Source organism: Podarcis filfolensis (assembly GCF_964270895.1).
Source record: "Podarcis filfolensis genome assembly, chromosome: 2".
Taxonomy (NCBI): domain Eukaryota; kingdom Metazoa; phylum Chordata; class Lepidosauria; order Squamata; family Lacertidae; genus Podarcis; species Podarcis filfolensis.
Genome location: NC_139605.1, coordinates 113,763,995 through 114,052,352, shown reverse-complemented (window position 1 = coordinate 114,052,352; position 288,358 = coordinate 113,763,995). Strand labels below are relative to the sequence as shown.

At 47.0% G+C, this 288,358-nt stretch overlaps 2 protein-coding genes and 1 long non-coding RNA gene across 18 annotated transcripts; 1 reads left to right on the top strand and 2 right to left on the bottom strand.

Moving 5' to 3' along the window:
• Nucleotides 1-55,488: 55,488 nt before the first annotated feature.
• Nucleotides 55,489-63,521, bottom strand: GPR84 (G protein-coupled receptor 84). Of its 2 annotated transcripts, XR_014544588.1 has the most exons (3): nucleotides 63,309-63,521; nucleotides 56,290-58,262; nucleotides 55,489-56,170 (listed from the first exon to the last, which is right to left on the bottom strand). XR_014544588.1 is itself a non-coding variant. In XM_083599429.1 (2 exons), the coding sequence occupies exon 2, from the start codon at nucleotides 58,185-58,187 to the stop codon at nucleotides 57,060-57,062; it is 1,128 nt and encodes a 375-aa protein (XP_083455555.1). In that variant the 5' UTR covers nucleotides 58,188-58,262; nucleotides 63,309-63,521; the 3' UTR covers nucleotides 55,489-57,059. The 2 variants fall into 2 exon arrangements, 1 of the variants encoding a protein (XP_083455555.1); XM_083599429.1 differs by having other exon boundaries at nucleotides 55,489-58,262.
• Nucleotides 63,522-88,665: 25,144 nt separating this feature from the next.
• ZNF385A (zinc finger protein 385A) lies at nucleotides 88,666-286,926 on the bottom strand. 15 transcript variants are annotated; one of them, XM_083599419.1, is made up of 8 exons: nucleotides 286,390-286,926; nucleotides 176,569-176,711; nucleotides 132,198-132,308; nucleotides 127,585-127,750; nucleotides 104,086-104,430; nucleotides 94,558-94,736; nucleotides 93,024-93,119; nucleotides 88,666-91,001 (listed from the first exon to the last, which is right to left on the bottom strand). In XM_083599419.1, exons 1-8 carry the CDS (start codon nucleotides 286,400-286,402, stop codon nucleotides 90,771-90,773), a joined length of 1,284 nt encoding a protein of 427 aa, XP_083455545.1. In that variant the 5' UTR covers nucleotides 286,403-286,926; the 3' UTR covers nucleotides 88,666-90,770. The 15 variants fall into 15 exon arrangements, with proteins under 15 accessions (XP_083455545.1, XP_083455541.1, XP_083455533.1 ...); XM_083599415.1 differs by having other exon boundaries at nucleotides 176,527-176,711; nucleotides 286,390-286,566; XM_083599407.1 differs by lacking the exon at nucleotides 286,390-286,926 and adding an exon at nucleotides 245,330-245,607 and having other exon boundaries at nucleotides 176,527-176,711.
• LOC310756024 lies at nucleotides 132,318-155,619 on the top strand. Its single transcript, XR_014544657.1, has 4 exons — nucleotides 132,318-132,413; nucleotides 140,757-140,926; nucleotides 151,526-151,603; nucleotides 155,047-155,619. It is a non-coding gene; the product is annotated as an uncharacterized lncRNA (long non-coding RNA).
• Nucleotides 286,927-288,358: the final 1,432 nt, after the last annotated feature.

Genomic DNA, 288,358 nt, shown 5'->3' with positions numbered 1-288,358 from the left:
AGTGGGCGCCCATGCCATTATAAGAGAACAAAGGGAGGAGTTCATGGTGAACCTCTTTTTCTAGAAAAATAGCATTGCATAAGAACATAAGAAGAATCCTGTTGGATCAGGCCAATGAGCATCCTGTTCTCACAGTGGCCAACCAGAAGCCCGAAGGCAGGACCCAAACTAAACAAAACAAAAATCTGGGGATGGTAGGCTAGAGACAAGTGCTACCCCCACCCTGGCACAAAAAAAGAAGAAGGCCTAATGGTTAATCCAGCCCCGGCAAAGGACACATTCCTGCCATAATGCTTCTTCTCCTGTACATGGATCTAACCCCCTTTACACCTCTTAAAAGGGCTATGCTGTACAGTGGTACTTCGGGTTACAAACACTTCAAGTTACAGACTCCGCTAACCCGGAAGTACCGTAGTACCTCGGGTTAAGAACTTTACCTCAGGATGAGCACAGAAATTGTGCGGCCATGCAGCAGCGAGAGGCCCCATTAGCTAAAGTGGTACCTCAGGTTAAGAATGGTTTCAGGTTAAGAACGGACCTCCGGAATGAATTAAGTTCGTAACCAGAGGTACCGCTGTATTGTACATAAAGGGAAGCCAGTCACTTTATTGTACATAAAGTGAATAGACACTTGAGTTTTCATTTTCAGTGCTAATGTGTGTGAGAGAGACAATCTCCATACATGCTCAAGCAAAGCTCAAGGCACAAGGGATGATGTGAAGAGTTACTGGGCTAGATCCGGTGCACTGGAGAGGGGCATGGCGCTTAAATATTTTGCTAAGGGACTCCGACTCCTTGTTCATCTCCAGATCTTGGAGGTCAGGCTGTCTCCTTGGCCCTACATCCACGGGAGTGTGCAGAGACTCCCCTTTGTTGGGCCTCAAGAGCTGTGAGCTCATCCCTGGCTGGAAACACGGATGCTTAGAGGGATATTTGCCTCCCCCCTTTCCATCGTATTTCTTGCAGCACAGACAAAATGAGCAGAGGAACACTCTCAGTAGCAGGCGGGAGTTGGGGGGGGGGGGAGAGAGAGAGAGGCTGTCTCTCAACAGTTTGCCTTTCAGAAAGGAACGGAAAGATGGCCAAGCCTGGGAGAGGGCTACTGGCAGAAAGGAGGGATATGAGGCAACAGTAAATTTTAAGAGCTCGGTTGCTTCCAGATTATCTGTTTATTGAGCATTTTGTCTTGATTTGCTTGCGCAAAGCTTGCACAGAAGTTATACAATGTCTGCTCTTTATTGAGCTATAGCTCCAATGTCTTTGTGCGGAGGTTATACGACTGCTCATCAATCATTATCCCATACTTTCTAATGCATTTCCCTATCCGTTTTCTTACTGCAAATCGTTAAAAAAAATAGACCCAGGCAGTGCTTTATTTCCTTAAAAAAATATTTAGGGGTACTCTCATTTTGACTCAAGAAAACCACCATTTTATATAGTTCAAATCTGGGAAAATAAATACAGTAAATGGACAAAAGTATGAAGATTCACAAAATGTTTAGGAGTATGAGTATCCCTGCGTACCCCCAGGCAAAAAAGCACTGGACCCATGTTTGTTATTCCAGAGTATTCACTTTAATTGCGCAAACCTGAACTTTCTGGTGTGCAATTGAATCCCTCTTACAAGATAGCGAAGTCAGCACAATCAATACAGGAAGAGATACCAAGATCTGCAATTGTCATTTATAGGGGCCGACAGGACAGGATTGGCCAAAGGGAGCCCCTGGTGGTGTGACCAACTGAAAATGAGAATGTGAGTGCCGGACTCTGAGGGTTTACTTTTTTAAGAAAGTAGGTCTCTAGCCATTCTAGAAATATGTTTATGAAACAGAATGTATAGGTGACATTCTAAGCAATTTCTGTTAAATGAGCCAGCCCAGCTTCTCCTGTCTGTCAGTGTTTTTAGTCAATGAGTGATGTCAGAGCTGTGAGTTTGGTCCGTAGGCAATAGGACTCCCTGGATTCCCAACAGACTCAGATTTATAATGGTGCAATTGAAGTAATTGCACCAGGCCTGTGCCAGCAGGGGTTCCAGACTCTTCAAGTTTTTATTTAAAAATAAGAAGGAAAGAAAGTTATGAAGTATAATGTGCAGGCAACTTTCCAAGCCAAGGCATCACCAACCTGACCCAGGTAGGGGGAACGAATATTGTGGTAGGAGAATTGTCATGCCTTTTGGTTTTTGGGAGATGTTGGGGTTGGGGGAAGTGCTGAGGCCATTCCACCTGCTCCACCTTTGGCTGCCCATGGAAGGACTTTTTGAAGATGCTGTACCCATTTGTCTGCTCTTTGCTGCTTGCTGGCCTGGTGGAGCAAGTAGCAGGCAGCTGTTCTGACCATGGAGGAGTGTGTGTTTGTAGTGGTGGAGGAAGAAGCACAGGGTCCATAATTTTGCTGCTCTGTTTTGTGTGTGCTTTTTTTATGCTTGCCAGCCACATGGAGCAGTAAGCAGGCAGCTACTTTTTTAAAAAAGAGTGTGTTTTAGTGGAGTGCATGGAAATTACTTGTGGTTCATTCTGCCACCTGCTAACCACGTGTTGAAAAGCGCAGGTACTGGAGGAAGAAACGTTGGAATCATCTCTTTATTGTTGGGCTTGATTTGCTGCCTGCCAGCATGTGGAGCAGGCAGCTACATGAGAGGGATCTCAGTTGAATATGTGTGAGAGGGGAGAATTATAGCAACCCTTTCTTATTTCTGTTTCATGCCATACAGTAGAGATTTCTCCAAAGCTAGTGGAGGGGCATCATCATTATCTCCTTTTCCTGTTGTTTCAAAGTTTTTGGGGGCGGTGGCAGCACAGAGGTATAATAATAATAATAATAATAATAATAATAATAATCACTTCTTTTCCCCAGATTCCATGGTTTTTTTGGGTGGTGGGTGGTGTCGTGCTGAGGCATCATCATCTTTTTTTTTTAAATGATATTTATTGGAATTTTCAAAATGTTAAAAAATAAAATAAAAACAAAGAAAAATGCAGATTCAAACAAAAAAAGAGAAAAAAATACAACAATACATCACAAACAATTAAAAACATTTAAAAAACAAATTCATTATTTCCAAATCCTCAACTGTCATTACCTTCTTTCTTAGACCTCCTCCTCCTCCCTTTCTTTGTATCCAAGTTGTTAATTATCCCAGCAAATCCTTTCCATATTTCATAATATTCTGTCATTACATTACCCTAAACTGTTTTAGTCTTATCTTTCTATAATAAGATAAATCTTAAAGCTTAAAACTTAAATCTTGCCCTTACCAGCTTCTCATAACCATAACATTCTTTCATAATTCTTTAAACATTTTTGCTAAAGCCAAGTAATTTCATTCCAACATTTTTCTAATGTTCATCAATTTTATAAAACAGTTCTAATGGTAGAGAAAAGAAATACAAACAAGTCCAATCTTCATCCAACGTCCCTTCCTCCTGGTTCCAGGTTTTGTCAGTCCTTATTATCATGTCGATCTAGCTCATTAACCTGGCAACCTTGTATCCGAGGCCCTCAAGTCTCTTCCAAGGCATCATCATTATCACCACCACCACGTTTTTCCTGATACTCCCAATGGTTTTTTTGGGGGGGGGCTACCCATTTCAAAGTATCATTCTTATCATCACCTTTTCTTCCTGCTGCATCCACAGCAGGCACTGTTCCCAAGTTGTTTGAGGGCAGGAAGCAATATTATTACCGTCTCTTTATGTACCTCTGATTTTGTCACAGTCACGTTTATTTAGGGTCCCCCAAAGGGAGCCCCACAGACCATAAATCTGCCACAAAGGGAACTGCAACAGGTGCAGTTGGAACAATTCAGTTGTTTAAGTGAGAGAGGTATGAAGAACTTCAATCCCTCGCAAGCTGTGGTCAGACGCAACAGGGGCACTTGCACCTTTAATAGTTAGAGCCTTGGATTCGAACAGAAATCAGACATTGCTCTCAAACATTGCTCTGGCTTTGCTTCTAGGTCACTTCACTGCAGGTTCTCGGCTCCAAACTTTGTCTGGCTTTGTCTGTTGAAGGAGAGGGGCTCCGCCCATTTGCTGCCTTGCACTGAGCCCCTTAATCCCCCTTAATGGCTCATCACCTAGGCTATCACCTCACCAGGAGGCTAGTCTGGCTATTCCAAGAATTAAGCCTGGATTAAATTCTAACACTTGCTGAATGCAGGGATTAGAGAGGTCTGGCACACAGCATAACAGCCAAACTCGTAACAATATATAGCTGCCATTTGCTTTGCAGCCACGTTCTCCTTGGCTCAAGGTTCCCAGCAGGGCTGATCCTGCTTTGATAGAGCTCATCCTATTCCCTATCCCTTTGGATTGTAAGGATTTAGTTCCCTCATATTTGGTGAAAATTCCATTTGGGTTTTCCAGAAAAAAATCCAGCGCCTGTTACACTTTATAGCTTCCAACATGTGCTATGCCTTTTACCGATGTGGCAGCTTTGATTTGTGGCTCCACGAGGAATTATGGCCTGTTCTGTAAGAGATAATCTTGGGTGGGGTGGGGGGGCATGTTTTGTGTTTTTAAAAACCAAACCCACACCTACATAAAAAAAACCCTGCTTCGTAATGATGGGACTCATTAAAAAGAGAGAGAGAGAGAGAGAGAGAGAGAGAGAGAGAAATGCAGAGTTGGAAAGAACAAATCTAACTGCCCATTTTATAAGCCCTGCACCCTTCCTAACAGCTGATATGGACATTAAATGGGCAAAGATTTCCCCAGCACTCCTCTCCAGCTGCTAGATTTCCACGTGGCAGACTGCAATTAAAGTTTCAGGAGCAAGGGTGGCTCTAAGCATTTGTATCGTGCTTGAGAGTGTTCACAGAATCATAGAATTGGAAGGGACACTGAGGATCATTCTAGGCCAACCTACGCAGCCGTCCCACACAGGGATCAAACCTGTAACCTTGGTGTTATCAGCATCACCAGCTGAGCTATCAAGCTGCTACCATAGGTTTGCTCAGTAATGTGTGTGTTTGCTCAGTAATGTGTGTGTGTTGCTGAATTGCAACTCATTACCAAACTTAATACCATGGAGAGACCTGGTCTGAACAAAGACATTGGATTCTTATCTCATTATACATGACAAAGCCATTTTTCACCTTCTCACCCCTTGCTTTTTCCTGTAAGACCTATTGCAGTCGTTAAGAGTCGTCAACAGGCTCATCACAGCTATCTGCCAATCACCCATTCCCACCACCCTTCTGAGTAATACCCCTCCCCACCTTCTCTCTATATAGAAGGATCTGGCAACTTCTGTTTCAGTGTATCTGAAGAAGTGTGCATGCACACGAAAGCTCATACCAAGAACTAACTTAGTTGGTCTTTAAGGTGCTACTGGAAGAAAAAAAAAATTTTTGTTTTGACTATGGCAGACCAACACGGCTACCTATCTGTATATAATAAGAGCAAGGCTTCTGCACCTTGAATGGTTGGCTAGAAGAAGGAATTTCAGCACTGAGTAGCTCGCTATGCAAGGTACAGGAACCCTCTGTTGCATATTCTGGTCGCACTATTTAAAGTACAGCTCAGGTGTGATTTACAGGTGACACTGGGTCTCGAAAGCCTGCGCAAACACTTAGTTACCTGTGCAGGATTACACATGTCTGGCTCCACATTTTAATTAGGTTGCTGTATCCTTTTCTGTAGGGATGCGGGTGGCGCTGTGGGTTAAACCACAGAGCCTAGGGCTTGCCGATCAGAAGGTCGGCGATTCGAATCTCCGCGACGGGGTGAGCTCCCATTGCCCAGTCCCAGCTCCTGCCAACCTAGCAGTTCAAAAGCATGTCAAAGTGCAAGTAGATAAATAGGTACCGCTCCGGCGGGAAGGTGAACGGCATTTCCATGCGCTGCTCTGGTTCGCCAGAAGCGGCTTAGTCATGCTGGCCACATGACCCGGAAGCTGTACGCCGGCTCCCTCAGCCAACCGCAACCCCAGAGTCGGTCACGACTGGACCTAATGGTCAGGGGTCCCTTTACCTTTATCCATTTCTGTGCAGCTTTGCACACCATGCATCTATGACTAAGATGTGTATCGCTCTGATGATCTTAATGCTACTCATGTAAGCACTGGCCCCTTGGTTTAAATGCAATATTACTTAACCTATAAAGTGAAATAATGAGATGCTATTTCTTGTATTCCTCCTCTCATCTCTCCTTCCGTGTGGCCTCATGACCCAAATGCTCAGCAAAGCTGGATTTTAACTTCTCTCTCCTATCTCTCTAGATATTGCCCTGTTGTGCTTTTCATCTGCACGGCCGTTTGTGTGTGTGCTGCCTGCCATCGCTTTTCACTCATAGACAATTGCGAACTTTGAGTTACCTATTATCTGCAGCTAGTCAATAGATATTTGCAGCATGGTGGAGACCTTGGAATAATCCATCTCGGTTGTCACATAGTGCTGGGAGACAGCCTTATGAAGAACATAAGAACAGCCCTCATGGGTCAGAACAAAGACTAATCTCATCTGGTATCCTGTTCCCATAGTGGCCAACAGATGCCTATTTGAAGCTCAAAAGTGAAATACAAGCATAACAGCAAGCATAGGCGAACTCAGCCCTCCAGATGTTTTGGGACTACAACTCCCATCATCCCTAGCTAACAGGACCAGTGGTCAGGGATGATGGGAATTGTAGTCTCAAATATCTGGAGGGCCGAGTTTGCCTATGCCTGCATAACAGCATAACTCTCATTGTTAACGGTCCCCAGTAACTGGCGTTCAGAAACATACTACCCTCTTACCCCAAAAGTACTACACAGCCGCCTTAATTAGTCTGATAGGTTTATCTTTTATGAAGTGGCCTAATCCCCCTTTGAAACCATACAAACTGGTGGACATCACTACATCTTGTAGTAGCAAATTCCATAATGCGGCACGCCGCCCTAATCTCCAAGCGATGCGAGATGCCAGGATTTCCAGACTCTTACCCACAACTCATGTTTCCTTTTGGGAATGGGGTACAGGGGAGACTGTGGTGTCTTTCTGATATATGGTTTTATTTACACATACAGTGGTACTTAATTCGTTCTGGAGGTCTGTTCTTAACCTGAAACTGTTCTTAACCTGAAGCACCACTTTAGCTAATGGGGCCTCCTGCTGCCGGAGCACAATTTCTGTTCTCATCCTGAAGCAAAGTTCTTAACCCGAGGTACTATTTCTGGGTTAGCGGAGTCTAACCTGAAGCGTCTGTAACCTGAAGCGTCTGTAACCCGAGGTACCACTGTACATACAGCTCGAGCATACAATGGAGGAATTCATAGCATCCACCCCCCAAAAGGGTCTTGTTTCTCCCATAGTCGCAGCCTTGGATTCAAACAGAAATCAAACATTGTCCTCAAACATTGCTCTGACTCTCTTTCCAGCTTGTTCCTTCACTTCCAGGTTACTTACCAAACTCTACTCTAAACTCTGTCTTTGTCTGTTGAAGGAAGGCCCCCCCACCTATTTGCTATCTCACACCGAGCCTGTTAATTCCCCATCACCTCACCAGGAAACTAGCTTGGCTTGATTAATGTTTAAAACTTGCTAGATCCAGGGGTTAGAAAGGTTGGGCACATGGCTTAACACCCCAAACTCATACCGTGGCGCCTTGGATGCTTTCCAAACTACAATTCCCAGAATGGCTCCACAATCAAATGAGGGAAATTGGGGTCTCCTAACAACTCTCATCATTTTGCAGCAGAGACATCACCTTGCCGACAAAGGTCTGTATAGTTAAAGCTATGGTTTTCCCAGTAGTGATGTATGGAAGTGAGAGCTGGACCATAAAGAAGGCTGATTGCTGAAGAATGGATGCTTTTGAATTATGGCGCTGGAGGAGACTCTTGAGAGTCCCATGGACTGCAAAAAGATCAAACCTATCCATTCTGAAGGAAATCAGCCCTGAGTGCTCACTGGAAGGACAGATCCTGAAGCTGAGGCTCCAGTACTTTGGCCACCTCATGAAAGAAAAGACTCCCTGGAAAAGACCCTGATGTTGAGAAAGATGGAGGGCACAAGGAGAAGGGGACGACAGAGGACGAGATGGTTGGACAGTGTTCTCGAAGCTACTAACATGAGTTTGGCCAAACTGCGGGAGGCAGTGGAAGACAGGAGTGCCTGGCGTGCTCTGGTCCATGGGGTCACGAAGAGTCGGACACGACTAAACGTCTAAACAATAACAACACCCATAACAAACTACAGTTCCCAGGATTCTTTGGGGGAAGCAACGTCTGTTTAGACGAGAGTGCTGTCTGAGTGCTATAAATGTATGGTGTGAAAGTGGCTAGTCTTTGTTTCTGGGGCAGTTATATGATGAGCATTCATCCTGATTAGCTTGTGGGATGTTTACATGTCTTCCCATTAGTTGTTTATCCATCCAACACTTTCCAGTGAACTTCCCATTACTTTCCAGAAAGCCTGGTTGCATTTTTCTAAGTTGGATAAGCTGCGCTAGGAATGACAGAACGCTGTAATCCGCTTTAATTGTGCAAACCTAAATTTCTGGTGTGCCCTTGAATCCCTCCTGCAAATTACTGACAGTCTGGAGGCATCCAAAACCACTTTAAAAAAGCATCAGGCTTTTTGTGGTTTGGAAAGTGACAGAGGGATGCTTTGAAAAGTGTGGAATGAACACATGATTAATGGCAAGATGTATAAACACCCCGTAAGCAAACCAGGATGGATGCTGTAAAAATGGTCCTTGTTGGCTCACAAACAAATCAGAATGAATGGTCAAATAAAGACCAGGTAAAATCTAAACTCTGTGTAAACTTTACATGGGAAAATTAGGGTAGATGCTCAGTAAATAGGTTGCCTGGATGAGCTCCTTTTATCCGCCCTGAATCGTCCCTGAATTTTCCCCATCCACTCATGGGAGGTGTGTGCTTCTGCCCTGGAATGGGAGATGTGGAGAGTCCGCAGCCCTCAACAAACTGTTTTTATTCAGAGATGGCTGGTGATTCCTGCAAGATGAGAAGGCAGACTTGTTGGCACTCAATGTTTATTTATGTTTTTGATGGAGCCTACAAGAGCCATGGTTGAGGCTCAACTCATCTCCCTATTTGAAATATTCATGCCTCCCAAAAATCAGCTCTGGGGCTTCAGAGGTTTGTTTTCATTGCCCCCACCCACCCCGCTCCCCAAACCCCTCTGATAAACTGTCAGACTCAGCATCCCCTCCTCCCTTCTCAATTACTTTTTGACCCAGAGTAGCTGTTTTTATAGAGCTTTTGGCTGTCACGCACAAAGCCTTCCCTTCCTGGCCCAGGAAGCTGGGGAGTTATGGAATTTGTCTGCTTTGAAAGCCTCGGTTTCAGCTCGTCTGGTCTTCTTTGGCTGTAAACTGTCTTTCTCAGCCTGAAATGTGTGGAAAGTTTAGCTGCTGCCCTCCCAAGCCAAGTAAGATGAATCTAATGTGAGTTAGGAATTATGAGGGCCGGCCCCAGATCCTTTGTTGCCTGAGGCAGAAGACAAGATGGTGCCTCCTTTGTTCCTGTGTTCCACGTTCAAAAGCTGACCAGACTGGCAGCTCTAATCTTATTTTGACCCTGGTCATGGGACAGGGTCCCCCACTGTACCTTAGGGCAGCATAGGGGACACAGGGCAGGTCGTGTGGCACACACAGTAACGTCTGCTCTCCGCGCCTCAGTATTTGCTGCCTGAGGCAACTGCTTCACTCTGCCTCATGGTAGGAGTGGCTCTGGAACGGAGGGAGGATGAACACTTGGAGCAGGCATAGGCAAACTCGGCCCTCCAGATGTTTTGGGACTACAACTCCCATCATCCTTAGCTAACAGGACCAGTGGTCAGGGATGATGGGAACTGTAGTCTCAAAACATCTGGAGGGCCGAGTTTGCCTATGCCTGACTTGGAGGAAGGGCCATAGCTCTGCAGTGGAACATTTACCTTGCATGTGGAAGATTCTAGGTTCAACCCTCATCATCTCCAGGTAGGGCCAGTGTAGACAATACTTGAGCTAGACAGACTAATTGTCTGACCTGGCAGCAGGCAGCTTGCTATGTTCCTAAGATGTTGCAGAAGGAATGATCAGCCCCTGACCTGCCAAAGCGCCCTTGATAAATAAGAAACCGAGGTGAAGTCATCTGCGTTAAACACCTTCTCAACTTGTAACCCGCTTTTCAATAAAAGAATTCTTCCCAAAGTGGTTTTACAAAATGAAAAACACAACAAATAAAAAAAATATCCCTAAATTCCAGCTCCATTACAGTCAAGGCTCCAAACAGGTGTTTTTCCTCTGTGGCTTGCTATGAGAGGAAATTGGATCTAAGGAGCCCAGATCTAAACGAATACTGCAAAAGCTAATCACACACTTCCATGTGTGCATTCTTTCTGCGGTCTTTGTATCCCATCTCGCTTCCTTTCTCTGATTGCTGTGAACATGCTTTTGTGACTGGAGCAGCTGGGGCTTATCAGAGAAAATTCCTGGGAAGCAAGTTGCAATCACCGAAGCGTTGTGTCCTAAAAGCCATTATCCCACCAGAGAAAAGGAAAACTACACTGGCACAACTAGCAAATCTAGAAGCAGCAGCAAGGTAGCATAAGTACCAAATAACTGGCAGCCCATGGGCAAGTGATAAGCAATCGACCAATACTCAAAGAGTTTGTTGATAGCTCAGTGCTTTACAACCACCTGGAAGCCTTTGCAACGATGGGCGGATATTCATCTCTATTGTGCATCTGTAACATTTACGCTCAGAAACATTCCCTGTTGCAGTTGTTTATATTGATGCACACCCAGTTGAAGGGGGGGGGACCCCAAACTAAGGCAGCTCCTTCTTGCTGGTGTGATGGACTGCAACTGCAGATGCAAAGGAACAGCTGGACCAAAGGTTCCTCTCCTCAGCTGACATGTGCTTGACAAAGCAGTCCACAGCACTGGTCTATTCACACAAGTAGTGTAATGTGAAGGATGGATTCCCACAGAACTGTGTAGCGGATTGGCTTCAGAGAGCAAGCAGGCATTCCCTGATTTGGGGAGTCCAGGTCCGTATAGTTAAAGCTGTGGTTTCCCCGGTAGTGATGTATGGAAGTGAGAGCTGGACCATAAAGAAGGCTGATCGCCAAAGAATTGATGCTTTTGAATTATGGTGCTGGAGGAGACTCTTGAGAGTCCCATGGACTGCAAGAAGATCAAACCTATCCATTCTGAAGGAAATCAGCCCTGTGTGCTCACTGGAAGGACAGGTGCTGAAGCTGAGGCTCCAATACTTTGGTCACCTCATGAGAAGAGAAGACTCCCTGGAAAAGACCCTGGTGTTGGGAAAGATGGAGGGCACAAGGAAAAGGGGACGACAGAGGACAAGATGGTTGGACAGTGTTCTCGAAGCTACCAGCATGAGTTTGACCAAACTGCAGGAGACAGTGGAAGACAGGAGTGCCTGGCATGCTCTAGTCCATGGGGTCATGAAGAGTTGGACACAACTAAACAACTAAACAACAACAACATCCTTTAAACCAGGGGTAGGCAACCTAAGGCCTGTGGGCTAGATGCGGCCCAATCACCTTCTCAATCCGGCCCATGGACGGTCCTGGAATCAGCCTGTTTTTACATGAGTAGAATGTGTCCTTTTATTTAAAATGCACCTCTGGGTTACTTGTGGGGCCTCCCTGGTGTTTTTACATGAGTAGAATGTGTGCTTTTATTTAAAACGCATCTCTGGGTTATTTGTGGGGCATGGGAATCTGTTCATTCCCCCCCCCAAATATAGTCCGGCCCCCCACAAAGTCTGAGGGACGGTGGACCGGCCCATGGCTGAAAAAGGTTGCTGACCCCTGCTTTAAACTCACCCAGACAAGCATATTAGAGAGGCTGCTCTACCATTAGGCAAAGGGAGACAACTGCTTCAGGCAGCCTTTTTGGGTACATTGGAAGGGCAGTTAATATGATTTTTTAAAATAGATTTCTTACTGTCTTATTTTTACTTCCAGGGTGGGAGAGAGACGCTTGGGAGGTTTTTCTGCCAGATACCAAAAGAGGAAGAGGGAGTATATGGCTCTGGCTCAGGCAGCAAAATAATTTGGGCCAACTCTCCGTATCAGTCACAGGTAATTCCTGAACTGACTCTTCGGACCTGGGCAACAGGCACACACCCCAACGCTCAAAGTGTGCTAAATGCATTTTGAGTTCTCCAACAGAGGAGCAAAATGCCCCCACTTCCCAAATACACTGCCTCATTTACAGGCACGAAATGGAAGGAATTCCTGTCGTTTCCCTGAGGGTGCACATGCCTTGGACTTTATTAGAAGGATATTACCAGGGCAGCAAGTTGTGCATGTTTCTCTCTCGCTCCTTTAATATTTCCCCCCTATGTATTTCTTTCTTTTTTTGCTTGTGGACTCTTGCCCCGGTGCTGCAGAATGATGCTGCGTCCAGAGACTTGGGGGTGGGCTGGGGGAGACTTGTGGCATCCACACCGCCAGGAAGAGATCCTTTGCTACAGCTGCTGCTGCAGGGGAAATTAAGACTGCTTTCAGATAAAGAACTTAGGGTGTCGTTATGTACTGAGTTGAATAGGATCCAAAATGCAGCAGTCTGATTGGTCCTAGAACAATAGGATCCAAAATGCAGCAGTCTGATTGGTCCTAGAACAATAGGGTCCAGAATGCAGCAGTCTGATTGGTCCTAGAACAATAGGATCCAAAATGCAGCAGTCTGATTGGTCCTAGAACAATAGGGTCCAGAATGCAGCAGTCTGATTGGTCCTAGAACAATAGGGTCCAGAATGCAGCAGTCTGATTGGTGCTAGAACAATGCAGCAGTATGATTGGTCCGCAGGAGCCACCCAATCCAGGTGGAAGTGAATCCGCAACCTGATTGGCCCACAGGAGAATCCCGGAATTAGCCAATCATGTGCAGCCCATTGTGTAAATGATGTATATAAAAATTGTGTAAATAATGTATATAAAGCAGATATTGTGGGAGAACTTTCATTCCTCCTCACCACTATGAGCTGAATAAAGAGCATGAAATCCACTTTCGACTCCGAGTATATTTCAGGTGTGATCACCATGCCTCATTCATGCACGTTCTATTGGGATGATGGCGCTGACGTCCAGATGACATAATAACCCACCCACATTTCCCCAGTGCTGCTAATGTCCTTTTTTTCTTACTGCGGGAAAACCCTCCTTTGGCCGCCTTGGGTGAAATGCTTCTCGTGAGATGCCTTTCTCACATTTGGTCTGTTGGACTGTCCAAATAATGTAATCTAGCTGCAACCTCTTCTGTGCAAAGGGAAGCCCTAGCACTTACTTTAAAACATCAGAAGGCTATTTTAAACTGCATCCCAGATTATAATTTTAAAATACCTAACTGTGAAGATACATAGAATGAGAGGGTTTAAGGTCAGTGAGAAAGAGGAGGATTGGTTTGAGAAGATATTGAATTATTTGAACAATTTGGGGCAATTAAAATGTTAAAAGGTAAATAAACCTTGTGGAAGGAGGAGTGTTAAGGTATATAGAAGTGTATACAGTGGTACCTCGGGTTAAGTACTTAATTCATTCCAGAGGTCCATTCTTAACCTGAAACCATTCTTAACCTGAAGCACCACTTTAGCTAATGGGGCCTCCTGCTGCTGCCGTGCTGCCGGAGCATGATTTCTGTTCTCATCCTGAAGCAAAGTTCTTAACCCAAGGTACTATTTCTGGGTTAGCGGAGTCTGTAACCTGAAGCGTATGTAACCTGAAGCGTATGTAACGCGAGGTACCACTGTATATGGTTAATTTGAATATGTAATTATTGAATATTATTGAATATGTATATTATTGAATATTGTATACCCAGTGTATCAGCTGCCTGGGGGGTTTCACTGTTTGTGTTTTGGTGGTTGGTTAAAAATATTTATTTATTTATTTTTAAATTAAACAGCATCCCCCTACCTCCTGATCACTTTTGGTGTCAGGAGAAGCAGGCATATTGAGAGGTTTTGCTTTCTAATCAGGATCACAGAGGCAACCAGGCCCCTCTCCCCCACACCAGAGCCCAACCTGATTGCCTTTAGGGATGTTTTTGGGGTTTTTTAAGAATGCGTGTATGTTGGGCTGAACCACATGCACCATGTAATTTGTCCTATGAGATCAGGAAGGGTGGAGGAGAAGGCAGTGGTGAGAACACAGCATATTGTATATACACAGAGAGACACAGAGTGCTAATGCATTCTAGTGTGGAGGAAAGCAAACTGCAATTCTGCTTACAGCAGGATTGCAAAAGCTGGGCAGCGCTTGGAGGAGGAGGAGTTTGGATTTGATATCCCGCTTTATCACTACCCTAAGGAGTCTCAAAGCAGCTAACAATCTCCTTTCCCTTCCTCCCCCACAACAAACACTCTGTGAGGTGAGTGAGGCTGAGAGACTTCAGAGAAGTGTGACTAGCCCAAGGTCACCCAGCAGCTGCATGTGGAGGAGCAGGGAAGCGAACCCGGTTCACCAGATTACGAGTCCACCGCTCTTAACCACTACACCACACTGGCTCTCTTATGGAGCCTTTTGTCTGGAAACATCCTAAGTCGATAGAGATGTAGCAGGGGGTGCGGGGGAGGAACAAAACTATTTCTCCACTATCAATGGCAAGCCCACCTCGGGGGAATCCTTGGGAAATGATGTGGCATCTTCTCTTCCAAGGTTTGAGCTGAAAGCACCCACCTGCACACTTTCAGCTGGCTGCTCTACGGCTGCCACCTTCTCTTCCTCTTTTTCTTGGGGAGCAAAGTGCCCCTCAACTGGCTCCCTGGGAGGAGAGGAGGTTTGCTCCACTAGGCTGCAGGGAGCATCCTTTCTCAGCAGGTGGAGTAAGCTGCAGAGGTAGCGATGGGGCAAAGGGAGCAGGGAGACTGTGGGGAGGGAGTGAAAAATCGCACGCGCACAGAAGTCCCTGCCCACAACTTTGTTGTTCCCCTAGTAATGGAAGCTGGGAATCTTGCAGAGTCAGTGAATTTCTTGCATGTGGGGTGGAGGGAATGGGGCTGGGGGTTAGGCAATGCAAGCGGGACGTACGTGTGTGTGTGTGTGTGTGTGTGTGTGTGTGTGTGTGTGTCTAGGGCAGTGTCATTTCCACCCAGCTTTGCAATGATGGAGAGCAGCGCATCTGCACAATTCATGGCCTGCGGGGTGCTCAGCGCAACCATTCCGACACTGCCGGTGAAATATGTGCTTGCCGTGCATCGCTAATGCGGGCCAAGCAGATGGCACCGCAGCCATTAAAGGAATAAATAACGGGCACCGCAGCCTGCCTGGCATGGGGAGTAGGTGCTCTCTGCCACCTGGACAGATCCCTCCGAGCAGGGGAAGGGAGACACCTAATGGTCACCCCTGGACTACACAGCTAGGCAAGGTCTCCTGAACACAAGTTTCTCCAGGGATTCTCTGTCTGTCTATCTGTCTGTCTGTCTCTCTCTCTCTCTCCCATCTCCTTTGAAGTGGGTGTAAGAATATAGGAAAATCTCGACAGCTTCTAATAATTCCTTATGTGTTTTTGAATGCATATAGCACCTTGTTTTGCTCTAAGAGATCCCAAGGCAGTTTTACCTTTCAGGAGGTTGTTTCGAATAGCTTTGGCAAGTGTGCGTGTTGCATTTTAATTCAGCAATCATCTCCCCCAAGTTCCTATCAGTGTGGCAGGTGGTGAGTAGACAAGGTAACTTCAGGGTCAGCCAGAGTGGTGTCATGATCAGAGTGTTGGGTAAGACCAGAGGGAGCCTGGATTCAAATCTCCCAAGCAGCCACAAAATGTACTGGGTGATCTTGGGCCAGCCAGTTGTCATTGCTTAGCCTCGTGGTGATGTTGTGGGAGCATGAAGTGGTAGGACAGCGCACACCATGTCCACGGCCCTCAGCTGCTTGGAGAAATCATGGAATAAGCAACATGTAATAATACATATTGTATACATATTATATAATATACATATTATTGTATACCGTTGTTTGGTACCCAGCTCCTGCCCACCTAGTAGTTCGAAAGCACGTCAAAGTGCAAGTAGATAAATAGGTACCACTCCAGCGGGAAGGTAAACGGCGTTTCCGTGCGCTGCTCTGGTTCACCAGAAGCGGCTTAGTCATGCTGGCCACATGACCCGGAAGCTGTACGCCGGCTCCCTCGGCCAATAAAGTGAGATGAGCGCCGCAACCCCAGAGTCATCCACGACTGGACCTAATGGTCAGGGGCCCCTTTACCTTTACCTTAGAAAATAAATCAGAACAAAAAAAACTTGTAAAGGTTACAAAAAAATGTTATTATGGTTAACCAGACCTAATATGGTTTTTATGAAAATGAATTCCAAATATAATTTAATTTGTCCGTGGCAAGTCTACGTTTATACACAACTTGTTCATGTGTAGTGAGTTTGTACATATCTTCAATCGAATTGGGTCAGGGAGCTGCATTTTTGTTTTTCCAGTTCATCAATACCTGTCTTTTTGCCGTAGTAAGGGCGCAGAGAGTATTTTCATATTGTCCCTTTGTTAGATTCCATGTACTGGGTATATAATTCAAAAGGATATTTTCCTTTGAAAATTTAAAATTATTCCATACAGTTGTGTCAATCATCTCTATTACCTTTTGCCAAAAAATTATCAATATAGGACATTGTACAAACATATGTTTTGGAGGAGCATTATCCCTGATACATCCCTAGCAGCAAGATGTCTTAATAAGTTTTAAATACTCTTTTTTGTACAACAAAAGCAATATGTAGTAACATGCTCAGGGTGAAAGAGAAAAATGACCACAATCAGAAAATGTTAGGGTCTAAATCAGAGCTCGGAGACGGTGGCCCCAGAGATATTGCTGGACTCCATCTCTCTCCCTCCCTGACCCTTAGCCATGTTGGCTTGGGCAGATGGAAACTGTAGTCCAGAAACATCTGGAGGGCCACAGGTTCCCCATCCTTGGTGTATTGAGTCTCATGTCACAGATAAAAAGCAGCCCCAAGCCTGAAAAATACAGGTGTCCAAGTCTGAACACAGGAGGCTGTCAGGTCATTGGTCCAGGAGGTCAGTACATTGGCCCCTCTAGCTCAGAGCTGTCTACTCGGACTGGCAGCATCCCAGGCAGAGAATATTGAACATCACCTGCTGGCTGTTCCTTCTAACCAGAGATGCGTGGGATTGAATTAGGGACCTTCTGCATTCAAAGCATCTTTTTGACCATGGAACTGTGGGCAAGATCTCCAGCTACAGCCTGCCTCTCCTAAACTCCCCCCCAACCTCTGTGCCTTCTGCTCATCTTCTTCCTCTTCGGTAGTCAAACTGATCTCTCTCCTCTTCATGCTGTCCTTCCAGTGCCATCCCTTCAAAATCTACCCATGGGTTTTTTTGTGGTTTTTTGTGTGTGAAGCCTTTCATTAGCTCCCTTTTAGCCTGGCTTGAGGGACACGGGTGGCACTGTGGGTTAAACCACAGAGCCTAGGACTTGCCGATCAGAAGGTCGGTGGTTCGAATCCCCGTGACGGGGTGAGCTCCCGTTGCTTGGTCCCTGCTCCTGCCAACCTAGCAGTTCGAAAGCACATCAAAGTGCAAGTAGATAAATAGGTACCACTCCAGCGGGAAGGTAAACGGCATTTCTGTGCGCTGCTCTGGTTCGCCAGAAGCGGCTTAGTCATGCTGGCCACATGACCCAGAAGCCGTTGGCCGGCTCCCTCGGCCAATAAAGCGAGATGAGCGCCACAACCCCAGAGTCGGCCACGACTGGACCTAATGGTCAGGGGTCCCTTTACCTTTTACCTTTAGCCTGGCTTGAGCCTCCACAGCACCCTGACTCTGAGCCAAAACACATATAATGCAGAATAAGCTGGCTGGTGGCCACTGGAGCTGATGGGGTGGAAAGCAGAGAGACCAACAGGAGGTGGAGCCAGAAAGCCAATGACAAGCAGAGCCCACACATTCTAGTTTTATTGCCACTTTCCCTCCTGCTCAGTTCCACAAGGGTAACACTGGGACTGAGGAGGAGGAAGCTGACAGGAAGTACCCTCTGGACCAGTTGTAAGTAAGATAGGCAGGTGGTGGTTGAGGGCAGATGAAGGCTGGTGGGGCAGTGCCCCATTCAGCCTAACTGACCAGCCTCCACTGTACTTGTGATACAGAAATTGCAGAATTTAGGCTTAATAGCTGTTGTTGGAAGTTTGTGGCTTTGCCTGGAGTGCCTGGAGGCGGTTGGAGGATGGATGGTGGCTAACAGATTGAGGTTGAATCCTGACAAGACAGAAGTACTGTTCTTGGGGGACAGGGGGCGGGCGGGTGTGGGGGATTCCCTGGTCCTGAATGGGGTAACTGTGCCCCTGAAGGACCAGGTGCACAGCCTGGGAGTCATTTTGGACTCACAGCTGTCCATGGAGGTGCAGGTTAATTCTGTGTCCAGGGCAGCTGTCTACCAGCTCCACCTGGTACGCAGGCTGAGACCCTACCTGCCCGTGGACTGTCTCACCAGAGTGGTGCATGCTCTAGTTATCGCCCGCTTGGACTACTGCAATGTGCTCTACGTGGGGCTACCTTTGAAGGTGACCCGGAAACTGCAATTAATCCAGAATGCGGCAGCTAGACTGGTGACTGGGAGTGGCTGCCGGGACCACATAACACCAGTCCTGAGAGATCTGCATTGGCTCCCAGTATGTTTCTGAGCACAATTCAAAGTGTTGGTGCTGACCTTTAAAGCCCTAAACGGCCTCGGTCCTGTATACCTGAAGGAGCGTCTCCACCCCCATCGTTCTGCCTGGACGCTGAGGTCCAGCGCCGAGGGCCTTCTGGCGGATCCCTCACTGCGAAAAGTGAGGTTACAGGGAACCAGACAGAGGGCCTTCTCGGTAAAGGCGCCCACCCTGTGGAACGCCCTCCCTTCAGATGTGAAGGAAATAAGCAGCTATCTTATCTTTAAAAGACATCTGAAGGCAGCCCTGTTCAGGGAAGTTTTTAATATTTAACGCTGTATTGTTTTTAATACTTGATTGGGAGCCGCCCAGAGTGGCTGGGGAAACTCAGCCAGATGGGCAGGGTATAAATAATATATTATTATTATTATTATTATTATTATTATTATTATTATTATTAACTTCTTTGAAAAGTCCTTTGAGGTCAGATCTAAATGGCAAAGAAGGCAACAGCCACTCAAAGGATGAGGTTCTCTGTGGCGAATCAACATACAGACAGTAGCAGCAAATGGTTGTGTGAATCAGTCCAAACTTTCTCCTGAACCTGCTGCTGATCAGCTTAACTGAGTAACTGGTGCTATTGAAGGGAGTGGGGAGAGATTCCTTTTTGTCTCCGTCTTCACTTAGTTCAAAATATTATAATTGTCTATAAAACCCTCCTTTAGGATTCTTCCAGGTGGGCATTTATTGTGGTACTGAAGCTCCTCATGCATCCATATATTTATATTTTTTGCCATGGCCACATGATGTTATCATCATCAAAATACCAGCCTACATCTCTCCATCCCACCCCATTAATTTAGGACTACCCTTTCCAGGATAATCTGATAAATGGGGTGTGATGCCTACAACCCATTTGTAGTATCTCAAAGACCTGTTTACAATCTGAAGTCCCCTTCTGGAATTTCTTTCCAAGCTAAAAAGTCTCCATTTGGCCTTTCCTTGTAGGGCAGGCAACCCAAACCTCTCCATCATTTTAGCTGTTCTTCCTGGGTCCATATTATACCCTATTTGAGATAGGTTTCCTCTGTCTCCCACGTTAATTACACCCTTTACGGAAAACAAGAGCTAGCCTTTGATTTTCTCCCACCAAGCTTGGACTCTTGGCTCCCATCTCTCAAATGAGAGAAGCATCCAAGATTTTGAGGAGAGCTGCTGGTATTTCCAGGGTTATGTCTTCAGCTCCGGATGGGGCACACGAGCATTGAGTCTGTACTCCCCAAGGAGTCTGGACTTCTGGGTCTAACCTCTCTAATTGGTAGCTCTCCTGGAAAGGTGGAGGGGAGGATGGACGTAAGGGCATTTCGTATCACGGTCAAGCCAAAGAACGCTGCTCTTTCCCATGAGTCTCTCTGCTCGGGACTTAGGTTCATGCTGTTGCCACGGCAGCAGCGTTACCTCAGCAGCTGCCTGGGCATAATTAGGTGAGGCATAAATCACAGCTGCCTGGCACAGATGCTAGGACTGGCGTTGTCCTGCCGGCTCGACGTCTCTGAGCCCAGCCAGGTCATGGGCTGAGTTGACAGGACCCATAGTACGGTGCCTTCTATGAGCTCAGGGCACAAAATATTGTCGCCATTGGCGGCCTTCACTTCTGACAAGGCCAGAAGGGAGTATTCCCCCTGGGATAGGAGTCATCTTGCGGCATCTATCCAGTGCTGAATTAAAATGCATGTCCTAAGTCTGGTGGATCTCTCTCTCTCTCTCACTCTCTCTCTCTCTCTCTCTCTCTCTCCCCAGTTTCCAATTTTTGGCAGATCTTTCTGAAATCTAGATGCCACCTGCACAGGCAAAAAAGGTAGCTTTGTGCTAGCAGAACTGGGGTCCCTCCTAGTGGTGTGACCCTGTGGCCCTCAGATGTTGTTGGACTTAAGAGCCCACCAGCCCCAGCAAGTATGGCCAGTGGCCAGAGGTTATGGGAGCTGTGGTCCAAAAACATTTGGTGGGTCACAGGTTTCCTATTCCTAGGAATCTAAAGTAAGTAGGAAATGGTGATCATAGGCCATGCTGGTTGGGCCCGGCCAGGGGGGTGAGTGGGTTGGACAATAACATCTGGGAGGCCACAGATTCCCTGCCCTTGATCTAGAATAGACTTTCCCAAACTTGGGTCTTCAGCTGTTTTTGGACTACAACTCCCGTTACCTCTAGCGAGAGGACCAGCGGTCATTGATAATGGGAATTGTAGTCCAAAAACAGCTGGAGACCCATGTTTGGGAAACCCTGATCTAGAAGGTTTAGAAAGTGGACCTAAGAGACCCAATCTCTCTTCTTAATAGGAGAAGCTGTGGCTTGCTAGAATGCGGGCAACCAACAGAGACTGTATCTCCTGTGCTGCAAAAAGGGAAAGCTCCGGCTATAGGGGAAATGGCTTGTCTGCTGCATCAACAAGGCAAATATGTGTTAGATTCCCCCTCTTTATTCAGGAATAGGGAACCTGTGGCCCTTGGTTCCTCTTGCATGCAAGGCTGATGCCATCCCACTGACTTATACCCCTTCCTGTTGTGTATCTCTATACTGAACCCCGTCGAAACGAAGGGTAACAACTGAAAGAATGCTCTTCTTGGAGGCAGTATTCTTACCAAAGCCAGACGAGTCATCACATATTTAGCACCCTTGTCCCGGGCATTGAAAGTTGACTACAACAGGCAGCTCTCTGCAAATGCCCAGAGGCACTCTCCTCTCCAAACAGGTTCAGAGATCAGGAGGAGGGAGAGGTAAAATAAAGCACCACTAGTCTGCCTAAGACGCGGGTGGGACATGGGTGGTGCTGTGGTCTAAACCACAGAGCCTAGGATTTGCTGATCGGAAGGTTGGAAGTTTGAATCCCCGTGACGGGGTGAGGTCCCATTGCTCGGTCCCTGCTCCTGCCAACCTAACAGTTCGAAAGCACGTCAAAGTGCAAGTAGACAAATAGGTACCGCTCCGGCGGGAAGGTAAACAGCATTTCCGTGCGCTGCTCTGGTTCGCCAGAAGCGGCTTAGTCATGCTGGCCACATGACCTAGAAGCTGTACGCCGGCTCCCTCGGCCAATAAAGCGAGATGAGCGCCAAAACCCCAGAGTCGGCCACGACTGGATCTAATGGTCAGAGGTCCCTTTACCTTTACCTTTTTAGTCTGCCTAAGAAGTTGTGGAACATTGCAAGTACAGTCGTATCTTGGAAGTTGAATGGAATCTGTTCTGTTCAACTTCCAAAACGTTCGACTTCTAAAACGTTCCATTCAACTTCCAAAACGTTCGAAAACCAAATCGCAGATTCTGGTTAGCTGCAGGAAGCTACTGCAGCCAATCAGAAGCCGCAGAAGCCCCACCAGACATTCGGGTTCCAAAAGAATATTCGCAATCACTTCCGGGTTTGCGGCATTTAGGAGCCAAAACAGACAAGTTCCAGGACGTTCGGGATCCAAGATACGACTATGCACTATTAGCAGGAGGGGAATTTTTTTTTCCTGCTTGCTTGCCTCCTTGTATACCTGTTTCTGTGACTGCAGTGAAAGGAGAGAGTGTAATAAAAGAACCAGTGAATTATAGAGCCAAGTATAAAAGTTCTTAAAGGTAGAGGTAAAGGTACCCCCTGACCATTAGGTCCAGTCACAGACGACTGGGGTTGCAGTGCTCATCTCGCTCTATAGGCCGAGGGAGCCAGCGTTTGTCCACAGACAGCTTCCGGGTCATATGGCCAGCATGACTAAGCCGCTTCTGGCGAACCAGAGCAGTGCACGGAAATGCCATTTACCTTCCCACAGGAGCAATACCTATTTATCTACTTGCACTTGACGTGCTTTCGAACTGCAAGGTGGGCAGGAGCAGGGACTGAGCAACGGGAGCTCACCCTGTCGTGGGGATTTGAACCGGCAACCTTCTGATCGGCAAGCCCTAGGCTCTGTGGTTTGGACCACAGCGCCACTCGTGTTCCTTATAGAACTCAAATAGACTTTAAGCCACCAGCCCTGGAGCAGGGCACACTCCAGCCCCTTTACCTTATCTTAATTTTCAACAACTTCCATCTCCAATAAGTGGAGAGGCTGCCATCTAGTGACACTTTTGAGCAAAGTCATTAAAAAAACCCAACAACCTAGGGCTGAAGCAGAATCAAACAGAGGAAGCTGCCTTGAATCTATCGCAATAATGTCTACACGACTGGCAAGAGGGTTTTCCAGACAGGGGCTTTTCTCAGAGCTGCCTGGAATTGCAAGGGATTGAACTGGGACTTTCTGCATGCAACAGCTTGTGTTCTGCCACTGAGCTGCAGCCCTTCCAGATAAAAACCAAGCCAACATTTCAGAAATCTGGTCTGGAAAGAATTGTCCTTCTTTGCTTTAAGGTTCAGCATTGAGCAATTCAGTAGGGACGCGGGTGGCGCTGTGGGTTAAACCACAGAGCCTAGGACTTGCCAATCAGAATGTCGGTGGTTCGAATCCCCATGACGGGGTGAGCTCCCATTGCTCGGTCCCTGCTCCTGCCAACCTAGCAGTTCGAAAGCACGTCAAAGTGCAAGTAGATAAATAGGTACCGCTCCGGCGGGAAGGTAAACGGCGTTTCCGTGCCCTGCTCTGGTTCTCCAGAAGCGGCTTAGTCATGCTGGCCACATGACCCGGAAGCTGTATGCCGGCTCCCTCGGCCAATAAAGCGACATGAACGCCGCAACCCCAGAGTCGGCCACGACTGGACCTAATGGTCAGGGGTCCCTTTACCTTTACCTTTAAGTTGGTGGTCCTCATTGTCTCCTGTGGCAGTGAGTTCCATAGTTTAACTGGGCACTGTGTGACATCTGTCCTGAATCTTTCAACATTCAGCTTCAAGACAGTCCTCAGTCTGCTTCTGTGAGTATTGGGCGCCTGAGCCCTGGGTCTTTTGGGGCTCAGATCTCCTGCCCTGCACCCCATTTCTAAACACACACACACACACACACACTGCTTACAGGGCTGCTGAATGTGCTTTAACACACAATTCCTGGGAGGCCTCTAACACACACCATCTTAATTTGCTCAGAGACCTAAACTTGCATCACTGCATATGGAAATCATATGCAAATTACAGCCATATTGGGGGGGGGGGGAATGCCCTGAAGCAACACCCCTGTGCTGATCAGAAGAAAAAGATTCTTCTGAATTCTGCAGCCCCAGAGGCCTCTCTTGGAAGCATCTCTGCTAGGGGAGCTGTTCCTGGAGAGCTTGAAGAGGGAAAGGGAGATTTATGGCCCTTAAGTGTGAACTGCCTGGTGATATATCCAGTCTGCTGCTGCTGCTGCTGCTGCGGAGGAGGATCTCTTAAGATGCATCACTGGGCAGAACAATGAAGACGAAATCCAAGGCCCCTGCTGGAGAGAGGCTGTGGTGCTTTGCCAAAGAGTAAACTCAATTGGGGGGAAAATGAGACTTTCCTCCATAATAATAATAATAATAAATTTTATTTATATCCTGCCCTCTCCAACCAAAACCAGGCTCAGGGCAGCTAACAACCAATAACAAAAACAAGTTGATTAAAATACAATTTAAAAAACAAGATTAAAATACAACATTAAAACATTAGGATGCAGCCTCTTCAGGAGGAGAAAGGAAAAAGAAAGACGAAAGAGGGGGAGGGAATCAAACTGATTCTAAGCCAAAGGCCAGGTGGAACAACTCTGTCTTACAGGCCCTGCGGAAAGAAATCAGATCCCGCAGGGCCCTGGTCTCATGAGACAGAGCGTTCCACCAGGCCGGAGCCAGTATTGAAAAGGTCCTGGCTCTGGTTGAAGCTAGTCTAACTTCCTTAGGGCCCGGGACCTCTTTGTTGTTTAGTCTTTTAGTTGTGTCCGACTCTTCGTGACCCCATGGACCAGAGCACGCCAGGCACTCCTGTCTTCCACTGCCTCCCGCAGTTTGGTCAAACTCATGCCGGTAGCTTCGAGAACACTGTCCAACCATCTCGTCCTCTGTCGTCCCCTTCTCCTTGTGCCCTCCATCTTTCCCAACATCAGGGTCTTTTCCAGGGAGTCTTCTCTTCTCATGAGGCGGCCAAAGTATGGGAGCCTCAGCTTCAGGATCTGTCCTTCCAGTGAGCACTCAGGGCTGATTTCCTTAAGAATGGATCGGTTTGATCTTCTTGCAGTCCATGGGACTCTCAAGAGTCTCCTCCAGCACCATAATTCAAAAGCATCAATTCTTCGGTGATCAGCCTTCTTAATGGTCCAGCTCTCACTTCCATACATCACTACTGGGAAAACCATAGCTTTAACTATACAGACCTTTGTTGGCAAGGTGATGTCTTTGCTTTTTAAGATTCTGTCTAGGTTTGTCATTGCTTTTCTCCCAAGAAGCAGGCGTCTTTTAATTTCGTGGCTGTTGTCACCATCTGCAGTGATCATGGAGCCCAAGAAAGTAAAATCTCTCACTGCCTCCATTTCTTCCCCTTTTATTTGCCAGGAGGTGATGGGCCCAGGACCTCTAGGGTGTTGCTATTTATGGACCTTAAGGTCCTCCATGGGGCGTACCGGGAGAGGCAGTTCCGTAGGTACGAGGGTCCTAGGCCGTGTAGACAAGCAAAGAATGGAGCTGTCCCTGTGATGTCTTCAGGTAGAACTGACATATGTTTGGACCCACCCCCAAAGGCTCACCTAAACTGGATGATGGAGATGGGCTGTAGCTCAATGCTAGAGCTTCCATTTTGAATCTCCAGGTGAGGCTGGGAGGGTACCCTCCCTGGAGGGTCTCTTGTCAGTCACTGTGGACAATACAGAGCTAGATGGACCAAATGACCTGACCAATTACAAGGCAGCTTCCCATGTTCCTATGCTAAGTGAATAGAGGGAGTTGAGGGGTGGGGTTTGAGAGCAGCAACATCAAATGCTTGGGTGGTCAGCGTGGTAGGAGACCATGGTTCAAATCCTCACTCAGCCATGGAGATCACTGGGCAACCTTGGACCAGTCACTTTCTCTCAGCTTAACCCACCTCTCACAGCCATGGTCTGAGGATCAGTTGGTGATCTCCCTGGACTATAAGTGGCTGTAGGCAAAATAAATATACAGTGGTACCTCGGGTTGCATACGCTTCAGGTTACAGACGCTTCAGGTTACAGACTCCGCTAACCCAGAAATATTACCTCGGGTTAAGAACTTTGCTTCAGGATGAGAACAGAAATCGCGCAGTAGGGGTGCGGCGGCAGCAGGAGGCCCCATTAGCTAAAGTGGTGCTTCAGGTTAAGAACAGTTTCAGGTTAAGAACGGACCTCCACAATGAATTAAGTACTTAACCCGAGGTACCACTGTACTTGGGCTTTTGTGGAATAGTAAAAATATATAGCCGTACCTTGGAAGTCGAACTTCCAAAACTTCCATTCGACTTCCAAAACATTCAAAAACCAAATTGCGCTTCTGACTGGCTGCAGCCAATCCCTCATTGTCAGGGATACAAAATAAGCCATTTCCTTCCATTGTTATACTTCATGTACCCTGATACCTGCACAGCACATAAGAAGCTTTATTTGAATGTCTGCCACCTTCTGCCTGGTTCTATCTTAAGACCGGCCAGATGCAGGCTCCATGGCGTCAACATCACTACGTCTAGGAAACATCCCTCATTATTTCAGTAATGCTGCCAAGTATGCTGAGGTGTGACATCACACAGGAGTGAATGACATCAGGTGTGTGATGTAAGACTGCTTCTGTTTTCTGATCAGTGTTGTCTCACTGGGATTTCTTCCAGTAGCACCTCTCTTTTGCTTTAGGTGGGATATCTTCCTGTGTGGGAATTATAGGCAGAAGGAGAAATTGACACCACATTCAAAATTTTGAAATTAAAAAATAGGAAATTTCAAAATAATGACATTTGCAGATTTCACTTCAAAATTCATATATGAAAGTATGGCTTTCAAAAAAACAGAGCTTCCATTTTAAGTTATGTCAGTGCTGGGCATAGCTAGGATTTATGTTGTGGGAGGGACCAGATTTAAGTTAGAAGGGACAGAACTGAGGTATCTGTGACACGACTGGTCAGTTAGTTAAGAATTTTTATTTATTGACTAGATTTAGGGGGGCAGCTGCCTCACCATCCCCTTTGGCTGTGCCCATGATGTCAGTAAATTTCAAGGCAACAGTGTCATGTGCGAGCTTGCTGGGCTTACCTTACAAAATTTTGAAAATTTGATGGCTAGATTTGACCTCAAAAAATGGACATAAGGGTTTCAGTGTTGAAGCTTGAACTCAGCATTATAGCTGTGTCTGTTTCAGTAAAGGTAAAGGGACCCCTGACCATTAGGTCCAGTTGTGGCCGACTCTGGGGCTGCGGTGCTCATCTTGCTTTATTGGCCAAGGGAGCCGGCGTACAGCTTCCGGGTCATGTGGCCAGCATGACTAAGCCGCTTCTGGCAAACCAGAGCAGCGCACGGAAACGCCGTTTACCTTCCCTCCAGAGCGGTACCTATTTATCTACTTGCACTTTGACGTACTTTCAAACTGCTAGGTTGGCAGGAGCAGAGACCGAGCAACGGGAGCTCACCCCGTCGTGGGGATTTGAACCGCCGACCTTCTGATCGGCAAGTCCTAGGCTCTGTGGTTTAACCCACAGCGCCACCCACATCCCTTCGTCTGTTTCAGTGGGTTTAATTAATTACTTTAATATTTAACAGGGGTGGATGAACCTTAGGCTTTGGCAGTGGCGTAGGAAGGGGGGTGCGGGAGTGCAGACCACCCCGGGTGTCATCACTGGGGGTGTGTGTGACAAAATGGCAAAAATATATGTTTTTGGAAAAATAACTCCCGCACCCACTACACCCCCCCTTCCTACACCACTGCAGGAGCACTGAGTGATTTCCAGAAACCAGAAGCATTGCTGCCTCCAACGTTGCAGGCAGAGCACAGCCTTTATGGCCAGTAGCCTTCGCAGACCTCTCCTCCATGAATCTGCCTAATCCAGAGGCATAGCTAGGTGAGGCAGGGGGCACTGGGTGCCACACCGCAGGGCCTGCAGTGTGCCTGAGAAACACATCTCTGCTGTGGGGGAGGCGGCTAGTGGACTGCCTGCAAGCTATACATTGCTTTTTCAATCAGCGCAGGGCTTGCGTCTGCCCACCGCCTCAGCCGCCCTACAGCTGAGGGGGAGGCTGTGGAGAAGCTCCACGCAGCACACTCTGCCTTGACTCACCTCGCCCCCATGGGTGGCTTGTTCTGCCCCTGGCCGCAGGGTGCGCATGCCCCCCTGGGCACCCGAGCGGCTAGCAACGCTGCTAAGCTTTGTTGGCCAAATGTGGCCTTTTAGAGTTCTATAAAATTTCTAAAAGATTTCTATAGGATTTCCATTCTGAAGGAAATCCATTCTGAAGGAAATCAGCCATGAGTGCTCACTGGAAGGACAGATCCTGAAGCTGAGGCTCCGATTCTTTGGCCACCTCATGAGAAGAGAAGACTCCCTGGAAAAGACCCTGATGTTGGGAAAGATGGAGGGCACACGGAGAAGGGGACGACAGAGGACGAGATGGCTGGACAATGTTCTCGAAGCTACCAGCATGAGTTTGACTAAACTGCAGGAGGCAGTGGAAGACAGGAGTGCCGAAACTGGCATTGGATCCTTGCTGTTGAAGTCACTTGGGCCTCCAATGACAGAGTTGGATCCAGGAGCACCCTGGATCATGTACAGTACCAATCTCTTGGGCATGATTTGTAGAAAGGTTGTTTACCCCACACTGATGTGCAAAGCAATGGTTTTATAGAGATTACAATGGTTTATGATAGGGCCATGGTGTACACAGATTGGCACACATTTGATTATTATGTAATGCTACAATCTCAGGTCAAACAAGTTCAGCAGGTTTTTGAAGCACCAAAAACTTGCAAAACCTATTTGGTTCAAAATTGTAGTGGGCCAGAAAACGGAATGAATTTTATTATTACAGTCACAGACCAGCTCACTTACAATATCAGGAGAATCATAAAACACAACAGGAATACACTGAATTGCAATTGGGTAGAACAGAGACAATTCAGATATAGCGGCAGTTAAAAATATATATTAAATCTTGATCACTAAAATATAACCTAAAATTGTCAACCAGAAAACACACACACCATAAGCTCCCTCTTACTACCTGCAGCTACTGCTGCTGCTGTTGTGTGTGGATTGCTTATATTGTGTGATAATCTCGTCAAGTGTGAAGTATGTTCATTTTGCTATGGATACACAGAATGGGCAGCCAACACAGTTTAAACCTTGCAGAATGCTACACTCTCTGTATAAAAACCTTTTCACGTGAAGATTCTTGTAGGGGGCGGGTATCATCTCTGGAGTAACTTTGCTGTAGCTTGAAGATGATGTGCTAGCCTAGACTCTGACTTACAGGCAAACGATGCCCTCTAATGTACACTTGTGGTATTCAATCATATCTAGAACTGAAACCAAGATGCTGTGCTTTCCCATTCAGCGTTGATCACCACCCCACCCAAAATATGATCAGAGAGCTCAACAGGAACCAAGCCTCAACTGCAAACTTAGTTTCCCAAGCCAGACAGTAGTGAAAGAGCACACATTCAATGAGAGTTCCACCACAAACTTGAACCTTTTTAACAAACAGGCTCCCCAACTTCCCTAAGTGGCAAGAACTTCCAGGGTCAGTGTCACCCCATGTTTCCTTCCCTTTGGGCGAGAGAGCCCTGGCGATGGGTGACTTTTATTTGTAATATTTGCTTTTATTTGCATATAAAGTGGGACTGTCAACAGATTGTAAGGAGTTTCTGTTTAGGCTTCTAGCCACCCCAGTCTATCCACCACTCACACAATGTGGCCCCTGGAAGGTTGCCCAAATGAGAATGTGGCCCTTGGCTGGAAAATGGGTTCCCTGTCAGAGGAATTCACTACCCTGTTTGTTTCTGTCTGTGACTAACTGCTCTGAGCGTGCCTCTGGAATGGAAAGAGGCAAGACCAAGGAAGTGACTCATTCAAAGATGCAAAAAGGTCAAATTTCAGCTATGAATCATAGATGTGAATCATACCTCTGGAAGCAACACTAGAGGTTCCCATTTGGGTCAAATCAGGGTTTCTATCTCCGACTTGAGAGTGGTGAACTTTTCTGAGGCCTAAGAGTCACAAAATGGCAGTGTGGGGACAGAGACCATGACAAAACAATGGCAGATGGCAGCAAAGTTTGGCATAGTGAATTGCCCATTATTGACATTGCTGATCAGGTATAGGGGTGAAGAAAGGAGACAGTATTGGTAAAACCTATTTGGTGTTTCGCAACTTTCTGACCAGTTGCAGGAGCTTAGCCAGACCAAGCAGAGTACACGCAGAATCTACGGAAGCAATTGGCAACTTGGCTGCAGACAGGATAGACGAAGCAGGAGCCAGGAACTTGTAGTTAGGTGTTTATTATATACAGTGGACTATTTACAGGAACAGAACACGGATCTTTTGCTCGCTCTCTCTGACATGACTCACAACTCCTACACTGACACACAGAACTCTGAACCTCTGAACTCTGAACTAACGCATTCCAGTTAGTAGGCCATTAATTATCACTCCCTTGAGAGAGCTTGACCAATCAGGGAACTCTCTCCATGTCTCTGTTATCACCAGGCAGACTTACTCCTTATATTTGCCTTCTGGCCTTTTTTTTTTTTTTTTTAATAAATATTTTTATTTTTCCATACAAACACAATACAACAAACATAAACTTACAAAAACAAAAACAAAACAAAAAACATGTATCATTTCATATCCTAATTTCATATCCTATCTTCCCCGACTTCCTCGTGCTTCCCCTTTCTGTATTCCAAATTCTTATCGATTGTTCAGCAAATCTTCCCTTATTTTAATTTAAATTTAGACTATTCTTCCTTATTTTCCTTGTCTTAACCATTGCTAATAGTAACCATTTACTTTCCAATCCAACATCATTCTAACTTTCATTAACTTTATGATATTTCTTTAAATAGTCCTTGAATTTTTTCCATTCTTCTTGCGCTGCTTCTCTTCCCTGGTTTCGGATTCTGCTCGTCATTTCTGCCAAGCCCATATAGTCTATCACCTTCATCTGCCATTCTTCCAGTGTGGGTAGTTCTTGCGTCTTCCAGTACTTCGCAATGAGTATTCTAGCTGCTGTTGTAGCATACATAAAGAAAGTTATATCCGTCTTTAACACCCCTTGGCCGACAATACCCAAGAGAAAGGCCTCTGGTTTCTTGGGGAAAGTATATTTAAATACCTTTTTAAGTTCATTATAGATCATTTCCCAGAATGCCTTAATCTTCGGGCAGGTCCACCAAAGATGAAAAAATGTACCTTCAATTTCTTTACATTTCCAACATTTGTTGTCAGGCACATGGTAAATCTTTGCAAGCTTGACTGGGGTTATGTACCACCTATATATCATTTTCATAATGTTTTCTCTTAAGGCATTACATGCCGTAAATTTTATCCCGGTGGTCCACAACTTTTCCCAATCAGCAAACAAAATATTATGACCAATGTCCTGAGCCCATTTAATCATGACCGATTTAACCGTTTCATCTTGTGTATTCCATTTCAGCAGCAAATTGTACATTTTGGACAAATTCTTAGTACTGGGTTCTAACAGTTCTGTCTCCAATTTTGATTTTTCCACCTGGAAGCCAATTTTACTGTCCAGTTTAAACGCTTCATTAATTTGATGGTAGTGGAACCAATCTCTCACCTTCCCTTTTAATTTCTCAAAACTCTGCAATCTCAATTTGTCCCCTTCCTTTTCCAAAATTTCCCAGTATCTTGGCCACTTGGACTCCATATTTAACTTTTTAACTGCCTTAGCTTCCATTGGCGACAGCCACCTTGGAGTTTTATTTTCCAGCAAGTCTTTATATCTGTCCCAGACATTTAGTAGTGCTTTTCTGACAATATGATTTTTAAAACTTTTATGTGCTTTAACCTTGTCGTACCACAAATATGCATGCCACCCAAAAATGTTATTAAAACCTTCCAAATCCAAAATGTCTGTGTTTTCAAGAAGTAGCCATTCTTTCAGCCAGCAGAAAGCTGCCGCTTCATAGTAAAGTTTAAAGTCTGGCAGGGCAAACCCCCCTCTTTCCTTTGAATCCGTTAGTATCTTAAATTTAATTCTGGGCTTTTTGCCCTGCCAGACAAATTTAGATATGTCTTTTTGCCACCTCTTGAAACAATCCATTTTATCAATTATTTGCAATGCTTGGAACAAAAACAACATTCTTGGCAATACATTCATCTTTATAGCTGCAATACGGCCTAACAAGGAAAGCTTCAAGTTGGACCAAATCTCCAAATCTTTTTTCACTTCTCTCCAAGTTTTTTCATAATTATCTTTAAACAAATTCACATTTTTAGCTGTCATATTTATACCCAAATATTTCACTTTTTTAACCACAGTCAACCCTGTCTCATTCTGGAACCTTTCCTTTTCTATCTGTGTCAAATTTTTCTCCAAAACCTTTGTCTTAGACTTATTCAATTTAAATCCTGCCATTTGACCAAACTCTTGGATTATTTCCAAAACTCTTTTCGTGCTAGCTTCTGGCTCTTGCAATGTAAGTACTAAGTCATCTGCAAATGCTCTCAGTTTATATTGTTTAGCTCCGACCTGAATCCCTTTAACCAACTGGTCCCTCCTAATCATATTAAGCAAAACCTCCAGGACCGATATAAAAAGTAATGGGGAGATAGGGCACCCCTGACGTGTCCCTTTTTCAATCTTGAACTCTTCTGTAACCACATTATTTACAATTAGTTTGGCTTTCTGTTCAGAGTATATTGCACCTATACCATTTTCAAACCCTTGGCCTACCCCCATCCCCCGGAGGTTCTTCAACATAAAACTCCAAGAAATGTTGTCAAAGGCTTTCTCGGCATCCACAAATATCAAAACAGCTTTAGTGTTTATGTTCACTTCCAGCTTTTCCAAAATGTCAATTATATTCCTTACATTGTTCGACAAGTGCCTTTTTGGGAGAAAGCCCGCTTGGTCCCCGTGAATCTCCTCCATCAAAACTCTCTTCAGTCTTTTTGCCAAAATATCAGCAAAGATTTTGTAATCCACATTCAATAACGAGATGGGTCGGTAGTTTTTAAGTTGGGTCTTTTCAGTCTCTGTCTTTGGTATAAGTGTAATGTAGGCCTCTCTCCACGTAGCGGGTGCCCTTTTCCCTTCCATAATCTCATTGCAGACTTCCTTCAAAGGTTGTATCAACCCTTCCTTCAAAACTTTGTAGTATTTGGAAGTCAGTCCATCCGGTCCAGGGGATTTGCCCAGCGTCATGCCTTGAATGGCATCTTCTATTTCTTGTGCTGATATCTCCTGGTTCAATATTATCTTACTTTCATGCGAAACCTTTTTCAGCCCATTTTCCTCGAGGAACTGTTGTATGTCCATTTCTTTTTGCGGCCCTTGTGTGTAAAGTTGTCTAAAGTAGTTCTGAAAACAATTCCTAATTTCCGCTGGGTTGCTTATGTTTTTTCCTTCCACTTCTATATTTGTTACCGTGTTGAGTTTTTGTCTCTTCTTTATTTGCCAAGCCAGTAACTTGCCACATTTATCAGCAGATTCAAAAGTCTTTTGTCTCATTTGTTTAATTCTCCACTCTAATTCTTGATTCATCAGTTCCATATATTGTGTTTGATGAAATTTGATTTCTCTTAGAATCTCTTGGGATTTTGGCTTCGATCTTAATTGTTTTTCCCCTTCTTTTATCTTTTCCAAAATTCTCTCCTTTTTCTCATTTTGCTTTCTCTTCTTTAAAGTATTTTGCTGAATCAAAAACCCTCTCATCACGGCTTTGCTTGCGTCCCATACTATTCTTTTTTCTACTTCAGACCTTAAGTTGATTTCAAAATAGTCTTTCAAGGTTTTTTGGGCCTTCTTACAGATCTCCTCGTCTCTAAATAAGGTGTCATTCATTCTCCATCTGAAGGAACCAGTTGTTGTTTGCCTCATCACCATCTTTACAGCATTATGGTCGGAGAAAGTTTTTGGGCAGATTTCTACTTTTTTTATATTCGGAGCCATACTGCTAGTCACCCAGATTTGGTCAATCCTTGTCCATGTCATTTTGGCTTCAGAAAAGAAGGTTCCCTCTCTTTCTAATGGGTGTTTTATTCTCCAAATATCAATCAAGTCCATATTGTCAGTCATTTCAAAAAAAAGTCTTTGGTAGTCTTCCATCTTTTGTTATTACCTGTCTTTGTGCCTTGTCCATATTTGTTGAAACCACTCCATTCATATCTCCCATCAAAATTAAGTTGTAATCCATATGGTCCATCAAAATTTCATGCAACTTCTTAAAAAATTCAGCTTTCCCTTCGTTTGGTGCATAGATTCCCACTATCAAATACTTCTCTCCTTGAGATTGAATTTCAATTGCCAAATATCTTCCTTGATCATCTTTAAAAATTTGTTTCGGTTGCAATTTTTCTTTTGCATAGATCACCACTCCTCTCTTTTTTACTCTGTCTGAAGATATAAATTCCTGTCCCAGTCTTTTATTTATTAATAATTTTCTGTGTGCTCTTGTCACGTGGGTCTCTTGTAGGCAAATCAAGTCCAATTGGTCTTTCTTTAAGGCATGAAATATATTTTTTCTCTTCCTGGGAATATTTAAGCCATTACAATTCCAGGTTAGAAGTTGCAGAGCCATGATGGGATTATTTACTCCTTCCTCCTACAGCTCCCTGTTTTTGTTCCTCGTCTGTCGGTGGTACCGTGTTCGTGTCCAGTGATGGATGCCCTTGTCCTGGAAATGTCTCTTTCTGTAGGTCTTCTTCGTGTTCTCCCAAGAACTTGTCTTTATCACTTACAGTCTTTATTCTTCTCTTCTTTCCCTTATATTTAAAAGACAAGCCTTGGGGAAATTCCCACCTGAATGGTATGTAGTTCTTCTTCAGCAGTGTCACCAGGTCTTTATAATGTCCTCTTGCGTCCAAGATACTCTTAGGGATGTCTTTAAAGATCTCAATAAAAAAGTCTTCAATTCGAAGGGCTGTTTGGTAGTGCAGGTTCAATATTTTATCTCGCTCCTCCTTTGATCTTAAGGTAATAAGACAATCTCTGGGTCGATTTCTCTTCTGTCTTATTCCCAATCTAAATGCACTTTCTATCTTAAAATCTTCTTTCTTCAGCTCCTGCTTCCAAAAGTCAGAAAATTCTTTTGTCAAATCATCCACCAAGTTCTCTCCTTCCTTTTCCGGCACAAGTCTGATCCTCAGGTTCCTCTCCTTGCGTTGCATATCCTGCATAGAGAGTGCCAGTTCATATTCATCCAATTTCTTGTAAACTGGTGGAAATTTTTCCTCCGCAGCAGTTGCAATTTCCTTAGCTTCCTCGGCTATCTTTCGTGTTGTAGATGAATCTTCCAATAATTTCCCAATTGCTTCTGCATTTGAGTTCACTTTATTCCCTAGGTCAGTTATACTTTTAGTATTTAGGTCAATTTTCCCAGAGATTTCTTCAATTTTTTTATTTGTTTCAGCAACTTGTACTTTAGTTTCAGCAACTTGCAATTTAGTCTCCGCACCTTGCTTTTTTAGTTCCTCCAAAGAGTCATTTATCTTCTCCAATACCTTGGCAAATGATTCTTCTGTAGACATTGCTTTCGCTTTTGGCTTTGCAGCCACTATAGTTCCAGAGGCTCCTGTTACAGAAGCCCTTCTTTGCATGTAAGTGTCAATTTTGTATTGTCTGCCAGATCTCAAGGTTGTTTCTTGTAACTCCCCTTTCTCTTTACCATCTGCCATAACAAAGTCTTTTAGTCAAGGTCATTCCCAGACTTTGAAACTCACAAACAAAGTTCTCAAATTTTAAACTCCACTTGTTGCTGAAACAATTTGTAGATCCTCTAGGGGGCGTAGAGTCAGTTCTATACTTCTCAAAGTAATCCCACACTCTTCAAAAAAGAAGGAATAAAAGTTTCCTAGTCCCTTTCAATTTTTCTTTCCTTTTTCAAGGGGATCCCAGTCAATAGTGTCCTGTAAGTAACTTTGTAATGCCACAGAAACAGTGTTTCAAATTGGAAGTAACCAAAGTCAATTTGAGATATTTTTTAGCTTCTTATGGCAACAGTCCTTAGCCGGTTCCTTTTCTCCGGCAGTCCGATCCCAGGTTAAAGAGCAGCGATACTTAATCCAATTCTTTTAAATTGGCAGGGAAACACTTTTAAAATCTTCTTCCCCCTCCTCCTGCCTTCGGGGGGGGGAGTTCTTTGCTTTGGTGGTGGATTTCTTAAATCCCGCAAATTTCCTCTCAAGCAGTTACAGCTAGAGTGCCTTTCGCTTTGATCTTGCTACAGAACGGAAAGCAGACTTCCTTTTTAATGCTTGTCCGTCTCGGTGCCCAATTTCTTTACTTTTAGTGTCCAATTATATTTTAGCGGTCAATCCTACTCACGGATAGTTGTTCTTTTAATCCAATTTCCCGGGAAGAAGTCAGCGCTCTCCGCTAATGGCGACGCGGCTTCGCTTCGCAGGCTGGGTGAAGACGACTCTCAGCACCGCTCCAAGACCCCTCCGCTCCTCCGGAGCCTTTAAAAAGGCTATTTCGCAGCGTCGGGGGGGCGCAAAGGTGCCCGCCGGGTCTCCAGTTCACAGGCAACGCGCCTGTGATTTTTAAGGGTCCCCGCTTCGCCGTAGCTGACAGGACCCGAACCCACGAAGCAGATCTCTCCCGGAGCTCCGGTTGAGATCCGCCATTAAGCGCCGGCGCTGACCGGAAGTCCTATTTGCCTTCTGGCTTTCTGCCAAACCTTAATTGACTCTGTGTGAGTAGCTGTACATACACAGTTTCCCAACAACAGGAAGAATTTTTCCTCTCTTTCTCCTAAAGCTAGATATCAGGGCCATTCAGTGAAGCTGAACTTTGGATGATTCAGGACAGAAAAAAGAAATTACTTCCTTCACACAGCACATAGTTAAACTGTGGAACTCTGTGATGACCACTAACTAATCCTTTAAAAAGGATTAGACAGATCCATGGAGGTAAAGGCTATTGAGGGCAATGTTACTGCCAGAGGCAGTATTCACCTAAGTATCAGTTGTAGGAGTCAAATGTTTGAGAAGTACAGATCTCTGGGCTGGCTTCTGAGAACAGATGGATACTGTGCTGGTCCCGAGGGTTAACTGTGTGGCGAGGTCCGAGTCCAGTCCGGGGTCAAGGGTGCGGTATGGAGGCTGTCCGTCAAGGCTGAAGCGGGGTCCAAGGCAGGGAGTCGGGTGAGGTCAGGAACTCTGGCAGAAGAGTAGGACAGAGTGCCGGCAGGAACAGGCTACCAACAATGTTGCTCCCACAACCTGGGACTGGGCTGGCTGGCTTTTATCTGCCCCGAGGCATAGGGCGGCCCTGGTCCACAGGTGACTCGCCTCTTCTGGCCTGGAGACGAGCACTCCTCCTGCGGGAACTTAGTTCCCTCCGCCTCTCTGCCCTGAGCCTCTGCAGCTCAGGAGAGGCTGGAGGGTTACTGGACCCAGAGGCAACCTCACCTTCCCCTGACAGGGCTGAGAGTGGAGCACCTGCAGGCAACGGGTCCTCCATCACCTCAGGAGCCAGAGCAGACTCAGCTGGTGCCTGCACCTGAGGATCTAGCACAGGTGAGGACCCTTCAGGCTCAAGCCCCAGCCCCAGCTCAGCTGGTTCTGGAGGCGGGGAATCCTGTGCAGGCTGGGATTCCTCAGGTTCAGCCTCTGAGTCCGAATCCCAGGCCATCACAGATGGCCTAGACAGACCTTTGGCCTAATCCAACAGCACTTTTCTAATTGTCTTATTATTTTCCATTTATATCTATTTCCCTTTGGAAATACTTCATTCTTTATTGCAGTGACTAACTTCTTTGTTCTCCCCTCTCCTTCCTTTCCTCCCCTCCCATTTTGCCTGGGACAGACGGACTCCTGCCTTGCTCTCTAGCCAAGTATCTACTCTCATGAACCTATGTGCTGTGCATGCAAAGAGCTATTGGTACTGGTGTTAGTTCAACTGAAAGGCAATGTCATCTCAGTGAAGCCCAACAGAAAGAAGGGTGGACACCCACTAGTGGTTCTCAGCCTCCAGCTTTGAGAAACGTTGGGTTAAATAGCTTCATAAGTCCATCCTGATGTTCTGTGTTCCTCTGTTGGGAAAGAATCTGCTCTGGATCCACACAGTTCATTGCACTACAGTGCCTGCCACTGAGTCAGCCAGAAATAACCCACTTTTGAATAGTGGAAGTTTGTCTTCAGCACCAAGGACAGCACCTACCAATTTATGCCAAGATCAATCGAGACAGGGACCCAAAGGATAGCAACATTTCAGTTCTGCACACCTAAAGGACATTTGGACTCTGGTTCTGAAAGTATCAGGTCCCTGTGATCTATGGCAAACCAATGTTTGAAAAATTTGAGATGCATTTTGTGATATGGCCCCAGCGCCTACTGTTCAAAAAGGAACTTTTTTTTATAGGCAATCACTGAGCATCTACAAACCCAGTGGGTATGCAATGCATATTAGCTGTTTGGATCCTAGCCCAAATCTTCTGTACAAGGTGGAGAATTTTAATTAAGCCATTAAAACTATCCATAATAGCATCAAGTAAACAGAGAAAGCTAAACCTAAGGAATATATTTCATAATCTAGATATGTAACACCAAAAAATGCTGGAGATTCTCTCTATATATGGATATTTATTAAAGCATTCTTATTCAAGTCCATGATTCTTCCAGTATATACAATAAAATTCACCAAGGTGGTGTGGTGTTTTAATGACTGTCTGAGCTTACTCATATTTGAATAATAAGAAATTAGAAATAATGGCAAACTTGAAGGCTACTCACCCTGGGACCTTATGGTGAAGGATGGGAAATAAATATATATTGTCACCATAATTTGTGAAACCCCTAAGATAGGGCAGGAAAATGGGAGAGGGACCTGTGGCCCTTCAGATGTTAGACTGTCAGCAATTCCCATAAGTCCCACGCAGCATGGCCGATGCAGTGGGATTTGCAGTTCAGAACCCTTGAACAGACACAGGTTTCTTATTCCGGGGTCTAAACTTAAGGGCTTCTGCATACTCAAGGGGCACCCAAAGAATCAGATGGAGGGGGAAGGGAGACAAAAATCAAAAGCCCATTCTGATATAGTACCTTCCTTCTGTGGTCCATTGTGGAGTCAAAAACAGGAAGGGGGTTTGACTTAAAGCACTGTCCATCACAGCTTCCCTCTCCCTTGAACGCTGCCTGAATCTGACCACACGGGTCAAATGTTTCACAGTGCAGTGTGTCATCGTGATTAAGAGCTAGCATGCTCCCAGGCTGTGGGTGTCACCAGGCATGAAACAGTTAATCTGTCCTGATGTCACAATGCTCCATGACAGGAAGAGGTGTCAAGCCCGCCCACCCCTCCTCTGGCTGCCATTGTCTGTGCGAGGCTGCTTTCTAAGTGGGAGATACTGGGGTGTGTGTGTTGGGAGAACTCTTTTGTCCAACTTAACTAACAGTGCAAGCCTCGCCTACAGACTGGAGCTGGTATGCTGGAATGGTTATTTTTTTTACAAAAAATTTATTGGTTTTTACAATATCAACGACGGTGTGCTGGAATGGTTAAGGGCATAAGCTATGAGCTGGAAGCCTGCTGTTCATATCTCAGAGGTGCGAACTCAGATAGTCTTCTCTCTTTTTTAAAATAAAAAAATTAATCTCTCTTTTTTAAAAAAAAAATTAAATTGGTTTTCATAACATTATAAACAAACAAACAAACACATAAGACAAACAAACATAAATCATAGCCTTATTAAAAATTACACTTATTAACATTGTTAAGTGACTTCCTCGCATCCCCTTGGTTGAATTTCATTGCATATCCTTTTAACGGTTTTCCAAATCACAGTTCTTATAAAATTTAACTTAAGCATTAACATCCTTAAATCTTCACATTATGAAATTAAACATATTAATTCATCACTTAACATAAATAAAATCCTAAGCCAATTAAGTATCTGCAAGCTGTTTTCAGTTAATTTAACTTAGCATATTTAACTAAGTAATCATTAAATTTAATCCACTCTTCCTGATACTCCTCCTCTTTCTGGTCGCGGACTCTTCTGGTTAGGTCGGCTAGCTCCGAAAAATCCATCATCTTCATCTGCCATTCTTCTATCGTTAGTAATTCTTGGGTTCAGATAGTCTTCTCTCTGTCACAGTGGGATTAACGATACCAGCCTACCTTCTAGGTTTGCTGAGATAATGTATGAGTATGATACAAAGTGTTGTGAGTATGATATAAACATATTGGTTTTATTGGTTTGTTTCAGACTGATCTTCTGGAAGACCTTTGGCCATGATTGAGTCAGTCACTACAAGCCTCTGATGGTAAGTGGTGATTGACTGTGCCAAAATCAAGAAATCAAGGTCTTTGATGTGTGTCTTTGGAAGAAGCTGCCCACTCCTCCCCTCACTTTGACTATTTCCTTTGAAGCTTAATAGCTCTGCTATCTTTAAAAAAATGAAAATGGGGGCAAACATAAGAGCATTAAGCCCAGAGTCCAAAATGACCTAATTGTGCCACTGCAGCTTAAAGGATAGGAGGTGTTGAGGCTGAGAAGAATAGCTCTGCAGGGTTATGCATTCTCCAAGTCTAATTAAACACACACACACAAGACCCATTCTGAATGGAACTGCTCCAGCGCTTATGCTTTGAACACATATTCACTGTACTAATACAGGGAATAATCAGATTGTCAGAGTTCGATATATAACAAACCTATATTGGGGAGGGAGTGAGAGATTTTACTTTCTTGGGCTCCATGATCACTGCAGATGGTGACAGCAGCCACGAAATTAAAAGACGCCTGCTTCTTGGGAGGAAACCTGGACAGCATCTTAAAAAGCAGAGACATCACCTTGCCAACAAAGGTCCGTATAGTTAAAGTTATGGTTTTCCCAGTAGTGATGTATGGAAGTGAGAGCTGGACCATAAAGAAGGCTGATCGCCGAAGAATTGATGCTTTTGAATTATGGTGCTGGAGGAGACTCTTGAGAGTCCCATGGACTGCAAGAAGATCAAACCTATCCATTCTTAAGGAAATCAGCCCTGAGTGCTCACTGGAAGGACAGATCCTGAAGCTGAGGCTCCCATACTTTGGCCACCTCATGAGAAGAGAAGACTCCCTGGAAAAGACCCTGCTGCTGGGAAAGATGGAGGGCACAAGGAGAAGGGGACGAGAGAGGACGAGATGGCTGGACAGTGTTCTCGAAGCTACCAGCATGAGTTTGACCAAACTGCGGGAGGCAGTGGAAGACAGGAGTGCCTGGCATGCTCAGGTCCAATATGCTGCTATTAGGAAAGTGGCCAGCAGGTGGCACCACCTAACTACTCCCCCCCCCCCCCACAACCCACATGGTAGGAAATCATCCCAAATTCTGTCTCATGCGGCAGACTTTTGGAATTTAGAACACTAGAAGAATTCTGTTGGATCAGGCCAATGGCCCATTTCCTCCAGCATCCTCTTTTCTCAGTGGTCAGTCACATGCTCCGATGGGAAGCCAGCACGCAAGACCACAAACACCCTTGTTTTCTGCAATTGTATTCAGAAGCTTCTTCCGAGTACAAATTCAGGGTTTATGTCAGAAAACTAATACAGAACTTTGGTGGGGGATTTTTGAGACCCTGGGGTCCCTTCCAACTCTATTACTGTGGTACCTCGGGTTACATACGCTTCAGGTTACACACTCCGCTAACCCAGAAATAGTGCTTCAGGTTAAGAACTTTGCTTCAAGATGAGAACAGAAATTGTGCTCTGGCGGCGCGGCGGCAGCAGGAGGCCCCATTAGCTAAAGTGGTGCTTCAGGTTAAGAACAGTTTCAGGTTAAGTACGGACCTCCGGAACGAATTAAGTACTTAACCCGAGATACCACTGTATTCTGTAAACCGCAAATGTTTCTCTACACCAGTTTAGAAACATTTCCCTCCCCCTCCTACAAGCTTTATACTCTCTCTCTCTCTCTCTCTCTCTCTCTCTCTCTCTCTCTCTGTAGCTTCATGCTAATATACATTGGTTTGTTTTGATCTGGAGTGATTTCAATAGACTTATGCCATTTCGCATTAAAGCCTTTGTCCTTCCAAAGGGTCACAATTTTGGGCCAACCTCTTTGGTGAAATCACATAACCGGTGACCCCTGGAATGGGGCTCAGTTCTAGATAAGCACACATATAAGACTGAAGCTGTACTGTACCAAGTTGCATTTGCCTAGGTAAAGGGACCCCTGACCATTAGGTCTAGTCGTGGCCGACTCTGGGGTTGCGGCGCTCATCTCGCCTTATTGGCCGAGGGAGCCGGCGTACAGCTTCCGGGTCATGTGGCCAGCATGACTAAGCTGCTTCTGGTGAACCAGAGCAGCGCACGGAAACACCGTTTACCTTCCCGCTGGAGTGGTACCTATTTATCTACTTGCACTTGACGTGCTTTCGAACTGCTAGGTTGGCAGGAGCAGGGACTGAGCAACGGGAGCTCACGTCACAGGGATTCGAACTGCCGACCTTCTGATCAGCAAGTCCTAGGCTCTGTGGTTTAACCCACAGCGCCACACGCATATGCCTACTCTGAAGCAAATCCCATTGAGTTCAATGGGGCTGATTCCCAAGTACCTGCGCATGGTGCTAGTCCCTGACCTCTCACTGCACCTCCAGAGGAGGCCAGGAACAATCTCCTGCTGCTCTTCTCTCCAGCTCCAAATATTCAATTATTCAGATATCCAAACCTGCAGACCATGGACCAGATCAACTTACCAAGCTACTTCAAAGGGCCCATCCCCAGAAAATTGGTGGCAATTCTTTTCCCTCTTGCATTGTACCTCTCCTTCCTTTTGCATCCCCCACACGCTAGGCAGCTGAGATACTCAGGAAACAGGGAGTGCAATTCCTTTCTATTTTCTGAGCATCCCAACCTGTTATCAGTGGTGGCGATGAAAGAGGGGTGAGATTGCATTTGCCTGGTAAGCACAGAGTCAGACTTTAAGCACCTCTGCCACAAGGTGGCGCCATCTGCTCATTAGTCACCAGTGGATGCATCTCCCGCTTATCCGAGCCTTTCTTGAAAGCTATTTTTAAGTCCTCAATAGCCTATAAGCATCTAATAGGGACGTGTAATCGTTCTTAATGGAGATTAAAAAGCGCAGGAAGGGCACCTGCGCTTTGAATGTGCTAGTTAATGTTGGTTTCGCATCTGCATTGCAGGCATAAGAATATAAGACGAGCCTTCTGGATCAGGTCTCAACCGGCATCCTGTTCTCATAGCAGCAGTGCTCTGGGGACTCTGCATTTGCTCAGAGGCATTCTCTGCTCCAGGAGTGAGCTTTGGCATTCAGATCAGAACAGGTCCTGGGTCTGCGCTCCAAGGAAGTTTGGTTATACATTCATTCGTTCATATATTCAGGCATTTTCCAACTCCCAAGAGACTGCGATCTAATCCCGCTATAAAAAAACTGACAGTGATCTACCCGTTGGATTGACTAAAGTTGTTGAGCTTTCTTTAGGGGAGGAAGACACAAAGTTGTTGAGGTTTTCTTTGTGGGGAGCATCAATCAGGCAATCAGGATCACGCAATCGACCAGGGACGCCCCGCAATCGACTGATAGATTGACCAGTTGGGCATGCCTGATATATTCCATTTCAGTCCTGTTCCTCATCAGTTTATGATCCCATTGCAGGTTAAAACATTAAAAACAATAATTTTAATTATTTTTCTCTGCCCATCTAGCTGTGTTGCCAAAGAATAAATTAATTAAAATTGAAGACTCTCTTGTCTAACAGAGCAGGCATGCTATCTGCTGAACTCATTCAGATTAGAGCCCTGATATTTAGGAGATTGGGATGCGGGTGGTGCTGTGGGTTAAACCACAGAGCCTAGGACTTGCCGATCAGAAGGTCAGCGGTTCGAATCCCCACGACAGGGTGAGCTCCCGTTGCTCGGTCCCTGCTCCTGCCAACCTAGCAGTCAAAGTGCAAGTAGATAAATAGGTACCGCTCCGGCGGGAAGTTAAACGGCGTTTCTGTGCGCTGCTCTGGTTCTCCAGAAGCGGCTTAGTCATGCTGGCCACATGACCCGGAAGCTGTATGCCGGCTCCCTTGGCCAATAAAGCGAGATGAGCGCCGCAACCCCAGAGTCGGCCACGACTGGACCTAATGGTCAGGCGTCCCTTTACCTTACTATTTAGGAGATTGTGCTGCAGCAGAGCATCACCACAATGGAGACATAGACCTCTGATAAACTGGAAAGTCTGGCTGACCTCCAGAGCAAACCCTGATGCTAAAATCTGGGGAATTCCCCCCCCCCTCTTTCTGCCCAAATCCCCACCCCTGGTGAGGCCCCCTCATAAGACTTGCATAGCCTGCAGTTACCCAAGCCCTGAGCTTCTACTTCCTGTCGGTTATTTTGGGGAAACTGGAAGTGACTGGTTTGCTTAGAGTCACTATTAGATCTTTAGAAGGGAAGGGGAAACTGCGTAAGAAGACAGAAATTACAAAAATCTCTGACAGGCAGGAATAGCAAATGCAGGGTGGGGTGGGGGGTGGGTTATCAACCAAATTGGAAGGGAGAGCAAAAAGCAGGCGTGCCATTGTGTGAAAGCAGGACTGGCGACTCCAACAGTGTCCCTGTGATTATTTCTCAGAAACACCTATCTATCTGGTCAATATCTTGGTTGTGTGATATCGTAGCAGTCTTGTGTACTATGCATGCCAATTGTACAAGACCCTTTGTTTAGGAAGGAAGGAAGGAAGGAAGGAAGGAAAGATACTTTTCAACCTATGTTGGAAATACAGTGGTACCTTGGTTCTCAAATGTAATCCGTTCCAGAAGTCCGTTCGACCTCTGAAATGTTCAAAAAACAAGGCGTGGCTTCTGAATGGCTGCAGGAGCTTCCTGCACTCAAACGGAAGCCACGTCAGATGTTCAGCTTCCGAAAAATGTTTGAAAACTGGAACATTTACTTCCCGGTTTATGACATTCGGGAGCCAATTTGTTCATCAACTAAATTGTTCAAGAACCAAGGTTCCACTGTATTGTAATCATTCTTATGAGACATATTAGAGGCTGCACCCCGCTGTCTTTGCATGCAACCCCCCCCCCTTTGCATCTCACCAAAGCCAGCGACCCCACTCCTTACTCCTTGCCAAAGCCACCCCCTTCCTTCTTGCCAAAACTACTCCTGATACTTCTAATAAAAGCCCTCCCCATCCTCCTCACCAAGTGTGAATGTGCCTTATATGGATGGCATAGATGATGGCACTTTGTACAAGGAAATCAGGGTGACTGCTCAATAAACCAGCCGTCCGGGGGAAGCCCCACAGATTTCAGTCCTGTAAATCTGACACCATGCAGTCCTGTATGTGGGCTGGTTGGAAAACCAGCAGCTCTGGGTCCCCACTGCCATTTGTAGGCAGCTGGCAGCTGCAAACTTCTCCACAAACCCCAAAAAGTCTCTTTCACTTTCTCCCCATGCCTGGCCGCTGCCATTCTCTACACACCACATCCTGTCTTAATCGAGGAAAGTGCAGTAATTGCTGAAGGAGCTCCAGATTGCATCAGTGCCTTTTACTGACAACAGGATATCCCTAAGTTAGGTGCTTTTCCTTCTTCTGCTTCTTCAGATGAGAACAGGGTGTTCCAGCAACACAGAACACTGTGTTCAAAGCAGGACATCCCTTATTTTTATTTTTTGCTCATAAAGCATAAATGACAATGACATTCAGCAGCAGCCATGCCCAGGGAGCCAGAAAAGGACACACTGGTTGAATTTTTGCTAATATGGAACCTTCAATGACATGGCATGAGAGCATTAAAGAATGGTCATATCCATCAAATTCAGCTTCTTATTTTTCCAGCCTTTCTGTTCTGCTCTCTAGATTTCCACATCAGCTTGCAGTTTTCAATAATAATAATAATAATAATTTATTATTTATACCCCACCCATCTGGCTGGGCTTCCCCAGCCACTCTGGGTGGCTTCCAAAAAAAATATTAAAATACTGTAATACATCAAACATTAAAAGCTTCCCTAAACAGGGCTGCCTTCAGATGTCTTCTAAAAGTCTGGTAGTTGTTGTTCTCTTTGACATCTGGTGGGAGGGTGTTCCACAGGGAGGGTGCCACTACCGAGAAGGCCCTCTGCCTGGTTCCCTGTAACTTGGCTTCTCGCAGTGAGGGAACCGCCAGAAGGCCCTCGGTGCTGGACCTCAGTGTCTGGGTAGAATGATGGGGGTGGAGACGCTCCTTCAGGTATACTGGGCCGAGGCCGTTTAGGGCTTTAAGGGTCAGCACCAACACTTTGAATTGTGCTTGGAAACATACTGGGAGCCAGTGTAGGTCTTTCAAGACTGGTGTTATATGGTCTCGGCAGCTGCTCCCAGTCACCAGTCTAGCTGCTGCATTCTGGATTAGTTCTAAAAAAAAAAAGAGTCCACGTGAAAACGGTCCAGCGTTTTTAGTGTGAATTTCTCCTAAAATACACATTCTTGCATGCCCTTTTGTCTAATGTACACATTCCTGCAGCCATTGCCCCCAAATTCCCCCAATTTTTAATGTGCTATTTTCACCCACATATACTTTTATAAAGCACACTTTACTCCAGTAGGTGTATCTTGTACTTGGCTGGAGAAAGGCACTGCAAATTTCCGAGAAGCACGGATTTCAAATGATAGCTGTGTTTTGGTTCAGATATTGTTTCAGAAAGTCCAAATTCACCTGTAAATGTGAATGGAATGGAATCCCCCCATCCCTACTTATGTAATGGGGTGCACTTTCTCCCTCCCCCCAAAATCTGTTCTAGGGGTTTCCCCAACTCTCTCAAGCACATTTGATGCGGACGCAGGGGGAGAAGAGGGAGGGAATGTTCCATTGTGATGCAATATTTGAATGGCATCCTATGTTTAGAACATGCACCCTGCAGCACACATACAAGAAATGGTTGGGTAAGATGAGGAAGCGATGCAGAAAGACCCTCCAGTTATTGCAGTCTCTTGGTAATCCCTCTAAGACACTTCCTTCCATTCTGAAGAAATCATATGATACCATATGGAGAAACGGGGGAATGATGATTAATGGCAGACTTTTATGTAATCAAGACCGGCCCTCTCATTAGGCGGGGTGAAACGGCCAACCTCAGGTAGCAGACTTTGGGCTACCCATTTCCAGGCATCGTATTGGTTTTGAATGCAGTGCTATGGAAGCTTGCTTTCCTGAGTGCAAGCTCCACAGAACCCCAACACTTTGTAAAGGTAAAGGGACCCCTGACCATTAGGTCTAGTCGTGGCCGACTCTGGGGTTGTGGTGCTCATCTCCCTTTATTGGCCGAGGGAGCTGGCGTACAGCTTCCGGGTCATGTGGCCAGCATGACTAAGCCGCTTCTGGCGAACCAGAGCAGCGCACGAAAACGCCGTTTACATGCCGTAAATTTCATACCGGTGGTCCACAACTGTTCCCAGTCCGCAAACATAATGTTATGTCCAACATCTTGTGCCCATTTAATCATAGCAGATTTCACCATTTCATCCTGAGTGTTCCATTTCAACAGCAAGTTATACATCCTTGACAAAATCTTAGTTTTGGGTTCTAACAGTTCTGTTTCTAATTTTGATTTTTCCACCTGGAAGCCAATTTTCTTGTCCAAATTATATGCCTCCATTATCTGATAGTAATGAAGCCAATCTCGGACTTTGTTTTTTAGTTTCTCAAAACTCTGCAATTTTAGTCTATCTCCCTCTTGTTCCAAAATTTCCCAATATTTCGGCCATTTGGCCTCCATATTGAGCTTTTTCTGAGCTTTTGCTTCCATTGGTGACAGCCACCTTGCTGTTTTATTTTCCAATAAATCCTTATATCTTATCCAAACATTGAACAAAGCTTTCCTGACAATATGGTTCTTAAATGCTTTATGTGCTTTAACCTTGTCGTACCACAAATATGCATGCCACCCAAAAACATTGTTAAAACCTAAATCCAAAATGTCTGTGTTCTCAAGAAGTAGCCAGTCTTTCAGCCAGCAAAATGCTGCTGATTCATAGTAAAGTTTAAAGTCTGGCAGGGCAAATCCACCCCTTTCCTTTGCATCAGTCAATATCTTAAATTTTATTCTGGGCTTCTTGCCCTGCCAGACAAATTTAGAGATATCTTTCTGCCACTTCTTGAAACAATCCATCTTGTCCACAATTTGCAGTGTTTGAAACAAAAACAGCATTCTAGGCAATATATTCATCTTTATAGCTGCAATTCGACCCAACAAGGACAGCTTCAAATTTGACCAAATTTCTAAGTCTTTTTTCACTTCCGTCCAACATTTTTCATAATTATCTTTAAATAAGTTCCCATTTTTTGCTGTCATATTAATCCCCAAGTATTTCACTTTCTTAACCACAGTCAAACCTGTCTCATTCTGAAACCTCTCTCTTTCAGTCAGTGTTAAGTTTTTCTCTAAAACCTTAGTTTTTGACTTGTTCAATTTAAATCCTGCCACTTGCACTTGACGTGCTTTCGAACTGCTAGGTTGGCAGGAGCAGGGACCGAGCAACGGGAGCTCACCCCATCGCGGGGATTCGAACTGCCGATCTTCTGATCAGTAAGCCCTAGGCTCTGTGGTTTAACCCACAGCGCCACCCGCATCCCTTCAACACTTTGTAGCCATGCACAATTAATTTTTAAAAAGTGTTCAGCCATCTTTCTAGTCCTCTCAAAAAGGGCTGTGATTCCTGCATTGCTAGATGCACCCTTGGGTCCCTTCTAATTATGGAATTCTGTGATGTGTAGATCATTTGCCTGTGTCATTGCTACCATTTTGTGGAATGTACTGGATGTTTTTAAGAGCTGTGCAGACAAGTCATTCATTTCTGTGGAGGGAAATTGTTTCTTTGTCTGAAGAACGCAGAGTGGTGGACTCTACCCCTCTGCTTAACATCTCCACAACAACCCTGTGAGGTAGGATTAGGCTGAGAGTGACAGGTCCAAAGTACCCAGTAAGCCTCGTGACTGAATGGGAATTTGAACTTCCAACCCTCTTAAACACTACATTAAAAAAACATCTTTATTGAAAGTTCAAAAAGTACATAATTATATGTGCATTAAACATTGTGAGACGTAAATAAGACAGAGAGAGAGAGAGAGAGAAAGAGAGAAAGAGAGAAAGAGAGAAAGAAAGAAAGAAAGAAAGAAAGAAAGAGAGAGAGAGAACCCATGTATAAGGGAAAATAAAGGAGGGAGGGGAAACCCCCCCAAAACTGTATATTTTACAAGGTGGTTATAGTACTTCACCAGATCTTAACCTATTACAATATTTGTAAGAATGAATTCCAAATGTCACTGAATTTGTCCATGGCAAGTCTGCGTTTATATGCAAGTTGCTCATATGTTGTGAGTTTATATAAGTCTTCAATCCAATCGTAGAAGGGAACTGCATTCTTATTTTTCCAATTCATCAGTATCAGTCTTTTTGCTGTGGCAAGGGCACAGAGAGTCCGCTCGTATTGTACTTTTGTAAGGTTCCATGTGCTGGGTATACAGTTCAAGAGGATATTTTGCTCTGTAAATGTAAGGTTCTTCCATACAGTTCTGTTGATGGTTTCAGTTACTGTACCTTCAGTTGCCAAAAATCTTTCAATATAAGACAATGAAAAAACATGTTTTAGAGAAGCATTATCATTTGCCCAAGAGACATGGGAGGCGCTGTGGGTGAAACCACAGAGCCTAGGACTTGCCGATCAGAAGGTTGGCGGTTCGAATCCCCGCGACGGGGTGAGCTCCCGTTGCTCGGTCCCTGCTCCTGCCAACCTAGCAGTTCGAAAGCACGTCAAAGTGCAAGTAGATAAATAGGTACCACTCTGGTGGGAAGGTAAATGGTGTTTCCGTGCGCTGCTCTGGTTCGCCAGAAGCGGCTTAGTCATGCTGGCCACATGACCCGGAAGCTGTACGCCGGCTCCCTCGGCCAGTAAAGCGAGATGAGCGCAGCAACCCCAGAGTCTGTCACGACTGGACCTAACGGTCAGGGGTCCCTTTACCTTTGCCTTTATCATTTGCCTACGTCATTGCCAGCATTTTCTGGAATATGTTGGATGTATTTAAGAGCTGTGCAGACAAGTCATTCATTTCTGTATTAACATGTGGAAGGAAATTGTTTCTTTATCTGAAGAACGCAGAGTGGTGGATTCATCTTAATGTCTGAAGAAGAAGAAGAAGAAGAAGAAGAAGAAGAAGAAGAAGAAGAGAGGAGGAGTTTGGATTTGATATCCCGCCTTTCACTCCCTTTTAAGGAGTCTCAAAGTGGCTAACATTCTCCTTTCCCTTCCTCCCCCACAACAAACACTCTGTGAGGTGAGTGGGGCTGAGAGACTTCAGAGAAGTGTGACTGGCCCAAGGTCACCCAGCAGCTGCATGTGGAAGAGCGGAGACGCGAACCCGGTTCACCAGATTACGAGACTACCGCTCTTAACCACTACACCACACTGGCTCTGTGTGGTAGGGTTAGGCTGAGAGTGACAGGTCCAAAGTACCCAGTGAGCCTTGTGACTGAATGGGAACTTCAACTTCCAACCCCCTTAAACACTATATAAAGATTTTTTTACATCTGTGCTAGGAAAAATCTTCATCAGTCAGTCTCTGGCTGTTATAAAGGTAAAGGGACCCCTGACCATTAGGTCCAGTCGTGACCGACTCTGGGGTTGCGGCGCTCATCTCGCTCTATAGGCCGAGGGAGCCAGCATTTGTCCACAGACAGCTTCTGGATCATGTGCCCAGCATGACTAAGCTGCTTCTGGCGAACCAGAGCAGCGCACGGAAACGCCGTTTACCTTCCTGCTGGAGGGGTACCTATTTATCTACTTGCACTTGATGTGCTTTTGAAGTGCTAGGTTGGCAGGAGCAGGGACCGAGCAACAGGAGCTCACCCCATCGCGGGGATTCAAACCACCAACCTTCTGATCGGCAAGTCCTAGGCTCTGTGGTTTAACCCACAGCACCACCCGACGGCTGTTATACAATCATATAATTGTAGAGTTGGAAGGGACCCAATGGCCATCTAGTCCAACCCCCTGCAATGCAGGAATCTCAACGCATGGTCCCCCATCCAATTTGAAACCATACTGGACCCTGCTTAGCTTTGCAAATGTGCTAGCAGTTTTACTGCTGCTGTTAAAAAGTACAAAACTGCTCCTTCTCCATCTGTTTGGCGGGCATGAAAAGAAAGCCTATATTATAGAAAGACCTGTGCATTTCTCCCCACTCCCAGACAATAATGTGAATTGCTTTGAACTTTGAATCACTGCAGGCTCAATTGCAAATACACCTTGCGGTTTAAAAAGAAGAAGAAGAAATGAAAGTTCATGAGGTTATAACCGCTTTTTATTGGCTTTTAAAATGTAGGAGCTGCTACGGAACATCAGGCTAGATCCATACTTCAGCCAATGGGACTTCACTTAGCATGACTAATGTGTCACAGTGATTTCAATAACTAATTAAATCTGGATCCAACTCATATAGTGTATCTAAGGTTGACGGGTTCAGGGAGAAAGTTCCTGTAAGTATATTGGCAGTGGAGATACGACAATTTCACGAGGTGTGAAATCCGCCCCCTCTTTATGGCAGCAGCATGGTGGGGAAACACATCACTGGTGAAGTGCACGAGTTCTCAGGACAAGTGCTTGTCTGTGTAAAAACGCTTCCTTGGGAACACACATATTTCCCTCAAAGAATTCTGGGCATTGTAGTGTGCCGTTCAAAAATTTACAGTTCCCAGCAACCCTTAAGAAGCCACATTGCCCAGAATTCTTTGGGAGAAAAAATGGGCATCAAATAGGTTTCAAATGGACAGTGCAGATTCAAGATTTCTCCAATGAAAATCGGGTTGACCTAAATAAATTTAATAATAATATTAATAATAATAATAACACCCCACCCATCTGACTGGGTTGCCCCAGCCACTCTGGGGAACTTCCAACATACAGGGTTAAGTACTTAATTCGTTCCGGAGGTCCATTCTTAACCTGAAACTGTTCTTAACCTGAAGCACCATTTTAGCTAATGGGGCCTGCTGCTGCTGCTGCGCCGCTAGAGCACGATTTCTGTTCTCATCCTGAAGCAAAGTTCTTAACCTGAAGCAATATTTCTGGGTTAGCGGAGTCTGTAACTTGAAGCGTATGTAACCGGAGGTACCACTGTATATAAAAACATAATGAGACACTAAACATTAAAAAACCTTCCCTATACAGGGCTGCCTTCAGATGTTTTCGAAAGGTTTTATAATTCCGTACTTATCTCCTTGACTTGGGGTTTTTCAGAATCCTCAGAGCCTTTGGCGACACATAATTTTTGAGGTTTTTCCAGCTAATGCTAAACTCCACCTATTTTTACACCAAAGCAAAAGTCGCAAGTCTGTAAGTTTTCCATCTTGGGGCCATTGAAGTTCTGGCAGCCGCTAATGTTCATGTCAAGAGTTCCTGAGAGCTGATACCTTTCAATCAATTGTCCCAAACATTTAATAAACAAACTTCAATGAAGTTGGAATAGGATTCATGTCATATGTAAGTTGGCCACTAATGATCTGTGTACTATTTATTTAATTTTTTTCTATATTGTTCTGTTCTGCAGGGGATTTAAAGCAGCTCAGGGCAAGAAACAGGATGGGCCCATTCTGCATGTTAGGATAATAATAATAATAATAATAATAATAATAATAATAATAATAATTTATTATTTGTACCCCGCCCATCTGGCTGGGTCTCCCCAGCCACTCTGGGCGGCTTCCAACAAAGATTAAAAATACATTAAAATGTCACACATTAAAAACTTTCCTGAACAGGGCTGCCTTCAGATGTCTTCTGAATGTCAGGTAGTTGTTTATCTCTTTGACATCTGATGGGAGGGTGTTCCACAGGGCGGGTGCCACTACCGAAAAGGCCCTCTACCTGGTTCCCTGTAGCTTTGACTCTCGCAGTGAGGGAACCGCCAGAAGGCCCTTGGCACTGGACCTCAGCGTCCGGGCAGAACGATGGGGGTGGAGACACTCCTTCAGATATACTGGACCGAGGCCATTTAGGGCTTTAAACGTCAGCACGAACACTTTTAATTGTGCTCGGAAACCTACTGGGAGCCAATGTAGGTCTTTCAGTACTGGTGTTATATGGTCTTGGCAGCCGCTCCCAGTCACCAGTCTAGCTGCCGCATTCTGGATTAGTTGTAGTTTCTGGGTCACCTTCAAAGGTAGCCCCACATAGAGCGCATTGCAGTAGTCCAAGTGGGAGATAACTAGAGCATGCACCACTCTGGTGAGACAGTCCATGGGCAGGTAGGGTCTCAGCTTGTGTACCAGATGGAGCTGGTAGACAGCCGCCCTGGATACAGAATTGACCTGCGCCTCCATGGACAGCTGTGAGTCCAAAATGACTCCCAGGTTGCACAGCTGGTCCTTCAGGGGCACACTTACCCCATTCAGGACCAGGGAGTCCTCCACACCAGCCTGCCCCCTGTCCCCCAAGAACAGTACTTCTGTCTTGTCAGGATTCAACCTCAATCCATTAGCCGCCATCCATCCTCCAACTGCTCCAGGACCTTCGCTGCCTTCACTGGTTCCTTTTTAAAAGAGAGGCAGAGCTGGGTATCATCCACATGTTGATTGAAACCCAGCCCAACCCCCCTGATGATCTCTCCCAGCGGCTTCATGTAGATGTTAAAAAGCATGGGGGAGAGGACGGAACCCTGAGGCACCCCACAAGTGAGGGCCCAGGGGTCTGAACACTCATCCCCCACCACCACTTTCTGGACACTGTCCAGGAGGAAGGAGCGGAACCACTGTATGGCAGTGCCCCCAGCTCCCAGCTCCTCTAGATAAAATTATCACATTGTCACATTGCTTTTGAGCTAGGATCTTTCCCAGTAAGGTACATAGCATCATGGTAAACCCTAACCAGTGCCAGTTTAGCACCTCTGAATTTCTTATAGATATCCACAGCAGGAAGGGATAGCATGTGGGTCCAAACTAATGGAAAAACTTAGGAACAATCTGAACAAAACGAAAAAGCACAGTTGGGGCATAAAGGAGGAAAACAATGGCTTTCTGTTCCTTCACCACATCCTGATCCTTGGTCATATGCTCAATTTTGGACTATGACGTTGCACACAGCCATGTCAACATTTACGCAGAGACATTTACACATTTCCACACGAACTGACACCAAGCAAACACCCAGCGATTACCTGCCAAGGTGTTCTGTACCAGTAACACCAAGGAATTGTTGTTGATTTATTTTCACCGAATTTCCCCCCTGTTGGCTTTGTTTCAGTTTACCTTGTAAACCTGCCCCAGGACGAACGTGATGAAATATTATAAACGCCTTAAATAAATAAGGAGCATTGCAATGAAAGTTAATTATATAGGCTGCTATAGTCAAGGAGGAGAGCTTAAAAAAAATGTGGAGGCAATAGACTGGAGGCGCAGTTTTGTGGCACTGAGCTCCTGGTTCATGTACACAAAGAATATGAGGCTTGGTAGCTCTCACGTTTTCTATCCTTGTGGATAGAAAATACAATGTTTTGTCCCCCCCCCCTTTGGCCTTGCTCCTTTCCCTTTTTGCAGCAAGCAATTAAGCAGGGGAAGCTTTTTGTGGCATAGAGAAAAGCGGTATACAGATCCCATCTAGGTAAAGGTAAAGGGACCCCTGACCATTAGGTCCAGTCGTGGCCGACTCTGGGTTTGCGGCACTCATTTTGCTTTATTGGCCGAGGGAGCTGGCATACAGCTTCCAGGTCATGAGGCCAGCATGACTAAGCAGCTTCTGGCGAACCAGAGCAGCGCACGGAAATGCCGTTTACCTTCCCGCCGGAGGGGTACCTATTTATCTACTTGCACTTTGACTTGCTTTCGAACTGCTAGGTTGGCAGGAGCAGGGACCGAGCAACGGGAGCTCACCCCGTCACAGGGATTCAAACCGCCGACTTTCTGATTGGCAAGTCCCAGGCTCTGTGGTTTAACCCACAGTGCCACCCGCGTCCCTAGATCCCATCTAGAACAAACCAAATGAAGGTGAAATCGTGGAGACAGGACTGGAAAGTATCATAGCACGTCTTTATGAGGCGGGCTCCAGGAAAGTCACCTGTGCCATTAGCAGCCAGAAAATGAATAAGCAAATGTAATGGCACACAGGCAACAGAAAGTGGCTGCCCTGGGGAAGAAAAAGGTGATCCCCAGAATTTCTGTGTGCCAGGCTGCTGTCAAGACCATGTGAGTCTTTTTGGGGGCGTGGGAGAGAAGAGAGCATTTTTAAAGCTGTGCGATTTAGCAGCTCGGATCTGCAACTCCATCCTGTTCAGAGTGCAATGAGAATCCCAAATAAGTACATGCAAAGGCTTGCACTCTTTGTTAAACCTGATGTGCCGCTGCAACTGTGTTGCTAAGCAAAGCTCTTGAGCAATCTAACAGACGGCATTGCCCAGCAAACCACAGGGAAAGTGGAACTGATCAGAAGAAACATGGTCTATTTCTTACTATTTGTCGCATTTTAGCAACTCAGCTCAGGTCTAGAGATCAGGATCTAAATGACTTGGGTCCCAAAGACCTGAAGAAGTGCTGTTTTGCATAGGTGTTTAGATCTGCAGTTCCACTGCCCTGTAAAATCCATGGAGTGGCAGCGCAGGAGAGGGCCTTCTTTGTGGTGGCCCCCAGGCTCAGGAATGCCGCTCCAAGGTGCGTCTGGACTCATCAATGCTACATGTTGATGCCAGCCAACCCACATTTCCCCCCACAGGCCTCTGGGTATGGAGAATGAGATCAGGACACCCCTACTATTTGCAAGTTAACGTTTACATGCACTATGACTGACTAGTAACATGCTATACATAACCTGCTCTGGGTCAGCGTGCAGATGCATGGTCTATAAATACCAAATAAATAAGCTATTATTATAGATCGTTTTATTTCAAGGTTACAACAACAACATTTATGCAAATGCCATAATCCGACAGTGAAACATTTTCTAAATAGGCCAGCAACCAATATATTATATAGTGCAGGTACACTGGGTTTTGAAATGCTCTAAATTATGATGTCCAAATGTGGGGACAGTGAAAGGGGACCAGATGTACAGGAGGGAAATAAGCTTTTATAGAAAAAGGAATCCCAGCAGAACTCAATTTTCTCACCCTTGATGCAAACCACCATGTGAGGTTCTGGTTGTTACATTTTTCTTTCTCCTTTGCATGCAGAATGTCCCAAATTCAATCCCTGGAATCTCCAGGCACCGCTGGGTTATCCCCTGTCTGAAACCCAGAAAGCTGTTGCCAGTCGGTGTCAGTTATGTTGAGACCAATGATCTGACTGAGCGCAAGCTGTGTACAAAGCATGTGCAGGTTTTCAGGGAACAGATGGGAGTTTGAAGGAGAGATTTGAAGGAGAGAAAGAGGCGCCATCATGGAGGTGATTGGGGAGGCAGTCCCAAACACGAGGGGCAGCCAGGGAGAACAGGTGGAGCTATTTGTGGGGCGAAAAGATTATTGGATAGCTGGGAATAGTGGTGCTGGATCAGCAAAGGCTACAGACAGGTGGATCACTGTGTCCCTCTAGGTCAGCCTTTCTCAACCTGTGGGTCCCCAGATGTTGTTGAACTACAACTCCCATCACCCCTAGCTAGCAAGGCCAGAGCTCAGGGATGATGGGAGTTGTAGTCCAACAACATCTGGGGACCCACAGGTTGAGAACCGCTGCTCTAAGTGTTGTTGGACAACAACTCCCATCTCACCTGACCATTGACTGGGCTGGCTGGGGGTATAAGCAGAGAGATAAGGAAAGGCAAAGCCATGGAGGGCTTTGAAGGCAAAGACAAAGTTCTTTTGCAAGACCTGGGAGCCAGTGGGAAGCCAGTGAAAGCGTTTATGGAGGGAGCTGCCATCATGTGGTCAGATCCATGAGAAGGTGAATTGTCAACAGAGTGGTGCTGTGATAAATATAAATACATATTTACAAAACAGATAGGTTAAAAATATAGAGGGTTGTATCCAAGGCTACTGAAATCAATAAAGCTACGTTGGGCAATGGATGCAACCCATCAGCAGCAATGTGCACTGCAGCCTCTTAGCTCCTATTAAAACTGGATGATTGTCCAGGGAGGAGAGACTTTGTGGAGGTACAACATTTGCTTTCGTATCCGAAGCTTGGCAAGTCCAAACAGTTTTTCTGTAATCCAGAAGGGAGGCCTCGCCACCAGCTTCAACAATATGCCAAAGGCATATCCCTATCGCCCACAGGGGCCACAACAGAATATGGAATACAATTTACAATAATATACCGTAGCAAAAGAACAGGGCCTGCATCATGTGAAGGCCTGGATTAAAGAACTGGGAATCTAGTCCAGTGTGGAAAACCCAGTTAGCTTTTTTGCTTTCTGGTGACATTACAGCCCTGAGGACAAACCAGGGTCAGTGGAAAGAGCATATCCCTCCTCTGGCGATGGAGAGTGGCCTGGCTTCTAGTTAGTGGTGGCAGCGGAACCTCTTTGCGAAGTTGTAGACCACATCTCTGTAAGCCTCGCGGAACTGGCGGTTCATAGCAGCATAAAGCACTGGGTTGATGCAGCTGTTGAGCCAAGTGAGATTGGCGGCGATCATGTGCAAGACGGTTGGAGCCCGGTTCTTGGCATCAAAGATGTTGATTAGCAGGAAGGGGATGTAGCAGATGACAAAGAAAAGGAAGACCACAAAGCACATGCGGGTCACCCGGCGGAATTCCGAGTTGCTGTCCTTGGCCTGGCACGGGGTAGCTTTCTTAGGAGGTGCTTCGCCATTCTGGGAAGCTGATGGGAGATTGGTACTGGCAGTCGACTCAGAGGAATGAGCCTCACAGGAGTGCTGGGAAGGACCTATGCTGTCCACTCCACTGTCAAGCTCTTGGTATCGTCCCGGTGTGGCTGAACTGGCACCAGCCACATGGCCCTTCTTCAAGCTGGTCTTCTTCAGCTTGTATTGGTCCATGGCCCGGGCGGCACTCTTGACTTTGCGGTGGATGAGGAAGTAGAAGATCCCGACGCAGCTGAGACCCACCACAAAGTAGAATCCCATGAGGATGGTGGTGTAGGGCCGTCCGCGGAGGCGGTGGAAGCTGCAGGTGCACACCTTGGGCACTAAGACGTAGACGGGCCACAGCGGCGCGAAACTGGCCAGGCCGGCAACCCAGGTGCCCAGGATGATGAGCATGGTCCCGAGGCGGGAGAAGATGCGGTCAAAGAGGGCGGTGTTGGCAATGATCAGGTAGCGGCTGATGGCGATGAGGCAGAGCGTCAAGATGGAGACGGAGTTGGAGACAAAGAGCAACATCCCAAAGACACGGCAAAAGTCAGCCCCTGCCCGCCAGTGGAGATGGAGGTAGGAGTCAACCGAGAAGGGCTGCAGGAAGGTGCAGTACAGAATGTCCGCCACAGTCAGGTTGACAATGAGGAGGTTGAAGCGTGTCTGCAGCTTGGCGTCAGCTGCGTAGGCCAGCAGGGTCAGCACGTTGCCCACGGTGCCCACGATGGCCACCACAATGCCCCAACTCACTGCCACGTAGCGGTAGCCAACAATGGACGGGTCGTAGCAGGAGAAGTTGTTGGCATGATCCGCCATCTTGGGAGGAAGTGGTTATTGGCTATGCTGCCCTCTGGTGGAAAGGTCAGGACCTAGCAGGCCAATATGCTACCTCTACAAGGAAATGGAAGAGAAAAAGATTTCAGTTTAAGCGTGTCAGGCTTCCAAGCACACAAATTAGCACTGACTCCAAGGCTGGCACAGGGAAATATTTCAAACAACACCTAATTAACTTGTCAGATGTTTTGGCACAGAATGTTGTCACGGCAACAAAGTTTCCCAGCAGCCACTTCAGATCTCCTTGTCCACCCAAAAAGCCACTTCTGGTCTGTCCAAGCCAGGTAGTAGTCATAGTCACTGCTACATTGCCAAGTGCTGAGGAAGCTGTGGCATTTTTGTTTTGGAGGGACAGGAGGCGGGTGGGTGTGGAGGACTCCCTGGTCCTGAATGGGGTAACTGTGCTCCTGAAGGACCAGGTGCATAGCCTGGGAGTCACAGGTCAATTCTGTGTCCAGGTCAGCTGTTTATCAGCTCCATCTGGTACGCAGGTTGAGATCCTACCTGTCCACAGACTGTCTTGCCAGAGTGGTGCATGCTCTAGTTATCTCCCGCTTGGACTACTGCAATGTGCTCTACGTGGGGCTACCTTTGAAGGTGACACGGAAACTACAACTAATCCAGAATGCGGCAGCTAGACTGGTGACTGGGAGTGGCTGCCGGGACCACATAAATAAGTGGCATTAGCAACAAAGTTAATAAGAATATGCAAAAATGAATTGATAAATGGATGAAAATATAGAGTTATAATATGTTAAGATACAGAGTTAAGATAAATGAAAGAGGGTAAGGATTTGCTGATTTGATTATTTAAATGGGAATACAAAAAGGGGAGGTGTGAGGAGGCCAAGGAAATAAGTTAATGAGTTTAAAGTTACAAAGAATTGATTTGTTTTTAATTCTTTTTTAGTTATTTGTCTTTTGTATTTTTATTCTTCTTTTTTCTTTTTTATGCATTTTTCTATGTTCTTTTTTTTGTATCTTTTTCTTTTGATATGACCTTTTTTTATTTTGTAAACCTATGTCTTTGTAAAACCTCAATAAATATCTTTAAAAAAACAACAACAGAATGCGGCAGCTAGACTGGTGACTTGGTGGCCGCCGAGACCACATAACACTGGTCTTGAAAGACCTGCATTGGCTCCAAGTATGTTTCCAAGCACAATTCAAAGTGTTGGTGCTGACCTTTAAAGCCCTAAATGATCTCGGTCCAGTATATCTGAAGGGCAGGAGCGTCTCCACCCCCATCGTTCTACCCGGACACTGAGGTCCAGCGCCGAGGGCCTTCTGGCGGTTCCCTCGCTACGAGAAGCCAATTTACAGGGAACCAGGCAGAGGGCCTTCTCGGTAGTGGTACCCACCCTGTGGAACGCCCTCCCGTCAGATGTCAAAGAGATAAAAAACTATCTGACATTTAGAAGACATCTGAAGGCAGCCCTGTTTAGGGAAGCTTTTAATGTTTGATGTATTACTGTATTTTAATATTTGGTTGGAAGCTGCCCAGAATGGCTGGGGAAGCCCAGCCAGATGTGCGGGGTATAAATATATTTTTGTTTTTGTTTTTATCTCTGCCTCATCTCCCTGCCCCCCCCTTTACAGGCTTCTTGCCTGTGGGCTACTGAGGCTGCGTACACACGATACCTTTAAGGCACATTCGAAGCACATTCATTCCCTCAGAGAATTCTGGGCACTGTAGTTTTCCTCTCACTGAGTTACACCTCCCAGCAAAAACCCTCAACAAAACCACAGAATTCCTTGAGGGAAAGGATGTGCTTCGAATGTGCCTTAGAGTTATAGTGCACATGCCACTTGCGGCTAAGAGGCACATGCCACTGTGAAAGGACTCCCATCCCAGCTAAGCAGTTGCCACCATGGTGCAGCACATAAGAAAGCCGGAAAGACCTGGAAACCAATGAGAAATGTATCAAGAGCGAGAAAATATTTCCTTGCCAGCCAGCCTGAGGCCTCTGTCGCATGCGAGTTTCAACATGCGCAAGACTCTCTCTCATTTGCATCCCGGCTTTCTCCAGGGAAGAGAGAGAGATCAAAGCGCAACCCCATTCCTTCCTTTTTAAGGCCTAATTGGGACGTTGCCACGGAAACAGACGTCTCCAAATCGGTCCTGACAGGCACCATCCTCTACCTGGATGGCTCCGCTTTCAAGTTTGAGATGGAATGCCGGGGAGGTAGAGACAGAAAGGCAGGCGTCTGCCCCCCACGACAGAGCCCTAGATAAGGTAGTGATCCTGAGCTGCTGGGAACGCCCAAACAGCCGCAACCAGCCCTAATGGATCTATTACAGTGGTACCTCAGGTTACATACGCTTCAGGTTACATACGCTTCAGGTTACAGACTCCGCTAACCCAGAAATAGTGCTTCAGGTTAAGAACTTTGCTTCAGGTTGAGAACAGAAATCGTGCTCCGGCGGCGCGGCGGCAGCAGGAGGCCCCATTAGCTAAAGTGGTGCTTCAGGTTAAGAACAGTTTCAGGTTAAGTACGGACCTCTGGAACGAATTAAGTACTTAACCCGAGGTACCACTGTATTGTAGAACATGGACACACACACACACATGCCCCCCTCTTCATGATGAAAAGTAGCCACACGTTCTGCTTAGCTCTTTAACTTCTTTGGGTTGCCAACTGACCGGGCAGCGGGGGGGGGGGGGACGACGACCCCAAGCCAGGCCTCATCTTCTGCCGAACACAAGCGTGTGAAACCTCAAGTGATCTTCCAGGCCTCCTTATCTGGCTCCTGGCTCTCCCCGCTAGTGTTAAATAAATAATTTCTGTGCTGGGGATTCCGTTGCTAGGAAGGGAGGTGTCGGTGTCTGAGCTTTTATTTTTCTCTACTGGCTAGTGGGTTAAGAACGTAGTTTACTTTTTTATTACTTTGCTACCAGCGGGCGGGGACCGTTTTTTAAAAAATGCTGTACGGAATGGTCATGATTGTATCTTTTCTTTTCTCTCAGATTCTCATTTATATTTCATTTATTATTTCTACTTTCTTCAATGTTATGTTACCTGGGTGCATGCGAAGTGACAAGTGGCTAATAAATTTAATAAGGAAATAAGAGGGAGGATCTCAGACCCTCCAAGTGTTTCTGTTTTCCAGGGACAGCCCTGGATTTACAGAAGCTGCCCTGGTTTCTGATTTGATCCTGAAATGTCCCACTTTTCCCTAGGACGTCCCTATTTTCATCGGAGAAAGGTTGGAGGGTATGAAGTTGATGTGACCCATAAGCCAAGGATATAAGTAACTAGACAACCTTTAGAAGACATCTGAAGGCAGCCCTATATAAAGGTCCAGTCGTGGCCGACTCTGGGGTTGCGGCGCTCATCTTGCTTTATTGGCCGAGGGAGCCAGCGTACAGCTTCCAGGTCATGTGGCCAGCATGACTAAGCCGCTTCTGGAGAACCAGAGCAGCACACGGAAACACCGTTTACCTTCCCGCCTGAGCGGTACCTAATGATCTCCTTGCACTTTGACGTGCTTTCGAACTGCTAGGTTGGCAGGAGCAGGGACCGAGCAACAGGAGCTCACCCCGTCGCGGGGATCCAAACTGCTGACCTTCTGATCGGCAAGTCCTAGGCTCTGTGGTTTAACCCACAGCGCCACCTGCGTCCCAGCCCTATATAGGGAAGTCATTTTATTTATTTTTTAATTATTTTATATGTTGGAAACTGCCCAGAGTGGCTGGGGCAACCCAGTCAGATGGGCGGGGTATAAATCATATTATTATTATTGAATAGGACACCCCTATTTTCATCAGATAAATGTTGGAGGGAATGCGGAGGAATGTGTGAGCATGTGTAGAAGCTAGCCTAGTGCACAGAGGTGAAGTTTAAATTCACTGCTCCATGTCTTTCCCCTATTACTGGCATGCAGTACCCGGAAGGTTGCCCAGAGACCACGTGACCCTCGAGGTTAAAAAAGAAAATGTTCCCCCAACCCTTGCCATAATACAGGCATAGGCAAACTCGCCCTCCAGATGTTTTGGGACTACAACTCCCATCATCCCTAGCTAACAGGACCAGTGGTCAGGGATGATGGGAATTGTAGTCTCAAAACATCTGGAGGGCTGAGTTTGCCTATGCCTGGCTTAATATATTGGCTCAGTGTGCAGAAATCAACAGGAAAAGCCTACCTCCTGTGTGGAGGGGCATGGAGATAATTATTGCTACATATTAAGGACTGCAAATCAAGCCCCTTTTAAAGGCACAGCTGCAGGTCACAGTTCAGATTCTGACAACCTTAGAGCCTCTAGAACAGGCTTCCTCAACCTCGGCCCTTCAGATGTTTTGAGACTACAATTCCCATCATCCCTAGCTAACAGGACCATTGGTCAGGGATGATGGGAATTGTAGTTTCAAAACATCTGGAGGGCTGAGTTTGCCTATGCCTGATCTATCGGGCACTACATTGTTCACCCTTGTGCTAATTCAAGTGACCTCCCCACAAACTTTGCACAAACAAATCAAGACGGAGGCTCAATAAATGTGCAATAAAGAAGCCATCTTGGAACTGAATTTAAATTACTCTGGAGATTACTCTGGAGATATCTCCATGGCAGTGTTCTACCCATAAATGAACAACGTAATAAGGAAAGCATGCTGTCTGGGCATGTTCAAACAGCATTCTCAGGGCTAAGAGATCAGTTATGAGCCTCCTCCCTTCGCCCCATCCTTACTGCACCACTGTTGCTTTTAACACCAGCCTCACACTCAGGAATACAGTCCATAAAGCCTTTACTCTCTTGTTTAAGCTCTGTGCCAGAAAAGGCTCCTTTGCAGACAACTTTATAAGCCAGGGGCAGCCAATGTCACGACCTCTGGGTGCTTTGAACTACAGTTCCCACCAGTCCTCCTGGCCATGTCGGTCTGAGATCAGGGATGATCTAGTTAAAAACACATGAAGGACATCACCACATTACCTACCCCTGTTCTAAGCAGCCATGGCGTTAAACCAGACTTGAAAGTTAATATCAACTCTACGCATCTCTGAGACCCCTACAGAAAAATAACACCAAAGCCACCCAAATATTTCAACTTAAAAACTTTATAGATTCTCTTGTATGGAAACTTTAAGAATGTTAAGCAACTTACCGGGGAAAGATGAGCGTTTGGATCCAGAGATTATGCCTGCTGTCCATGGGGTGCCTCTACGTTCTGGACGGCTATTTATAAAGGTTCCTCACTGCCTCTGCTGAGAGGAGAAAAACTCCCAAGTGTCTAAACTCCCTGAAGCAACTTCCTCTTTCCCCGCAGGCTTGTAAATGTCTGACGCCCAGACCTGTGTGTACTCACAGTGCGTGAAATATGCTTGCATGTGCGCCTTTAGGCAAGCTCGCCTACAAATGTTTAGAGCAGAGATTTAAACAAATGTAAAAAAAAGGAAGAAATAAAAAAAATTAAAGATTAACCCGAACTGGACGGGGGTAGAAAGGGAGTGAGGCAAAACAAGGTGCCTTTCCCAGACTGCCACCAGGCTAGCAGTATTTTGCAGGAGTGATTCAAGTACATCCTGAAACTATAGGTGCAATAAATCTACATTTAGAAAACCCTGACTTTTTGAGATTTGGAAAGTGATGGGTATTGAGAATGAAGCTAAAATACTTGCAGTTAGTTAGCTGAACACTAGAGGCAACACGTGACAGAAAGGCAACCTTCCTTCTCAAGCGATCTCTCTTAGTAGCTACTTGTTGGTAAACTGGATTACTTCCTTTCAGGCTTTTACTGCTTTCCGGTTCCTTCCTCAAGCTTTGTTAGTTCCAGCCAGTTGCAGTAGGAGTGAGCAGGTGCTAGTGTTAACTTCTTGAATCCATTATGGCCATATGGAAACCCTATACTTAGAATGGTTTTGTTTCCCATGAGTGACAAACCATAAGTTCTCTCTCTATGGAACGATTAATTATGTTAGCAAAGATTCTGAGCAGAAATTAAATAAGTGGGAGGCTGAGACTGGTTTACAGCTAGTGGAGATGCTTTTCTATTAATAACAACCTTCTAAAAGCAGAGACATCACCTTGCCAACAAAGGCCCGCATAGTTAAAGCTATGGTTAAAGCTTTGTTCAAGGAGCTTTAGATCAAGTTGAATAGCAGCAAAGTGTGCTGAAATCATTGCTTCGTCATTTTGTTCATTGCCAGCAGGTGGTGCTATTGCTTCACCTATCTGTGCTGTAAGAGATACTGTGGTTAAAGGGAATTGCAAAGAAAAGCAACAAAAGGTCATAGTCCTGTGCACACTTAACTTGGAAGTAAGCAGCATTGAAGGACGCAGGTGGCGCTGTGGGTTAAACCACAGAGCCTAGGACTTGCCAATCGGCGGTTCAAATCCCCACAATGACGAGGTGAGCGCCCATTGCTCGGTCCCTGCTCCTGCCAACCTAGCAGTTCGAAAGCACCTCAAAGTGCAAGTAGATTAATAGGTACTGCTCTGGCGGGAAGGTAAATGGCGTTTCCATGCGCTGCTCTGGTTCGCCAGAAGCCACTTAGTCACGCTGGCCACATGACCCGGAAGCTGTACGCCGGCTCCCTCGGCCAGTAAAGCGAGATGAGCGCCGCAACCCCAGAGTCAGCCACGACTGGACCTAATAGTCAGAGGTCCCTTTAACTTTAGGCAGCATTGAACACTGTGGGATTTACTGCTGAGTAGACTGGACTGCAACTTTAGGCTTTGTGGAGCCCATAAGCAACATACAGCTCATCTAGGATTTCCTCCACCCCCAAAATAGCAGATCAACAAATGAATCCCATGGAGCACATGACCTTAGCACCTACAATTCAATGAACCATGAACTATTCTCAGACTGATTGATTAATTAATGCATTGAATCTGACTACAGGCATGGTGTTTCTTTTGAAAGCACACACTTCGGTGAACTAGTATTCCCAACCACAAAGTTGATCAGCTCTAAATTCCATTTGACAGTGACAGATGATCACTTGCATCGTAAGGTTCAAGAGTAAACACTGGTAAGATGAATACAGACTAGCAAGAACGATACAACCCGTTGCATCAAGTAAGGGGAAGTGGGGTCACTCTCAATGTTGATGAATTCTTGACTTCAAGCCTGTTGCACAAGTCTATATTTTTTTAATCTCCAGCGATAAATTACTCGGACAAAGGCTTAGAGCTCAACCCAAACGAAAGAGACCACCAGGAGAAAAGTTAAACACTTTAACAAGAATAAAACCATGCAGTTGTAAAAGATCCATAGGTGCGGGGGGAAGGCAAAGTAGAAGACAGACTTGAACACAGTATATTGAATTCTCTATGTTCAAAAATAGAAGTCTTCTTTCAGAGGTGAGGTGGGAAGGGGGAGAAAGAGAGATAGAGAATGGAAGGAGAGCAGCTGGAGCATTTCCAGATTGTGGGATAGCCAGCCTCATATAACCAACATGGTTCAATCTAATTGATGCATGAAGGGGTTAATACCATAGAGTAAGCTGTCCTGCCAAGCTTAGTGAGGTCACTTCCCCTTACCTTGGGAGGAAATGGGTAATCAGGCCTGTTGTTCAGTTTACCTGAGAAGCCTAACTGTGAGGAGGCTCTCAGAAGCTGCTCTTGAGTTCATCTCCCAGTGATTTAGGAACTTTCACCACTAAGCCGAGTTTTACTGCCTCTGCAAATTTCTGGACGACAGGAAACTGACCTTTGAAGAGTTTGTAAGTAAACCATTTTTAGTTTATCGAACATGGGTTTTTTCCCCCCTCTGCTGGGGGAAGAGGGAAATTTTGGATCTCACGGGCATATTTTAAAGGTCTAACAGCCTATATTTCTATACAGATGGGTAGCCGTGTTGGTCTGCCATAGTCAAAACAAAATTTTTTTTTCTTCCAGTAGCACCTTAAAGACCAACTAAGTTAGTTCTTGGTATGAGCTTTCGTGTGCATGCACACTTCTTCAGATACACTGAAACAGAAGTTGCCAGATCCTTCTATATAGTGAGAAGGTGGGGAGGGGTATTACTCAGAAGGGTGGTGGGAATGGGTGATTGGCAGATAGCTGTGATGAGCCTGTTGACGACTCTTAACGACTCTTAACGGAGATTCTTAACTAAGGCTCTTAACGACTCTTAGTTGGTCTTTAAGGTGCTACTGGAAGAAAAAAAAATTTTATATTTTTATATTTCTATATTTCACTTTGTTGCATGTTTTGAGATTTTAAATCTCTGCTGGGGTTATCTCACCAGAGTACATAGTCCAAACATGGGTCTTGGCATCCAGGAATTCTCCTTTTATATACCTATTTTTCCCCCTTTGCACCAACACAGATGACAGCAGAAAATGTTACTTCTTGTTCTTTGTAGTTTATCCATTGACTTATTTGGGGTTTTACTAGTGCAAGTGCAATTCTGCATAACAACAACAACAACAACAACAACAATTTATTATTTATACCCCACCCATCTGGCTGAGTCTCCCCAGCCACTCTGGGCAGCTTCCAATCAAGTGTTAAAAACAATACAGCATTAAATATTAAAAACTCCCCTAATCAAATCCTCATGAACTGACAACCACAAAAAGGGGTTTTGTGTGTGTCATTGTTATGTGAATAGGAAGTAACCTCCAGCCCAGGGAGCACACAGTAGTAGGTGTGTGTGTGTGTGTGTGTGTGTGTGTGTGTGTGTGTGAGAGAGAGAGAGAGAGAGAGAGAGAGAGAGGTAAGGCTTCACCTGTTAGATTTCAGACTGCCTTTTCCCTAGCTGCTAACAGGATAGGACCTTGCCTGAGCAAAATGGGACACTAGAATAGGCCTGTTATGTTGGCCAATGTCAAGAGGCTCTGTGCCTTTAACTGCTGTGGGACAGGCACCAATTCAACAGGTGTAGCCTTTCCCTTCATTATGCCAGGAGAAGCTTCAGCTGTTTGCTTGGTACTTGTGATGAAGCTTGTCAGCTCTAGAAGCCCCTGTAGTCTAGATTGAAGCTCCAGAAATCCTGTGGACCTATCCAGTACCTTTTCAGGCAGAAATCCTACAAAAACACTCCTGCGTTCACCCCCTTCCCCATCTGGTAAAAAACAAGAGCTGGCCCCAGCTGGCTGTTTGTGGTTTGGCCTGGGATGGGTGGAGGCCTGTTGGCTAGGAGAGCTATTTATCTAGCACATCTTGGGACTTTTCCATGATTCTTCTTCCTCTTTTTTTAGCATGCCAAAGCTGTGGCTGTCAAGTGAGGGAAGAAAAAAGACTTTTCTTGGTGTAAACACCATGCCACAGCACACCGCCGCAGCCACGAGCTTAGCACGAGAGGAGGATAAAAAACTGGGAGTGGTGGAATCGGCTCTTAGTTTCTTTCTCAAAAATATTATTTGATGGCTTCATATAAGCCTGGCCTCACTCCCCTCCAGGGCTTCTTATCGAAGGCTTCATCCCTGGAACACGTGCTGCAACAATAGAGCAATGATGGACATGGGGAAAGTACTTTTCCATTTATCACTGAGTAGCTGGTAAGGTAAAGGTAAAGGGACCCCTGACCATTAGGTCCAGTCGTGGCCAACTCTGGGGTTGCGGCGCTCATCTCGCTTTACTGGCCGAGGGAGCCGGCGTACAGCTTCCGGGTCATGTGGCCAGCATGACTAAGCCACTTCTGGCGAACCAGAGCAGCGCATGGAAACGCCGTTTACCTTCCCGCCGGAGCGGTACCTATTTATCTACTTGCACTTTGACGTGCTTTCGAACTGCTAGGTTGGCAGGAGCAGGGACCGAGGAAGGGGAGCTCACCCCATCCACTCATAATTTTCTGGGGTTAAAAGGAGAAATTTATGGTTGCCATGTCTGCACACACCACTCCAAGGCCCTGTTCCTGCGCCTTTAAGAGCAACCACACAATTGGGACATTAGCAGGTGAAACAGTTTCTGACAAGGAGGCATGAAGCAGATGAGGGAAAGCTTCACCTGGTTAACTTTTATTTGGCAGGGTGCTTTTGAGAAGCATCAGGAGCCAGGGCAGTAAAAGTGGCAATTCTATAGGAATTCTAGGGTGGAATCGAGGCAAATAAAAAATGCTGTGAAAATGCTTTTTTAAAAAAATGTGTTTTGAAAAACATATTGTATTGAATTTGCCATAAGCTCACCATTTAGTCTATTTGTATAATGCACTTAAAAAGCTATATTTGCAGCTGTACTGCTAAGTCCCAAGTCACAGGATTTGGGTTCCTTCCAGGCATCACAAAACGTCTTTGAAAAACGGGCCACTGCAGTGCATTTTGGTGTAGCAAGGAATTGCATGAGAGAGGATCTCAGACCCTCCAAGTGTCCCTATTTTCCAGGGACAGTCACAGATTTACGGAAGCCATCCTGGTTTCTGATTTGATCCTGGAATGTCCCGCTTTCCTTAGGATGCCCCTAATTTCATTGGATAAATGTTGGAGGGTATGGACCTCCAGTGACCCCTGAGCCAAGGAGAAAAGTAATTATACAACCTGTAGAAGACATCTTCTACATGGGGAAAGTTTTTAAATGTTTAATTATGCTTTTATAGTGTTCTCGAAGCTACTAGCATGAGTTTGACCAAACTGTGGGAGGCAGAGGAAGACAGGAGTGCCTGGCATGCTCTGGTCCATGGGGTCACGAAGAGTCGGACACGACTAAACGACTAAACAACAACAACATATATATATATATGTTGAAAGCCACCCTGAGTGGCTGGGGCAACCCAATCAGATGGGCAGGGCATATTTTTTTAAAAAAAAATATTATTAATATTATGGAATAAAGGTAAAGGGACCCCTGACCATTAGGTCCAGTCGTGGCCGACTCTGGGGTTGCAGCGCTCATCTCGCTTTATTAGCCGAGGGAGCCGGCATACAGCTTCCGGGCCATGTGGCCAGCATGACTAAGCCGCTTCTGGCGAGCCAGAGCAGCGCACGGAAACACCGTTTACCTTCCCGCTGGAACGGTACCTATTTATCTACTTGCAGTTTGACATGCTTTCAAATTGCTAGGTTGGCAGGAGCAGGAACCAAGCAACGGGAGCTCACCCTGTTGCGGGGATTCGAATCGGCGACTTTCTGATCGGCAAGTCCTAGGCTCTGTGGTTTAACCCACAGCGCCACCTGCGTCCCCAATATTATGGAATAGGACGTACCTATTCTCATTGGAGAAATGTTGGAGGGTATGGGATCTTTGCTAGGTTGCCATGTTTGATAGCAACCTCTCGTAGCTGTCCCTTCAACAGCTGCTTTATATGCAGCAATTAGCAAGTCCCCATCATTGGCATCACCCACCAGAGCTTCACAGGAACAAGCCAAGCCAGCCCCCCCCCCCACTGTCGGATGGCAACCCTCATCTCCATGCATACCCATTATGAGCAAAGTCTCTTGTGACATAATTTTGCATGATGGGGGGAAATGCTTGCAGTGTAGTTAGTCTTGGTAGGCTATGAACACTGATGTCTACGACAGCTCTGCTTCTTCCTCCGCAACATCTGCTGGTTCCAGAGGCCTGGTCTAAAGTCTCCATCTTCCACGTGGGCGTGCATTTGGTATGTAAACCTCTGATCTACAGCACAGTCCTCAGTATGTTTACTCTGAAGGGAGCCTTGTGGATTTTACTCACTAGCTGAAAGTGTTTTGGCTTGCAGACTTAAGGAGTTGGCTCCTTTTCATAAACTTTGGAGCCTTACAATGCGGTTAATATTGTGTCTGATGCCCGTCAGGGTGGGATTTTTTGAACCCGGATTCCCTTTGCTCCTCAGTGGCCTCACTCTCAGGGGTGATGCGACGTGTCCTCTTTAGGTTTCAGAGCGGCTGAAGCCTGGGAGGTCACATGTGTTTATTTTCCAAGTGTACATATTTGTCTTGAGCTGTTCTGGATGCTGCAGAATAGATACCCTGTATAAGCAAACACGAGCATTGGCGTCGTTTTGCCACACTTGCCAAATCGGCAGAGATTTCAAGGGCTCAGTGTGACAGATTCCAACATGGACCCATCCTTTTCTAACAAGGGGCCTGGGCCTGGAGAAAGACAAGCATAAGGCCGGTCAGTGTGTGTGTGTGTGTGTTGCTGCTTTGCAACTACAGAAGTATTTGAACCTCCCATAAGTCAATTGCAGAACTCCTCTCTGTGGCCTGTTTATTCAGCATTCATCTTGATTTGTTTCCACAAATTTTACTTGGTGGCGAGAATCGCCTGGCTAGGGATGGAGGAGGAATTTGGCATTTAAAGGCAAACCTACCTACTTCTCCCTGCGTCTTCAGCAGCCTGCCTCATTTCTGCTCCTTGGCATGCCTCCACTTCTGCCTCTGATTCTGGATGCTCTGTGGCACTGTGGGTTAAACCACAGAGCCTAGGACTTGCCGATCAGAAGGTCGGCAGTTCGAATCCCTGCGACAGGGTGAGCTCCCGTTGCTCGGTCCCTGCTCCTGCCAACCTAGCAGTTCAAAAGCACGTCAAAGTGCAAGTAGATAAATAGGTACCGCTCCGGCGGGAAGGTAAACGGCGTTTCCGTGCGCTGCTCTGGTTCGCCAGAAGCGGCTTAGTCATGCTGGCCACATGACCCGGAAGCTGTATGCCGGCTCCCTCGGCCAATAAAGCAAGATGAGCGCCCCAACCCCAGAGTGGACCTAATGGTCAGGGGTCCTTTTACCTTTACCTACTTCCCCTTTCCAAATAATAATAATAATAATAATAATAATAATAATAATAATAATACATGAAGCAAAGCACAGCCATCCTTTGAAATTTGCACGTCTCCAAATTTAACAAACCAATTCTTCAGGCAAGTACAGTAATGTGTACAGATATGCACATACTCAGGAAAAAGTCGGTTGATTTGGTTGTGGGAAGAATGATGCACACATACCTTCCTCACCAGGCTCATGGTACCTTAGGAATTACCCCCAGGCAAGCAAGCAAAACATAGGATCTCAACCAAAGACCACAGTCTTACACACACACTTGGCCACAAGCCACAATGATCTTTGCAGGCTCTCCCATCTTTTTACTTTTGAGCAAATAACCATTAAAGGCAGGGGGGGGGTCTTTTGAATGGGGACCACAGCCAGGGGAGGAAATACTCATTTTTTAAAAAGTGAAAATCTCTTCTCACTCCTGCAGCCTCTATTTTATTCTGCTTTTAGTTATTCTGTCATGAGTGAATCCGATCAGTAACATGGCACTGTGGGAAAAGGCGGCAAATCTCCCACACACTTGGGGCCGCAGTTCTGATCCAAATCACCCTCTAAGGATGCCATTTGCTAAAATTCAAAGAGACGATCATGGCTCTCCATTGCCTTGGCTAGTTAAATCATAAGTATGCAGACATGGGATCTACATGTGTTGCAATGCCCTCTTTGTTAATTAGTTGGGCTGATTTTTCATTGCTGCCTAAACCCAACCAAAGCTGCTCTCTCTGCATCCAGGAGAAGGTCACACAGCAGTCCATGAGAACTAGGATTGAAAGGATCCGTTCATTAATACGTGGATTCTGAATTGGACACATCTGCGGCAAGAGAAAGCTCAGTTTCCGGCACTGCTGCTGCCATCTCTCGATTCGGGCAATGTCTGATTGCAGAGATAAACTGTTACCGACGTTCAACTTCCTCCAAAACAAAAATATTTGTGTGCCAAAATATTACCCACTTTATCTTCTCCTTGTTCTTCTGGTTCGTCTGCAAATGGGTGAATTAAGATGGATAGTTGCTTCACAGAATCTCCACATCTGTTGACAACAGCCCTTCATCTACCAGGGCCCCTTGTTCTCCAGGGGTGCATCTGAGAGGAAATACTGTCTTCAGTTTCCAATCCTCTGCTTGGCTGTCTGCTTGGGCGCTACAGCTGAGCACAGCTGTGTATCTTCCGTTTGCCAAAAGAAGCTTGGATGTTTTTACCTTTGGGGACTTCCTTAATTTCTGTGCATCGGTTCAACGGAACAGAATTTAGAGGCACCCTCTTGCTCTTACAGGGAAAGACAGCTACAAGCTTCTGGATGTAAATGTCGCCTGCGAGTGGATGTAACAAAAACTCCAATTCCGGCTGCTTCTCTGCAAAGCAGCACAAGGAGGAGGCAGCCTGGGATGAGCGGGAAAAGCTGTGCTTGACCCTTCTCCCACCGACTGCTTTCCCTCTTCCACCCGAAGCTGCTTTCTTCCACCTGTGGGGTTGCAATCGCAGAATTGCCCTGAGCCTTCTGCCCCTGCCTGCCTCCCCATCTCTTATTTTCTGCCCCGAATCTTCGATTCGAGTCACACGGTCACCTTGCAAATAGCTATCTATTTATTACTATTCTAAAAATAAGTTTACCCAAAAGATGATGGTTGAATGCTGTAAAGCTACAGGGTGTGTTCCAATAAAGAACAAAAGGTACGCACTTGCCTTGAAACAAAAAGATCAATCCATTTCCCTTACATACAGTGTCAGTGAATTTATCGCATCCGGCAACTTCCAAAGCTTGAATCAGCCATGCTCTAATAGCTGTAAAAGGCAATTTCGAGTGTTCCAGTTCCTAGCTAGAGCTATCCTGGCTGAGACTAATAAATTCCAGATCGATAATCTAACAGGAAGGTGGAGAGAGAGATCTAACTTGTTGAGTAAAGATCACCCTAGAATCCAGATCAAGCAATTATCTGGAGCACTGTGGGCAGGAGGGTGGGGGGGGGCAGAGTGAGCAGCAGGGAGCAGCAAGTGCAAGGAGAAAAGCTGTGTTGGGTGAAGGGAGGGTTAAAAACACCTCTGCTGCTGCCCTGCTCTGAATCGCCCCTTCCCCTTGCTGCTTTGCAGTGAAAGTGGAACACTGAACATTTTTGTGTCAGGTTTAGTTAAACCAGGGTGCCCTCCAGATCTTCCTAGACCTCAGTTCCCATCATCTCTAGCTACTGACCATGCTGGTTAGGGCTAACTGGAATTGAAACAAAATTTGGAGGGTCACAGGTCCCTGGATGGCCAACCTGGCATGGATGCTTTAATTGAGATTCCTGCATTACAGGGGGTTGGGCTAGATGACCCTTGGGGTCCCTCCCAACTCTATAATTCAGACCTGGATGTGCCTCTAGATCAGGGGTCAGCAACCAAAATAAACCCCCAAGTCTTTTAGTTTCTCAAAACTCTGCTGGTCCACTGTCCCTCAGACCTTGTGGGGGGCCGGGCTATATTTTTTTTTGGGGGTGGGAATGAACGAATTCCTATGCCCCACAAATAACCCAGAGGTGCATTTTAAATAAAAGCACACATTCTGCTCATGTAAAAACATGCTGATTCCCGGACCGTCCACGAGCCGGATTGAGAAGGCGATTGGGCCACATCCGGCCCCCGGGCCTTAGATTGCCTCCCCCTGCTCTAGACGGTCTGTATTTTGTTGGATGGATTCAAGTGCATGCAGCTACTTTAGTGCTCTTAACACCCTAGCGAAACAAATCCACTTAAAGCAAAAAGCAAAGACACCCCTCTGCGGTTTGGAAAGCGAAGAGGTAAATGCACTGAGAAGTGTGGAGGAATGAATGACTAATGGGAAAACTTAAGCATCCCACAAGCAATTAAGAAAGAATGCTCTTTGTTGTGTAACCAACCAGCAAACAAATCAAAAGGAATGCTCAATAAAGATCAGACATGGGCCACATTTGCACCATCCATTTGTCGTCGTTTAGTCGTTTAGTCGTGTCCGACTCTTCGTGACCCCATGGACCAGAGCACGCCAGGCACTCCTGTCTTCCACTGCCTCCTGCAGTTTGGTCAAACTCATGCTGGTAGCTTTGAGAACACTGTCCAACCATCTCGTCCTCTGTCATCCCCTTCTCCTTGCGCCCTCCATCTTTCCCAATATCAGGGTCTTTTCAAGGGAGTCTTCTGTTCTCATGAGGTGGCCAAAGTATGAGAGCCTCAGCTTCAGGATCTGTCCTTCCAGTGAGCACTCAGGGCTGATTTCCTTCAGAATGGAACCATCCATTTAAAGAACTATTATACCACTTTAACAGTCATGGCTGGGATTTGATAAGAGACCACTATTTCCTTCCCAGAGTTTTCTGGGAAGAGGGACTGATTGTAACTCGCAGAATCCTTAAACTACAGTTCTTTGTGGAAAGCCATGAAAATTAAAAGTGGCATAACTGTGCTTTAAATGCAAATGGCACCCAAGTCTAAATTTACGGAAGCGGTTCAGGATGAATGCTCAATAAACAGGTCATCTGGAAGAATCCTTAATCTTTACTTCATTATTGCTTTGCTGCAGAAAGAGTTGCAGGTCATATTAATGCTTGTTTTGATTATGATGATGGAGCTATAGATAGTAGGACAGCTGTATGGGATGTGTTTAAATCTGTCATTACTAGTGAGTGGTTCTTTGTGCCACAAAAGCAGGGAGAGACAGGACATAGAGTTATTGTTAGGAAAGAAATTGTATTATCTGGACAGTACTTGACAGCTCTTTTGTGCTTGGAAGAAATTGGATTGAATGGATGCTCTTAAAACTGAAAAAAAATATGGTGGCATTTCTGAGACGAAAACATTTTGAAAAATGAGCTTAAGCAGGCAAATTGGGAGTGTTGACTAACTAGAAAGCTCAAGTTGAAAAAACTCTCTGGCAAGCTAGTAATTTTAACAAGAATTTTTAAAAGACAGCTGTATAAAACAGAACGTTATCCAGTAGCTTAGATGACTTCTTTTTAGATAAGCTGCAAATCCCTCAAATTTTACTTGAAGGCAGGGAAAATTTAAATGCACCATTCCCCTTCCAGGAGGTATTATATCAGATTTAAGTCTCTTTTAAAAAGAGCATGGCTCCCTGTATTGATATTTTTATGTTCCAAAATCTGTAGTAGGGCAATAACTTTATTAAGCCAACCATAGTATCACATAGTAGTGTGCAAACTTTCAGCTTTGGCCAAACTCTTCATCTATGTACCTGGTAAGCAGAGCAATGGGATTTGGTGGGGAGGGGGATTTTTCTGACCGATGTTGAAACTGGAGTCTGCATTCGCTGAAAGTTTTAAGATGGAATGGGCAGTGGACATAACTGCCATTCAAATGAGTCTGTTTAGGTGCTATGCATATATCAGCTACCTTTATTCTTTGTATGATTTTATATTACATCTTTGTGTGCAAATACTGGCTCTCATCTTGATGAATTTTTGTTAACGTATTGACAAGAGAGCTGAATATATTGGTGGTATCCTTCATTGAAAGTTTTTAAGCAGAGGTTGGATGGATCTGTCAGGGATGCTTTTAGTTGTGATTCCTGCATTACAATGTTGACCGCTGATGGTGCTATCTAAAATAAAAACATACGGTAACAATAATGAATTGCCTCTTCTGTTCGGATCACTGCAATTGTGGAATTTTAGTTTTTATTCACATTTTATTAGGGAGGAATGGACCCTGAACCCCATTGGATAGGTTCACATGTAGGATTTAAAACTTTGATCAGGAAGAAATCTAAAAGGCAACGTTGCGTTTCTCCACATTCTGTGATACTATGAAACTGCACAGATTTATTTGCTTGGACTATGTATGTCATAAGAGTAAATGGGATGCTTTTTCAGTTGGAACAAACATTAGCCACAACTCACAAGCAATTCCTTTAGATCAGCCTCCCCCAACTTGGTGCCCTCCAGATGTTGTTGGACTCCAACTCCCATCATCACTAACTATCAGACATGCTGGCTGGGACTGATTGGAATTGTAGTCCAATGGAAATCTGGAGGGTGCCAGTTTGGGATAGTTGCTTTAGAGGCGTTAATGCAAGTGCAAAGCTTTTTTAAGGCAAAAGTGAATACTGTTGGTGTCATTGAAAAACTGGGAAAAACAGAAATAAGCTGAGTATGGGTATCACCCCATTAGGATTAGCCATGTGGGATTCCACATTTAATTTAGAAGACACAGTAGGGTGGTTTTCTCAGTGGGAAAAATCATAATTTTTCTAAATTTAAAGACTCGATGGAACAGAACAGCTTTATTACCCACGAGGAGGTTAATTTGAAATCACAGTAGTGGATGCCGCCCTCGGATTGTACTTTCAAGTATGGCATTTGCTCTTATAGGAATTAATGGCTGACAATGAGTTTAAGTTTAACTCAATGTGAAGAAATGTTGGGGGAAATTGATAGCGGGGAGAAAAGAGACGCTATCACATTTCTGTGAGATAATATCAGATCTAGAAATCACGAGAGACTCACAGACATATTTAGACCAGAGACATGAGAATGGATATTTTATGTAAAATTTTGGGGGAAATACATATCATTCAGTTTTCATCTTTTAAGTGAAGTGCAACATAGAACTGTATATTGCTAATGCCCGACTCTTGCAGGGTTAAGCAATATTGTCTAAACAAACGCTTTTAAATGTTAGAAATGTGACACATCGAATATGCAGAATATGTGTGGCAGAGCTGTCTGTATGTTTAAGATACATTGCCCCATGATTGGTGTGTATGTGTGGTGCAATTGATTGATTTATTGAAACAGCAAGAATAAGATTGAAATGGGCTAGCTTTAATTTTGGATGGTCTTAGTCATTGGAGGGGCAGCTGAATCTTTACTGCAAAGCATTCTGGTTGCTGCATAAATTTTATTAGTTTGTCACTGGAAAGCTGCACCGCTGGCAACAAGAATGACATTACTAATTGCAGTGCAATAGAGCTTACTCCCAGGTAAGCATATATAGGATTGCAGCTTGAAAGCCCCGGATATAGCAGAAATGTATGAATGGGCAAAGAACCATAGCTGTCAACCGTCCCTTATTTGGCGGGAAACTCCCTTATCCCAGCGCCGTGTCCCACTGCTGTCCCTTATTGATGATGTCCATTAAATTTCCCGGGTTTCAAAGGAAGCAGCTCCTCTCCCTCCCTCCCTGCTGGCCAGGGAGGAGGGGGGCTCCAACTGTATTGCTTGGCTGCCCGGCTCGCCCCCCTCCGGCCTCCTCTCACCAGCCTCGGCCCCCGGGAGCCCCTCCCCGCCGGGACTGGCAGGAGCCTCAGGCCCTTCTGCTGCTAAACTGAGCTTCTCTGCCTGGGGCCTCCCCTCTGCCTGCCGAAGCCGCCGCTCCTGCTAGGCCGTACTGCGGCTGCACCGCCGAAGGACCCGGATGAGATGGGCAGCCTGACGCGGCCTATGAATTGCTGAGGAGCCTTGAGAGGAGAGCGAGAGCAACCATAGAGAAAGCAGTTCAGAGAGAGGAGGAGGCGGCGCGGGCAGGTGTTCCAACGACTAACCATAGAGGGGAAAAGCGGAGGAAGGACCGCAAGCGCTTCTCCCATAGATTTGTAGTGGTAGACTAGCATAGATGGTCTGATCTGCGGGTTTAATTCGGGCGCTATTCCCCCCCCCTTCCTCCCACCCCGCCTGATGGAACTGAGAGCTGCAGATGGAGAACGAGAGAAAAGATACACAACTGCAGCAGCATCTTTGTAGCTTGGACTTCATTTTGCATGAAAAGTTGTTGCTGCTTGTAGTTATTTAATTGCAGTGTTTCATCAGCTGGTGTCTTGAGCACCAACCTCTGGAAACGAAGGGCTAAAAACCGGCACTGCTCTCCCAAATTATCTGGTCCCTTTTAATGTTGTATTTCAGCTGGTTGACTAAAATCCCTTATTTTGGCTGCTGATCCCTTATTTTTGAGGCTGCTGGTCCCTTATTTTCAAATCTGTAAGTTGACAGCTATGCAATGAACCCTTTTCAGCCGTACTATGGACCACATTTCCTCATGGGCAATGTGCTGGGACCCACATTCCTGTGGCAAAAGTGGGTGGGGCAATGGGCGTGGCACTTTGTACAGGAGGCTACATTCCAGCCATACACAAGTCAGTACTTGCTACCCGCCCATCTCTCCATCCTCCAACCAGACAAGCAAGAGATATCATCACAATGGAAGGATCCATTCCAGGCAGGCATTCCAGAAGGGTAAAGAGCATGGCCAGTGAGAGCATACACTCCAACACTTCTCCGATGAAAATAGGGACTGAAGATGACTCTATCGCCTAATGATAGCACCCTTCAGCCTGTGTAGGAGGAAATGCCTACTGGCTTCTTACTAACCAATGACTAGTTTAGTAATAATTGGAAAAAGCATCTCTCAGACTTGGTGGGTGCAAAGTTGAGGGTGGGCAAATCTGTCAATTTCCATTTAATTCCGTTGCTTGTTTCGCCGTCTTAAATTCATATCCTCACATAGTCACATCAGTTTGTGATTACTATTTTTTAAGTACAAGCATTTTAATGCAAAATTCTCTGTCTACACACATTTTCTTATGCAATCATGTGCAAGTGGGGGGATGCCTGAAGTATGCATTTAAACACACACTTTATCTAGTATGTGCACTTTTGTACCCCTTACTTGCTTGGATAGTTTTACTGCAAAATTTGGAAAAGTGAGAATTTCAAAGGATGACTGTGTTTTGTTCACATATTGTTTCAGGAAGTGCAAATTGGGTAGGTTTGCTTCTAAATTCAAACTAAACTGATTATTTCCCCTTCCCCATCCCTACAGGCAATGCTAATCAGAAAGCTCCAGGGCCGGCCATTTGTCCACTCAAAACTTACCCACTCCCTGAATTACTATGCCATTTCCCTTGTCCCACTGCAGGAGAGAGAGAACCAGCTTGTGGGACAATTGTAAGAAAAAAAATCCGCCAGCAGCAAACAGGATAACACTGCCTCCCCTTCATTTGTTTGTGCCTGCAGCCTCCTTTGGCTGTGTTTAATTAAAATACACAGATTTCCACGTCACGTGTAATTTGGACCGAAGTCCATCCACACTCTCAGCCACAGGTTTGCCTGGGACAGCTTTATATGCTATCAGTTGAAAACAAAAGTGGCCTTTCATTATGTGCAATGCTTTGAACATCAGTCCAGTGCTTAGATCTAAGCATCTGTGATTGAACACCTGTCAGGGAAGTCATTTAGCAAAGCCGCTCTTTGTGATGTGCTAGCAAAACACCTGTAGGTGGGATGTCTACCTCATCATCCTGCTTCTCTTTTTTCACCCATCATTATGACAGCTATGGTGAAGGGGTATGTATCTTTCAAAGACCCCCCCTGATGGACACAGATGGGGACATACACCCTTGTGGAGTCACCATTTGTGCAGAGTGTGTATGAATGTGAATGTGTGAGTGACCTCTTCACCACAAAGGTATCCCCAAAGTGCAGTGCTTACATCTCCCATCAGATGGAACCCCAGTCATTCACTTGTATTGGCAGGGGAAACATCTGTGGCCCTCTAGAAGTTGCTGTGTTCAGTTCAGTAAAGGTAAAGGGACCCCTGACCATTAGGTCCAGTTGTGGCCGACTCTGGGGTTGCGGTGCTCATCTCGCTTTATTGGCTGTTGGAGCCGGCGTACAGCTTCCGGGGTGTTCAGGTCAGTATTGGTTGCTAAAAACTAATTCCTAAACTCAGAGGCACCCCATTACCGAATACTGCAATTCCCACAATCCCTGCATATTGGCCATGTTGGTTGGGGCTGGTGGAAGTTCAATGACATCTGGAAGGCCAAAGGTTCTCCCATCCCTGACATCTATGGCGTAAAGTAAAATGGCACACTTGTGGACGCCATTGCAACGGCAGCTAAGTTCCTGTCTTGTTGCTTCTGCTTGTCTAGCCAGTAAGAGATAAGCAAGCCCTGGTTTGCACATCCCTCCTGCACCTGGTCCTGATGCAAACGGTCCAAAATGCAACTCACACAGGCCTCTTTTTCCGCATATAAATATTTATGGAAACACCCTGCCAGTTAGAGCATCTGCATGGACACGGTTGAAATGCATACAGATGTGGCTGAGCATTTCTTGCATGGAAGTTAGGTCAGCATAAGAAGCTTTATCTGTTTCTGTGTGTGTAAAATACTCTTCGAGAAGACAAAATAGAGGCAGCTTTGCGCAATGCAAAAGCAATGCAGAAATACCCTCCCTTCCCTGGGAAGGAGAGCTGTTTGTTTAAGAGTCCCAAGACAGAAAATACAGGAGACACGGGTGGTGCTGTGGGTTAAACCACAGAGCCTAGGACTTGCTGATCAGAAGGTCGGCGGTTCGAATCACCGAGACGGGGTGAGCTCCCGTTGCTCGGCCCCTGCTCCTGCCAACCTAGCTGTTCGAAAGCACGTCAAAATGCAAGTAGATAAATAGGTGGGAAGGTAAATGGCGTTTCCGTGCGCTGCTCTGGTTCGCCAGAAGCGGCTTAGTCATGCTGACCACATGACCTGGAAGCTGTACGCCGGCTCCCTCGGCCAATAAAGCGAGATGAGCGCCGTAACCCCAAAGTTGGTCACTACTGGACCTAATGGTCAGGGGTCCCTGTACCTTTTCCTCCATCCCACTGCCCACCAGCCATCCAGAGCATGTGAAGAGAAGGAGGTTTGCATGTTTGGACTGTTTGGCATGGTCAGGGAGGGGGGAGTTGAGCTGTATTTCTTTGTGGCCCCAAATGCTCCGTTGGCCCGCAGCAGTAAGCAGGAAGGCTAGGTTAGAGGCAATGACCAAGACGATCAGTTAGAATCCATGCGTCACACATCTAATTTATCTCGGACTAGGCAATAGCCAGACACAAGTAGAGTTAAATCAGATGTCTGGCCCAGCATTTAAGCACAGGAACGAACGCAACAAGCTTCTCAAGTTTTAAAAGCATTTTTGGCCTGTGCTCTCAGGTTGCCGTCAACACCTGTGGCCCTCCAGATGTCATTGAAGTCCAGCAGCTCTCATCAGGCCCAGCCAACGTTGCTAATGATCAGGGATGATGGGAGCCGTCATCCAACAGCCTGCTGGTTTTTGTGTTGGTGTTCCTTTCTCTACGAAGGCATGCCCACAAGCCAGGAGGTGGAACCTGCGGAGCATGTCCTTCTGTAGGTTTTATGCTGGAATTCACCAGCAGATAATTGCTCAACGAGTGTGGTGTGTTAGAGTGCTGGATGAGGATGTGGGATACCAGGGTTTGAATCCCTACTTTGGGCCTATCCTACCTCACAGGGTTGCTGTGAGGATGCAATGGCAAAGAGGAGTAGTGTGTCTGCCACCTTCAGCTCTTTGGAGAAAGGTGGGATATACATGTAGTTCCCTCTCTCTCTTGTTCTCTTTCTATGTGTGCGTATAAAATATTTGCTGGGAAATAAAATCCAGTGCACATTATTGATAGTGGCCAAATTCCTATCAATGGCAGTGATAATATGGAGGAAGTTAACAAACTGAAGTTGAAAGGATTATGTCCAGGGTGTAATCCTGAGTTGCGGTTACTATGTATTTTCGTATTTTGTTATGTATTTAAAATATTGGTATCCTCTATGGGACAACATTTGTAGGGTCCCAGGTCCCCAGCCGTGCTGTAGGCAGTGCTTAGTGGGGATGGGGCATGGCCTAGGTTCAGGCAGACAAATCAGTACTACGAATAATACAACCAGTCTTAAAAAGAAGTTGTGCCTTTTAGTCAGGTGTGAGGTTCAAACTCAAGAAGGAGACCGCCCCCCCACCCTCTGGAGGTATGAGGCAACACATACATCACCTCAAATTGTGACTCCACAAGATGAACAATTAATTTTTCAATATATTGGCATTGTTTTCTGTTAACCTAACACAAATAAGTTAAATATTGAGACCCCCAAAGATGATAATTATTAGGTGGGCTGTGCCTAACTTTTAAAGTACAGTGGTACCTCGGGTTAAGTACTTAATTTGTTCCGGAGGTCCATTCTTAATCTGAAACTGTACTTAACCTGAAGCACCACTTTAGCTAATGGGGCCTCCCACTGCTGCTGCACGATTTCTGTTCTCATCCTGAAGCAAAGTTCTTAACCTGAGGTACTATTTCTGGGTTAGCGGAGTCTGTAACCTGAAGCGTATGTAACCTGAAGCGTATGTAACCAGAGGTACCACTGTAATGAGATGAGTTGGACCTCTTTCCTTTCCTTCCTAAATTCCACCTGTTTTTAATTCTGGGGGAGAAGCAAGGTCATCATTTAATGAGGGAATGGCATGCTGTACACTGGAGGAAGTATTGTATAATGAATGTAATGCCTTTTTCATTGAAGATGTACCATGAGCAAAGAGGTAGTGCTAACGGATCTATCTCAAAGAGATCATAGAATCATAGAATCATAGAGTTGGAAGAGACCACAAGGGCCATCGAGTCCAACCCCCTGCCAAGCAGGAAACACCATCAGAGCACTCCTGACATATGGTTGTCAAGCCTCTGCTTAAAGACCTCCAAAGAAGGAGACTCCACCACACTCCTTGGCAGCAAATTCCACTGTCGAACAGCTCTTACTGTCAGGAAGTTCTTCCTAATGTTTAGGTGGAATCTTCTTTCTTGTAGTTTGGATCCATTGCTCCGTGTCCGCTTCTCTGGAGCAGCAGAAAACAACCTTTCTCCCTCCTCTATGTGACATCGTTTTATATATTTGAACATGGCTATCATATCACCCCTTAACCTCCTCTTCTCCAGGCTAAACATGCCCAGCTCCCTTAGCCGTTCCTCATAAGGCATCGTTTCCAGGCCTTTGACCATTTTGGTTGCCCTCCTCTGGACACGTTCCAGTTTGTCAGTGTCCTTCTTGAACTGTGGTGCCCAGAACTGGACACAGTACTCCAGGTGAGGTCTGACCAGAGCAGAATACAGTGGCACTATTACTTCCCTTGATCTAGATGCTATACTCCTATTGATGCAGCCCAGAATTGCATTGGCTTTTTTAGCTGCCGCGTCACACTGTTGGCTCATGTCAAGTTTGTGGTCAACCAAGACTCCTAGATCCTTTTCACATGTACTGCTCTCAAGCCAGGTGTCACCCATCTTGTATTTGTGCCTCTCATTTTTTTTGCCCAAGTGCAATACTTTACATTTCTCCCTGTTAAAATTCATCTTGTTTGTTTTGGCCCAGTTCTCTAATCTGTCAAGGTCGTTTTGAAGTGCGATCCTGTCCTCTGGGGTGTTAGCCACCCCTCCCAGTTTGGTGTCATCTGCAAATTTGATCAGGATGCCCTTGAGTCCATCATCCAAGTCGTTGATAAAGATGTTGAATAAGACCGGGCCCAAGACAGAACCCTGTGGCACCCCACTAGTCACTCTTCTCCAGGATGAAGAGGAACCATTGATGAGCACCTGAAAAGTATAGACTTGGTTGGCATTCAACACACAGCCACAGTTTGTTTTACAAACTGCAAGTTGTCACACAGATGATTAAGCAAACCATGGCTCGTTTCTCCACTGGTTTTATTTCCCAGCTGCTCTTGCCTTTGTGGTCTGGTGAGCATCTGGGGCAGGGTAATGAAACAAACCACGGCCAAGGAAGAGTGCTGGGTTTTCATGTAATGCCAAACCAAATTTCATAAGTCAACAATGAACCATGGGTTTGTACCATGGGTTGTTGGCAGTAAACAAACCATAGTTAAGCTGCTGGGCAGAGTTCGCACGTACTAAGCCAAGTTTTAATAACCACAGTTCAGCAGTATGCAGTGGATGTCCAAGCAGCGACAACAGCTCCTGCTCATTTAGTACCCGGTCCTTTCATTTGCCCCACCACCATCACTACCTGGAGTCCTGCTTGGCACAAACAGGTGAAAGTGTGGACAGAGAAAATGAACGGGTTGCTCTCTCTCTCATTGAAGAAGATTTAGGGCCCACACCCAAGGCAAAGGATGGCAACACTCCTACAAGGAATGCTACCGATACCCTCAGGTACCTTACTCAGTGATGGGGAACCAGATGTTGCTGAACTCCAATACCCCTAATCTCCTAGTGGATGGAGCTGCCCCAGGCAGAGACAAAAGGATTGCTGACCCAAATTAAGCACTGAGCTGGGATTTGGATCCAGGTCTCCCTTTGATGAAAGAGTTGTGTCCTACATTTGTTTTTTAACTTTGGGCAATCTGCTTGGCTGGGATTTACCTGCTCTCACCTGCTGCTGCTGCTGCTGCTGCTGCTGCTGCTGCTGCTGCTGTATAAGCCTTGCTGCTCTCAGTGCTTGCTATAGGTCAGGTTCAGACAACCCATGAAACCAGAACACAGGCTCATCCATAGAAACCACCCAGATTTATCCTGGGATGCCTGGCTAGTAGCACTTCCCCTGCAAGATTGCATACCTTCAGATATTCTTCCAGGCCCCAGCCAGCTCTCTCAGTTGACCGGAAGTCATTCTAGATATCTAGCATCTTTTCTCCTGCCAAACTCAGCAGCATTCACACACCGATGGCAAGGGAAGCAGTTTGCTTGGAATTAAGACATGATGCAATCCAGGAGTTGCCAACGTGGCACCCTTGAGGTCTCCCCCTGGTGTCCATGAAGCCTTTGAGGCTCCCTATAAACACACACACACACACAAACCCCCTTGGTCATGGTAAAGCTTGTTACCTTTTTCTTACCTGACAAGTACAGAGAGCTGGAGGAGGAAGTTGGAAGAGGGACACTCTTTCCTACTTCCTCCTTTCACCTCTATGTGCTTTTCAAAGCTCAGATTAATTCTACTGGATCCTAGTGTGTGTTTGAGCATTTTCCCCCCATGGAGGCTGATCCACAGGAGGGGGTAGAAAAGAGATCATAGCACACATTCAAAAATCTGTATATGCCCACAGACCTCTAAAGATTGCTCACCTTGATGTAATAATATGGTATGTGTCTTTGTTTTGTTACAGTGTAAACAGCCCTTGATCTTCGGATGAAGGGTGGTATAGAAATATAATAAATAGTAAGAATAGTAAGAATTAATTCTGTGTCTGTATTTATATACACAGGGCTTCTTGGGCTACAGCTGCCATATCCCAACCTGAAGTGTCTTTCCGCCTTTCATAAAAATGTAAGTACTGCCTTGACAGATGAGCCTATAGGTATGGTAATTTAGTTATAATGACTTAATGTTTAATTAACCAACCAATGTTGTATGAATTTGCGTAATCCCTTTTACAAGCTCTCTAGGCCAGGGTTGGGCAGATGGTAGCCTGGGATCTACTGGTAGAAGATCTCTGGTTGATTTGCCGTAGATAAGCAAGGATTTCTGACACCCGCCGTTTAACAATAGCAAATGTAAAACAACCTTTTCACCCAAATTAGGCTGTAGAAATGACACAAGCTAACCAGGACTGGATTTTTGTGTGAAAGGGCTTTTGTGTTCAGTTCAGTACTGGGTGCTGAAAACTATTTCCTAGGCTCAGAGGCACCCCATTAATTGAATACTAATTGCACGTCTTTGCACCCGATTGGAGTTCTAGAAGAAAACACACACAAAGTAGGTCTGGCAAGACAGAAACCTCTGATCTAAGCTTTTACTGTCACATCTTGCCATAGTGAGTGCCACACGTTGATTATCCACTACATGAACCTTTAAAGAGCTTAAAGGCAGCAGCAACAATACCTTCTGCACAATTGCTCTAATGGTCCTTTTGCCCATCCTCCTCTCCTGCCTGCTGCCTGCGAGCTGTGGAAGTGAATGCCTGAAATGTTCCATTGGCACAGGGTGGATATAGACAACCAATAGCCAAGCAATAACTTAACCCATGGGGGTCAAACCACTTGCTGTCAGATGTCTGTAATCATCCAGTCGCAGAGATTTTTTTTTTAACTGCACATCAAACGTTCCTTTTGTATACTGATTTCCCTATGGGCTTGCTTCGCAAGACGAAAACGTCTTGCAAGTTTGTTTCCTTTTTCTTAACACCGTTAATACAATTGCGACTTGACTTCGAGGAGAAACTCATAGAACGCAGTGTACATAGTAGCCTTTTTTGAGGTTTTTAAAGACTTTGGTGATTTTTGAAGCTTTTCCAAAAATTCTTTTGCAGCCATTTGGTAAGTTAAGCTTTTAAAACTTTTTTTGGGGGGTTTGGATTTTGGGTTGGGGTGTTTGGAATTCAAGGACTTGGTGTTGGGGAGGGGTTTGCAAGAATCTGGAAGCTTGTGTGTGTGTTTTCTGCATTTTTATGATTTTCTGTGACCATTGGGCCACTCTGCTGTTTTTTAAAAAAAATTCTGGGTTTGAATTTTGAAATGCTCTTTACAGTATGTGTGACTTTAAAGAGCAGTTAATAAACTCTTGTTGTACCAAATTTGGCTTTGTTTGGACTTTTTTTGACCATAGGAACGCATTAATTGATTTTCAATGAATTCCTATGGGATTTCGTGCTTCGCAAGACGAAAAATTTGCTAGACGAAAAAATTCGCGGAACGAATTAATTTCGTCTTGCGAGGCACCACTGTATACAGTATACACAATATACTGTGTCTATATACTATATTTGATGTTTGCAGTACATAGACCGAACAGACACCTGTATATACAGACATCTGTATATCTCCACACTCATGGTTCTTAAGGGCTGTCGCACCTTAAGAGCCAGGTCATTTTGAATTGAAAGGGTGTTGAGTCAAGTGACTGAGAAGATGCTGCAAGCCCAGCAAGAGCCCTGATCAATGGGACATGTGGGGTGAAGGTGCTGTGGTGCAGAGAACAAATGTGTTCTTCTGCCCCCTGCTGTCGTGAGCCAGCGCTGCTCACCGCATGTCTAAGGAAGTGAAAGCTTGCCAGCAAGGAAAGGTTTGTCTGTTTGTTAGGCGCTGAGATGGTCAAAGGCACCTTCTCTTCCTAAGCCCCTGGGAAGTTTACTGCAGCACATTATCAAGAAGCATGAGAAGGCTCCTGGGGAAATGCTTGTGGTACTCTGGCTGTGCATGATGCTGTCGAGATTCCTGCATTGCAGGGGGCTGAACTAGATGATTCTCAGAGTCCCTTCCAACTCTACAATTCTATGATTCTGTAATGTGAATTCTGTGCTATAGGCAGCCGCACTCTCAGACCCATGGGCCAGCCCCAGGCTGAAGTCACATGAACTGATAAAATGGAAACTTGGACGCAGCCCAGTCCTTAATCTACCCTCCCTTGCTTGCACTTTCTCTGCACTGCTTGAGCAAGCAAGGAAAAAGGAGGATTAAAAACCAGGGGAGGCAGCAATCTGCATGATCTCTCTCTCTCTGGGAGAGGGCTAGGTCTAAAATAGACATGCACACAGAACCCAGAGCCAATCGGAGTTGTTTGCGGGGCTGCCCTCAAGACATTTCAGTGATTGAGGCAGGAAATCTGAATAACATATTTAAACTGTTCGCCCCGAGGCAGTGGGAAAATCTCCAGCGCAAGCCACACTTAAATGAACCGAAAATGCTCGGGAGCATCATGTGCTCAAACAGCTCTTCAGTTTGGTGGCGCTTGGAGAACATCCCAATGAACCATGCACTGCAGGTCACATCTGCTTGACTCCCACTCTCCTTAATAGCACTCAAAATATGCTGCCCGAAGCCATGGCCTCATTTTGCCTCAGGGTAGAGCCACCTCTGGGTCACATTGGTGTTCAAGCGTAGGATGAGACAGTGTAGGCAGTCAAGATCTCCTCCTCTGAGGGACGCATCACGTTACAGTCTCAATGGATGCACATTACAGACTTGCAACGTGCATCGGTTGGAAACTGCAATGTTTCAAGTGTGCTTAACATTTTTTACCTATGCCATGGAAACATTCTCAGGAATAAACAGCTGCAGCGTGGAGATGCATCGTATACCCGTTAATCAGGCACCCCCAAACTCGGCCCTCCAGATGTTTTGGGACTACAACTCCCATCATCCCTAGCTAACCTAGGGACCACCTAGGACCAGTGGTCAGGGATGATGGGAATTGTAGTCCCAGAAAAGCTGGAGGGCCGAGTTTGGGAGTGCCTGCCGTTAACGTATATCGTCATGTATGAAACTGGTCTGAGCAGAACTCTTGTTTTTAGAGTTCAGTGGTGGTAGTCAAAATTTGGGGTGGTAATCAACTAAGTTTTAGTCAGAGCAGACCCAGTGAAATTAATGGAACTAGTCATGTGCATTAATTCCAGTGGGTCTGCTCTGCGTTAAATTTAGTTGAATCCATGAACTCATTTTACGGCAAAGATAATCAGAACAATCTATATTGAAGTTTCTTAGCCAGTGGTAACTGTAACTAAAGCTGTACAAGAAGGCAGATCAAAGTTGCTTGCAACTCAGCAGCCATGGGCATAGCCAGGATTTTTGTTAGCAGGGAAAGGACCTCAAATTTGTATTGATTTGTATTGATTGGCGGAGGGGGAGCTGCCCCCCTCTTGGGCTATACCCATGGATGCAGCTCCCTTATCAAGATCTTCACAAATCTGACCAGTAGGGGTGGAAGTGGGAATGGAGAGGGAATTTGCTTCCCCTGAAATCCCCACCCTGTATCCCAAGGCTCTGGGATTTTGTACAGTGACATTCTCACGACCAGATCCAGAGGATGGGTTCTCTAGCTAAGTGTCCCTGAGGTCAGTGGAGCAGGAACAAACAAGATGCACTGGAGGAAAAGGAAAGCCATCTTCCCCATGTTTATACCAGTCCTATCCAATGCAGTGGTTTCATAATGCCTGCCAGTTGCAACTTCCATGCCTTCCCTCCCTTCAGCATCTGAAGTGGGCTCTGGGATCAGAGCACACGCCTGCCCACAGAGCCTTGGGGTTGCTCCCAGTCTGAAGCCGCCATGCTGAGCCCTGGAGTCCCCGACAGAGGCGAAGAATGCAGGCGAAAACGAGCCTTATCACTTTTATTGTTGTCAAGGGGCAGAGGAATCAAAGGTGCTATATGGGATGAAGCAGAAAGGCATTGGTGTCAGCAAGAAAGGTGGGGCGGGGGGGCGGGAGACAGGGCAAGGAGAAAGTCTAGCATGGACAGACGGATGGCAGATGGAAAGACAGACACTCTGGGGTGAACAGGACACCTGGGATGGGCAGAGGGAGGGGGACAGGTTGCCTTGTGGGCTTTGAGGGACTGAGGTAACGCGGGACAGGACTGGCGTGATTCATGCCAGCTAGGGGGAAGGTGGGTCCCATTCCCCCCACATACGCCAGTGTCTCTATTGCTCTGAAAATCAGTCACAGTTTTGAAAGGGGCAAGGTAGAGGAGTGTGGCTAATGGCCATGGCATGGAAGACCTTCCTCCCTGGTCAACGGGGTCATATTCCGGGCCTTGCGTTGTTGTTCTGCTCGGGGCAGATGGGAAACTGCAGACCATGGTGCATGCATGCATGCATGTGTGTGTGTGAGAGAGAGAGCGAACCCGAACCTCCGTTGTTCCATTAATCAACACACACAAATGTACACACACACACACGCAAAATCCATGGATAGGCGCCAACTAGGATGCGTGCCAGGGAATTTAACAAGCATCTGGAATTTTATGTGCGCCGGGTGGGGTTGGGCTTTAGGAGAAGGGGGCCTGGAGAGGAGGAGGCTGTTTAATCTCCAGGAAACTAATGACCTGGCCTCCTGGTTAATGTCCCACCCACTCAAGAAAGGGGTGGAGGGATGGGGACCCAACTCTGTCGAAAAAAAGCAGAGGGGGAAGGAGACACAGAGAGATGTTGTGCTACCATGGCAACAGCTCAAATAAGCCAAAGGGAAGGTCTACAGGCAGAACAAGATGCAAGGAACTCCTTTAGAGAGATCCCTGCTCTTCTTTACTTAGGAGCCAAGAGTCGAGGCTAACAACCCAGTCAGATGAGTCAAAGCCCTTGCTCCTACTCAGTGAGATAGCAGTGTGAGTCCCAGTTTTTCATCACCACACACACACACAACCATACCAATCACATGGTTTCCAGGTTAGGTGATGGGATCGCACTCACTTTCTCAATTCAGAGTTCTTCCTGATTCCTCCAGATTTAACGAAACGTAACTTTAAAAGAAGAAAAACAGCCCAGCCCAGATTCCCTTGATTTTCCTTACCTAGGGAGGGTGGGTGGTGTAGAGGAGGGAGCGGTTGTCTGACTCAGGTGTGTGGATGTCACTTCTGAACAGAAAACGATGCTGAGTTTATGTCTGTCTGCCTCTTAGAGGAATGGGGGGTGAGGGCAATGGGAACACAGTAATTGCTCTGCCAGTCTCTTGTCGAGGTGCAGCGGTGGTGGGGCCACTGGGGGCTCCCATTGCATGGAAGCGCAGTGAGGGTGGGGCCAGCACAGGGGAGCGTGGGGAAATCGGGGGGGGGGATATGTACATGGAGGTGCCGGCCAGCATTATTGCAGTAGGGGCTCTGTCTTCCGGAGGCCCTGTCTTCTGTCCCGTGCACACAAACACACACACACACCCCTTTCAGTGCAAGTGGACAATGGCTTGTATGAGTGGGGGAGGCAAGGCCCCCCCTTAGCTCTGGGATGGAAGGAAATTGCTTGCTGATCAGTCCCTGAGGTACCAGAACTGCCTCCCCTTTCGATGCTCCACAGAGTCCTGGGGAGGCACTATCTCTCCCCAACCTTTTGTGTACCTCGGGAGATGTGACTGACACACACACATAGATGCACACAAACACACCTTGGCCCAGCCTGTGGGAGACCCTGGCTCTTGTGCAGATTTGGCCAGGGACCCCAGATGGGGTTGAGAGCAGGTGCGTGCGTGTGTGTTTGTGTGAGGGTGGGATTGTCCCTTTTTCTCTTCTCAGAAAAATATTTCCATCTCTAGTTACAAAGAAAAAAAGAGGAAAAGAAACAAAAAAAAGAAAGGAAAGAAAAAAATCGCTCCCGTTGGATGGGGCCGGGCGCCATGTGACGTTGCCGAGACCTGTTGCTAGTTGCCGGGGTGGGCGGTTCCAGTGGTGCCAAGAGTCCCGGGATTGTGGCAGGCAGGTGGGTGGACGGGCGGCATCAGTATGGCGAGAAGAGGATGGGTCCGTGTGCAGTTCGGATGGGCCCCGGAGCCGGGCGCAGGAGCGGGTGCGTCAGAGGCGGGCCCTGCAACAGCGGGGGCGTCGGGGCTGGTCGCAGCGTCAGGGGCGAGGAAGCGGCGGCTGCCATGGCTGCTGCCACAGCCAGCGGATTGGGCAGCAATCCGGCCGCCAGCGACTTGGGAAGCTCCTTTGGGAAGGCCAGGGAGCCCTGTGGAAACAAAACGAGAGAGGCAGGCGTCAGAGGCAATGTAGGAGATTGCCTTACGGTAAGCCAGAGCTTTGGTCCATCTAGCTCAGTAGTGTCTGGCAGCAGCTTTTGCACGGTCCCAGGAGTGGGCATCCCCAGTTTTAATGGACTGGCTGGATACAGAAGGGTGGTGGCAGGCACCAGCTGGGAAACCCCAAAGGGAAGAAGGCTCAGAGCTAAGGGATTGGTGGTGGGACAACAATGCCTGGTCAGAGAGAGGAGACGGTGTCAAAAGCTGAAAAGGTAATAGGGTTTTTAGGGAGAAGGAAGAGGCGGTGGCAGAGAGCAGTCCAGAATCAGAGGCAGAAATGGAGGCAAGCCAAGGAGAAGAAACGAGGCAGGCTGCTGAAGACGCCAGGGGGTAAAGGTAAAGGGGCCCCTGACCATTAGGTCCAGTTGTGACCGACTCTGGGGTTGCGGCGTTCATCTCGCTTTATGTGGCCAGCATGACTAAGCTGCTTCTGGCGAAGCAGAGCAGCGCACGGAAACGCCGTTTACCTTCCCGCCGGAGCGGTACCTATTTATCTACTTGGACTTTGAGGTGCTTTCGAACTGCTAGGTTGGCAGGAGCAGGGACTGAGCAACATGAGCTCACCCCATCGCGGGGCTTCGAACTGCCGACCTTCTAATAGGCAAGTCCTAGGCTCTGTGGTTTAACCCACAGCACCACAGAGCAGTCCAGAATCAGAGGCAGAAGCGGAGGCAGGCCAAGGAGCAGAAATGAGGCAGGCTGCTGAAGACGCCAGGGAATAGGGCTGGGCAATGTCAGGTTTTCCACATCGTGATCTGGCACCGTGATGTTGAAATGGAGGAAGGAACAAGGTGCGTTGGCTCCAGCCCCGTGAGGTATCAGGGTGAAACTGCCACCACTCTCACCGAGGGAGCTGTGGTGCTTTCACCCTGGCTCCTGACCAGGGCTTCCTTGTGCTGCTCAGCTGGGCAGGGGCACAAAGGCCCTGCCCCCCCCCAGCTGAGTCCCAATGTCCTTCTGATTTGAGTGTGAGGCATGGGGGCTCGCTCAGCTGGGGAGCAGGAGCAGTTTGCGCAAGCCAGAGATGGGGTGGGGCTGCTTTAAACTGCTCCGCTGAGGAGTGAGCCCATGCCTTAGCAGAGCCATTTAAAGAGGCTGAGGGAGGAATAAGCTGTATCGGCCTGACAATGCAGCTTGCTCCTCCCTCTGTGTTAGGAGGGGCAGTGTGTGATGGCAGCTTCACCCAGCAGTATATAGTGGGTGAAACCACTGCTGCTCCCGAGTCCCTCTGCTCCCAGCGACCCTGTTAGCAGAGGGTTACCCTCTGCAATATACTGCTGGGTGAAGCCTGGCACTATTGAGCAGCCTTGTTTCTCCTAATAAAGAGTTAACTTCACTTACTTTGTGTGATTTATAGCTGAACCACTCCCGACACCAACATTATTTGGAGATGCCAGGGACTAAACCTGGAACCTTCCACGTGCAAAGCAAATAGCCCTTCCCCAACCAGAAAAGGAAGCTAAGCTGCACCCAACATTGGGGGGCGGGGCCTGTTAAGCATGCGTGATGTCACACGACTGTCGCAGGTCTCCCAAGTGTCTGTGCGGTGTCTTCCGTTGCTGCGTGGCCTAGGATGACCTCCAGCCAGGCCACGCGGCATCTGCCAAAGCAGCGCAAGACAGCAGACAAAGGGAGGGGAGCAAGGAAGGAGTCGGCCTCCTCAATATTGGGGGAGGGGCTTGACCCCACCCCAACAGACATGGGGAGTGGGGGCTGAAGATGCCTCAGTCCTGTAGAGTTGGTGTCTATTTTTATAAATGAAAAACACCCTGGAACAAAAAGGTGCCTTCAGACACTTTGTTTTGCTTGGTTTATGTTATATGGTCAGGTGCAGGGTGGCAGCTCTCAAAGTCTGTCCAGTACGTACTGCTCTGAGCACAGTTACCCCAACCCACTCCAAACGGAGAGATGCCCCCAGCCCCTGCCCCCCCCTGGCCAATACTGCCACTCACCTGCAGCTCTGCCATGCCTCGCTGCTTCTTGTGCCGACTCAACAAGGGGTTGGGCTTCCCAGCTACTCCATCCCGGTGCCGTCGACTGGAAATGTGCTACAAAGAGGAAGAACCAGGCATAATGCTTAGGAGCAACCATGGAATCTTCACTCCCTGACCTGGTTTCCCTCAAGATCTCTTTCCCTTCCCCAATCCATCAACAAGCGTGCACAGAATTCAGTAAGTGAAGTTCTGACATGCTCACCGGTGCTGCTAATTTGTTTCCTTGTGCACATACCTAGGGGAGAGTCAATGGGCTGTTGGAGTGCCCAGGCATTATTTGTACACAGAGAGCAAATAATGGACTAGGCCATGGTTGTCTGGTGCCTGAGGTGGGCAGCGCCAATGTTCTCCCCACTCCAAATTAACAGAGCACAATGCACCAGAGAGCCCCACTGAATAATAATACAGTGGTACCTCAGGTTACATACGCTTCAAGTTACATACGCTGCTAACCCAGAAATAGTGCTTCAGGTCAAGAACTTTGCTTCAGGATGAGAACAGAAATCATGCTCCGGCGACACAGCGGCAGCAGGAGGCCCCATTAGCTAAAGTGGTGCTTCAGGTTAAGAACAGTTTCAGGTTAAGAACAGACCTCCGGAACGAATTAAGTACTTAACCTGAGGTACTGCTGTAATAATAAAATTTTAAAGCCGGGCTCAGAGCGGCTAACAACAAATAAAAGTAACACAGTTTACATAAAGTCACAATCAATTAATTGAAATGCATTCTAGAATCAATTCATTCTAAAACCAATCCAGAATCAAATTAATGAGAACCATTGGGCTAGAGTTCTGTGAGGATTACCGAAGGAGGGGTTCAGAGTGCCTTGGCCAAAGGTCTGGTGGAACAGCTCTGTCTTGCAGGCCCTGCGGAAAGATGTCAAGTCCCGCAGGGCCCTAGTCTCTTGTGACAGAGCGTTCCACCAGATCGGGGCCACGGTCGAAAAAGCCCTGGCTCTGGTTGAGGCCAGCCTAACCTCCCTGTGGCCCGGGATCTCCAAGTTTTTTTTATTTGAAGACCATAAGGTCCTCCGTGGGACATACCAGGAGAGGCGGTCCTGTAGGTACGAGGGTCCTCGTGGACAGGAGCTGTGCCCCGTGGGTTATATCTGCCCCGCACGCTGCTGCTCTCAACAAAGATCAAAATGGGAGACCACTTCATTTTGCTCTGTTTGGTGAGCTGACTCTGTCCCAGTGACTTGGGCTAAAGCCAGTGATTAAATTTCTGCAATAGGAAGTCCTGATAGGGAGCTGAAGTTTGCCCTGGAAGCTGTGCTTTTTCGACACAAAAGTTTGCTGTTCTCTAAACCTGCCATTACTAAGAGGAGAGGAAAATGTACTCCGTGTTTGCTCAGAGGCACATAGCTCTTTCATAGCTGAGCATTATAAAATAAAATAACTTTGATTATACTGTGTCCCTTACATTCTTTCAAGCGGCACAGAGGCCTCCACCAGCAAAATAGGGCTGTCGTGCTATTAAAATGCCTCCTCACCTGTTTGAGCTGGATCTCCGAGTTGACTTTGACATTGCAGATTTCACAGTGGAAGGTTCTCTCCTGAGCGCTGGGGTCTTGGCTGCCTGGCTCCCCTCCAGTGGTGGGGCTCAGGCGTGGATATGCCTTGATAGGCCCCAACCCACTGCGTGCTTCCAGGATAGTCTTGTGCTTTGTACCTAGGAAGAGAACAAGAAGCAGTTCTGTAAGTATAAAGGCTCAAAGCACCCTCTTGAGGTACTTCCATTCATCAGAACTCTTCTTTATAGCACTCCAGGCTCGATGCTTGCTTCACAGCGAGTGCTATGCACAAAATGGATCATTAATCTTAACCAGCCCTCCATAATATAAGGGTTTAAGTGAAAACTTTAGTTATTTTAATTGTAATTATAGAAATTATATTCCTACAATTAAAGGAATTTAACCTATGGTTTGTTGTGCATCCCATGGTTCCCTGTGGGAAGATCAGTGGGGACATGGACCAGGGTCTTTTATGCAGTGGCACCTTCTTTACAGAACCAGCTCCCTCAGCAAAACCACCAGGCTCCCTCATAGCTCCTTCCGCAAGCAAAGGAATGTGTTTTTATTTCAAAGAGATGGTTAGCCAAAGGGGCACAATATGTCATCTTCTTATTTAACATCTGCTGCCTGTTTTTATGTCACAAGTAAAGTACAATTGGCAACTTCACTGACAAGAGCAAAAAACAGACCTCTCAAACATTGACCTAACACCTCCCTCCACAGAACCTCCATTTGTTCTCAGAACATCCCTCTGGGATTAGAAATCTCCTCACAGCAAGCTTAACTCTCCCTGCCCTCTCTCCCTACTAGGTTCTTTTACAATTGCCACCTCAAATTTAGGTTATAACCTCATGGAAGGGGACATGGTAATAACAAAGTTCTCACTAAGGTGGATAAACCTGTATTGGGTTGCACTACTTCAGTGATGGCCAAACTTGGCCCTCCAGCTGTTTTGGGACTACAGTTCCCATCATCCCTGACCACTGGTCCTGTTAGCTAGGGATGATGGGAGTTGTAGTCCCAAAACAGCTGGAGGGCCAAGTTGGGCCATCACTGCACTACTTCATGCTTCAGGCAGGGATTTAAACAGTGGAATCCCCTTATGCACAACATTCCCAGAACATGGCAAACAAGAATGTCAAGGACGAAGCTAAGTTAACATTCTTCTCCCCAACATCTGGCTTTCTCTGTTGAGGGCCCAGGTCCCCCACTCATGACCTATAGCATTGTCCCCCACCTTGCCCATAAGAAAATGGCCATGGAGGGGGAGGGCAGAGGCAAGGAAGCCAGGGTCTGCTTTCCAACCTGGCACTGGATGGATATAAGTTCTACGGCAGGCATCAAGGTCACTTTCAAATAGCTATACATTAATTTTATGCCAATCGCACAGGGTTTTGAGGGGAAACCCAGGAAGCCCATAGGTTAAAAACTGTCGTGTGTGTGCAGCTGACACGAAACACAACTACTCTACTGATGCATGACATCAGGAGCCTCTGGGCAGGCCTATCGGATCAAATCAAGACACTAACAAACTTGACAGCCAGCAGATGTCAAGAAACCTAAAAATGGACATGCCTATAGCCTGAAATTTGGTGGCAGTGAGGGGGCCTAGAGTTACACTGAGGGCCCTTTGCAATTCAGTGCAAAACAACATAAAACCTCGTTTCAAGAGATGTCAGGAGTTTACAGGCACTTATTTTCTTAGAAGTTACAATAAAACAAATGTAAAAATATATTCAGATTATATTCACAAGTACCAGTGTCCATGTATTAAGTAAGCAAGACCCATGGGCAGGAGCAGGCTTCCATGTTACTGAGTCACTGGGTAGGGTATTGCCTGGGCATTGTATCTTACCTTACACCTTTTAAAGTCAGGGATGGGGAAACCTGTGGCCCTTCAGATGTTTTTGGACTACAATCAGCCCCAGACAGCATAACTCAGTGGTCAAAGATGATGAGAGCCGTAGCGCAACAATATCTGGAGCGCCACCAGTTCCCTATTTCTGCTTTAAGTAAGAGGGCTAGATGTGGTCTTTAAAAAACTGACAGTTCAGTGTCCTGGAATATCCTTGCCCATGGGCCAGGCACCCCTCTTGTGTGGGTTTAGCTCAGAAATGATTGGATTCATTCACCTGAGAAGCAATAACCTACTCTAACACAAGGTAATGAGGTGTGTGCATGTTGCATGTGACAAGAAGAGTTGCACTGCCACACACTAGGACTGTGCATATTTTGTGCGAAAAAAATGAATCCAAATCCTAAACCAAGATAACCCTAATTATGTCCCCCAAAAGCTGAATTTGTACAAATTAAACAAATATGCTTTTATTTGAAAATTTATTCTGCTCTACTGGTCAAAGAGCAAAGCAGTAAGGAGGGCACTGAAATACTGCTGTCTGCTAGAAATCCTGCTGAACTCTGCCTCTGCAGCCACAAGGGCCAAACACTTGGGTTTTTGCCTGCTTTCTACATTGAGGCCCAATAGATGCTGAATTCTGCACCTGATATTAATTTGTGCATTTGTATAGTACCGTATTTTTCGCACCATAGGACGCAGTTTTTCCGTCTTAAAAACTAAGGGGAAAAGTCTGCGCGTCCTATGGAGCAAATGCAGGGGGGGAGGCAAGCAGGAAAAGCCCCCAAGAGCCACACACAAGCTTCGCGCGGCTCTGGCGGGCTTTTCCCCAGGAGGGAGAAGGGACTGACGCGGCCAGTCAGTCCCTTCTCCCTCCTCTAGAAAAGCCTTGCGCAATCTCTCCAGCCGCGGGAGGCTGCGCAAGGCTAAAGAGGAAGCCCGGGCAGCGAACGCGATCCATCCCGCTCGCTGCCCGGGCTTCCTCTTTTGCCTAGCATGCCTCTCCAGCCGCAGGAGGCTGCACAAGGCTAAAGAAGCCAACTTTTTAAAAATCTCTCTATCTCTACCTCTTTTTCTTTTTTCGTCCTTTCTCCACCCCCTTATTTTCCTCTGGATCAGTGTTTTTATCTAGATTAAAGTTTTAGTTTGGATGGGGGGTGGATATTATAAAAAAGGAAACTTTGCAGCTTTTATTTTAGTATACAATAAAAACAGATTAAACAAAACACAACAGAAGGAACTAGCATAGAAGAAGAAGAGCAAAGGGAAAGAGGGAGGATACAAAGCCATTTACCAGAGGTAGATCTTAACCCTTGACTCACCTGGGAGCTTCTCTGGGCAGGAATTCCCTCGGCTTAAGTGGGGTGGGGGAAGAGTGGCAGGTAGGGGGGTACCTACCTAGACACTGAAGCCACATGTCTCTCCAATGAAAATTGGGAGTGGGCATTGTGTGAAGTGGCTGTGGATCTCCTGCCGCAGAAGTGTAGGACTGTATAGAGTTGGGAGGGCCACCCGAGGGTCATCTAGCCCAGCCCCCTCACAATGTAGGAATCACAGCTAAAGAACGCCAGGCAGATGGTCCCCCAACTGCTGCTTAAAAGCCTCCAGTGGTGGAGACCCCCAACAACTTCTGAGGTCACAGAATTGCAGGGTTGGAAGGGAACCCCAGGAGTCATCTAGTCCAGCCCCGGTGGACAGCGGGCACGATCCATCCCGTTGTGCAAGGCTAAAGATGCTGCTCAAGGCTAAAGAGGAAGAGCGCAGCCTGTCCGTTGCTCTTTGGGGCTGGGGGGGGGAATAATATTTTTTCCCTTGATTTCCCCCTCTAAAAACTAGGTGCGTCCAATAGAGCGAAAAATATGGTATGTCTGGATGCAGGTGGCGCTGTGGGTTAAACCACAGAGCCTATGACTTGCTGATCAGAAGGTTAGCGGTTCGAATCCCCGTGACGGGGTGAGCTCCCATTGCTCAGTCCCTGCTCCTGCCAACCTAGCAGTTTGAAAGCACATCAAAGTGCAAGTAGATAAATAGGTACCGCTCTGGTGGGAAGGTAAACGGCGTTTCCATGCGCTGCTCTGGTTCGCCAGTCATGCTGGCCACATGACCCGGAAGCTGTACGCCGGCTCCCTCAGCCAATAAAGTGAGATGAGCGTCGCAACCCCAGAGTCGGTCACGACTGGACCCAATGGTCAGGGGTCCCCTTTATAGTATGCAGAGTTAGAGAATGCAAACACACACACACACACCCTACCTTGCAACTACCCAGCTGCCACTGTTCATGAAGAGGGGACAGAGAAAAATTAAACCAGCCACATATACACAAAACATCCAAAAGTACAGTTCTCCCCATCCTACCCCCCCCCCAATTGTCAGGAGAAGAGGCAGAATTCCAAACTTCACAAAAGCTTGCTTTATTAAGGCGAGGTGGCCATAACTCTGGAACAGAAGGTCCCAAATTCAGTTCCCGGCATCTCAGGCCAGGGGTGGGGTGGGGTGAGGAAGCGGCAAGGTCAGGAGAGCTCAAAGTTAGTGCCAGGGGCCCCACAGGTATGTGCACACCTGTGTCACTGCTGCCACCAAACTGAAGCTCCCCACGCTTCACCCCACCCTGCCACTGCCTTGATTCCGCCGCTGCCACCATGGCATGTGCCGCTGCTGCAGAACCACCAACATAGAGCTAGAGCCTGACTTGATATAAGGCAGCTTCCAACGTTCCTAAATCCAGCCGTTTCTGGAAACGATGGGAAAAGTAATCCCCTACTGTAGCATATCAGTTAAGAGTATGAGCTATGAAGTCAGGAAAAGCCTGGTTCAAATCCCAGCTCAGGGAGCCAAAGAAGATGCACTGAGAAATGAGTCCTGTTCAAATAATACACAGTCCTTGTGAGGCAATAAAATGCCAAATGTGTTTCAGCTGATGACAGCCTTCCTCAGGGGCTCAATAGTAAGGCTCTCCACGCATGTGAAGGTTAGTATCAAACAAAACACGTTGGGCAGTTTATAGTTCCGTAAGGATTATGATTACTCGATAAAAGATTTAATTTTAAAGTACTTGTTCTGAGGCTTTCTTTCGTTTTTGGTGCTGCCCAAATCTTGCTTCAGCCACCAACTAACTCCTGAGGTGGCCTAAGTGAGACCTCCAGGTATAGGGCGGTAGGCAAATTTAATAAATAATAATAAAAGCCACTCTTCTTCCACCTCAGTCCTATCACCAGTCCCTACATTGTGGGGGAGAATTACGACACTTACTTATAGAGCTGGTGGGAGGTTTACTTTGGGCCAAACTACAGGTTGTATTAAAAGTGTTTTTCACCAATGTGCTGAGAACTGCCCACATCTCTTTCTTTTTTTCTAAATCAGCCATGGGTGGGGGGGTCCCTGATCCGGATTGGGATAGGTAAAGGGACTACCATCCTTTCTCTGTGCTGTTGTTTTCTGTCAACACCACCTCCTCTCCCACCAAACTCCTATTTGCTCCCAAAGGTGTGTAGGACCTGCCCTGTGGAACGCCCTCCCACCAGATGTCAAAGAGAACAACAACTACCAGACTTTTAGAAGACATCTGAAGGCAGCCCTGTTTAGGGAAGCTTTTAATATTTCATGAATGAGTGTATTTTAATGTTTTGTTGGAAGCCACCCAGAGTGGCTGGGAAAACCCAGCCAAATGGGCGGGGTATAAATATTATTATTATTATTATTATTATTATTATTATTATTATTATTAAAAAACAGCATGGGTGGGAACGGGTTAAGCTCCCTTCTCACCTGCTTCATGGTCCTCATCCAAACTGGGGGGCACCAGCATCCCCCCCCCCCGGCCTAAGCACGTTTCTTTAAAAGGCTTTCACCACAATGTGTGGCTTGGACCTTAGATAATGCCTGTGAGGGTTTTGAATAATTGAAATCTGCTGAATAAAGTGCTAAGCATTACCATTATCATTAAAACAAAACAAAACAGCCCCTTCATGCTGTCGACAGTTCTGAGGAACTGTCTATAACAGAGAGAGGCACTAGAGCTGAGCCTCCCAAACTTGGGTCTCTGGCTGTTTTTGGACTACAACTCCCATCATCCCTGACCACTGGTCCTGCTAGCTAGGGATGATGGGAGTTGTAGTCCAAAAACAGCCAGAGACCCAAGTTTGGTTATCACTGGACTAGGGGATAAGCCTCAGAATACGATACCACAGACAAGGTGCCAACCAGGCGAGAGCCTTGTTCTTGCTGGCACAATGGTTAAGCCCAGCCCTGTTCTAACAAACCCTTCCTTCTTTTTTTACCGGTTCTCAGCAAAGTATAAGGTTTTTCCAGGTAATGACTCAGTACCACAGAACACCCTACTATTCTATTTTTACCAAAATGGAAGGCAAAGCTCTTCTCTTTGCCTCGCCTTCCCCCCCTGCCAGGGCTGGCTGGAGCAGAGTAGGCCTACAGGCAGCAAATGCTGGCTGCCAGCGAAGGGTGAGAAATGATCCATTGCTTATTTTATTATTATATATATATATATTTCTATGCAAGGAGGAGGAGGACAGAGAAGGGGAGAGAAGCACCATTCGGATTTCCTTCCTCAGGCGCTAACATGTCTTGGGTCCCCCTGCTTGCTATGATGGCCTTGGCTTTGCTGCTGAGGCATCGCAGTTCTGACCCGTGGGACCCTTCCAACGTCTCCAGTTTCCTTTGAAGCTGCTCAGCGGCCTCTCGGCCAGAGCGCTGTGGCTCTTGCCTAGATGCTAATGCATGTGGAAGGGAGATACAGGCCGAGGTGAGGCATGCAAAGGGACGAGAAAGGATACAGCTTGCTGAAAGGCACGGCCTCGCTCAAGAGCGGCTGCTGCGCTGCTCTCGTCTCCCGATTCTCCAGACCTGGAAAGTTGGTTGGGAGAAGGGAGCAGGGGTTTCCACAGGAAACTTAAGCTCCTGTGCCTGTGAGCTCATTTTTGTGGGGAATGCCTGACGGGCTGCCAACAGGGGCTCTGCAGCCGCACCCAAGGCTCCAGCTATTGTTTCCATGGTGACAAAGCCAAAGCTGCAAAGCACTATGGGGAAAGGAGACAAAAGAGCTGAGTTTGGGGCAGGGGAAAGAGAGGACGAAGGAGTGTCAGGAAGGTTGCCACTTTTTTTCCTGGCAGGGCTCCTGTGTCTTTATCAGGTGCTGAAAGTTGGGCTAGGAGGAGAAATGGAGCATTTTTTACTGGCATAGTAGGGCAATGGCTATTAAGATTGAGCAGGGTGTAGAAGATGCGCATGAGACTACTTAAGATCAGCAAAGACTAGTACAGGGATGGAAGAATCCTTATGTTCCAGAATTGCCATAACCCCTAATCATTGGCCATGCCGGCTGGAGGCGATGGGAGCTGGAGTTCAACAGTGTCTGGAGGGGCTAAAGTTAGTAAAGGGACCTCAGACCATTAGTCGTGGCCGACTAATGGTCTGAGGTCCCTTTACTAACTTTAGCCCCTCCAGACCATTAGTCGTGGCCGACTCTGGGGTTGCGGCGCTCATCCCGCTTTATTGGCCGAAGGAGCCGGCATACAGCTTCCGGGTCATGTGGCCAGCATGACTAAGCCGCTTCTGGCGAACCAGAGCAGTGCACAGAAATGCCATTTACCTTCCCGCCGGAGTGGTACCTATTTATCTACTTGCACTTTGACGTGCTTTTGAACTGCTAGGTTGGCAGGAGCAGGGACCGAGCAACGGGAACTCACCCTGTCACAGGGATTCGAACCGCCGACCTTCTGATTGGCAAATCCTTGGCTCTGTGGTTTAACCCACAGCGCCACCCTAAGGTTACCCCCTCCTTTACTAGGGCAGTGGCACAACAGGTGATGCCTTCTTGTTCTATTCCAATCTGGGGCTCATCCACACAAGGTTAATGTGGAATTGCAGCTGTGTTTGCATATTGTCTTCATTCAAGTGGCAGTCTGCACCTTCCCCCTGCTAAATTCTTATCTTATGGATGCACAGCTAATCTGATAAAGGAAAAAAAATCAAATATAAAACCATGTCACCCAACTGGATGCACTGAAGCACATTGTGTGGGTGGGCAGGCTTGTTTTTGTTTTTTTACACATGTGGTGTCATTTCACTTGGGGTGGGCATCTAGTGCCACCCCCGCTACTTTTATTTTGTTTCCATCAGCCCAAAGGAAAGGACGCTGGTTGCTGCTGAAGGCGCATTCGCCATTATTTTTTAAACAGCCATTTTGCTCAGAACTCCTCTTGCACAGAGTAGCTGTATTCAAAATTAAAACAAAATGTGGCCTTGCAGGTACAGGAGGTGAGAAAGGAAAAGGAGAGCAAAGGAAACATTTGGCAGTCTTTCATGCAAGTGAATTCAAATACTTGCCATGCTTGGAGCAACACACACACACACAGAGAGAGAGAGGGATACTTTTCTTTTAGACACACCTTAAAATTACATTTGACTGCTCTTTTGGGTATATTGGAAAACTTGCATATTGTTCTAAAGGTGCATGCAGAGCTAAAGAAATATCTGTACGCACAGTCACAATGGGCCTCAGGTTTCTGGAACTTATGGGGAAGTACTACATGTGAGGAGGGGACAATGCACAGCATGAATACATCTCATCAAGCACTGCCCACGAGTGTGGACAGGAAACACCGAGAAAGGTTTCAGAGGTATAAAATTGAAAGCACAAGTGCACACATGGGAACAGCAACCCATGAACGGGCGCATGAATCCGCGAGATTGGACACAGCCTTGGATCAGCTATCCTGCACATGCTTGTCCCCTCACATCTCTCTGCTAGTCCAGAGCCTTCACACAGAACGCTTTTCTTTCATCTCCACCATTTCTTACCGTAGAAAGAAAGAAAACAAAAGCTTCGTCTTCAGACACTAAAGGAAATATTTACACACTGCACTTCAGTGCTGTTCAGTGTGCTGTTCAATTGGCGCTAAGAGATTTTGAATGACTTTGGCTATGGCTCTGAAGTTCCGCTGGAAAGCAAGTGGGGATTGACACCTTGCGAGAAGCCAAAAGGGAGGTTGAATGCAAATTCTAGCACTGATGAGCCCAGCTCCTTGCCCATACCAGTCTCTCCAGAACTAGAACTAATTACGCAGAAGAGGACAAAGAAGCTATGCAAATGTGTATATGAGTTTCAGAATCCCCAGGATTTGGAATGCCTGGGTGCAGAACATGAGGGGCAGGGGCGGGGAATGTTGTTTTCTAAAATGCAGACTATACAGCTCTGGTTATCACAAGCTGGAACACACAACTCATAAAACTGTTTTTCCAAACTACCATGTTCTTACACTGATGCATGTGATGATAGTTTGATGCCCAACCTCCTTCCTTTGCAAAGCACTTTAAAACAGGAAAGCTGTGAGAGGGGCAGGGAAGAGGAGGAGGAGCACTTGCCCCTTGATTTTCACCTGATTCATACCACCACTACCAAGTTGCTTTTATCCTTGCTGAGATTTTGGGCTGATGAGTCTGAAATCCTGCAGCAGAAAAGGCAGCTTAGGTATGTCAAATTTCAAGCAGAAATTAAAGATAAAGGGACCCCTGACCATTAGGTCCAGTCGTGACCGACTCACCTTTGCAAAGTGAGCAGTGAACAGGACCATGAAGTGGTAATGAGAAATCGGATCTCATGAAAACATGCTCCCCCCCCCAAAAAAAGTTTTTACCTTTGTTGTGGGCCTCGAGTTGAGACAGCGAATTGACAGCCACTTTGCAAAGTGCGCAGTACAACAGCTTCTTGGCCTTCTCTTCGTCAGGCTTGGTGTTTCCGTTGCTACTGGGTACCACCCCTGAAGTGGCTGGAACTGCAGTCGCTGTAGAGATCTCTCCCACCTTCGTCCCCCAGGTTTGCCCGCTCTTGGAACTCTGGCTAGGTTCTGGGCAGGGGGCTGAGTGGGGCGGCGGGGGCGCTGCTGCCGCCGGAGACACCAGACAGGGCTGCTTATCTGGAGAGGTGGGAGCAGGGACGGGGGGCACCGTCACCGAACCTCCGATGCCGTTCAGTTGCTCGGCTGCGTGAGAAAAAGAGAAGGCAGTTAAGTAGGGATGGAGCAGGAACAGGCCAGATATAGATACAGGGAGACACACACACACACACCTATGGCCAGTGCTTAATTTAATAATAATAATAATAATAATAATAATAATAATAATAATAATAATAATAATTTATTATTTATACCCCGCCCATCTGGCTGGGCCTCCCCAGCCACTCTGGGCGGCTTCCATAAAAACCAAAAATACAATAAAATATCACACGTTAAAAACATCCCTTAAGATGTCTTCTGAATGTCAGGTAGTTGTTTATCGCTTTGACATCTGCTGGAAGGGCGTTCCACAGGGCGGGCGCCACTACCGAGAAGGCCCTCTGCCTGGTTCCCTGTAGCTTTGCTTCTCGCAATGAGGGAACCGCCATACAAAATGCCAAGTTGAGGGGGGGGGGGCTCAAATCAATGATTAATTTCGGCTCAAGCTCACCAGGGCTCTGCCCCCAAATCTTTTCAATTCCAGGGCTTCACCAGAGAGCAACGCCAAGCACATCACTAACAGTAAACACAGAACACTTGGCTCACTGGATAGCTCAGTTGGTTAGAGTGTGGAATTGATAATGCCAAGGTTGCAAGTTTGATCCCCATATGGGACAGTCCTGCAACTGCAGGGAGTTGAGCTAACTAATCCTCAGGGTCTCTTCCAATTCTACAATTCCGATTCCTGCCCCTCACCACAGAGAGCCAAAGCTAGGTGCCATTGTGTATTTATTTTATATACCACTTGATTACAACAGCTTGTTTAATCGCTGTATAGAATGCTCATTGGCTACTATAGAAGTAGAATCAGTTAGCAGCTATCTCAGCGAATGCCTTCCCCGAGCCTCTCCCTATTACAGCATGGATGGGGGACCTTTGTGCTGCCGAAGGCCACATTTGTTTGAGGGTTAAGTGTCGGGGGCTGCATGCTGGCAGCATATAGGGGCTGGAGCTCCTGGTGGATGGAGCCTATGCCAAAACTTAGGGTATCCTTTTCTCTCTCTCGCTGCCAACCCCCTTTCCCTCATTTCCTCTCTCCCTGCCACATACAATCAGAGTTGGAAGGGATAACGAGGGTCATTCAGTCCAACCCCCTGAAATGCAGGAATCTTTTTGACCAATATGGACAATCTGAGATTAAGAGTCTCAGGCTCTACTGTGGCCAGTGTGGTGTAGTGGTTAAGAGCGATAGACTCATAATCTGGGGAACCGGGTTTGCTTCCCCGCTCCTCCACATGCAGCTGCTGGGTGACCTTGGGCTAGTCACACTTCTTTGAAGTTTCTCAGCCTCACTCACCTCACAGAGTGTTTGTTGTGGGGGAGGAAGGGAAAGGAGAATGTTAGCCGCTTTGAGACTCCTTCGGGTAGTGAAAAGCGGGATATCAAATCCAAACTCTTCTTCTCTCTCTCTCTCTCTCTCCATGCCAGCCCCCTTTCCCTTATTTTCTCTCTCCTTGCCCCCTGCACAAAGATAGGCTGCAGGTTCCCCACTCTTGCCTTATAGACACACATCCCATTAACAGGTCTGTGTTGCAGGCATGGCACACATCACCTTCCCTGCATCAGGACTAGCTCTGCCACTCTGTACGGAAATTGGGTCAGATCAAAGGGCTACCACATTGAGGACTGAGCATGCCCAGTGGTCATGGAACGCAGGCTGACGGTTGGAGGGGGTGGGAATGGAAAACTTGGGGGGGGGGGGAGGGAGGGAGGGAGGGAGGGGGAGAGGGAGAGAGAGAGAGAGAGAGAGAAGGAATGGTGTATTGTGGAAGAGGGCAGAGTTCCAGCTAGCCAACCACAGTTCACCATTTTGTTTGAGTCCCACTTGTATATTTCTCTATTTAATTCCATCTTAGACAGAGCTAGGAAACTTTTGCTCCTAAGCAGGGGGTGCCAGTACCAATGCATTAATATTTGGCATGCCTTAGATCTGAGCTCTGGCATTCAAAACAGGTTCCAAAGCTGAGCCCTGGCTTATTAAACCTTGCCTCTGGGGCTGGATTATGGAGACCTCTTTACGAGAGCAAGAGGAGCAAGGCTGTAATACCGCCTGCTAAATATTTTAGTTTATTATTATTTAAAATGCAAATACCATGCCCAGGAGTCCTCAGTTTTATCCTCAGAACACACAAATATATATTGCACATGCATTTGCTTGGCATAATTTATTCTGCTGCCAAGATTGAAAATTAAAATATGTTTTATCATACAAATGTAGATTCAAAGATCAAAGAAGCTAACGAAGAAAGAACAGAAATAAATAAAATCTACTATTCTCTGCCAGAAGAGCAATCTTTAACATGGTTATTCTCTTTCCCCTCTTATTTCCTATTAATGTAATACAGCAGAGCCCATATATTTTATATATTACACACACACAGTTATTCCTCCTGCAATGAGGATTGTTATAATGGTCCTTTGGGGTTCTCAGGAAAACAGATCCTGCGCCAAATACCCCAGATTCTCAAACTTCCAGAGTGAATAGCAGAATATGTCCGAACACAGATGCAGATCTTGTTCACCCAGGAGCTAGGGAGATGACTTTATAGCAGGCAGTCCCCACAGGGCACAACAATGGACTCATCTGATCACGCTGGGAGCAGAATCAAATATGAACAGTCAGGAGGTGGCTTTGAATGGCCTAATAATGCACCAATTCTCAAGTGTGAAGTGTGCCTCCCTAGGGAGATGTGGGCAGTTGCTAAATCTCTCTGATCCCTGCCACAATGCACATCCAAGATCACTTAACTCAGATTAGTCCCCTTTTAACATAGATTATCCACCTCACCACCTTTACCAACAGGGACTTTCCCAAGCCATTTTAATCGAGCCCACTTTAGCGACTGACCACGGAGAGAGGACCCACTGTGCCTGGCAGGTTGTCCAGATTAATTTAGTGGGGAGTATGACTTTGTGCTTGAGGTATGGCTCTGTCCTCTGACTGACCCAGCAAAAGTGTCTGTTGAGCCCCTCTTCTCTTTCTAAGTCAGCATCACTGATGAAAGAGGCAAAGCTGGGCTCCGAACCTCTGGAAAAACTAGAGCTGCAGCAGAGAAAGCAACCAAAAGCTGAGAAACTCAGAGAAGGGTACAGCGGGCAGGAGAAAATAAGGAGTTTCAAGGTGTATACCTGGCAGCAGAAAACAAACTGTTTGCAATACGATGCATTATTCATTGCAAGCAGCTCTGTGAGTAAAAATGGGCCAGTGCAGGAGCTGGAGCTGCCTGTCTGGTGGCGGGGGGGGGGGGGGGGAGGCTGCAGCAAGAGCCTCCTGGCAGAAGTGTTGCTGCAGCTTAAAGGGAGGAAGAGGGCTAAGGCTGCTGTGAGGTTGGGGCCGGCACCAGTGGGAATGCCGGATCGGCTCCATCACTGCCCTGACCCTGCCACCACCTTACTCCTCCCCGGTAAGCGACAGTGATGCTTCTGCAGGGAGGCTGTTGCTGAGGCTCTGTTCCGCCAGGTGATTCACTCCTAGGGCAAGTGTTTTCTATTATATGCCTCTCGCCTCTGAACCTTGTTCATCAGTCCTGGTGGATTATTATTATTGTTTATTAAATTTCATCCAAGGATCACAGGGCACTGTAAAGGTAAAGGTAAAGGGACCCCTGACCATTATTGGCCGAGGGAGCCGGCATACAGCTTCCGGGTCCTGGCGAACCAGAGCAGCGCACAGAAATGCTGTTTACCTTCCTGCCGGAGCGGTACCTATTTATCTACTTGCACTTTGACGTGCTTTCAAACTGCTCGGTTGGCAGGAGCTGGGACCGAGCAACGGGAGCTCACCCCGTCACAGGGATTCGAACTGCCGATCTTCTGATCGGGAAGCCCTAGGCTCTGTGGTTTAACCCACAGCGCCACCCGCATCCCAATATGTACCATAGCAACAAGCAAAAACAATAAACTCCCCTATAAATCCTCCCAAGGCCTGGGAATGTTTTTGCCGGGCACCTAAAGATATGTAACGAAGATGCCAGGCAAGCGTCTCTGGGGAGAGCATTCCTCAACTGGGGAGTCACCGCAGAAAAGGCCTGTTCTCATTTGCTGCCCTCCGGACCTCTCACAGAGGAGGCACACAAAGAAGGGCAACAGATGATGGATGGGGAGGAAAGGAGGGGCTGTCAAAGAAGCAGCTAAATAACTGCCAGCAAATAAATCTGACAGTTGTGGTTTGCATTTTAAAGTTGTAGGGGTGGGGATAAGACTTTTGGGAGATCCCAACCCTCTTCTCCATCTTTGAGGACGTGTGCCTTTTTAAATGCCTGTTCTCAGCAACCATTCTCCCCACGCAGCTTCACAGCACTCCCCGTGGTTCCATTCCTGCCTGTTCCAGAAAACAGAAGGTTTTGCTTCAGTCAGTCCCTGCAGGGTGAACATAGAGCAAACCAATTTGACGGGGGGGTTAAACAATGTGATTTAGGAGATCAATAGGAAGTTCCAGCCCTCTGAAAATAGCAACAAAGTTAATAAGAATATGCAAAAATGAATTGATAATGGATGAAAATACAGAGTTATAAAATGTTAAGATATAGAGTTAAGATAAATGAAAGAGGGTAAGGATTTGCTGATTCGATTATTTAAATGGGAATACAAGAAGGGGAGGTGTGAGGAGGTCAAAGAAACAAGCAAATGAGTTTTAAGTTATGAAAAATGGAATTGTTTTTTATTTTTCTTATTTTTTCTGTGTTTTTATATGTTGTATCTTTATTTTTCTTTTTTCTTTTATTATGTGTTCTTGCATATTTGTTTTTGTAAAACTTTAATAAATATTTCTTTAAAAAAAAAATATTGAGAGAAAACGGTGATGGTCACATCCAGGAGCTGGCTATTTTATAAAATACATTTATTAGGAGCAAGCACTGGTTTCCTTGCTAATACAGCCCTGATTCGTAGATACAATGAGTGAATTTTCAGCTGCTCTCAAATACATAATTACCTACTGGTTTTAAAAAAATCAACTGAAAGCAAGGAGCAACGGCAGGCTTACAAAGCTATATCCTGTGGAACATATCACAAAGCATGCAAAAACTTTAGGGCAAGTAAGGTGGAGAGAAAAACTATCCCATTACATGAGTTTTTGATGAGTCACTTGGAGTCCTTAAGCACTGAGTCTGCAAAGTTCTAGCACAAAGAGAGGATTCAGGCTATGGAGATTAAGTGTGACCTTGCGTCTATTAATAGGACCTATTTTTCTTGTTACTTCTCGGTAATTAAAAAGCAACATGGCTATGAAGATTGGCTCCCTGTTTTCACGCCTGAGAGCATATGACTCGCCTCCTCGGATCATGCCCAAGGCCTAACTGGTCCAACAGCAGCCACTGCCATGTGCTCCTGGGAAGCTCAAAACCAGAGCATGACAAAGGAGAAACCCAGAAGGGATTCTTCCTCTCTTCTCCTAGTAACAGAGACTTGGGGGGCAATGAAACCAATTGGCAGTAGATTCAGGAAAGACAAAAGAAAGGACTTCTTCACAATGCATTACAGACCACAAGAGGAGGCGATGGTCACTGCCTTAGATGACTTTAAAATAGTTGTGGGGAACACCTGCCCCCCACTCGATCTTGCTAAAATACAATTCCCATCAGCCCCTGTAAGCACGGCTAATAGGCAAGGGTGATGGGAGTTGTAGTTCAGCAGTATCTGGAGGACGCAAGCTTCCCCACACCTACTTTAAAGGGAGATTAGAAAAGGTAAAGGGACCCCTGACCATTAGGTCCAGTCGTGGCTGACTCAGGGGTTGCAGTGCTCATCTCGCTTTATTGGCCGAAGGAGCCGGCGTACAGCTTCTGGGTCATGTGGCCAGCATGACTAAGCCGCATCTGGCGAACCAGAGCAGCACACGGAAATGCCGTTTACCTTCCCACCGGAGCGGTACCTATTTATCTACTTGCACTTTGATGTGCTTTCGAACTGCTAGGTTGGCAGGAGCAGGGACCGAGCAACGGGAGCTCACCCCGTCGAGGGGATTCCAACTGCCAACCTTCCGATCAGCAAGCCCTAGGCTCTGTGATTTAGACCACAGTGCCAGTATTAACACCCCTTTGTTTGCCCAAAAGAGTTCAGATAATGTGTGTGTCCTCCAAGCAAAGCCCCCCTCCCTCAAGGATCCACTATGCTCACCTGGGCCACAGGGAGAAGATAGCAGTGACAGTGGTCCCCCCTCTTCAGCAGAGTGGCATTTCTCACTAAGGAAGGGCACCAGGGATGGAGGCCACTGACTGGCAGAAACTGACGCCAACAGCGTATTATCTTTTGAATGAAATAAATAACAAATCCCTGCCAAAGGGGCTGAGACGTATGGCACCAGGGTCCTTCCTCAGTAGGAAAGATCACTGTTGAGGAGCTGCAGCAACTCCACCACCTCCCCCTTCCTGTGCACCAGATAACCTAAGTGTGCTTGCCTTTTACAGGGCCAGGTCATTTGTCCATCCAGCTTGGTATTGCCTGCACTGACTGCCAGCAGCTCTCCAGGGCTTCAGGCAGGGATCTTTTCCAGAACCTGGGACCTTAAGCATGCAAAACAGATGCTCTCCTGCTGAGCTATGGCCCTTCTCCAAGGAAAAGGAGGCAGTGGTAGGTGCAGAGGATGCAGACTGCATGGGCCTTGCTTGCAGCAGGCACCTCTTACCCATCCCTGAAGTAAAGGTAAAGGGACCCCTGACCATTAGGTCCATCTCGCTTTACTGGCCGAGGGAGCTGGCGTACAGCTTCCGGGTCATGTGGCTAGCATGACTAAGCCGCTTCTGGCGAACCAGAGCAGCGCACAGAAACACCGTTTACCTTCCTGCCGGAGCAGTACTGAGGAGCAGGAGCAGGGACCGAGCAACGGGAGCTCACCCTGCCGCAGGGATTCGAACCGCCAACCTTCTGATTGGCAAGTCCTAGGCTCTGTGGTTTAACCCACAGCGCCACCCGCGTCCCCCTGAAGTAAACATACTCACAAATAAATAAAAACTCTCAAACAGGCAGAGTTAAAGCAAGCACCTGCCTCTACTCAGCTCACAATTCCTAACACAAAATTCACCTTTTTTTCGCTTTTTTAGCTCAATGAGCTACCAGTTGTTTTCAGCAAGCTTTCTCTCACCTCCTTGTGCCAATGTATGTGGAATACACACACACACTTGAAAGAAAACACCTCTCCAGGGATAAAGCTCTTTATCTGCAGTGTGCAAGAAGTGGACGGTTTACTTCTCCACTTATATGTATGGTCCTTTTAAAATTCAATCAGGGAAGAACTGCTTGAGCTAATTTTTAAAAAGACACTTCATCATCCTACCATATTCCAAAGTGATGTATTTATTACTGGGTGGTAAGTATACGGCAGAACATTTTGCAGGGAAAGCTGCCGGTACTTCTGGAAGTTTCTGGCAGTCGCCGTGCATTTTGTGACATTGGGGGTAAATTGGGTGCAAGAAATGTCTGTCTTATTTTAACTGCTATGCCTCATTTGAATTACCCCAATGTTTGATGAAGTGCAATATAAAAATGATGTTTAAACAGTCCTTATTTGTTGTGACTGATTAAAATGAAGAATAAACCACAGATACCAGATATGTGCATATGCACACTGTACAGATTCTACATCCATTCAGCCCCAGACAGCCAGCATTGCTATTGGTCAGGGATGATGGGACTTGTAGTCCCAACAACATCTGGTGCTCCACAAGTTCCACCAAACCCTGAACTAGAGTGATGAAGCTGGATGCAGAAGTGGGAAATCTCTGCTCAGCCCTTGGTCACGGCACAATTGCTGAAGCTTATTTCACAGGCAATTATTACAAAGGCAGTTGTTCCCTGGAGGCATAGAAACACAACAAATATATATATCCTGATAAGTGGTATCAGTCAGGCTCATTGTTAAGCCAATGTCTATCTTCAGAAGTGTAACTGAAGATGCAATGCAATGCACACATTACTGGGGAGTACATCCCATCAAACAAAATTGCAACTTGCATGTCAGTAAACATGCATAGAACAACACTGGAAGACTGCAATCCAAAACACATTTACCTGGAGGTAAACTCCACTGAAGAGAATGAGACTTACTTCAGAACACATTGGATTGTGTTGTGAAACTCTTCTGATTAGGTTTTTTTTAAAAAAAAAACAACAACCCAAAACCTTCACCCTTGACTCATGAGGCCATTAGCTATGCCTTCTGAAACACAGAGCTTCTGTCTCTAAAATGGGCAGTGTGGTTTGTCCTTATGACAATGTACTTGGGTAACACCTCTTCAGATCCCGATACTGAAAGTACAGAATGAGACCTTCAGTGAGGCAGAGCACACACACACACCCAACCTGGCCAAGAAACAGCTTCCATTCTCAAAGTGTTCCTACCATCAAAATGTTTCTCTTAATGCTCAGCCAGAGAGCATGAACATGCTCCTCGTTGAGCAGACAAGAGGCCCATCAAGACTTGCGTCCTGTTGGCCACAGTAGGCAGCCAGATGTTTACAAGAAGCCCCCTAAACAGTCAAAGGCAACAGTCAAAGAATAACCAGGATCTGGCAGCTGTCATAGGCAATAGCTATTCATGGGCCTGGCACGTTTATGAATGGCATGAGGAAAACTTTTCAACACTCTTCTGAGAGTCTGCACCCTGTGGCACCAAAGTCCATGAAAATTCACTATTGATTAAGAAGGGTTTTATTTTGTCTTTTCCAAAGGGCTGTCACATAGATGATGGAACAACCCCACTACAATTGCTTCAGACGGTAGAGCCAGGACCAATGGGTTCAAATTACGTAGATCATTTAGACTAATTCTAAATGGTAAAGGGACCCCTGACCATTAGGTCCAGTCGTGACCGACTCTGGGGTTACGGTGCTCATCTCACTTTACTGGCCGAGGGAGCTGGCGTACAGCTTCCGGGTTACGTGGCCAGCATGACTAAGCCGCTCCTGGCGAACCAGAGCAGCTCACGGAAACACCGTTTACCTTCCCGCCGGAGCGGTACCTATTTATCTACTTGCACTTTGATGTGCTTTCGAAGTGGTAGGTTGGCAGCAGCAGGGATTGAGCAACGGGAGCTCACCCCGTCGCGGGGATTCGAACAGCCGACCTTCTGATCGGCAAGTTCTAGGCTCTGTGGTTTAACCCACAGCGCCACCCGCGTCCCCTCTAAACACCATGCATATTTTAAAAACATATCTCAGGTGTGGTTCCATCCCATCATCTCTCCCCGCCCCACTAAAAATCGCAAGGAAAGCTCTCCAATCCCCTGATCGTTTGGATCCCCCCCCCTTCAGCACTATGCCCTCCCTTCTGAGAAGGAGCAAGCAGACATATGCACAGTATTCCAGATGCAGCCACACCATCGGTTTACATAAAGGCATTAGGAGAGCAGCTGTTTTATTTTCAATCCCTTTCCTAATAATCCCTCGCATGGGATTTCTTCACAGCGGCTGCACACTGGTCTCACTGAGCCACTTCACATAAGCTCACAATCTCTTCCCAGACAGTCCCTGAATATGCAAAGTTAGGATATTTATTTATTTTTGTTTTGTCCCAATGTGCAGCATTTCCCACTTGCACTTAGCTCCATTTGCCGTTTTGCTGTGCTGGGTCTTCATGGTGCACTTTTCCCTACACTTCCCTGGGAGCTCAAGTTCAGCAACCTCTTGGTTCCCCATCCCTGTGCTAAAGCAATAACCTGTATATATATATGATCAGTATAAAGTAAGCAGCACATAAGCGGCACACAAAACCCTAGAAAACCATTCTATGTTCTAAATCTTATATTAATAATCCAAAAATTGAGAGAGCTATGTACAAGATCCACTACGGAAGCCACAAACAGAAAACTCATTCAAATGGGAGAATTTCCTGAAGAAAGAAATTAAATATTATAGCTTAATCTAAGAAGAAATGTAACATATGGACTTGAATGTTTATAAATATATCAAAACCGTGAGAGAGAATTTACTGAAGAAGCCCAAGACTCTACATGGGCGAAACAGGTGACAAACGCCAGCACCCTGTCTAACTCTTGTGCATAACATCACTGACACTCTGTTTGATCCAACTTACCTTTGTTGAAATCTACAGGAGCCTGGCTAAAGGAACTTTAAAGACTGAATCTTCCTTTTGGACACAATTTGAATGAGTTTTCTGTTTGTGGCTTCTGTAGCAGATCTTGTACATAGCTCTCTCAATTTTTGGATTATTAATATAAGATTTAGAATGTAGAATGGTTTTCGGGTGTTTTGTGTGCCGCTTATGAGCTGCTTACTTTATACTGGTCTATTACGAGAATTGGCAGCATAGGTTCATTTCTTCAGTACTTGTATATATATGATAGCTAGGGCTGTTACAGACATCCGAATAAAATTGTCCTGACAGCCCAATATAGGCAAGACTGTTAGCTTTGACACCCTTGCACACAGATAAAGTAAACAGCCCACAGCAGATGTCCAGTGTGTGTGGATTTTCCAACGTGACCTAAAGCATTCCTGACACCTTCCTTCCCCACACAGAATGACCTGGATCTGGGAACAGGCCTAGCAGCAAAATGTTTTCTTCTCCACTTGCCATGATGTTGTTCCTATGCTTCCCTACCTCAATGCTGCCAGCTGAATACAGTCTTACAAATATAGTGGTACCTCGGGTTACATACGCTTCAGGTTACAAACACTTCAGGTTACAGACTCTGCTAACCCAGAAATAGTACCTCGGGTTAAGAACTTTGCTTCAGGATGAGAACAGAAATCGTGCTCCGGTGGCGCAGCAGCAGTGGGAGGCCTCATTAGCTAAAGTGGTGCTTCAGGTTAAGAACAGTTTCAGGTTAAGAACGGACCTCCAGAACGAATTAAGTATGTAACCAGAGGTACCACTGTAAGTACACAAAGGTTACTAGCCTGCAAGCCCCCCACCCCCCAAAATTACTAGCCTTCTAGTATGTTGTATTTCTATGCTAGTTCTATGCCATAGAAGGAAGTTCCATTCTCTGTGGCTCATGCTGAAACACAGGTTATTCATCCCTTAGCAGGCAAGTGTTGTCCCCCCCTCTCTCCACAAAAAGAAGCCTTCTAACTAAGTGAATTGGTGAAGTTCTAGAGTCATCCAGCCCTCCACCTCTGCTAACACTCTGCATTTCTATACTGGGAATTTTAAAAAGGGTTTTCCTTCCTCCATGGCTAGCACAGAAACCAAGTGGCCTCTCCCACCCGTGTTCCCACTCACCTGCACAGAATTCCTGGTCACCTATGGTGACCAAGCGAAACCTGGATCTCCAGTTGTTTTTAGACTACAACTCCCACCATCCCTGGCTAGCAGGACCAGTGGTCAGGGATTATGGAAACTGCAATCCAAAAACAGCTAGTGACCCAAGTTTGGGAAACACTGCCCTAAATGTTCTCAAGGCTTCATGCTGGGTGCCTTCGTTTCACCCAGTCTTCCCTTCCGCCAGCTGGGTTTCGGCAGCAGAAAGAAGAGAATGAGCCCAGGCTTCTAGTGCTTTCAGCTCCCCTGGCTTCAGCTGGGATTTGAACTTTGTTTGCTGTGGTCACGGGGTTTAGAAGACTTAGGGAAGAGACATCGAGCATGTGACTCAACTCCCTCAAGACAAGAACCTTTTAAGGCAAGCTGGCACTTTTCTGGGACGTTTGAAAAGGAAGCCGTTGCTCCCATCGCCATATAGCAACCCACCACAGCCTTGAGCCAGAAGGGACAAAGGGTCAGATCTATAAATAAGGACATTTCTGCAGAATTCTGAGTCGGCGGCAAAACAGGTAGCTCCCAGCTCCAAATATCAATATGAACACGGCACCAATTCCCTCCTGACTCTCCTTCCTTGGTTTCATCTACCCAGTATGCTCCTCTGCCCTGCGGAAGCTGGAGACGGAGGGCTCATCCACACTTCTGCTTGTCCCGCGCTTGCTGGGTGGGGAGGAGCTATTACGTTAACCTCCTGGCAGGTGGGGCACTTCCAGGCAGGGAAAGGAGGTTTTTGTTGTTGTTTAGTCGTGTCCGAATCTTCGTGACCCATGGACCAGAGCACGCCAGGCACTCCTGTCTTCCACTGCCTCCCGCAGTTTGGTCAAACTCATGCTGGTAGCTTCGAGAACACTGTCCAACCATCTCGTCCTCTGTCGTCCCCTTCTCCTTGTGCCCTCCATCTTTCCCAACATCAGGGTCTTTTCCAGGGAGTCTTCTCTTCTCGTGATGTGGCCAAAGTATTGGAGCCCCAGCTTCAGGATCTGTCTTTCCAGTGAGCACTCAGGGCTGATTTCCTTCAGAATGGATAGGTTTGATCTTCTTGCAGTCCATGGGAGTCTCCTCCAGCACCACAATTCAAAAGCATCAATTCTTTGTTGATCAGCCTTCTTTATGGTCCAGCTCTCACTTCCATAAATCACTACTGGGAAAACCATAGCTTTAACTATACGGACCTTTGTTGGCAAGGTGATGTCTCTGCTTTTTAAGATGCTGTCTAGGTTTGTCATTGCTTTTCTCCCAAGAAGCAGGCGTCTTTTAATTTTGTGGCTGCTGTCACCATCTGCAGTGATCATGGAGCCCAAGAAAGTAAAATCTCTCACTGCCTCCATTTCTTCCCCTTCTATTTGCCAGGAGGTGATGGGACCAGTGGCCATGATCTTTGTTTTTTTGATGTTGAGCTTCAAACCATATTTTGCGCTCTCCTCTTTTACCCTCATTAAAAGGTTCTTTAATTCCTCCTCACTTTCTGCCATCAATGTTGTGTCATCTGCATATCTGAGGTTGTTGATATTTCTTCTGGCAATCTTAATTCCGGCTAGGGATTCATCCAGCCCAGCCTTTCGCATGATGAATTCTGCATGCACCCTCAGGAGTACCAGGCTGCCTCTGCCAATGTGTCTGCACCACGCCTGTCTCCGTACCATCTCTCCCTCTCTCTCTCTCCCTGCAAGCAACGGCAACCCACATGCTGGGAAACCAGTGTGGCAGCTCTGCCAAACCAGCAAGCCACGCCTGCCACGCACCTCAACCTGTGAGAGTGGGTGCCATTAGCTGCTCTGCAGAATGTCTCAGGCTGGCCTTGTCTATATGCTCCATCACCATGGGATCACAGTTGTTGCTCTCATTTAGCTCGAAGCAGACAGCTATTATTAGATCCAGTTTTGAAGAACTGCAATCAGACTGAGCTGGGGATGGTTTCTGGGCTCAGGCAGAAGCCTGCTTGGCCCAGCTCAGTCGAAACCAAAGCAGCCCGGCCCAGATTAACATGTCAACAGAATAAACAGCGGCCCTGGCTCGGGAGCCAGGCATGTGCTCCGAATTATGCCGTCCCCCAAAAGAAATTATTTCATTAACAGCTGCAATAAAAAAAAGAGAAACAGAAAGGCTTCCTAGCTCAGCATGCAGCATGGACAGCAAGAATGGGGCTAAGGCATTACAGTGGCTCCTTTTCTGCAGAGAAGGCGAGGGTCGGGCTTAAGTGCCACAGCCTAGTGACAGACTCAGGTTCCTACAGAGAGACAAGGAACCTATGTCTCTCTATAGATATCGACAGACTCCAACCCCCATCATGCCTGACCATTGGCCATGCTGGCTGGGGCTGGTAGGAGCTGGAGGGCAGCAGGTGCGCTGCTCCTGGTTTAAAGGATCAACTTCTCCCATTAAAACACAGCTCTGGTTTCAACCTGGGAACTCCAGGGCCAAGAAGGATGGATGTCACTGATCTAGGGAGCAGAGAGAGTGGTGATCTCTTTCTAAATGTCCAAATGGACAGAGGTCAAGCTAGCACAATCTGATGCTGGAGAAGACATGTGACAGCTGTGAAGAGGAGGAAATTCTGGCGTGTGCCCCTCTACCACCCTGTGGCACTGTGTTATTGGCCAAAATCCACTCTCATCTAGGAGAGTACCCGCCCCCCCCCCCGGCTTAAGCCTGTCTGCAATTCCTGGCTTTTTATTTCAGATGTGTAGAGGCAGGATGTTCTGGGGTTGAGCAAAGGGCCTTTCTTTCAAAACTAGCCCTGGCCCTGTATATTTTAACAGCAACCTGACACAACTGAAGTCTTCCCTGGCCTGGAAGAAAAATGACGGAAGAAACTTCACCACCTACATCTACATGGTTCAAACTGTTGTCCAAGGTGCAGGAACAGACCCTTAAAAAAAAAAGAGCTAGCAGTCTGATCTCTCACTTGTATTAAGCCTAGATTCCCTATGCCATGCCTCTTCCCCCAAGAAACTTCACTTTATTTACTTCAAGGCTGTGATCCTGCCATAAAACAAAGGGTTTGGCTTGGTGCAGCCGTGAGATTCCTGAAATTCCCAGCTTTCCATTGTTTTCATTTGCATCTTACCCTGTCTGCCTTTCAGGATCTTAAAAAGGCATGTGTGCGTGTGATACTGCACAGGCACACCCCCACACCCCACAAGACAGAACTTGCAAGCTTGCCAGCCCAGCATGTGGTTCCTATTCATACATAAGATCAGTGAATCCTAGCCTACCAGGCTTTGGTTGTCCGCTTTCTCCCGGAAAGGAAGAAATGTGGAAGAAATGAGCAGAACTAGGAAGGCGGACTTCCTGTCCCAACTGCATCCCTCTTCCCCCTCCGGAGAGTAATCTCACTTAATGCGCAAGCTGGTTCAGGGCTGGGACAGAAGCAGCATTGCCAGGATGCAAGGAGCAAGGAACGGATGCTCTGCCTCTGCAGTTGCTCTGCACCAAATGTGTGTGATGTCTGGTGCCCATTTCAACCCGCAAACCTCCCCCCACCCCCCCCCCAGGGATCCCAACTTCCCTTCTTTCTTTTTAAACGAGTTTGTAATCTTTGTGGCTGTGAAGATAAGCTTGCAAATACAAAGGGAGTTCAGTCATCAGTATTCTGCCCAAGTCGTTGTTCCTCTTTGGACTTGAGCGTGCAGATATGAATTAAGCAGAACCCCAGTATGCACACATTGGTACAACTTACTCAGCTGATTTGCCAACAAAGGTCCGTATAGTTAAAGCTATGGTTTTCCCAGTAGTGATGTATGGAAGTGAGAGCTGGGCCATAAAGAAGGCTGATCGCCAAAGAATTGATGCTTTTGAATTATGGTGCTGGAGGAAACTCTTGAGAGTCCCATGGACTGCAAAAAGATCAAACCTATCCATTCTGAAGGAAATCAGCCCTGAGTGCTCACTGGAAGGACAGACCCTGAAGCTGAGGCTCCAATACTTTGGCCACCTTATGAGAAGAGAAGACTCCCTGGAAAAGACCCTGCTGTTGGGAAAGACTGAGGGCACAAGGAGAAGGGGACGGCAGAGGACGAGATGGTTGGACAGTGTTCTCGAAGCTACCAGCATGAGTTTGACTAAACTGCGAGAGGCAGTGGAAGACAGGAGTGCCTGGCGTGCTCTGGTCCATGGGGTTACGAAGAGTCGGACACGACTAAACGACTAAACAACAACAACTCAGCTGATACAATTTGGTGTTTTGGGGCACAGAACTTGGGACCATTTCGCTGAAGAGACTACAGCCCTGAGTACAGTGAATGCTTACAATCAACTATTTCTGTACCCATTTTAGTACACAAAGCTCCTCCACATCTAATCTTTTTACATCTGCGTAATCGTCCTGGCGAAGCTGTTCACTGCTCCTCCTCTGTGACAGACAGAAACCAAGATAACATGGAGCACCAAAGGTTGCCAGTTTTGTTCAGTGCCTCTAACTTTCATCGTCAAAAGTCAGTGTTACTTTTCAACTTTCTGCCAGTTCTGAGCTTGAGTTTAAACATCTGAACAACAGGCCAAAATTTAGCAACCAGGAACAGAAACGTTGCCAAAAGAGGGGTGGGTAGGTAGCTGACAAATTTGCTTTCACCTATGGCATGAAACTGGTTTGCTGAACTTTACCTGGCTGAAGTCTCACTGGGGGTTACAACCGTTTCATTGGCCTATGCCCCTAACAGCAGCCTGAGACTCTGAAAATTAAGTGTGGAGAGATTTCCAAGTATAGAAACGAAGTGACAGGGAAAGCTTCAGCTGCATAATTTCTGTATGGCGGGTTGCTGTTAAAGGCACTTAAGAAGGCTGCAAACCTGTCGACCCAATCCTGCTAAACGTTGCTGTGATTAAATCCCTCTGAAGGCAGTCTGATTTAAGTTAGCTGAGCTATCTTTGTTCCTCTGGATTCAATCAATGGGTCTTCAATCAATCCTCAGTACTCAACTCCACTTTGTTCAATTCTTACTCCCAGTAAGAATTAACAGGACCACAGCCTTACATACACACAACTTAAGCTGAATTGGACCCCCTATCTGCCTGGCCATACTGGTTTCTATGTGACCATTTTGGTTTCTGTTTGGCTCTTCTCAGTACTGCAAATAAAGGTAAAGGTAAAGGGACCCCTGACCATTAGGTCCAGTCGTGGCTGACTCTGGGGTTGCGGCGCTCATCTCGCTTTATTGGCCAAGGGAGCTTCCAGTTCATGTGGCCAACATGACTAAGCCGCTTCTGGTGAACCAGAGCAGCGCACGGAAATGCCGTTTACCTTCCCGCCGGAGCAGTACCTATTTATCTACTGGCACTTTGATGTGCTTTCGAACTGCTAGGTTGGCAGGAGCAAGGAACGAGCAATGGGAGCTCACCCCGTCGCGGGGATTTGAACCGCTGACCTTCTGATCGGAAAGTCCTAGGCTCTGTGGTTTAACCCACAGCGCCACCCACGTCCCTAGTACTGCAAATACTTCTATGATTAATCACAAGTGGAGAGAGGGCTGTAGTGCTCAGGTCCTGCTTTGCAGGCTTCCCATAGGCATCTGCTTGGCCACGGCAAGAACAGGAGACTGAGCTAGACTGGCCTGATCCTGGCAAGGCTCTGCTTATGTTCATACTGCCGGACAACAGAGAAGGCTGCCTCAGAAAGTGATGGCCTCTCTCTCTCTCCTTAAAGGTTTTTAATTGAAGCTAGATGACCACCTAGGAGGGATGCTGTGACAGTAGATATTCCAGATTGTCAGGAGGTTGAGCTGGACAACCTTTGAGGTTCCTTCCAAATCGATGAGTCTATATGAGGGTCTGTGTTTCACAGCAACCATAAACCCCAAAGCTTCTTTCCTACAGAGTGAAGGAGTCAAGTCTTTCAGGGAAAACGGGTTGACACACAGAATCAATAAATGTGTTGCCTCTGGGACCCTCTGTAATCTCCCAAAGAAGGGTTTGCCAATACCTAGCAGAGAGGCACCAAGTCTGTGAATGTTATCTATACAGCAGCACCATCCACACATATCGTGGTTCACAGAGGAGGGGGCTCCTTCCTAAAGGGGCTTGCAATCCAGAAACAAAACAAGAGGAGGGAAACTGAAGCTGGGGTAAACCGTCGAAAATGCAAGTATTGAAATGATTTGAAAGAACAGAAGAAGAGTGCTGCAGGATCAGGCCAGTAAGTAGCCCATCTAGTCCAGCATCCTTTTCTCACAGTTGCCCACCAGAGGGCTATGGGAAAAACATGAGCAGGACTAACAGCACTCTCCCAATTTGTGATTCCCTCCGAACATAGCCATTGTGGCTAGCAGCAATTGATGGACACATTTGCCTAATCCTCTTTTAAAGTCATCTAGTCTAAACCACTGAGCCTTGGGCTTGCCGATCGAATCCCCGCGACGGGGGAGTTCCCGTTGCTCGGTCCCTGCTCCTGCCAACCTAGCAGTTTGAAAGCACATCAAGTGCAAGTAGATAAATAGGTACCACTCCGGCGGGAAGGTAAACGGCGTTTCCGTGCACTGCTCTGGTTCTCCAGAAGCGGCTTAGTCATGCTGGCCACATGACCCAGAAAAACCATCTGTGGACAAACGTCGGCTCCCTCGGCCAGTAAAGTGAGATGAGTACTGCAACCCCAGAATCGTTTGTGACTGGACTTAATTGTCAGGGGTCCTTTACCTTTACCTTAAATTAGGTCACTGCCTCTTGTGGGGAGGGGGGTAGTTCCAAAATTCAACCATGCACTGCATGAAAGAGGATTTCCTTTGCTCTGCCCCGACTCTTCCTTCATTCAGCTTCCTGCATTTAGGCTTTGCCGCAGGGCATAGGGACTAGCAGGGATGTGCTTGCTTTATAGAACATTCTGCAGCTTTTAATTTTGTTTATAGCCAGGCTCAGTCTAAAGCACACACCAGCTGAGCCAATTGGGAGAATAAGACCTGCACAACTTGAATGCAGCACCTGGGCTCCCCTGGGATGGAGCCTGAGGAAAAGGTCTTGAACAAGAGCCCCCCGGTGAGAACATGGCTTTGGAATCCTGCCTGAGATTGTTATGACAACACCACCAGCCAGAAGACACACATGGTGAGCATGCAGGCAGCACTGAGTGCTCTGTGTTGTTGTAAGTTACACCCTTCTCTGGTGAGTCACCTAGATGCACTTCTCATAATCCCTACCCCTTTCTCTCAGCCCAAATCCTGAGCAAAAGCAACAGGGTCTTGCTCAGGAGAGAGGAGGGAAGCCCAAAAATATAGTTCTGAGGTCATTGGTGGCAAGATCCCAGCAGCTTTGAGTAATTATTCCTATAATTTCTATGTCTCAAGACAACAGCAGCTGTGCCAAGCATTTGCTAGACCTTGAGAAAATGTCCAGCAACAGGCTGATGGAGCCCTACAGAGTTCAGACACACCTTACAAGATGGGAAAACAACAGCAAAAGCTCTCATTAAATAGGTGTTTGTGTGTGTGTTTTAAAGAGTGGATTTGATGGGTTCTGAAGTCCTCTTGGGGATCAGGAATTGGTTAAGAGTAGGACTAAATGGACAGTTGTCTGAATGGAGAGAACAGAAGTCCCCAAGAATTGGTATCGGGACCTGGGATGAAAAGGTACTTATTTTAATCTTAGCATCAGAAACAAAGGAACCTGCTTTATATCAGAGCAAGCTATTTGTCCACCTAGCTTCATGGACTTATAGAATTGCAGAGCTGGAAGAAACCCATGGGCAAAATGGATTTCCTACGCCAGTTGTGGAGCCGCAATGTCACCACAAACAACTGAGATTAGGAAGCAGAGCATATTTTCTCTTATTCTGACTGGCAGCAGCTTCCCAGGGTGTTGGGCAGAGAGAGGTCTTTCCCATCACCTATGGCCTGATCCGTTTTAGCTGAGGATGCCAAGGATACAGCCTGGGACCTTCTACATGTAAAACTCAGCTAGGAGCCCTTCCCATATAATCTAGGGCTGTGTGCTGTATATAGACTAAAGCCACCTGCAGCAGAGGTGAAATAGAATTGCACACAATGTCAAAAATCAATCTTTTAAAAAAGTTTTTTCCCCCAATGTTTACTTTTAAAATATATTTTTAAAGAATTTAAAAGCATTGAGATTTATTTATTTTTGAAGCATCCAGAGACAATAAATTATTTGAGGAATTTGCTTCCCAAGGGAGCTTGCTGAGCTCACCCGCGGGTGGTGTTCAGGAGTTCGGCAAAACAACAACAACAATCTTGTTTACACATGCATTTCTGGCCCCCAGCTGATTCCAGTTGGTTGTTTCATGTGGTGTTAATACTCTTGTTTTCCCCTAGTTTTTGTTTTGTGTTTTTTCATCATTTTTTGGTCTGAGCCATTGAGGAAGGCGGATAAGGGGAGGGAAGAATGTGGAGCAACGCGAGGTAATGCATGCAAATCAAACCATATAGTGACTAAATTTCTAAAAGGGGCTTTAATCCTCTAATCTGGCAACCTATGCCATTTTGTTCAAAATATTCTGGCAGCGCCAGCCCTATCATTAGGTAAACAGAGGTGGCTGCTTCAGGCAACAGAATACCCAGGGCTGGGGAAGGGACAGCAACTTGCCCTGAGCCCCCTAAACCAGCCTGTTTCCATCAGGGTCCGTGGAGGGTGCTGTTACGTCACCAGTGGTGAAGGAAGATCCAATTGCCAATTGCACTTGTCCTTCACTTCACACGGCAAAATCTGGGGGCTAGCCCCGAGGCTGCCATCAATTGCATGGCAATCAGAGATGCCTTTTCTGTGCATGCGCAAAGGCATAGCTCCTGCCATACAGAACTTATTCTGGGCTAATCCTTCACCTGTTTCTAGGCTAAAAGGCAGAATATGAGGTCACATTCATACCACATGTTTAAAGCACTCTTAACCACTTTAGCAGGCCTGGCTTGCCCCCAAGAATCCTGGGAACTTTGGTTTGTTAAGGGTGAGCTAGAATTGAAATACTTTATTGTCACTTGTACAACTTGTATACAGTGGGATTACACGAGCACACCCCACTCAGCTCTCTTAGTCTTAATTCCCCTCGTTTACTGACGCACACCCACCAAACCCGAAAGTAAGTTGCCCTGTTGTTATCTTTTCATTCAGCAGCCTAACAGCCCACGGATAGTAGCTGTTCTTTACCCTGTTGGTGTGACTAATTCCCAGCACCCTAAACAAACTACAGTTCCCGGGATTCTCAATGACTGTTAATCAAGCTTTAAATGTATGGTGTGGATGTGACCTAAAGTTTGAAATACATTTTCTTTAAAAGAAGCTAGCTTGGCAATTTTCACATACTGCTTCCTTCTCTGCTCAAGATCAACAGAGTGCCAGCCTGCTGAACTGGAGTCCACTGACAGATAGGACGCTTTATTTTATTTAATGTGTACATTTATTTTCCACCTTTCTTCTATCGCAGAACTCAAAAGTTGCCTGCAGGGAGCTTCCAGATGGTCTCCCATCCAGGCACCAATGAGGAGGCCTGTTCTTGCTTAGCATTAGCAAGGCGTTTGCCTCTTGTGGCCTCAGACCATGTCCTTATCTGACACCATTTCATTATATAGACATCATTTCTTTGGGTTTGAATGGCGACATGGCTGGTTAAGTGGTTGCAAACAGTAATTACCCTCACATGTAATGCAGATTGAACATCAGCCTGAGAGGGTTGGTTATGTCTGGGGCCTATCTACATTTATGGGCTTGTCAATTTCTAAATGAACGTTAATTTCGCTTGGTTGAATCATGCATTGTGCCTGTTTGCAGAACGTGTTCCTTCGTCGCCTTTTAAAATCACCTTGCAAAATATAGACTCTGCACACTCCCAGATGCAGGCATGCATGTGTTTACAGATACCTAGCAGAGGCGCTGAGTCTATGAATTTTATTTATATAGCACCCACAACACACACCCAGAAGAACATCTTCACAGTTTTTTCTTGCCTGTTAAGCTCCTGGCTTTTAAGGTAAAACGTAAAGGTAAAGTGACCCCTGACCATTAGGTTCAGTTGCGGACGACTCTGGGGTTGCGGCGCTCATCTCACTTTATTGGCTGAGGGAGCCGGCATACAGCTTCCGGGTCATGTGGCCAGCATGACTAAGCTGCTTCTGGTGAACCAGAGCAGCGCTCGGAAATGCCCTTTACTTTCCCGCCGGAGCGGTACCTATTTTATCTACTTGCACTTTGACGTGCTTTCGAACTGCTAGGTTGGCAGGAGCAGGGACCAAGCAACGGGAGCTCACCCCGTCGCGGGGATTCGAACCGCCAACCTTCTGATTGGCAAGTCCTAGGCTCTGTGCTTTAACCCACAGCGCCACCCGCATCCCTACTTTTTAAGGTACTGCAGGGCATTTGGTGTTTTCTCAAAGGATCAGAAGGGGGGAACCTTTGACACTCTTGATGTTGCTGGACTCCCAGCTCCTGACATCCTTGCCCACTGGGCCAAGCTGCCTGGGGCTGGTGGGACTTGGGAGTCCAACAACATATGGGGAGTATTGGTTCTCCATCCCTGGGATAAAGTGTAGTGACACGGCAGAGAAAGCTCTCATTTCAGCCCTGGGTTAAATCCTGCCATAAAAACAAAAGCCTCTTGCTGGGATGACAACCCCTGCTCTTGTCTTTAGCCTTCCTGCTACAGGCAAGGTGGTTTCTGTTTTTTACCTGTGCTCCCTCCCAGTTTACCAGCGTCCCCAAGGCATCTGCTAGACCCCTGCTCTTTGTTCTTCCTCCTTCCTTGAAGCACACAAAAGTTCTCAGATTAGCTATTGTACTTGGCAGCAGCATAGCAGGGAGGAGGGCGTCAACCCATCTCATCTGAGGTTGTGTGTGGGGAGTGCCGTGGGGCTGGGGGAATGGGTTTAGTAGTTACTTGGCACCCTTCTCTACAGCTGGGAGGCAGAGTTCCCCAGGCGAGTCACTTGGCTACAGCCCCAGCTCCATTTCCACCGGCCATCAGAGCCGTGATCAATGTTTAATTAGATGCGATTTAATTACCCGCTTGCTCCTCCGTCACCAGTGCTGACAAGTCAGCTCAAGTTCCCAGCACCGAGAGGACAGGCAAGATGTCAAAGGCAGGATGCGAGAGCCAGGCCTTCCCTCCCCCCACCCACCTTCTGAGCAAAGGTTTCGCCCTTGACCCTATAATTGATGCAGAATACGGCTAATGTCTTATTGAACCCTGTAACTGAGGTGGGATACAGGTAATGCCCAGGGCCCTGTATTTCTTCCTTAGCCAGCATTGTCAATATTCGCCACACCTGCCTGGCTGCACTGCGGGAAGGAAAAGGCTGCAAAATCCTGCAGGGCATGTGGGGAGAGCAACACACTCTCCTACTGGGAATGAAGGGCCCGCCCCCCCAATAGAATTCATAGAATCCTAGATCATCATTCTAGTCCAACCCCATGCAATGCCAGAATATGCAGTTGTCCCATACGGGGCTCGAACCTGCAACCTTGGTGTAATCGGCACCATGCTCTAACGCAGGCTTCCTCAACCTCGGCCCTCCAGATGTTTTTGGCCTACAACTCCCATGATCCCTAGCTAGCAGGACCAGTGGTCAAGGATGATGGGAATTGTAGTCTCAAAACATCTGGAGGGCTGAGGTTAAGGAAGACTGCTCTAACCAGCTGAGCTATTTGACCACTGAGCTATTCATTTGTTGTTGTTGGTTTCTTTTAAAAAAAAAACAGCCAAGAAAATACATGTGACTGGGCTGTATTTAGTGGTGAGGGAAATGCTCTCTGTGAATGATCAGGGCCACACCTCTTCAGTTTTACTTCCTGTGTTTCAGGGCAGAGTTCTTGTATGGAAACGGGTCCTAGACTTGGGGTGACAAGTTCTGGAGCTAAGCTCTGGTGCAAATTGGGCCACAGGGAGCTCACAAAGCCCAGTCACCTTCTTCTGGGAATACATAGCACTTCAAACACTGCACAAACAAACATTCCTCAGGCTCTAGGGCAAGACCAGAATGGGAAACTCGGTACCTGTGCGGTCAGAGTCACTCTCCCCGATGCTGGAGGACGGACTGCCCACAGGCCCCGGTTTGTCACCCTCGCGGGCTCCCGATTCCTTCTGCCGCGTCCTGGCGGCCTCAATTCCCTTTACTCGCCGGGCATGGCGGTTCCCCTTGTAGTGTGCTTCGGCTTGGCTCTGTGGAAAGGAGAAAGCATGTAAGCAATCAAGCAAACCACAGGCCTATGTCTGCATACTTCTGGTGCTGCCTCTTCAACCTAGCCAGCGGTCAGTACCGCTCAGCGTGAAGCCACAGCCCCTCACCCCTGCCACAAACCTGTCCTCTTAAGAATACTGTCCAGCTAAAACTGACGCCAGATCACATCGTGCTGTAAGTCTGGAGCTCAGGGGTAGTCAAGCTTGTGCCTTCAGATGTTGCACTACATCTCTCCTCATCCTCAACTGTAAGAACATTATCGGGCCAACCAGATGGTTGGGAGAAGCCTGTAACCAGGACCCAAGAGCTCTTTCCTTTCCTGTGGTTTCTTTTTTTAATACCCGTATTTTTCGCTCTATAACACGCACCCGACCATAACACGCACATAGTTTTTAGAGGAGGAAAACAAGAAAAAGAATATTGTAAACAAAACAGTGGATGTATGATTTTTGTGGTTCATGCAGTGGCCACAGACATGTGATCTGACGGTGAGTTTGGGGTAGCCCAATGCAAAAATCCTGAGGATCCATGTGGATCTGTGCTTTGTAACCACGTTTTAAGTGGGGAGGGAAGGAAAAGCACTCAAGGGACAAGGAACACGCGTGGGGTGGGTGGAGAAGGATGCTGTTAATAATGTAGAAGAGGGGTATAAGAGGAGAAGGCTCCTCTCCTCTCCCGCTTTGCTCCTTTAAAGCAAGCAGGCTCTGCTTCTCTCCCTCCTCCCCGGCTTGCTGAAAAACTTTGCTGCTATTTAGCCAGGTGAGTGGGGAGGAGAGAGGGACAGAGAGAGCCTGCTTGCTTTAAAGGAGCCAACTGGACAGGAGCCGCTTACACTAGTGTAAGCGGCTCCTCTCCTCTCCCGCTTTGCTCCTTTAAAGCAAGCAGACTCTCTGTCCCTCTCTCCTCCCCACTCAGCGGCTCTTCTCCCGCTTTGCTGTTTCAAAGCGAGCCACGGAGGAGGGAAGGAAGGGGAACCATGGATCCTCTGCTCACGACTGCAGCAGATCCCCCCGCTATCCGTAGGCATTCACTCCATAACATGCACAGACATTTCCCCTTACTTTCTAGGAGGAAAAAAGTGAGTGTTATGGTGCAAAAAATACAGTAATTTTTTATTCAGAATTAAAACAAAACATATTATCCAGAAATATATCATCCTTATTCCCCCCCCATTTTTCTTCCCTCCCCCTCCCTCCCCCCACAGAACCCACCCCCTACCCCACCCCCCGACTTCCCTCAGTTCCAGTCTTTGATTTCTCTAAAAATGCTGTTTTCTGCATGTTACACAGTTGTATCGATCCTCAAACTATTTAGCTGATTATTATCAATAACAAGTTCGTGAATGTTTATTCAAAACCAGCCAAGGAGTCCAGTTCACTTTGTTGTGTCTTCAAATACTTTGTAAAGGGTTCCCATTCATCTTTAAAGTCACAGTTATCCTTGCCCCGTAGCTTGTATGTCAGTTTTGCCGGTTCTGCATAGTCCATCAATTTTTCTTGCCATGATTCTTTAGTTGGGGTTTCTTCAGTCTTCCATCCTTGTGTTATTAAAACTCTCGCGGCCGTTGTCGTATACATGAAGATGTTTTTCAGCTTTTTTGGCAGATCTTTCCCTTCCTATGGTTTCAAACAAGTCACTGAAGAGGCATATTGCCTCTGACAGTGAAGGTAGCCATTGATAACCTTATTCCTCCATGAAGGTATCTAATCCTCATTTGAAGCCATCACTACTTTTTGTGGGAGCAAAATCCAGAGGGAAAGAAGTACAGTGGTACCTCGGGTTACATACGCTTCAGGTTACATACGCTTCAGGTTACAGACTCCGCTAACCCAGAAATAGTACCTCGGGTTAAGAACTTTGCTTCAGGATGAGAATAGAAATTGTGCTCTGGCGGCGCGGCAGCAGCGGGAGGCCCCATTAGCTAAAGTGGTACCTCAGGTTAAGAACAGTTTCAGGTTAAGAACAGACCTCTGGAACGAATTTTGTCCTATCCTAAACCTTCAGCTTCACTGAATGTCCCTGAGTTCTATGAAAGAGGGAGAAAAAACTTTTTCTATCTGCTTGCTCCTCACCATCCAAATTTTTATTTTAACCATCGGCCACACAGACTGGGGCTGATGGGAACTGAAAGCCAGCTACACCTGAAGGCTGCCATGTCGCCTACCACTGCCATAAACTTTCCTGAGCATGTTAAAAGCTCACACCTGACTGATCCAGGATGACCAAGAACACCAGGAAGCCCTATGCATAAATATATGTGACTTCCACATACGAGTCTCTCTCTTTGGAATGGCCAGCCTTTGTTTACTTGGGTTGTCTGCTGTTGTTAAGCCACATTGTTTCCTGTGCAATCCTCCCATGAGCTCCGCACACCCAATTTGTGGGCGATTCTGTGAACACAAATGCTGCAGCACCAGCCCTGTCCCGTGCGGACAAGCAAAGCACCTTTAAGGCTTTCCAGGTTTAATGAATGTTTGCAGGTCCTGTCCATTTTATTGCCTGCTTGTGATTGCAGCTGGGGGATTAGCAATAAATAGCCTCTTAATTGCTCCTTGAATAGCCTCTCTTAATTGCGCTCTCTCTCCCCCCCTTTTCTTGCGGGAAGGGGGAGTGCTGAAGACGCTTTAATTACCTATTTCCTCTCATTATCCTTTCTAATTTCTTTCTTTCCATTGTTTTTATAGCCAAGCAACACTTCTGCTATCCTAGATGGCGTATTTCCTGGGTAACATTTTTTTCAAAGTGTGTAATAGTAGATTAACGGTCTTTTTGCTTTTCATACTTCCATGAAAAAGTGAGAAGAAATTTTTAAAAGTCTTTCCCCACTCCCCCACGAAATATAAACAACTGGGGGCTTATCCACATCTCCATTTGCCCCACCAATCCCCCCAGGAAACCCGATCTTAAGCACCAAATCGGAACAAATAGCAATCGGGTTTTCTGCAGACTGCAGTTTGTTTCGATTCAGCACTAAAGACTGGGTTTTCTGGGGGAAAGCGGGGGGCAGAGCAAAGGCAAAACCACTCGGAGCCTTGCCTATAAAGTGTGGGACAAGCAGGAAGTGTGGATGAGAGGCTATTTTGTCACTGATCTCCCAAACCTGATTGACCATGCCATGAGCTGTTTGTCTCATCCTGTGCAGCTGGGATGGAATGAGGTATTACAATAAGGTTACCAGATTTTTTCCCCAATGAATCCAGGAACACTTTTCAACTTCAGTAGGAATGATAGGATTTTGTCAGGGGACTGATTTGTAAATCCAGGGACTGTCCCCGGGAAATGGAGAAGTCTGGTAACCTTACATTACAAGTAACAGGGTTACTGCAACTGTCTGTCTCCCTAGTCTTCATCCCCTTGTGCGTTTCCACACTGCCTGTCTCACATAATTGGCTACTGGCACAAGGGAAATGACATCACACTGCAGGTTGTATCTAGTTTCATCCTTACAGTGTGAACCTAAGCAGGTTTCTTCAGAAGCAGGCCTCACTGATGTCAACGGCCCTCGCTTCCAAGACAGCAGCCTTCCTCGAATCTTGAAGTTACATGGCCTGACCTTGAATTAAATGGCTTCTCGGGTCTAACAGGATAGCTATTTGTTTTTTCCTTTCAAAAGCACCTTGGCTAACCTGCTCACATCCCCTGTGGAGGGGCCATGCGCTACATGTAGAACTGCCTAGGCACATTCCCAGGCATCACCAGTAATAGGCATGGAAAAGATCTTTGCTGGAGACTTTGAAGATTGACTGCCAGTTAGGACAGCACTGGATTAGATGGGCCAGATCGGAGTGAAGCAACTCCTTGTGTTCATACACGTCAACCTGCAGGTTCATGAAGTGATGTACTTTGTTGCTTTCTTCATTCTACGGTAGAAAATCTCACCTTGGGACAAGAGGCTGGGCAGTAACCAACTTGGTCTTTGCGTCTTATGGTTCAGATACGGAGCGTAAGGCTTACCATTTCATAGAGGCTAAAGCAATCGATAGGATGACTATGTTCCGCCTCCACTGTCACAGGCAGTATGCCTCTGAATACCAGTTGCTGGTAATCGCAGGAGGGGAGAGGCCTGTTGTGCTCAGGTCCTCCTTGCTGGTTTCCCATGGGGACAACTGGTTGGCCATTGTGAGATCAGGAGGCTGGCCTAAATTGACCTTTGGCCTGATCCAGCAAGGTTCTTCTTATGACATCACCATCATCTCTGAAACCAGCCCTACAGAGATCCCCCTGAGCCTCGTTGAGTCCCTGGCTTGCGTGAGTGGGATGTGATCTGAGCAATGTCTCTCAATGCATCTTCAATGGGATTTTCACTTCTCCCGCCCCTCAGCAGCCCACTGCCGCTCTCTGAGACCCACCACCACGGGCCGCACAGCATGAAAAAGCTATGAAGGAGAAGGACTGGGACCTGGTGTCACCAGATCCTCCAAGACTCACCTCAGAATTGAAGCGGATCTGGCAGACATTGCAAGAGATGATTGGGCGCTTGGCCTTGGCTATGGGTACCCCAAAGGTGTGGTTGATCACTGCTTTCTGCACTGGGTCCATCTGCCAGAGGAAAACAAGGAGGAAGGAGAGGGAAGAAAAGGTGGTCAGTGAATATAGCCTGCTACGCCTACAAGGCCAACTTCCTACCAACTAATCTAACTGAAGGTAAAACCACATGACCCTGTCAGGCTATGGCAGCTACTTTTGAGGCTTCTGAGCCAGACACCCAATGATGAGCTGGTCATGCGCTGTCTGTAAATCAACAAGTTCCAGTGGGGTGGGAATAGCCCTAGCTTGGGCTGGGAGAGGTGTCCAAGATTTCAGAATTAACACTGAAAGGCTGCTTTTGACTATGGTTAGCTTTCCCTCCCCCATCACTGCTGCAGGCAGAGAATTGGATTTTCTGAGGGAAGATTTGCTGAACAATCGATAAGAATTTGGAATACAGAAAGGGGAGGCATGAGGAAGTCGGGGAAGAAAGGTATATGAAATTAGGATATGAAATGATACATGTTTTTTGTTCTGTTTTTGTCTTTGTATGTTTATGTTTGTTGTGTTGTGTTTATATGGAAAAAATAAAAATATTATAAAAAAAAAAAGAGAGAATTGGATTTTCTGCATTAGGCAATGAAATGTCTTGGGCTGCCACAGAGCTGAGAGAATTGAGCAAATTGCGCCCCACCCCCACTCGCACCATTTACACAGAGAGGTTCTATATATGTGATAATCCCAGGAACTAAGGGAAGGGGAAACAGAACAAGCACTGGACAGTCTCCAAGAACAAATACCGTATTTTTTGCTCTATAAGACTCACTTTTTCACTCCTAAAAAGTGAGGGGAAATGTGTGTGCGTCTTATGGAGCGAATGCAGGCTGCGCAGCTATCCCAGAAGCCAGAACAGCAAGAGGGATCACTGCTTTCACTGCGCAGCGATCCCTCTTGCTGTTCTGGCTTTCGAGATTCAGAATATTATTTTTCTTGTTTTCCTCCTCCAAAAACTAGGTGCGTCCTGTGGTCTGGTGCGTCTTATAGAGCGAAAAATATGGTAGATAAGGCAAGGGTAAGTAAGGAACCTCTGGCCTGGGGGGCATGCATTTGGCCCCAGGTCTCTATCCAGCCCTCAGGACTCTCATCAGCCACTCCCCTCACTGGGCCTGCGTCAAACTTTCCTCAGGTGTTTTTGCCTGGCTAGGATCTATCCCCGCTTGCATGGATGGAGGCTACAGAGGGGGGGGTGTGGACCGAAGGAAAAATGGAAATTCTTTGCTTGCCAGCTTTTGCTTCTGGAGGCAGGTGACCCCCCAGAAGGCTCCCCAAAACAAAATGAGGCCCTCAGGGTGAAAATAAGTTCCTCACAGTGCCAGATTTAGGGTGTTGCGGGCAGTTCCCCCAGAAAATGGTGCTGAGCTGAGGGGGCTCACAACAACAGCAGCCTATATTTATATGAGTACCTACTCAAAGTTATAAATATTGGGGGGCGGGGGATTTTGTCGTTGCTCAGGGTGCCATATTACAAAAGTCTGCCCCTGCTGGGACGGAAGCCCAGATAAATAATGGTTTGGCATAGTTGTGGGGGAGAGAACCAAGAGCAGGGAGGAGGGGGAACCCCACCAGGTTGTGGAAATCTCACTAGGGACACCTATTCCCTATTCCCATGATGACCTAGATTTACATATTATACCAGTCATCCATATGCTGTGGAAATCCGTATTATATTGCCCTTTTCTTGAGAATCCCCAAGTGGACAACACCCTCCCCACTTCCCCGCTTGTATTTGATAATTTTTACTTCTTCCTCTTATCCTTTATTTTATCATCGCCACCCTGTAACTTAAGACATCTCGATTTCTCTCATTTGCTATTATTGGACAAAAGCAACCCAGAGATCCAACTGAAAAGTGAGAACAAAGCATGATACATTTTAAGTTTCATCTTCATGCAAATGGATGGGTGATGTTTGCGTGTACTATTACTGATGACACTAGGTGGTTAACTGCACTTTGTCACAGTTACTTTAAACAGGAATGTGTGTACTGCAGGGTGACTGGCACTTAAGCAGAACTGCACACAGTTTTAGGGTTCCTGTGACTTTAAAAAGATGGCTGCTGGTGAAGTCCGTAGCCTGGGAAGTTCCTGAGTCAAATCTTGCCTTAGCTATGAACTTGCTAGGTGGCTGGCGGCAAATCGCCCTTCTGCGCTGCAACATGGGAGTGAGAGAATAATATTTATTATATTTATCACATTTTTATCCCCCCCTTTCCTCCAACGAGTATAGGGTGATAAAGATGTGGCCAGTCCCATGATATCCTCAAAACAATCTTGCAAGGTAGATCAGCTGAGAGATAGTGATTTGTTTGGGGGGGGGGCTGGCCAGCGAACAGAGATCTGTTACCGCCCCCCCCCAAAAAAAACCGTCCACTCCATCACACTGGCTTCTGTAACAGTTCCTTCTCTTCTTGTAAGGATTACCAGGTTAGCATATACAGTGCATTCTTTTCTTGTAAAATAGGTGCTGGCACTCAACATGAAGTTGTTACAGTAAGTGCCACACTTTTTAATAACAACTAAAAAAAAAAGTGGTGTAAAAAAAAAAGCACTGAACATATGCAATGTGCTTTGTACACTCGTAAGTTTTCCATCATGGGTGGCGCTGGGGGTTAAACCACAGAGCCTAGGACTTGCCGATCAGAAGGTCAGCGGTTCGAATCCCCGCGACGGGGTGAGCTCCCGTTGCTTGGTCCCAGCTCCTGCCAACCTAGCAGTTCAAAAACACGTCAAAGTGCAAGTAGATAAATAGGTACCGCTCCAGCGGAAAGGTAAACGGCGTTTCCGTACGCTGCTCTGGTTTGCCAGAAGCGGCTTAGTCATGCTGGCCACATGACCCGGAAGCTGTACACCGGCTCCCTTGGCCAGTAAAGCGAGATGAGCACCGCAACCCCAGAGTCGGCCACGACTAGACCTAATGGTCAGGGGTCCCTTTACCTTTAAGTTTTCCATGAATGTTAAGTAGTCATGCTACCCTCCACTCCACTGGCAAAGGAATTATGAAAGATTTGCAACTTAAAAAAAAATAATAATCACTTGATCAACATGATACACTCGTTTGGGGTGGGGAGGGAGAGGTTCAGGGAAGACAGGGAAGGGCGTTGTTAATTCTCAACAGAACTGCACCTGTGAACACCACAGAAATCAAGTTGCTCAGCTACCCAGTGTCCCCCCAGAAAACCTATCTACTGCCCTCTGGCCTGTGAAACATGTGATTCTGCACATACGACTAAACATACGGAAAAATGTTCTGACAGTAGGAGCTGTTCAACAGTGAAATGGTCTACCTCATGAGGTTGTGGACTCTCCTTCCCTGGAGGTTTTTAAGCAGAGGCTGGATGCTAACTGTCATGCATGCTTCAGCTGAGATTCCTGCATTGCAGGGGGTTGGACTAGATGACCCCTGGGGTCCCTTCCAATGCTACGATTCTGTGATTCTAACTCCCTTTGGGACCTGGCAGCGACGTTGACTGAATTTGAAACCGGGCTCGGTCCATTAGCCAGCGGGCCAAAGATTCTGGGAGTTCCCTGGGCTACTGCTCTGGCCCATCCATTTCTCACGCCTCTGTCCTGGGTCTCGCTCCAGTCTTCTTTTGCTATCCCCACTGACACATCTTGGACTGCATATATTATACCCTTATCATCGCACGTTGCGTTGGGGGACTCCATGCTGACACTTCCATACAGAACCACGTGGGCTTGCAATGCTACTGGAGACTTTGAGATCCAAGAGCTCCACTCCTCCAAGTCTAACCTACTGGAGACCCCAGCCACTGACAGCACCGGCAAAGGTTTGATTGGCTTGCTGGCTGCATCGCAAGGAAGTATGACTAGGCTTTGAAATGCTGCAAAGGGGACACTTCATTGGGCAGTCACGCCCCCATAAGGATCTTGACAGCGCAGAACATAATTAATAAATTCTTGGCATAAAGCTGGAGCAGGGCCCAGCCTTGGTTGGCTGTTTGGCCCCAGTTTCTGTGATTACAATATAAATTGTCAACAGGCAGCTGCTGAAAAGGCAGGAGCCAACTCCAGCGCCAATTGCCTCATCACAGAGAGATTTAGTATTCAGGGGAAAGGCAGGAATCGAGGACACAGCGCCATATGGGGACCCTCAAGAAATGATAGCTGAGTCTAGTGTTTGCCCACAAGGTCCACAGTGGGGAAATGGCATCATCTCAGTTGCGGATGTCCATCCAAATTGGCAGCCGGTCAGGGCATTTTCAGACAGAAGGCTTAGATTTCAGAGCTCTTTGCTTCAGCTGGGTTGGCTAATGTAAATTTAAAACGTCACATTAGGCAAAATCCTCATCTGCATTACAAATGACCCATTCCTACATTCTCTCCCACTTGAAGAGTGACCATTTAGGTTAGCAGAAGCGTCTCAGAGGCTATTTAAGCCCCATGTAGGAAAAATGGCCACTGGCTTACCCAAGGAGAATATATATATGGTGCATAGCCCCTTCTGAGACCTACTTATTTCATTCTTGTTCTCGGGAAGATATTGGGGGTGGTGTGCAGGTTAGTAACAGAAAAGCTTTTCTTTTATTAAGGTATTACACACTTTTGCAGGATTGGTCTAGTTTACCTTGTTCACATGTTACACTGAACACATGTTCTCTGTACACGTGTACAAGTGCTTGTGTGAAAGAGTATATGCTTGATTTGAACAACTCAATTATTGTGTGCAGAGGCACAAAGACTGTACACTCATTGAAAAACTGTATGAGTGTACAACTAAACTATTTGTGCACACAGGTACATGGAACATACACTCGTTGAATGCAACTCGCGTCCCCAGCCCTTTCAATATTTTTTTTGTCCTGCCTTTCCTCCATTAACCGTTTATTATTGTTGTTTTTCCCATGGCAAATTAATGTCAGGTTTCATTGTGAATAGAATCCGCTAACTTCTTCCAGCAGAAGCTAAACCTGGCTAATTACAAATCCAGAGCCAAAATAGTTCACCCTCCTGCCTCAAATGTCTCCCTCCCCGCTTCCCCACGTTTTTCTAGTAATCTGGATCAAATTTATGGGGTGCTGTGTGTTGTGTATGACCCAATTGCACAAATTCCATTTCTTATTAGGGAGGAGAAGGCACAATAACCTAAGGTGTGCTAATCCAGGAAAAGGATGTATGTATTGAAAGCGTGCAAAGCTTTGTCCTGGGACTACGAGCAGCAAAAATTAAAATTAAATGAAAATGCAATAGAAATACTGATCTAGAATAGATCCTTGCTCATGGTTTGTGGATAAATGTTTGGATGCACTATGGTAACAGCAATGAAGAGCTGGAAACAAGAGGCCTATTCAGACATTACTTGACTTCAGGGATTCGGGGGAAATTATTCTATTCCAAGCAGGTCTCAGGTTTGGAGCTTTCCCTCTCTGCCTCTCTGCCTGATCTTGGGCAGAAGGTAACTAATGAACAGGGGGAATGATGTGATGATTTAAAAGTTAAATGCAGGATCTCCCTGACCCAATGAGATGGATCTTGCTTTCCTTGTGGGGTTTCAAAAGTTCATTTTCTGCCTAAAAAGAGGTGGAACATGCAGGTCCATTCCCAAGCCAAGTAATATATGAATAGCTGCAAAGGAACAGCTTTCATTAGTTTGTTCAGCTTTAGACATTTCTGCAGTTGACACACCAAGATGGATATAGCCATTTTCTATTTGTGATTCTATTACTGAGTAATTGCAACAAGCCCCGCTCTGACATGACCCAAGTTCAGGATGTTTATATGCAAAAAAAATTCACCGAGACCTAGCAGTTGTTTGACTCGTTGAACTCTGTTGTACGCTGCTGTGGAATTATTTTAGCATTTCATTGCTTATAAATATCTCAATAATAATAATGATTTTATTATTTACACCCCGCACATCTGGCTGGGTTTCCCCAGCCACTCTGGGGAATATAAACAAACAAACATACACACTCCTATTTCTATAGGGGATCTCAGCGTGGAAAAAGATTCCACACTGACCAAAAAGGATTTGGGAGGAAAGATGACGATCTAGTGCTTTAAATCTGGGTTTTGCCAGTCTATTACAGAAATAAATCTTCGACTAAATCTTTGGTGGACTGAAAATATTTTTGCTTAAGGATACCCCAATTCATCCTTTGCCAGCCTGGTGCCCTTCATGTGCTTTGGACTACAACTCCCATCAGTCCCGGGGGGGGGGGGGCTGAATTTTGGCCTTGCACAGGGCGCCACTGAAATTCGAAGGACCCAAGTCCACCCCTGTTGACTTTTTCCATCTCCCCTGAATTGTTTAGCCCTCTTCCGATGCCAGGACGAGATGGTTGGACAGTGTTCTCGAAGCTACCAGCATGAGTTTGACCAAACTGCGGGAAGCAGTGGAAGACAGGAGTGTCTGGTGTGCTCTGGTCTATGGGGTCACGAAGAGGTGGACATGAATAATCAACAACAAACCTGACTATTGGCCATGCTGGCTGGGGCTGATGGGAGCTGGATTCAGGAGGGCCACCCCTTCCTAGTCCCTGCTCCAACTGCTTTCTCATAGGAAACAGAACATGAGCTAAAGCACAACCACTATTTGTGAAATCAAAGCAACGTACAGCAGTGCATGTCGACTTGGGCTTTTTTTGCAAGCTGCCTCATCCCAGCAGTGTTGGCCCAGCTCTGGTGAGGAAGGTGACTCTGGTCACGGTGGAGAACAGCCAAACCAGGCTGTCCCATGGGGTGCCGGAAAATTCCTATCCCTCCCAAAATCTGTCAAGTGACAGAAAAGCCACCGGGTCGGATGAGCAGAACGGGTGCGTGGCCAAGCCTTGCAGGCCTTTCCAGGCATTGGGTAGGGAGGCAAGAATTTCCCATCCTCTTAGGAGAGGAGCCGCCCTGCTCTGAAGACACATGTCAGACAGAACAAGACAGAGAGAGTGCACTGTTCCCAGCCCAGCCAGTAACAGAGCCTGGGGCTTTGCATAAACTGGAATCCCTTCACACGCCTCCACAGGGACAGAGAGAATAGGGAAAGGGTGCGGCAGCTGTTTAAACAGTTCCCACTTAATTGCACACTTGGCCAGGACTTTCGAGATTCACAGGGGGATGTGGAGTGGGGGAGACGCCGCAGCTTACAAGCGGCTGGAAATGGTTTGCAGCCTCTGTTTTCGCTCTTGGACAAAGGCAGCATCTTCCCAGATGCTTAACAACTGGGATGCAAGGCAGCAGAATTGCATGTTGTTGTTGTTGTTTAGTCGTTTAGTCGTGTCCGACTCTTCGTGATCCCATGGACCAGAGCACGCCAGGCACTCCTGTCTTCCACTGCCTCCCGCAGTTTGGTCAAACTCATGCTGGTAGCTTCGAGAACACTGTCCAATCATCTCATCCTCTGTCGCCCCCTTCTCCTTGTGCCCTCCATCTTTCCCAACATCGGGGTCTTTTCCAGGGAGTCTTCTCTTCTCATGAGGTGGCCAAAGTATTGGAGCCTCAGCTTCAGGATCTGGCCTTCCAGTGAGTACTCAGGGCTGATTTCCTTAAGAATGGATAGGTTAGGTTAGCTTCGAGAAGACTATCCAACCATCTCATCCTCTGTCGCCCCCTTCTCCTTGTGCCCTCCATCTTTCCCAACATCAGGGTCTTTTCCAGGGAGTCCTCTTCTCATGAGGTGGCCAAAGTATTGGAGCCTCAGCTTCACATGATTGCATGATGTAGCACTCACAAAACTGGAGCATTTTAGACTGCAGGGGCACGTCCCTGTCCCTACCAAAGCATTGAAAACTGGCCTGTTAGAGGAAAGGATTGAACCTGCGATGCTCTGTGCATTGCCAGTTTTCTGTCTTTGGCGAGTTTCCTCCCCTCCCTGCAGCCCATAAGAATAAGCATTCAAATATGTTCATTCACACACCTCCCACCTGCTGTCTGAAATGGTACAATCCAGCAAGAGCTGTGCCATGCAATTCACCTGGCCATGTAACTAACCTCTTACAGACTCAGGACAAGCATGGTCTCAGTGTGGGGTTCTAAACCTGAATTCCAATGTAGTCATGAATTTGTGGGTGCTTTACTCTGCTTGCACCTTGCAAACAGAGCTAGACAAGCTTCAGGCGGCTACTATTTTCTACTCTGACAAGGAATGGTTCTTCTGAAACAGAGGGCTCTCTCAGCCATGCCATCCCAGACTGTTTAAACCAGGCTTCCTCAACCTCGGTCCTCCAGATGTTTTGAGACTACAATTCCCATCATCCCTGACCACTGGTCCTGCCAGCTAGAGATCATGGGAGTTGTAGGCCAAAAACATCTGGAGGGCCGAGGTTGAGGAAGCCTGGTTTAAACAATACCCACCTAAGCCTTTAAAGCCTTTAATGTGAAATACTTTGTGTGACATGCTTTTCAATGCACAAACTCTTGCCTGCAACTAAACCAATGCCCTTACAAACTGGTACGCCACCGGCCCAGTCCCACCTGACCGAAATACCACTTTCTCAACATCTGTGTTGCACAGAACGCAAGAGAAGAAGTAGGAAAGAGGAGGGAAGCATCTGAGGCCCACAGAGTATTTCCAGTCTGAAATGAACCTAACCAGCAGCAATTCTTCAGGATCTCAGACAGAATTCTTTCCCAACTCTACTTGCTTGCGAGCTATTAACTGGAGACGCCAAGGACTAAAACAGGGTAGGGAAACTGTATTTCACTAATGAGATTTGCACCTGCCTAGTCATCTGTCGTCATTATGATATCAGTTGTTGACTTCAAAGAGGCCCCCTTCTCAGTGCTGATCAGCTGATGGGCACTGAGAAGAGCTCGTTTGAACAAATGGACGAGAGAGGGATGAGTAGCCGAGAGCAGCCCATCACAGCCATGTTTTTACCTGTTCCACACTTTGACATCACATATGATATCAGACGTTGGACAGGTGGGTGTGATTAGGTGAAACAGCCTGGAGGTACCCACCACTGGAATAAGCCAATGTTCTTTGCACATGCAAAGCATGCACTATGTCACTTGGGTCTTGTTGCTTGTTATATGGAGAAAAAACCCTTTCTACAATAACTCTGTAAATTGAGCATCCTTATTTGGCTGTCATTTTAGTTACTGGGCATGGTGCTTCCGATATGCATAGTCAGAAGGGCACCGAACAAGGAACACAACAAGCTGTTGCTTGAACATACCCTCAGGAGTTGAAGCAGTTTAGAGGAAAAGTTTAATTGAGGATGGAGTCACACACAAAAAACTTGATTCGTCACTCAATTACTCATCGCTAAACGTGTAAACTGCTTCCACTTCAAAGATGGTACATATGAAAAGTTATGTTTGTGATATTTGATCTTGGGTGACCCACCTTAACATATGTGGTTGCAGACTCATTGTGCAACCATCATCATATATGTGCAAATTCGCCCAAAGGGGGAACATGAAAGAGGCTTTAAGAACACACACACACACACACACACACACACACAGTAACAGAGAAAGCCAGGAGAGAGAAAACTGCTCACTGTCCCTCAACACACTGACTTAGCTTGGACAATCAGTTCCTGGAAAAATACATACATCCTTTGCAGTCATTTCACTCCTCCCTTCAAATGAGTGTCTGTACAAACTAGGAAACCAAGGCTGACCCTAGCTTCCCCATTGTCTGAACAAAGAATTGATGGGTTTGCAGCTTCCAAAGCTTACAGGTCTTGAGTTGTTTGTAAGCCATTAACCATAGTTTCCCAGTTCAGATGTAACAGGAAGCTATGGTTCACTGACTTTCTGGTTTGCTCAGGATGGCTGCTCACATGAAGGGAGGAGAGAAGTGGCTGCACAGGAGCCGTGTGATTATCCTGACTCTGTAAGACAGAAATTGACGGTCCAAATGTAGCCTTATAGGATCATAGAATTGTAGAGTTGGAAGGGACCCTATCAACTAGTCTAAGCCCCTGCAATGCAGGGATATGCAGTTGTCCCATACAGGGATCGGACCTTAAACCTTGGCATTAGGCAGCACCACACTCATCAAACCAACTTGACTGACATGCAGTTCAGGACAAAGAAGCACAACCCACATTTAACTTATGCAATCTAAGCAATTCTGTGAGTTTTAAGCAGTTTAATTGAGAAATCGACTTAAATTTATCAGCAGGGCTGCACAGAAAAAGTACATGTGCAGTTTCTGATGATGATGATGATGATGATTTTGCCAAGCAGTCTATTGTAATAGAGAATTAAAAGCAGGAAACTGTTGAAGATGGAAAACTTTTTCAATGATGGGTGGCTGTGTTTGCTCACGTTGAATTTTCTTAAAAGGGAGCAAATGTTTTTTATCTAATGTGCACGTTATCTTGAACTTCCTTTTAACGATTTGAAAGGTGATGAGAATATTTGAGTTTACCCAGCTTTCATTAATTAATCAGCAGAGTGACAGATGGTTTATCAACTAAACCTTTCCTAACTGCTACAGGGTGCTGTGAAGGCCACTGGCATAGATGGATTCTAAAATGAATTAGGCCAAATCCTCCACTGAGTTATCTGCTGCAAGCTATTAACCACAATTGTTTGGAGACTGGGAGACAAAACAAGAGGAGACAGCTATCCACCTCTTGCCTGGATTATATAACTTCTTTGGGCCATCTGACTGGCCACCAGAGAATGTCTATAACTGATGGTACAAGTTAATTGATTATAATATTTGGTTTGAATTCACTGACACACAAACACACACCCGAGGCCTACAGAAAAAAGGGCAGGAAATAAATTGTAAAAATAAATAAAACGACTGAATCCACAGTGTTGGACTAGATTGAGATAGATAATTTGTTGCCATCCATATGGTATTAAACAACTCCCATCATCCCTGGTCACTGGCTGTGCAGGCCGAGGCTGATGGTGGCTGTAACCCGCACCTTGAGGGCATGCTGTTTATCCTGGGCAAAATGGCTTTTGATTATCTGACTCTGCCATTTTATTTCTTATCCAGGCAAAACGTGCCCCCCCCCCATTTATGTGGAGGTTACGTTCTGAGGCTCCATGCATTTAAGTGAAATTGCATATATTTGAAACACCATTTGAAAAGCCAGCAAACACTCTCTAAACCTTTGCAAAACCAAAAACCTAAACAGTAGCACTTAGCAGATGCCAAACTGCACCACAATCACTTCCTCCAAACCTCCTTGACCAAACTCCAACTCTCCACAGGCCTCACAGTTGGTGCAAAGGCTAGTGGGATTGCTAGGTGCGGTTTTTGCACCATTTTTTGCCTTTTCTTTTGCATGCGGGTGGCGCTGTGGGTTAAACCACAGAGCCTAGGACTTGCCGATCAGAAGGTCGGCGGTTCGAATCCCCGTGACGGGGTGAGCTCCCGTTGCTTGGTCCCTGCTCCTGCCAACCTAGCAGTTCGAAAGCACGTCAAGTGCAAGTAGATAAATAGGTACCGCTCCGGTGGGAAGGTAAACGGCGTTTCCGTGCGCTGCTCTGGTTCGCCAGAAGCGGCTTAGTCATGCTGGCCACATGACCTGGAAGCTGTATGCTGGCTCCCTTGGCCAATAAAGCAAGATGAGCGCTGCAACCCCAGAGTCGGCCACGACTGGACATAATGGTCAGGGGTCCCTTTACCTTTACTAGGCTCTTTTAGGGCTCCTTTTGCAATTTTAAAATTCACTTCGGTTTGGCGTTATGCACGGTCACGCATATATTCAACACACATAAACGAGGGGTTGCTTGTATCCTTATGCCTTCAATGGTCTGTTCTCCAGGGACACTGGTTTGGCAAAAGTCTCTCTGACCTTCCCATTGTTATTGGCTTTTTTGGGGGGGGGTGACAGTGAAATGACTGGAATGACAAAGGAAAAACGAAGCGTGCAGGTGAGGTCACGACTGTTTTAAGGAAGTCCCTATATAAAAACACCCCAAATGAACATGCTTTTCCAAATAAGACACTGAAATGCTACAAAATGCAACCCATCCTTGCTATGAAGGGAGGAAAGGGTGTTTGTGCGTGAGGGAAGATGCAAGGTCAGCTCACGGAGGGGAGAGGGCTCACTGGACCGAACTGCCACTGCAGTCAGCGCCACACTGCAAAGCTGTTATCGATCCCTTTGCAGTGAAGCCGCTGAAGAAGTGGGACGTTGCAAGGATTAATTATGGGATAGCAGCTGCCTGGCTACTACTGTTTAGCACTGTAGTCAACATCAGCAGCATGGTAGGTGCTGTTCAGAACAAGAAAGCGGCCAGAACCAGAGACCTTCCAATTTGCATTACAAAAGGATGAGCAAGGAAAGAGGAGAAAAAGGTTTTGGTGGATGGGAGCTGGAGTCCAGTAACATGTGGAGGGCTACTCTAAGAAGATAAAAACACACGCACAAGTAAGCTTCTCAGGTGAAGACATATATACCATTTTAATGAGTGGTAAGTGTGGTTTGATAGCATTTTCTCCTGGAAAAGGAGAAGGAAGGAACAGTTTTAAAAAGAATAGAGAGAACCATCTTTGGAGCTGTTCTTCTGGGGTTTTTTGTAAGGTGAAGGATGTAAGTACAGTGGTACCTCGGGTTACAACCACCTCAGGTTACAAACACTTCGGGTTACAGACTCCGCTAACCCGGAAGTAGTACCTCAGGTTAAGAACTTTACCTCAGGATGAGAACAGAAATCGTGCGCCTGCGGCAGCGGGAGGCCCCACTAGCTAAAGTGGTACCTCAGGTTAAGAATGGTTTCAGGTTAAGAACGGACCTCCAGAACGAATTAAGTTCATAACCAGAGGTACCATTGTACATATAGATCAATGAGCTTGTTCCTCTTTTTTAAAAAAAATCATTTTAAATAAGTGAGACATCCCACCTGATACATACTGACTCCTTCACCAATCCAGTGATTGCTGTGCTGATATGCAGGCTTGTATTGCCAATATTACAAGCCGGCTCACTGCTATGACCACTCCAGAAAATACACCTGTCTTCACCCCAAAGAATCTACCCAGACAAATGTTCACACCATAGGACATAAACCCAAACAAACAGCAAATCATAGTCCTGTGTGTATCTCTATATGACTTTAAACATTGGTGGCTCCCCTCTTTTTGGTGCAGAGAACACATGCCTTTGAGGGTGAAAACAGACATGGATCACAGACACAGGATTCCTGTGATCAATTCTCCCAGCTTTTTAAAGCAGCAGCCACAAGGCGCTTGTTTTGATTGGAGCAGTGGCATTTGGGAGGAGGTATTCAATTAACTAACCCTCCCTCTTGAACTGGGGAGGGTATATTTAATTCTTTCCTTCCGCTGCCATGTGTCCCAACTGAAACTGTTGGTGGAAAAAGACAGGCACCTGTGTTTCCCCCTCCAGCAAGGAGATTTGGAAAGAGGGTGGGGGGATTTAGACAGAGAAAATGGTGTGGGAGGAAGAAATCCTGAAATTCAGCACCCTAAAACTCTAAGGTTTTACGCATGGGAAAAACATGAAGTTTCTAGCCTTTAGACACATACACACAAAAACAACACAGACACTATGGGGCTGCCCTGATCAAAATCAGATTCCTGGTGGTTGGCCTATTAATAAAAAAGCTGGGAGATTGGATTGCAGATCTCCCACATCATGCCTGTTTCGGCCCTGAGCCAGATGGATTGTGACCTGGAAGTCATGGGATAGCAAACCAAGGTAGCTGGTTCTCCAAGGTCACTCAGGGTGACGGCCACAGTCACGGCAAGGGCCGAGGATTCTCGTACGTCTGCCACAGATCTACTTCTAGAAAGAACCCAGGAGTGCCTAGTTTGAGACAAGCTGGCCCCTGCCTCTGCCAGCCAAGGCCCGCTGGCAACTTCCCAGGCCCTGTCACTCTACCTGTTAACATTTCCACTGCCTTTGCCCAGCGTGTAACAGACACCAGTTCTCCTCAAGGCCGCCGAGAGTGTCATCACGCCCTCTCTCTCACCAAGAGAGATGGGGAAAGGGTTCTCGTTTTAGACACTGACCTCCGCTGGTTATGTGCAAGTTGTAGACGCTTCTGCAGAACAGGCAGCCGGCCCAAAATGATGGAGAGGGAACAAGAACCAGGAAATTGCAATATCTCGCATGCTCATGGGAGGGCTGCGCATGCACAGAATTAAGAAGCCAGCAATTCAGGATCGAGAAACTCTTAAATTTTCATGAACTGAAAATTTCTAGCCCTTAGGGGATGAGTCTAAGAGCTCAAATGCCTTCGGTCGATGTGTGATATACAGTGTAGAAGGGGACAGAAGGTAACTGGGAATGGAAGATGTTTTAAACGAAAGTTGGGAGGAAGATGGAACTTGCTTTTTCGCAGTAGGCTAGCAGAGACTTTTTAGAGTGCCAAAATAGAGCAGCAGTTGGAAGTTAAGCACTGTTCACTTCCATTTATTCCAAAGGGACTGTTTAAGCATCTGTGAAATCTCTGTGACTTAAAAGGGTTTTATTTTCCATGGTTACTGATCTAAAGGTTTAAATTCATATTCTTTGGCCCATTTCATGTGATGTTTAAAAAACTGCATTATGCGGCACAAAGTTCCCACCCAGCCTTGCTTGATAAACCATAGGATTAAAGCTGGTCATTTGACTGGTCAAATTAAGCGCCCAAACATTCCAAGTATTAATTTGTTAAAACTATTCTATTAATTTGTTAAAACTCCTGTTCAATCACACACACACACAAATTAGTCAACCATTGTACTGAAGCAGTGAAATCAGATTCCCAACAACTGTAATTATTACTTTTCATAACACTGTTATACAAAGCTAAATGAATGCGAATGACCAAGGAATTTCAACAATTCCTCTTGGCTTTCATCCCAGAACCCCAGAGAGAGCACAGTTACAGAAAAAAATTAAAAATGAAATCAAACCCTGTACACATAACAACTGCAAAGAGAGCAAGATCCAACTGGAAGGTGTGTGTGTGTGTGTGTGTGTGTGCAATCATTGTAGTAGTGCGTCTAAATAAATGTGCACCCTGATTCTTGCACCACTGGGAAACTTCACTGGGTAAGCCCCTGTCACCCGCCCTTTCACCATCAGATGACATCACAATGCAATTACAAATTTAGGATACCAGCAGCTTTAACACAACCCAGAAATGGAACTCAAAGAAGGCCTGTGCAGTTCAGAGCAGGCTTCCATCTCGATGACTGTGAGGGTCTTCAAGGCCAGAAAACACCCCATTTAACTGAACAGGTGGTATGCCCTCTTATCGGGTGCAGGAATGAAATATGGCGCTAGGGGACAGTGAGCCACAAAATATACCTTCTGCCTCTGAAATTAGCCCCTCTATATGCCCCCCCTATACTCCATATACCCTTCATTATGACGTCCTTTCTTCTACCTCTCTCGCATGACAGTGCCTCACTCTGCACACATTAGGGTGTTTCCGATTGGTGTTTATTGTGGGATCTGCTCATGCGTGCAAATTTTTTGCAGCATCCATACAAAGTCATCAGCATCAAAACGACAGCCTGTATTTCCACCCCATTTAATCTGGATTTACTCTCTCTGCAGAAAATCTGATGTTAAAAAGCAACAACCCAAAAATGGAACGAAAACCTTTTCCAACGACCCGTTTGTGATATTAAGCACCTATCTGGAATCATTTGGTCACTGGGAGTGAGTGACCTTGCTCCTTTCCTTCTGGCTTGTTCTTGGTCCTTCCCATATTTCCCAAGGGGGTTATGGGTGGAGTGAAGTGGGGGCCAGAAGACCCTATGACAAGGTCAAGAGACCATGCTGATCTTCCTCCCCAAACTCATTGCAGCAACCTCAACTGCCCTACTGACACCTCTCCTCCTAAGTCAACATTGTACAGTACATTCATGAATACGTTTTGCACATTACGGTGAACGTATGTGCCAGGGCTTGTAGGGAGGGTTGCACAAGTCACCCCCTCCCAGCTTTCATGTACTCAGCTTAGCCTATGTATATAAGATCTACACGGCGGGGAGCAAAAGTTACACCTGCATCTACTAGTAAATCTCCAGCTAATTTGTATTAGATCAGCTAGGGTTCAAACTCCTAATGGCTTAACAAAAGCATCAAGAAAAAGCCTCCCCCAGGCCCGCTACGAAATTAAGCTGCTGAAATCTACGAAGGCTGGATTTCCAGGCTGAGCATGTGCTCAGAGCAACATGTCCAGCAATTCAGTGCCCATCTTCCTGAGCCAGCTGGAGGACCTCAGCGACCTCGGCAAGCTATCTAGCCAATAAAAGCAAAGTTGTTCCACCAAGCACAAGGCTGTCTACCTCTGATCTATGCACATGGAGTGTACCCATATAAGTATATTTCTGAGCAATGGAGAAGCCTGGTTTTCCAGAACCCCCTGACTGCACAGCAGGGTTGTACATACACATGTGTGGAGGCCAGGACTGGAAACAGCACAGGTGATCATGTGCATTCACGCATTCTGTGAGAAAAGCTGCACAGAACTCACCATCCCACCCCCACCCCCACGTTTTACTCTAACATGTCCTTCCTCCCCACAGCAACCAGGCCAAGGACCATATGCCTGCTCAGTGTCTTTCTGGCACTTGCAAGATGCAGACTCAATTTCCATCACGGAACATGGCCTGCAACCGCGCAGTGTGCACAAGTTTGCTGCTTCTGTCAGGGGAGCTCCGACAATGTTGCAATTCATAGCAAACCATGGGAAAAGGGACATCTGAACTCTGTACATCTATTCTGCATATTTGCATTATTTCTATCCTCCCCTAATAATCGGTTTTTTCTTTTGTGTATATCCCAGTTTTGCTAGTCATTCTCGATGGGGCAGAACTAATAGAAAAGCAATTCTCTAGAATATTGTGAGATGAAGGGGAGATTAAAAGTGTAATGCATACATGTGTACAAAAAAAGACAAAGGACCCCTGACAGTTAAGTCCAGTTGCGAACGACTCTGGGGTTGTGGCTCTCATCCTGCTTAACTGGCCGAGGGAGACAACATTTGTTTGCATACATGCATATGTATACATATACTTCTGGCTGTTCCCTCACTGCGAGAAGCCAAGTTACAGGGAACCAGGCAGAGGGCCTTCTCGGTAGTGGCACCCGCCCTGTGGAACGCCCTCCCACCAGATGTCAAAGAGAACAACAACTACCAGACTTTTAGAAGACATCTGAAGGCAGCCCTGTTTAGGGAAGCTTTTAATGTTTGATGTATTACAGTATTTTAATATTTTTTTGGAAGCCGCCCAGATTATTATTATTATTATTATTATTATTATTATTATTATTATTATATACCTTAAAGCATATGCGCACAGCCATAAGGAGTAGAAAACTTTTTTTAAAAAGTCTGAAATTTTCATGAAACTGATTTCTGCAAACACCAGAATTTTCTATGCATTTTCTTCATGCCCTTTGCATGCCAAGTGGTGATCAGCTTGTATTGGCCAAAAGATTGCTAAGATTGGCTAGCAGATGCCCCTATGGGAAGTGCACAAGCAAAACTTGAGCACAACAGCACTATCCTTTCTTGTGGTTTCCAGGAACTGGCATTCAGTATTTTCTTCTGTCTGTTCCGAATCCTCCACATTCAACTTCGCTGGATGTTCCTTAGTTCTCGTGGTATAAGAGAGAAATTTCCCTATCCACTTTCTCTACACTGTGTGTACCTGTCAGGGGCTCAGGAGCAGGAGCACTGGGGAGAGAGGAAATGGAGAGCGAAGGGGAAGAATCCGAGGGCAGCGTAGGGGAGTATGACAGTGGCCCGAAAGATTCCATGAGCTTCTCCAGCGAATCAGAAGATTCCCAGAAGGGGGCGCCGATGGTCAAGGCAAGGGGGGTCCCAGGGGGGATGCACCAGAAACAAGGAGCCAGAGGGGAACCCCAAAGCAGCAGTGGGGGATCAGGACCAGTTTCCCCACCAGAGCGTAGTGGGGGGGAAGAGTCACATGTGTCAGGGCCAGCGTCTCCTCCAGCGGGGAGAGAAAGTGAGTCAGGGCTGACCACGCCTCCAAAGGAGGGGAGGTCAGTTGCAGCTAGCCCCCCCAGAGGGGGAAGCAGTGACAGCAGCAGTGAAACGGTCAGGAGAAAAGTTACCGGCTGGGCGCGCGCGCCAAGTTCAAATGTACAGGCGCGGGGGACAGCAGGAGACCCGGATGGGGAACCAGCTCCTAAAGCCCGCCGGAGGGAGGGGGAAGGCTCAGGGGATTCAGCGTCAGAAGAGTCTAGAAAGGGCGAGACCCCAACGGACAGGCGGAACCAGAGGCAGAAGGAACAGAGGAAGAGGTGGAGTAAGGCGAGAGTCTTAAATTGGTGTCTGGGGGGAGGAGACTCAGACGGAGCATCAGCGGTCTGACAGTTGAGACGTAGAGCTGCGCGCTGTGGCTCTGGAAGTGAAACTGAACTTCAATAACGACTTTTGTACTTAACAACGAAGCAGCGTTGGTCCTTTGTGAGCTGGGACCTCGGGTGGCTCTGACAGTACTGTATTTTTTTGCCCCATAGGGCGCATCGGCCCATAGGGCGCACCTAGTTTTTTGGGGGGGAAATAAAGAAAAAAAATTATTTTCCCCCCAGGCGCAGGGCTGGGGCGGGGAAAGCCCGAGCTTCCCCCGACCCCAGCCCCCAGAACAGGCTGCTCTCCGCAAGCCGTGGGAGCCCTCCTACGGCTTGCGGAGAGATACCCGAAGCCCGGGCGCGACTGCTCAGCGCGCCCATACTTCGGGATAGAGGCAGATCTGCGCAAGCCGTGGGAGGGCTCCCGTGGCTTGCGCAGAACTACCCGGAGCCCAGGCGCGTCTGCTCAGCACGCCCAGGCTTCGGGATAGAGGCAGCTCTCCGCAAGCCATGGGAGCCCGTCGGGAACTCCCGCGGGCTCCCCAGGCTTGCGGATGTCTTCCTGAAGCCTGGAGAGCGAGAGGGGTCGGTGCGCACCGACCCCTCTCGCTCTCCAGGCTTCAGCGAAAGCCTGCATTCGCCCCATAGGACGCACACACATTTCCCCTTCATTTTTGGAGGGGAAAAAGTGCGTCCTATAGGGCGAAAAATACGGTAATTTATACATTGCTTGCCTTTTCTCTAAACTAAACAGTCCCAAAGGTTGCAACCTTCCCTCATAAAGAAAGGCTATATCCCCTTGATAATTTTGGTTGCCCATTTATCTTTTTTCGGGGGGGGGGCAGTTCTGGCATGAATATGGTCCCAACTTTATTGGTTACAGTACTGGTTATCAACCTTTTCCCAACAGCCTTTCGAGGCGAGGAGACTAGATATGCTTTAACCTGCCCAGAGAGGCTGCGGAAACCCAGCCAGATGGGTGGGTATAACTAATAAAATTATTATTATTACACAGGATTCCACATGTGGCTGCGCCATAATTTGCATAAGGACGTTATGATAGCAGTCTGAGAATGGCAAGACAGTATCACAGGTAATCAATCTATCAGGGATTGAGGGACTTTTGCATTCCTTGTCTGCATATTAGCTTCAATGCCAAGGACCCTCAGACTTGGGGGCTGTTAAATATTGACGGCACACTCCAGAAAGCGTGCAGACAATGTCCCTTCTAAGGGGGCTTCTTTTATCTAATTCACTGGGAACAAGGTGTGAACAGCCCAAATCTTTGAAGCAGAGAAGAAGCTAAGGTGCTCTCTAGTGAAGAAACAGTTTTCAGTAGGCTGTGTGTTTATAAAGAGATATGATGATGAGTTGAATGCCTTTATGGTCACCCCGTGCCAAAGCAATGATATGAGGCCGTAGGTCAGATTTCTAGGGCAGTTTTCAATGAAAAATGGGCAACTGCCAAACTGTAGTGGGAGGGAGTCCTGGCCTGTTCTATCAGTTACGACTCCAGATGTTGTTGAACTCCAAGACCCATCAGCCCTAGTGATGATGCAAGTGGCAGGGATGTTCAGTCAAAATCCAGCAACATTTGAAGGGCTACAAATTTCCCACATCTACATAAACAAACTTTTTTGGACTGGATTTAAAGCTCTCATGGATTACCCGTTCTGTGAAGATGTTATAGGAGACAGCAAGAAACCCCTACAGCAGTGGTGGCCAAACTTGGCCCTCCAGCTGTTTTGGGACTACAATTCCCATCATCCCTGACCACTGGTCCTGTTAGCTAGGGATGATGGGAGGTGTAGTCCCAAAACAGCTGGAGGGTCACTGCCCTACAGGATGTGACAAAAGCATCTTCAATTGCCTTCAGAGCAATTTGGGGTGAGTAAGAGTATTCATCTAAACTTTAAGTGACCCAATGAAAGTCTTGTGGCATCTTAAATACTAGCAATACTTATTTTGGCAGCAGCTTCCACGGACTGGAGTCCACACTTCATCATTCTGCATCTGCTGAAGTCCACAAAAGCTGATGTCATTGTAAATTAGTTTGTCATTAAGGTGCCACCATACCCTTGGTTTGTTCTGCAACGGATTAGCATGGTTGACCCTCTGGAAGCCGGCAGTTAAAAGGGCTTACAGTCTGCTTTTACAGCCCAAGCCAGCATGGCCAACGGTCAGGGATGATGGAACTTGTAGTCCAGCAATGCCTGGAGGGTGTTAGGTTGGGGAAGGCTGCTTTAGCAAGAAGACATCACAACTTTGGGGCAAAAGGTTGGATGGGATGAGCCAGCAGTTCTCATTGCTATGTCCTAACTGCAAAAAATGAAACAAGCTGCTTCACATAGTTCTGGACTTTGGGGGAACTTTTTATGAGATGGTTGAGCAAGCTGCTGCTGCTCTCAGCTTAAGAACTAAACAACTGTAGCTGTTGCACAGAGTTGGACTCTGTGGTTAGCATCTAAAAACAGGAGAGTTACGTTGCTTGGCAGCCATGACTTCTGACCTGAAAGGCTGACTTCTGGAGTGTCAGGTTCAATGCAGCCGAAGTGGCACTTTAGTGCCAAGATAAGCAAGGGTATCTGGGTGGCACTGGCAAGCAGTGCTAAACGAATTAAGAGTTTCTACTATATGCGGGGGGGGGGGGATGATTGATGCTCTTGCCACTCTAACGTACCTTTCCCACTTGGTGTTGAAGGATTTTCCTTTTGAGCTCTGTGGACTTCAGCGAGTTCCTCTATTGTGGAGCATGTGAGCATCCTTCACATGCTCAGGAGCACTGTTGTTACTTTGCATGTTCCAAAGCTAAATGCTGAATGCAACATAATAATAATAATAATAAATTTTATTTATATCCCGCCCTCCCCAGCCGAAGCTGGGCTCAGGGCGGCTAACAACAATCAAAATAATCCAACATTCTAAAAAATCAAATTAAAATCAAATTTATGGCAACCATTAAGCAAAATTCTGTGCAGATTGCCAGAGGAGGGGGTCAGGCTGCGCCCTGACCAAAGGCCTGGTGGAACAGCTCTGTCTTGCAGGCCCTGCGGAAAGATGTCAGGTCCCGCAGGGCCCTAGTCTCTTGTGACAGAGCGTTCCACCAGATTGGAGCCGCGGCCGAGAAAGCCCTGGCTTTAGTTGAGGCCAGCCTAACCTCTCTGTGGCCTGGGATCTTCAGGATGTTTTTATTTGCAGACCGTAAATTTCTCTGTGGGACATACCAGGAGAGGCGGTCCCGTAGGTACGAGGGTCCTAGGCCGTATAGGGCTTTAAAGGTTAAAACCAGCACCTTAAAGCTGATCCTGTACTCCACCGGGAGCCAGTGCAGCTGGTATAGTACCGGATGAATAAGATCTCGCAGCGAAGACCCCATAAGGAGTCTCGCCGCAGCATTCTGCACCCACTGGAGTTTCTGGGTCAGTCTCAAGGGCAGCCCCACGTAGAGCGAGTTACAATAATCCAGTCTGGAGGTGACCGCCGCATGGATCACAGTGGCTAGGTCAGGGCGAGAGAGATAAAGGCTGCATCTCAGGTTAAATTTAGATTTAGGTTGGGCTAGAACAGGGGTGGGGAGCCTTTTGACTCCTGCCTCCCATCAGCCCCCAGCCAGCATGGCCAGTGGTCAGGGATGTTGCAAGTTGTGAGTCTGGAGGGCCACACATTCCTGGTCCCTTAGAAACGTTCTTTTTAAATCTTAAAGTGCTCAAGCTGTAACAGATTATTATATCTACTGAAAAGAAGCCAGCCACAAAAACAACCCCTCCTTCCAACCATGTCCCCGTATAGGGCAGGGCCTTGGAATAGTTGCAAGTCAGCAATACAGACTGCAACTGCAGGGTACAATGGTGGTTTTTTTTCCAACTGGGATGAGCTGGCAGGTTGCCTATCACAGCAGCTCACTGAGCCAGGAAGGTCAGAGAGCTGAAACTCTGCACAACCCCTTTCCCTCCAAAAGCAAGTTTGCAAAGCTGCAATTGGCTTGGCCTGGCTGAGTTCTTCTTCCAGGATCTGCCTTGCTCCAAGGGCACTTCAAGCCTTATAATGTTCCCCACTGGGCTGCAACCGCACAGAGCATTTCGAGTGGGGAAACCAAGGCACAGCAACTGCTCCTGGTTCCCCTGTGGCAGAGAAAGGGTTGGGATTCTGGAGTCACGTCTGCTGCCCGCTGCACACTTGTTTGACCCAACATACCTCCATCCCTGCACTGGCTCTGGTAGTTAATCCCCTGATTCAAATAGAAGCCAACATGCAAGCACAGCATACTCTCAAAGTCGGGAACTGATTTCTCCGAAGCCCCATTTTGAGAAGGGAGACAGAGAAAGAGAGAGACAGAGCACACTAAAAGTCCTAACTTCCACCCCAACAACACAGGCCACCTTTAAATCCCATCACTGTGTAGGCTACTTTCTCCCTCACCTACAGATTGCAAACAGGGGAGGATGGCGAGGCAAGGAATGTGAATTAATGGGAATTAACCAAAGGGAGCCCCCCTTACAGACTTTGTAACAGAGTTTACTTTTCTGTTTCATGCAGTTTGTTCTCAGATTGCAGCCTGTCAAAAATGGATAGGTAAAGGGTAAATGGACCCCTGACCGTTAAGTCCGGTCACGGATGACTCTGGGGTTGCGGCGCTCATCTCGCTTTATTGGCCGAGGGAGCTGGCGTACAGCTTCCGGGTCATGTGGTCAGCATGACTAAGCTGCTTCTGGCGAACCAGAGCAGCGCACGGAAACGCCATTTACCTTCCCGCCAGAGTGGTACCTATTTATCTACTTGCACTTTGACGTGCTTTCGAACTGCTAGGTTGGCAGGAGCAGGGACCGAGCAACGGGGGCTCACCCCATTGCGGGGATTCAAACCGCCGACCTTCTGATCAGCAAGCCCTAGGCTCTGTGGTTTAGACCACAGCAACACCAGTGTCCCACAGGAACGAATAGGACATCATATAATAATATACTACCACCACTATCACCAAGGAGCAATTGCAGGGAGAAAACACAGGAATCTTGACACCCAGACCAGAATCTGCCTACCCCAAAAAAGCCAACCTCTGAATATAAGTTACGAGGACTCACTAGTGGGGCACTGCTGTTGGGCTCCCATCTGGCTTGCTTACCGTCTTCCCAAAGGCATCTAGCTGGCCACTGCGAGAACAGAACCCAGAACTCCTTGTCTGCTACTGGAGTAACACCCCTCTCCCAGGAATGCAGAATGGACCTGGAGTTCTCAAAATATGCCCACCACCCTGCGTGAGCTCCGCTTCCGAATAGCCTTTTTAACTGCCCTGACACCCTTCCAGGCAGCTGAAACTGACCACACCACCCACCCTCTCTGTCCAACCATTCAGAAGACGCTCCGGTGCCCTACCTTCCATTCATCCATCTTCCTGCCTGCCCCCAAAATGTTTGCTCTCAAGCCAGGTTTGCAGTGCTGTACAAAGGACAGGCAGTGGCAGCAGTTCTCTGCAAACTTGACGCTCCCCACTCCGGGGTCCATAAACCCAGGGGCATGAGCACCGGCGTCAGCTTCATTCAAACGCTGCTTTAGCAGGAGCCGGGCAAAGCGAGAGGCTCCTGTGAACTCTGGGATTTGGAATGGCCAGCACAATCAATTCGGCAGGGAGCAAAGCTAGCCTGGGGGACAGTTCCCAGGGACTCCCGCCTGCTTCTCTTCGATACTCTGCTGTGAAAGCAAGTAGCATGTTCTCTTACTACACACACACACACACACACACACACACACACACGCCTGGAGAGCTCCTCGCCAGAAGCAGCTGCATGCCCAAGAGCTCCTTGTTGTGAAAGAAGATTTTCCAGGCAGGGAAGCATGTCTCATTATTAGATGCCTTTGGGCTCCCCAAACTTTGCAAGATGATCCTAGGAGAGCTGGCAGCCAGCAATCTCCCGCCCCGCTCCTTCCCAAACCTCATCCCCTGTCATGACAAGCGAGCAAGCAAGGATGGCGATTGTCTCAGTCTGCCTGCGCTTGGCTGCAGGCAGCCTGCGGTATCTATTCTGGAGCACAGAGCTGGCACCCGCTGGGTGGGGATGTAACTACATCTTGTCATGACATCCAACAAGCAGAAACCCCGCGTTCAGCAGATAACAGCTCAAAATAATACCCAAGCCATAAATAGCCCCTGTGGTCTTAGCATCTGACCCTGTGGGCGGCCCAGGACAGGAGGTAAGGACTTTTTTCTTTCTTTCACTTTTTCTTTTTCAAACCTTCCTGGACTTCAGAAAGGAACAGGCCCCTGGGGTGGTAAACCTGTGACTGAGCTGGGACACTTACGAACGCAGGTGAAGGCTCACGTGACGGAATGTCTCTTGCACTGGGAAAAAAAAAAATAGTCCCGGCACATAGTAAACTAGCATGTCAGGGGAAAGGGGTGGCCGGATCCTGCTCCCTAGTATGCTGGTTTTCTATCATACAGGTGTGGGGGGGGTGTGTAGAGGAAATCAGTCATGTGAGCCTTTTCCTGTAGCTTGAAGTGGTAAAGCCCAGATACACATAGTTTTTACTAAGGTTGTGAGCTAAGTCACAGATGCACACCTCACTCCAGTCAACCTCAGGAATTGTGCCTCCCTCTTCAGGGAGAGGTTCCACCACAAAGGTATTTTATATATATATATATATATATATATATATATATATATATATATAATGACACCCAAGCTCCTCTGTGTTCCCAAACCGCCACGGTCTGCTTTTCCAAACATCATCCATTGAGCATTCTCACACCAGTTTCACAACATGTCCCGCCTGAATACACAGTGTACCTTCTAGAACTAAAAAACTTGATGCATGAGGAAGACAGTGTAAAGGAGGGTTTTTTTAAAAGATAGGGTGGGAATGACAAAATAGTGGCATTCTGCAGCCTGGGAACTTGAATTCCCAGCTTCGAAGAGGAGCAAAACCTCGTAGGGAGCATCTATCGCAGAAAGAGATTAATAGATTGGAAATTGAGAGTCTATTACTAGGTGAAGACCAGGGTTTGTCTTCTAAAGGCTTCTGGGTATTTACTGTGTATACCTAAGAGAAAGCAAGGGGGAGACAGGCTTGAAGCTGGTCATCTCGTTTTCAGTTTTGGGAGAGGTGTAGTACCCAGTGGGAACTAAGTTTCTGCAAACTTCTGAATGCCAGAATGCACTTCTACAACTGGAGGTGCACCTGAAAAGGTTTACTTGGAATATAAACAGGAGCAGGAACTACCCATCCTCAAAGGAGCTCACCCTCTTGTGTTCCCGTCCAAGTCACTGCTGTGAGCTTGCCTTCTGGATGAAAAGTGGAGTGAGCTGTGAGCTTGCTGTGAGCTTGCCTTCTGGATGAAAAGTGGAGTGCATACAGAGAGCTGCAACATATAGCTTACTCTGAAGGCGAAAAACTGCTGCGGTTCTAGCACAAGAGCTCCGATCTTTTCCTAAGCAGAGAAGCAACAGCATCCCTGCCCCTCTCAACAGAGGCTGACTCAGAGGAATAAGGTCAGAGAAACAGATCGTGCTGCGATGCAGCGGCAGCCTCCCCAATGCAGAATTCATTCTCAAATAAATTTATCACTGGGCACAATTCGGGAATTACTAGATGTGGATGTGTGTCAAGAGAGCCAGGGCTCCTGGGAAGTATTGGGTGGAGCAAACCAGGATTCCTTGGTTCTGCCTTTAAATATGGAAAATATTTTGACATTTGACATCCTTCCGCAGGGCCTGCAAGATGGAGCTGTTCCACCAGGCCTTTGGTCAGGGTTCAGTCTGACTCATTTTGTATAAGAACAAGCATGAAGGAGGTTTCCCAGCCCACTCACAGGTCCTTATGATATCAGTGGAAACAGGTGGTCCTGGCGAGTATTAACTGCTTTCAGTTTTAACCTGGGGATTGTCATTTGTCTAGTTTTAACTTTAATTTTAATTTATTTGAATTAATTTTGGGGTGCATTTTAATCGATTGCTTATTTTTATGCATATTGTATTGTTTATATGATGGGAGGGTGGGGTACAAATAAAATATCATCATTATTATTATTATTATTATTATTATTATTATTATTATTGGAATCTACTGCTGGGAAGTATGGCCTAGCCTGGGAGCCAGACTCCCTTTGCCTTGGGAGATAACAAATATCTATCAGTGACTCTAGCACCACAAGGGTGAGATAAGGAAGGGAAGTCAAGACCCTTTGGCTTGATTATGCAAACCTTTTCAGGAGAAAATGAAACAGGGTTCATACAGGTTGTAGGGGTTAGAAGTCAAGTTCCCTATTAGGTTTTCACCCCTGCCTCTAGACAGTGCCATTTTCTTTCTCTCTCCCCTCTCTCTGCTGCCTGGCCAGAGCATCATGAGACTGAACATTTTAAAATGCCAGGGATGAAAATGAACCAGAATTGGCAGGCCGTGGGGGGGGGGGGGGAATCAAGCATCAATGAAGAATAGTGGCAGGAAAGCCAGCTGCCAGCTGAAAGGCTCAGAAGAGGGGCAGGGAATGTGCAACAGTTCCTGGGAAAGGGGACGAGAGGGTGACAACAGGCCTGCAGGACAGGAGATCCAAGGCCCAGAGCAAAAGCTCCCAAAGCCATCCCCACTAACCATGCCCCTGCTTCAGCATTCTGTGTACAAAACCACAACCGGAAGAAGACGGGGTTGTTGTCCTTAGTAAGCAGGGCTGTTGGGGTCTCACAGCTCATCAGCCACTAAGGCTGTGTACACGTTAACATCTTAAAACGCAGCTAGGTTGTTCTTTTTTTTCTAAATTTGGATCCCAAATTGGGTTGCGGGGGGCTGCAATGCATCAAATCACACTATTTCATAAGAACCAATGGGATAGAAAAGGATTGTGGCGAATGTCCTGCAGAGACTGCTTCCCAAACAAGCTGTGGGAGAACTCAGGATGGAGAGGGAACAGGAGAGCGTAAACAGCCAAAGTTGGATCATGGAGGTTGTAACCTAGGATCTGCACGTGTTCTGAGTACAGCACAACATTTTGATTATTGGCTGTTTGGCACAGTCAGGCCATGACTAGGATTGAGCATAAAGGCACATGTTTTGCTTTGGAAGCCAGGCACAAAATACTGCAGCTGAGAGATGGGGAGAGATAATTCACAAGAGCACCCACAGCCCAAATGCTTTGACTGGAGTCAGAGTGAAACTCAGAGACGTGCAGCTGTTACTATCTGCTGCCGCCACCCTGCAAATACATTATCTAGGATTTAGTAGGACTTTTTGTGGGTGTATGCCACAACTCGTCACTGGTGCAATATTAGCGGTGGTTTTTATACTGGACCACCTACAAATTATTCTGCTTTATTGGTTGTTCCCTGGTGCTTTCCTAATGTTATTGCATGTTTGCTGCCTGGAGCGGCAGTTGCACTGCAGTGCAACAAAGGGGGGGGGGAGGCAAAAGAAACCCAGACCGTTAGTGGTATAGAAAGTTACAGGGTTTCCGCTGGATGTTACACGAGGTGCGCTGATTGGAAAGAGAGCAGCACGTCCACCCTGAAACCTTTGCAGGCTCAAACAGTATTGAAAACAGAGGTGGGACGTGTTACTGCTCCGTACCATCAGAAGCACAGATCATGAACACACAATGAAAATGACATGTGGAGGGGCCCTCGAACGCTGAAACTCCAGACTGCCACCAGTTATCTACAGAGAGGGGCAGTAGTGTATCCTGTGACAGAGGGCCAAGAGGCTCTTGGGCTGTAACCCCAAACCCTGGGAAGGCAGGGGACAGGGAACCTGGTTAGCTCAGCTGGTTAAAGCCTGGTGCTGATAATGCCAAGGTTGCAGGTTCGATCCCCGTGTGGGGTAGCTACATATTCCTGCATTGCAGGGGGTTGGACTAGATGATCCTCAGGCTCCCTTCCAACTCTACGATTCCATGATCCTAAGTAGGCTCTCCAAATATTGCTGGACTGCAAAACCCACCACCCCTGGCCACTGGCCCACATCTGGAGGGCCACAAGTGCTTCAACCCAGGCTGAGACTAGATGGAAGAACCAGGGGGTGGCAAAACTGGGTCAAATGGATTTCAACAGATAACTAGCTACCCAGGAGACCCTTTCCTGCTCAGAAGGAAGCAATGCTACCTAGTGGGTAGAGCACCCCCCTGGTTTTCCCCCAAGGCAGTGCTCTGAGGGTCCTTTTACCTGAGTGTGGAGGGAGGAGAAATCCCAAGAGAAAACGGAGACTCCCCCCCCCCCCCGGCTCTGCAGAGGGATGGTGATTAAATGGTGAGGGGGGGGGTTTACGACACTGCTTCTCCCTCTTCCAAGCATCCCTGCTTACAAACTCTTCTCCCCGTCTAGGAAAGCAACGGAGGGAGGCAAGAGGCGGGGGAAACGGAGTCAGCGCAAGCTGGGAGAGGAGAGCCGACTCCGGCTGGCGGTGTTTTTGCATTTCCAGGGAAGCGGTGCAGCTGAATGGACCGGAGTGCGCGCAGTGGGGGGGAGTAACTTATTCCGTAGCCCCCGCCGCCGCCACCTACCTACGTCTAGAAGCCCCTCTCCCCCGCACTTCGGATCTCTCGCACCGCAACCCCCCCCCCCCAGCCGCTTAATCCGGATCAGGGCAGGCGCCTCTCTTACCCCGTGCAGCTTCAGTGCGCGCTGCCCGCAGCGGCCGAATCCCCCGGCGCATCCCGGCAGCCAGCGGAGAGAGTGCGAGCCGGGCGCCCGCCTCCCTTCCCCGGCTGGGGAGGAGCGACCGAAGGGGACTCCCTCCCTCCCTCCTTCCCTTCCCTCCCCCCCCACCCCCGGGCCGGACAAGCCCTGCCGCCCCGAGAGCCGGCGGGCGACGGGAGGGGGGAATGGATGGGACCCCCGTCGCCCCGGCAAATCCTGCAGGCGCTAGAAGGGGGCGCCCTCGGTAATTCTCCCCTTCTCGATCTCCTTCCCTCGGGATCGCCAGGTGATCTATTAGTGATCTCCTCTTCCAACTCCACTAGGCAGGAACTGCTTTGAACCAAGCTCTCAGCCCCGGGACCCTATCTGCAAGCGCTATGGAAGACAGGAGTGTTTCTGAGAGAGTGCAGAGTGCACTTCCGACCGCCCCGGACACGGGGCAGCTCTGATCAAACGGGGTTAATAAAATCCTAAAGAATACCATCACCCTCAACCTTTATTACGGTCCAGAGACCCAACAAATCGTTACAAAGCAATACACAATTCATACAGCCTACCTCCAGGTTAAACACGCATTTTGCTCAGAATAAAGGGCTCATTGGTTCTTGCAACCACCGATAAAAACTTTGCCACTGCTATGTTCTAGCGTTTGTCCGGTCTTCCAATAGGAACCTGACATAATGAGCCTCTGATTTTTCCAGGAAAGGTACCAGCAAGGGTAATATCAGTTCAGCCCTGGCTTGCTCATATTTTGCACAGTGCAACAAAATATGTTTTATGGAATCGATGTCTTGTGCACACAAGCAAAGTCTGTCCTGGTAGGGAACTCCTAAAGAATAAGTAGTATTTGTGCCATGCAGAAAATACTCCGCATGCAACTCTGCTCCTAGGATGCCCCCTCCAAAACCCCAATCTCAGAAATACCTATATAAGTAGCAGCCCAGGTATTAGAAACTCATCTCAATTTTATAGCTGGGGAACAAGGGCTTAAATAAGACAGTGTAATGTTTTGAGATCCTTATTTTCTCAGCTCATATTCTTTTCTATCCATCTGTAATCAGCCCCAGAGGCTATTTTCAGTGCCAGTACTTTAGCATTGTAACATGGTCAGTAACCGGAGGTCACTGAGCATGTACAGAGTGTTTTCCCTTCACCAGTGCCAGTGAGATCGAGGCTATATGCATCTACAATAAGTATGTCTCAATCAACTTCTGAGCAGGCATGCATAGCAGGCAGTGACTGGAAACAAAGCGGTGTGCTTGCCCCAAAACCTTTGCAGGTGGCCAGGGATATTGAAAGCGGGATTGTGTGGAACTGGCCCCCCCATACCATCACAAGCACAAATCATAATGAATGCACAATAAGAAGGGAATCTGGAAAGACCCTTACATATGGTTCTCAAGCTGTACCCTATCCATACAAAATATATCATTAAATATAAAAAATAAAAATGCATTCTCTAGGTTGGGGCCCAGCAACCCTATTTAGAAAAGGTAGCCTTTGATGCTACTATGACTATCACCACTAGCAGTCAAGCACTTTTAGGTCCATTTTACAGATGCAGAACTGATCAGAACAGTAACATGCAAGATGGATGCTTCCAAGATTATGCAATTTTTACATGTGCACAGACTCGGGGGTACAAGAATGAAGTGTGCTTTCAGTTTCAACTTGTGGGGTGCTGGGGGAGGAAATGTGCCTCAGATGTTAGAGATGACAAGCAGTAATACTTTGGGGATTTGGAATTCCTAAAAGGACTGGCCCCGCACAAATGAATTGCTTCCCTTCTCCTTGTGACTAGCTTGAGGAAAAGGAAAGACTGTGGAGATAAGAAAGAGTTTTTGGTTACCGATTCCCCATCTGAAATCTGAAGAAGTATATGATCCATTAGCAGGTCTACTACCTCTCCTGTTGTCTGCATGTAAAAGTCCAGACTTATTTCACATTAGGAAGAGAGAGGGAGGGAGAGAGAGAGAGAGAGAGAGAGAGAGAGAGAGAGAGAGAGAGAGAGAAAGAAAGAAACTGGCCTCTTTCTTTTAGCAGGCAAACTGCTTAAGGTATTTGTGCTACAAGGAGAGTTAAGTGACTTGAGTTAGCAAATCACTGGAAAAAAGCGAAAACAATTCAAACCCTAAAGGGGGGAGAGGGAGAGAGGGAGAGAGGGGGAGAGAGAGAGAGAGAGAGAGAGAGAGAGAGAGAGAGAGAGAGAGAACCCTTTCAGTGTAAACATTTTCACCTGAATGTGATTGGCAGGTAGGCTTCAAAGGACCATTGCACAAGCACCAATCATTTCACTGGAACCAGCTGTTGAAGCATTACTGAAAAGGGGAGCAGGCAACTCAGATGCAAAGATGGGCAAGCCATGTGTGCTCTGCAACAGGTGCAACCAGAACAGGGTGACTGGAAGAAACCCAGCTCCTTACTGAACATACACCCCAAAAAGTGTGGCAGGGAGGAGGAGGAGGAGGAGGAGGAGAGGGCAGCCACAATCTTTGGTGTAAGAAGACGGCACATTGCGCACCAGAGAGAGGGAGGGAGGGAGAGATCCCCACCCCCACCCCGCTTTCCATCTGTGAAATGTTGGGAGGATGTTTGCAGTCCTTGGGACAAGATACGTTTGTGACATGTGGCACTGTAGCAACAATCTCGTGAGGCATCTTCCATGCACCTAGGAGAGACACTTAATACGCATGGAACAGCTAATCCACACCACATCGGATCTGCATAAGCACAGCAGGCTCCTCCCCCTTCGCTGATATCTCATTACCGGGGATTTCACAAACATCCAAAACTCCCAAAGGATTTCTTATCCCAAGTGAAGGCTGGGTGAGTGGGGGCCATAGAGCCACACTTTTCCAAACTGAGCGACTTCCCCGCTCCCTGCTGCCAAAACCTTTTAGCAGCATAAGCATTCTGCGTGTAGAAATTAAACAGGCGAAACTTATCCTGTCCCTTCTGATAGATGCCAGGAAGAGATTAATCTGGAGCATTTTTACCTTCTAGATAGCTGTTAAAGGCATTGAAGCACTGCCAGGAATAAAAATATCAATGAAAGTAATTTCACTCCACAGGTGACCGGTGTGCAAGGCAGACAATGGGAGCCAATGGGCAGATCCATCCTCTCTGTTGGTACCTTGGAGTGTCGAAAACAGTGGTTCTTAAACTTGGGTCTCCAGTTGTTGTTGGACTAGAGCTCCCATCATCCCCAGTTTGAGAAAAAGGTAAAGGTAAAGGGACCCCTGACCATTAGGTCCAGTCGTGGCCGACTCTGGGGTTGCGGCGCTCATCTCGCTTTATTGGCCGAGGGAGCCGGCGTACAGCTTCCAGGTCATGTGGCCAGCATGACTAAGCCGCTTCTGGCGAACCAGAGCAGCGCACGGAAACGCTGTAGTTCAACAAACATCTGGAGGGCCACAGCTTACCCATCCATGAGCTTACTTGCACGAATCTTTTTTATTTAAGGCCTGCAGATTACCTAATTACCAGTTGCATGTAAAGAGGAAACATTCTATCACATGTGGTGGGAATGCAAAAAGGTGATATGTTTCTGGGAGATGATATATAACGCGTTGAAAAAAATATTGAAATATACATTTACAAAGAAACCAGAAGCATTTCTATTGGGAATGGTGGGAAGTGATATAAACAGAAAAGAATGTAAACTTTTTTTATATGCCGTAACAGCAGCTAGAATATTATTAGCACAGAAATGGAAGCAAGAAGAATTGCCGACGATTGAAGAATGGAGAATGAAGTTGATGGACTATGCAGAATTAGATAAATTAACAGGAAGGATCCGAAACCAACGGGACCAGAGATTTACCGAAGACTGGAGTAAATTTATGATATATATGAAAAGTATTTGTGATCAAGAAACGACGTTTGTAGGTTTGCAAGAAGTTCTGTGAGGAGTATTGTTAGAAATATTGTAAAATTGGAGAAGGGAAGATGATAGGTTAAGAGAGGTAAAGACAATATAAAATTAAGTAATGCATAAAAAGTGATTAAGACGGAAGATCATCGGAGGTGCTGATGGAAGTCCAAAAAGAATGTATTTGTTATAATATGTGGGATATGTTTTATAATTTCTATGCTAAAATTAATAAAAAATGTATTTTAAGAAAATTACCAGTTGCATGTAGATATCTATTGCGAGTTGCCCTGGAAGTAGAGAGCATCCTCTGGCGTCTGCCAAGAGCCAAAGGAAGAAGGACTGCTGTGGCAGTTAAGGAGCCATATCTGAGGATAAAGACCACAGCTTAGTGATAGAGCATCTGCTTTGCATTCTGAAGGTCTCAGGTTCATTCCCCAGCATCTCCAGATAAGGACTCCATCCTAAAGCCCCAGAAAACTGCTGTCAGTCAGTGTAGAAAATCCTGAGCGAGAGGGACCAATGGTCTAACACTGCATAAAGCAGTTTCCTCTATTCCTACCCAAGCAAGAAGACCAACAAGGAAAGACCAGAAGAGCTGCAACTGGGTATAAAGGCAAGTTTGTTCTAGTCTTGCCATTTTTTTACTTTGTAAACTTGAAGGCAGGGCTTCTCTCTCTGTCTGTCTGTGCACTATTTTGGGAGACAGTATCTGGTATGAAAAGCAGGATAAAAATATAATTAAATCTCAGGATTGGGCACTTGATCAGTCAGGAAAGATATAGCCTATCAACTGGTCCAATAATGGTCAAGAATTTAAAGTCTTGTCCTTGTTCTAATAAATGTTAATGCTTAATCACCAACAGACACTTGTACAGTGGTACCTCGGGTTGCAGATGCTTCAGGTTACTGATGCTTCAGGTTACAGACTCCGTTAACCCAGAAATAGTACCTCGGGTTAAGAACTTTGCTTCAGGATGAGAACAGAAATGGTGCTCCGGCGGCGCGGCGGCAGCTGGAGGCCCCATTAGCTAAAGTGGTGCTTCAGGTTAAGAACAGTTTCAGGTTAAGTACGGACCTCCGGAATGAATTAAGTACTTAACCCAAGGTACCACTGTAATAACTTGCAATGTTTCGTTGCGATTTTTTAAAACTTAAACAGCATTAAGGTAAGGGTTTGTTTTTTAAGAAAATAAAAATGTGAGCAATGTGATTGACCTTCTCTTTGTCTTTCATCCCGGAACACTAGTTTCACATTAAAGAAAACAAAACAAAGCAAAATAAAAAGAAATTATCATTTCAACACAGCCTTCAAGACGTTACACAACGTAACAGCGGGCCAATTCGGCAAACATCATGTATTCAAAGAATATTGATAATACTGGGCTGGTCAACTGAACAGCGTGCCAACCCTAATATATTAGGCCTTGCTCATGCCAGCATCTGTTTCATCTTAAAAGTCAGGAGTTGAATCCAGTAAATGTGCTTCCCAAGAAGAGTGAATTATCCACAGAACATAGCTGAGGCATTGCTGCAGCCCCTCTTCCATGCATACTATTTACACACATACTGGGGGCTCTCAAAGACCACTGCTCCATTAACTCAAGGGTGATGGTGCTGATGTTGTTGTTGTTGTAAGATAAGGTACTGTATTTTTCGCTCTGTAGGATGCACCCAACCATAAGACGCACCTAGTTTTCAGAGGGGGAATGCAAGAAAAAAAATATTCTTTAAAGGGAGCGCTGAGCAGAGCCTCTATGCATCCCAGACTCTGCTCAGCACTCCCTTTCACGAGCCACATGGAATTGGCTTCTGGCTTAGCCCCTCTGTCCCTTCCGTCACCTCCTTGGGGAAAAGCCCCCAAGAGCTGCACATACACTCCGTGCGGCTCTTTAAAGGGAGCGCGGCTCTTTGGGGCTTTTCCAGGAGGTGACGGAAGGGACAGAGGGGCTAAGCCAGAAGCTAGAACAGCAAGAGGGAGTGCCGCGCAGTGATCCCTCTTGCTGTTCTGGCTTAGCCGTGCAGCCTGCATTCGCTCCATAAGACGCACACACATTCCCCCTTACTTTTTAGGAGGGAAAAAGTGCATCTTATAGAGCGAAAAATACAGTATTTGCTGCCCTGTAGATAATGGTTCTGGGTGAGGCTGCTTCCAGACTCTGAAGCAGAGGTGGAGAAACTGTGGGCCTAAATGGACCCCAACTCCTTCCATCCCCCACCAGCACGGTCAATGGTCAGGGATTATTAGAGTCATGGTCCAACGACAACAAAATCCTTCTTCACCACTGCTCTTAGGGGTCAAAGGCAGTGTGGAAGCTGTTTTCGGGAAGGGATGCAAGAAGGAAGGAACGAAGGCAGGAGGGAGAACAGAAGAGTTTTGAGATGCTGCTGGTGACAGCTTGGAAGCGAGATTGGACGGGCCAGAAGGTTAATTCATCTTGGAAAAACGTTTCATCTTTGGGGAGAGCCAAGAGCAATTTTGAGAAAGTCTGTTTTTCTGTGCAAAGAGTTCCGAAGTCTGTGTGCTCCGGTACTCTCTGGAATAAAGCAACTATATTCCCCGGAGGGGGCGGGGAATAGAAGCTGGGGGGGGGGGCCACTAAAACAGAGCACCAAAGATTCTTTGGCTAGTCCTGCCCCAGGACATCCTGATCTCCACCCACCTTCAGTGCAGGGTTATTTGGGGCCAAACTCCATGTTACTGAAAAGATCCATGGTTAGATTTTCTGTCATGTTTATTTTTACTTAATGCAGCTGTGCGGAGGGGAGGCATTGAAATTTTATCTCTGCTTCAATCAGCCCCCTCTCCCCAAATCCTAGCCCAAAGCTGCCATTAGATGATATCTGATTCTCCCCCCTCCCCGTTTCTGCAGGGACTAATTAACATTTTGCTAGGGAAGAGAAGATTTAGATGGAGGAAACTGGCAAGAAGAAAACAGTGCTGCCCCCTCCTCCAGCTCAAAAAAAAATCATAACGCCCCATCTCTCCATGGTTGCATTTAAATAACAATCACAATAAAAACACCACTCTGGGAGATCTCGATTGCGGATTATTTGCTTAATGTGCAGCCTGGCCCGCAGGGTTCCACCTGGGATTATTTTGACCTGGGGAAGCAAGTGACGAGAGCGAAAACGAAGGAGGGCTCATTGGCTTTTGCCAACGTGGGTGTTACACGGTGTTGGAAACTCAGATACAGTGAGGGGGGAAAGTATTTGATCCCCTGCTAAATTTGCCCGTTTGCCCTCTGACGAAGAAATGACCAGTCCATAATTTTATGGTAGTGGCGCCCGCCCTGTGAAACGCCCTCCCATCAGATGGGAAGGAAATAAGCAGCTATCTTATCTTTAAAAGATATCTGAAGGCAGCCCTGTTTAGGGAAGTTTTTAATATTTAATGCTGTATTGTTTTTAACACTCAATTGGGAGCCGCCCAGAGTGGTTGGGGAGACTCAGCCAGATGGGTGGGGTATAAATAAATTATTATTACTATTATTAGGTAGGTTTATTGTAGCTGTATATAATCTAATCACCAATTGGCATCTTTAACCTAGGCTGCGGTCACCACAATGGAATGTCTAGGCACCGTTCCCTGCCCCCTAAGCGATTGTTGTTGCTGTTATTTCCATTTCTATTACCCTGTATATTTTAAAGAACAAATTTCAAAGTGGTTTACAGCACATTAAAACACCAAACAATCCAGAAAAAAACTAATTCAAGCTTCAAGGAAAATATTTCAGATCCTTCTCTAAGTGGCATTTTGTTCTCCCAAGTTGCCATCCTAGCATCTAGAGATCTCCACATGGTCACAACTGGACCCTTGGATAATATGTTTTGTTTTAATTTTGAATTAAAAAAAATATATTTTAAAAAAACAACAATTGGACCCATGCAAGTTGCAAAACGCACCTGGCGCCTGGCTAATTTCAAACACTGCTGGTCTTACAAGCAATGTCTTAAAAATCAAGCCAATACAAATTCCAAAAAATATATCTATTGCAGGCCATTTTCACTGTGATGTTATTCGAGGCATGTCAATTTCATTCTCAGGCAGGAATTCAGGGCAAACAGGAAACCCAGCAGGGTGGGCGCCTTGCAGCTTAATTTCATGTGACACTGAACCCGACTGCACGCGGACAGCTAGCAAGGGATAAAACAGTACAAAAGGGGGTGGAGAGAGAAGCAAAGGGGGGCACCCAACTCACGTTTGACTCTTTCGCTGCTCACCGCGGGCTCCAGCAGTCCTCAAAGGATTACCTTGGAGGGAATGTGGGCCTCAACAGGAAAAAAAGGAAAGTTTTTCCACCCCTGAGTTAAACGCTGACCTCTCACAGTGAAGAGTCATCAGTGGGGCTCTTAATAATTGAGGTCTTAAGTGGCCTACTTAACACACTAAAGGAAACATCAGGCAGGTGTGGTTTTCTGCATCAGGTGCACGCATGGCATCCCCTATAAAACCTGTGAAAGTCTTAGTCTTCTTTAGGAGGACTGTATGGTCATGCCATGGGGGGCCCCAAGTGTATGTGTGATTTAAATACAAAGAGGGGAAAGGCTCCCATCCGTTAACAGCACAGATCCACTCCACTTCCCAGTGGGGAGGAGTTGCGGTGGACTGCATGGCTGGGGGATCCCGGTCACGTCAGAGCCTGGCCAGCCAATCTGCTGGCTGGGGGGGGGGCATGGCTGGAGCCGTTTAAACAGAGGAGCGAGCCAGAGGACTTCCTCTTAGCTCGCTTCCTCAATCACCCACCCTCCCTCCCTATTTTGCAGGTTAGGCAATGACCTTGCTATGGACTTCGGTTGGTTGCCTTGGTTGTCCGAGGGGCCTGGTAGGAATTTTTCCATTTGGCAAACTGGCACTGGCCACTTGGTTTTCGCCTACCTCGTGGCAATCGTCACAATTTTGTTAGGGTTGCGGTTAGGCATTGTTTGACCTTGTATGGGGGAGGGGAGGTGTGGCCATCACCTGCCCCTCCATGCTTAAGGGTATTCCATTTAAGGAACCCGGGGGTGTTGATCTAGTCTGAAGCCCGGCTGGGGGCTAAGGCTTTGACACGACCCCGACGGAAACACCAGGGGGAGCTTGAGTTGGTTCGCATCGACAGGGCTCCCCCTACCGGTGGCTTACCCTTACTGGACTTCCTGCACAATGGGCAGGAGTCAGATATAGGTAAAGGTAAAAGGACCCCGACCATTAGGTCCAGTCGTGACTGACTCTGGAGCTGCGGTGCTCATCTCGCTTTATTGGCCGAGGGAGCCAGCGTACAGCTTCCGGGTCATGTGGTCAGCATGACTAAGCCGCTTCTGGCGAACCAGAGCAGCACACGGAAACGCTGTTTACCTTCCCGCCAGAGCGGTACCTATTTCTCTACTTGCACTTGACATGCATTCGAACTGCTAGGTTGGCAGGAGCAGGGACCGAGCAACGGGAGCTCACCCTGTCGTGGGGATTCAAACCGCTGACCTTCTGATCGGCAAGTCCTAGGCTCTGTGGTTTAATCCGCAGCATCAATGCCTAAGCCAATACCGCTCACATTCTGTAACTTCAATAAAGTTGTGGCCAAAATTTGCCCAATAACATAAACCTAATATCTGTGTCCTTGTGTGAGTTTTTCCAACGAGGGGGTAGCTGCGGGGTCTCGACACGCAACATGGGCCAAATGTGTGATTGCTTGTATTTCTGGATTTAACGCATTTGTGCCTTTAAGGATAGAGATATCCGGAGTGTAAGTTACCAGTGCTGCTGCTTTTCCAGTCCCAGTGCTGAAGTGACAAGGGAAGAGGACTTTGCAAGAATCCTCTCTTGCAAAGGGTCTAGGAAATCTGGATATCACAACCAGATTCTTCAGAAGAAGGAGGAAAATGTAAACCTTGGGAACTCAGGGATGGGGGGGGGGGTAGAATGTCAGAACAGGCCAAAGCTCAAGAAGAACAGAATGGCCAGAGACGCTTGGTATTGTTCTTGATGGCTTATCTAATTTTAAAGACATGTTCATTGTATATCATGCAAGCTTTGGAGCTGATCTGGATTCAGTTTACCCCATAGCCTGAATTCCTTTAAAACCAAGTCTTTAGGGGACAGCTAGATGGTCTGGGATAGGCAGAGACAGGCTAGCTTTCTGCAGATTTTCTGCAACCTGGTGTAGGGGAAGGCGATGGCGATGAGCAATGTTTGAAAGGGAAAGCAAGACTGTAAGTAGGAATGTTATCCCACACATTTAAAGCCAGGCCAAATGGTCAAATGTGGATTTCAAAAGGTGGGCTCCCACATTCCGGTTTGAAATTTTAGTCCCCGCTCCCACCAAAAAGCCCATCATGCCAGCTTAGTTGTAGCACTAAGGAGACTGTTCTATCAGCGCAAGCTTTTCTGCTTGCCCAATACAAGCTTACTCTCCAGGTGGCACAATGGGTCAGTGCATCTGACTGTTGACCAGAAGGTCGGTGGTTCGAGCCCAGGCCTGGGGCAGGATTCCTGCAACGAAGAGGGTTGGACTAGACGGTCCTCAGGGTCGTTTCCAACTCTACGATTCTTTGAGTCTTATGACTCTATAACTATCTCCCCGCTCCTCTCCTCCCCTGCACATGCACCCTCTTCTGAGGGATTTCCTAACCCTCCTGAATGGATTTGGAGGACACAGGCAAACCCCACCGCACTAGCGGAAGTCCTTATGCAGGCTTCTGCGAGCAGAACGAGGTAGTTGAAAACCTCCCTAGCGGGAGAGGCGAACGCACAAAAAGGATTAGAATGATTCTTTTGTGAAATCGCTTTGAGATATTTGATGGGAAGCAGTTCACAAACGAAAGCAAATAAAGTCGAAAAATAAACCGTCAACAATCCATCTCAGCAAAGTGACAAGAGTAACGATGTGGAGAATGTATTTCGTGGGATTGTTTGGAGTTTCCTTGATGTGGGTGGGGGAGCTCAGTTTGCAACTGGGAGATCCTGGGTTCCAATCCGTGCAGAACACAAAGCAGCAGCCTCAACCTGACATACCTCTCAAGGTTATTGTGAAGGTAAAGACAATCAGGGGAGTCCTCCAGGACTACAGGTCTCATCATCCTTGGCCATACTGGCCGAGGCTGATGGGAACTGGAGTCCGACTACATGCGGAGGGCACTCCCTGAGTGGCAGGTGTGGAAGAGAATTCATTAAAAAGTTTACCTTCTCCACGTTGCAGAGCTAAGCAACTCTACTATTTGCTGATACTGCTGCAAGAGAATTTGCTGCCCTGCACAGCGGGGTCCCGACTCTAAGGGGGACTCAGCCTGGGACAGATGGCCCTCCTGTTGCTTCTCATTTCCCAAGTATAAAGTCATCATTGCCTGGACATCCGCCATTCCAGGCAGATATGTCTGGAGAGAACCCACCATCCCAGCAAGGACATACAAGGGCTGTGGCTCCCCCTGCAGGCAGCTGCCTGGCAACACAGGAAGGAAACCCACTTCTTCCTTATTCTTGTACTTTTAATACATAAAAGGCTGAACTGGACCCCCAGCTCCAAAACCAGGTTGCTGAATTGCTGCAGAGCAGTGAGCGCAGTCTGCAGTAGGAGAAGCAGCAGGCGTGGCAGTTTAACCCTTTACCCAATTCAAAACACTTTCCCTTGCAATGTGGCAAATGTGCATTCTAGGAGGGATTTTTCGGGGGGGGGGGAGAAGGGGGGGAATGTCAACCAAGAAAAGGGTTAATGGCCCACCTGCTGCTTCTCTGCTGCAAACCTTGCTCCCTCTGCCAGCGGTTCCTGGAATTAAAGCTTTAGGTATAGTCTAGCAGGGTTTCAGCCTACTGATTACAGGCTGCAGACCTAATCTCTCTCTCTCTCTCTCTCTCAATCTATCACTGTCTCTATTTCTATATCCAGATGTGATTTTGGAAGGAAGGTAGATGGGATCAAAATAAACCCCCAAGTCACTCTAAAGCAGGGGTCAGCAAACTTTTTCAGCAGGGGGCCAGTCCACTGTCCCTCAGACCTTGTGGGGGGGCGGGCTATATTTTTTGGGGGAAATAATGAACAAATTCCTATGCCCCACAAATAACCCAGAGATGCGTTTCAAATAAAAGCACACATTCTACTCATGTAAAAACACCAGGCAGGCCCCACAAATAACCCAGAGATGCATTTTAAGTAAAAGGACACATTCTACTATGTAAAAACACACTGATTCTCGGACCATCCGCAGGCCGGATTTAGATGGCAATTGGGCCGGATCCGGCCCCTGGGCCTTGGTTTGCCTACCCATGCTCTCTTGCCTTCCCTGCAATCATGCAGTACAGCTTTCAGAGGGGTAGCAGTGCTAGGTTCTTGTAGCTAAAACCACCTAAAGGTTTGTGCACCTTCAAAGACTAATAAATTCTGGGTACCGGTAATTCTAAACTGCAGCTATGTGTATGACCCAGATCGAACACTGCTCCCATGTCTTCTCTACCAGCACTATTATAGGACTCAGCAATGTCATCTGCAACACCAGGAGTTCATTTGTCTGCACATCTTTCAACAAGATATATGTCGTCATCTGCCAACAAAGTCCTTCTACAGGCCCATTTCTATGCAAAAGTTTAAATGGCAATATTGAGAAACCAGTGGAGGAATATTTCAACCACTCTGTATCTGGCCATACTGGGACAAAGGACCTTCAAAGGAAGACTGCAGCATGAAACTGCTGAATTGTAATTCCTCAAGAGGTTCCGTGCTATCGCTAGCGGATTGAATCAGCACAATCACACTGCTTACGTTAATTGGCTTACCAATGCCAGGATGTCTGTGCTATCATCACATCTGTGCCTGCCTGTTTGTTTTGTGAATGGCCACTATTAAGGATATAATCATCACCATCTGTACCCTCTGCTGCACTTCCTTCCTTCTGACCGCACTGATTACAATTATACACACCCATATTCCTGCAGCTCGGAATAACACTTCATGCATCTGATTAAGTAGATTGTAGTCCAAGAAAGCTTATTCCATTAAAAAGAAAAATAGCCTTTAGGGAGCCAGTAGCCAGTACAGCTTTTCATATCTCCCTCTCTCCCTCCCTCTCTCTCTCTCTCTCTCTCTCTCTCTCTCTCTCTCTCTCTCTTCTCCAGCAGAGGTCACTCCAACATAGGCAAAGAGACCAAATGACTAAACGCACCATCACCAGCTGAGAATACCTGCCTCCCTCCGTGCAGGAATGGGAATGGAGTCACTGCAAAAGAGCCCGATTACTGCTCTTTAACACATACACGTGTCTTTGTTCCTAACCAATGACCTGAGCACAATCACTGATCTCCAGCTGTCCCCCGAGATGGATACGAGAACTCTCCACAAGGCGGCAAATTGTTACCAGGCATGCTCACGTGGTACTTCGTATCTTAAAGGCCAGGCACACATGCAGTGAAGAGGAGGCTGCCCTCAAAGGTGTACAGCAGGGACGGGGAACCGGTGGCCTTCCATCAACCCCAGCCAGTGTGGCCCATGGTCAGAGATGATGGGAGTTGTAGTCCAGCAACATCTGGTGGTGGTGGGGAAACCCATTCCTGGCATACAAGTTGAGGTGGTCTGATGGGCAAAAGATTCCCTCAGGCTCCCTTCCCTCCCTCTACAATTCTATGATGCACCACGCATGTGGTGGATCTGATCTCCTCAACCCACATACATTAAAGGCTATGTTCCTTCATGAGAGCCAGTGTGGTGGAGTGGTTAAGAGCGGTGGACTTGTAATCTGGTGAACCGGGTTCGCTTCCCTGCTCCTCCACATGCAGCTGCTGGGTGACCTTGGGCTAGTCACACTTCTCTGAAGTCTCTCAGCCTCACTCACCTCACACAGTGTTTGTTGTGGGGGAGGAAGGGAAAGGAGATTGTTAGCCGCTTTGAGACTCCTTAGGGTAGTGATAAAGCGGGATATCAAATCCAATCTCCTCTTTTTCTTCTTCACCTGTTTGTGTTAGACCCTTCACCTATTTGTGGTACCAACCTGCCATTACAGTGGTACCTCGGTTTAAGAACAGTCCAGTCTAAGAACGATTTGGTTTACAAACTCCGCAAAACCGGAAATAGTGTCCTGGTTTGAGAACTTTACCTCGGTCTAAGAACATATTCCGAATGGTGGAAGGGCACCGGCGGCGGGAGGCCTTATTAGGGAAAGTGCGCCTCAGTTTAAGAATGGTTTTGGTTTAAGAACGGACTTCCGGAACGGATTAAGTTCGTAAACCGAGGTACCACTGTATTATTATTTTTTACTAGCCTGACAAGACAGACTGAAAAACTAGCAAACTTCCAAAGCCAGCGAAACTCCCAAGCAAGGCTAGTGAGTCCCAGTTTCCCTATAGAACCTGACTCCCAATAACTTGCTGAAGCCTACCCATTTTTCTGCTGCAGCAGTGAGTGGGCAGAGGAAGGAAACCATTGACCGAGTGCCAAGATGCTTTGGAGTGCATGTAAACACTTGACAAGCCAGTTGTCCTCCCCCCACCACCCCCCACACCGGCAGAAGCATGATAGTTAATCTCAGGGTCATAGGTGGGAGCTCCATGTTGGGCAAAATATTCCTGCACTGCCGCAGTTTGGACTAGATGACCCTTGTGGCCCCTTCCAACTGTGCAGCTCTATGATTTGAGATCTCTTGTGATTTAAGGAGATGTGGTGCTGCAGCCTCCTTAAGTGACCTATTTGAAGTGTGTGCTTAAAGCAGGCATAGCTAGCTTCCCTGGCCGGGGTATATGTTCAGCTCTCCCCTGGAGGCTGATCCATTTGGCTCACCCACCAACCCCAGCGTGGCCCCCAGCCAGCCCCCACCTGACTGCCTTCAGAACATGGTGTTGATAAAGCTAAGGTTGCAGCTTTGATCCCCGTATGAGACAGGTAATAATAATAATAATAATAATAATAATAATAATAATAATAATAATTTATTATTTGTACCCCGCCCAACTAGCTGGGTTTCCCCAGACACTCTGGGCGGCTTCCAACAAAGATTTAAAATACATTAAAATGTCACACATTCACATGTCTTCTAAATGTTAGGTAGTTGTTTATCTCTTTGACATCTGGTGGGAGGGCGTTCCACAGGGCAGGCGCCACTACCGAGAAGGCCCTCTGCCTGGTTCCCTGTAGCTTTGCTTCTCGCAATGAGGGAACTGCCAGAAGGCCCTCAGCGCTGGACCTCAGCGTCCAGGCAGAATGATGGGGGTGGAGACGCTCCTTCAGGTATACTGGGCCGAGGCCATTCAGGTATACTGGGCCGAGGTGCATATTGCAGGGTTTGCAGTAGATGACCCTCAGGGTCCCTTCAACTCTATGATACAACCTGCCATGAGCTCTCTGACGCCACCTACTGTTGATCTCCCTGCCTTCCACCCTACCAGTCCCAAACGGGCCCCAGCCACCACTTATCTCCAGGGCTAACGTAACCCCTCCCGCACCTTCATCTGTGAGCCCTGGGTGCCTCACCTGGCATTCCCAGGGGCCAGGTGTCCAGGTCAAAGCCCCTTTCTCTGGTGGGGGCAGAGGAAGAGAAGAAGGAAAGTAGGAGGAGTTATACAAACAGTCCTACCCGAGCCTGTACCTCCTGGGCCGGAAGCAGCCACGGCCTTACCGTGTTGAAACCAGCGAAGAGGCCCACGGCCGGCTGCGCCTCCATAGGGAACGACAGGAAGGGCTTGAGATCGAGGGGTTGCTGCATCATGGCAGGTGGTGGGCGCAGGATGGCCGGGATTGGGCCCGCCCGGCTCAGGCTGCCTAGGCAAGGAGAGACAAGGGGAAAACATCAATAGTTTGCCCTGTGATGTGGGCGATGCAGGGGGTCAGGGTAAAGGGCAGAGGAAAAGAGGCTAGGACCAAATGATTTTAAACTTGCACAGATTTTACAAACGAAAAGGACTTTCTCAAAGAGACTTGTGGAGTGTATAAAAAAAAATGCAGTAACAACAATCCATGAAAGCAGCAGCAAGGAACGCAAATGAAAGCTTAGGCTGAACAAGAGCAAAAATGAATGGTTGAAGATTTAAATCAAGCTATTATCAGCAACGCTGGACATTTCCAAAGAGCACAATAACTGGTTGTTGCACATATCAATATCTCAAACTTAAAAACATCCAAATTCCCAGACAGGGCTTCACATTTCAAATCTGCAGAAAACTCATCTCAGACTATGCGTTTCAGATCCGAGCTTGAATCCAACATTATTTTTAATTTGGGGAGTGGGGTTGGACGAGAGAAATCTTTTCAAGTTAAACACAGATTTTGAAGGGTTTGGGTGGGAGGTTTTTTTATGTTCCTTTGCAGCATAGATGAGATTGGCCCATTTTATTCTCACGCACCACAATCTTGCAAAGTAGGTTATGTCAAGACGGGGGGGGGGGGGGGGCTTCCACATGTCAGTTTACTGTGGACTCGGTGCTGCTCATATTCAGCACATAAACACACAAATCCTGTATAAACAGCAGCTCCAGATTAAACGGGTAAAATATAGGATGGCATTTTGACAAGGACGAGGTTGTGTGTGGACACTGTGCAGAACTTGCATGCCCAGTCAGCATCAAGTCCACAATAAATTGCAGAAACACTCAGAGAGAGGTACCCAAGTGGACTTCATACTATTTAAACCCTGGGTCTACCCAATGGTGTCCAACATACTGTTCACTACATTACAGCATGCTGAATTGAGCACACACGTGCTAGCTATGTATTTCATGCACATATCTGTCGAAGGAAAGCAGCAGCATAAATGAGAGAGTTTGCAGGTTTGCACACCTAATAAATTAGGCCTAGGCGCCAATGTCCTGTGGCACGCTAGCTGGTTGTACCTGTCAACCGCTACTGTCACAAGCAAAAGCAGGTTCTACAAATACTCTTGTGGGTGGCAAGTGGATCCCAGGAATCAAAACCTGCATTTACCTAGCACAGTCAAGATGTTCATTGCCACCTTGGCTTTTAGAAACAGACATGAAAGATATCCCAGAACAGCCAAAATAAGAGAACCTAATGGCTGTTCTGTGGAAGAATGGAAGCCCTTTTTGGATTACTTAAAGAAATACTTTAGCATGATGAACTCACAAGCGGGATGTGAACTATGAGCAACAGAAGGAATGAGAGTATTGTATTGTTGTTATGGTGTAGGGCCTAGACTTGCTGATCAGAAGGTTGGTGGTTCGAATCCCCGTGATGGGGTGGGTTCCCGTTGCTCGGTCCCTGCTCCTGCCAACCTAGCAGTTCGAAAGCACATTAAAGTGCAAGTAGATAAATAGGTACCGCTCCGGTGGGAAGGTAAACGGTGTTTCCGTGCGCTACTCTGGTTCACCAGAAGCGGCTTAGTCATGCTGGCCACATGACTTGGAAGCTGTACGCCGGCTCCCTCGGCCAATAAAGCGAGATGAGCGCCACAACCCCAGAGTCGGTCACGACTGGACCTAAGGTCAGGGGTCCCTTTACCCTTTACCTTTCCTAGGGTGCAGCAGAGGGGGAGAAATAAAAACACCATGGAAAACAGGGTGGGAAGTCAACAGAACAAAACAAAGAATTATTATGTATTGGAGTGTGTATGTTAAACTTTTGAAAGTTGCAAAAATAATTGAATTAAAAAGGAAACTATGGCCCTCTAGTTGCTGTTGGGCTTCCAGTTCCCATCAGACCCAAGAAGCATGGCCAGTTGTCAGAGAAGATGGGAAATGATGTCCAGCAACATCAAGAGCCTGAAAGGTTTGCTATCTCTGTTCTAGGGATTCTTTTAGCAAGCACACTCAGCCGCGCTCCCCAGCACAGTGAGTCTTGGGGCTATGACTGATAAGTCCTTGCACATGGCAAACGGGTTGGCTTGGGTGCCATAAACTTACCTTGCAGCTTTACACGACAGGGTGCAAATCTGCAGCACAAACTTGGAGCGCAGCAGCAAACTATACAGTTAGGGATGTTTTGAACTGGTTCAGCCCACCTAGAGCCAGATAGCCAATGGAAACACTGCAAAGTGTCTGACATCTGTGGAGTTCCCCCCAAAAAAGGCTTCTGCATGGGCATGCGTATTCCCTCCACCACCACAATCACACCGCCAAAAAAACAAAGAAAAAAAGCTGTTTCTCCCTCCCTCCTCGATTGCTTACATAACCATTTGTGCAGCCAGCCGTCAGTCCTGGAAAGTTCAGTGGTAATTGCACATCATCTAGTCGCCACTGTAAAGGCGGAAAAGAGCAACAGTGAAACTGGCATTCTTTCGCTCCCTGCTCTGCACTAAGCTGGGAGATGCCTTTTCACTGTGGAGGTGAAATTGAAAAGGGGTCTTGAGGTGAGCAGAAGAGGAATTGGTCAGTTTTGCCAGCGCTCTTCGCAGCCTCTGTCGGCAAATCCCCAAACTTGTACAAGGCGTTGAACATCCATTGCGACTTGCCGGGCGCCCTCTGCAACGTATTTCTACTGATAAGGACCCCTAACAAAGTCACAAGGGAAGATTTTCTATTTCCCCAAAGCCTTGGTGTGCCTGGATGTGTCCTCCTAGAGCTTAATTCAGTGATGAAGCAAAGCAGCAGAATGCATTAAGTAAAACACAACTGTGACGCCGCAAGGAGAGAGAGAAATCAGACCCAGACACTCACTGGTCCGTGGTTTTTGGGCCGTTTCCAACAGCAAGGTCATGAACAATCTCACAATGGAGGAGGAAGTGGATCATTACAGTATTGTGCAAGGGGATTGCAAGAGGGCTAAGATTGTTAGAGCTTATTTGAGCTAGAGAATAATTTGAGAAATGGGAAGGTGCTGGGGTGGGGTGCTAAAGCCTGCATCAGCTGCAAAATTCAAGCTTTGTCAGAATTTCAGGTTTCATTTTTTAAAAGCAAGTTTCTAGACCTTATGGCTGCAAATATATAAATATATATTTAAATTATATGTTTGTATATATGGCAAGAAGCCTGCTAACAGTGTGATCCGGTACATGCCTACTTAGAAGTAAGCACTGCTGAGTTCAGTGAGGCTTACACAGCCTAAACCTCAGAAGCAAAAGGGGTAGCTGAGTAAGTTTTAATAACAGGATATGCTTGCCCTTCATAGTTCCCACCTCTACATACCCCACCCCATAACTAACAAACCAGAATACGTAATGAAGGATAGTGAATAAAATAAAATGCAGAATAAGTAAGGCAGTCTGCAAAAGCTTGCATACAGGTTGCAAAATTCAACCTCTCTGGATGCAGAACTTGGATTTGCCTGGGTGCATAACTGGATTATGTCTGTATGACACCCAGTCCTGGGTATACACTTGTACAGATGTTATAATATATACCAATGCAGCACATTTATGCAAATCAAGTGAAGCTGCAGCACAGCTGCAAGTATTAAATGATTAATTGCTGTGTTTATATCAACCACAAGCTTAACATGCAGGTGAAAAGTCCCCACCGTCAACACATTGCCAGATCAGAGGAGCTGACAATAAGGAAACTCTGGCGTTATGCACTTTCGTAAAGGCTCATCTATATCCAGAAGGGCCGACACCATCCTCGCTGTTCCACCTTTAATGTCCTCACACCCAGCTTTGCCTTCTGGCCTCTGTAAAGGGTGGCAGATAGCTGAACACAGCAAAACAGTAACATAAAATTATGACGCTCCCTTCAAAAGCCTCAAAAGGGCTACCAAGTATACAAACGAACTTAAATGCAAGTGATTGATTGACCGATTGCTTAAAAGCCAGACAGTTAATCGATTTGGAACAAAAAACCTTTGCTTCGGATGAGAGACCTAACTTGCATATGATATATCAATGTGCTTATTCGCCACGCAGAATGAAGGCTTCTCTTGCTCTGAGCACAAACAGAACTGACATTTGTTAGGCCTGAATCCATAGAGAATATCCATCGTTTTTGCTACTGGACTTTCACAGCTGTGGCTTTGACTCCAAAGCTGCTCCCCTCACCTTAGGGGCTTACAGCGCCTGCTGAACTGATGTGCTACACAGCCTGGGAATGACAGTGTGAGAGCAAGGGGGCTGCTAAACTGGTTTGCTGCCTGGTCATTCAGAGACAGAGCAAACAAGAACAAGGCAAACTGTCATGCGTGGACTGCACAGGCATACAACAACTGATCAGTAGACCCTACAAATGTCCCTATTTCCCAGGGACAGCTCCGGATTTACAGATGCCATCCTGGTTTCTGATTTGATCCCAGAATGTCATGCTTTTCTTTGTTGTTGTTGCTGTTTAGTCGTTTAGTCGTGTCCTACTCTTCGTGACCCCATGGACCAGAGCATGCCAGGCACTCCTGTCTCCCACTGCCTCCCGCAGTTTGGTCAAACTCATGTTCGTAGCTTCGAGAACACTGTCCAACCATCTCATCCTCTGTCGTCCCCTTCTCCTTGTGCCCTCCATCTTTCCCAACATCAGGGTCTTTTCCAGGGAGTCTTCTCTTCTCATGAGGTGACCAAAGTATTGGAGCCTCAGCTTCAGGATCTGTCCTTCCAGTGAGCACTCAGGGCTGATTTCCTTCAGAATGGATAGGTTTGATCTCCTTGCAGTCCATGGGACTCTCAGGAGTCTCCTCCAGCACCGTAATTCAAAAGCATCAATTCTTTGGCAATCAGCCTTCTTTATGGTCCAGCTCTCACTTCCATACATCACTACTGGGAAAACCATAGCTTTAACTATACGGGCCTTTGTCAGCAAGGTGATGTCTTTGCTTTTTAAGATGATGTCTAGGTTTGTCATTGCTTTTCTTTAGGACGTCCCTATTATCATCGGGAAAATGTTGGAGGGTATGGAGTTATGCGACCCATGAGCCAAGGAGATAAGCAACTCTACAACCTTTAGAAGACATGTAAAAGGTAGCTTTATATAGGGAAGTTTTTAAAAAAATGTTTTTAATGCCTTTGCTTTGTACATTGCATTCTTTCTGGGACAGCTGATGACTTAGTGTGTTGCGGGCAGGGCAGGGGTCCTTCCTCCGAGTAGGGCTGATTTGGCATGGCACACTGGCCAGATAATAATAATAATAATAATAATAATAATAATAATAATAATAATTTATTTATACCCTGCCCAACTGGCTGGGTTTCCCCAGCCACTCTGGGCGGCTTCCAATGGAATATTAAAAACACAATACAGCATTAAACATTAAAAACTTCCCTAAACAGGGCTTCCTTCAGATGTCTTTTAAAAGTAAGATAGTTGCTTATTGCCTTGACATCTGCTGGGAGGGCATTCCACAGGGCAGGCGCCACAACCGAGAAGGCCCTCTGCCTGGTTCCCTGTAACCTCACTTCTCGCAGCGAGGGAACCGCCAGAAGGCCCTCGGTGCTGGACCTCAGTTCTTTGGTCCAAAGGCAGCCTGGACCTTAAGTGGTCCACAATGTTCTCTTTCCTGTCACATGGCACTGGCCTAGGAATGGGCAAGTTTCTCAGTTTTTAGTTTCTCTGTTTAATAGGACGTCCCTATTTTCATTGGAGAAATGTTGTAGGGTATGAACAGATCAAGTACAGTAGCTGGTGTCGGGTGCAGACATCCGTTGAGGATGCATAGAGAAGATCACACCTGTGCGGAAGAATAACCAAAAGAAGAATAACCTTTACAGCTTTCACACAGAGGGTGCCCCCAAATGCCCATTTGCAAGTGACGGCAGCTCTATGCGAAATCTGTAACTTTTGCAAGTTGCAAACCCTGTGGAACACTCCCCACTCTCTTAAGAGGGAGGTTCACAACATTAGGGCCTTTTTGTTTTTAGATCTGAGCTGTGGTTTGAACAAATCATTTAGATTCTTTGCCTTTTACTTTATATAGGGATATCTCTTGTCTTCCTTCTTATTTATGCTCTGGCAGGATCTCTGCAGGTGAACTCACTGATACAGGGTTATGATTATAAAGGTCGCTCACAGCTCCTCAGACTCCTTGCTGACAACCTCGCTGTTTTTTCAGATCCCCAAATGCCTCTTCCGCAAGAGAAATTGGCAAATTTAGCTCTGTGACAGGGCTGGGCATTAATTTTGATAAATTGGAGACAATGTTTTGGAAGCTGGGGCCAAGAACATGGCTGTTTATTAGGTGGCGCTTTTGGTATCAAGGTGTGTCTGACTTCCCTGAAATACCTGGTGGTTCATATGTCACAGGATTTGTCTGGACGTAGGTTGAATTATGTACCTGTTTTGCAATGTATTACATATGATTTATGATCCTGGCATCCTGGCATCCCCTCAATTTATTCTTATTAGTCAGGATTGCTGCTATTAAAATAATAGCCCTCCCACGACTTCTTCTTTTCTTCCAAGCCCTCTCAATTTTTATCTCCGACAGGATTATGAAACAACAGCAATCAATTTTGAACCGTTTTATTTTGTGAAACAAGAGGGCAAGATGACCGACCAAACTTCCTTACGCTAAATCTCAAGTTGGGGCGAGTGTGGGTGTGAGAGACAGACAGACTGTATTTTGATGCCTTTCAATTAGGGCAGATTCTTTTTACGGTGTCTTGGGGTCAAGACTAAAACTTGGGTAGGGTTGGACACAATGAATGAAATCAACAGCTCCTTAATAATAATAATAATAATAATTTTATTTATACCCAGCCCTCCTCAGCCAAGACCGGGCTCAGGGCGGCTAACAACCAATAATAAAAACAAGTTGGTTGAAATACAACTTAAAAAACAAGATTAAAATACAACACTAAAACATTAAAATGCAGCCTCATCACAGGAGGAGAAAGGAAAAAAGAAAGAGGGGGAGGGAATCAAATTGATTCCAAGCCAAAGGCCAGGCGGAACAACTCTGTCTTACAGGCCCTGCGGAAAGAAATCAGATCCTGCAGGGCCCTGGTCTCATGAGACAGAGCGTTCCACCAGGCTGGAGCCAGTGTTGAAAAGGCCCTGGCTCTGGTTGAGGCTAATCTAAGTTCCTTAGGGCCCGGGACCTCTAGGGTGTTGCTATTTACGAACCTTAAGGTCCTCCGTGGGGCATACCAGGAGAGGCGGTCCCGTAGGTACAAGGGTCCTAGGGCACTTCTTTCCCTACCAGCCACCCAAGTAATGTGGAAGAAAGTGACAAATCCTTTCTTTCATTGTTCAGTTTGGCACAAATGGCACAAGAAATGAGAACCCTTTCTTTTTGCAGTGATCACTCTCCTATTTCATCTTCCATATCAAGCAAGTGTGCTCTGAGTTCCATAATGCACAAAGTGGGGCTGCCACACTAGTTGCAGGACGTCTTTGATCGATCTATCCCTTTGTCGGCACAACAAGTTACAGATAAGATTACGGGCACTTCTACTAACTGACTGAGGATTCACTAAATTAGCTCGTTTTTGCAGGAGCCTTCTGTTGAGAGAACAGCAACTACCGTAAGTCCCCACACAGCTTATAAACTTCTCGTTGCTACCTCTCCAGAGTGCAGAAGAGGCATGGTATTCTACTGAGGACCACCTTTTCTTCTTTTTCTGGCCTTATGGTCCTTTGGGAGAGAGGTACTGGACAGGAAGTAGGTCCTGGTCTTTGGAATAACCTTTGGACCCCTAAGCCCCTGTCCTCTGTTTCAGCCACCATGCGTGAGAACTCATTGAAGACTGCTCACCACTGGTGTTGCACTCCATTCTTGCTTGCCAGAGTTCAAGCACTGGGCAATGCCGTTTATGTTGGCAGAAGCGCAATGAGAAGGGGACTTGACGGCACCTCTGGTGGGCTTGTCCAGGGGTAGGCGTCTTTCGGGAACACGTGGTGAAACAAATTGGGGTTATTATTGGGGAAAGTGTGATGTTGGAGTCCAAATTGTGTTTGCTATCAGTGTTTGAGGAGAGTAATGTAGCTATTGTGGGAAAATAACTAGTAATTTATTTAATGGTCCTAGCTTGATTGGTCATTTCACAGGGCAAGAAAGATTCTTCACGCATTACTTTGGATAGATGGCATTCAAAGGCATTATTTATTACTGTTTGAGAGAAGCTAACCCATCATTTAAAGACTCTTAGAGCCCAGGCAGAGCCAGAGAATTTTGCCGCAATTTGGTGGGAGTTTTATCTCATACACGAGGATGAACAACCATTTCAGCCTTTCATTCCATCTGAGTTTATTGGACAGAATTTTTAAACTTTTGCTCATTGTCCTTTTGATCCTTTCCTCTGTTAGCTCAGTGGATGCCCTGGGTATTATTAGATGTACTGTAAGAATACGTTACAGCTACTGTTTTAGGTCACCCTCTTGAAGGTACGTCGTATCATCCTGCCTGCTATTTATGATTTTCTTGCCTTTTTATTTTTTTTAAAGGCAAGTAAAGGTGGGGGTGGGGAAGAAGGCTTGTTGGAGGTATATACATTTGTGGATGGTAGAGAGAAAGTGGATAGAGAGCAGTTTTTCCCCTTTCTCACAAATCTAAAGAACAGGGCTCATCCAAGGAAGCTGAATGTTGGAAGATTTGGGACAGGCAAAAGGAATCACTTTTTCACGCAGCCCATAGTTTAACCGTGGAACTCACTGCCACAAGATGTGGCAACAGCCACCGACCTGGACGGCTTTGAAAGAGGATGGGGGGGGGGGAATGGATGATAAGGCTATCAAGCTATTAAAGCAATCAGCCTTCTTTATGGTCCAGCCTTCACTTCCATACATCACTACTGGGAAAACCATAGCTTTAACTATACGGACCTTTGTCGGTAAGGTGATGTCTCTGCTTTTTAAGATGCTGTCTAGGTTTGTCATTGCCTTTCTCCCAAGAAGCAGGCGTCTTTTAATTTCGTGGCTGCTGTCACCATCTGCAGTGATCATGGAGCCCAAGAAAGTAAAATCTCTCACTGCCTCCATTTCTTCCCCTTCTGTTTGCCAGGAGGTGATGGGACCAGTGGCCATGATCTTCGTTTTTTTGATGTTGAGCTTCAAACCATATTTTGCGCTCTCCTCTTTCACCCTCATTAAAAGGTTCTTTAATTCCTCCTCACTTTCTGCCATCAAGGTTGTGTCATCTGCATATCTGAGGTTGTTGATATTTCTTCTGGCAATCTTAATTCCGGATAGGTGATTCTACGTTACTGGAATCCAATTCCCATCATCTCTGACAGTTGGCTATCCTGGCTGAGGTTGATAGGAGCTGGAGTCAGGCGACATTCAGAGAGCACGACATTGGCTACCCTTGGGCTACATGGCGGCAAGTTGTCACTGCTTTGTGTCATCATAAAGCCTACCAGTTGGAGGACAAAGCTTCCTGTCTACCTCGTAAGGGCTTGCTGGAGGGAAAACCAGCTGCCAGGATTCATGAGAGGTTCCCTTGCTTCCATATGCTAGCTTTTGCACCCCCAAAAGCGACCAAAAATGCCACACCAACTTCCCAACGTGGATGGTGAAGTTGGAGGAAGCATTTCAGCTCAGCCCCAGCTTTCACCCCAGAGATGAAAGGACAGAACAACGCCGCTCTCTGCATTCACAAAGAATCATAGGCAGTTTTCAACATCATACCCAAGGTGCAGAGTAACTTTGATTCTAGCCTCCCCCACCTACCTCTGTGGTCTTCGCCCTGGCAGAGGAGAGCAACGGTGCAACAGGAAGTGAGGAACCAGCCACAGAGATAGAGGGTCAGCTGTCCTTGCAGCGACTGCCTTCTCGGTTCCTGTTACAGGCACGAGGGAGAAGCCCATCCCCATCAGCCCTGCCCCATGGCAGAAGCCCTCCTAAGCTTATGGGGTTCCCACAAGGCTAAAACATGGCCTTAGCCCTCCAGAAGGGAAACTTGCCCGGCTGAATCCTGCCCTGATATCCCTTTTGTTCCTCCAGCCCGGCCACACGCAGAAGTGCAGAGTCAAAATCAAGCTGCTGCTTTAAAGGCTGCCTGTGTCCTTGCTGTGCCCGGCCTGTCCCTGTCACAGTTGCTTGGGAGGACTAGGATGGCGCGAGGGCTTAAAGGAGATTAGCGTCCACTTTTACCCGGCAGGCACAGTGGCAAGGTTCCAGAACAGGAGCTAGAGGATCCCTCCACAAGACCAGGGAGATAATAAGAGCCTTCTGGGTTTCAAATCATACACACAGAGAGAGAATGAAGCCAAATGCACTTACCTAATACATCCACAGTTATTACCTATAAACTAAGGGCTAATCCACATTTACCTTTTGCCTTGATCTTTCCAGACACTGGTCTGTCCTTAAAAGCTCCATATCTGCACATTTTCTTTTTATGCTCTGGAGCTTTCCCCGTGAAAACCCACTCTTTAGTGTTATTTATTTATTTATTGTTTGTTTGTTTGTTTGTTTGTTTTACATACTGCCCTTTGTTAAAAGGTCTCAGGGCAGTTTGACAATCCAAACTAAGGGATATGATTTCCAGGTAGACTTGAATTCTAGCACATCTCAGATTTAGAAATGAATGCCCTAATCTTCTGCATGTTTACTCGGGAATAAGTCCCACTTTGTTCCTCGGGCTTACACCCTATTTCCTGGTCAGTGGCGTAGCGTGGGGGGTGCAGGGGGGGCCGGGCGCACCGGGCGCAACATCTGGAGGTTAGGGTTAGGGGGCGCAAATCCACGGGTTAGGGGGCGCAAATTACTTGCCTTGCCCCGGGTGCTGACAACCCACGCTACGCCACTGTTCCTGGTTGTAGGCATTTGTGGAGAACTGCACAAAGGACTTTGGCAGGTTGTCCCACTCACCTGTCAAAATTGGGCTGCAGGGAAGGGGAGGATGAGGATCTGGCCAAGCCAAAAACAGCCCCCCACTCTTGCCCTAACAAGTTAGGAACTGCATCCGAAGCTTGTGGGGTTGAAGAAAACCCATCTGCTCCCTATAGATATATTCCCCCTCTTTCCTCACAGTAAAACAGCTCCTTTCTTACCCATTACGTGCAATGTTGCAATTTTGTGTTTTGCATTGGTTCTTTTGGTTCTTCAATGGCTACAACACAGAGCAAAACAGTCAACTGACCCTCTAAGCAAGTCCTAAATGTCAGGAGACCAACTATGGTGCTCAGGAATTAGATGTCTGCAATCCTCTGCAGCAATGCCAGAAAGGAACAGCTATGAAAATGAAGTCTGGAGGTGGGCGGGGGGGAACGGGGGACGAGACGGGACGACTTGCCCATCACCAGCGCCGCAAGTCACTTGACTGACAGCTTTTCAAAGATCTAAATAGAGAGAAGGGGGATTTCCCCGAATTCAGCAGTTGAGCAATTTGAGTTTCTACCCATCATGCTCACCAGCAACAGCAAAATTTATTTTGAGGGAGGAAAACCATCCGAAACCATCTGCCTGTGTTAATGCAAGCATGTTTTCCTCCCTAACGAGGCCACACAGAACATCAATAAAAGATGGCACTGCAATTTGTGTGGGTGGTGACAGAAGGGTGAGTGTGTGTGTGTGTGTGTGTGTGTGTGTGTGTGTGTTTGGGCTTGTGTATAGTAAGGAAGAGAAGGCCTGACGCTTTGCAATAATGATCTGGGGCTGGGAAAATGTCATGCACCTGGTGCTGCTGCTGTTGTTTTTGTGAAAAAGAAATATGATACTAGAAGTGGTCATGGGGACACACACACACACCCTCTCTCCCCACAAGCCTGAACAAGGCTGCCACCTAAGAAACTGATACAGTGGTACCTCAGGTTACATACACTTCAGGTTACATATGCTTCAGGTTACAGACTCCGCTAACCCAGAAATAGTGCTTCAGGTTAAGAACTTTGTTTCAGGATGAGAACAGAAATCGTGCTCCGGCGGCTCGGCAGCAGCAGGAGGCCCCATTAGCTAAAGTGGTGCTTCAGGTTAAGAACAGTTTCAGGTTAAGTACGGACCTCCGGAATGAATTAAGTACTTAACCCGAGGTACCACTGTACTGCTGGCTATTTGAGGGGACCAGAACTGAGCCAGAACATTTTGGGATGTGAAAAGGCCATGTGGCGCTCTCGCGCTCTCCCTCTCTCTCTCTCTCTCTCTCTCTCACACACACACACACACACAATTGTGCCCCTGCTTGCTCCACTCACCAAGCCACCAAGCCCCTTAGACCTTACCAACTCCCTCCCCTTGCATCTCACCAAAATACAAACCTCTCACCTTAGACCTCCCTCCCCACCACCAAACATACTTTCCCACCTTGCACTCATGATACTGCAAAGAGGAGGAAGCAAAGGATGCTAGAATTAGCCATGGGATGGGAAGCTCCCATTGGTGTCAATGGGAGCTCCCCCCATCCCACCTACCCAGGCTGTTTTCAGCACCAAGGAATGAAGGGAGGGGGCAGTGAGGAAGAGATTTGCACCAAGATTGTGCTTCCTTCTTGCTGCGCTACCATTAAAACTTGAGAGGTGCTGGCTGCGTCTAATTTGGGGGGTTTAGAAAAACAACTACCAAGATGTGGTTACTAGCCATACAATTACTTTTAACATTTGGTTTGAGCCTAAGCTTCACTAAAATCAATGTTAGTCATCAGTGGGGTTTGCACAGAATCCCCCCATCTACCACTCTTCCAAACTCGTAGGAAGGCTAGTTTGGCTGAGGGCATTCCCTAGCCGCCACTGCCACCTGTTAACACCCACAATATAATAATAATAATAATTTATTATTTGTACCCCGCCCATCTGGCTGGGTTTCCCCAGCCACTCTGGGCGGCTTCCATAGAAAACCAAAAATACACTAAAATATCACAGATTAAAAACTTCCCTGAACAGGGCTGCCTTAAGATGTCTTCTGAATGTCAGGTAGTTATTTATCGCTTTGACATCCGATGGGAGGGCGTTCCACAGGACAGGCGCCACTACCGAGAAGGCCCTCTGCCTGGTTCCCTGTAGCTTTGCTTCTCGCAATGAGGGAACCGCCAGAAGGCCCTCGGCGCTGGACCTCAGCATCCGGGCAGAACGATGGGGGTGGAGACGCTCCTTCAGGTATACTGGGCCGAGGCCGTTTAGGGCTTTAAAGGTCACAACAGTTGCCACCCATACAAATTGCAGTGCCATGTTTTACTTGATGTGATGTTTGGCCTTGTTATTTGGACTGCCATGGTTCCTTGCACAGTGACAGAGCAGGAAGTGACAAAGCGCCCAGAATGAGTAACAGATATTCCTCAACACTGCTCCAGGAACCTATTTCTGGATTTAGAAAGCTCATTCAAGATAACCCACAGGAGTATTTACCTACCTTATAATTAAGCTTATTTAACAGATGCATAACTAGGGCTGGGCAATATCTGGTTTTCAACATCACGGTATATCACCAGCAAAACATTGTGATATACCGATATATCACGATGTCTGAAATAAGGATGGAACTATATACAGGCAAATGCTAACCCACCTTTTAAGAAACATCATTCATAAAGCAGTTTACAAAACACACCATCAGCACATAAACAATAAAATATTATTTGAAACTTCTTTTTCGCAATAATACTAAAAGCCAGCGCAACAAATAGTCCAGCATTATTTAAACATATAACACCCACACTATTTCTCTAGCTGTTTGCAATTAGCCACTGAAGGTCATCACAAAAAGGTCCTCCAAGGCCTATGGATAAACAGAGTGAGGGATGGGACTTGATCACACTATGATGGAGCTTCATTTCACAACTGTGGGGCCACCATTGAGAGGGCCCTGTTCTGTATGCCCACCACAGGGATTGTCTCTGTAGGTTGGCACCTAAGCAGGGCCTCTGAAGTACACCTTAATGCATGGGCAACTTGATCTTTTAGGTAAACCCAGACTATTTAGGGCTTTAAAGGTCAATATCAGCACCGTGAATCAGGCCTGGACACACAGTGAAACCGGTACAATATAGGTACAGAACAGCTATTAAGACAGCAGAAATGTTACATGTTCTAGACTGAGCCAGTTCTATGCCTTAATGCCCCCATACAAGTCCTCGTCTTCTCGCCTTCTTCTCTGAAACCCACACAAAGCAGAACATGTGTCAGCATGCAATTGAGGCCTGAATATTTAAAGTGCGTGCCCAAGACATTTCGCTCTCTAAAGTGGAGTCGAAAAGAAGCATCTTCCCCACCCTTAGGCTAGGACCAGCACTTATAGGGATTCTTGCTGCAGTATTAAGACAGCGCATTCTGGTCTTCATCTAACCTTTCCCCTGGTGCAGCCTGAAGTGCTCTGCTGCATGGCCTTAGAAGCTTAAAAAGTAACATACTCATCAAGTGAAACGTGCGAGTCCTGAGCTCTGGACCACATAATGTGATAAACCAGAAACTGCATCTTAGCTTGTGAAGAGTAGCTTTTGTTCACCATCGAACAACAGCATCTGTCACATCTGGGATTAGGGGCAAGATCAAAGGGTGTAGTTTTTTAATTAAGTTTGACATTCAGCTCCTCTATTTTTAGCAATTAAGTTACAAAATTTATACCCTCTTTCCCTTCTCTCCCTCCCAACCATTGTGCTGTGATGTAAGGCGCAAAACTAGCCACAGAAATCTGCTACATTTTTCCATTGCGGGAGGGGAATTGATGTCTTAAAATGCCATTGTTTTGTAAAATTAATTAGCAACATAACAAACGTTACATGCCAAAATTGGTATGTTACCAGTTTCCTTCACCCCCCACCCTCTGTCCAGAAGTGGGGAGTCTTTAGCACATGGACCAAGTTTAGTCCAACAGTTCATTTGCCCTAAACCATGCCTACCAGCTCCACACCTGATGTAATATGTGACGTCAGATGTAGGGAAGGTAGAGACCTTGCAGGATTGGCTTATTTGCTGATCCCTGCAGAAAGCAGGGCTGAACTTCCCACTGGGCCATAAAGGTTCCCTACCCCTGCTCTAAGGGACGCAGGTGGTGCTGTGGGTTAAACCACAGAGCCTAGGACTTGCGATCAGAAGGTCGGCGGTTCGAATCCCTGCGACAGGGTGAGCCCCTGTTGCTCGGTCCCTGCTCCTGCCAACCTAGCAGTTCAAAAGCACCTCAAAGTGCAAGTAGATAAATAGGTACTGCTCCGGCGGGAAGGTAAACAGTGTTTCCGTGCACTGCTCTGGTTCACCAGTAGCGGCTTAGTCATGCTGGCCACATGACCCGGAAGCTCTACGCCGGCTCCCTCGGCCAATAAAGCGCCGCAACCCCAGAGTCGGTCACAACTGGACCTAATGGTCAGGGGTCCCTTTACCTTTACCCCTGCTCTAGTCATTGGAAGAATGTCCATGAGGCCCTTGAATTTTGCAGGTCTGAAAGGGAGGCTGTCCTCAGATCCTCCCTTCCAAGCAGCATGAAAAGACCCCTGCTGTTGCCCCTCTCATGACAGAGAGGGCAAAAAGGGAAAACTGGATCTGCTAGATCCAAAGCCCTCACATTCCCTTACAAGCCCACAGAACGGGAAGGGTGGGGGAGAGAGCAGTACACACTCAGAGGGATTCACTCTCTCTTCCCCAGTCTATTTCTCTCCAGCATTCCCAAGATACTGCATGCTGCTGAGCTGTCATATCTTAAAATATTTACAAGTATTTCATTAAAAATGATTTTCATGTAATACTATGAGTAGAACTTTTAAAACCACAATAGCTGTGCTTTATTGAATTCCTTCCCGAATCAAATATTTCCAGTTCAAATACTTTAGATTATGAGAGAAGGGAGGGGGAATATTTTGAGACATTTATGCAGCAGGTAATATTAACAGGGGTACTTTTTATTAGATTAAGAATTTATAAGCTGCTTCGCAACCAAGTTTTCCAATGCAGTGTTCAGTAAAGGTATCAGAAAACCTAATGTATACTAGAAATACATGCACAGCAATTTAAAAGCAAATCTCAGAATCACCAGATTCAGTATGCATTATAAAATGGCTTCAACAAGCTTTAGGGAAGGCCCTCTTTAAAAGGTAAGTTATCAGTAGTCTCTGATATGCATTAATCTAATTTCAATCGGAAACAGATTCCAGAGGCTTGGAACTGCAATTCTAAATGCCTGGTTTTTAGCTGATGTCAGGTGTGCTGTCCTCTTAACAATGCTCCACCAGAGTAACACAGTTCCAGCCAGGTGTGTATGGGACAAGGTGACCCCTCAGGTAACATGGGCACTAGTTGCATACGGCTTCAGTGTTAGAAGCAACTGAGACTGGTACCCTATTGGCCGCCAGTGCAGTTCCCTTAGCGGTGGTGTTGAGAGGATGCCCCAGGCAACAGCCTAGATGCCATGTTTTGCACTAGCTGCAGCTTACAGACCATGGCCAAGGGAAGCCCCACATAGGGTGTGTCACAGTAATCCAGTCTTGCAGTTATCAGTGCCTAGACCACAGCTCCAACACTTTGGCCACCTCATGAGAAGAGAAGACTCCCTGGAAAAGACCCTGATGTTGGGAAAGATCACAAGGAGAAGGGGACGGCAGAGGACGAGATGGTTGGAAAGTGTTCCCGAAGCTATGAACATGAGTTTGACCAAGCTGCGGGAGACAGTGGAAGACAGGAGTGCCTGGCGTGCTCTGGTCCGTGGGGTCACGAAGAGTCGGACATGACTAAACGACCAAACAACAAAGACCACAGTGGTCTAGCTCCCATGCTCCAAGAATGGTCATAGCTGCCTTTCCATCAAAAGCTGATAAGAGGCCCTCCTAACTACTGATATTCCAGTGGCATAGATGCATTGAAGAGCACTCCCAGACTGTGCACCTACAACCCCATTCAGAGCAGGAACTTGGCCTATTTATCAGACACAGGGACCACTCACTCTCAGATCCTCCATCTTGCAAGGATTCAAATTCGGTTCACTGGCCCTCGTCCAGCCCATCACTGCTTGCAGACACCTGCATGGTCACTCCTGATTCAGATGTTAAAGACAACTGGAGCTCTGTGTCATCAGCATACCGATGACTGCCCCCTGTGGTTTTATGTAGGTATTAAATAACACAGAGCACAGAATAGTGCCCTGCATAGCACCGTAGCACAAGGGGGCCATGGATTACTCCCCCAATGCTGCTCTCTGTATTCGACTCTGCAGAGTGGAACAGAACCACCTTAAACAGTGACCCTGTTCCCACGGAGGCAATCCAGAGAGACAGACTACTAGCCAGGTATCACTCCCATTGCCCCTCACTCAATAAATACTTTTAGTTAGGGCAACCAAGACAATTTGGCCCCCAAACTAGGTCTGAACCTAGAATGGAATGGGCCTAGATGATCAGTTCAATCCAAGAACAACCGCATCTACTGCCAAAACCCTTTCAACCGCCTTCCCAATAAACGGTGAATTTATTCTCCTTAGCTTTGTTTACTAAAGGTAAGTCCAGTAAACATGCCAAATTAGGTCCCAATTAATTTAGGGAACGCAACTCAAAATTAAAGGCAAGCGCACACATCTTTTCTTACAGACCCTACAACTCGCCCGTCAGTCAGGGCCTATTTTTCTTTAAGGAGGAAAACGTATGCAAAACTCTTTTCCCCAACCAAGAGGAGACAGCATTAACAGGAGCAGCAAGAGAGTCACCAGGGGTATATGCACCACTCTGGCCTTTGCAGTTCCAGCACGCAGAGCAAATACCCCACCTGCCCAACAAACCAGCCGGCCCAGGCTTTAGCGTGAAGTGGATAGAGCTGGCTTAGCCAATCATCATGTCTATCCCCCTGGGTCTGTTCCTGCCTCTCCAAAGGAGCACAGAACAAGCAGGAGGCATCAGGGAAAAGCCTCTTTTCGACACTCTTCGACTTCTTAGCAATTACTAGTAGGCAGTCATGCTGTTTCGTTTCCCCCAAGCACACGCAGGAGATTCCACAACTGGATTGCCGGACATTTTTATCTCTAGTTTTTAAAGAAGCTGAGGTGAGGGCCTTCTGAATCGGACAAGAGCAGTAGCACTGGGGAGGTGGGGGAGGCACTTAACCCTTCCCCTCCCATCTTCGTTTTCCCTATCGAAAACACCCTTCCAAAAGGTATTGTTGGCCCGTCAGAGGGGAGCGGGACACAGGTGAAGCCTTGATGCCCTTGCTCCTCACCCCCATTGCCGTTTCAATGTCAAGGGCCACCAAAGAACTACCAAGTCACTGCAGAGGTGCCAAAGGTGAGCTGCTGTCCCCAGCTCAAGACCGGCTGCAAGCTACTTTTGTGATCCAAGTCCCTCTGCTCATAAGCAGGTAGTGGAAGCATTTCACAAGCTCGGGGGCAGTGGGAGGAGATGCAACAGAGCAAAATCATTGAGGCCTCTGAGCTGCAGCGGCAACAAATCCCAGAAGGGCACGAAACTAAGTGGACCAGACAGGCGCGACAGCACCACCGATTCTCCCAGCTAATGTCTCCCTTGGGATTTCTTTTGGAGAGGGGAAGGTGGGGGGGGTGCAGCATGCCATTTACCTGACCAAAGGCCCACCCCCACCCCCACCCCATGGCCTCCCTATCCCCCAGTCGCTCACTCGCACATGCAGGAAAGCGCAGGGCGATTACGTAAAAAGGACAAAGCTGGAAATAGCCCAGATGCAGTGATTCCCAGTTCCCCGTTCCTTTCCTCCCCCCATCAAGAACCCAAGCCACCCTTCCCCCACCACCATGGAGCTGCCCTCCCTCCCCACCCCAACCGCTCGTAAGGGGCTCTGGAAAGCACAGCCAATTAAAGACGCTCAAAAGTGGGGCAAGCATGCAGCAGAGGGAGGAGGGGGGTGCTGGAAAAACTGCAGATGGGGGGGGTCTTGTGAGAGAGGGGATAGCGATACGACCATCCCTACCACCCTAGAATCAATTTGCCGCCTCCCAGGTTCCAAAAGGGACTGCAGGTGACAAGCCAGTGGAAAGGAGGGAGGCGCAGAATGACATACACATACATCCCACATAACAATAATTGTGATACACAATTCTCTCTGCAGATTGGATTTGATATCCTGCTTTATCACTACCCTAAGGAGTCTCAAAGCGGCTAACATTCTCCTTTCCCTTCCTCCCCCACAACAAAACACTCTGTGAGGTGAGTGGGGCTGAGAGACTTCAGAGAAGTGTGACTAGCCCAAGGTCACCCAGCAGCTGCATGTGGAGGAGCGGGGAAGCGAACCCGGTTCACCAGATTACGAGTCCACCGCTCTTAACCACTACACCATGCTGGCTCTCCAAATATTATCCAATGAAGCGAAACAGACAGCACAAGTGGCAGCTGGGAGGCAGGACTCCTGGGTTCTTTCACCAATGCAAGGCTGTGTTGAGCGGGTCTTAGTATATAGGGCACATTGCTGTCTGGCCTCATATCAGAGTCCCAACTTTTTGGGAGCCCGACACCTCAAGACGGTCATGTTTGAGGGGCAGAAGACCAGACCCTACTTAGGGTGCTTAGATCAAAAGAAAGAAAATTCTAGGGATTTGAATGCCAGGACTAAGAAACACACCCCTACAAGCCATGGACCTGAGATGAGTTAGAGTAATGGGTGGTTCTTTTACCTTAAACAGTGGCCCCATAGGAAGATTTCTTGCAAGAGAAGAGGAAATAGCTCCTAACAACTAGTCCAAACACTGGACATTTGTCCCTGGGTGTCATTGGCTTGAAAGAGGAACCATCACTATTGCCTCCAAGTTGGTGTTTTGCATCATAAGGGAATGTGATACAGTTACTAGGCAACTAAGGATATGATCCTCAACTACTGTTAGGTCATTTGTCAGGATCAAAGAGGCAGCAAGCCTAGGGGACCAAAGCACTGTGTTCCCAGAGGCTAAGACCTATCCTTCTGCTGTCCATCTCAGCCTTCTCTTGCCCATCTCTGAACAGTTCCCGCAGAATCTCTGCAGACCTCTCTGGCAGAGTTACGTCTCCTCGCCGCCAAAATGGGGGAAGGGACAAAGATAAACAAGGGCATCTCTGTCAAAGTCAGATAGAGAGTCTAGTGGGCCAATTCCTCCCAACCGTTGTTTAGCAAACTACTGTCTTGGCAGAAGATTTAGGGCTGCTGATGGCATAACCCATGTGTTTCACTTTACAGAGAGCAGTCCTCTGTTTGAAGTGCTGTTGGTCCTAGCCTAGTTTAAAGAGCAGGAACCATAAGAAGAGGAGGAGGAGGAGAGGGTCTTGAATTTAACTATCCAACAGTTAGCAGTACCTGGGTGGCAGGCTGTGGACGCACACAGGTCATCAAATCCCCATCTTCTGCCCTGCCCTGCACCATGATGAGTTGTGTTGGACACATCAATTAGCACATGCAATTTCTGTGCAAATCTGGGTTCTTTGCGTGTGCGTGAGAGAGATGTACAGTATTTCCTCTTTTTTAGTGATGTGTATGTGGCCACATGGGAACCAGACCAGATGTCCATGTTAGTAGTAGTACTCATTGAGTAATGGGATAGCTCCTACAGTACCACTGCCCATCTTTGTCCATGGAGTTTTGCCAACAAACCTTGCCAACAAAGGTCCATATAGTTAAAGCCATGGTTTTCCCAGTAGTGATGTATGGAAGTGAGAGCTGGACCATAAAGAAGGCTGATCGCCGAAGAATTGATGCTTTTGAATTATGGTGCTGGAGGAGACTCTTGAGAGTCCCATGGACTGCAAGAAGATCAAACCTATCCATTCTGAAGGAAATCAGTCCTGAGTGCTCACTGGAAGGACAGATCCTGAAGCTGAGGCTCGAATACTTTGGCCACCTCATGAGAAGAGAAGACTCCCTGGAAAAGACCCTGATGTTGGGAAAGATGGAGGGCACAAGGAGAAGGGGACGACAGAGGATGAGATGGTTGGACAGTGTTCTCGAAGCTATCAGAATGAGTTTGACCAAACTGTGGGAGGCAGTGGAGGACAGGAGCGCCTGGCGTGCTCTGGTCCATGGGGTCACGAAGAGTCGGACACGACTAAACAACTAAACAACAACACCACTGCCCACCCAGGACAAGGAAGTGGAATGCTTAGCCCTGACCCATCACCCCTGACTCTTGGCCATGCTGAGTGGGGCTAATAGGAGTGAGAGTCTCACAACATCTGGGGGGGGCACAGTCTTCCCCCTCCATCCTTGTTTCAGACCATCTGGTGCTGAGCACCCCAACACCACCCAAGCAGGCCTGGTCTGCCCATTCGGAGCAGGACGGATTGGGGCACTTCAAACTGCAAGCAAATGTTTGCTCTTGTAATTACTCATCTAAAGACATCCCTACAAGTAAAAACAAAACCCAGAAAGGTATTGCGCCAGGGAGAAAAAGCCTAGCACAGTCCTATCCGATTTGTGCATGTGTGCGTGCATGCGATTTATGGAAGGGAGCATTTTTTTAATAAAAACAAAAACAATGACATCACACCCACACAGCCCTTCAGTCTGAAGTAGTTCAGTCTGTTCAACCCCCCTTGGGGCTCCACTGGCTCATTTACACTGCATTCTGCTGACTCCCGTGTAGGCCAGGGCCTCTCCTAGAGAGAAGCTTCCCAGTTCCCTGCCCACCAGCCCACCGGTCTCCCAGCATGCCTGCGGGGCTTCTCCCATCCCCTTCTGTTACCGGGAGTTGGCTCCCCTCATCTGCCACCTCTGAGAACTGTTTCCCTCCCTAGGCAGGTCTCAGCATGAAAAAGATACAGCTGAAATGAAATCCAAGTGTAATTGAGTTTGTCCCTGGGCTTGGGGGTGGGGGAAGCAGCAGGGAGTGCTCAGCTAGTCCTGGTTTTGTGAGGCTTGGCAAAAAACAACAACCAGGGGCAGGGGTGAGGCCTAAAGTCCACATACCCCACACTGATGCACACACACACACACACACGTTCCCACACCTATGTGTGTGTTCCCGAACAGGGAATACTGAAGCACCCAAACATTCTTAACCTGTGAGTGCATGCACTTCTCAGTCCACATGGTACATGCTTGCCATACAGCAGCGTTAACCATTGCGTTCTCTCACACACTCACATGCCTGACACACACATGCACTTACATGTATCACAGGCAAACGCGTCACAAATATGCTTTTGCCACAAAACCTCAGCAGTCCGCTCTTTCTCCCCCACCCAGCTCGCTCTGTTTCTCCAACAAAAATCCACAATTCACAGACTTACAGGCATCGCTCCCCTGTATGCACATGCAGGCAGAACTACGTGTCTTTCTATACACACACTCGCAAGAAGCACATCATCTCTGCACCTAAACCCCTCCTGCAACACTGGAGACAGAAGTGCCAGCATTGAATCATCAGTGGCGGTGGGGGGGGGGCGTGTCCCAGCCCTGGCTCTCTGGCTCCTGTCCACTCTGCAAAACAGAACCACCAACAGCCACAGATCCCATCTCTTTCCTTCATCCACCCACCCCGCTTCAGCCCAATTCTGCTGCCCAGGATCAGGACCAGATGCAAACCTCAAAGGAGCTCTGTTCCTTGCCGCCATTGGCCAGGTCATAGTACGGTCAAGAGGGAGGAGGGAAGCAGGTGAGACAAAAGCCCTTTGTTTGGGGGAAGGCAGGTGCTGGGAGTGGTATGGCCCATGCCACTCCTCTTTGAGTGAGGGACGGCAGGGAAGCCGACTGTACAAGGTTTCTTTGCAAACCCCCCCACACATACACACTCACCGGTTCCAAGAGACACTCAGAATGGGAGAAGATTTTGTTCCCTGGAAGCTGCAGGTGCACACAGAGACTTAAGCACCAGAAGCCTTGAAGCATGGGGGAATTCAGCGCCAAACTGTGTGTATGATGGGGTGTGTGGAGGGGGCTGGAGAGCAAAATGTGAGATAAGCCAACTAACCAATTAGGACCCAGGAGTCCCAAAGCAGCCCTCTGCCTTGCAATGCACTAAGTCCTCTCTCCAGAAATGAAGGAGTTTGAGCTTCGGTGCCACAATCCCAGAGGTGATGATCTGCAGTAGTTTTGTGTAGAGGAGGTAGCAGGAGGCAGCAGCAGACAGAGCAAGTAGCAAAGGCTGCCCATTGCCTACTTGCTCTCTCTCTCTCTGGCCAGCAGGGGAAACAGCTAGGACCAAAGAGATGCTCAAATTACTAAACTGCAACTAAAACAAAGATGTGAAGGTCATAGCGAATGAGGCACCAAGCCAGGCTTCTACAGAGTCCTGGCTGCAACCACAAGGGTGGCAAAAGCTGTGGCAGGGACCCACCCACCCCCAGCAAAACGAAAGGCTCCGGCATGGACGTTAGTGACAAGTTGGAGAAAAATGCTCCTGGCTAAGCTGGAGGGGACGCGGGTGGCGCTGTGGGTTAAACCACAGAGCCTAGGACTTGCCGATCAGAAGGTCGGCGGTTTGAATCCCCATGACGGGGTGAGCTCCTGTTGCTCGGTCCCTGCTCCTGCCAACCTAGCAGTTCGAAAGCACGTCAAGTGCAAGTAGATAAATAGGTACCGCTCTGGCGGGAAGGTAAACGGCATTTCCGTGCGCTGCTCTGGTTTGCCAGAAGCGGCTTAGTCATGCTGGCCACATGACCTGGAAGCTGTACACCGGCTCCCTCGGCCAATAAAGTGAGATGAGCGCCGCAACCCCAGAGTCAGTCACGACTGGACCTAATGGTCAGGGGTCCCTTTACCTTTACCTTTAAGCTGGAGGCTGAGGTCACATGCACACCGTGTATTTAAAGCACTTTTACACCACTCTGACAATTTTGGCTCCCTCAAAGAATTCTGGGAGCTGTAGTTTGTTAAGTGTCTCCTATCAACTCTCAGCATCCTTAAGAAACTACAGCTCCCAATATTCTTGGGGGGGGGGAGGTAGGAAGGTGGAGTAGGAGCGCTTTATATGTCCTAGAAGGGGTGGAAGCGGGAAAGCCATTTTCTCCACCCCCCTTGTCCCCATGTGCCACCAACAAAGAACAGGTGCACGGCAAGAGCTGCTTACAGAGCAACCCCTCCAGATGGCTCACAGAAGCAAGTCAAGCCACATCTGATGGGTTATGTTGGAGGGGGGAAGCAATCAAAGAAAACATGGAGGAGGTACAGAGAAACCCTGATCTGGCTGCGAAACGTCTTCTGCTGCAACATTCAAAGACCGGGGTGAGGAATTAAGTCCTTCCCTACACTAGGTAAAGGTAAAGGGACCCCTGACCATTAGGTCCAGTCGTGACCGACTCTGGGGTTGCGGCGTTCATCTCGCTTTATTGGCTGAGGGAGCCGGCATACAGCTTCCAGGTCATGTGGCCAGCATGACTAAGCTGCTTCTGATGAACCAGAGCAGTGCATGGGAACACCGTTTACCTTCCCGCCAGAGTGGTACCTATTTATCTACTTGCACTTTGATGTGCTTTCAAACTGCTAGGTTGGCAGAAGCTGGGACCGAGCAACAGGAGCTCACCTCGTCGTGGGGATTCGAACCACCAACCTTCTGATCAGCAAGTCCTAGGCTCTGTGGTTTAACCCACAGCGCCACCCGCGTCCCTACACTACAGAATCACCAAAGACGTCGGACCGATTCATGTGATCTTGTTGAGGAAGGGGGAGTGGCAAAGACACTACAAGTTGAATTTCTGATGGAATGCGAGTTCAAGCTACACAGGCTCTAGAAAAAATCCAAAATTCCACTCAGAGGAAAAAGTTGTTGCTTTGCATGCAGTAAAAAAGGTTACATGAGCAACAGAATCCTACGCAAGTTTAGTTAGAATTCTGTTCTATCGCATTCAAAAGGTGGGAAATGATTTAGTCCCAGCTGAGTCACCATGGTGTGGTAGTTTAAAGCGTCAGGCTAGGACCCAAGAGACAAGGATTCAAATCCTCACTGGGTTACCTTGGGCCATTAACTCTCTCCCTCTCAACCTAACCTGCCTCAAAGGGTTCTTGCGACGACAAAATTGAAAGCAAGACACCCTGCGCACCACTTTGATTTCTTTGCAGGAAAGGTAACCATCAATAAAGAGGCTCCAGTCTCAACATGACCCTGATTGGCACTTTCAATATTAATTAGACGAAGAACTACCCACTTGAAATGGCGAGTCCCAAGAACAAATGGCTTGCATCGCAAAGACTCAGGGACAGATCACCACCCTGATCTGTGTCCCCAGTGTCTCATGGGCCAATTTTAATTCAGCTTTCAATTCACACTGTGTCTTGCTCCACCCAAGTCTTTCTGATCACCGAAGCAGTGAACACACTAGCCTTTTTGCAGCACAAGAATGTCGTTTTTTCTTAATCCAGAATTATTTATGCTTATCCCCCAACATGCTTCTTTCAGTCTAGATTTTACATATAGATACTGTCAGAGCTGCCCAAGGTCCCAGCTCACAAAGGACCAACGCTGCTTCGTTGTTAAGTACAAAAGTCTTTATTGAAGTTCAGTTTCACTTCCAGAGCCGCAGCGCGCAGCTCTACGTCTCAACTGTCAGACCGCTGATGATCCCTCTGAATCTCCTCCCCCCGTACACCAGTTTAAGACCTTCGCCTTGCTCCACCTTTTCCGCTGCTCTTTCCTCCTCTGGGTCCGCCTGCCCGCCGGGGTCTTGCTCTTTCTAGCCTCTTCTGACGCTGATTCCCCTGAGCCTTCTCCCTCCCTCCGGCGGGCTTTAGGAGCTGGTTCCCCATCCGGGTCTCCTGCTGTCCCGCGCGACTGCACATTTGAACTTGGCGCGCGCGCCCAGCCAGCAGCTTTCCTCCTGACCGTTTCACTGCTGCTGTCACTGCTTCCCCCTTCGGGGGGGGGCTAGCTGCAACTGACCTCCCCTCCATTCCCCCACTCTCCGATGGAGGCGTGGTCAGCCCTGACTCACCTCCTCTTCCCGCTGGAGGGGACGCTGGCCCTGACACATGTGACTCTTCCCCCCCACTACGCTCTGGTGGGGAAACTGGTCCCGATCCTCCACTGCTGCTTTGGGGTTCCCCTCTGGCTCCTTGTTTCTGGTGCGTCCCCGCTGGGACCCCCCTTGCCCTGACCATCGGCACCCCCTTCTGGGAATCTTCTGATTCGCTGGAGAAGCTCATGGAATCTCTCGGGCCACTGTCATACTCCCCTACGCTTCCCTCGGATTCTTCCCCTTCGCTCTCCAATTCCTCTCTCCCCAGTGCTCCTGCTCCTGATTCCCTGACAGATACATAGATCCTGCTGTCCACAAGGATATGACTACTTGATTCACATTTGAATATTCTCCTCTTCATAGGTTACCCAGTATTTTCCTGCCTGCTCATGCCTATAAAGGGGGAAGTGGCAATTGCAACCTTAGCACACGCCCGCCCACAACACCATTGGGCAAGGGAGGATACCCTCCATTGCTAGGACCGCCTACATTGGCTTTGATCCAATTTCAAATGGGCACACTGCAGGGTAATTCAGATTAATCTCTAGAAGTGCGTTTCAGAGGCATTGTTTGTTTGGATTAAGCAAAAAAATCCCACCAACTCCTCAGTCTCCATTAATTCTAGAATAAAATGTGTGCATGCAGCCGAAGCTTGCTTGGGTCTCCTCCAAGGCTTCCCAAAGTTTATCATATATTGCTCATAAGATATTTATTAGAATTTTACAAAAACGAAAGTTCACAGAGTAAAAGAAAAACCAAGAAAAATAAAAAAATTCAAAAATACATAAAGAAGAAAAAAGAGAAAAATACAAAAAATAAATCCATTTTTTGATATTTTTAAGCTCATTTGCTTGTTTCCTTGACCTCCTCACACCTCCCCTTTTTGCATTCCCATTTACATAATCAATTCAGCAAATCCTTACCCTCTTTCCTTTATCTTGACTCTATATCTTAACATATTATGACTCTATCTTTTCATCCATTTAACAATTCATTTTTGCATAGTCTTATTAACTTTTGTTGCTGAATACCACTTATTGCCAATCCAAACATAATTTTAACATTCATTAATTTTACAATATTTCTGAAGGTAGTCTTTAAATTTCTTCCAGTCGTCCTCCACCACCTCTTCTCCCAAGTCTCGGATTCTGCCAGTCATTTCCGCCAATTCCATATAGTCCATCATTCTCATCTGCAAAGTTTATCATATATTGCTTGCACACTCACACACACATCTTCACAGCCTCAGCAGCTAGAAACATAAGTCTACCCACAGTAAATGAGATTGTTAGGCTATAACATGAACTTCTCTGGGCAGCTTAATTAAGAAGTATAAAATACATACACAGCAGCATATGCAAAAATACAGTTCCTATGCTTACCCAGTGCAATCATTTAATATAAGCAACCTTGTGATTATGCGCAGCTCGCAGACATTTTGGTGCCCAAGATAAAAAATGCAAATAGCAGCATCTCTCCTCCACTAATTAACACGAGGCACAATCAAACAATCCACTACAAAATTCTTTTGCCTGGGACTCTTTCTACACTTTCCAGCCTGGGAGGAAAGCCAGACCAGACCACTGCTATTCACCCTCAATAAGATTTGGGCAGAAAAATTACTCAGTGTATTGTGCCTCTTGGGTCAGATCTGCCTCCTTCTTGGCTGTTTCTAAAAGGCACCCAAAGTCTGTCGCCCAAGATGGTTGCCTCATCTTGCCTCGGGACAGGGCCACCCCACAGCGCATGCGTGCACACACACACCAAGTCAGGCTTTTGTTCCATCTAGCTTAATACTGTCTACAAAAAGACTCTGCAAGGTTTCAGACAGGAGTTTCCCTACCTGGAGATGCTGAGAATTGAACCTGGGACTTTCTGTATGCAAAGCATCTGCCCACTGAGCCACAGCCCTTCCACACATATACCTCCTCTTAGCTCAACGCCACTTTTAAATGATGCTCCAGGACATAGTTCATTGTAGCCTCCACACAGGACCAGCAGTGTCTCATGGGCCAAGTCAGCCTTTCCTGAAGAAGGAGAAGGCGGAATGACTCCACCTGCAGCTCATCACCTTTCACAGAGGAGAAGGCCCTGATGAGAACCAGCTTGCTCTGGCCTTCTCAAAGAGAGCTCTCAGCAGTAGTCAGATGCTGGAAACAATGCCTGTAGTTTCTAGCCCTACCTTGCTGCCTCCTGCTCACCATCTGGGTTCCCTGTCCTCTGGACTGGACCCCTGGCTGTGGGACCATCCAGCTTCCCTGACTTCTGGACTGTGTGTATGTGGATTTTGCTCTCGGAGTTCCTCAGAGACTGCTAGTCCCTCAGTGCCGGATTAAACCCTGTGGAGACCCCTAGGCCAGGCATAGGCAAACTCGGCCCTCCAGATGTTTTGGGACTACAACTCCCATCATCCCTAGCTAACAGGACCAGTGGTCAGGGATGATGGGAGCTGTAGTCTCAAAACATCTGGAGGGCCAAGTTTGCCTATGCCTGCCCTAGGCAGTCAAAATATTGGTGGGGGTTTTTTTTTGCAAATTATCTCCTGATAGGTTTCTGTACTTTTCTTTCAAGATCAAATCAATATTGTTTGTTTTTTAATAAGATATTTATTAGAATTTTCCATTTTATACAAACAAAGAAAAAATAAAAAAGAAAAAATAATAAAAACACATAAAGTTCATAACTTATTTTTCAATAACATATTTCCCTGACCTCCTCATGCCTCCCCTTCTTGTATTCCAGTTCAGATTGTTTATCCAGCAAATCCTTATCTCATAGCATTAGAGTTTAAAAACCCCTTATTTTCTATCCATCTTCTTAAATTATTGTAGCTTAAACTTTTACTTATATACAAAGAAAAAAGAACTATTTTTTCATATTCTTTTGTACCATTACAGCTAGAAACCACTTAATTTCAATCCAACATCACTCAACATTCATTAATATTACAGTATTTTTGTAAGTAGTCCTTGAATTTCTTCCATTCTTCTTCTGCCGACTCTTCTCCCTGGTCACGGATTCTGCCAGTCATTTCTGCCAATCCCGTAAAGTCAATCAACTTCGTCTGCCATTCTTCCAGAGTGGGTAAATCTTGCGTCTTCCAATACTTTGCGATGAGTATTCTTGCTGCTGTTGTAGCATACATAACAAATCAATATTGTTTTGATCCGTTCTTGTGGCACCCCTAAAAGGCATGGGGCCCATAGGCCAGTGCCTACTCTGCTTATTTGGTAACCTGGCACTGTAGCCCCTGCTTAGTCAGCAATGGGACTTGGAAGGGGCTACAACACAGTGATGAATGGGAATGGGAAGTCCTCTTCATGGTAGCTGCAGCATGTTGGCGGGGGCTGTTTGGAAGTAGCATAATGGATACAGGAGTGATATTCAAAAAGCCAATGCAAAAGCAACAGGAACATAATACTTTCTTAAACCCCTTTGAGGGTTTTTTCCTGCAATCAAGCAGTATATAAATTTCATTAAATTGATTAATTAAATATTGAGGCCAGCTGGAGCAGCAGGCAAACCTTTCAGAGCATGATGGTTCATCCAGCCTCTAGAGCAGCTCTCGGAAGCTTGCTCACTTTGTTTACAGCTAGGTCTGATGCAAAAGGCAATGCACTGCTGGTATACTTTGGAATTCAGTCTTAATAGACCAGCCTGGCTACCCATGCTTTTTGTCATCAAGCCGGATGGTATTCCAGTGACTAGAGAAAGCTGAACTTAGACTCAAGTATCCTCCTCCCATGGGTTCGTTTTGTGGTCCCACGCAAGTGGCTCATTCATTCTTGGCCTCAGTTCTCGGTTGTGGTTCCCTCGGTGGTGGACTTCATTTGAGGTTTTTAGGCAGAAGTTGGATGGCCATCAGACACATATGATTTAGTTGAGATTCCTGCATTGCAGGGGGGGGGGGTTGGAGTAGATTATGTTTCTCTGGTTCTATGAATTACAAGCGCCCTGCTTCAGAGAACTCTTGTGATAAGCTCAATATGGATCAAAGTATCCTCCCTGTATTTTCTTATTCGTCTGTTAGAAAGGGAGGAGAGGGATGGGGACCCTGTGAATAGAGGTTGCGTGGCAAGTCCCCTCCCCCCATGAGAAATGAAGACACTGGACACATTATATATGGTTAATGGGCATAAAAAGGCCACAACTTTATTGATTACAGAATTGAAAGGTATTGGCCTTAGGCATTGGCTCCTATCGTCTACCCGGCTTGGAGACCGGGAAGGGTTGTCCACAAGCCGTGGGAGTCCTGTTGAAGTACGCCAACTAGGATCCCACGGGTGTCACCGCTCGGGGGCGTGCCGGGGGCCCTTACCTCCCTAGGTTTCGGACAAGGCAACGCCCCCCGGAGTCCTCTACCGGACTACCCTTTCCATTGGGGAAGGTGATGGCGCTTCCTTCCCCCCATTCATTTGCATAACAATCAACCCCTGCCAATGCCTAACCGCCAATACCGCGGAAGTTGTGACGTTTGCTACGAGGTAGGCGAAAAAACCAAAAGGCTAGAAGTGCGCCAAATTGGAAAAATTCCTACCAGGCCCCTTGCGGCGACCAACCGAAGTCCATAGCAAGGTCATAGCTAGCTAATCCTAAAGGGTGGTTGGGATGGGAAAAACCGCTCGGCTGGGAAAGGGAAAAGAGGGCGGTCCCCGGGCATGCCTGGCCTTAAATGGGCTAGGCCCTGCCTCCCCGGCCCGCTGATTGGCGGACGGGGTGGAAGGCACGCCCGGGGATTCCCTGTCCACGCGGGGGCAAGATCCCGCCCCCGCGTGTGTGGGTGGAGGGTTTAGCCCGCAACCCCCTCTCCTCCCAGGAGGAAATGGCTATGTCAGAGAATTCTAATGGAAGTGTGGTTGCTTCCTCGCCCCATGACCGGAACAAAAATCAATCCAGGGAATATGATCAGTATTCACTGCTGCTGTTGCCTTCAGTCCACAAGTGATAGGTAATAGATGTCTTCCCTTCCACCTGTCATTTGCAGTGTTCTTCCTGCAATGAATGGCCGTTGCACTGAAATGAATGTGGTGGGATAATGCAATGGCAATGTCATTACATAGCTATGGAATTAATTGCGGAAAAATTCAGCAAAGTGGACAGCGAGACAAATAGTGCAGTTTTGGGCGGACTACGAACTGCAGAAGAATGGAAACAGCTCTACATGGAACAAATATAGGGTAAAACAGGTGATGCTGCCTTCTTGTATCCCTGCCTGTGAACACTTTAGATGATGCTAGACTCCCAACTTTCAGCAGCTCCAGCCAGCATAGCCAATGGACAGGGATCATAGAACTGTAGAATTGGAAGGTACCATGAAGGTGATCTAGTCCAACCCCGTGCAATGCAGGAATCTTTTGCCTAATGTGGGGTTCAAACCCACAACCCTGAGATTAAGAGTCTCCTGCTCTATTGACTGAGCTATCCGAAAAGCAAATACAGTGGTACCTTGGTTGTCAAACGGTTTGGCTCCCGAACAAATTGGCTCCCGAGCACCGCAAATCCAGAAGTGAGTGTTCCGATTTGTGAACATTTTTTGGAAGCTGAACATCCGACGCACCTTACATGGCTTCCGCTTGAGTGCAGGAAGCTCCTGCAGCCAATTGGAAGCCGTGCCTTTGTTTTCGAATGGTTCTGGGAGTCAAACTGTAATGGGACCTGCAGTCCAATAAACACCTAGATCCCCGCAGGTCCCTCATCCCGGTTTTATAAGTAAGCAACCACAGCATTTTTGACTCTATGCAGGCACTTGGTGTTTAACAAGGTGGAGAAAGCAAGCTCACCTTAGAGGCCCTTATACCTCCCTTCCCATATGTGAGGAAAGGGTAGAGTTAGGAACCCGTCGAAAATGTTGCCAAAATGGCCCACAAAAAGATGGAGTCACACTTGTCCCACACTTGTACAAAACCACACACAAGAGTGGCTTTCAGAGAGGGCTCTGATAACATCGAAAGCTGAATGGGGGCTTCTCCGAGAGTCGTGGCAGTCAAGACAATACCCTGACAACAGGAATTTCCTGGCACTAGTGACCTTCCCCTACAATGCACCACTGTAGTGGAGTGTTGGGTTCATTCTAGGCTAAGGACTCTTCACCCAAAGTTCCTTTGGGGTCTCAGCATTCCTCTGGGTGAAGACTCAGTCAGGCTGGTACTTCATCTAGCTCAGTGTATTGATGGCCGTTCTTTGCTTTTTTCCTGGGCCCCTAAAGAATCTAGGGTCCTAGCAGGTTCTCCGGCAGACACGTTAGCATGGCATTGACTCCTTGAATGTAGAAAGACTGGAAACCATTGGCTGGAGCAATCTGTGGCACATTCATCCCACCTCCCTCCCCTTGAAGTCAGTGTGCAACAACTTCACCACATAGCCACAACTTTAAAGAAAAATGAGGATGTGGGAGATCAGGGTGGTCTGAAATTATAGAGTGAGAGATAACAGTAGATGCAGGGTGACCTCAGCCACTGCAGTGGCCGACATATTTGTCTCTCTTTCGCACATCAGCAGCGATGACATTACACTGTGCGCCTTGGCAATAACATCTTATTCTACAGAATCGGTGTAACTCTGCTCCTGCCCTTGACAGCAAACTGCCCTGGCCTGGACGAGAGATGGCTCCCTGCCCATAATCACTGCTGCCAGCAGGCACCACCTCAGCTCTTTTCAAGGGGTCTCTGTCATAGCAGGAGACGCTGCAGAGTCTGTCTCGCTCTCTCTCCCCCTCCCCTACTTCACTCACACAAAATGACCATCCAAGCTTTGTGAGCGTAGATAAATGGTTTTTTTTCAAGCTTTGCCATAACAAGCCTCCCAGGCCAAGAAGAAGAAGAAAAATAATAATCACCAACTGTAATTACGACAGAACAAAGATAGATCACTTGGCTACTGGTGCACTTTTTTTGTCATGGAGCCAGGTAGAGAAGCAGCTCAAAAGGGAGGAAGAGTTATGTGAAGGTCTGGATGGAGAAACTGCGCTGGGATGTCATTCAAGCGCCCAGTAGAAGCTCGTCTTTTGCCCCCTAGGCAAATGGCTCCCTTGGTTTCTCTCTAACCTACCCTTTGGGAGCAAGAGGCCATTTATCCGACTGCAATCAGCATCGATTAACTAAGTTGACATCAGCACCGTACATTTTAAAGCATTCTTGTGCCACTTTAAACAGTCATGGCTTCCCTCAATGAATGCTGAGTAGTTTGTTAAAGATGCTGAAAGTTATTAGGAGACCCCTGTTGTTCCCCTCACAGAGCTACAACCCTATTCCCAGGGAACTCTGGGAATTGCGAGGGAAATTAATAAAAATTTGGGCATGACGAGTTGGATTTCCATCTTCATCATAATGTGTACATCAGGAGTCAGCAAACTTTTTAAGCAGGGGGCTGGTCCACTGTCCCTCAGACCTTGTGGGGGGCCAGACTATATTGGGGGGGGGGGGGATGAACGAATTCCTATGCCCCACAAACAACCCAGAGATGCATTTTAAATAAAGACACATATTCTACTCCTGTATAAACACCAGGCAGGCCCCACAAATAACCCAGAGATGCATTTTAAATAAAAGGACACATTCTACTCATGTAAAAACACACTGATTCCCAGACCGTCCACAGGCCGGATTTAGAAGGCGATTGGGCCAGATCCGGCCCCGGGCCTTAGTTTGCCTACCCATGGTCTACATCACACAACAAGCAACTGAGAAGCTACATCCCCCACCAGTAAGTAATTTTTAACCACCAGGGCCATATTTTAAATTGAGAAAGGGTTGAAAGGCCAGCAGCACTGACTCTGCCAGCTGACTACTGGGAAGGTAGGTGAGAGGCATTCTTTAATCCTCTCCTTCCCAGCACAAATGGAAAACCAGTGCTCCATGCAGCCCAGTATTTCATCTGTGTACAACACAGAATTAGCCCACTCAGCTCAGCCTCCAAACCAGGCCATAGGTTCCTAAATGCTGCATGGGTAGAGGAGACCAGTGCACCAATTAAGAGGCATTTAAATTAGAGAGCAGGCCAAGGGTAGGAACCTTTTTCTAAGCACGTTTGCCACCACCCAGGCAATTAAAAAAAAAACGGTTGCAAGCTTTAGTATGCAATGCAAGCTTCATCAAAGTGCATAAGAAGGTCATTTGACAAAAACTAGGCAACAGCAGCGCTATTCAGTCAAAAAATAGAATCCCAGAGTAGGAAGGTTATCTCAGAGGTCACCTGGTCCATCCCCTTAAGAACATAAAAAAGAGAACTGCTTGATGAGGCCAATGGCCCATCTAGTCTAGCATCCTGTTCTTGCCTGGCAAAGCCCACAAGGAAGATATGAGCACGGCAGCAGCAGTATTCAGAAGCATACTGTCTCTGACAACGTCTGCAGAACCATAGCCATTAATATAGGCTTGTCAATGCAGGAAATCTGCTGCAACACCATTCCCAAGAGCTGGGAACAAACATTTGTGCCTGCACAAATCCTAAGAGCAGACCTGCGAGGTGAATCCGGGAGTCCATCAAGTCTGGTACACAATAGTGGCCAGATAGATGCCTCTAGGAAGCCCAGAAGCAGAGCATGGAGGCAAACAGCCCTCAGCAGTTGGTTAGCTTCCTCCCAATAGTGTCTGGAGATCGTTCCTTGGAGCTTTAATGCACAGCTGGATCAATTTCACTGGGTGATCCCAGTGAATTTGGGGGGGGGGGAGTGGGGGAGAGAGACAGAGAAGAAGAAGAAGCCCGGCTATGGACTATTTACAGAATTACTACTATCATCATGCTTTTGCCTCATTTGGGACCAGGGCTGAATTAACCCTTTACATTAAGTGCATCATGGCACCAGAGGGCTTAATTTCTAAATCATAGTACATGGATCCAGGCCTTCAAGGAGATAAACACTGGGTAACCTGGAGACGGAGGTGTCCAATCCCGCAATACAGCAATGTTACAAGGCTGGGGCACAGAGCAGTCATCTTTTCGAACAGCTAGGACAGACCCTGCAAGTGTCCCTATTTTCCAGGGACCGTCCTGGATTTCCAGAAGCTGCCCCAGTTTCTGTTCTGATCCCAGAATGTCCCGCTTTTCCTTAGGATGTCCCTATTTTCCGTGGCGACATGTTGGATGGTATGGTTACATGACCCCCAAGCCAAGAAGATAAGTACAACTTTTAGATAGCATCTGAAGGCAGCCCTATATAGGGAAGTTCTTTTTAATGTTTAATGTTTTATTATGTTTTTATATACATTGGAAACCGCCCAGAGTGGCTGGGGCAACCCAGTCAGATGGGCAGGGTATAAATAGTAGAATTAGTAGTAGTAGTAGAAGTATGGAACAGGACTTCCCTATTTTCATCAGAGAAATGTTGGAGGGTATGCTAGTATCACTGTGCCTTTAACAGCAGTTTGAGGTGCAAACATTAACAGCTTGAGAACCTTCCACCTCCAGCTGTGAAAAGCTTCAACCGATGTGGCTTCTGCACATCCAACTGCTGCTAAAGGCACAAGAGGAAACCAGGCCGGTTATTTTCTAGTCAGCTGGCAACCCTAGGGAGCAATAAGAGCACCTCTTCTTGGAACAGCTGGAATGGAAATGCAAAAACAAAACAGAGCCACGCATTGAAAATACTGACAGCTAGGGATGTGTTCTTTCAGTATAGAATAATTAAGCCTGTCTGCACAATGCTAGATGAAAAGCCAAACATTAGCTTGCTCAGAGGCCTGGTGAGGGCAGCAGGTCTGACCCTGTAGCAGTGTAGGCAGCTTCTCATTATCCCTGCACCTGCAGCCTAACACAGTACAGCACATTCAAAATAATCCCAGTTGGTTGGAAAAAAGGGAAATGGGAATTATGAGGTCAGGCAACAAATGATCAGGTCAGCAGGGGGCGGTTTTGCACACCAGGTTCCATGCAATGAGAATTTGGGATTTTGCTACAATACTTTTATGGGGTATTTATATAACTATTGTTCCTCCCCCTCCACACACCCCTCTCTCCTGCACACTATATTTCTATAATTGGAAGCCTACCTCAGGCATACAAGTGGAGGCACATAGGTAAAGGGATACCGGTTAATAATTGGCGATGGGGGAAAGGCGCATTGCACAAGTTCAGAAGCGCACATTTGTCATCATTGCAACGGGTTGAGCCTGGCATTAAAAACTGGTTGCAGGGCTAATCCCCGGCTCAAATTAAGCCTTGACGGAATGGATGATTTAAGAGGGAAATTCAGAATGCGCAACTTTTGTCCCGCGGCATTTTTGTTTACGCAGCACTGCAAAAAAGGCGCACTTGCCAAAGTTCTCCCTTCTAAACTGCTATCGAAAGGCTTAGGGCCCCATCTTATACAGAAACTGGCAATTCACAGCCCACCTGCATATGAGAAAGCCTCTAGGTGTGAGCAGGGCTGGGTTGGCCTTCCAGGTGACCTCAATCCCGTTTTGCAAGCATGGCACAATACTTTGCACTTCAAAACCCTCAACTCTCCCCACCTTCCCACCCCGTACTCTCTTCTCTTTTTAAAAGGAAGTTTCTAGTCCTCATAACTGGGTGAAAATCTCAAAAGCATGCAGAAACTGGGGACTTCCACTGGTTGAGAGATTGCGCTTTTAGGAACTCGCGCAGCTCTCTCTCCTCCTGGTCAAGTTTATCGGAGAAAATAAATTACACAAAATAAGAAAACATGCCAAGATACTTAATCTGCATAATTATTCCAGTCTTATAATTTAATTCATTTTGGAGCAGAGAATTTGGATCCCTTGGTACAAAACATGCATTAAAAAAAGGGAGGGGAGACCAACAGAATACGCTTATCGCCGTCTCCAGTCTCATTCTCCTTCCAGGCGTCTCTATGTGGACCAGCTGATTAAAGTGATAAATCTATTGGATCTGATGATTCAAGAGATTTGTGGGATGCTGAGCTGGTGACCTTTTCTTCTCCTCCACCCCCCCCCCTTTTTAAAAAAATAATCTTACGGATCTAAATGGAAGCGGGGGGGGGGGGAGAGAAGATGCTGATGTACGGGGGTGTCCCTTAAAATTGTGAGTGCCTCCTAAAGCACAGCCGTGGCGAAGTGGACCCAGGTTCACGAGCCAAGGCCTTGGGAGTCATGAAAAGCAGCTCTGCCGCGACTCACAGCCTTGAAACAAGTCAGGATCAGCCCCCCTCTCCCCATCATGCATCACTTGGCCACCCACACAGAGCTCTCCTATGCCTTGCGGCTCTGCTATGTCTGAGCAACGAGAGGTTCTTCCCTCCCCCCCCCCGCCCCATGTTCTGGCTGCCCGGCACGCCATGCACCCCCTTCCTCTTCTCGCCCCCACCCCGATCCAACCATTGCTGCGTGCGGAGCAAGGAAGCGCTGAGGCAGAAGAGACTCTGATCTGTCCTGACAATCTGGCCCAGTTTCCTGCTGCCGCTGCAGCAGCCAGGGGTGTGGAGGAGGCAGCTAAGGGAGAGCCCAAGGTTAGTGGCAAGGCAGGAGTTGTGGGGAGGGGAAAACGGGGGGACGGGACGGCTGGTTGTGACATGAGAGACTGCATGAAAGGGACCAAGCAGTAGCGAGCTGCGTCTGTAACTGAATAGCCAAAGCAGGGAGATTCAGTTGTGAGAGGGTTGTGTGGCTACACAAGGAGGCCACATCACCTGTGTTCTAGAGCTGGATTTTAGACATGAAATCTAGGGGCTTACAGGGAACCTCAAAGAGTGCGGAAGTCTTGTATTATTTATTTAAAGGTAAAGGGACCCCTGACCATTAGGTCCAGTCATGACCGACTCTGGGGTTGCGGCGCTCATCTCGCTTTATTGGCCGAGGGAGCCGGCATACAGCTTCCGGGTCATGTGGCCAGCATGACTAAGCTGCTTCTGGCGAACCAGAGCAGCGCACGGAAATGCCGTTTACCTTCCCACCAGAGCGGTACCTATTTATCTACTTACACTTTGACGTGCTTTCGAACTGCTAGGTTGGCAGGAGCAGGGACTGAGCAATGGGAGCTCACCCTGTCGCGGGGATTCGAACTGCCTACCTTCTGATCAGCAAGTCCTAGGCTCTGTGGCTTAACCCACAGCGCCACCCGCATCCCAAAAAGTGTGCTTTCCAACTGCTAGGTTGGCAGGAGCTGGAACAGAGCAATGGTAGCTCACCCCATCACGGGGATTCGAACCGCTGACCTTCTGATCAGCAAGCCCAAGAGGCTTAATGGTTTAGACCACAGCCTGTGCCTAAAGAAGTCGGCAGGAAAACAAAATTAGGATCAGGAGGGGACCATGGCTAGCCAAACCACCTGGTCTGTCTAGACTGAACATTGCCACTCCGTTGCTGGAAGAATGGAACAGGGTCCCCTTATTTACTGTCAAATATGTGCCCCAAAGCTGTCATCCACGGTGTATTTCGCTTACCTGGGGGATAAGACCCATCATGGGCACAGGTTGGGAGAGTCGTAGGTGTAGAAAATCCAGAAATAGTTTCCCCAAGGCACCTGTGTTAGCAAATGACTTTTCAGGATGGAACCGGATTTACGGCAATGCAAGAAGTTTCCCAGCACAGGGTGCTGAGCCGACAGGGTGCAAAATAATAATTATTAAAACCCTATATTTATAAGAGTACAGTGGTTCCTCGGGTTACATACACTTCAGGTTTCAGACTCCGCTAACCCAGAAATAGTACCTCGGGTTAAGAATTTTGCTTCAGGATGAGAACAGAAATTGCGCTCTGGCGGCGCAGCAGCAGCAGGAGGCCCCATTAGCTAAAGTGGTGCTTCATGTTAAGAACAGTTTCAGGTTAAGAACGGACCTGCGGAACATATTAAGTACTTAACCCGAGGTACCACTGTAGCTACTCAAAGTTTGTTTGTTTTTTGCAGAGGGACACCACATTTTGTCCTCGCTCAGGGCACTATATTACCAAAGTCTGTCCCTGCTGGAGATAATGTTTTCTTTGGGGGGCCTTCAGTTGTAGACATAAAAGGGTTTTGATTTTCCTTCCTACATAAATGAATGGGATCTTTAGCTTACATAGGAATAGAGGAAGCTGCTTTATACAGAGTCAAACCTTGGGGTCCATCGAGCTTAGTGTTATCTATACTGACTGGCAGTGGTCAGAACCTCCCCCTTAGACTGTATTTCATCGGAATTGACTAAAATGGTGCCGGCTGCTTGAACAGGATTTTTGGACTTTTGGATCAGCGTGAGATGAACTACGGGAAGGCATTACAAAGTTCACACAGAAACATAAACAACGTTCTTTTTTTTTTCAACTCGCTTGTGGAAACAACTCGGAGGTTATTAAGAAGAAAAACGATAACAACAAGGAAATGGGAAGATTGGACTTGTGAATATCAAAGCAGCAGAAATACGAGATGATTGGACCCCTACCGAACTCGAAGCATGGGTACCCCCAACAAAAACTTAAAATTCGGTTAAATATTTGGACTTTGTGATATGTATTGGCATAATTTGGAATAAGTAATATGATATGATTGGTTTGTTAAATGGAAATTTAATAAAAATTATTTAAAAAAACAAAAACAAAACAGAACCTCCCCCTCTTCTAGGGAATCAGGTAGTGCCCCAGCTAGAAATGGGGATGGAGAGTAGGAAATATACGACCCAATAAAAATATCCTTTCAGGAAATCTGGTAGAGCCCTTAATAATAATAAGTTGTTACCCACCCTGGAAGAGTGGCAGATGAAGTTGATTGACTTTATGGGATTGGCAGAATTGACTGGCAGAATCCGTGACCAGGGAGAAGAGTCGGCAGAAGAAGAATGGAAGAAATTCAAAGACTGTTTGCAAAAATACTGTAATATTAAGGAATATTGAGTGATGTTGGATTGAAATTAAGGGGTTATTAGCTGTAATGGTACAAAAGAATATGAAAAAATAGTTCTTTTTCTTTGTATATAAGTAAAAGTATAAGTTACAATAATTTAAGAAGATGGATAGAAAATAAGGTTTTTAGCTGTAATGCTATGAGATAAGGATTTGCTGGATGAACAATTTGAACTGGAATACAAGAAGGGGAGGCATGAGGAGGTGAGGGAAATATGTTATTGAAAAATAAGTTACGAAATTTATGTGTTTTTAATATTTTTCTTTTTAATTTTTTTCCTTTTTTTCTTTGTTTGTATAAAATGGAAAACCCTAATAAATATCTTTTTTTAAAAAATAATAATAATAAGTTGCTATCTGTCACGGCTGCAGTGTTAAGCATGAAAACGCTCGGGCAATACATGCTCAAATTCCAGGAAGCAGACCAGGGAGAAGTAACATTTCTAGCATGCAGGAATTTCCAGAGGGTGTGTGTGTGTGTTACGGAAAAACAATAACAACAATGGAATCCCTAAAGACAAACACGTTTTATTGTGGCATAAGATTTTGTGGGCTAAAGCCACTGACTTATGTATCCTGCAGAACCCTTTGCCGATCAACATGTTTAGAAGACGATGTTATGCAAAATAAAGCTGTTTTAGGGAGGCTTTCCTAATTTGCATAATCTATATAGGTCACAGCATTTGTCTTGTTATTTGGTGCAGAATCTGGGCGCAGAAGGAGGTCTAGGGTACAGTGCATACAGTTCTGGGTACAGCGTGGCAGAGATGGTACCCATCATTTGTTCCTGTGCTGAGGCCCAGTTCCTGAGGGTAGGATAAAAGGTAAAGGTAAAGGGACCCCTGACCATTAGGTCCAGTCGTGGCCGACTCTGGGGTTGCGGCGCTCATCTCGCTTTATTGGCTGAGGGAGCCGGTGTACAGCTTCCGGGTCATGTGGCCAGCATGAATAAGCCTCTTCTGGCGTACCAGAGCAGCGCATGGAAATGCCGTTTACCTTCCCACTGGAGCGGTACCTATTTATCTACTTGCACTTTGATGTGCTTTCGAACTGCCAGGTTGGCAGGAGCAGGGACCGAGCAACAGGAGCTCACCCCGTCACGGGGATTTGAACCGCCGACCTTCTGATTGGCAAGCCCTAGGCTCTGTGGTTTAACCCACAGCACCACCTGCGTCCCTTGAGGGTAGGGTAGCCAGGTTCAAATTCCTGCTCAGCCACAAAGGATCTTTTATTAGCCTAATCTATGGTCATCATGGCGATAAAAGAGGATGCCCCAAGCATGCTATCCTAAGCATCTTAGAGGGAGGGTGGCACGCAAATGGGAGAGGAAAACCAGGAAGTTGCGTTATACCTGATCAGACTATTTTTGTCTATCCAGCTCAGTATTGTTCAGCTCTCCAGGTGAAGAAGGCCTTTCATATCGCTTGCTACCAGATTCTCTTTTAACAGGAGATGCCAGGGATAGAACCAAGGACCTTCTGCGTGCATTGTATGAGCTCTGCTGTTCAACTACAGCCTTTCAAATTATAATCGGAGGTGTGGATAGATCTTGGACTGGAGAGTGGGGCCTGGGGGGGGGGGGTAGACAGACTTGAAAGCATTGCAGTCCCTTTCTTGAAGCTAACCTGGCACAAGTGATGGTGAACTGCAAAATACTTTTGGTGTTTTAGGTGACTTGCACAGTCCAGGACTTACCGTATTTTTTGCTCCATAAGACGCACTTTTCTCCTCCTAAAAAGTAAGGGGAAATGTCTGTGTGTCTTATGGAGCGAATGTGTGGTACCTGGAGCCGAATTGCCCAGGGGCAAAAAGCAGATCATGCTTTTTTTTTTTTTTAGAAAGAGGGAAGTGGGTGTTGAAACAAAGCCACTGATCGGCAAGCGATCGGGAGGGAGATAAGGCTGCTGGTAAAGCAGCCTGCCAGGTAAAGAAAGGAACTTGCAAGGAAAGGAGACAGGAATGCTAAAAACAAGCAATAAGGAGAGAAATTAGAAGAAAAGGTGGAGCAAAAAAGTGCTCCAGCTAAGGAAAAGACACTAAGACAAACAAGAGGGAAAGGGGTATTGGAAGGAAGCAGCTGATCGGCAAGCAATCGGGAGGGAGATAAGGGACTCTAGCGATAAAGGAGGCTGCCTGGGAGGGGGGAGGTAAAAGCCCATGGATCCTCAGGGTTTTTGCATTGAGTCACCCCAAATTCACCATCAGACCACATAGCACGTCCATGGCTACAGCCTGCACCCAAAAAAACACGCATCCACTGTTTCGTGGGGCCGCAATGGTGCAAAAACATGGTTACAAAGCATGGATCTTCAGGATTTTTGCACTGGGCTACCCCAAACTCACCGTCAAATCACATATCATGTCTGCGGCCACAGCATGAACCACAAAAATCATACATCCACTGTTTCGTTCAGAATATTTTTTTTCTTGTTTTCCTCCTCTAAAAACTAGGTGCGTCTTATTGTCAGGTGCATCTTATGGAGTGAAAAATACGGTAATCCCAAGGGACACTGATTTACCGCAAGCTGCAATCTTAGGATTCTTGCACTGCAAGGGCTTGGATGAGATTACTCTTGGGGTCCCTTCCGACTATACAATTTGATGATTCTATGACCAGATGAACCAAGCCCTCTAATCAATGCGCATGGTGGCATTCAACAAAGTTTGACTCATAACAGTAAATCAACCGAACTTAGCCATGCTCATTCATTTCAATGAGTCTACTCTTGAGTAAAACTTGGCTGCATGCCATTCGTATTGGGCAAGAATAGTAACGAGAATGAGAACAGCAATTGTTTTCACAGTGGCCAGCCAGCTGCCCCTATGGGAAGCTCACAAGCAGCGCAAGGGGGTAGAACATGAAAAAGATGCTCTATGCTAAATCAAATCATGAAAGGCTTTAATAAATCAGACTCAGGCGTGGGCAGAATTCCACTCTATATCAACAGAATTGGCAACAGGTATTAATTTCCCGCCTTTAGTTATTTCCCATCCTTCACCCTAAGGCCAGAAGACGGGTTACAGCATTAAAAAAAACCCCTAATTAAAACAACTTACAGTCAGCAATATAAGGTGTGTCCTCAAAAGCCTTTGTCAGGCAGCTTGCCATGGTATCATCCTTGATTTAAATTAAAGCAAAAAGGCGATGAGATAGATTGGGTCCTGATGTAGGAGGAGACAAGTTTCAACCGTTTGCCCCACTGTGGTTTTGATTAGAACTGTGTCCCCGCTCCTTCCCCGTGCCTACTGTTTGTAATGAGAAGAAACTGGCATTCGTTATGAAACTGGTGCAAATGGGAGCTTTCCACCAACTGCTAATAGCAGAATTGAGGGGTTACCTGGAGGGCAAAGGGTTAATTCCTTCCCGCTCTACACCATAGTCCCAATCAGACTCATGGGCCCCTCTTCCACCTATTTATTTACTGGGGTTGGGGGGCAGATCAAACACACCGGGTATCCTACCTAGCTTGGCCTTTCCTTGAGCAGAGGGACAGGGGAAAGCTGGGGAAGGGCTGTGGCTCAGTGGGTAGAGCCCATGCCTTGCATGTACAAGGTCCCAGGTTCAATTCCTGCTATCTCCAGGTAGGACAGGGAGAGAGCTCAGTCTGAAACCCTGAACAGCTGCTGCCTGTCAATATATAGAGAAAGCGGAGCTAGATGGAACAAGCTTGTGTACAAGGCAGCTTCATCTTCTACAGTCAGAAGTCTTCTGCAATGGCTGGCAGTGGCTCTCCCAAAATATCAGACTGGGTTCTCTCTGAATCCTACCTGGAAAGGCTGGTGACTGAATCCAGGACCTTATGCATACAAAGCAGGCTGGATAAAAATCAATTTTTAAAAAAGAAAGATTTTTTTTATTTAAATCGGATTTTTTTTATTTAAATCGGATTTTTAAAATAAAATGCCTTTGGAGGGAAAATCTTTCTACAGATAGTTTTCTATTTAAGTTACATTATACAGTGGTACCTCGGGTTACAAACACTTCAGGTTACATACGCTTCAGATTACAGACTCCACTAACCCAAGTTAGTGGGTTAAGAACTTTGCTTCAGGATGAGAACAGAAATTGCGCGGCAGCAGCGGGAGGCCCCATTAGCTAAAGTTAAGAACAGTTTCAGGTTAAGAACAGACCTCTGGAATGAATTAAGTACGTAACCAGAGGTACCACTGTAGTCCAAAGGCTATTCATCAGGAAATATGTTTTTCATGTGTGCTAAAACTCATGTCTAAGTTGTGCTTTTCCCCATGTTTAACCACATCAATTAACAAACATTGTTACATATGCTATAATGTCATTGTTTTAGTTAAATAAATTGTTTAAATTGTTGTTAAGGGAATTATTATTTTTCTCCTTCCAATAAAGTACAGCAGAAAAGTTGTCAAAATATAAACAGTTAACTTATTAAACCTCACCATAATTTCATAATTATCTTTCTATGTATTTCTAATGGTATAACCAAATCAGTCATTTTTGATATAACTGTAAAAACTACTCTGAAAACTTATAATTCCAAAAATGAAACCTACATATGGTTGTAAATATTAAGATTATACCAGCAAGAATGAGTCTTTCTGTAAAAAAAATTGATTTAAATCAAGTCTTACTGACTAGTGATTTAAATCATGATTTAAATCGATTTGATTTAAATCAAATCCACCCTGATACAAAGTAGAATGTTTGCCACTGAGCTACACTCCCTTTCGTGCCAATTTGGGTGCTCCAGTTCTAACTGCAGAAGGAGGAGGTGTTCCCTTTTGAAGACATCGAAAAAGTAGTCTACAAGGGCAAGGTTAGGTCTGCATTACACGCAGAGAGAAGGAGCTGAAAAGAGTTGTCCTGCAAGCCTGAAATCTGCCAAGCCTCGGAGCTTTGAGTAGATGCTGTCTTGCTTTCCCCCCCTTTACTGCCCAAAGACCAGAACCTTATTCTTTTATCCACACGGCTGACAGAGTGGTGCAGAGCTAACAACTTGCTCATAAATACAAGGAAGACAAAGGAGCTTGTGGTGGACTTCAGGAGACAGAAGAGCAATATCCAGCCACTTTTGATTGATGGGGTCTGTGTGGAGAGGGTAACAACGTTCAGATTTTTGGGCATTGAATTACAAGAGGATCTGTCCTGGAGTGTCAACACAAGGGGGCTTGTGAAGAAGGCGCAGCAGAGACTGTACTTTTTGAGAATTCTAAGGAAAAACCATCTTCCGCAGAAACTGCTGCTTGCCTTCTATCACTGTGCCATTGAGAGCGTGCTCACTTATGGCTTATGTGTGTGGTACGGAAGCTGTACTACCCAGGACAGGATGGGGTTGTGCAGAGTTGTTAAGGCAGCAGAGAGCATTGTTGGCTGCCCACTCTCCACCTTAGAGCAGATTTATGCCACAAGGTGCCATAGGAAGGCACTGGACATAGTAAAAGATCCATCGCATCCTGGTCACTGTCTCTTCGAGCTCCTGCCGCCGGGACGGAGATACAGGACGATGAAGACAAGAACGAGCTGTCTTAAGAACAGCTTCTTCTCCAGAGCGATCTCGGCCCTGAATGGGAAGCCTGGACTTTGAAAGTCATCTAATCTTCCTTGCTGTACTATACTGTATTGTTTTAATTAGTGTTTTTATGAAGCAGTCAAGTAATTTCGTTGTCCCTGAGAGGGGGCAATGACAATAAAGATATTATTATTATTATATTATTATTATTATTTTATCCACACTGCAACCTGAAATTATAACTAGTGCATGTGGATTGCGACTATTGAGATTCAGTACACCCTTGTTGTTCCTTACATTTGCTGATGCTCAGCTGACACTCAAGCAGGTTCTCAACACTAAGGTAGGGATGCTCAGGTTGGCAGTGCGTGCCACATTTTGGGTATGGCACAATTCATTTAATAAGTACCGTATTTTTCCCTCTATAACACGCAGATTTTTTCTCCTAAAAAGGAAGGGGAAATGTCTGTGCGTGTTATTGAGCGAATGTGTGGTCCCTGGAGCCAAATGGCAAAAAAAATCAGGCAAAAATCAAATCGCGCGTCTCGGAGAAGGGAAACCTGAAAAGAGGAAGTGGCTGCTTTCCTGCATTCTGCCTCAGGGTCTTACTGCCCACCCTCCTCTGTTTCCTTGCTGTGTTTGCTCAAACGGAACAAAGAGCAGGGAAAGCCCCTCCCCTCCAGGCAAGCAGAGGGGAAAGCAGAGTGTCGTCTCTGTGCTCCGGTGCTGCTGAAAACATGCAGGAGGGAGAGAGAGAGAGAGAGAGAGAGAGAGAGAGAGAGAGAGAGAGAGAGCTGGCTGGCTTGGGTGGGTAGGTGAGGGAAAACTTTTACCTTCCTTTCCTCCCTCCCGTTATACCCCTCTCCTGCATTCTTAGCCAGCTGCTTCTCTGCACACCCCTCTCGTGCTCCTTGTCCATTCTGTATTTTTCCTTCCTTCCCCACTTAAAATGTGGTTAAAAAGCATGGATCCACATGGATCCTCAGGATCTTTGCATTGGGTCACCCCAAATTCACCATCAGATCACATAGCATGTCCATGGCTACAGCCTGCCCCCCAAAAATCACACACGCACTGTTGCCTGGGGCTGCAATGGTGCAAAAATGTGGTTAAAAAGCATGGATCCACATGGATCCTCAGGATCTTTGCATTGGGTCACCCCAAATTCACCATCAGATCACATAGCATGTCCATGGCTACAGCCTGCCCCCCCCCAAATCACGCACCCACTGTTGCCTGGGGCTGCAATGGTGCAAAAACGTGGTTACAAAGCATGGATCCACAGGGATTCTCAGGATTTTTGCATTGGGTCACCCCAAATTCACCATCAGATCACATGTCTGTGGCCACAGCATGAAGCACAAAAATGATACATCCACTGTTTCATTCAGAATGTTTTTTCCCTTGTTTTCCTCCTCTAAAAACGATGTGCGTGTTATGGTCAGGTGCGTGTTATCGAGCGAAAAATACGGTAATCTGGATTTGGAATCTATACCTCCATCAAGAAATCCAACTCTGCCCCAGCCCAAAGAACTTGCCTTGGGTATTCCAAGGTAAAGGTAAATGTAAAGGGACCCCTGACCATTAGGTCCAGTCGTGGCTGACTCTGGGGTTGCGGTGCTCATCGCGCTTTATTGGCCGAGGGAGCCGGCGTACAGCTTCCGGGTCATGTGGCCAGCATGACTAAGCTGCTTCTGGCGAACCAGAGCAACGCACGGAAATGCCATTTACCTTCCCGCCGGAGCAGTAGCTATTTATCTACTTGCACTTTGACGTGCTTTCGCACTGCTAGGTTGGCAGGAGCAGGGACCAAGCAACGGGAGCTCACCCTGTCGTGGGGATTTGAACCGCCGACCTTCTGATTGGCAAGTCCTAGGCTCAGTGGTTTGACCCACAGCGCTACCTGTGTCCCTCGTTCCAAGTGTAGGCCTTCAAAAACAAACTTCTTCTACATTCCTGTAAATGATACAAGGACCCAACCCTGCAGAGCAGATCCAGAGAATCCAAATGCAACTTCCAGAATGTAGTATGCTTTGTGCTCTATTTCATTCATCCAACAGCCCTTCCAAGCATTAACATTCAGGCAGAACTGGAGGTCATCTGACCATGAATTGCCCAAGAGCATTCCGTGACCTCACCGCAGAATAACAAACGGAATGCATGTATCCCACTTTCACACATCTAATGGGGTGGCCTGGAAATTGGTTGTGCAGATGAAGCAGCAAGTAGACCCCTGACAACGAGCACATCCTGGGGGTTTCCCTGCCAACAGCTTAAAGCAAAGACAGGCACCACACACAAAACACAAGGCAATTCCTCCTCCTTGGCAGCTGAAATCTGTCTCAGCCAAATTCCCCCCAGGAGCAGGTGCCTGGCAAGGGACCAGTCTCCCCTCCCCAATGCATCCTTCTCTACTCCCACCATCCCAAGAGCATCCCGGGCATGTCGGAGTCAGCCGACAACCGCAAAGGGCAGCCAAAGCACCAGATGATGCCACCTGCCTGGTCCAGCGTGGAAGGTGACCTCCATCACATCCACCGCCAACATGCATGAGCAGCCATCTATGACATGGCAAGGGGCCAGATCCAAACTCTGTGACACCAAGTGGTGGCACCCAATGCGCTCCTTAAGATAAACCTGTATCAAGAGGCTTGGCGCTCAGCTGGTTAGATGGCTAGTTCAAAACTTTCCCTATCCTGCCCAGTTTTACAAAGAAACTCAAAGGGGCAAACAAAGCAGTAGCAAGACTCTCCAAATGAAGCCAAATCCCCCATCGTTCAGCCCGGACACTGAGATCCAGCGCCAAGGGCCTTCTGACGGTTCCCTCATTGCAAGAAGTGAGGTTACAGGGAACCAGACAGAAGGCCTTCTCAGTAGTGGCGCCCACCCTGTGGAACGCCCTCCCTTCAGATGTGAAGGAAATAAGCAGCTATCCTATCTTTAAAAGACATCTTAAGGCAGCCCTGTTCAGGGAAGTTTTTAATATTTAATGCTGTACTGTTTTTAACATTTGATTGGAAGCCGCCCAGAGTGGCTGGGGAAACTCAGCCAGATGGGCGGGGTATAAATAATATATTATTAATTATTATTGTTATTGTTATTATTATTATTATTATTATTATTATTATTATTATATCATAGAATCAAATACAGTGGTACCTCGGGTTACATAACCTTCAGGTTTCATACACTTCAGGTTACAGACTCCGCTAACCCAGAAATAGTACCTCAGGTTAAGAACTTTGCTTCAGGATGAGAACAGAAATCGTGCTCTGGTGGCGCAGCAGCAGCAGGAAGCCCCATTAGCTAAAGTGGTGCTTCAGTTTAAGAACAGTTTCAGGTTAAGAACAGACCTCCAGAACAAATTAAGTACTTAATCCAAGGTACCACTGTACAGTCGTACCTTGGTTTTCTAACAGCTTAGTTTTCGAAGCTTTTGGCTCCCGAACGCCGCAAACCCGGAAGTGATTGTTCCGGTTTGCGAACTATTTTTGGAAGCCGAACATCCAACAGGGCTTCCACGGCTTCTGATTGGCTGAAGCAGCTTCCTGCAGCCAATCAGAATCCGCACTTTGGTTTCCGAACATTTTGGAAGTCGAACAGACTTCTGGAACGGATTCCATTCGACTTCCAAGGTACGACTGTACTGATGCAAACTGACAACGAATCAAACAGTTCCAAAATAGCCGTCAAATTAAACACCCACACATGCACAAGCCAAACCAGAGAAAACACCCTAAGTAGTAAAACAGTAGCCTATTAAAAACGACAACACCACACACACAATTTACCTGTAGCCTAAAGCAGTGAAATGATGGGGCCTTACTCATCCAGCTCCACTTAATACAAAGCCCTCTCTCCTCCAGTTCTTGCAAAACCAACTTGAGTCGTATCAGAACTTGATAGTTCCAGGAGCTTTTCCAAAAGCTCAAAAACTGGAATATCTTTACAGTGGTACCTCGGGTTACATACGCTTCAGATTACATACGCTTCAGGTTACAGACTCCACTAACCCAGAAATAGTGCTTCAGGTTAAGAACTTTGCTTCAGGATGAGAACAGAAATCGCGCTCTGGCAGCACAGCGGCAGCAGGAGGCCCCATTAGCTAAAGTGGTGCTTCAGGTTAAGAACAGTTTCAGGCTAAGAACGGATCTCCAGAACGAATTAAGTACTTAACCTGAGGTACCACTGTATATTACACATTTGGTATGGGAACTTCATAGCAAGTTCCCTTCCCCCACCAGAGGGTATCCACAGGCCTGGTTGCTCACACCAGATATGAGAGGCCACTGCTTGGAGATGAAAAGGCTCCTTTTGCAATACAGTGGTACCTCGGGTTAAGTACGTAATTCCAAGCCAATGAGGCTTGTTTCTACTTCAGCACAAATCCAACACGTAGGTCAGAAAAGATGTGGGAGAGGTCCTATCCATCACTTGGAGCAACCTCTCCCCACTCTTTCGAAACCTTTACGCAGAATAAGCACTTACTAAAGCTGCACGAATCCCAACACCACAGCTACATGTGTTTTCTGATCTACCGCTCAGACAAGCACCCGGCTTTCGCAAAGGCCCCTGGGGAGCAAGCAGCGCTCTTGGCAGCAAGCAAGACTTGGATTGAGAGGAAACATGGCTGTGTGAGATCACCCACAAGGGGCACAATTTGGGTCTGAAGTTTGTGCATGCCTCAGCCTGACCTTGCAAAACACACTGTAGCTGTTGCTAAAGCCCCAAGGGTAGGATGCGTTCCGCTGAAGTAGGACATTCGTAAAAGTCATGATCAAAAGAAAAAGCAAGCTACCTTAATTGTGAGATCACTTCCTCTTTCAAAACTGAAAATCCCCGACAGCTATTCGTGCTGATGTGTGACAGGCAGGTTGCTGGTCTTTCCCATACGTGACTGTCCATTGTGTAGCAGGGAGGGGGAATTTGCAGACCCCTGCACGTTACTGGACTACAACTCCCATTATGCACAACCACAAGCAGGCTGTCTGGGGCTGATGGGAGTTGGGGGTCCAACAAAATCAAAAGGGCTGCAGGACCCCTATCCTTGGCGTACAATAATACACAATGCAAATGAAAAAGCAGAAAAGAAAATACCATGGGCTAAGTAGCTGATAGGGACGTGGGTGGCGCTGTGGGTTAAACCACAGAGCCTAGGACTTGCCGATCAGAAGGTCAGCAGTTCGAATCCCCGCGACGGGGTGAGCTCCCGTTCCTCGGTCCCTGCTCCTGCCCACCTAGCAGTTCGAAAGCACGTCAAAGTGCAAGTAGATAAATAGGTACTGCTCCGGCGGGAAGGTAAACGGCGTTTCTGTGCGCTGCTCTGGTTCGCCAGAAGCAGCTTAGTCATGCTGGCCACATGACCCGGAAGCAAACACAAGCTCCCTCGGCCAATAAAGCGAGATGAGCACCGCAACCCCAGAGTCGGCCACGACTGGACCTAATGGTCAGGGGTCCCTTTACCTTTAAGTAGCTGATAAATTTGAGACAGAGTGTTGATAAATAAAGGCATCATAAATAGGCTACCTTATGACAGCTGCTTCTTCCCACCTCACCCCACCTCAATACAGCCCCTCCTGTCAAGAAAAGAAAAGCAAGAGGAGTGGTCCTGACCTGCCTTGTGTCCTTGGAATTGGCATTGCTCCTTACAAAATGGCATTGGTTAGAAAAGGGGCCTTTGCCCTTTTTGGACTTGTCACGTGACACTGATGCACAAAGAGTACCTTGGACATAGGTAAAGGCAAAGGGACCCCTGACCATTAGGTCCAGTCGTGGCCGACTCTGGGGTTGTGAGCTTATCCCACTCTATAGGCCGAGGGAGCCGGTGTACAGCTTCTGGGTCATGTGGCCAGCATGACTAAGCCGCTTCTGGCGAACCAGAGCAGTGCACAGAAACACTGTTTACCTTCCCGCCGGAGCGGTACCTATTGATCTACTTGCACTTTGACGTGCTTTCGAACTGGTAGGTTGGCAGGAGCAGGGACTGAGCAACAGGAGCTCACCCTGTGGCGGGGATTCGAACCGCTGACCTTCTGATTGGCAAGTCCTAGGCTCTGTGGTTTGACCCACAGCACCACCTGTGTCCCACCTTGGACATAATCACCACTAAAAAGATCCAACCCACTCTCTTGCACACTGGTGAAACTGTGAACGTTTTCGGGTACTAAAAGCCAATCTGGGGGGGCTGCAAAAGACACAGTGGCTTGGGGGCTTCCTGTGCTGCTTGCCAAGGTATTCTTAAGGCACCCATATTGACTGGTGCTTTTGTAGGTGTGGTTTGGTTTGCAGTTGTCCTGGGACTCCTCCATGCATTCCTGGGAGGAGGAGAAAAGGAGGAGACAAATCAGCTCCAGCTGTACACCAACATCATATGGCTGGTGGGAAACTGGGTAAATTCCCATATCCCGACAAGCCCTGCACAGAGGTGGCCAGACAAGGCTTCCTGAGAACCTTGAACTCACCTTGCCAGGCTACGCCCGCACCTGCGTACAATTTCTGTCATGTGCCACTAAATGCCAGTTTCGAAAACCTGCGTTTATTATGCAAGTGTGTGCATACACTTACACAGACTGGATAATTTATATGAAATTATATGCAGAACCCTGAGGTCATTTTCCCTAGCTGTTGAAAGCCCCAGATGGTCTTCCCTCCCACATCATCATCTGAAATTACATGTCATTGCCCACACCCTTTAAGCTTGCCCTCGGAGGTTTTCATTTTTAAAGAAAGCAAAAGCTCGGAGTCTGAGAATATGGAATTCTGTGCCCAGTACCAGAATGCTGGGGAAGCACATGATGGCCTGATTCAGTTGCTATGATCTCAGTTTGGTGAACCATGGTTTATCAAACTAAAAGCAAGCATCATGCTCTAATACTTCCTCTCCACCTTAATGCCAGATTTCCAGGGTCTGTTAGTTTTCCATTCTAAATAATAATAATAATAATAATAATAATAATAATAATAATAATTTATTATTTATACCCTGCCCATCTGGCTGGGCTTCCCCAGCCACTCTGGGCGGCTTCCAACAAAATATTAAAATACAGTAACACATCAAACTTTAAAAGCTTCCCTAAACAGGGCTGCCTTCAGATGTCTTCTAAAAGTCTGGTAGTTGGAAACCATGGTTTAAGATCCGTCCTGGCTTGCAAACTAGGAGATAACCATTGTTTCTTGGAGGCCAAGAATTACGCTGCCCATGTTATTTAGTGTGCATGCATGTCCTTATTGTGGATCCTATGGTTACTCCTCCCAGGACTTCCTTTGAGCCATCATTTACCAGGACCAAATAATGAATCATAGAATTAAAGAGTCAGAAGGGACTTCAGTGGTCATGTAGGCCAACACCCTGCAATGCAGGAAAGATCTCAGGATGTTTTGGCCATGGGCAAAATGGAATTTCCATACCAGTTGAGGAGCCGCACTGTCACCACAAACAACTGAGATTATGAAACAGAGCATCGCTCCAGCCAATAGGAGTCCCAAGACTTCTTTAAATCGACCATTGATTATTCTCATTTTACAAGCAGAAACACCACAGTGAAAAAATGGAAATTGTCCATGGTCAACTAGAAAGCCCATGGCCAACCTGCAATACAAATCCAAATTTTTGTAGGTCCATGGCTATTGTTCTGGGTAAGTGCTTCCCAAACCAGGAAATTCCTGGCTTTTTAGAAAATAATTTTGAGAAATCAGTGTCATACACACTGTATACAAAGCCCTGTGTACCTCAGCTACAGGAAAGCAGAGCTTTTCCTATGGGCACACAGAGATTTCTCAGAATACTCAGGTCCAGCTTGCTACTGCAGCCCTGTCCAAAATAGCATCACTATATCACAGGCCCCAAAAAACTCAAGGTTGCAGCAAAGACAAGGACAGGACAGGACAGGTTGGCGGTGCCTAAAATGGTCTCCCTCCCTTTCTGGGACAGAGCAGAGCCAAGCGCTGTGGCTTGCTATCTCTAGATTTACTGCAGCTGAAAATCTGGGCAATTGTTACAAACCAGCCCTCAAATGAGATCCTGCTCAGGCGATAAAAATAGCCACTAAAGCTGTGGTTACCTGGTTATGTAAAGGCTGTCTGGGCACCCGGCTCAGCCTCCAAAAGCATGGCGGGGGTGGGGGAGAGTCTGACCCAGCTGGGAGCCTCCATTCAGATGGGCTGGTCTCAAGCATCTTGTGGGATTACTAAAGCCCAGCAGCAGCAGCAGCAGCAGCAGCAGCAAATGAAAACCTTGAGCAAACATCCAGCCACTGGGGGGGAAACCATGTTTGAACCTGGCACAATCAAGCAGGTCCTTGCTTTAAGGCCCATGAAGGAAGTAGACTAAAATAATCAATGCCGGCATATTAATGTCGCACACTTTAACCACTCTGTCTCGTTCGCATGCTGGGTGGTAAAAGTCACCCCCCCCCACTGCCACGGTCCATAATCAATAAGAATCTGTGTTTAAACAGCATAAGTCAGGTCATTTCTTCACAAGTCACTCCCCCTCCCCTTTTTTGCTTTCACACTTTTATTTTTAGGAATCGTCTCCTTTCCATATAATTTGATAGCACACGGGCCCCGTCACGGCAAGAATAACCTTTTTACAGCACATTGTTCTGTCCCAACTCCATTTCGACCTTGGGCACACAGGGTTGGCTTGTGGGGACCTAATTTGCGTCTTCCTAGAACAGGGGTAGGCAACCTAAGGCCCATGGGCCGGATGTGGCCCAATCGCCTTCTCAATCCGGCCCGTGGACGGTCCGGAAATCAGCGTGTTTTTACATGAGTAGAATGTGTCCTTTTATTTATAATGCATCTGTGGGTTATTTGTGGGGCCTGCCTGGTGTTTTTACATGAGTAGAATGTGTGCTTTTATTTACAATGCATCTCTGGGTTATTCATGGGGCATAGGAATTTTTTTTCAAAAATATAGTCCGGCCCACAACATGGCCTGAGGGATGGTGGACCGGCCCATGGCTGAAAAAGGTTGCTGACCCCTGTCCTAGAACCACGAGATGCAGCAGAGTCCAGTGCAAGGCACTGGGTGCCTCAAAACAGCTGACAAGCCGAGGCATTTCTGAGTACCAGAGCTCTCCTCATTTCAGCAGTCTAATTTGGGAGGCGGGGAGAGTAATTTTGCTGCTACTATTGCCGAAACAATACAGAGTCAGAAATCCTTTTACAATCTAGTGCAATCACCCAGAGACCTGCTGGTGGACTCCGTTCCACCTTCTGCTCACTCCTGGTGCAGAAGGAGGAATTTCAGAAGGTATAGCTCGTCCGAAGATTCCTTCTCCGCAACTATTAAAGATGAAGGAGATCGGTCTTCTTAGGCATTTAGCATACTGAGGCTGTGAACACACTACCGGCTTAAAACATAGCAGGCGAAGGTGGTTTTCCCCTCAATTTGCAGAAGAAACACATCAAAACACAGCATTTCCTAAGAAACAGCAGGACAGATACAGGATAGATACGGATGGTGGCTAACAGCTTCCCAAACCTGCAGTGGGGGGGCCAGCTGCAGAGTAAACGGGGGGGGGGGGTGCACAGCACCATTCCTACACTATGCAAGCCCAAATCCAGCACCATTGCAAATACAGTGATTAAAGAGGGACACCGTATCACTTCAAATCCCTTCCCTTTAAAACAAAATTTTAATATCTGCACTACAGACGTTTTTCACATTTATCCCACTCCAAAGAAAACGGGGAATTGGAGTAACAGTGCTGAGAATTTTATTAAGAGAACCACATTTTGCAAGGTTTCCTGGGGAAAGGGAATAACTGCTCAATCTGTTTAAATCTGCAGTATAGACATGATCAGGAGAGCTCAACTTCTGAAGCATTATTTTTTTAAAAACAACAACAACAGTATCAACAACAAAAGAAATTGAAGGGGGGTATGTATTTCCCAGGTTCAAAATACTGAAATTTTGGTGCTGGGGGGGGGAAATGAAATATCCCCCCAACAGAAATCCAAACTCAGAAACAATATGCTGACAAATATTTGTGTGGTTGTTCACGAGTGCAACAAATGAGTAACTTTTTTTGGTGTGTGTGTACGTTATCATACAAAACTTTTAGGTAAATCTCAAAGTGTCACATGAATGGGAGGCAGCAGGAAGAGAAGATAGATTTTCTAGGCGTCAGAAGCAATATTTAAAGTGCCTGGGTGAGCAGACACTTAGATTTATTTGTTTTTTCAGCCCTGCAAAAGTATAGCATTCATCTGGAGATGTCCAGATATTGCTCACGGCTTAGGTCAAAGCAGTGGAAAAGACGGTTACATGAGAGGACTGTTTTCTGGGACCCCATTACCATCCCAAGGTCAAATGATGCAGACAATATTTTGAGTGGCACTGAAAATAAAAGAGCGCTCCTCTGATTTCTGAGTTAAATTCAATAAGCTGCTTTCGCTGGAGATCCAGTGAATCAAAAGAACTTCATGCCACCATTTCTATTGAATTGCAGACCACATGTTGAAGCAGACAACTTGCTTCCCCGCTCTTAGCTTTTATGATATCCTTTTGCAGCACCTCACAATCCCTTGTGGTTTGTACCATCCTAAACAATTTGGTGCTCTCCGCAAATGTGACCACCTCTCTATTCACCTCTAACCCCAGGTCATTTATGAACAAGTTAAAAGGGGCGGGGGGAAACCCACCACTCCCAGTACAAAAGAGCCTCTATTTCTTCATATTGGAATTCACATTCCAACAAAGGAATTTTTGTTCCTGGGAAGAGCACAGTCGTCTATTTTGATCTAATCACTACAAACCACCTACAATTCTATACCAGAAGAAGAAGAAGAAGAGGAGTTTGGATTTGATATCCCACTTTATCACTACCCTAGAGAGTCTCAAAGCGGCTAACAATCTCCTTTCCCTTCCTCCCCCACAACAAACCAGAACAGAGGGCCATCAGTGACCAGCAGGCCATTAAAGGAACAGCCACAAGTGTTTTCTTGAAAACCATGGTTATAAACCAGAGTTTAATTTTCACTGGATAAGAACATCCAGTGAAATAGCACATGCAAGATTGCGAGAGACAATTATAAATAGCAAAAATGCTAGTTTAAAACAGACAACTAACACGCTGGTCCCCACTGCACTCTTTAGGTATAGATACTTGACTGGAGATTGGCCGATAATCATAGTGAGCTCCTCAAACTGGTATAAAATGCTCATTCGCCTGTGTGGCCCACTCACTGCCCAGATCTTACCCGCCTATGCCCTTGGGCCAAGGTGCAAACCAGGAAAGCAAGTCTTTACCTCCACTGGGGAGCCAGGCTAGTGAATGCCCACCACCACCTCATGCACAATGGGGTTATGTAACATCGTTTAAGTGAAACAGGACTGGAATGTTGGGGATCAAGATTCCCAGGACTAATTCCCAGCACCAGCAGCTGCTAGTGGGTGGCCAATTACAGGAAGCATCATTTGAATACAACACCCTGCTTGAGTCAAGCCAGTAAGCTTGAGAGAGAAGAATGGAGAGCCTACCACCCAGCCTCCTTCGCCCAAGTAGCAGCTGTCTCAAAACAGCCAATTCCTTCCATTAAAAAAAGGCACATTGCCAAATGGAAGAGTTTCAAACTACAGGGACACCTCTGGGATGCTCTCACACTGCAATTCTCCCCCCCCCCCCTTTCCTTTTCTTGTTTGTAATGCACTTTAAATAAAGTCAGGATTCAAAATGCTCAAAGAAGGCCTCTGGTGTCTCGATCCAGCTGTGTCGGTATGATAAGTAAAGTATGCTTTCAAGCTGCACAGAAAGCTTCTTCACATAAAATTATTCTGTGAAATCCAAAAGCTTGCCACCCTGCCAGCATGGTCTAATGCCGAGCTAGGCAACATGATTATCTCGGATGCTGTTGAGCTACAGCTCCCATCATCCCTGATCACAGATCATGCAGGGTTTATGTAACAAATATGGTCTTATTTGCCTTCACTGCATGCCTGGGAAGCAGGGCAGGGGAGAGAAGTCACAGGGCAGTAAGATTTCAGTTCTGCAGATAAGGAACTGTGGTGGCCATGGCACAGCCAGGATGTCAGGGCAGATTCCCCCACTGAACCACATTGGCTCCCTCTGTATCACTGGTTAGGAATGGGGACAAGGGAAGGCAACAGCCTCCACAAGTCAAATCAGGGGTCAGGGCCTGTTGCTATTGCTGCCTGCCGATCCCATCTGCATCCTCACATAACCCCGCTTCCCAGCTGGACTTAGCAGCTGAGGGATTATTCAAGCCCCCACAGAGCTGGTGTAGCAAAGCCCAGGGACAGCCAAGCCTTTGCTGCCACTCTGCTCACATCACAACTCTGTGCAGTCCACAATGAAATAATCCTCCCTTGTATAATCTGCGTGCAGGAAACCCAAATTCAGTTATCAAAACAATTTGCATGCATTGGCCTACTCTTATGTAATTTATTCTGCTTTCAGTGTTCGGTTTTTTCAAGGAATTTGCTGGGAGAGGGGAAGCTGCAGACCCAAGAGAAGCGGTTTTCAGACTGTGTTTGGGTGATCCCTGGAGTCCTGCAGAAACTTTTCAGGGGGTAATGACTGACAGGGCAAGAAATGGCAGACAAGAGTCCCTGAAATGAGAGCTGGTCCACCAATCATGCAATTAACAGCCTCATGGGAGCCATCTAAACCAGAGATGGAGATATGCATCTCTTTGGATATTTTTGGACTACAGCTCCCATCATCCTTGGCCACTGGCTATGCTGGATTGAGCTCATGGAAGTTGTGGGTCCAAGACAACATCTGATTCCCTTCCTCTGTTCTAACTAGTGTGCCTTAAGTTCACATGGGACAACACACAGCGAAGGCCAGGCATCTGGGCCAATGCCCTACATGTACCAAACATATACTATGGAACATGTTCCAGAATCCTTGGCAGCATGGACACAGTTCCTTGGCAGCCAAGCCAATAAGAAAAGGGTTTGCCAAAGGTTTAAAGCTTGAAAAATCACTGGCATAAAATAAGAAAGAACAGCATAGAACAGGGATAGACAACCTGGTGCCTTCTAGTAGTTGCTGGGGCTACAACACCCATCATCTCTGAGCATTGGCCACAATGGCTGGGAGTTGGAGTTCAGCAACACCTGGAGGGCAACACACTGCCTATCCCACCACAGAGGCTGGGGAGAAGAGAGTCACCAAATTCAGTAGAGTCATCAAGAGAAGAACAATACCCATGAGAAAAGGACTTCTTTCAACGCACAGCAAGCTCAGCTCCTGATCACAGGTAGCTTGGCCCAGAGTCTTGTTGCTGTAACAGCCTAACAGAAGGCTTAGACATTTCTTTGTTTTATAATAAGCTAAGGTTGAGTCTTGTCACAGCATCCTGGCCAAAAGGCAGCCACCTAAATCAGGAGGATGCTGGAAAACTCTGGCATCAAAGAAGAGTTGGAGCCAATCTTGTAAGAAGTGCAACATCAGTACCAGTCCTCACTGTGGCATTGAAGCCTTAAGCTAACTAATTTAGGCACACAACATGGAAGAGTTTGCACAGAGCCACAGGGAAGAAGGGTCTGTGGTTCATTTCCAGCACAGTGTATTTTCATTTGCTTTCCATCCAGAACGATAGCAAATCTGGTCAGTGTCCTGCTCTGTGGTGTGGCGAGGGAAAAGGGAACTCTTAAGTTGCTCCAGCACCAAACAAACTAACACTGAGCCCTTCTATACCAATAGCAGCAGGGGCAGCCTGACTCTTGAGTAACGTGTGCTGCAAGATGCCACTGACTTAAAGGGGGCGAGCCTTCTCCAGCCCTAGTCCTGCTTAGAGTAGACTCACTGAAAGTAATGAAATTTAAGTTATATGTGTCCATTAATTCCAATGGGTCTGCTCTGTGTGGTGTGGGACTAGGACTGGATACAGGCCACACATCGCACTTCTTATTTCCAGCCTAGACCTACAAGTTCATGCTAAGAGAAGCTTTGGAGCCACCTGGACAAGTCTCTCTCTCTCTCTCTCTCTCTCTCTCACACACACACACACACACACACACACACACACTTCCCCTTTTCATTCTGCTGATACTCCTTTCCATTTCCCTTCAGGACAAAAAGCTGAACTCTTGATCTTAATGTGGAATGATACAAATTGACACAGAAGGAGCTATATTTATTTCACATAACTTTGTCAGCCAAAGGCCATCGTCAAAGAATGCAACCGTCTTGAGTCCTACTCTTCCATCTTTTCCCTGAACACCAGTGTCTGGGATGTTGGCTGTGTTTTGACTCTGCTTCTAGATGTTTCTGTCCATCCAAACTCCCCACCCCTCACCCCCCAAAAAACCCTCTTCTTCGCGCATTCTCAAAACAGATGAGATAAGAGAGGAGTCAGGCAGATCAGGAGAGAAGGACTGCAGTGCAGTGGTAGTGCTTGGCTTGCAGAAGGTCTCAGGTGGAACTCCTGGCATCTCCAGGTAGAGCTGGGAATGTCCCCTGCCTGAATCCCTGAAGAGTAAGTGGACAATACTGAGCTAGTCAGGCCAATAGTCTGATTTCTTAGAAAGAAAGAAAAAGACAGCCCTCAATTCCAAGCAAAAGCTGAACGAGACCCGTCTTTTAACAGCGCATCCTGGACACATTCAGCCTCTGGCATAATTGACAACAACCAGTCAGCTATGCCAAAGGCAGCACAAAGCAAATTTGGCTGAGAAACTGGCCAAGGGAGCTGAAATGCAAACAGCACCAGGGCCAGTTCCCCCAGCCAGCCTGAGCAAGGAGGGCCAAATTCAGTTTGGACTCCCAGGGGATATAACACACTGCACACTGAGACTCACTGGACAGTTTACGTCATGGGTATGCAAACTAAGGCCCGAGGGCCAGATCCGGCCCAATCGCCTTCTAAATCCAGCCTGCGGAGGGTCCAGGAATCAGTGTGTTTTTACATGAGTAGAATGTGTCCTTTTATTTAAAATGCATCTCTGGGTTATTTGTGGGGCATAGGAATTCGTTCATTTTTTCCTCCAAAATATAGTCCGGCCCCCCACAAGGTCTGAGGGACAGTGGACTGGCCCACGGCTGAAAAAGTTTGCTGCCCCTGGTTTACGTTATGTGTGCAAGGCTAAATCGAATGGTTTGGGAAGCTAATAAACCTGCAAAGTCTCGTGCCAGCAGTAGTAGAAACAGTAATAACAATAAGGCATTGAGTCTTTGGAAGAAAAGGGGCTGAATTTCAGCCCAAGCTGCTGCCTCAAGAGCACACTTGATAAACTGGGGTCCATCTTGATGCTGCAGAGCACGTAGATCTGCTGCCCCACAATTGACCTGCCAGGCACCACACTACTCAAAGGACTTCCATCACTGCTTTTCACAGCACATTATTATGATCAACCCCTCGGCACTGCATGGCATCCCCCCACCCCAGTTAGTGGCTGTCATCGCTCTTTACACTATTATCCCCTTTCCTAGGCACACTCACTGCTGTTCTGTTGCCCTGTACTCACCAGCTGTCCATCCCATTACCCAAGACCAACTCACTCATCTTATTAGCACAGTTCATCACCGACATTACAGGCACCCTTGCCATTCTCTAAACTCTCCTTTACATACACTGCCTCTGAACGCCTCTTGTTGGAGACACTCCATGCCCCGTGATCACCGCAGCAAGGGATCACTGCATGGAACCTGTGCGTTTTGTCCTTGGTAACTGACTGTGCCACCATCTTTTCCAGAAATCTTCACTGGAATGACCCTACAGCTCAGAACACAGCCACCTGACCGCTATTATTCACTATTTCTGTCACAACGTAGCTTGCCACCTGCATCTGCAAATCCTCTCAATGGCTGATCAGGACTGAAGCTGGCTGTTGCACAACTGTGTGCAATGAAGCCCAGGATTGTGTTGGAATTTGACGCAGAGGAATTCCAAGCCATATGCAATGACTGAATCTGGAAAGCCTCTAGATTAGGGATTAGGAGAATCTTGGCTGCAATGTCTCTGCTGGACCATGGCAAGATTCCCCAGTGGAAAAGGAGGAAGTGGGAGAAAGAATTAACAATAAGTTGGGGACAGAGAACCTGTCATCCGCCAGGTGTTTGTAGACCACAACTCCTATCTCCCCTGGCCATACAAGCAAGGGGATGGGATGTGGTGCCCAACAACATCTCAAAGGGCCACAGGTTCTTCAGCCCAGGTCAGTAAGTGGAACTGCATTAGCCGGAGCTGAAACAAAACCAAGTCACAGGCCACAGGGCCGTGCCATGGAATCTTTGTGTGGCATTTCCCACCCCAGAGGCAAGTCTGGCACCTACCTGGGAAATACCTGGGACTCTGGCCCGATTCCATGTCTCACACACACAAGCTACCCAGCAGCATGAAACCCAGAGCTGGAGCAGAGAGACAGATGGATACAGAAAAGAGAAAGTGAGGAAAGGGGAGGGATGTTTAGGACATAGTGGAGAATTAGAAATAGGCAAGGAAGTGTAAGGGGAAAGACAAAAAGAGAGAAGGAGGGCTGTGAGCACAGACCAGAGGCAGCGAGAGCTTCCCCAGTAAACTCCAAGCCTTGCCTGGAGGCCCAAGAATGAGATAAAGTCAGTCCATTCCCTCTCCCCCCAATCCTTTCAATCCCCGCAGCAGATTCTTACACGGGAAGCTGATTTATTCTGAGTCAGACCACTGGTCCATCTAAATCAGTATTGTCAGCACTGACTGGCAACAGCTCTTCAGAGTTTCAGGAAGGGATTCTTCCCCAGTCCTACAGGGAGAAGTACCTGCATGCACAGCCCTTCTCCCAAATCAGTTAAAAGGCAACAGCGGAGCCGAAGGATGCAAGTGCAAGGACTGTGAATGGAAGGAAGGCCGAGTTACCGAGCCCCTTTATCAACGAGTCAGGTCAGACAGGTAGGCAAGTGGCTGCCAGGCTTGAACAACATGGGTCACAGATCAGCAGAGTCCCGTAAGTCAGACCTTTGCTCCTCCTCAGGACCCTTGTGAGATGCAAGACATCCAGAAAAGGGGAAGCTACTGCGATCCATAGTGATGGGGGCTGGGCTGGGAAGAGACAGGCCACACCACTGCCATAGGCAATAGAGGCCAGGGGCCAATTTGGGATGGAGTGCGGGGGGGGGGCAGGGTGGAGTGGAGAGAATGCCCGCATTTGCCAAGGCAAAGCAGGCAGGCAGCTAGTAAAGAGGGATTTGCCAACAGGCAATCCAAAGCGCATGCATTTTTGCAAGGTCAAGATGGGCACTTACAGAGCTGGATAGGAGGTTGTCATTGCGGGGGGGGGGGAGCGACTGGGAGAAGGATGGGGTTCTGAAGGGCATCACTCAGGCATGCTGGACGTTATCCCTTTTAGTTGCATTTTGCCCAAGGTTTTCCTTGTGTGGGACGATGACTACGGACCGGATCATAGCCCAACAGGACCGGCTCAAGATTTCTTGCTTAGGGAAATTAAAACATTGCTCCCCACTCCTCTCCGGTGCTCAGCAGCATAACAAGAGCACATTGAAGGACCCAAGAGATAACCAAGTCAATATCTCCCCCCCACCCCCAAGTTTCATTTGTAAGGTCTGTCACTTCTTTGCTCGCTTCTCCTTTACAATTGAATCTATGCCCCCAGGCAGTGGGGGATCAAGAAGGCTCTCAATTATGTCTACTGGAATGCGGGTGGGGGGGTATCACTCAACGGAGGACAAGCTTCCTCTGTGAACCTCCTTCAAAGTGAAGTCTTTCCCTCTCTCTCTCTCTTTTCAATGCACTTTAGTATAGCAGAGACATACACCTGAGGCATTGGCCCAGCTTGTCTCTGCAGCCTAGATCTGCTCCAGCTTGGAACTCCAGGGGCACATCCATCCCTGGATATATTTTATGCATCGTAGCTGTACCTCCGGATTGGCCAAGATGTATGTTTGTGGTGGGGAGCGCTGTTCTTTCACTGCATTCACAACATCATGTCCCTCAGTCCAGATTAAGTAACCCAGAACCATGGATCATGTACTCACAGCCATTTGACACAGATCAAAACTGCTCCCCGCTTTTGCTTGGGAAGGAAGGCCACCTTTTGCAGGACCTTAACCTCCTCCTTTTGCGGGTGGCGCTGTGGGTTAAACCACAGAGCCTAGGACTTGCCGATCAGAAGGTCGGCAGTTCGAATCCCCATGACGGGGTGAGCTCCCGTTGCTTGGTCCCTGCTCCTGCCAACCTAGCAGTTCAAAAGCACGTCAAAAGTGCAAGTAGATAAATAGGTACCACTCCAGTGGGAAGGTAAACGGCGTTTCTGTGCGCTGCTGTGGTTCGCCAGAAGCGGCCTTAGTCATGCTGGCCACATGACCCGGAAGCTGTACGCCGGCTCCCTCGGCCAATAAAGCGAGATGAGCGCCGCAACCCCAGAGTCAGTCACGACTGGACCTAATGGTCAGGGGTCCCTTTACCTTTACCTTTAACAACCTCATTTAGGTATGCAAGGGTACCTAAAGAGGGAAAGTAACCCGTGTTAGAGGACTGCAACCCCGCTCTCAGCTCCAACCCACTTCCTGTTCCTTGTTCCCAATGGCTCAACAACCAAGCCACCATTCAGCTCAATGACGCTGCTGTTGGGGGGCCTGGAAAGCGAAAAGACCCCTTGCTAAGCAGCCCCACCTAAGATGGGGAGCCGGTTCAAACAGCAGACCTGTCTTTCTCCCACATGGAACAGGAAAGGAAAACGCCTGTGAAGGAGGGAAGAGAGAGGAGGAGGAGCCTCTGAGTCGTCGTCCCCCCCCCCCCCTTCACGCACAGAGATCTAGGTCAACACTGATGCTTCAAGCTTTGGACAGTTTGTCAGAATAAGGGATTCATCTCATCTCTTTCCTTTCTCTCTCTCTCTCTCCCCCCCCCCCATATCTCCTGCCTGGCAACTAGCTTGTCTCTCCCCCACCCCTCCTCTTCAGCTTCTGGGCAAACAACCCAGTGGTGGGGTCAGCTCATCAGAGAGACCCTCCATAAGCCAGGCAAAGGTCGGGGGGGGTCGTGTTTCTCAACTTGCGGGAGATCATCATCTGGGCGCCCTGTTTCCGTGGTTTGCAAGGGAGGCAATCGCTGGCTGCCCCTGGGTAGTTTGCCCCCCACATTTGCCCCAATGCACTCCTCCTCTGCCGTGTCCCCCCCCCCGCTCCCGACACCGCATTGCCAGCCCTCGTGCCTCCTTCTCTCTCCCCCCCCCCGCCCCAAGTAGCGCTGTTCAGAACAGTTCAATAACTTCCACCTTGTGACGCAGACCTGAGCTGTGTTTGGGGAGGGGGAAAGGGGGCAATGCAATGCTAGATGGGAGGAAGGTGACGGGTTCCCTCGTAATACCACAAACCCCTTTCTAATGGGGTGAGAGGGCGAGAGCGAGCAGAACGATCTCCCAAGCATTGCCCTTCACTCGTCACCCGAGAGGCACTGCAACCCGGCATTCACACGGTCGTCCCTTCCCGATCCGGATCTTGGGGAGAGGAGTCTAGATTCTGCCCTATGCAGCATCACTGGGACGGCGGGGCGGCTGAGAAATTAAGGAATAGGAAACATTGCCCCCTTCCCACCCCCTCTCTATTTCGTTTCGCGAATCCCAAGCAGCCGAAGATCCCAATTTTTATGGGGGGAGGGAGTAGGGATCTTCTCCATAGGGGTTGGTCGCAGAGGGATCGGAGCCTTGGAAATAAGTAAGGGATTTTTCCCAGGACGGGTGTCGGGGGGGGGGGGGATTCCCAGGGCAAAAAAGTGAATGAGACCCAGGCGGGAAGGCAGGAAGGAAGGAGGTGCAGAAGCCGGAGGAGGCAGCAGCAGCGTCACTCACCTAGGATCATCCCCGCTGAGCTCACGCTGCCGGAGCAGCACCTGACGTCTGGCAGCGGCGCAGCAGGATGGCAGGCAGCCGCCGAGGCAGAGGATCAGCTGCCGCCGCCTCCTCTTCTTCCTCCTCCGCCTCCCCCGTGTCCGCTGCGGTGCTGCTGCTGCTGCTGGTGGTGGTGGCGGAGGCAGCAGCAGCGCTAGGAGCGAGCTGGGTTGGACGACAGCAGCGGTGGCGGCGGCCGGAGTAGCAGCGCCGGCGCAGGAGCAGCGCCGGCTGCAGCAGGGCTGGCGAGCGGCAGAGCCGGAGTAACAGGAGGCATCGCCAAAAAAATGTCAGCGCAGCGAAGCACACACGCTTTCCCCCCCCCCTCCCTCTACACCCCCCGGCAGGCGGCTCGCGCGCGCCCTCTCCGGCTCGCCATTGGCCGCGGCGCAAAGGCGGGCGCCCAATGAGAGCGGGCCGGAGCCAACTCGCCGAAAACACTCACACGCACACTCAGCGCCAAGCCCTCGAGCGGGAGGGCCGCCCCTCCTCGACCCGCTCCTCCTGCCCCTCAAAGTCTGCCTGGCCGACCCACCACACGCGCTCTCTCTCCGCAGTGGCAGCTGCAGGTAGAAACGCACCACCTTCGGCGCCTCTCGGGCGCCGCGCGCGCTGGGCCACGCCGCGTGCCCGCCCCCCCCCCCGGCCGCCGAAACCGGGCTGAGGGGGGGACGCGAGGAGGCGGCCGGGTCGTCAGAACGAGCGAGCGCGCGCGCACGAAGGCACACACGCGCGCGCACACACACACCTGGCGTGGCAGGACAGCAGCCCGCGCGCCGCGACGAGGCGGCGACGCTTTCTGCAGGCCGGTGCTTTCTTTGCGCGCCTTCACTTCTGGCGAAAAAGCGCCGCCAGAGGGTTTTGGGGAGGGGGGAGAGAGAAAGGGGTCCAGGAATATATCTGCCTGAACAGCAGGGTTCGTTGGAGGGCTCATGGTGGAGAATGCTAAAATATGACTATTATCATCAGCAGCATGATTTCTGAATTCCGTGCCAAGGAAAGGTGGATTTTGCAACCTCCCGCCGTTTTTGAAAATCGCACCTTTTACATATAAAACTTGCATTTTTACTATTCTGCGAATGAGGGTTATGCATCTTGAAGCCCCGTAGCACTGCAGGCTTCCGAATGAGTTTGTAGGCAGCTTAGGGGTGTATTAGCAAATAAGTCCAAAGATGACCAAACTATTTATGTATGTGACAATAGCAGCTGGAATATTACATGCACAGAGCAAACACGATGTTCTACAACTTACATAAGCACACATTTAAATTACTTCACACCTTTGCTCATTCACTTGTGGAATTCATTGCCACAAGATGGGATGGTGGCCTGTGTCTTCGCCACACCTTGTGACTGCTTAAGAACATACAGTATTAGTCAATCAAGTGGGTGGAGGATAAACAGCTTCTGGCTCTGATATCGAAATGAAGCCATGCCAAACAACCATACTGCTTTGATGATGAGTAGAGACTACCGCCTCTGTCATAACTTTGCTCATGAACTTCTCAGGTGCCTACGGCTGGCCACTGTTGGAGACAGAATGCCAATCTGCTTGAGGGTCCTGCCACAATGAGTGAGGCTGTTCTTCCTGTCTGAGGCACGAAGCACCTGTTGCATTTGCCATGGGGATGCCCCTGAAAATGGTGCTCCCCACTGCATAAGACTTGAAAATAAATATGGATGATCCGGCTGTTCTGGGGAGGGAAGGGGGACTTTCCAAAATTGGTAGCCATGTTGGTGCAACACATGCAAGGAGTTGGGACCTGTGGCCTTCCCAGTGTTGCTGGACTACAGCTCCCATCATGCTGTGGCTGATGGAGTTGGGAGTCCAACAACATCTGGAGGGCCCAGTGGCGGAGGAAGCCTCTTGGGCACCTGGGAAAGTGTGCCCAGGGACGGGGCAAACCGCCCATAGGGGCGGGGTGAACCACCCATAGGGGCTAGAGACGGGCCACGCCGCACAGTGCCCATAGGGATGGGCAGAGGCAGAGCTAGCAGTGGCGTGTGTCCCCGGGGGGGGCGCCGGCAGCAGGTAGCATCCCGGAGGGGCACCACCAGCGGCAATGTCACCCCCCCCCCACAGATGACACCAGGGTCAAGCGGCCCCCACCACCCCCACCTTGCTCAGCCTCTAGGAGGGCCACAGGTTCTCCATACCCAGAAAACGGGTATTAGGGTGCTAATATGCTAATGCTAAGCCAAGAGAAGCTGCCGCCCACATGCACCAGGTAGATGTTACTGTGGAGCATGGAAAAACCCTTTGCAGACAGCACGTCTGATGAGCATGTCTAATCCTCGAGGGCAGGGGAGTATAGGGCACAGACAAGTCAAAGATCTTTTCTCCTGCTTGCTGCATTGCCTTTGACAGGCTTGTGGGGGGGGGGGTGGACCCTGAGCCTCTTGTCCAAGGTCTCTGTCTAATCCAATTAACATAGTCTGCACCAACCTCCTTAAGAGCTACATATCCAGTCAGGTTCCTATTGGCTATGAGGACCGAGAGAGAGAAGACCAGTATGGGATGAAACACTGTCATGTACAGGAAACACTGAAACTCCTCACCAAACCCCCACATATACAGCTCATCGTTGCCATCCTGTATTTGCATGCCGCTTACTGCCAGAACAGTATCTAGGCATGTCCTGAATAGTCATGGATATGTATGATTCTTAGGGTTAATTTGCACAAAAATATCCATCACTGCTCAACAATAGGACTGCCAGCTTTTTTTCCTGGCAAGGCTCTCCTGATTTTTAACAACTGCCTGACAAGCAGAAATACAGCAGCCGGAGCTTTTCAACAGAGTGCAGGTGCGGTGATGGAGAAAGCTTCCCCTGCTAAGTTTCTCTTTTGCTATCGAGTTGTTAAAGGCATTGGAGGAAGGCCAGGAAAGAAAGTTGACCACCCTACTTGATGAATACAGAAATATCCAGAGATATCCTGCACGTGCAGAAGAGTCATTACAGAATAAGCAACCACAAGAGGTTTTCATTTTCCTTTCTTTTTTAATTTTCCAAGTGGTGCTAGTAGCAAAATGTTGCTGCGTGGAGCCAGCCAGCCATGCCCCTTTTCAGGATAATCCATTCCTGCTGCCTCTGCTCCCCTCCCTCTTTCTACCAATCCATCTACATTTCTATGTTCACTTAGTGTGCTCGAGTCTCATCAGACTGCCATTTCTTTATTATTATTTCCCTCTCTTAGAAGTTCTGTTCCCCTAAAGATTTTTTGAACTTCTGCAAACCCTGGGATTTCCTCAAGACTTCTGATACCTCCCTCTGGGATGTGGGTGGTGCCTTTGGAGACTACAGAAGGAGCCACACTTGGAGAATGAATTTGCTATTAGCGTCTGAGATGCTGCCTTTCTTCCAAGGACTCCACACATTGGGTTGTTCTCCTAGTTCTACTCAAAGAAGACCCACGGGGTTCTCAAATACTTTCCAAGGGAGAGCAATCACAAGTTCAGATGTAAGGACACAAAGTGATGAAACACTGGCACACATACACGGGTGGTTCAGCCGTTAAGAGGCGTGTGGACAAGCACCCATTCCATGCTGGTTATTAGAAAGTACCCACCTCCTGAAAGCCCCACAATTATCTTGCCTATGCCTGCTGAAGTCCTGTAACACAGCACCAATCAAGTATTAAGCTTGCTTTTTATAGCAAAGGAAGGTGAGAGAAGCCTTTCGCTTACACAGAACTCTACTTCAGATGGGAGGCTAGAAGCAACTGGCTCAGCGCCTCTGACATTCCTGAACAGGAGTTGGATCTCACGCGAAAATCTCAACTCACCTATGTCGTAGGAGAGCTGCATTAGCTCCTTCCACATCTTCTCCCCTGTCTCGTGAGGAGGTGCTGGCTTGGGATGGGCTTGGGCAGAAGTGGGAAAGGGCTCCAGCGTGGGACAGGCTCGGGGGAAAGGTGTGGAAACCGCTCTGACGTGGAGCAGCAGGCTTGGGCAGGAATATGGCGGGGGTGTGGGGGCAGGGCGTGGAGCAGCGCTCTCAAAGGCTGCGGCTAAACAAACAGGGCTCTGTGTAGGGGTATCAGGGCATGCATCGCAGTGATGGTTTTCTATCTTTACTCTCCAAAAAAGGAGGTGCAAGGTAGCAAACAAATAGGCTATGATTTTTTTTTAAAAAAGCAGCCTAAACCACGATGAAACACCATTGGTAACTGACTCTGATTGACTGATAAAATCATTCTGAAACAATCGAGCAATCGCCATCCTTCTAAAATGACATGCGGCAGGGCAGGGATATTATTATTATTAATAATAATAATAATAATTATGTTTGTTTATACCATGCCCATCTGGCTAGGTTTCCCCAGCCACTCTGGGCAGCTTCCAACAAAAGATTAAAAATACATGGCCTGTGGTCCTCCAGATATTGTTGGACTCCAGGTCCCATCAGCCTCAGCCTCTTTAGCCAGTGGGCAGGGATGATTGGATTTAGAGTCCAGCAGCATCAGAAAGGTTTCCAGCTCTTGCAGGTAGGACTTCTTAGGAAGAGAATTCCACAGCTGGGGTGCCACAGCAAAAAAGCCCATGTGATATAATAGATTTCATTTCGCAGGCAGAAAGCACTCTGAGTAAGTCCTTCATGAAAGTCTTTATTTGCTTATGTGGGTTCGTATGGAAGAAGACACTTCCTTAGGTATGCAGCTGGTGTAAACCTTCACAGCAAATAAGCAGCACCTTGCCTCATGAGCAGAAGCAAACAGAAAGCCAGTGAAATGAATGCAACACCATTCTTACCTGCTTTCAGCAACTTACACAAGTTAACTAGAGGGCCACAACATTCTGCATTAGCTCTGCTTTCTTAACAGTAATCAAGGGCAGCTCCACATGAAGTGCACTGCAGTAGTGAATCCCCTATTTTACCAAAGCGTGGTCCTAGTCCTCCAGGAAGGGGTGCAGTTGGTGTATCCATGTAGTTGATAAAAGCTTTCTTCACATCCACTTTCACTTGTGCTTCAGAATTAGACTTAGGAACACTTACTCATACTTTCCTTGTAAATTAAGTATTCAGCTCCCACCCCCAGCAGCTGAATGCTCAGCAAAGCCATGCAAGCATATCCCAAAGTTCCTCTACTTGGAGTCAAAATAATCCTTCCTGATGGGAAGAGGTGGAGACTATCCTGCTCTTGTAAAGTTCACATACACACAAAAAACGTCTGATTATTATAAAGGATTATAAAGGAGCGTCTCCACCTCCATCGTTCTGCCCGGACACTGAGGTCCAGCGCCGAGGGCCTTCTGGCGGTTCCCTCACTACAAGAAGCCAAGTTACAGGGAACCAGGCAAAGGGCCTTCTCGGTGGTGGCACCCGCCCTGTGGAACGCCCTCCCACCAGATGTCAAAGAGAAAAATAACTACCAAACTTTTAGAAGACATCTGAAGGCAGCCCTGTTTAGGGAAGCTTTTAATGTTTAATAGGTTATTGTATTTTAGTGTTCTGTTGGAAGCCGCCCAGAGTGGCTGGGGAAACCCAGCCAGATGGGCGGGGTATAAATAATAAATTATTATTATTATTATTATTATTATTATTATTATTATTATTATTATTATTATTACTCCAACTGCACTCTCTTCCATCAGGTAGGATTCCCACCAGATTGTGCCACTAACAGCTATTTGACAGGATGCCAATGATGCAGTGATGAGAAAAACGTTTAATTTGTTGATTTCTGCCCAGGAAATAAAGCTGGAAATCTGAGTGCTAACAGTGCATTAAGACCAGGTTTTTTAAAAAATAAAAAATAAAAAATCACTAACAGCAGCACACCCTGTATGCGTGTGAGGGGGGGGGTTGTCATTAAGACAGCAATATGTTCAGAGGAGAAATTTAACCAATTTATTCCCTGTCACGACCCTGACAAAAGTCAGCCCTGCATTTCTCTTGGCCTCAAAAGAAGAAAAATCTGTTGACATCAATGGAGGCTCCACCACCCCACCCCTGGGCTAATAGTTTGCGGAAGGGGGGAAAAGCTGAGATCACCTGTGAGCACAGACACTTATTTCACAAGTGCTCTGAAACATGTGCTTTTACTATGTGGGAGACGATTCTCTGCCCGCCCCATTTTATCATGTGAGTACCGAGGCAGAAAGTTGCCATGTGGTTATTCATCTGCCTCCAATGTGGTCCTGTGAATCAGCCCACTATAAGAACAGAAGAATAAGAACACAAGAAAAGGTATAAACGGTTTATTGTGCATTTGAGTGGCATAACCTCTTGTTTGAAGAACGTAGCCTAAGAAGTTTGCCGGCTCAGTGTGGGGTCCCAGCAAAGATTTTGATCATTTGAAGCATTTTCTTTTCGGCAATTTCTCGGTTTGCTGTTGTTGTTTTCAAATCAACAGCCAAACGCGTCCGTCATCTCAATAAGCTGAGTAGCTGAGTGCCATTCAAAACTACCAGCTTGTATGTCAACTCGTGCACAAAGACAGGTGCAGACATGCTTACAGAAGCCGCACTTAATTGCAACACTCACAGCCGCCTCCTGAGATAAGTGCAGACTTAATACCCATGTTATCTCTCCCCACCCCCACCCCCTTCTGCAAATGTAGCTAGCTATACATAATAATTCTTAAAGCCAGGGAGCAAAAGTCAGCCCATGTACTGCATAATGACACTGTTTCCCCTTTGGTACATGACAGATCCACTGTTACAGCACCTGGGGAAGATCTGAATAATCAGGAACATCACAGCATGTCCAGACTGAGGTGTGCTTGCCACACGCTTAAGAACATGAGGAGTGCTTTGCTGGTTCAGAGCAATGGCTCCATCCAGCCCAGCTCCCTATCCACTGCCCCAGCCTGGCTGAAACGACAGTCTACCAACACCCTGGCACCTTCGGCTAAGAATCCTTTCATTAGATACTTGCAAGCTGCATGTGGGGAGGATGAGTGTTTATCCCCTGCAATGTACACGGACTCTGAAGCTCCTGTTCCAATCCTAGCTACTCACAGCTTTCCCATTCCCCATAAATTTGCCCAATCTGTGCTGAATCTGCCTAACAGCAGAACTCCATCTTCAACAGCTCTATCTCAGCATTCCATTGTAATCAGGAGAGGATATGAAGGTGTTTGACAGGTTCTAGAAACATTGATGGATAGGTGCCATTAAAACAGGGTGTTTCCTGCGAGTGGAAATTAGGTCTACGACTTGCTCTGGAAGGGATTGCACTCCTCCAGAAGCAAGAAGTTCATAATCTGGGAGTATTCCAACTTGTCACTGGAGTCTCAGTGGCTAGAAGTTATTAAATAATAATAATAATTATTATTATTATCAACAACAACAACAACATTTGTACCCTGCCCATCTGACTGGGTTGCTTAGGTTGTTCCCTAGCTACAAATACTCCTAGAATGGGATAGCCTGGCTTCAGTTGTCCATGCCCTAGTCCTGCTTGGACTACCGTAATGTGTGGGCTACTGTAATGTGGGGCTGCCCTTGAAGACAGTCCAGAGGCTTCTGCCAGTGCAGAATGAGACTACAGTCGTAACTTGGATTTCAAACTCCCAAACAAATCGGCTCCCAAATGATCAAAACCCAGAAGTGAGTGTTCTGGTTTTTTAATGCTCTTTTGGAAGCCAAACATCTGACGGGGCTTCCGTGGCTTCTGATTGGCTCCAGGAGCTTTCTGCAGCCAATCAGAAGCCGTACTTTGGTTTCCGAACGTTTTGGAAGTCGAACAGATTCTGTTTGACTTCCAAGGTACGACTGTACTAGGTTGGTAAGTGGAGCAGCCTGATGAGATCATATGTCACAGGCTGCCAGTGAACCACTGGACCCAATTAAAGATGTTAGTAGTAGCATATAAAGCCCTAATTGGCTTGAGACACAAGTACCCAAAAGACCACCTTCCCCAGTATCAATCATCTCAGACCGTAAGTTTGGCAAGTGAAGCTTTTTTGGTGGTGCTGCCCAGCTGGTGTTGACCCGTGACAGGGACTTTTTGGTGGTAGCTCCCTGCTTGTGGAATTCCTTCCCTAATGGTATGTTTTTGTCCTCAACATTATTAACTTTACAGAGGAATCTGAAACTATTTCTGTTTACTCAGGTGTTTGGTGGCTGAAGAACTCCAATCCTGGCAACCTTGAGATCACGGCATGAAATAATCTTAACTATTTTCGGAATGTTTTAAACTGTTTACGGATGTTCTTAACTGTTTTAGAATGTTTTAGGTTTATTTTTTTAAAAAAATTGTGGATGTGTTTGGTGCCTTGGGTTCCTTTGGGAGGAAGGGCAGGACAGAAAGTCAATAAAAACATGTACATTTAAAGCGTGTGACTTCCCCCAAAGAATCCTGGGAACCGTAGCTTACCCTTCACAGCGCTACAATTCCCAGCACCCTTAACAAACAGTCATTCCCATAATTCCTTGTGGGAAGCCATGTGCTTTTAATGTATGGTATGCATGCAACCAGGTACGTATGCAACAAAATCTAGATAGTTGCTCTTCGGGTAAGGTAACAGCATCTTCAGAAAAGGGAATTAGAAATGGGAAGTGGTGTAGGGAGATAGTGTCCACTGCTTCTCAATCCCAAATTCTCCCCGCCTCCCCACACCCCAGACCAGTGGTCTTCCAAATGCATAACCTAAGCACATTCCTTCCGGCACATACATATACAGTGGTACCTCGGGTTACATACGCTTCAGGTTACATATGCTTCAGGTTACACACTCCGCTAACCCAGAAATAGTGCCTCAGGTTAAGAACTTTGCTTCAGGATAAGAACAGAAATCGGGCTCCGGCGGCGCGGCGGCGCGGCGGCAGCAGCAGGAGGCCCCATTAGCTAAAGTGGTGCTTCAGGTTAAGAACAGTTTCAGGTTAAGAACGGACCTCTGGAACGAATTAAGTACTTAACCTGAGGTACCACTGTATATTACACATTTGGTATGGGAACTTCATAGCAAGTTCCCTTCCCCCACCAGAGGGTATCCACAGGCCTGGTTGCTCTATTAGGCTTAATAGGATCAGAAATTAAAATAGAAGATCAAAATTTGTTCATGTATGCTACAGCTGCCGCGAGGACCCTTCTGGCCCAAAGATGGAAAGTACAAGATATACCAACTATTCAGGAGTGGCAGGCGAAGTTGACAGAATATGCAGAACTTGCCAAACTGTCAGGGAGGATCCGGGACCAGGGAGATCAAAGATACCAAAATAACTGGAGTAAATTTATTGAATATTTAAAGAAGAATTGTAAAGAGGTCAAGACACTAGCAGGATTGACATAACACCTCCAATGTATAATAGTACTAATATGAGAATGATGTGCGTGATGGAAAGAGGATAAATATACCAGTTGTGGGGAGGGAGGGGGGTCGCAGCTCGGCAGAGTCAAAGGGAATGTATGGTGCTATTACAATTTGTTGGAAAAGAATATGTAAGGAAAACAATAAAAATTCACTCGGGGGAAAAAAAAAGAACGGACCTCTGGAACGAATTAAGTACTTAACCCGAGGTAGCACTGTACGTACATAGGGCTGCCTCTGAAGACAGTTCGGAAACTTCACCTGGTGCAGAGTTCGGTAGCCAGGTTGCTCACCAGTGAAAGACAGTTACACCGATCCTGGTCCAACTGCACTGGGCCCCATTCAAAGTGCTGGATTTGACCTATAAAGCTTTAAACAGCTCAGGATCACAGTACCTCCAGGACCACCTCTCCCCATATGAACCAATCTGGACCCTGTGATCTGAGGCCCTACTTTGTGTGCCTCCTCTTCATTACATAACTTTAGGCATTTCTCTATAAACAGGCCTTTGGCTGATTAACATTCTATGGCCTTTTAAATGTGTTTGTGAGAGAGGAGTTATTGGTTTGCCTTTGTTTTGTTATGTATTTTGTCTTCTCGTTTTGTATTTTTATGCTGTGAAACACCCTGTGATTTTGGGATGAAGGGCAGTATACAAATTTAATAAATAATAATAATAACAACTACATAGCATGTAGCTAGGAGCTGGGCAATTCTAGAAAATAGGTTTGTAAGTGCTTCTCGGTTATCCCAGGACTCGTGGGTCAAAATCAGTTCTGGACGCCCGAGTCTCCTCTTTTGGCTGCCTCCATTTCCTCCTTTAAGACTCTCCATAATGTCTAATTCTTCAGCAAAGACAGTCCCGCATCTCCATGCAGTCGAACTGCATGCAAGCTTACTTGACAGTAAGCCACACAGAGAAATATATCCCGCCTCGTGTGTTAAGATTCTGCATTGAGACCCTGCTGTGATACGAACCAAAAAGTGGCTATACTTCGAAATTTGCAGTCTGAATTTTGCACTGTGGCCCTCCAGCCAAGTCAGGTGTACCAACATACATATGCTAGTATAAAGTGCACTCATAAATGTATGCACTAGTGAAAATGCCATACGAACATGCATTATATCAGGGGGAACTGCTTTGCAAAAACATGCATTCAACACTGTATACAAGAAGATTGTGGACAGGGATTGAGAAACTGAAACTGACAAGCATCCCTAAGTGCCCTGCAGCCTTGTCCTCAGAGAAAACTCAGTAGTGGTCAAAATTAGAAGTCCATGCCCTCCAACATTTCTTCAATGAAAATAGGGATGAAAGCATGTCAAAGTGCAAGTAGATAAATAGGAACCGCTCCAGCGGGAAGGTAAACGGAGTTTCCGTGTGCTGCTCTGGTTCGCCAGAAGCGGCTTAGTCATGCCGGCCACATGACCCGGAAGCTGTACACCGGCTCCCTCGGCCAATGAAGCGAGATGAGCGCCACAACCCCAGAGTTGGCCACGACTGGACCTAATGGTCAGGGGTCCCTTTACCTTTACCTTTTCCTTTAAGGAAAAGGGGGACATTCCAGGATCAAATCAGAAACTGGGATGAGCTCTGTAAATCCAGGACTGTCCCTGGAAAACAGGGACACTTGGAGGGTCTGTTAGTCCAGAACAAGAGTGGCACGTAGGTGCATCTCCTCCTCCATCACTTGTGTGAATATGAGTACTGCATCCTGCTGGCCTGCTGAGTCCTAGCAGTCAGTGCCTCCTTTTGCTAACCAAGATGAGGGCCCTTTCCATCAGCTCTTCACGGCTCCGTCAGCAGATGCTTCAAGGCAGCAGCCTCTGCATAAGTGAGTCAATAAACCTCCCATGACTCAGCATGACTGGATCTCTTGCTCTGGTAAAAGAGAGTGTAGGAATCCATCACACCTCTCTAGAACACCCACACTTAAAAACAAATTGGTCTCAGTGCAGGGGAGAGAGGGAGGTGTGTGCTATGAGCCAGTGGCAAGGCTTGCAGCAGTTTCAAGGTACTTTGAACACCTATGAATCCAGCCCGGCCACATTGGCACCTGGCAGAGAGCAAAGCCAGGAAATTTGACAAAAAGGTGCAGGTGGTGATAACGTACTCTTTGTTGGTTTGTTGGCAAGTTTTCAGGCTACACAGCACTCTTTTTTCAATGGAAGAATTCTGTGCAGCTTCAAAACTAGCTTCACCAGCATTATCAAAATACAAACGGAGGCCTCTGAACAAAAATGCAGTGATCAGAAGAACGCCGCTTACACCGCCTCCAGCTGACAGCCCACATATAAAGGGGAATAGGCAGGAAAGGGAGCGTCAGGACTTGCCAGCAGATCATATGTGGGAACCTCAAATCAGAAGTTTTTGCTCTCTACTTCCCATTCCATATTCAGCCTATGAACATGACTGATTCTGCTGATTCCGGCAAATGATGAATGCAAGGCTAATCACACAATGAGCCGAGGGAGCAAGTTTACTCAGCGCATCGTGCACAGAATAGGAAGCAGGGCACATGGCAAAGCAAGCAGGCAGACACAACTTCGCTACAGGGCAAAGCTGATCCGTAGCTCAACGGAGACAGAGAGCTGCATACATTTCCGCATAGGAGAGAGTAAGGCACAGTAAGCAGAGAGGTGCGTTCGTCCCTCTCCAGCCTTTGTCTCCCACTCCATTGTTTACCCTATTATCTGATTTAGACTGTAAGCTCCTTGGGAACTGAGACTAGTCTGCCTATGAAACTCTAAGAGGTATAATGTGTGATGACATTGTAGAAGTAATACAATGAATGAAAGGGAAAGAGTAGACCTCACCAAAGCACCATCATCAGTTCTGAGAAATACAGTTCAGGAAAGATCTACTAGGAGATGGGTGCCATGGCCTTAATTTGTGTCTATGCCATGAAAAGTTTCCCTTGCTTAATTTCTTTGTATGTCGTGCATCCAGTAAAAGCTGCATGGGAGCAGGGCAGATAGAAAAAAAGTAGCAGTCCTTGCTTTTCTTCATCAAGCCTTTGGGGATCTCTGGTTCTCTGATTAAAACAAGCCCCAGCTTGTTGGTCAAGACGCAAACTGAAGGAACCTCAAGGCTCCCCATACCACTTTTTTGTGGGGCTCGGAAGTGATCCAATCACATAGCAGAACTTTAAGTCTGCACTTTTAAAGTGCATTGAGGTCCTCAGAGGCCATAGGACAACAAATCTATTTAAAAAATAATAATACAGTACCAGGCTTTTTGCAGTATGGAAAGTGACAGGTAGATGCATTGAAAAGTGTGGAATGAACAAATGGTTAGCGGGAAGATGTGCTAACACCCTGAAAGCAAATCGGGATGACTGTCCATTGTCGTATTTCCTCCCTGCAAACAAACCAGGACAAATGCAGAATAAAGACCAGACACAGCCTAACTTCTGCATAAGCTTTGTGCAAGCAAATCAGGTTGTACATGCAACAAGCAGGGCATCTGGAGGGGTCCCTCTGTCTAATGATGGAGCTGCTGTCTCATCTGTCTTGGCTTCCATACAATCCCCATAGAACCATGCACACAAATATGCCTCATTCCACCTCTCTTTCCCCCTCTGTTCATAGAACCATAGAATTATAGAATTGGAAGGGACTCAAAGGGTCATCTACTCCAACCCCTTGCAATGCAGGAATTTCAGCTAAAGAATCTCAGACAAAGACACACACACACACTCCCTGCGCTTCAGGGCAATAGCATTTCCAGGCTTACAGAACCAGAGTAAAAGCAAGAATAAAACTGGAGGATAATCAATCAAATAATAAGTAACAGAAGCATCTGTTATCACAATTCTAGCAGAGGTGGGGTAGTGTTAAGAATTAGCAGAAGCATACATGCAGTTAACCATTTTTTCTTTTTTAAATGAATATTTATTGAATTTTCCAATTTTATATAAAGACAAAAAGAAAAAGAAAAAGAAAAAAAAATTAAAAACAATTCAGTTTCTATAACAGTTTTCAGTCACATATTTCTTTGACTTCCTCATACCTCCCCTTCTTGTTCTCTAGTTCAATTTGTTAATTCAGCAAATCCTAATCTCTTAACATTCCTTTTAAAATATCGCCTTATTTTCCACTCAACTTTTTTAAATTTAGTAACAAAAACAGTTATAATCCCCATTATCTTTATCATAACAGCTGGAAACCACCAAAGTTCAAACCAACATCTTTTCAAAGTTCATTAATTTTATAATGTTTCTGTAGATATTCCTTAAATTTCTTCCAATCTTCTTCTGCTGACTTTTCTCCCTGGTCGCGGATTCTGCCGGTCATTTCTGCTAGTCCCATACAGTCAATCAACTTCATCTGCCATTCTTCCAGAGTGGGTAAATCTTGAGTCTTCCAGTGCTTTGCTATAAGTATTCTTGCTGCCGTTGTAGCATACATAAAAAAGATTCTGTCCTTCTTTGGCACCAAATGGCCGACTATACCCAAGAGAAAAGCCTCTGGTTTTTTCAGGAAAGTATATTTAAATATCTTTTTCATTTCGTTATAAATCATTTCCCAAAAGGCCTTGATCTTTGGGCACGTCCACCATAGGTGAAAAAATGTACCTTCCACTTCCTTACATTTCCAGCATTTATTATCGGGCAAGTGATATATTTTTGCGAGCTTGACTGGGGTTATGTACCACCTGTATATCATTTTCATAATGTTTTCTCTTAAGGCATTACATGCCGTGAATTTCATACCTGTGGTCCATAACTGTTCCCAATCAGCAAACATAATGTTATGTCCAAGATCTTGTGCCCATTTAATCATGGCTGACTTAACCGTTTCATCCTGTGTATTCCATTTCAGCAGCAAGTTATACATTTTTGACATGATTTTAGTTTTAGGTTCTAGCACTTCTGTTTCTAATTTAGATTTTTCCACCTGGAAGCCAATTTTCCTGTCCAAATTGTATGCCTCCCTTATCTGAAAATAATGTAACCAGTCTCGGACTTTGTTTTTTAATTTCTCAAAACTCTGCAATTTCAGTCTATCTCCTTCATGCTCCAAAATTTCCCAATATTTTGGCCAACTGGCCTCCATATTGAGTTTTTTCTGAGCTTTCGCTTCCATTGGTGACAACCACCTTGGGGTTTTGTTTTCCAGTAAATCCTTATATCTAGTCCAAACATTAAACAAAGATCTCCTAACAATGTGATTCTTAAACGCTTTATGAGCTTTAACCTTGTTGTACCACAAATATGCATGCCATCCAAACACATTGTTAAAACCTTCTAAATCCAAAATGTCTGTGTTTTCCAGAAGCAGCCAGTCTTTCAACCAGCAGAATGCTGCTGACTCATAATAGAGTCTGAGGTCTGGCAGGGCGAAGCCACCCCTTTCTTTTGCATCAGTCAAAATCTTATATTTTATCCTAGGCTTCTTGCCCTGCCAGACAAATTTAGAAATATCTTTCTGCCACTTCTTAAAACATTCCATCTTGTCCACAATTTGTAATGTTTGAAACAAAAACAACATTTTAGGCAATACATTCATCTTTATAGCTGCTATTCGACCCATCAAGGAAAGCTTCAAATTTGACCATGTTTCGAGATCTTTTTTCACTTCTGACCAGCATTTCTCATAATTATTTTTAAATAAGTTCCCATTTTTAGATGTCATATTAATCCCCAGATATTTCACCTTCCTCACCACAGACAGACCTGTTTCATTCTGAAATTTCTCTTTCTCAAACAATGTCATATTTTTCTCTAAAACCTTAGTTTTGGTCTTATTCAATTTAAATCCTGCCACCTGACCAAATTCTTGAATTAGTTCTAAAACTCTTTTAGTACTAGATTCTGGCTCCTGTAACGTCAAAACTAGATCATCTGCAAGCAGTTAACCATTTTTTCAATGCTCAGAACAACCCTGAGGGGTAGGCTAAACAGAGAGGGGCTTGCTTGCTCAAGGCCATCCTGCAAGCAGGACATGAATTTAGGTCTCTCTGGTCCAGGTCCCAAACACTCTGATATGCTTAGGATGCACTGCTCAAAACCTCTAAGGTCAGAGTCGTGGACAATAGAGCCCCATAAGTAAAGCCTAGTTGGTGGGCATATTTTTGTCCCACAAGCTACACTTTTTCTTCTACAGGTACCTCCCCGCAAACTCACCCCTGAACTGTGCTTATTCCAGCAAGTTTGATGCCGTTGAGCCACTGAAACTGACCACGCTACTCACATGTTCATTTCTCATGCAAACTAAGGCCACAGGACCAAACCTGCAAATTCTGCCGCCCTGCAGCTGGAAACTCCGTAACTGTTTTAAAGAAGGGGCTGGATGTCCCCTGTCACACAGGTACCAAATCTGAACGTCGTTCAACCCAGTTTTGCTCCTGCCCTCTTCCACAGCACTGACCTCTTGACCCAAGCATTTTTAGATCTGCTCCTGTTTTTTTGTTTGTCCCCTCCCACTGTACACTGAGGCAGCTAGAATCTGAGTAGGCATCAGGTACAGGAATCTGCTCATTTCCCTCCCTGAGGGCAGGGAAGGGGGACTTGAGGCCCTTCAGAAGTCATTAGACTCCAGCTCCAGCTCCATTGGGCCCTGTCAGGGTGGCTAACGGTCAGGTAGTCAAAACAACATGCAGCGGTATCTCGGGTTACGATCTTAATTCGTTCTGGAGGTCCGTTCTTAACCTGAAACTGTTCTTAACCTGAAGCACCACTTTAGCTAATGGGGCCTCCTGCTGCCTCTGCACCACCACCGTGTGATTTCTGTTCTCATCCTGAAGCAAAGTTCTTAACCCGAGGTACTATTTCCGGGTTAGCAGAAGTGTCTGTAACCTGAAGCGTCTGTAACCCAAGATACCACTGTACAGTAGAATCCTAGAACTGTAGAGCCGAAAGGGACCGTGAGGATAATCTACTCCAACTCCCTGCAATGCAGGAATATGCTGCGATCCCATAGAGGGCTCAAACTTGCAACCTTGGTGTTATCGGCACCATGCTCTAACCAACTCAGCTAGTCAGTCCAGTCTAGAGAGACACAGCTTTCTTATCCCTATTCTGGGAAAAGAGATTTACCTGCACCGCCCCGCTGAAACTGCTGACAGTGTTTGCAGCCTCCTTCCCCTGTCCTGAAATAATCTGACATTCCAGAAGAGCTGCTCTCCTACCCTGCCAGACCCAACAGGCCTGTTACCCAAGTCTCCTTTTCCTACAGACCATGTGCCGTCAGCCAGTGTTGCCATCTGCATATCACACCTTTCTTTCCTCCTGTGGCTGCAAACTGCTGATAGAGATCTCCAATCTCTTAATCTCAGAGTCATGGGGTTTCAGCCCCACATTGGGCAAAAGATTCCTGCATTGCAGGGGGTTGGACAAGAAGACTCCCACGGTCCTTTCCAACTCTACGATTCCATGATTCTATGACCCTGGAGCTGCAGTGCAGAAGGAGGCATTTAAATGGAAGGGGAAAGTGGTGTGCAGTAGTCCCGTGGAGTCTAGCTAGGCAGACTGCTATGGGCCACATTGAGTACAGTGGTACCTCGGGATGTGAACGGGATCTGTTCCAGAGCCCCATTCGCATCCCGAACAGAATGTAAGACGCGACAGCGCGTCTGCGTGTGCAGGGGTCGCATTTCGCTGCTTCCGCACATGCGCATGACGTCATTTTGACCGTCTGCGCATCCACAAGCAGCGAAACCCGGAAGTAACACGCTCTGTTACTTCCGGGTCGCCACAGAGCGCAACCCAAAAGTGCTCAACCTGAAGCGTGTTTCTCCCGAGGTATGACTGTACAGCAAAATACCTGATATGTAAATGGCAGGCGAGTCCCTCGCTTCAAACATCTGATTCAGGTATGCATGCAAAACATTGTAGATGCTCCTGTCACACTGAGGACTGAATGTGAGGATGCAGCAAATGCGCATTTCTCGAGATATTTGTCATGCAGGTAGGTGGAGGTGGCTACAGCTATGCTCCCGCGCATGTGTGTATGAACAGTAACACTGCAACGCTGGATCAAAGTGAATATTCACCTAACTGGGCATTTTCTTCCCACAATAGCAACTGGCAAGATGCTTCACGATATGCAAGGCAGGAAGGCAAAGTCCTTCCCTGTTGATTGTCCTCAGCACTTGATACTCATAGGAGTAACAGAATATTAGAGTTGGAAAGGATCTTAAAAGATCATCCAGTCCAACCCCCAGCTCAATACAGAAATCATGCAACTACAATGCCCCTAAGAGATGAGCATGCAGCCTCTGCTCAAATGCCTCCTCAGTGAAGAAGAGCCCATTTGTTCTGCTGTCGAAAAAGCTCATCCCACTGGGAAATGTCTCCTTGTGTTTTACTAAAAGCTGTTCCCCTGTGATTTTTCACTGGTTCTACTCTTGCCCTGTGGAGCAACAAAGAACAAGTCTGCTCCATCTTCTGCATGACAGCCTTTCAGATATTTGAAGGCAGCTATCATGTCTCCCCTTAATCTCTGGCAGCCTAGGGTGCCTCTGATCGCATGGAGCCACTTTAGCGTGTAGCTAATATGACAAGTGTGTTTGCCACAACATATTGCGTGACGCCACCCTGTCACACTGAGTGGCATCACAACAAGCATAATCCTCTAATCCCCACAACCTTTGTGCATCCAGATCACACACAATATTACAATGGGTGATAATCCAATTGCAGTTGCTCCCAGTCAAACTACCCATTTAGCATTCATTCTGATTTGTTTGCAGGAAAGTTATATGGAGCCAGCTGTTTATTTAGCATTCATTCTGATTTGCTTGCGGGGAAGTTATACAATGCCACCTCAGGCAACTGTTATCCCACAGTTTCCCATCACTTCCCTTACTGCAAAAAGTCTGGTGGTTTTGCAGCTCCTATCATTCCTTGGCCACCTTGCTGATGTTTGAAGAGAGTTGAGGTTCCACAACATCTGCAGTGCCAAAGGCTCCCCACGCATGCCTTATCAAATTATCCAATGGATCAGGAAAATCCAAATTTAGCAGGAGGGAAGTGTGGGCTGTGGTGTGAACACCACACTCGAAAAGAGAGCCATGAGCAACTTTAAATCCACACTAAACTCCATTGTGGAATGAGGCCCAAGTGACTGGAGAAGTGAGGATCACATTTTTCCAGCAACAGACTACCATGCAGAAGAGCTCTCTAGGGTCCTCCTGTCCCCTCCCTTAACAACAACTGAGTGACAACTGCGAACCAGTTCCACCTTGTGAGTAATTTGGGAACATTTGATGGTGAAGAACTGCTGAAGCTAAGCAAGTGTGGAACGGATTGGTGCTTTGAGTAGAAAGACTCCTGAAGCAAGTTGGATTGATCAATCCATCCATCCATTTGTCTGTCTGTCCCTCCATCCATCTATTCTAATCTATCCAGTGCTGTTTTTCTAGTAAAAGAGTTGCTGGAACTCACCATGAACACCTCCTTCGTTCTCCTAGAATGGCGATGGCGCCCACCTGAGAGGTGCCAGAACTGATTTCTGGCTGAAAAAAAGTCCTAAATTTATCTACACACATTGAGGAATAGCCCTTGGACCAGTTGGTTCCCATACTTTGCCACAGCAAGGCGTTCTCTGCTGGGGCGGAGTCGTTTCTTCAAGCATGACAAAGGCAAAACAAAGGCATGCAACTTGGCTGCTGATGCTCACTTTTGTCACAGGTCCAGAAAAGGCAGGCAGATCAAAGGGAAAAGGAAGGAGCCAGACCACATGGGTCGGAGGCACCTGGTAAGACATTCTAAGGAAGTGAAAAGCTCAGGGAATGCGGGTGTGGTGCTCCCAGTCAACTGGGGAGCAACCAAATACACACACAAACACACAATCCTGGTAACCCACTGGCTGGATTGATTCAAGCCAGGAATGCCTGGAGGAGGAGGAGAATGAGACAGGGATCATTTCGTCTAATGTATAGCTTTTGAAGTTTTCCAATATGGCTTGTTTACCTCTTTCATTTTTTAATGAGAACGTTTTCCAGTGAAAAAGTTAAAATGGCGGATGCATTGAATGGAAAACGGCAGGACAGAGGTTTGCCACTGAAGGTAAACTGACCTCAGCATAGCATGGTTCATTATAAGCAACATGATGGAAGCACTGAGTGGACAATCAGGCATCATTGTGCAGGAGAGAGAGGATGAGATGGACTCTCAAGCAGTCTGGCATAGATCCTAAGGGACATGGCTAGTGCTTATGCTTCTATTGGGTGGCTCTTTGGGCATCCCTGGGAAAGGTCATTCCTTTTATTATTTCATCCACATGATCACTCTTTCTGCATTCCTGAGTTGGCATGGAAAAGGTGTGGGATAACCGGTTTGCATGCCCACTGTACTCCTCTCCAGCACAACGGATGCACTGCTTAGGGCTCCTACCATGTGGACAGTATGGGTAATATTCAGCCAAGCTTTGCACAGAGTAGACTCATTCAGATGAATTAACATGACAAAGTTAGCTCCATGGATTTCAATAGACCTACCAAGAATAAAACTTAGCTGAATACCACCCAATATGTACATTTCCCACCCTGCTGTGACCCACTATTGCACCATACATACAAATTTAGTTTCAGACATCAAAATACATAATCTGAGCTCCCCAGTTGTTTGATTTTAAGTTTCTAGTCCTCAAGTTTGCAGACAGCAATTTGAAAACACAGGTGAGTAGGTGTCATCTTGTGGATTCTCAGAAACCAGAGGGAGAAATGGGAAGAACTGTGGATCGTTTTCTGCATAGCATTTTGCCCATGGCTAGCAGAAGAATTACTCATTACATACATTGCCTTTTGGGGTATAATTTATTTCTATCAGTAAATTCTGCCCAATGGGGAGCATATGCAAAATATTTAATGTGTGTAACATCCTGAAGTTGGCTTAAAGTTCAGGTTTTAGGTGTGGCTTGGTGCAGAATTCTTGCATTGTCTTGGCTCAATATAAACACAGCTTGCTGCTTCCATGAACCCCTATAAAAAAATACTCCAATGTTCTTTCTCATAACTGAGGCCCACAGGTTGCTAGGACTCATGAAGGTGATGTTGGATGCTATCTTCCTGAGCCTCCACCTCTATTTCTGCTCCAGCCCTTGACTTTTAAATATCTTACACCGAGATGCTTCTCTATTTTCCCTGTTCCCGATGTAGCTTGTGACTTTGAGGTGTCCTCTGAGCCTCACGTCCCATTGGCAGCGGGAGGTTGGGTTACAGTCGCCCGGGTGGGGATTCAGTTTCTGACTCCTAGGCCTGAGAAGGGAAACACTTCCCAAGATGAAAGGCACCAATTGCCTCCCCCCCCCAAGCCTTGGCATGGTTTCTGCCATCTCTCTTCTGGGGTTGATCTCTATGTGTCTCCCATCTGAGCAGACACCTCAGTCTGGATGCTGAGATTCCATAGAAGGGAAGAGGTCCTCTCTAGGTATCACTCCCTCTTGGGTATTTTGGAGCTGTTCGCTAATTTGGGATGGCACAGAAATTCAGTTCACATTTAAACAAACCAAACGTCCCAAAACATTACGCAAATTAAACCCAGCTTTCAAAATTTGCACTTTTCTGAATTTTGCAATGTCGTTCTACAGCCAAGTAAGGTTTATGAAAATGCTTCATATTTTTATTTATTTATTTATATTTATACCCCGCCCTCCCCAGCCAAGACTGGGCTCAGGGAGGCTAACAACCAATAATAAAAACAAGTTGATTAAAATACAATTTAAAAAACAAGAATACAACATTAAAACATTAGGATGCAGCCTCTTCACAGGAGGAGAAAGGAAAAAGAAAGAGGGGGAGGGAATCAAACTGATTCTAAGCCAAAGGTCAGCTGTCCCAGAAAGAAAGCAAAACATAGGCAATAAGGTGCACTGGGAAGCATAGCCTCGGTGCCATAGGAAATTCGGAAGCATGGTCAAGGCACACTCTGGGGCTGCCCTTGAAGACAATCTAGAACTTCCGCCTAATGCAAAAAGCATCACCCTATCTCCTGATGAGAGAAGTCAAGGGGGAACATGCAACAGCAATTCTCCTGCATTTGCACCAGCTTCTTCCAGACACAATTCAAGGTTTTTGGCTAGTGTTACTTATATGGCGCTGTGGGTTAAACCACAGAGCCTAGGACTTGCCGATCAGAAGGTCAGCGGTTCGAATCCCCGTGACGGGGTGAGCTCCCGTTGCTTAGTCCCTGCTCCTGCCAACCTAGCAGTTCGAAAGCATATCAAAGTGCAAGTAGATAAATAGGTACCACTCTGGCGGGAAGGTAAACGGCATTTCCGTGCACTGCTCTGGTTTGCCGGAAGCGGCTTAGTCATGCTGGCCACATGACCTGGAAGCTGTACGCCGGCTCCGTCGGCCAATAAAGCGAGATGAGCGCCACAACCCCAGAGTTGGTCACAACTGGACCTAATGGTCAGGGGTCCCTTTACCTTTTTATACATTTCTGAAGGGATGCAGGTGGTGCTGTGGGTTAAACCACAGAGCCTAAGACTTGCTGATCAGAAGATCGGCGGTTCGAATCACTGCAACGGGGTGAGCTCCCGTTGCTCAGTCCCTGCTCCTGCCAACCAAGCAGTTCGAAAGCCCGTCAAAGTGCAAGTAGATAAATAGGTACCGCTCCGGTGGGACGGTAAACGGCGTTTCCGTGCGCTGCTCTGTTTCGCCAGAAGCGGCTTAGTCATGCTGGCCATATGACCCGGAAGCTGTACGCCGGCTCCCTCGGCCAATAAAGCGAGATGAGCGCCACAACCCCAGAGTCGGTCATGACTGGACCTAATGGTCAGGGGTCCCTTTACCTATAGTGCAGCCTGTGATCTTTGGGGATGGACAGCTCCACCTATACGAACACTCTCGCACACCCCCTTCCAGTTTCCTTAGGGGGGTAGGAGGGGGCTAAGCCTTCCGCCCCATCCTCTCTGGATGCTAGATCAAGGGGGATTTGCTTCCCTGCCCTCTGGAATTCTCTTTCAGCTGGGCCTGCCTCAGCCTGTCCTTCCTGCAACTTCAGAAGGCAGGTGGGGATAGGGGGAGCTTCCTCTCAGAGCAAGCTTTTGGGCTCTGAGCCGGCTTGCATCTAAGCTCTCTCCTCTGAAAAAGGTTTTCGTTTGGTTTAATGTGTTATTCTATTGTATTGGCTTATGTATTTTAGCACGCATCGCCTTGGGCTATTATAAGGAGCTGATAAACGCAAGCACACTCCCTAAAACAAAATCCTTTAAAAAAATAAAAAAATCATATTAACTGCTGAGCAAAATGGTTGGAACAGGCACAAAAAAGAAAAGAAAAGAAGCGAGGAGTCCAGTGCTTTGCTATGTCTGGATGATATATAGTCCCCAAGCCAGGAAAGATTTGGTTTCTGATTTGCTCTGCTGCAGAAAGTGTGGGTATATTTTGCCTGGGGGAAGAGAGATTAGCCCCGCTCAGATATCTGAAGGACTGTCACATAGAAAATGGGGCAAATTTGTTTTCTGTTGCTTCAGTGGGTTCGATGGGTTTGAATTACAAGAAAGGGGATTTTGACAAAAGATTAGGGAAAACTTCCTGAAGGTATGAGCAGTTCAGTATTGGAAAGTTGCAGGCTCTCCTTTGCTGCATGTTTTCAGCAGAAGCCGGACAGCTGTCTAGCAGGGATGCTGTAGCAGAAGATTTCCAGCAACACTGGGGGGACTGGACTAGGTCATATGCAATAACCTTACCAGCTCCAATATGCTGTTCTGTGTGATGCATAAAGACAGAAATCAGGTTTTATACTGATGAAAATTGCTCCGCTTGGCAGGCAGGGCAATCTGATGTGGAGCTGAGGGTACAGCTTATGCCAAGCAGACGCCAATGGCACGCCACTAACTGGCCTGTGCTACAGGTCATACGGCTTGGTTGCCTCTTGGCCACAGTCAGTGCTTTTTGGGGGGGCGCAGGGGTACGCATACCTCTAAACATTTTGTGTATCTTTGTAGTTTTGTCCATTTACTGTATTTATTTTCCCCGATTTAAACTATAAAATGGTAATATTCTTGAGTCAAAATGAGAGTACAGTGGTACCTCAGGTTACGATCTTAATTTGTTCCGGAGGTCTGTTCTTAACCTGAAACTGTTCTTAACCTGAAGCATCACTTTAGCTAATGGGGCCTCCCACTGCTGCCACGCTGCCGCTGCGCGATTTCTGTTCTCATCCTGAAGCAAAGTTCTTAACCTGAAGCACTATTTCTGGGTTAGCGGAGTCTGTCCTGAAGCGTATGTAACCTGAAGCGTATGTAACCCGAGGTACCACTGTATAAGATTGCTGGTAACACATCAGTGCAAGTCTGTAGTAAAAACTGGCATCTGCAGCTGTGCGTGTGTTTGTTCATTGTTGGAGACATGTGGAAGGGAAAAGATAAGCAAGAGCCCTTTCCTCATCCTATTCCCAGAAAGAAACAGAAGCTTTAGAAGTAGGGAAGATTCTGTCAAAGGATGCAGCAAAGATCCCTGGACACGTGTTGATGGGTCCTGTGGCTCACAGAATTGTAGAAATGGAAGGAACCACAAAGGTCACCTATTCCAACCCCCTGCAATGCAGGAATCTTTTCGCCCAATTTGAGTCTTGAACCCATGAACCTGATATTAAGAGTTTCATGCTCTACTGACTGAGCCATCCCAGCAGTCATCTTTTAAAGAACGGGTGCAAGGGCTCATATCAGCTTAGAAGGCATGCCTTCTGCACATACTCAGAAACACTCTCGTTCCCATGAGACAGGCTGAAAGCTGACATGAAGAATAGGGCTTAATTGAAATAATGACTGGGTAAAAAAGGGATCAGGGACGCGGGTGGCGCTGTGGGTTAAACCACAGAGCCTAGGACTTGACGATCAGAAATTCGGCGGTTCGAATCCCAGTGACGGGGTGAGCCCCCGTTGCTCAGTCCCTGCTCCTGCCAACCTAGCAGTTCGAAAGCACGTCAAAGTGCAAGTAGATAAATAGGTACTGCTCCAGCGGGAAGGTAAATGGCATTTCCGTGCGCTGCTCTGGTTTGCCAGAAGCGGCTTAGTCATGCTGGCCACATGACCCAGAAGCTGTACTCCGGCTCCCTCGGCCAGTAAAGCGAGATGAGCGCCGCAACCCCAGAGTCGTTCACAACTGGACCTAATGGTCAGGGGTCCCTTTACCTTTAAAAAAGGGATCTCTCCTAAAACAGGGAAATCCAAGACTGGCTTGGAGGAGCAGATTCCCCTATTCCTCCCAAGGGCGTCACTGCATATTGCCCTGACGCCTCTGCCTGCCGCAGTGCACATGGAGTTAATCAGAGGCACCCAAGAGCCAACTCCTTTTGCAGGGCAGCTTTCCACCAACTTGCCCTGAGGGGGGAGTCACCCACACGACCACCCCCAAGCAGGCTCCGCTGCCGACCTTGTGGGGAGGCTCACGTTTCCCATTCTCCCGTGACATTAATAATGCAGGCCGGGCCGTGTCGTGCTCAATAGCTTGCTGCTAATTTGCTGTTCTATCCTTTTGTGCACCGGCCGAACGGGACTTTAATGGATGTAATGATGAGAGGCGGAAACCTGAGAGCCGGATCCCAACCCAGCCGTGCCGCCAGCTGCGTGGCTCAGGAGCAGGGCACTCCACCCCCCTCCGCATTGCCAGTAGGGCGAGCCTTAGGTTTCCACGGGATCAGGGAAATTTGACGAGGCTTCACCTCCTGGCCGACCCTCCCTTCCACCCCCCTCGCACCTTCTGGTGTTGCTTGTCCCAAGGGCGCCTTCTGCTCCACCCATGTGGCCTTTCTTTCCAACAGCAAAAGAGGACCAGGTGGGAAGCGTGCATCCGCATCCCTTAGGGTTCCTGCTCCAGGCATATGTCGCAGGCCCTCTGGGCAAGGGGAGCGAATGGTTAAACATGTAAGGCAGGGAGGGCTATCCTGGGTGGCACTCAAGATGCTGCTGGATGGAGGTGTCATCAGCTGGAAGGCCCAGTGGTACCTGGAAGGCCAAAGGTTCCCCGCCCTTCCCTTGCTGTGGCTAAGCTGTGTGGTCCTCCAGGGGTTAATGGACTACAACTCCCATCAGCCCCAGCTGGCATGGCCAATGTCCCGGGATGAAAACGCTTTATTAGATTTCTTACCTACCCTTCACCACGAGGTCCCAGGATGGTTTACAGCAATTTTAAATTGCAATATTAGAAAGAGTTAGGACAAATCATAGTCAAGAGAACAGGGCAAGTCTGGAAATATTGTATTACAAGTGTCAAAGACGGAGGAGAAGGGAAGGTGGATCTTTAGCATACAGTGGTACCTCGGGTTAAGTACTTAATTCATTCCAGAGGTCCGTTCTTAACCTGAAACTGTTCTTAACCTGAAGCACCACTTTAGCTAATGGGGCCTCCCGCTGCCGCCGCCCTGCCAGAGCACAATTTCTGTTCTCATCCTGAAGCAAAGTTCTTAACCTGAGGTAATATTTCTGGGTTAGCGGAGTCTGTAACCTGAAGCGTGTGTAACCTGAAGCAAATGTAACCCGAGGTACCACTGTATTACAGAAACTACATAAGTTAAAGGGTAAAGGGACCCCTGACCATTAGGTCCAGTCGTGGCCGACTCTGGGGTTGCGGCGTTCATCTCACTTTATTGGCCGAGGGAGCCAATACAGCATGACTAAGCCACTTCTGGCGAACCAGAGCAGCACACGGAAACGCCTTTTACCTTCCCACTGGAGTGGTACCTATTTATCTACTTGCACTTGACGTGCTTTTGAACTGCTAGGTTGGCAGGAGCAGGGACCGAGCAACGGGAGCTCACCCCATCGCGGGGATTCAAACCACCAACCTTCTGATCGGCAAGTCCTAGGCTCTGTGGTTTAACCCACAGCGCCACCCGCGTCCCCTGCAGAAACTACATAGTGAATGTGCAAAATGTGCCACTGTGGGCAGGCCTTTCAACAAGGCTCCTACCCCCAACCTGAATTTCTGAGGGCAGTGGAACAACCTCTGCCAATCTTCACAGGTATTTGGTGGCCTAAGTTGTTGAGGGCTTTAATGTGCGCATCTTGAATCAGTGGCGTAGCGTGGGTTGTCAGCACCCGGGGCAAGGCAAGTAATTTACGCCCCCTAACCCGTGGATTTGCGCCCCCTAACCCGTGGATTTGCGCCCCCTAACCCATTGATTTGCCCTAACCCCAGATGTTGCGCCCGGTGCGGTCCGCCCCCCCTGCACCCCCCACGCTACGCCACTGCCTTGAATTGGGCCCCAAAATGAATCAGCAACTAATTATGGGAGTTATAGTTCAACAAAAACTGGAGATCCACAGAACTCCCACCCCTGTTATAGGCAAATCCCCATCTCTCAGCCTTGGTCCCTTTAGGCTACAGGTAAGAACCATTATTTGATTAAATTTGTTGGGGCCAGTGGGGCTTTAGGATTTCATTAAGGCAGAGCCGTACCTAGGGGTTGGTGAAACCGGTCCCCACCACCTGTAGCCTAAAGGGACCAAACCACTTCCAGCCTCCCTGTCATCTGAGCAATGGGGAAGAAGAGGCTGAGAGATGGGGATTTGCTTATAACACAAAAATCAGACAACAGCAGCCAGAATTCTCTATGCACAAAAATGTAAAAAGAAGAAGTTCCCACCAAAGAAGAATGTGTAAGTAAGGTGGTGGACTATGCAGAAATGGCAAAGTTAACAGCCAAAATAAGAGAATCTAATGATGATTGCTTTGTGGAAGAATGGAAGCCCTTTTCAGACCATCTAATATCATAGTTTGATGTACTCATGAGGCAGATTTGAAAGATGAGCAACAGAAGGAATTAGAGAACACAGTATTGATGTGTTAGTATAATAAATAAAAGGGATTGTGTAGTAGAGAGAGGGGGAGAATTAAACCACCATGGGAAATGGGGCAGGAAGTTGAGAAAAGTTAAATTTATTATGTATTGAAGCATATATGTCAAACTTTTGAAAATTCAATTTAAAATGATTACAAAAAAACCCCAGACATATTTGTGGGGTGATGCAATGCACGACACAAAAACATGCAAATCTTTAGCCCTTCCTCCTTGCCTCACTCTCACTACAGGCATTTTGAGTACTTGGGTCCTATAAAATGTAGTCATTTCTAATGTGGCTATTGTGATAAAGTGATTTTTTGGAGGTGGGGTACAAGGGACCCTAGGTACGTCTCTGCTTATGGGGTTGTTGTGAGGAGTACCAAGGTGGTTTTTTAAAACACAAATGCTCAGTATTGATAATCACGAGATTGAAAACATACAGTGTGATTTCCCTTGCAACTCACTAACCACAACACATTCTCTCCCAGCACCCGGACCTCAGAGCCAGAGGCTGTAGCTTCCATGCAGAATTAGTCCCAGACAGTGCCTCTCTTTAAGAGACAATTGTAGCACAGCGGCTAGTATGTTTGTTTTGGACACAGGAAACCTAGATCTCTGTTTGGATATTAAGTTCCATCGGTCTCCAAGCAGAAGAATAAGTGGGCACAGAGCTGACATGAGAAATGGCAACCATCACAAACCAGCACAGGAACATTTTAGCCTAGCCGGACACTCTGCTATTGGTCTTTATGGAGGCTATCATTGAGCAAATGAACGTAACAGGGAAACTCCAGCGTGAAACTGAATTACAACTTACTCAAAAGTTCATTTGGGTCTGAACAGCAACAAACAATTTTCTCAATGTCTATAGGTCTTAATTTACTCAACAATGCTAAGACAACCGTGTTTATATTTCTGATCCTGGACTAGTTACCTGGCCACCCATGTGCATATATACTTGCAACCAGTGTTCGAAACGCCCATTGTTCTAGGCTCATTTTTCGACAGGGAATTTCATTAGTGCAAGCAGTTTCCGAGCTCTGAGCACAGTACTGCACCTAAGATTTCAAATTAAAACTGCAGCGTGGAAGGAAAGGAGGACCTTTTTCTGCCTCCCCACTTTCAGCTATTCTCTGAAGACTGGAGAAGAGACCCTCTTAAGAATATTAGGGGGGTGGGCAGGGGAGGGACACTAGACCATGTGAAAAATTAACATAATATTTTAGCTGCAGTTCATTCATTTTCAGCTTTGTATTCTTATTATAAAAAAGTGTGCCTAGACATTCCGTTGTTGTGCCCATAACCTAGGTTTAAGGTGCCATTTAGCTCCTAGTTTCAGATCTCATTTTCTAACACTGCCCTATAACTCAGCACAGTACTTCATGCATCTGATAGAATGGGTGTCGGCAGAGCGAGAGGAAAAAGTGTTCTGGATTAACTAATCCAGGAAAAAAGACTGTTCTGCTTCAATTTTCAACATGACTGCTTCAGATCAAAATGCCCAATCCTGTGTAGATCTATGCAGAAGTAAGCTTCACAGGGTTTACTATCAAATAAGTATATGGAATATTTTGGCTTGTTTGTTTAGTAACACAGACCAACACAGCTACCATTCTGGAAAGCAAGCAGAAGTTATTCCTGTCTGACTTCAGCATCTATATCTATATAGATATTTTTATTTATATACTAACCTCTCGTAAACTGTCAAGGCAATGTCTAGCAATATAACATAAAAACCATTAAAAGCAGTACAGAACTATCAATAAAATGAACCGTCTTTACAAATATAGATCTAGATCTGCACTGTACATTTAAAGCCGTATTATGAACAGTTGTGTCTCCCCTGCAAGAATCATGGGAACTGTATGAATCAAGGGTGCTGAGAGCACACCCTGTTACCCACATAGAGAGATTGTCCTGAACCCCTGGCCTACCTGGCAGCAAGCCTGTATTGTCAAGTCTCTCAGGCTAGGGGGACTTGATAAAGTCCAGCCTGAAGCACAGTCCTGCAGACATCTTGAAGCATCCAAGCTGAGGTCTATTAACATGGGCAGCTGAGCAGACACAGCACCTCAATTCTGCTTCCCTTTTATACTTTGCCTGCTGATTGCAGCACCTGGGCTTCATGTGACAGGTGACCCTCACCTGTTCCAAGCCTATTAGAGCTGATGAATCACACCCCTCCTCCTAGAACTAGGGATGTCCTACCATATCCTCCAACATTTCTCCATTGAAAATAGGGACATCCTATACCAGGGGTCGGGACGCAGGTGGCGCTGTGGGTTAAACCACAGAGCCTGGGACTTGTCGATCAGAAGGTTGGTGGTTTGAATCCCCGTGACGGCGTGAGCTCCCATTGCTCAGTCCCTGCTCCTGCCAACCTAGCAGAGTGCAAGTAGATAAATAGGTACCGCTCCGGCGGGAAGGTAAACGGTGTTTCTGTGCACTGCTCTGGTTCACCAGAAGCGGCTTAGTCATGCTGGCCACATGACCTGGAAGCTGTACGCTGGCTCCCTCGGCCAATAAAGCGAGATGAGCGCCGCAACCCCAAAGTCGGTCACAACTGGACCTAATGGTCAGGGGTCCCTTTACCCTTTACCTTTATACCAGGGGTTAGCAACCTTTTTCAGCCATGGGCCGATCCACCGTCCCTCAGACCATGTGGTGGACCGGACTATATTTGGGGCGGCGGGGGGGGGGGGAATCAACGAATTCCTATGCCCCACAAATAACCCAGAGATGAATTTAAATAAAAGCAAACATTCTACTCAAGTAAAAACACGCTGGGTCCCAGACTGTCCGCGGGCCGGATTGAGAAGGCGATTGGGCCGCATCCAGTCCCCGGGCCTTAGGTTGCCTACCCCTGTCCTATACCCGCCAACATTTCTTCAATTAAGATAGGAGTGTCCTAAGGAAAAGCGGGACATTCCAGGGTCAAATCAGAAACCAGTTAGGCTTCTGTAAATCTGCCCCGATCCCTGGGAAATAAGGACACTTGGAGGGTCTGAACAAGCTCCAGGGAAGATGGAAGCTTTTTGGGAAAAGTCCATTCTATTGTTTCTCAACCTGTGGGTCCCCAGATGTTGTTGGACTACAACTCCCATCATTCCTAGGCAGCATGACCAGTGGTCAGGAATGATGGGAGTTGTAGTCCAACAACATCTGGCAGTGGCGTAGCGTGGGGGGTGCAGGGGGGCGGACCGCACCGGGCGCAACATCTGGGGTTAGGGCAAATCAATGGGTTAGGGGGCGCAAATCCACGGGTTAGGGGGCGCAAATCCACGGGTTAGGGGGCGTAAATTACTTGCCTTGCCCCGGGTGCTGACAACCCACGCTACGCCACTGACATCTGGGGACCCACGTGTTGAGAACCGCTGCCTGGAGCTGCGATGACAAACATACCTCAGGTGCCCCTACTGCTGGCATCTATTTGATCTATATTGCTTATGCTCATAAGAAGCGCCCTGCTATCTAACCTAGCATTTGGTTCTCACAGGAAACTTGAGAGCAGAAGCTCAGCTGCAATTCAGAGACATACTGCCTCCAACAGTGAACACAAGCCATAGTCATCATGGCTAGAAGCCACTGAGATCCTCCATGAATTTGTCTAATCCTCTTTTAAACCAGGACAGGGAACCCATGGTCTCCACATGGCACTGAACTACAACTCCCGTTATCCCAGACCATTGCCCAAGCAGGCTCGGGCTGATGGATGCTGGAGTTCAACCACAGGCTCTTTGCCCCTGTTTTAAAGCTATCTATGTTGGTGGTCACCACAACTACTTGTGTGAGTGAATACCATAGTTTAACCATGGAATTACTGGAGCAGTGTGTAAACGCTTGCAAAAAATTGTCCGTCTTGCTATGAAGGCAAGGCACCATGGAGCAAGATGTACAGTGGTAACTCGGGTTACATATGCTTCAGGTTACATACGCTTCAGGTTACAGACTCCGCTAAACCAGAAATAGTACCTCGGGTTAAGAACTTTGCTTCAGGATGAGAACAGAAATTGTGCTCCGGCGGTGCGGTAGCAGCAGGAGGCCCTATTAGCTAAAATGGTGCTTCAGGTTAAGAACAGTTTCAGGTTAAGAACGGACCTGAGGAACGAATTAAGTACTTAACCTGAGGTACCACTGTACTGTAAAGTAGGAAGGGACCCAAAGGCATAGCTGTCAACCTTCCCTTTTTTTGCAGGAAATTCCCTTAGTCCAGCGCCGTTTCCCGCCAGTGGCGTAGCGTGGGTTGTCAGCACCCGGGGCAAGGCAAGTAATTTGCGCCCCCTAACCCGTGGATTTGCGCCCCCTAACCCGTGGATTTGCCCTAACCCCAGATGTTGCGCCCGGTGCGGCCGGCCCCCCCTGCACCCCCCACGCTACGCCACTGTTTCCCGCTGCTTCCCACTGCTATCCCGTAGACTGTCCCCGGGACAGGTGAGGCTGCTGATCCCTTATTTTCAAGGCTGCTGATCCCTTATTTTCAAATCTGAAAGTTGGCAGCTATGCCCCAAAGGTCATCTAGCCCAACCCCGTTTGGGCCTGCAATAGAGTAACACTGTTAGCCCTCTAGCAGCACTGGATTTAGGGTGGTGCAGGTTTTAGGTTGGTGCAGGTTGTTCCCTTAGGGATGCGGGTAGTGCTGTGGGTTAAACCACAGAGCCTAGGACTTGCCAATCAGAAGGTCGGTGGTTCGAATCCCCGTGACGGGGTGAGCTCCCATTTCTCAGTCCCTGCTCCTGCCAACCTAGCAGTTCGAAAGCACGTCAAAGTGCAAGTAGATAAATAGGTACTGCTCCAGTGGGAAGGTAAACGGCGTTTCCATGCCCTGCTCTGGTTTGCCAGCTTAGGCATGCTGGCCATGTGACCCGGAAGCTGTACGCCGGCTCTCTCGGCCAATAAAGCGAGATGAGCGCCGCAACCCCAGAGTTGGTCACGACTGGACCTAATGGTCAGGGGTCCCTTTACCTTTACTGGTGTAGTGGTTAAGAGCGGTAGTCTCGTAATCTGGGGAACCGGGTTCGCGTCTCCGCTCCTCCACATGCAGCTGCTGGGTGACCTTGGGCCAGTCACACTTCTCTGAAGTCTCTCAGCCCCACTCACCTCACAGAGTGTTTGTTGTGGGGGAGGAAGGGAAAGGAGAATGTTAGCCGCTTTGAGACTCCTTAAAGGGAGTGAAAGGCGGGATATCAAATCCAAACTCTTCTCTTCTTCTTCTTCTACTTTTACTAGGTTGTTCCCCTGCACAGGGCACTGCGCCAAGGGGACACCAAATAATAAGAAAGAAAGAAAGAAAGAAAGAAAGAAAGAAAGAAAGAAAGAAAGAAAGAAAGAAAGAATTATTGTGAAAATAAGAAGCATTATTGTGGGGGACACTGCCAAATTTCATCCTGGCTCAGGACACCATATTACCAAAGTTCGCCCTTTCCTCTGTAGATTCTTCCTACAGTTTGGACCCATGGGACAAAAAGCTGTACTTTAGCATTAATTGCGCACCCGCAGGCTTTTCTGTTCAGCAGACATGTTCAATGAGCTGTGCGTTACTGAGCAAGATGGATGCCATCATTAGAAAGAACTGAGATCCCACCCATATGGTTGCCTATGCAAGGGGCGTATTGCTCTAAGAATATCTAAAACATATGGTGCTCTGGATGTTGCTAGACTACAAGTCCTATTCTTCTCAACCATTGACCATGCTGGCTGGAGCTGATGGGATTTGGAGTCCAACAACATCTGGAGGGCTACAAGTCCCACCCCCACACCTCGGCCTAAAATTACATTGGAGTAGATTGCTAAAGAAGGGACGCGGGTGGCGCTGTGGGTAAAACCTCAGCGCCTAGGACTTGCCGATCGCATGGTCGGCGGTTCGAATCCCCGCAGCGGGGTGCGCTCCCGTCGTTCGGTCCCAGCGCCTGCCAACCTAGCAGTTCGAAAGCACGTCAAAGTGCAAGTAGATAAATAGGTACCGCTCCGGCGGGAAGGTAAACGGCGTTCCGTGTGCTGCGCTGGTGCAGGCTCGCCAGAGCAGCGATGTTACGCTGGCCACGTGACCCGGAAGTGTCTGCGGACAGCGCTGGCTCCCGTCCTCTAGAGTGAGATGAGTGCACAACCCTAGAGTCTGGCAAGACTGGCCCGTACGGGCAGGGGTACCTTTACCTTTACCTAGATTGCTAAAGACAGCATTAGGAGGCACTGGAGCTCCAGGGGTCCCCATAAGCCACTAGACCAGGCACCCCCAACCTTCGGCCCTCCAGATGTTTTGGACTACAATTCCCATCATCCCTGACCACTGGTCCTGTTAGCTAGGGATCATGGGAGTTGTAGGCCAAAACATCTGGAGGGCCACAGGTTGGGGGTGCCTGCACTAGACACCATTGCAGCTCAAGTGTTTCCGGTGTGTTATGTCAAACCCTGATAACACCAAGGTTGAAGGTTTGAACCCTGTATGGGACAGCTGAATATTTCCGCATTGCAGGGGGTTGCACTAGATGGTCCTCAGGTTCCCTTCCAACTCTACAATTCTATGATTCCTTCTTTTCCTCGGCTGCATCATCGGATGGTACAGCAGAAGGTCGCCCTGTTTGTCTCAGTCCTATGTTAGTAAGGTTCTTGCAAAAGTTGTAGTGCCCTCTAGTGTCCAGAAATGGAAATTTCTCCCTGCCTCTTCCTGCAAACCTCCTTTCCCTGCTCCAAACTAAAATAAATGACAGAGGGAAGGAATGCCTGAAGCTCTGCTCTGTGGTAGGTGGAGGGTGTGTTCCTACTTAGCAACATCAGCTTTCCATGCACAGACACAGACAGTAGCTCCTGCAGCCAATCGGAAGCCATGCTGGACATCTGGCTTCCGAAAATCGTTCGGAAACCGAAACACTCACTTCCAGGTTTTGATCGTTCGGGAGCCGATTTGTTCAGGAGCCAAGGCGTTTGAGATCCAAGGTACGACTCAGGGGACAAGGTGGAAAGGCAGGTGATCTTTCCCATACCCTCCAACATTTCTCTCATGATTTTCTTATTTATACCCCGCCGATCTGACTGGCTTGCCACTCTGGGCAGCTTCCAACATATATGAAAACATGTTTTAATAAAACATTAAACATTAAAAAACCTTCCCTATAAAGGGCTGCCTTCAAATGTCTTCTAAAAGTTGTTACTGATCTCCTTGGCTCGTATAACTCCATACCCTCCAAAATTTCTCCGGTGAAAATAGGGACGTCCTAAGGAAAAGGCAGGACATTCTGGGATCAACTCAGAAACTGGGACGGCTTCTGTAAATCCAGGACTGTGCATGGAAAATAGGGACACTTGGGAGGGTCTGCTTTTCTGAGAATGCACGACACTAGCTGTGGAAAGCAAGCCAGGGTTGAGAGAGCAAAAATCACTCCTGAATTGCATCATCTAGTCCCAGGAACAACAGTGTAGAGGAGATTTCTTCTGAGGACGTGGAAAGTTAATTTCCCTCACCACAGAGGGATCACAGCCCACATGTACAATTATAGGATTACAGTGGTACCTCGGGTTACATATGCTTCAGGTTACTGTTATGTACTGAAGTTCTCACCCTGGGCCAGCAGGGGGATACTGTAGATAGTTATGCAAATGGAGGATTGAAAGTGACGTTCAGTGATTGGATAGTTTTAGAAAGTTGTTACAGTTACGTTGTTCTGGAGCTCTATATAAGCAGGCTGACTGAGCTCTTCAGTTCAGTTCTGTTCCAGCTTACAGATAAAGAGCTGCTTTGGAAGAATCGCTGTGTCGTCTGATATGTTCACCCACAACTTAACAGTTACATACACTTCAGGTTACAGACTCCGCTAACCCAGAAATATTACCTCGGGTTAAAAACTTTGCTTCAGGATGAGAACAGAAATCGTGCTCCGGCAGCGCGGCAGCAGCGGGAGGCCCCATTAGCTAAAGTGGTGCTTCAGGTTAAGAACAGGTTCAGGTTAAGAACGGACCTCCAGAACAAATTAAGTACTTAACCCGAGGTACCACCGTACACGGCAGGACTTCTGCATGCAGCTTGAAGAGATACCTCAGTCTAGCCATCATGCTGTACCAGAATTATTCTGTTTAAGGATATTTAAGAAGCTGCCTCCTATTGATGAGGACCATGGATCCATCTAGCTCAGGGATGGGGAATCTGTGGCCCTATAGTTTAGAGCTAATCTGACCAAACTCTCACCAGTTTCCATAAGAAATGCCTTTATTGAGCTGTGTTTCCAAGTTATGCCCACTGCAGTCTTGGATGGCCAGTACAACAAGGTCCCTTATGCAGACAATGTATCTTGTGGTCAACCTCAGGTGGAAGACATAACTCATTATCTGTTATCCTGCCCTTTATATAGAAACCTAAGAGACGGGTTTCTGAAACCGTTGTGCACATAAGCAAGCAGGTACACCCCATCAGGAATGGTTCAGTTTCTTTTGAGTAATAATAGCTTCAAAATACACAGAGTGGCCCTCTATGCACTGGCTGCAAAAAAATAAAATCAAATCAGGAAAAAGGAGTTAGATCAGCGTTTCCCAAACTTGGGTCTCCAGCTGTTCTTTGACTACAGTTCCCATCATCCCTGACCACTGGTCCTGCTAGCTAGGGATGATGGGAGTTGCAGTCCAAAAACAGCTGGAGACTCAAGTTTGGGAAACCTTGGGTTAGATGAAATCACTATAAGTTGTTGTGGTGATTCAGAGGTTTAATCTGAAATCAAGCTAGTTTTAAGCTTGTTCGTGTCTCTCCTCTCTCACACACACATTATGGATATATATTCTGTATTATTAATGTTATGTACTGAGGTTCTCACCCTTGACCAGCAGGGGGAATACTGTAGATAGTTTTCACTCAGGTCCACATATGCAAATAAGGAATTGAAAGTGACGTTCAGTGATTGGATAGTTACAGAAAGTTGTTACTGTTGCATTGTAGTGGAGCTCTATATAAGCTGACTGAACCCTTCAATTCAGTTCTGTTCTGGCCTGTGAATAAACAAGAGCTGTTTGAAGAATCGCTGTGTCGTCTGATATGTTCACCCACAACTTAACAATTAATATCATTGCTACAAGTTTGTCATGGCCTTTGGCTAGAATAATAAATTTCTTTAAAAAAAAACACACCCTGAAAATTTGTTTTGTCGTTCTTACCCTAGGTATCTTCCCCTTGTGCCATGATTATTACTTTTAGATGTCAAAGATAGATTTTAGACTTCCTAAATGAATTTCCCATGATGCCAATAAAAACTTTTTAAAAACACATGAGCAGAAAGTGGTGAGGGGAGGCACCATTGGCAGAATCTGTCCCATGGCCTGGAGGGTCCTCACTCCTGGTTTGGGAGATCAGTATTCGAATCATACCAAACTTCAGTTTACTGTGAATTTGTTTTCATTGTTCCCCAAATAAACAAACCTGTTTTTGTTAAAGCTGAGTAATCGTCAGTGAAACCCGTGCTTAAAGGGGTTTGAACGATTACCCCCCAATACCTACACCTACGCCCATGCTGTTAGCACTGCAAGACTGCGGCAAATTAAAATGGATCTGGTTTTTAAACACTTGTTTAGCCTGGTTACTTCACCTGCTCTCGCGCTATTCGTGATTGGCATATTATTTTAAGGCTTTTTTAAACTGAACGCGCAAGGCGTCTTCGGGGTATTTGCAGTGGAAAAGGCAGAATCAAAAAGCTTTTCAATCAAACAAACGAGCAAAGCAAGAGGCACCTATTTTTACCGCAAAGATTTCCGAGCGCTGGGAAGCCTGCTCAGCGCCCAAAGCCATTGTGACAGGCCCCTTAACAAGGGAGAATCCATCAAACTGCACGCACCAGGCAGGGGTGAAAAATGCTCGTCACATTGCAGAGTCCACTTTTATTGGGGCAGGAAGCGCCGGGGCGGGGGGCAGACTTCAGCTGGGGTATAAACATGATTTACATGTTCCAGGTGCATGTGTCCAGGCCAAGTTCCAGGTTGCAGCTCCAACTCCCTCATTAAAGAGCTGAGAATACCTCCCTCGCTAAGCTATCTATATTTAGCTTCCCTTGTGGATGCCGGACACATTCCCAGCCTCTCTCAGCCCTAGCTAATCTTCCTCCTGGGAGCCTGCAGTCAAAGCAGCTCTTTTGTTTACTGCCCTACATTGACTCGTCATCTTCGATCCCAATGACATTGCAGGCAGACGCATCACGGCAGCCAGGTTATGACGTCACTGGCAGAGGATTATGTCCTCACCAGGAGTGGGAGCCAGTGGAAAACGAGAAGAGAAGATTCCATTGCCCCTGCACATAAAAACTTGGCAGCGTTGCCAAGAGACTGCATAACTCTCCTGGTGGGACACTGGAAATGCCTGGAAGTGCAAATTGTGGGATATTGGGGAGCCATAGGCCCCTTCAGACATCTTGTTTATTCAGCAACTATCCTCATTTGCTGGCGCAAATTTTAGGAGGTGGTTAGATTATATCCAGTCTTTGTTGAGCATTCATTCCAATTTGTTTATGACGCAGTGATATGACAACGAGAAATTATCCGGCATGCATCCAGATATGCTTGTGGGGTGTTTATGAGCATTCCCACTCAACCCAGACAGCTAACCCAGAAATATTACCTCAGGTTAAGAACTTTGCTTGAGGATGAGAACAGAAATCGTGCTCTGGCGGCACGGCGGCAGCAGGAGGCTCCATTAGCTAAAGTGGTGCTTCAGCTTAAGAACAGTTTCAGGTTAAGAACGGACCTCCGGAACAAATTAAGTACTTAACCCGAAGTACCACTGTATATAAAAAGTGGATTTGTTACAGTAGGGTGACAGCGCTCATTAATGCATTTTAACTGAGCAAACCTACAGTTCTGGTATGCGCTTATGTGCCTCTTGCAAAATAGTGACAAGTCTGAAGGCATCCTATAGCTGCTCCTGCTTCCAGAGAATTTACTATCTCTCCCTCTTGCCAGCCCCACTTTGGTCAAAACTGCTCCCAATCAATAGCTATGCTTGTTTAGGGCCTGCAGGGACTGATAAGGTTTAAATCTGAATTGGCTACCACTGTCAGCAGTGGGAAGAATGTTTTGTGTCTGATGTACAACATGCTGCTGCAAAAGATGTTTCTGTGCTTTTAATAGCAACCCAGAACAAGAGGGAATTTCAGGAAGTAAAAAATTCTCACCTGTGAGGCAGTGTGATATGAAAAGCTGCTAAATCCCAGCACTTCTCTGTTCTACGCAACTCATAAAGGTACCCCAGGACAAGAGTAATCAGACCTCAGCAAAGCTGTCAACCTTCCCCTTTTTTGTGGGAAATTCCCTTATTCCAGTGCCGTTTCCCGCTGCTATCCTGGATTGTTAGATATCCCGTAGACTGTCCCCGGGACAGGTGAGGCTGCTGATCCCTTATTTTCAAATCTGAAAGTTGACAGCTATGGACCTCAGGCTGGTCATATCTACTTCACTTTTTACTACAACCCCAAGATCTACCAGTGTTATAATCAAGTGCAAAGAAAACAACAACAAAACAGTAAGAATGAACAAACAGGTCTGCCTCTGAGCACATTCTGTGCTTAGGAATTTGTTTCCTGTCCCAGGCTTGACCTGGGCTCAAAGTCCTTTAACACCAAATCCACTCCAGGTTAGCGGCAGAAGCAGCTGGCATTGCAGGACAGTGCCACAGAGCTAACCTATCCTAATGCTAGCCTGGCAGATCCTTAACAGGGTGGGGCAGTGGCAAGGTGGGGGGCACTGTACTGGCACGAGTACTGGGCTGGCACTATACTCATGCAGCCCTGAACTTGCTGGTGCCCTGCCTCACCCCTGAACCATCCCAGTACATGGCAGCAATGCTGGGGTCTGGGAGACAGCTCTAGGGCACGGCCCCAGTGTGCCGGTCGCGCCTGCTTAACTGCTTTCTTTTCAGCAGCCTGATGTAGGTGGGGAAAGTCATTTAGTCATTGCTCCTGTGAACTATACTTGGAGTCGAGAGTGGATTTCATGCTCTTTCTTCAGCTCATAGTGGTGAGGAAGAATGGAAGTTCCCCCAGAATGTCTGCTTTATATACATTATTTACACAATGGGCCCCACATGATTGGCTAATTCTGGGATTCTCCTGTAGGCCAATCAGGTTGCGGGTTCACTTCCACCTGGAGCTGGATTGGGTGGCTCCTGTGGACCAATCAGACTGCTGCATTCTGGACCCTATTGCTCTAGGGCCAATCAGACTGCTGCATTCTGGACCCTATTGTTCTAGGGCCAATCAGACTGCTGCATTCTGGACCCTATTGTTCTAGGACCAATCAGACTGCTGCATTCTGAATCCTATTGTTCTAGGACCAATCAGACTGCTGCCTTTTGGATCCTATTCAACTCAGTACATAACATCCTGTGAAACAAATGGGAGTCAAGCCCTCTTTTGTTGATCTTCAAATCTGCCAGAAGACCTGCCAGAAGATCTAGGAGACCTGCCCTCTGGACTAAATGTATACCACAGACTACTGGCCAAATTCCAGTAGACAAGCTGTAGCACTTCCTTGTTGCTGGGGTTATTGTAAGTAGGGAAAGCCCAAGGTGGTGCCCTCCAGATGTTATTGGACTCCAACTCCCATCAGCCCCAGGCAGCATGGGCATCGGTCAGGGATGATGGGAGTTGTAGTCCCGCAACATCAGAAGGGCACCACTTTGGCTACTCCTGCTGCAAAGAATGTCAGTCTAGGTGGCTCTTCCTCTTCCGCTGATCTGGCAAGGCATTTCCTATGTTCCTAAGCCAAAGTGCTCAAGATCACTTAACAGAGAGTGGTTCCCGAGTGCACATCCTTCTTTTGTCAATGCAAAATACATTAGTGGGCTGAGTGGTGGCATTCTATTTAAAACTAAAGCGGGTCATGCAAGACCATGCAAGTCAGCCCGCCCATCCCTGCTTTATTGCCTCTGGTCATCCCCGAGCCTAGTCAGAAGAGACAAGCTCCCTGGAGCTGGCCCAGGGCTGGCTCCTTTCTCAATGGGATGCTTTCAGAAAGACCCGAGCCTTGGCTTCCCTCGCTGCTTAGGATGAGGTAGAGCCAGGGCTCTCTGGCCCACGTCCCAACCTCCCAGTGCTATTTACAGGCTGCAAAGTTTGGGATTCTTCAGCTGCTCTGGCCCAGCCCATGGATTGGCTGAGGTCTCTCCCACATGCTGTGGGCGAACTGAAGCAAGTTGGATGGACAGCAGGTGGGCTGGTGCTGGAGGCAGAATTCCCCGGCTCCTTCAAAAACTGCTTCGATCAGGACAGCTAGAGAGCTGCCTCTAGCCTCCCGAAATGGCAATCTCTCATGTGAAGCAGGAGGCAATGTTTGCCTGTTTCTCCTCCCATTTATAAATTGCTAAAACTAAAGGTAGTAGGTTTTCCAGGGTACTTGGACGTAGCCCCTATGGATGGGCCAATTGGTCAGTTTGGGTCTCTCTCAGTTTCTCATTTTTCTAAGCTTAAACTCAGGTCTCCACATTTCAGCAGCAACTTGCAATTATTACAGTGGTACCCCGGTTTTCAAGTGTAATCCGTTCCGGAAGACCGTTCGAGTTCTGACATGTTCAAAAATGGAAAACTCAATACGGAAAACTCAGTATGGAAGCCCTGTGGCATGTTTGACTTCCGAGGCATGTTCGAAAACTGAAGCAACAGAGACGTTTGAAAACTGAGATCACTGTATTTTTAACTTTTCATGAAACTTTCATGTGAATTTCTCATACAACCCACATTTCCAGAGCTGTTGCAAATATTATAGAGACTGCGTCTACAAGCACAGCAGAACAAAATGGAAGGGTGGAGTGTGCCACTTCAGGCTGCAAGTGGCAGGAATCAAAATTTTGAATGCTTCCCTACACAAAAAGAAAGAGACCCTGGGTAAGCAGAAAACTAACACTGGAAGAGGTACATTAGAACCTTTCTTTCTGATGTGTCCGGTTTTAAGCTAGCCCTCTTCCTGACACGTTAGTTTTCTACTTGCGAGGAGTTTTTACATGGAGCATTCAAAAATAGCATGCACCAACACACACCACACACAGTCTTTAGTGGTACAGTTTATTTTACTAGCTCATTCTGCTGCAACTATATACCTAATAGGCCAAAGATCAGGTAGGTGAGATGCCTGGGACACTCGAACAGCGCTGTAAGCAGTGTATTAAAAGAGGGTTAGCTGTGCCACGGGCATCATGTGGTCATTACTTTTGTTTAATTAAACAGAGGAGATGCGCTTCCCATTGTTAAAGAACAGCAGCACATTGTTCTATAGTTAAGAGAAAAGTGGCACATAAAATTGGTAGGAGATTACTGTAGACCAGGAGTGGAGAACCAAGATGTTGCTGGATCATAACTCCCATCATCCCAGACCAATGACCATGCTGATGGTAGCTGTAGTATAACAACCTCTGAAAGACCACAGGTTCCCTTCCCTGGTGTAAAGGAAGTTTTAGCCTTGCGTGGATTCCCCATACCCTATTTTTAAAAGGCTACATGATCACTCCTATGATTGCTTTTAAATGTTAGCAGAACACAAGTATGATTGTGACACGAGAGCCAGTGATGACACTGGCACTAGCCAATAGGGGCCTTTTCAAGGCTGTAATGTGTAATACAATGTAATCCAGCAACCAGGAACCAACAGGACAAACCAGGAGGCAAGGTCAGAAATTAGGTCAGAACCAGAGAACAAGCCAGGGTTGAAGACCAGGAGCACGCCAGAGCTCAAGAAGCCCTTGTTGCTCAAGCAAAACTCAACTGGCACAGGACTCGTGGACATACAATGAAGCTGAATGCTAGGAGATTCAGGAGGACAGATTAAAAAAAGTACAAGCAGGGAACATTTTGCACGTGTTCGATTGGAAGTGTGGCAAACTGAACGAAGCCAGTGAGAGAGGCATCTGTCAGGCGCTGGAGTCAGGCGTAAGTAGCAATAAAACACCCAGTTAACTCTTTATTCAAAGAAACCAAAACAGCACAGGCCTAGTGATCCCAGCAACTCTTCCCAGCAGGTCTTGCCCCAATGAGGCAGCTGAATGAGGCACTGAAGGTCCCTGCTTTCCCACATGTGCCTGTCCCCTTGTCTCCAGGGTTTCCCCCAAGCATCCCCCAAACTGTGCCTGCCCTGCACACAACCAATCTCTGCTCTGCTCTGTGTGTTCTAGGAGACCGGGGAGAGGGGAGCTGGTCGCAGCAGGAGTGGGAGACAACTTCAGCAGCCTGCCTGGTCTCTGCCTGTTGGCCCTCCTTCTCTCCAGTCTCTGCTTCTGCCTCTGATTTTAGACTGCTCTCTGCTCCAGAGTCTCCCCCCTCACTAAACCCTGTTGCCTCTTCTGCTTCCGACACCTCCTCCCCCCAGTCTGCTCCCTCTTCTTCCTCTGAGCATTCATTGTCACCCCACCACCACTCCCTGAGCTCTGAGTCTTCTTCTCTTGGGGGGTTCCCCAACTGCTGCCTCCCACCGCTCCTCTGCATCCAGCCAGTCCCCGCTGCTCGCTGGCAAGAATCAGCCTTTGGAAGAGAGGCTGCTCATGCTGTTTCCTCCATGGGGAACTGACACTGTTTCAGAGACTAGCATTGTCTGCCAGGGTGACTCCCTGCTGCTAAGCTTGCATGCTTGTAAATGAACAGATAGCACCCAAAATGTTAAGTCTCAGTATACCCTCCTCGCCGGGGTGGGGAACCCACTGCAAAAGGCCTTTCCTGGCATGGCCTTTGAATGTGCTCTGCGCATGGTCAGAGGCATTCTCCTCTTCATCACAATCTGTTCCAGGCCAGCCTGAGCCCGGGAGAAGCCTTGCTTAGCACGGTGGCTGTGCATCACACCCACCTTCAACAGGCAAACATACTGTAAACATTTCTTTCCCTGTCATTGCCAGCAACAAAGAGAACGTCTCCTGCTGTCAGGCAAACAGCGAGCGCAAGGCTTTCTCTCATTCTGACTTCAAAGGCGGCGTTTCAAGCATGGAGGAATTCCAGCCATGCTGAGCAGGAGACCCACAAGGTCCTTGTGGGAGAGTGTGCGAGAACTCAAGAGTGCAGTTCACAGTTCCAAGTCATCTTTCTGAAACAGCAATCGTCCCCTCTTACATTAGCGCCAGCGGTCAAACTCTCTCCACCTCAGAACCCTCTGTACCAGGACTGGGCAAGATCTGGTTTTCAACAACACGATATAACACCAGCTAAACATTGTGATATACAGTGGAACCTCAGTTTCCGAAAGTAATCCGTTCCAGAAGACCGTTCGACTTCCAAAACGTTCGAAAACCGAAAACTGAAAGCGGAAGCCTCAATACAATATACATTACAATGTACATTACAGGAATATAGGAAACTCAAAACAGAAGCTGCGTAGCACGTTCGGCTTCTGGAAATCATTTGAAAACCGGAGCAGTTACTTCCAGGTTTTCGGGATTCGGGAACCGAAACATACGACAACAGAGGCATTCAACAACCGAGGTTCCACTATACCAATATATCATGATGTCTGAAATAAGGATGGAACTATGTGGAAGCGAACAGTAGGGCTTGACGATATCTGGTTTTCAACATTGTGATCTATCACCAACTAAATATTGTGATGCACTGATACATCATGATGCCTGAAATAAGGATGGAGCTATGTAGAGGCACTGGCTGGCTTCACAGTTTTTCCCACACTGTGATTTTTGCACACACACACATCAAGACTTGCAATGTATTGCCATGTCAAAAATTATGAAACCGGTATCACGATATGGACTTCAAACTGGTTTTGGACGAAATATTCATATATCTCCCAACCGTGCTCTGTACTTCAAACCATCACACAATTCTCTCTCTCTCTCTCTCTACACTCATTGGCCCTAAGTTCAGGGAAAAGTAGACTCAGCTAGGAGGACTTAAACTGGGACACAGAGGATTAGGGATGCCTTGGTGTGTGTCCCGTACTCTAACCGCTACACCACACTGAATCTCTTGCGATCTGGAAACCAACTGCAACAATCTGAAAGGCGCTACCAGCTAGGACAACTCTTCCTGGGATGAGAAAGGCCCAAATACTCCTGCCTGGAACTCCTGGGGAGCCGTGTTTAGGAGGACACCCAGATGCCAATTAACAATTGAGGGGGCACATGAGGACCGAAGCAATTAATGTCACATGCCGTTAGGCCTGCCGTATCACTTGCAGCTATAAATACCAATATAAAAGGGACAGGCTTTTGCTCAGTGGCAGAGCATCTGCTTCACATGCAAATACTCCCAGATATATAATCCCCAGCATCTCCTGATATGGCTACGAAAACCCCTAAATGCCTGGAAAGCCATTACCAGTCAGCACAGATCGTTCTTCCCCAAATTGGGCCCTTCAAGATGCTTTGGACTACAACCCCCCATCAGCTCCAGCCAGCACAGGGCCAGAGTTAGGTACCAGATGAACCAATGCAGGGATGGGGTCAAGGATCAGCACAGTTGCCTGGGCTTGCTGCAGGGAGGAAGATTTAGGGAGGAAGGGGACTCCATAGAGTCAATGTTGGATCTGCAGGGTCCGGCAACTTCCCATAATGTTTAGAACCAGCGCCCCTGTGTTCCTAGTGGTCCAACTCTGTATAAGGCAGTTTCATACAGTCCTCTGTAAACCTGCCAACCAAACCTGTGATTAAAATAAGACTTAAAAGTTGGCTTGCAGAGTATGCTCGATACTTCCCGGCAGGGACAGCTCACCTCTGGCTCTCCAGATGTGGCTGGACTTCAGACCCCATCATTGTCCCTGACTACTGGGCCATGCTGGTGGGAGATGGAATCCAAAAAGATCTGGAGGGCCGCAGCTTGTCCGCTCCTGCCTTAGGAGAAGATTTCCTAAGCGATCCAGCAATCATAAAAACACCAGCAGGAGGAATGCTATTGTATCCCTTACCTGAGCCCAACATGTGGATGAAATCCAGAGAGCGGGGGTATAAGAACCGGTCACATGAAGATGCAGATCTGGGAAAGGTCAGAGGTCACCAGCGGAGGAAAGCTCAAGGAGATCCAGATGCCACAAGAGAGATAGGAGCCAAAAACCCCAGCGGACGTCCTGCAGGGTCTGCCACCATCAGAGCTGGTCAGAAGGAGCCACTAGGAGGAGATCCATCATGCAAAGCGATCTCACATGGCAACCCACCGTGGGAGATGTCTCGGGAGGCGGGTTACAAGGAGAAGGAGCCGCGCGGGGGGGAGGCTGATCCCACCGGGGTGCGTCCCAGTTTGCTTGCCAAAGCCACCACGGCATGACACAATGGGGCCGCTCTGTCTCACTGCATCTCTCATCAAAGGCAGAGCGAGAAGGCAAAGACGACAGCAAAGAGAGGACTTGAAAGGCGGCGCGCGGACGACAGGGCTTCACCAGTCCCTTTTGCAGAGGGAGGCAGAGGCAGGCGGAAGGCAGGCAGACCCCCGGAGCCCAAAGGAGGCCTGGACGGGGCGTGGGGACCGGTGTCTCCCTTGCTCAGCTTAGCCACAAGCTCTCCCTTTGGCCGTGCATGCAGCTGACGCGGGCGCTGGGAATTCCTCTCCTTGCTGAGCCAACAAGTTCTGGGAGCTGGTCCCGAGAGGAGGCAGGGCAGTTTGCACAGCTGGGAAGTGGTGTTGGCTTTCACCCGCCGGGAGAGGTGGAAGTGAGCCACCGTGGGGGCCCTTTTAAAAAGCAGCAGAGGGGCAGCAGGTCTCACCCAGTGCAGAACCAACATTGGGAAGCCTTGAACTTACACACACACCATTCACAGTCCCCCAAAAAGGACCGCAGTCTCTTGGGGTTGCCACCTTCTGTGCCTGCCTTCGCTCCTATGACCCGAGTAGTGGGCTTCCCTCCCCAATTATCTTCCTGTCGAGGGAAGCTTTATCGGATCAAGTATGTCTCTTCTTTCACTGCCCGGATGTCACAAAATTGAAGGAAGCCTGCCACAGTTGGAGGCAGCAATGCTTCTGAACGCCAGTTGCTGGAAACCGCAAGATCAGAGAGTGCTCTTGAGCTGTAGACTTAGACAGACCATTGGCCTGATCCTGCAGGCAGATCCATTGAAGGAAACAACTCTCATGTTCTCTCCCATAACCTCTGTGTCTTCCAGGTAAGTTGACTGGCCAGTCCGCTTAGGACAGAGGAAAGGGAGGGTGTTTTCATAAAATGCATAGTCGGCATATGTAATTCATTGCTAAGATAAGATGATGCTCACTAACTAGAAGATAAGTAGCTGACACATGCACTTCTTACATGAAAAAGAGGCGGGAACCATGTTTATTTCACTCCATTAATTTAGGCCACAATCCTGTACACACTTACCTGAGAGTAAGTCCCACTGACCTCTAAATATCATCTGTTGGTTAGAGTGTGCCGCTGATCATGCCAAGGTCAATGCCCATACAAGACAGATTTATATTCCTGCATTGCAAGGGGGTTGGACTAGATGATCCTCAGTAAAGGTAAAGGGACCCCTGACCGTTAAGTCCAGTCACAGACATCTCTGGGGTTGCAGTGCTCATCTCATTTTATTGGCTGAGGGAGCCGGCGTTTGTCCTCAGACAATTTTTCCGGGTCATGTGGCCAGCATGACTAAGCCGCTTCTGGCGAACCAAAGCAGCGCACGGAAACGCCGTTTACCTTCCCGCTGGAGTGGTACCTATTTATCTACTTGCACATGATGTGCTTTCGAACTGCTAGGTTGGCAGGAGCAGGGACCGAGCAATGGGAGCTCACCCCGTCACGGGGATTCGAACCGCCGACCTTCTGATTGGCTGGCCCTAGGCTCTGTGGTTTAGACCACAGTGCCACCCGTGATCCTCAAGTTCCCTTCCAATTCTACAGTTCTACAATTCTATGGCAAACAATAAGGAGGGGCTGCTATCTTCAT

Coding starts and splice junctions, on each gene's coding strand:
- GPR84 (XM_083599429.1), bottom strand. CDS start 58,187: ATGGCGGATCATGCCAACAACTTCTCCTGCTACGACCCGTCCATTGTT.
- ZNF385A (XM_083599407.1), bottom strand. CDS start 245,366: ATGTGGAAGGAGCTAATGCAGCTCTCCTACGACATAG. Junction 132,309..176,526: donor CCCAGGAGGTACAGGCTCGG/GTAGGACTGTTT, acceptor TTCCTCTGGCAG/ATGGACCCAGTGCAGAAAGC. Junction 93,120..94,557: donor CGGAGATCCAGCTCAAACAG/GTGAGGAGGCAT, acceptor TCCTCTTTGTAG/CACATTTCCAGTCGACGGCA.